This window comes from Gobio gobio, assembly GCF_949357685.1.
Source record: "Gobio gobio genome assembly, chromosome: 12".
NCBI lineage: Eukaryota > Metazoa > Chordata > Actinopteri > Cypriniformes > Gobionidae > Gobio > Gobio gobio.
In genome coordinates, this window is record NC_137105.1 from 13,201,754 (window position 1) to 13,457,384 (window position 255,631).

A 255,631-nucleotide genomic window follows, 5' to 3' on the forward strand; every position below is an offset into this window, starting at 1 on the left:
TGTTAATAAAACATCACATGGTATCACAAACAGTGACTGACTGCCGCATAATTCTGAATGAAATTCAATGAAGTCAAGGCTGTACTGTGATTGGTTATCAAAGCACACGTGATCCAAGTTAGCCGTTACCCTTTTTCCAATGGTAGAGCCACGAACCCTCGTATCTCCCAAGAATAAGACCATCTCTGGCGGAGATCTGAAACCATTCAGCCGCTACAATTTCAAGATCATTTGCGATTTTATAAATTTCACATCTGGAAGTCTTTTTTTGTGCGAACATTCGTTCACTGAATCACACAAACATGTACGCATATTTGGGAAATGATTGTAAGAGCAAATCTAGGACGCTTTCTACTCAACATTTTATAAATGAGGGCCCAATACTAGTAAAACATTTGTAGATTAATATTCAAACAAATTCTTTTAAGTGGTTTTCTGAATTAACCAATGGTGTGACTTTGGGGCGGGATTTGGCTATGTTTGGAATAGCATACTATTACTACTTTGCTACAACTACTGTATTATGTACTCCACTGTTCATAGTTTTTAAAGAATTTAAAAGTTTTATTCAGCAAGGATGCATTATATTAAATTAAATAATAAAATGAAATCTTGAATAAAAAAAGAACCCTGAAAAATTTAGTTTCCACAAAACAAAAATAGCAATGTGAATTTTCTTTCTTCACATTGATAATAAGAAATGTTTCTTGAGCACCAAATCAGCATATTAGAATGATTTCTGAAGGATCATGTGACACTGAAGATTGGAGTAATGATGCTAAAAATGCAGCTTTGCCATCACAGGAATAAATTACATTTTATTCAAACAGAAAAGTTATTTTAAATTGTAATATTGCACAATATTACTGTTTTTACTGTATTTTTCATCAAATAAATACAGACCCCAAACTTTGAACAGTAGTGTATGCTATGCACAGTATGCAAAAATCTGTGTGTACAATAGTTGACAAAATGTGCATTAGATCACAGAAATAGTGTGTATTGTATATCATTTCCATGACTTATCATTTGGTCAGTCTGTCAAAAGTGATTTAAAATGCAATTTAATATTGTATTTAGATGATAACTGGATGGCACTTGCTGATTTGATTTATACATACAATTTAGTACTAACATACTAACTATACTAATACATTTCTTTATTTGGTCACACTTCAGATTAGGGTCCAATTCTAACTTTTAACTATGACTTTTGCCTCCATAAACTCAATTACGTCTTATTAAGTTATCAAGGTAGTTCGTAAGTTTAGGTATTGGATAGGATTAAGGGATGCAGAATAAGGCATTAATATGTGCTTAATAAGTACTAATAAACAGCCAATATCCTAGTAATATGCATGCCAATATAGTTAATAGTGAGAATTAAACTAAAGTGTTACCCTTTATTTATAGAATATACATACAATTATATTCCATTCTTGAAAACAAAAGTGAAGGCATTTTTACACACAAATTGATTGAAAAGCAAAACCAGTAGTATATTCAGTACACATTGCGCACAGTATTCAATAAGCTGCTATTCCATACATAGCAAGTGACTAATAAGTTTGAACAATGGTAGATGAGGAAGGGGAAACCTGTTTGATTGGGTGGCTAATAGTGTCACGAAAATTACACACTTCACCTTGTTAGGATGCTGTTGTAGGTCACTCTGGTTTGTCAGTCATCCTCCATATGCTCATGTCTTCAGGCTCTGTCCAGCTGTGGTCTGTGCTGAGGTATAGGGAAACAGAATAGCCTCTAGACACACACACACTTTTTGCACAGGATTTCCATCTCTGATCTCGGTGCCGCCACACTGCCGCAATGACTCTAAGACATTCCAGCAAGTGGTGCAACACGTTTCAGTAACATACAATAACAAAGCACATGGTTTCCATTTTCACTGCAGTTTTCATTTTTAAGGATTTTTGAAAATTATTATTTTCGTAACAATTTTCAGAGCCCCTAAATGTGCACTAATGTTCATTTACATTATATGTGAAGATTTTCTATAAATAAATCACTGAATATAATTTGAGACTAATAAAAGACACTTGACAGATAATTGTTGTGTTTTAAAGCTTGCGTGTATTGATAAAATGTAGCCATTGTGATCTGTTGTGGCATTGTGAAAGAGTTTTAAGGGTTTGCTTGCATGGTTGCTTTGTTTCTTATGTGTCTGCAATTTAGATGGCCAGTAATCATAACTGATCAACCCAAGGACCTCGCAATCTCACTGAAAGACCTTCATTAAATTCTATATTTTGTCTATTTGTTTTGATAAAATGAATATATATTTTAAATTTGAATATCACAGTCATTTATAAGAGAGTGCGAACAAATTATAATATGAAAGGACCAATGCATAAGCAGTATATTTTTGATAATGTTGGTGGGTTGGTGTGCCAAAGTTCTACATGACAAATTGAACATTTAGAATAATCACAGTGACCTACAGTGAAGTAAAAGACAATTTACTGTGATTAGAAAGTGGATCGTTCCTGTTATGCTGAACTATTTCTATCTCTTTTGAAATGTTATTATCAGATCTATTTGGAAATGTTATCAAACAGTATGTAACATTTTAGAGTGAAACATTGAGGATACTTAAAGGGTTAGTTCACCCAAAAATGGAAATTCTGCCATCAGTTACTCACCCTTGTGTCGTTCCAAACCTGTAAAGACCTTCGTTCATCTTCGGAACACAAATTAAGATATTTTTGATGAAATCTGAGAGCTTTCTGTCCCTCTGGTGACAGCTATGCAAATACCACTTTGACGTTTCAAAAAGTTCATAAAAAGATTGTAAAATTAATCCATATGAATTGAGCGGTTAGTCCAAATTTTCTGAAGAGGCTCGATCGCTTTATATGATGAACAGATTTCTTTTATTTCACAAATAAACATTGATCAGGGAACATAAACAGAAGCTCAACCGAACATGCTTGACGCACGAGAATGACACTCATTGGTTCTTGCGGAAGCTCAAACGTGCTGTTTAACACGAGAATGAACCTCATTGGTTCATGCGTAAACTCAAACGTGCTGTATAACACGAGAATTAACCTCATTGGTTCTTGCGGAAGCTGAAAAACGTGCTGCTTAACACAAGAATGAACCTCATTGGTTCATACAGAAGCTCAAACGTGCTGAGTAACACAAGAATGAACCTCATTAGTTCTTGAGGAAGCTCAAACGTGCTGTGTAACACAATAATGAACCTCATTGGTTCTTGCAGAAGCTCAAACATGCTGTGTAACATGAATGAACCTCATTGGTTCTTGCAGAAGCTCAAACATGCTGTGTAACATGAATGAACCTCATTGGTTCTTGCAGAAGCTCAAACGTGCTGCGTAACATGTGAATGAACCTCTGGTTCTTGTGGAAGCTCAAACGTGCTGCGTAACACACAATAATTAACCTCATTGGTTCTTGCAGAAGCTCAAACGTGCTGCGTAACACGAGAATGAACCTCATTGGTTCTTGCAGAAGCTCAAACGTGCTGCGTAACATGTGAATGAACCTCTGGTTCTTGTGGAAGCTCAAACGTGCTGCGTAACACACAATAATTAACCTCATTGGTTCTTGCAGAAGCTCAAACGTGCTGCGTAACACACAATAATTAACCTCATTGGTTCTTGCAGAAGCTCAAACGTGCTGCGTAACACGAGAATGAACCTCATTGGTTCTTGCAGAAGCTCAAACGTGCTGCGTAACACACAATAATTAACCTCATTGGTTCTTGCAGAAGCTCAAACGTGCTGCGTAACACACAATAATTAACCTCATTGGTTCTTGCAGAAGCTCAAACGTGCTGCGTAACACGAGAATGAACCTCATTGGTTCTTGCAGAAGCTCAAACGTGCTGCGTAACATGTGAATGAACCTCTGGTTCTTGTGGAAGCTCAAACGTGCTGCGTAACACACAATAATTAACCTCATTGGTTCTTGCAGAAGCTCAAACGTGCTGCGTAACACACAATAATTAACCTCATTGGTTCTTGCAGAAGCTCAAACGTGCTGCGTAACTAGGGTTGGGAATCGTGAGAAATTTTCCGGTTCCGGTTCCGGTTCCGGTTCCGCCTAACGATTCCGGTTCCGATTCCGGTTCCATTAAAATTATTAAACAAATAGTGGTAAAAGAAAAAGGCACAATACGCAACTCAAACAATCCATTTTGTGTTTATTACTTGCTCTAAAATGTATTTAGGCCTACAGGTTGGCAATGTCAAAAAAGTCCTGTACTGTACATATATTACAGTATTAATTAAGCCATTCTTGCAACAAATTTTTTTTCAAATGAACACCTCTGAAATTGTCTTATTACATTTTTTCTCTCTGTCTCTGAATAAAACCAAGTTATAAATTATATTTATTAGTTATATTTATTAATTAGTTATATATTAATTTAATAGTAATTCAGTTATTCAGTGAACTTGTAAATAATAAATTGCAATTCAGCATTACAAAGGTAATTGTGCCTAAACGCTTACCTAAACCATGGTGACTCAACGGTTGACACATTATATATATATATATATATATATATATATATATATATATATATATATATATATATATATATATATATATATATATATATATATATATATATATATATATATATATATATATATATATATATATATATATATATATATATAGGCCTTTCACTATAAATCTGGTATAAGCCCTGAGGCACTCTGTGCTGTAGCAAATGTTTTGTCAAATTGCTAGTGCAGCCTCCTTTGCATGTTATTAACTTTTCACGTGTTACATTTTGCTTCATTATCATTCATTCTTTGGAAATGAATCCATACTTGTGACTTTCTCTTCGCTTTGCTGGTGGTCAACGAGAAAATATCTGACGCAAAACCGTAAATGTGTAGCGCGAGGGCTTTCAGGCTGAACTGCGTTGCCCTCCTGGAAGCGGCAGGCAACGTAATTAATATTCATGATGAGGTGAGCCAGGGTTGCCAGGTTTTCACAACAAAACCCGCACAATTGCACAATCGTTTCAACCCGCGGACATGAAACACAGCCCGCGGCAACAGTGGAAAACGGGAAAGCGGGAAAATCACGGAGTTGGCAACACTGGCTGTCACTCGCTATGAAAGGATACGCTTCCAGCGCTTCGCACACACATTGCACTAGAACCGTTTTCGGAACCGAAACTTAGGAATTTCGCGCGGTTCTGGTATTTTTCAAAAATCAGTTTCGGTTCTGCATAAGAACCGGTTCTCGGTTCCCAACCCTATGCGTAACACACAATAATTAACCTCATTGGTTCTTGCAGAAGCTCAAACGTGCTGCGTAACACACAATAATTAACCTCATTGGTTCTTGCAGAAGCTCAAACGTGCTGCGTAACACGAGAATGAACCTCATTGGTTCTTGCAGAAGCTCAAACGTGCTGCGTAACACACAATAATTAACCTCATTGGTTCTTGCAGAAGCTCAAACGTGCTGCGTAACACACAATAATTAACCTCATTGGTTCTTGCAGAAGCTCAAACGTGCTGCGTAACACGAGAATGAACCTCATTGGTTCTTGCAGAAGCTCAAACGTGCTGCGTAACATGTGAATGAACCTCTGGTTCTTGTGGAAGCTCAAACGTGCTGCGTAACACACAATAATTAACCTCATTGGTTCTTGCAGAAGCTCAAACGTGCTGCGTAACACACAATAATTAACCTCATTGGTTCTTGCAGAAGCTCAAACGTGCTGCGTAACACACAATAATTAACCTCATTGGTTCTTGCAGAAGCTCAAACGTGCTGCTTAACATGTGAATGAACCTCTGGTTCTTGTGGAAGCTCAAACGTGCTGCGTAACACACAATAATTAACCTCATTGGTTCTTGCAGAAGCTCAAACGTGCTGCGTAACATGTGAATGAACCTCATTGGTTCTTGTGGAAGCTCAAACGTGCTGCGTAACACACAAGAATGAACCTCATTGGTTCTCTCGTCAAGAGAACATGCTTGAGCTTCCGTTTCCCACAACTGATGTGTAAGTTGATGAATGTTTAAATGTGAATAAAAGCCTACATTCAATCTGTTCATCATATAAAGCGATCGAGTCTCTTCAGAACATTTGGACTAAACCTCTCAATTCATATGAGGGTGAAGAACGAACTGGTCAACATCAGGCCAAAATGAAGTTTGTTTGGTGTTCGTTTCGGGAACTGGAAGTTCGAAACAGCTGGCGAAAGTACACTGTCGAGAAAAGTTCGCTCTGGTTGGTAAACACCTTGAATATTTCTTAATTGCCATTTTTTTATATTAATTATCAAATTTTCCAAAAACCTTCCATTATATATTTTATTCAATATAATTAAAACACAGGTAACATGAAAATGTACTGCATAACAGGAATGACCAGGGCGTGTTCACATTTCCTCTGATTTTAAGGTGTTTTAAAAGGAAGGCTTTTTCAAGTTTTGTCTTCCTATTTGCATTTTTGGCATCTAAGGTTGATGCAAGCTCACATCTGAGAAACATTCTTAAAATAAAACACATCTTATATTTCATATATTTTTCATAGTCACACAACAAATGAGTGGCAAACACCCTCCTAATATTATTTGCTAGAATTGGGGAAAGTCCGAGAGCCCAATTTTAATATTGCACATGTAGCATCACAACTCAAAAGATGAGATGAACATTATAAATCCAAAATCAATTTCAGATGCAGGTGCGCTCAACCTAACGAAAGCTTTGAAATTGATAGCAGAGCGTGACATCATTGGTCATGTTTTTGACATGTTCTGCATTTTGTGTCATGAACTGAAAGACATTAATGTTGTTCTGTGGAAACTGTAAATAATCGACATGATTATTTTCGTCGTGCCTCAGATTTGTGGATGTGTATATAAACGTGCTTCTTGTATAAACTTGTCTGTCTATAGAAGTACTGTGTGTAAATGTTTTACAGTTATCCTGTATGTGACCACATAAAACCACTATATAATAGAAATGAATGATGGATATTTAATTTTTACATGCTTTTAATTTTATATGTGTCACATAACGTGTATGATTTTTGTAAGCTGTAATAAAATCATGTAAATCAAACAAACTTGCACTGTCTCCCACATTAATAATTACATCACGAGTTGATAATTAGTGGTACTGCAAACGAGCAAATTTATCTGAAATGATGAAAGATAAAATTACACTTTTGGTAGCTGTAAACAATCCAGTAATCTAAAAAGAAATATAGTTTACAAAGTATGCCTGTTCACTGACAAAACATCTCAAATCTACCATATCCAGAGCCTTACAGTGAGACATTTAAATCAACACACTAAATTGAAATCAACTTCAGACATAAACGGCATATAATAAGCTTCTTTATTTAATCTTATCTGAGTGGCACCTCTCTAGATTCCCTCACATGTAATTGAAGTCATGAATTATGAGGCAGATATTAAGGTGCATCTGAACGAAATGAGTGCTATTTGTTCTGGGACAACATTAACTCACACGCAGACTATCAACAGAATGACGCCCTTTACAACTCTGGCTAAACCTGAGTAAGAAGAAAGCACAAGCCGGAAAAGTCTTTAAATGGGGGTGGGGAAATAACAACATAAAGGACAAGAAAGCTCAAGATTCAGTATTAAAGGAATAGTTTTGCCAAAAATGTACATTTTGGCAATCCCTCGTGCCGTTTCAAAACTGGATGACTTTATTCCTTTTGTGAAACACAAAAGAAGAAATATTCACAAATGTAATGCGCACTCTTTTTCATATAATGCAGGTAAATGGGGATCTGGGCTGTCCATATAACTAAATGTCCATATAACTGAAATACTTCAATAGTAGTTCAATATGAACAGAAACAGACCCAAATTTAAGTTATTCCCATATAATCTCCTACATTGTAGCTCTCATCTCATTTACAATGCGGCACTGTGATTGGACAAGTAATCGTCAATGATCGGTCACCTTGCATTGATGTCAGAGCTAACGTTGTGTTTAAATACTCCATATTTGAATATATGTAGATGTGGACAGTGAATGGCAAGATTGCATTAAATTAAAGTGTGGCTTCTAAAGATTTTATTAATATTAACATTTTGGTGATTTTTGGTGTCATTTTGGAGCTTGGGTGACCTTACATTTTCCTTAAATGCAAATACATTCTTCATAATTTCTGTTTTCCTGTTTCACGGAAGAAATAAAGTCATACATGTTTGAAAGGACACGATGACGGCGTTACATTTTTGGATGAACTACTCCTTTAAAATTGAGATTCATGGTCAGAAATGCTAACAGTAAAAACAACAGATTGTGATATGATAGATAAAAGAACAGGCTAGCAAATAGCAAAGATCCAGTCCAATGTTTTCGCACGACATGTAGAGACTGTTATGTTTGATCACAATATAACACTGAACTGGAACAGGAGGTAACGGAGAATATAGCTTCTCATAAATGAAACGGGTATTTAGAAGTACAGATGATTTCATTGCCCACACAAGCCTAAAAACATCACAACCTTCCTGTCTGAGCTTCACACCAGTGCAAAGAAGTTGAAAAGATTTCCCTCTCTGTACAGCGCTAAAAACGAAACGCACAAAAATATAAAAACGTGAATGTACAGTAGCTTGTATCAAAATAGTTTTTGCTTCTTTCATTATAAGTTAGCGATAAAAAGTGGGTGTATCGGTCGTCTAAAAATAAAAGTCCAAAAGTCTCAGCCTATTACGACATCAAAATCCATTTTAAGATAGAGCTGAGACTAGCGCACTTGAACGGTATCCGCTGTGCTGTGACGCACGGTTGTCACAGAGTCATCCGGCTCCTGAGACTGGAACATGGCGCTGAACTGGGCTTGAGCCTCATGCAACTGCTTGAGCATGACAGAGCAGCTCAGTCCACGCGCACAGTTCACACGCACCAAACCCGACTGACCGCCCGACAACACCCAGTTGTATGCATCCATGTTAGGGTTAAAACGGACCTGAGAAAGAGAGAGAGAGAGAGAGTGTAAAACATTTCTTAAGTAGATAGTTTGCATGTCACTGATTTGCATCATTCACATCACTTAAGTGGTGAGTAGCTTGCATTTGGCTCTTGGTTAATGTTCATTTTGGCCCCTGTGTATATACATTTATGGTCTGAATCTCTACTCAGATTAATTAATCGGTTTAACCTTCTGTTCCTGCATGTCCTCTGTGGGTCACTGCACTATACCGCCAGCAATAAAGCATTTCAGCACAGCTCTAATCGCTCTGTGCATGTGGCTCTGCTGAACAATAAACACTTCTCCTGCTGGAAGACATCCAGTTCTGCCTTTAACTTCCTCCTTGGCCACAGTTATTTCCAAAATTGGATTGAAGGGAGTATATTTAAACTTTTAGATTTTGTTTACACTACAGTAAGTATGAACTACCAATGAACAGTTATATTTTATTATTTGACATTAACAAATATTAATACTGTAACAAATGTATTGCTCATTGTTAATGAATGTTAGTTAATGTGTTAACTTATTGGACCTTATTGTAAAGTGTTACAAAAAAATTTAAATAAAAAAATATATATAATTACCAATAAGGCATAACATTATGACCTAATATTGTGTTGGTGCCCTATTTGCTGTCAAAACAGCTCTGACCCGTTGAGGCATGGACTCCACTAGACCCCTGAAGGTGTGCTGTGGTATCTGGCACAAAGATGTTAGAAGCAGATCCTTTAAGTCCTGTAAGTTGCGAGGTGGGGCCTCCATGGATCGGACTTGTTTGTTCAACACATCCCACAGATGCTCGATTGGATTGAGATCTGGGGAATTTCGAGGCCAAGTCAACACCTCAAACTCGTTGTTGTGCTCCTCAAACCATTCCTGAACCATTTTTGCTTTGTGGCAGGGCACATTATCCTGCTATAAGAGTCCACAGCCAGCAGGGAATACCGTTTCCATGAAAGGGTGTACATGGTCTGCAACAATGCTTAGGTAGGTGGTACGTCAAAGTATCATCCACATGGATGGCAGGACCCAAGGTTTCCCATCAGAACATTGCCCAAAGGATCACACTGCCTCCACCGGCTTGCCTTCTTCCCATAGTGCATCCTGGTGCCATGTGTTCCCTAGGTAAGTGACGCACACACACCCGGCCATCCATGTGATGTAAAAGAAAATGTGATTCATTAGACCCGGCCACCTTCTTCCATTTCGTCCAGTTCTGATACTCACTGTTGGCGCTTTCGGTGGTGGACAGGGGTCAGCATGGGCACCTTGACTGGTCTGCGGCTATGCAGCCCCATACGCAAAACAAACTGCGATGCACTGTGTATTCTGGCACCTTTCTATCAGAACCAGCATTAACTTCTTGAGCAATTTGAGCTACAGTAGTTTGTCTGTTTGATCGGACCACCCAGGCCAGCTTTCGCACCCCACGTGCATCAATGAGCCTTGGCCACCCATGACCCTGTCGCCGGTTCACCACTGTTCCTTCCTTGGACCACTTTTGATAGAGACTGACCACTGCAGACCGGGAACACCCCGCAAAAGCTGTAGTTTTGGAGATGCTATGACCCAGTCGTCCAGCCATCACAATTTGGCCCTTGTCAAACGCTCAAATCCTTACGCTTGCCCATTTTTCCCGCTTCTAACGCATCAACTTTGAAGACATTTTTTTCACTTGCTGCCTAATATATCCCACCCACTAACAGGTGCCGTGATGAAGAGATAATCAGTGTTATTCACTGCACCTGTCAGTGGTCATAATGTTATGCCTGATCTGTATATTATTATTTTTTTTCATATTTTACAAATTATAATATCAGAAATGTACTCTATACATAGCAATAAAAATAAGCCAGTACATCAATAAAATGCAACTGGTCTTTTCTTACAATCCTTATAACCATGATCAAATGTTTCATTGCGCAGTGTGTTCTTCAAATAAACCCACCATCTCAATCTACACAGGCTGCGCTTTCCTGTTCTCCTCCCATCATCCACTCTAGATCCGGAGTGACATTTTCCTAATTTTACAGGCCATTAGCTTCTGTCCATCTTCTTGCTTAACTCTCAGTAAACCACCACCACCTCTCTGTCTCTCTCTCTCTCGCAGTGCTTCCACTACTACATACAACTATAGCTACAACTATAGCAAGTAACAATATATCAAGGTGATTGCTGATGGATCACCTTATGTGGAACACATTTGGGGTCAAAATCTTATATCACATGGTAAGTATTCTGATATGAGAATCTGTACGCCACAATTTACACAGCTCTCTGTGTAAATTGGTTTATGGTAGTCCCACCTGTGGTCTAGTAGGTGGTGAACTACTACTAAAAATTCTGCTGGGATTTCACATGGTTATCCTGGCATAAAACAAGCATCAGAAGCAGCTGGCATCCAGTTTTTCAGGGTATTTCACAGCTCTACACTAATAGATGTCAGCAAGGGCCGCAGCTGGGCTTGTTTGCCGTTTTATAGATAAATGTGATCTCACCTTGTAGAGTGCACTCAATGGCATCTGGTCCACTTTAGCGACACCTTTGACCTCATTTTGATGCAGGTGCTTCATCATGGGCCGATTTTCACACTTAGCAAAGTTCCCCTGAGAGAGAGGAAAAAACAAGGTGTGAACACCAACTCCAGAGTTAAAGGTGCACTGTGTAAATTTTAGCGGAATCTAGCGGTGAGGTTGCGAATGGCAACCGCCCACCGCTCACCCCTCCCTTTCGAAGTACGTAGAGAAACTACGGTGGACAAAGATGTCGTCGTCTGAGACAACAGAGAGTAGCTGGCGCTCTGTAGAGCAGTTTGTCCATTTAGGACTACTGTAGAAACATGGCGGTGCAAAATGGTGACTTCACTGTAAGAAGACCCGCGGTGTATGTAGATAGAAATGGCTCATTCTAAGGTAATAAAAATATTACGGTTCATTATGTGAATGTCTTTATACACCACTGAAAACAGTTATGTATATTATATTGCATTTCTGTCAAAAGATCCTCATAAATACCACACACTGCACCTTTAAGAGAGCGCTAGATAGAATGTAAGGTTACCACCATTTATTATAGCGGGTATAGTCAACTACTTCACATTACAATCCATGTCACGTTTAAAACTTTACAATCTCATAATTCGATCGCGACTGAATCCCAGTATGTCTAGTCTCAATCTGTCTCACAGTTTGAATTACTTTTGTACTGTACAGTGCATCATTGGCAATGTTCACACAGCAGCAGAAAAAAGGTGGTCACTCAGGTTTGGAAAGCTAAACATGACTGTGTTTATACACTATTTGGGTATTAAAGGAAAATGACAAAAAGCGTAAGGATTTCAGTTCAATCAATTACCAATCCTCACACAAGGTTATTGCCATGCTTCAGAAGACTAGGAATTAAAGATGGGCAGCTACCGTTAATAATTATTTTCATGATATGGCCGATAAACAATACATGTATGGTATTAATAATATAAATAATAATAATTATTATTATTATAATTTTTATTAATGTGACTAAATAAAAAAAAACAAGACACAAACTATTATTATATATGTGTACGATCTAATATCACCCAATACATTGAAATTTCTATTTTCTGCCTAATACATTTATGCATTTGCATTTAAGGTATGCATTTGATCAATTCATGCATTCCCTGGGAATCAAACCCATGACCTTAGTGTTGCTAGCATTCTGCTTTACTATTAATGCATTAAAAAAGAAAACTCTTCCCAACTACTGCAGTTTATCCAACAGTGGTCATAGAGCAGTGTTATCATTCAGACCATTGTTCTTTTCCTGCCTGAATCTGTGTGTTTGTGCAAGGATGACTGAGGAGAGTTCAATTAACCCAATTCAAACAGCTCTTGCCTGCTCCAGACACTGGCCTCAAAGCGGACATGTGCAGCGTGCCATGGATGGACGGACGGATGGGGGTGGAGCGCTGGAGCGTGAGACGGCAGAACAGATGGAGCATCTCTGTGAGGGGGGGTAGGCCTCCAGGCGGGTATGACTTTAAATTAATGAAGGGTGCAGAACTTAATCAACATATAACCCATGAGATGCGGGATGAGTCTCAAAGGGATACGAGAGAGAGGGGTGCCACGACGCTAACACGCAGACAGCACTCCTGGGCTCTCGACTTTTGTCTCCTGCACTCGCTCAGGTGTGCTGGGAAAATAACTAAGCAAATAAATCCAGTCCGGCCACGGCCCCTGCACAATCCGCGTGTAATGATCTGTGGAATAGGCTGCAGTACACAGTAGCTATCACACACAGATCATACACACACTGCCACGATCATATACACACACACACACACACACACATTAGTGAGGCCCCTAATGGATTTTTACATGGTCTTGCAAACACATACATACTAGGCAACTTCATAGACACAGTGAAATAACATAGCTTATGTGACAACAAAAGATCAATACTCTCAAAATCTCCTTTCCTACATCATCTCCCAAGCACAGAGATGTGTCATGAAGAAAACTGCTCAACGGTGATGAAATTAAACAATGATTGCACAAAAAAAATCATGTTTTTGAGTTTCTCACCAGGTCCAAGTCGTGAAAGTGGAGATAGTACTTTCTGACTGCTCCTTTGTAGGTCAATGGCTCCTTCCCAGGATTATTTGTAGGGTTTTCCATTTCCTCCTCCTGTTCCTCATCTCCAGGCCTCTGACCGGATTCAAACTGGACCATGTCAGTCCTGTACACTGACTGTGGGGATTAAGCAAAATGTTCAATGTTAATTCAAGGCTCTAATATGCGGGAATTCAATTAATGATAAAGAAACGTACATATCTCCGTCGTCTGATAGTGCTGGGGTCAATATCCATTTCAGGAAGCAAACTAAATAAGCAATCTCCTCCATTGTCCGCAACAGCAAAAGCATTCATCCAATCAGACATAGACAGGCTCTGAAAGAGAGAGTCGTTTTATCATTATTAGACAATTTTGACTCTGTTTAACCATGTAAAGACAATCTTGTGAAACATCAACATACCCAAATAGTGGCTTTTCTAGGACACACAAAGTGAGGCTTAATTCCAAGGTAACCTGAATCGAAATAATGGATTCCATGTTGCCCAAACCTACACAAAAGCAAAGGAAAAAGATGATTTAATAAAAATCTAAATACTATGCCTGACTTAATATCATATATTCAGAAGAGCAAAAATTTGTGGACTCACGTGGCAAAGCAACACTCTTGAGCCATCAGGAAGCCGCTCCAAAAGAGGGGCCAATACACTTCAGGGGACAGGCAGCGCTTTACTGCCAAAAGAGGCACGTAGGTTTTCCTCACGTCCCACATTTTAGCCATGCGATCATCTCCGACTGTCACCAACAAGTTACTGCCCAACAACAGTAGATAAAAACATGCGTTTTCATACCTCATCACACTTACAGATTGATAATTTTAAAGATATTCACTCTCCCAGTACACTAGCGTTCAAAAGTTAAAGCGAATATTGTGAAATATTTTGACATTAAAATAACCATTTTCTATTTTAATATATGTTCAAATATAATTTATTCCTGTGGTGGCAATGCTGAATTTTCATGTCACATGATCCTTTAGAAATCATTCTAATATGCCGATTTGGTGCTAATTTTGAAAACAGTTGTTCAGCATAATATTTTTTGTGGAAACTGATACATTTGTGTCAGGATTCTTTGTTGAATAGAAAGTACAAAAGAACAGTATTTATTTGAAATATAAATATTTTTTAACATTATAAAAGTCTTTACAGTCACTTTTGATCAATTTAATGCAATTTTGACTCCAGATGCTCTCCTCTGAGCATCTGGACAGTAAAAGGGCAGAAGAGACAGCTGATCCCCCTCAAGCCCTCTTGCTTGAAATTGGGTGCATCGGCTGCTCGATTACAGCAAAAATCATGATTATTTTTGGTCAATATTGAAATCAAGATTATTTAACACGATTATTGGAGGGCGATATGATTAAAGTCTCATTTCACGATATGAGTCATTATATATGTCAATGAAATTTCACAATTATATATACTTAAGCAAAAACTAATACTGTTAATTAATTTAAGAAAAATATCTTAAAAATTGTTACATAAGAGTGTAATTACATACACTAAGTAAACAGTCAGTAATACAATAAGAACAAAGAAACCAATTACAAACAAAACGGACAAATAAATACAACCAGGGCTTGAAATTAACTTTTTTGCTCAACAGCCACTGTGGCTAGTGGTTTTCCAATATTTCCATTTTCACTGGCCACAATTTTATTGTTAGGAAATTTGTTGTTGGCTATATGTCTTTTTCTTCTCCCATAAGGACATGGAAAGCTGCCGGCCCTGACAGGCACCATACTAAAGAGCTGCAAAGAATAACTGAGCCCGGTGTTCAGAGGACCGTTTCAGAAATCACTTGACACACACAGAGTCCCGAAGATATGGAAAACAGCGGAAATTTGACCACTTCCTAAGAAACCCAAACAAGTTAGACTGAATGATTTTATACCAGTGGCACTCACTTCTGTTGCTATGAAGTGTTTTGAGCGGATTTTTTTAAATCGTCTAAAACCACAAGCCCAAGCCTACATGGACACATTATAGTTTGCTTATAGAGAGAAAAGGGGTGTGGAAGATGCTTTTTCAACCCTCCTAAATGGAATTTACAAACACCTTGAAACACCTGCCTCTCATGTACACATCCTGTTTGCAGACTTCTTTTCAGCTTTCAATACCATCCAGTGACACATGTTGATAGAAAAGCTGACAAACATGGGTGTAAACCTCACTCTTGTAAAGTGGATTCAGGACTTTTTAACAGGCAGACAACAGTGAGGGCGGGTCACAGTCAGTCAAGAACCATCATGACAAACACGGGAGTGTCTTATCACCATTGTTATTTATTTACTCCTACATGCATTGCACGTACATCTCTGCTTTGTTGTTTATTATGAGTGTGCAGATTTTAGTGAGTGAGAGTGCGCTCTGAACAAAACTCTGGCTAATCTGAACACCTCTGATTATTAGCCATTGCATTCATTAACTCAACAGAATCGCGTGTGATTGGTTATAATGCACAACACGATTATAACAGCGAGCGACTGTGTGATATGCCACTGCTGAAATCCACCTGCAAATGGCGGGTTGGCGGGTGTTAATGTCAAGCCCTGAATACAACAATTTAAATCAGTTCATGTGAGTACAGTGGTTCAATATTAATATTATAAAGCGACAAGAATATTTTTGGTGCACCAAAAAAACTAAATAACTGATTCATAACGCTCCGAAGCTTCATGAAGCAGTGTTTTGAAATCGGCCATCACTATACAAGTCGTTATTTAGTTTTTTGGTGCACCAAAAATATTCTCGTCGCTTTATAATATTAATATTGAACCACTGTACTCACATGAACTGATTTAAATATGTTTTTAGTACATTAATGGATCTTGATAGAGGAAAAGTCATTAATGGCTATGCAGCAAAAATATCTTAATTTGTGTTCCGGCATGAGGGTGAGTAATAAATGACATTATTTTCATTTTTGGGTGAATTAACCCTTTGATTACAGTGTAACAGTGGCTGTTTCAGAGGAATGGGAGTAGATGCAGCAAACATTTATTCAAACAAACATAAAAGTAAATCAGGCAAAACTGATAAATCCAGACACGGCTCGGGAAAGCAAACAAAACTGTCAACAAGTGAGCACAAGTAACATCCATAGAAGGACAGGATCTGACAAAGAACACAGGAAACACAGGGGTTTAAATACGCAGGGGCAAACAAGCTTAACAAGTTAACAAGACACACAGAGGGAAGACTAATCAAAGAACTAACCAACAAGAAAAACAAAAAAATAACTACAAAATAAAGCACAGGAAACACCGCAACGTAAAAGTCCAAGGACAGACACAGAGGACGTGACAGACAGACAGCAGCAGGAATATTAGGCTGCTGTCACTTTAAGAGCTAATGCACGGATCCAATATGCTGTTGCACATGCATTTTCTTTTTCAACTGTGTAGGTTTACTTAATACATAATCCACTGTGTTTACGCGAATACTCTCCAAAAAGGCATTTTGACATTTTTGTGTGTACACCGCCTAGGGAACAGCATCTCTTTTGCGGCTTAATGTGCTTTTAATATCAAAAAACACATCCAGCAGTTTAGCAACAGCAGACTGAATTTTACAACACTCACTTATTTGGCTGATTTGGATGTTAAGTTTGGGCTTTTAGGGAGTGAAGTAAAGGAAGGTGCTCTGGACGGAATGTGACAGCGGCACAATAATCGTTATACCTCAATTATCTTGTTTTCATAATCGTTGAAAACCAAAATTGAAATAAATTACATTTCAATCGCACAGCCCTAGTGAACGCATAAAAATCGCAACCCTTCAGAGCAACGACGCACTGAGACTTAAGCTTTTTCTGAGGTTTATGTGTGTCTGAATTCTACAGAAGTCACATTTTAAGAGCCTAAAGCACAAGAAGGAAAAAAACTCATCAAAACAGAAGAAATCTCCACTTGGTTTCACTAGCCCCCTGTGGGGCAGTGGGATAGGGTGTCATTTTCCAAATGAACTTCTCTAATGCCACTTACAGCAGTCTCTTATAAGGTCACAGCGCTCTAAAATTAAATGCTAAGAACAGGCTATTGAAACTACTGATGCTGAAACAATGTGTGATGCTGAAATATATTTGATATAGACTGCTTCTCTGTTGCTAAATGAGAAAACTCCATGGGCGGCTGTTTGATATTCATGTATGCCATTAGCTGTATGGTATTCATGCTATTTAAATACACCTCGAATAACAATGAAAAATACTAGGTTAGCATAACAAAAAGTTTATAATCTGGTAAGGTCAAGAATGTCCTTTATTAAACACACACTACCATTCAAAAGTTTGGGGTCTTTAAGTCATGCAGCAATACTGTGAAATATTATTTCAACATTTAAAATAAAGAGTTTTTTTATTTTAATATATTTTAACATGTAATTTATATCTGTGGTAGTAAAACTTTTCAGCATCATTACTCCAGTCTTCAGTGTCACATGATCCTTCAAAAATAATTATAATATGCACATGCTGATTTGGTGCTCAAGAGACATTTCTTATCAATGATGAAATAAGTTGTGCTGCATAATATTTTTGTGGATACAATTTCTTCAGGATTCTTTGATGAATAGAAAGTTCAAAAGAACAGCATTTATTTGAAACCGTTTTTTTTTTTGTGACATTATAAATGTCACTGTCACACTTGATCAAAATAATGTGTTCTTGCTAAATTATTTCTTTCAAAAAATTGTAGCCAGCCATGTTCGGAAGAAATCTTTACCAATCAAATAAAGCCAACCTCAAGTCCACACCAAAATATCAGACTACTACACTACAGATGATTCTCACCTCGAGGCTTTGCACCAGCTCAGGGTTCGGATGTTCTCGTCATGGGCATGAAAACAATGGTAAGGGAAGAGAGACACAACTCCATCTGGAGACCTGACTCTCAGTAGTGTAGACTTACTAGCAATATCCCACAAACCAACCAGACCTGGAAAAGAGAAGGTGAAGTGAAACCTCACAAACGTAAAATATTGCAAGATATTTACATTCTACAATTCTCTTTAGAAGAAAAAAACCTATAGACAAAACATGACATCACCATCATAGAAGCCGGCTGCCAAGAGGTTATGTGGCTTGACATGGAGCCAATCCATAGCAAAGCACAGGCCACTTTGACCTTTATGATCTGCCTGGTTGGAGCCCATCTTCAAAGAAAGAACCTTCTTCACCTGCAAAAACACACCGCCATAAAACTGGTCATATAACACTGATCTAGAACACTTCATCCATCTGTAATAATTACAAAATCAATAGTATACATAATTCATGGTTCCCATAGATTACCACATATTAATTTCCTAATTTTTTTTTAATAAAAATTGTAAATATAATTTTTTTTCTTAAATATTTATATGCATGTGTGTGTAAATATATATATATATATATATATATACACTGTATACATAATTATACACAAACACAAACTTTTATTTTGTATGCGATCGATTTGACAGCACTAATATGTGTATGTACATGTATATGCACTATAGAAATTCCTCTGCTATTTCAAGGTAAATAACGGTTTAAAATTTGCTCAATAGTCATTAATTATATAAAGCCATTTCCTTCTGCCATTATCCAAAAAAGTTTGGATTAATCCTAAACTCTACACTCTAACATTTCGTTTGAGGAGGTCCTTCTACCATGACAGCTAATTTCCAGAAGATCATCTCTGGGATGCTTGAAAATGTTACGTAGACACTAGACAGCCCATAAAATGGCCCAGAGGAGCCATACCAGAACAGTTTTAGTGAAAAGTCACTTCAACTGTGAAATTGAGCTACAGTGAAAATGACACGTCGGATTCAAGCAAACATTACAATGATCTCTACCTTTACGTCAGTTGCTTTAGATCTGATGCAATGAATGTGTAATATGTCACTTAATGTGTGGAATGAAACAAAGACTGAGGTCTTATCTGTGAAAATAAGAAGCATGCTGGCAAAGTGGATATTGACCTACCCGGCATATCAGCGGTGCTTGGCTGGTTTCTCCTATTGGAAAACACATAAATGTGTTCAATGCAGTGCACTTATAGATAGGAGCATTACTATTCAACACGACGACTGCATTTATCAAGAAAAACAATCAAAGGAACAAAGATCAAATGGCATGTGCTTAACTGAAATAATGTAAAGTATAAACAAGCAGCAGTTTAATGTCATCATTTAAAGGGGTCAAATACAGTGCATTTTAACTTATACCTGATGGGATTTGTTTTGTGTAAAAAACAGTCATAATTTAGTTTATCACCATTTTCCACTTGCTCCCTTGGACTATTAGAATCAAATGAGCTGTTATGCTTTTAAGGGGATGAATTTACATAAATAAATTAAAAAACCCTTAGAAGAGGATTTTATAGCGCTGATTGCTACAAACAGCAACACCACTAAAAATAAATAAAAATACTTAAAAAAAAAAAAAAACATTAAATACATACAGACCCATCTCTACTCTGCAACTAGCCAGTGGTAAAAATCTACTAAATCTACAAAACTACTAAAAACTTATGCAATCAGTCTCATTTTTTGTTCAAGAAAGATTTTCCAAGTTCTTTAAACAGTGATTCATATATTCATATGAGAATATAAAACAAAAGAGAAGTGCAAGAGGTGGTGAATGGAGTCACATGTATGAAACTGTGTGCGTCTATGCACAGACACTGTGTGCATGGAGACAGAGTGTGTGTGTGTGTATGTGTGTATGTGGGTAGAGGGCAGAAGTGAAATATTGCCGCATGGCTTTAGGTCGGAGCCATACAGAGCAGTGACGGGTCGATCAGGTCGATAAAGCATCGCACCTCTGATCCACTCATCCTGGCAGCGTGGCAAACAGCCCTGACCAGGGGCCCTTTCTCCAGGCTGACTAAGGTCTTTTTGATTGACAGGCCAGGAGGAAACGGGTGTCAGGTATTCGGCTGAAATTCATGGCCTCAAAAACTAACAAGTGTGTAGCGATGCATCTTTTTTGTCATTTCAATTATAGATCCTTGTCTGATGAAAACAAGCCAGTAAATTATCTCCATTGAGAAGGGAGGAGTCAGCGTCTCTCTCGTCACATTTTGCGGGACACCCTTTCACTCCAAAGAAAACCTATTTATAATTATCTACCATAAACCTTCCGAACCCAAGACCATAATGGAAAGTGGGAATCTGGTTAACAGTTTTAACACTAGCTTTTTGAAACTTGTCCTAGAATTGCTACTGCGAGTACTTTTTAAATCAATAGACAAACCAATAATAAATCTACAGCACTAAATTGTTCAAACGAATGTTCATGTGATCTATATAATAAAATTTAAAAAATTATATAAAATTAGAACAAAATGTTTAATAAACAAAAACCAATAAAAAGGAATAAAAAGAAAAATTAGAACAAAAACTATAAAAATACTAAAAAATAAAATAAAAAAGACAATAAAAAAATTAATAAGATGACAATAAAAATAAATAAATAAACAAAAACCAATTAAAAAACAACTTAAACTAAATAAAAAAGTAAAAAACAACCAATAAAAAGATAAAACCAATATAGAAATAAAATAAATATTAAAAAAAGCTTATATGCACAATAAATATTGACAAAATATTAATAAATTACCCCCAACAAATAAAGACATTAAAAACAACAAAAGAAGCAAAAAAAAACAAACAAAAAAACAAAGAGAACAAAAACCTAAATAAAAACCTATAAAACATAAAAGCAAAAACAAATTAATAACAAATTAAAAACCAAAACATTTTGATAAAAATAATAATTTAGTATGTTTATCTCATGGGGACCGCTGGCTAGTTCTCACAATGTAGGTGATCTCAGGTTTATAATGTAATATAAACCAACACACACACACAAACACACACACGCCAAAGAGCAGGTCTGAGGTCTGTCAGAAGGATTGTACGTCCAGTAATGAAGTTTAATTCCCTGAGTGAGCAAAGGAGTTCTTGGCCAGAGCTCATTGCCGTGTCACTGACCAAAGACTCCAGGAAAGCGATTCCAGTAAGAGTCACAAACAGGGCCACGAACAGCCTGTCAACAGGAAACTGTTTACAAGGCCATCCCACAAGCAGTGTGAAGCTGTATAACTGGTGGAGTATGAGAAGCAATTTCTGTAGTAATAATTAGAAAATACAAGAGGAATACAAAAAGCAGCGAGAGAAGGAATAGCTTTGCAAAGGTCATTGAGCACTTTTTTACTCGAACAACATCCAGCCATTCCTTCAGAATCCACAACACAGAGAAATGCTGGTACAGTACAGTACCCATTTCAGTCAAGAAAGATCACAGTGATCATCTTTCAACATCATTCAAAAACACACATTCAACCAGGATTTCTTATTCTCAAATTCCCTTTTAAATTCAAGACTCAACATCAGGAACAATTGACGCTCACCAACAGCTTCAGTCCTTTAAGAGAAAGGTCTTTAAAGAAAGCATTTGTTACATCCAAACAGTTCTTCTAGCCTCAGGAAAGTGTAATTAAGAAAGCATTAAAGCTTAGAGTAGGATCAATGAATTAGAAGCTTGCAAACAGGGAGAATAAGACACTGGCAGCACTGAAGAAACAGAGACGGTTCATTAATGAACGTGGGCAGTTGGCTTCTTATCTCTACTGGAGCAGGGCCCGAGTCTACCACACAGAGGGCCCCTGAGGGACCAGAAGGATGGATCATATCACTACTCGATAACTAGAGAAACCTAGTACAAAAGCTGAATGTCTGAATGATGAATAGTGAGGACGGTCATGAAATTGCCCCTGTTTACTAAGTGGACGGTTTATTACTCATTCTGTGGTATGGGAATGAGGATGTGCATAAAATGGATTTAAAAGTGTTAATTGTCCAGACCTGGAAAAGAAACACACACACACACACACACACACACACACACACACAAACACACACACACACAATTTAAAATTCCATTATAATTCCAGGATTTCAATGGCCATGAGAACCCTAAATTAATATTGTTTTTCTTGATTAAACTAATTAAATAATAATTTTTATTATTAAATTTTATTGAAAATATTCTTTTTTTTTTAAAATTATATTCACTACTGTTCAAAATTTGGGGGTCTGTACATTTACACACAAGTCTCTTATCCCTCCAAGGCTGCGTTTATTTGATCAAAAATACTGTAAAAACAGTAATATTATGAAATATTACAATTTAAAGTTACAAATTAAATCGCAGTGGTATGGAAACAGTTAATGCTTTGCTTCTTACCAGGCTGCAACCTTTCAATTAGCAGCCTTGATCTTTAACAAGTACACTACATAACTCATAAATATATGATCTGCTCTTGAGAAAGGATGGATTGTACAGATCAGTGCTAAAGTGAGATCTCTCTCTCTCACACACACGGTTTTCATGTTTTATAGGGACTTTTTATAGATAAGATTTTTATACTGTACAAACTGTATATTCTATTACCAACCCCTAAATCTGCCCATCACAGGAAATTTTCACATTCTCAAAAAACAATTCTGTATGATTTATAAGCTGCTTTCCTCATGGGGACAAAAAATAAAAAATAAAAATAAAATAGGAAATACCAGGACCACACACACACACACACACACACACACACACACACACACACACACACACACACAATCACTCATACTTGTTTACTCACTATATTAGTGATGACATTATATAGACTTCCAATGATTTTATATCAAGTTAATGAAATTTTCTATCCCTAACCCAATCCCTATCCCTAAACCTACCCATAACAGAAACAAGAGCAAACCACAAGATTTAAATAAAAACATGTTTTGGCCGATTTATAAGCTTTTTTAACTAGTGAGGACCAGTCAAAATGTCCTCACTAGTCGGTAATCATAGTATTTCACTATATAAGTGAGGACATTTGGCCCTCATAAGTGTAGCCAAAACTGTTGACATTCCATAGATGTAATCATTTTTATACTGTACAAACTGTATATTTTATCCCCTAACCCCAAACTAACCCTTCACTGAAAACTTTCTGCATCTTTACATTTTCAAAAAACATCACTTAGTATGATTTATAAGATGTTTTCCTTATGAGGACCAAAAAAAATTCCTCATAACATAGATAGGGTATACATGAACGCACACGCACACGTACACGCACACACACACACACACACACACAGTTTCTTGTTATTTGTCGACACCATTAATGACAGTCAAAAGGATCTTTATGATGATATATAATACAGGTAGAAAGCTATCCGTTAGCAATCCCATTCGTTGTACGCAAACTGAATTCTGTGTGTGACATCACAAACAGCATAATATAATAAAATGCTTGCTATACATGTTTCTTGCAACGAATTTCATTTAGTCAGAAAGACTGATATGTTTGAATGGCCATTGGAAAAATATGGTTTTTGCTTGCAGAACGGTCAATAGCTCATAAAACAGACTCGGCTATGAGGAGCGATCAGTATAACTGTAGATAAGCAACATTTCACTGCTGTGAAAAGGGGGGGCTCTAATCAAACGGCTGAAGGCAGTTAAACTCATATAGGCACTAGACCCTCCCTCCTTTTTTCTAAATCTCTCACAGTGACTGTGATAAATGAGAAGCCCTGGGAGGGTAATCTTTTGCAAACACACACAAACAGTACAGATAATGTGTGTTTAAGAGAATAAAAGAAAAGAGGAAAACAGGGAATGATGCAGTGGATGGCAGGTCATCAGTCTGTTCCCAGCACTCCCTGAGGAGAGGGCATTATGAGCTCCCATGGGACAATCAGCCTACGCAGGCCATTTTATCAGTGCATGTGGCCTTAAGATGTACAATGAAATAAAATAAAATCCCCTGATCCACATTTAAGATCTGAATAGGTTCATAAAATATTTGTTTGATAGCATGCTGTAAAATACTACACCTTAACTAAAATTGTAATTAGACTTACAGGGTAAAATAATAATTATTATTATTATCATCATCATTATTAAATAAGTTAATGAATTCATCTTCCAAACAATTTCAGGAAATTCAGTTTCTGTTCTTAAACTGTTTTCCAATGTTTGTAAAAAGACCATGCAAGATAGAATAGTGTTTGTTTAGTGCTAATAAGAAAAATTCATTATAGCACTTGGCTTGGGACTCTTCTGTCTTGTGCTGCCCTCTTCTGGAAGGATCAACACATTGCATGTGAATTCACTGGGTGTTTCTAAATCCTGAGTGTCCAATCAGGAGTGGCCACCTTCCATTAGAGTTTAGCCTCAAACTGAATTAAACATCTCTACAAGCTAATCAAGGTCTTTAGAATCACTAGAAACTTCCAGGCAGGTGTGTTGGAGCTAAACGCTGCAGGAAGTTGGCCCTCCCAGAGAAGGATTGGACACAAGTGTCACACAGAGTGTTAAAATAGTCAAGTATTTTAAGTGGACCTAATATGGCACCATTAAAGAAATGAGAAGCACAGGCAAATTAATGCGTCACCATTCTCTTACCTTTACTTTGATGGTGTGCTGCAAGGGCTTCTGGGTGTGGAAGACTGTAGACACCAATGGTTCCGTTAGAGAAAGCTGCTGCTAGAAGACCTAATCTAGGCATTTGTGGAGCCTGACAAAAACGAAACCACATTTACATCAATGTACACTACAATCACAATAAAAAAAAAAGATCACAGAAAAAGTATTAAGAGAAGAATGTTCTCACAAACACTAATTCGAAAGCATAATTTTAACAAATTTGTTCAATACAAATGTAAACATTTTTTTAAAAAGGTACACTATGTAACTTTCGCGGTTTAAAAAAACAAAACTGCACAAATGCAAGAATATTGTTGTGGAAGAACATTGTTTTGGTTGTGTGACTGTGAGGATAATTATGACTCAATAGATAATGAACTACAATGAACTCTGTGAGAGAGCTACATATGGCAATTTATCTGTTCAATACCTTACACACCTGTTGAGTAATAAAAACCGGCATTTTCGCATCGCTTTACAACATGGGTCTCAAACTCGCTGTGGCCCCCTACTACTTGACATCAAAGTTTAGTGTTAGTGCAGCCAGCGCGTTGTTCTGAAAAGCACCTTTTTGCTAAGTCGTTGCGTGCATAGATATCCATAATAAAGGCTAGATGTCTCGTCTGCGCTGCTGGCCAATGGAGGTAAACGTCCGCACCTGGCAGCCATCTTGTCACAGGCAACTCGCTCACTCGTAACACTGTTTTCATGGGTGCTTGCACTTTTTAAATAACCATAACTTGCTCAATTTTCTACCGATTTTCAAACTGTTTGGTTTGTTATAAACGTCAGAGATGTAGTTATGACACTGCATACTTGTGTTCATGCAGATCACTCACATTACATCAGGTACCACAGAGCCCTGCCTGTGACAAGATGGCCGCCGGTGATGACGTTAGAGACTCCTCCATAAGACATCTAGCCTTTATTATGGATATCTATATCTCGTGTGTGCCGCGCTTGCTGCCTCCTTTGTGTGTGTGTGTGTGAGAGAGAGTTGGCTCGCCCCTCCCTCATGCAGTATGATTGGTTGACACCGCGTGATTGACAGGAACAGAATGTGACGCCCGTTTCACACATACTCCGTCTGCAGTGTGTATGCGGTGCGTATGCGGTGCAAGAGCAGTACGCGTTGTTGTGCTTTCATATATGCTGCTTTTGCAGCGCGCAACTGATCCGCGGTTGTATACCACAAACACAGCATTTATTCATTTTTTTTTTATATCAAATCCAAAAGTTGTTACTGAACATGGCTTGTCAGAATTGCAATTCTCTTTGTTTACGCTTTCATAGATGCCACGTTTTAACTAGGGCTGTAATCAACCAAAGAAAATCTTGGTCGACTGAAGTCCTGAAATTTTCGACTAAAAATCGACTAAAAATGACGTTAGGAAAAAAAAGTTAAATTAATTAGCTGCGCACTGTGCGCAGTACTTGGTAGCCTTGTTGTCTGCATAAATGAATATAAATAAACATAAAAAACTAGTAGGCTATTTGCAGTATATTAAATAGTTTTTGAGCTGATTATTTTGCACTGAAATGAGTCTGACACACGAGTCTGTCAGCTCTGACAGCGGTGCATCACGTGCACCTGCGCAATATCATAGCCTATGATTTCCCAAAATATAGTACTATTGTCAACTAGATATCATCACAAGAACTTTTGAGGAATATGCAACATAATTTAGACAATTGTTTTTGTCATATGTATTATAATAACTGACAGACAGTATAATTTCAGCCGCTCTGTGCAGCTCGAACATAGGATCAGCTGAGCTCAGCTTCGCGGCTGAGACACGAATAGACTATTAACTTAAAGCTTTTACTCTTAAACACAAAAGGCACGTCCACTTTAATAAAAAATGAATATTTATTAAACAAGCCAGATCAAGAGCAGAAAAAACGCTCTCACAATTAAATAAATAATATAAGTTACAGAAAACTAGCCTTCTTCAATCTGTCTCTCTTCTCCAGTGGGTTGGGCTAATCCAAAAGTGAAAACAATGGGGGTGTTTTGAAGACAGACTGTTAGATGTGAAACAGGGGTGCTCTGAAAACACCCCCATTAGCAATTAATGCTTTCCACCTGTTGAAATGAACGCGGCGCGGCAAAACTGATGAAATGAACGCGGCAAAACGGACAGTACAGATCCACTTTTGCGGCACGACTGAAGCGTGGTGTTGTGACGCTTCCCCTCATGTGTGTGTTGATGGGCGTTCCTCAAGTTTACCGCTATGGGCGTGCGTTTGAGCCAGCGGGGAATGAAAAACAAAGGACCGGCGAGAGACTTCTCTTCTTCGCCAGTTGGTTGGGCTAATCCAAAAGAAGTGAAAACAATGGGGGTGTTCTGAAGGCAGACTGATACCTGTGAAACAGGGGTGCTCTGAAAACACCCCCATTAGCAATTAGTGCTTTCCACCTGATTAAATGAACGCGGCGCAGCAAAACTGATGAAATGAACGCGGCAAAAACTAATTAAATGAACGCTGCAAAAAATCGACCAATCAAAATTTTGGTCGAGCCATAACGTATCGACCAATAATCGACTAATCGACTGGGAGATTACAGCCCTAGTTTTAACGAAGTACATTTTACATTTTTACATTTACAGTTTTATTCAATTCATTACTTTATATTTATATAGCCTAGTAACATTACTTTAGATTTAGCTCACACAAGTGGCAAAACATTTAAACAGTTTATAGCCTATAAACATTTTAAATTAGAGACTTACAATAGGCTATACAAAAACAGCCGACTCTCGTCTTTTCTTTCGTTTTTAAACCCTTTTAAAAGCAGGTCATAAAGACCTTTGTTTTTCCACCTCCAAGAACGTACGAGTACTATCCATTATTTCAAATTTTTTACCTAAATGCTAGATAAGGTGTCGTGTCCTTACTTTACCTGAGAAAAAAACCCATGTGTTGACTTTGAAACAGAGTATATTTTAAATTATATCCATATGTGGTAAAATTACTAGATTTCCCCGTCAGTACATGTTTATTTTAATGCGAACAATGTGCTGTCACTTTAATTCAGCAGTGCAGCACAGAAAAAAATAGACTCGCTACGGAAACGGGCGTGAAGCTGATCAGACAGTTGAAACGAATGTGGTCTAACAGCGCTCGTCAATGTCAAAATGATTGAGATGGCCAATCAAATCAAAGTAGGCGGGGTTTACATTCTCTTTTGGCTCGTGCCGACACAGTTTTCACACACAGACGAATGTCAATCTATCGCTTAAGGCGAGACACTACAGGTGAATAGGGAATTTTTTTTAATTACAAGATATTACTGTGAAACTTCTCCAGTTTATTACTGGCATAAACATAAGAAAAAAATGTATTACACGTTTTGTGTAAATTAATGTTTTAATATGCAAATGAGGCCTTATATACTTAAATATACGCTCATTTACATACTTTTCCAAAAACAAAATCTGGAAATTGGAAAGGACCATGTTTAAAATTCTTGGTTCTATTTGTTGACATGTTAGATGAGAGGGCTTTTACAGAGGGGATTCTGGATATCTTATTTTGTGCTTTAGTAAATTAGAGAATACTGACAATAGCCTTAAAAAATCCATTTTCGCCATGTTTTTTGGAGTTAAAGGACCTATAACTCAGGATAGGAATGATATATCAACAAATCCCTCTGTAAAAGCCTTCAGAATATAGTTCAGTATAAGACTGCTAAAGTTGGTGCTTGTAGGTGCTACTGAAGTGGACATATCTGACTCTGAGTGTGAGAAAAAACTCATTTTGAGAAAACGGCCTTTAAAGTTTTATACGGTACAACTGCACACATTTCTATAAAACCCCCAACCTACAAACAAAATATATATTCAGTTAATTAATATCAGTAGTGTATAATATTTAAAACACGTGGAAATTGATAAATGAATAAATTATTAATAGCAATAGCTATTAGAGAACTACCTTAAGAGAACTACCTTAACAAACGCCAGTCACAAAAACTGCAGATGAACTGTCCCTGTTTGTTGTATTGGTCCATCTATAACTATTGAATCTAATTCTGACGGGGTTTCGTAGTCTAATCTGTTGTTGTTTACTTTCTTTTTACTAGCTGTTGCTACTTGGTCTTTTCTGTGAGCGTTTATGAGCCGATTTCAGCGTTGTCTGCACTTTCTCTCAGGTGGAGAATACACAAGCAATCTGCAGCGCGTGAGAAATTTACATCGACCAATCAGATGTGGTTTTTGGCTGCAAACTTTCGCGGTTGGTTAGTTTTACAAAGGAAATGTCCATGTTTGTATTAGCCAGCGCTGTGTGTTAGACTGAGAGCTTTATAATGATACCAAGCATGACATGTTTCTGTGAATGGAGACGGCACGAGAGATCGTGCTAGAATAACGTTTGATGATTTCAGGTAGAAATCTAAAGGCGCACGGTGACAAAATATAATGAAATAACTACCTTAATGTGTAATGTTGACATTTTTTTTATTTTGACATGAAAGCTTACATGTTAAGGGATCAAACTGGCCCAAAATCTCAAAATTGACCACTGCATGAAAAAACGATGTTTTCACCTGCCGTGTCTCGCCTTAACGCCGTTGCGGAGAGAGACTTTATTCTTTCCGGTGAAATCACAAAACAAAATGCTCTTAATATACAATCATTGATGAATATCTTTGATTTTAATGAAGAGAAAAAGAAAAAAGAAAAAAAAAAAACGATATGAGAACGGATTAGAACCCGGAACCTTTGACACGGTTAACAAGAATTCTACCACCAGACCACTAGGGAATTCAAATGTTAACAGCGGATCTATGCATTATTCACTGATGCAAAGAATCTTGGGACTAATAATATATTTGACGCAAATGAATGGAAATATTGTTTGCAAATAGTCCCAAAAAGATTATTTCCCAAATAGAATTAGACCTAGAATTTCGTTCACTTTCAATTTCGTTTGACCTGGTTACGGCCTTGCTTTGAATTAGTCTATTATTTTAAATAAAATTAAAATCATTCATTATTTCATTATTACATAATGATTTAATTTCTATTAGGGATGCACCGAATCCAGATTTTTGGGGTTCGGCCGAATACCGAATCCACTGGTTAAGATTCGGCCGAATCCGAAACCGAATACCGAATCCTACTCCCGTCCGCAGTCCATTATCACAGTAAACACATTAATGAAGTTAACAACGTCCACAGCAGTGTAGGGATGCTATTGACCAGTTTTGGTCAAGTTTACTAAAGGAAACATTGTCGTGTATGTTCTTCTCGCCGCTATTTCATGATGGTTTATAGAAAAATTACCCCGAGTCGTCCTCTGTCGTTTCAAAGAACAACCCAACGGAGAGCAGGAGGCGCGCGCTAGGGTTGTGACGACATCAAGATGGAGCGCCACCATCGTGATGCCACGCCCCCGTTGCGAGTCTGCAACACACACTAATCCACTTCTATAGTATTAGTTAAACTAAAAACTTAGCAGGAATTGCTCTGTAAATTAAATTGAGAATGTAACTAATGCATATGCGATTTTAAATACTGTAGTCTATGCCAGATAGCCTATATAGCCTACATTTTGAAATCATTTGAGGCTGAAACATCCATAAGCATGCGTGTTTATTTTAGCACTTCCGTCAGTGAAACAACACAGCCTATAAAACAAAAACGATTTTCAGTAAATAATGGTAACCTCAAGAATATATGAAAATTAAATATTAGTTAGAAAAATATTTGATTCATACTATTTCCCCGCAAAGATGCGTCATATAGCCTACCGCTCTGCGCTTTGAGAGGAATAGGACACTGAATATAGGCTACACCTTCTCGAATATCTTCGTCTTCATATATTCTACTGATATTGCAAAGCAACACTTGCTGTAAAAGGTCTGAAGAGCGGATTTTATCTTCCACAGGGTCAAGACATTTAGGCAATGTGATTATTCACTGCCAGAGAAAACGAAACTAAAATCACCGGCGTGTGTGTGAAATGCGCTATTCAAATAAACCAAATGACGCGCCTTAACAAGTTTAATAACAAGAACAAACTGTGTTAAATAAAATTTGAAGTAAAAAGGTATTCGTCCTACAGTGTTTTTTATACTTTACCACAGTAAAGGATGTGAATAGTTATAATAGACTTAATTATAAGCAAACGAAAGGAAGAAACGTGTATAATCCCCTGCGAATGGGTGCGACGCGAGTGAAGAGTTGGGAAAAGAAACGAGATGTCCATGTCCATTGGGATAAAATGGACTAGGCCTATTGTTAAAATTCACGGAAAATCGAGTGACCATATCCAGATAGCAAAACAGAATGAAAAAGTGCTCTCTGATCATTATTTCCTTTCTAGGCTAAACAAAGCTTTGTGCTTCACTCCTGTGGTTATATTCACGTGAAACAGCATTCACATACAAAACACTGGGTTAGTAAAATAACGAAGTTATTTTTTTTTTAAAGTAGAAAATAGTATTTATGTAAAGAGATATAGCCTATTAAAATAAAAAGAGCTCAACTCTTAAGTGGAAGGAACCTATTTTTTCCCCCTCACGTGCAACCTAGCGGATGAATCATTATTTGGGTTAATAAAAATAACGAAATTATGGTTTTAAGAGAATAGTATGCTATATATGTAAAGATATATAGTAGGCCTATATTATCTACCTATTTACCTAATTCCGGTTCTTCAAAGCTAACGGATTCAGTGTATTTTCGTTTTGTCATCTTAATTTGGTAATTATTTAAGTATATATATTTTATTAATTTTATTTATATTTTATCTGATCTATAGATCTATAGGCTGTTTGCACGGTAAAATAAAATACTTTTTGGCTGCTGTCTGTAGATTCCTTCATGCACAACTCGTATTCTCTCGGATGTTTCATATGCAAATGTTTTAACAGCGGCTGTTGTTTAGGGTCCTTGTCATCACGAGACAAATCGGCATTGCAAATTGAACGCGTAGCTCAACTTGAATCGCCTTCTTTTGACTTAAAGTATACTGCCACGTTTTCGGTTCATGAGTTCCATTTTCACTTTCAACAGCGGCGTCATTAAGTTCGACCAGCCGGGCGCGCATAGTGCAAGCCTAGGGTTCGGGTTCGGTGGAAATAAATTCTGAGGTTCGGCAGAAACCGAACCCAGTCAAAAAGCCCAATATTCGGCCGAATCCGAACCCGAACCCTGGATTCGGTGCATCCCTAATTTCTATAAGCTATATTAAAAAGAAGCCTATGTTCTGAAGAACCGTTCATGTTCAAAAGGAAAGTTCAAATTCAGAGGAACAGTCCATGTTCAGAAGAAACATTCATGTTGAAGAACTGTTATTAATAAAAATTGAGAAGATTGGATCAGTTGTGCTCCTTTTTTGGAATACTTGAAACACTTTTTTTTGTGGAATACTTGATGAGGCCCACTCACAACTTCTCGCTCGTTGTGACAACTAATCTATGCCACTCCCACACCATACACATGTCAAAGTAGCCGGAGCAACTTCTCTATTTACGGATATGACTAGACACACATGGGCGAGTGATGCATGTACGCAATTTCCTGCTAAAACAATCCTAAACAGGTCTAAAATATAAACACTTATAATAGTGAATTAGGGTAACCACAGTGAATTAGGGTAAGACATTTACCCATGTAGACATTTTGGAAGAAGGATTGATGTATTGACTTAAATTTTGTGAATTTAACCCCCCCCCCCCCCCCCCTCCAAAAAAGTTACATACTGTACCTTTAAATTTACTTTTTTTGGTCTAATGTAATTTCTTACCTTTCTGCTGGTGGAGGGCAGCTCCCACACTCCTGCAGGACACCACCTTATATTCCAGATGCATCCGTCATCTATCGCCAGAGCGTATGCTAGATGAGGAGCAGTAGAGGGCCTGAATTGGAAGAAAGGGGAAAAAAAATCTCATTACTATTTTATTTTAAGCCCATCACAAGGTAAATATTACCTCTTAAAGGGTTAGTTCACCCAAAAATGAAAATTCTGTCATTAATTACTCACCCTCATGTCGTTGGACACCCGTAAGACCTCCGTTCATATTCGGAACACAAATGAAGATATTTTAGTTGAAAGCTGATGGCTGAGAAAGGCTTCACACAGGCCTCCATTGGCATTCAGTACATTGACACTTCCAAGATCCATGAAAGGCACTTAAAACGTCGTTACAAAGTCTATCTCACCACAGTGGCTCTACAATAATCATACAATGCGACGACAATAGTTTTTGTGCGCAAAAAAAAATAAAAATAACACCTTTATCCAACTTGTTCTTGTCTTCCTGTGCGCCTCCACGACGCATGCGCGAGAATATGACGTAGCGCCGGTGTTCGGGAATCGATGAAATACACACTTAAGCTCCATTTTGAGCACTACGCCGAGACCTAAAGCACGATCAATGTAGAATCAGAAACAACAGCTTAGACACGCGCGTCTTCCTCTGCTCGTAAACAAATCGCTTCTGGGTCATATGTCCGAACGCCGGATCTGCGTCATATTCTCGCGCATGCGTCGTGGAGGCGCACACGGAAGTCGAGAACAAGTTGGATAAAGGTGTTATTTTGATTTTTTTTTGCGCACAAAAACTATTGTCGTCGCATTGTATGATTATTGTAGAGCCACTGTGGTGAGATAGACTTTGTAACGACGTTTTAAGTGCCTTTCATGGATCTTGGAAGTGTCAATGTACTGAATGCCAATGGAGGCCTGTGTGAAGCCTTTCTCAGCCATCAGCTTTACACTAAAATATCTTCATTTGTGTTCCGAATATGAACGGAGGTCTGACGGGTGTCCAACGACATGAGGGTGAGTAATTAATGACAGAATTTTCATTTTTGGGTGAACTAACCCTTTAAAGCCAGTCTGTAAGTGTCTTATCTTGGTCACCTGCTTTTACACTGAAGGTCTCCGATGTCCCACAGCTGCAGTAAGACAGGATCTGAGTGCAGCTTGTGGATTTTGTGTTTGTCGTCCATGCCTTTGTGGCAGTAGATGGCGGCATACTGTCTTTTTGCTGCCCCGTCAGGACATGGGCACCACTCCATGGACCGCACAGGACCCCCCACAAAGAACAGAGCGTCCCAGCGCTCAGAATGATGTGCCGATGATTCAAACCTGCAGATCAGCAGACATTTTACATGGGAGCAGATATATACTAACGTTTGAACATCCGAGGTCAGCAAGATTTCTTTTATTCGGCATTATTCAGAATTTCTGATCTTGATGCTACCACTTATAACACCACAGCTGATTTTCAATCAATATGATATATTGGTCAAACGTTTCCTATGGAATGGGAAAAGGCTAGGGCTGTACGATTAATCGAAAAATAACCGAAACCGACATTCAGAACCTCTAACCGACGCATTTTTCCCATGTCGGTTATTTCGTTTTTCACGTGACTCCGCCCCGTCAGTCACATCAAGTGCAGTTTGCAGGCACACAGAGAGATGCAAGAGCAGTATCTGTGTTTATAGATGTTCAGAATCACTATAGTAACTGCATGTTTAACACAGTTTATATACAGGTCAGTTAATCGCCGTTCTTATAGCCTATACGCGCTGCCACCGACACACACACACACACACACACACAGACAACGCGCGCAAGCCAGATCGCTTTCACTTTCGTGCTCATAAAGTTTGTCAAGTACATGCGTTTAAAGGTCCCGTTTTTCGTGTTTTTTTGAAGCTTTGATTGTGTTTACAGTGTGCAATATAACATGTGTTCATGTTTCGCGTGTAAAAAAACACAGTATTTTTCACACAATTTACTTATCTGTATACTGCTGTTTTCACTGTCCTCAAAACGGCTTGAAAGATTTCCCTGTTCTATGAAGTCCCTCCTTCAGAAACACGTAACGAGTTCTGATTGTGCCAGCGGTTCCCATGTTGTGATTCGACAGCAGCTTAGCGCACGCAGAGCGCACGTTACCGGAAAGGTCACGCCTCTTACCATAACGGGGATGCATGTGCTCAATGATCTCTAAGTACAGCGTCCCTGGGAAAGCCAAACAAAGGTGACTTGACTCCGGGATGAAAATAACAGCGTCTCGACGACATGTCGACAAACAAACTATACAAACGCAACCGAACGCAACACTTCCTATTCTCCGGGAGCAACACCGCCTTTTTCACGTACTCTTGTGGGCGGAGGTTGGTCGACAAACTGCTCTACTGACGTAATTAAAGCAGGAAATACCAGGATGTAGTCCTAACCAGCCGTTCGCTGTAGGCTTTGAAAGGGAACTTCTGTTAAATAAAATATCTCGCTTGGCATTGAACTTTGAGCTTTATAATTTTAGAGGTATTATATATGCTCTAACAGCAACATTACACACTAACTAAAGTTTGAAAAATGGGATCACGAAGAACAGGACCTTTAAAGGCTTGCCAGTTTCAACATTTAAAGCGATTGTGCACCATTCAAAAACAATCTTTCTGTGACAGAGAGCCGAGCTGTGTCGCGTCTCTGACAACACGCGCGCCCTGAAGGCAGACCTCTTTCACCTGCGTCCTCACAAAGCTTTGTCATTTGTATGTGTTTTAAGCCCTGCCGGTTTGAACATTAAAGCGAGTTTCGACCATCAGATGTGTATTATGTTGAACTAATGCCTGATATATTGTGACAAACGAACACTCATACAGTAGCTCGCACATCACGTGAAGAGCTTCATAATGAATAGAGACGGTATGAGTAATTCACACACACAATCACTCTCTCATTAATGCATTCAAATAAATGTAATGTAGGCCTACTGTGTCAATTTATCTGTATCTGATGTACAACAAACAGAAATCTGCCCCATAGACAATAACTGCTGAAAGAGAACTGTTTCCTTCAAGTGTTTTAAAATCACAAAGAAATGCACTTTTTCATTAGAAAAAAAAAATTCCACCTTTAATAGTAGAAAATATTTACAGTACAAACCTTATCAGGAACTTACTCAAAAACCTTACGAGAGCAAAAAAAAAAAAAAAAAAAAAAGCAAAATAATCGTAATCGAGGTAAAGTGTTCAATTAATCAAGGTTTTTATTTTTGGACAAATCGTTACAGCCCTAGAAAAGGCCCAGGATAAAGTTTAACAACTGATGTGCCTCTCGGGAAAAGGGAGGGTTGGGACTACCAGACTCTCTAATCTATCAGGTATCTTTTGAAGTATGGGCTGATATTCACAAGATGCATAAAATATCACAATGTAAACAACCATACTCTTCCCTATGGCATAATTCTGCTATTTGTATCGGGAAATCACCTAATGTACTGGAAGAAATGGCATATGAATGGCTGGTGCACTGTGGCAGACTTATTTGAACAAGGAGTATTTTATGTCTTATAATAACCTTATACAGAAGTATAATCTAAAGCGAAAAGAACATTTCTGGAAATACCTACAAATTAGAAATTGTGTTTCTACAAAAATCCAGTACACGGACGGAAACCATATCTTGGACTTAATACTGCCTCATTCCCAACAAAAAGCCTCTGTAGTCTACAGGACAACCAACCATGTGCTCAGCAATGACTGTACACATTTAAAGACAATATGGGACTGTATATGGACATTGGGGCTATAATTGGGGACGAAGAGGGGAAAATAATTTTGTCAAATACAGGTAAATACGTAAGAGAAGCTAGAGGGCAATTTACACAGTACATAATCATACACAGGTTCTCTCTGACACCTCTTAGACTTTATAGAATGGGTCTGACAAATAATAATGTTTGTTGGAAAGATGCAGGACTCGGGAGCAGTTATCTTTGTTTATAGATGCTCATAATTACTATGGTAATTGCATGTTTTACACAGTTTATACACGCAAGTTAATCACCGTTCTTATATGCGCTGATACACATACAGAGACGACGCACACAAGCCCCGAGATCACTTTCACTTGCGTCCTCGTGAAGTTTGTCAATTAAATGAGTTTAAAGGCTTGCCAGTTTGAACATTAAAGCGATTGTGCACTATTCAAAAATAACGTTATGGAAAACTTCTCAGTTTAGTGCTCATGAGCTGTTTTCTGTGAGACAGAGAGCTGAGCCGTGTCGTGTCTCTGACAACGCGCGCCAGATCACTTTCACTTGCGTCCTCACAATGCTTTGTCATTTGTATGTGTTTTAAGGCCTGCCAGTTTGAACATTGAAGCGATTTTAGACCATCTGATGTGTATTATGTTGAACTAATGCCTGATATATTATGACACACGAACACTCACAGACAGTAGCTCGCACATCACGTGAAGATTGCGCGCAGAGAGGAGCGCAAACACTCATTGTCAACGCTGTCCTGTGATTTATCACTAAAGTAGCATAGAAACTCAACCGTTATAGCATAGATTTTAATACCTTTGAAATAAGTACAAACCACAGCTTCGTAATTAATAGAGACGGTTTGAGTAGTGCACACACACACACACACACACACACACTTTGAACGATTCTGATTCTGATTCCGATTCTTAGTTTCGATTACGGTTCTTTGAGGGGTGGAGTCACAACATGTCACAGGCTCATTTCACAGAGGAAAATTGTATTTTGATTCAATAATGTGTTTTAGTTTTGGGACTTTCTCCGCTGGCATTTTCACTTGCTTTGCTGCAAAGGTGAATGGAGTTTCACACCGAGTCCCGGTTTAACAATAGCATTAACAGCAGTCATATTAGGACTGCTACTAGCGTGGGCAATTTGCGTATAGCTACATTTATCTACAAGGGGGAAAAATAATTTCAGTAACGTTGTTGTTCAACACAATTCGCAATTTGGTCAAGGGCTTTGTTATTACACTACAATCACTTACCTGATTATGACGAGGTGGGATAATGTTAGTTCACCCTGAAATGAAAATAAAGCCATATTTTACTCCCCCAGCTGTTGTTCAAATGCGCGTGTTCCTGTGTGCGCGCACTCCAAGCCGCAGTAGCCTCGTGCAATATTGTTATGACAACCGGTACACAATATTCACTTAAGGAGGTTATATTATTAGTATTATTTATTATCATATACGTAATAGAAAAGACGAGAATCGCGTTTTTTTCTATTGAGCTTGATTTCTCAAAATGGTGATGTGTTTGTGGGTGCTTATCCTGGGTGCAATGACAACAGTGCGAGTTATTATAGTAGGCATGAGCGCCGGCGGCTCATAGTGTACAGAGGACCGTGCTCAGAATAACGGCCGAGCTCAGTGTTTTGACTGAATAATACGGTTTCTTTCTCGCAAAACCTTATAGTGTGCCCCCTGAACACTTTCCATATGGCGCGCGTCTCCCTGTATCGTTGCGTGATACATTTGTTTATTTTTTGTAATGTTTTAGCTGTTCGCCATTCACTGCCATAATAGGAAGGAGCGCGTGCAGGAACAGTATTTTAAATGTCATAGGACATAGGGCACTGGGACAACATCAGGGTAAGTAAAAGAAGGCTTTATTTTCATTTCAGGGTGAACTATCCCTTTAATAACGTTGGTTAGCGCAGGGTTGCCCGAGGAGGACAGACCTGCGCAGCATTTCAAACACGCTACACTTGTTAATTTATACACCACATATATGTAGTGCATCCTCCCGTGCAAGAAATAAGTTTGTCATATGTGTTGCACTGTGCCGACTCAGGCTTTTTTTTAAAAAGTGAAATAAAGCCACACTTTTGAGCGCCGCTTACCGTGCTCCATGGCTGCAACAGAACAAACGGGCGCGGCAAGCACTTCCGGAAACTTGCGCGTTTGGAACCGATGATCGGAATTGAAAACAAAATTTCTAAACGATTCCAATGGCATCGTTATTTTTTAAACGGTTCCAAGTTGGAACCGGTTCTCGATGACCAACCCTACTCATTAATGCATTCAAATAAATGTAATGTAGGCATATGGGCTAATTTATCTGTATCTGATGCACAACAAACAAAATTCTGCCCCATAGACAATAAATTCTGAAAGTGAACCGCTTCCTTCAATTATTTTAAATTCAAAAAGAAATGCACTTTTTCATTAGAAAACAATATCCCACCTTTAATAGTAGAAAATATTTACAGTACAAACCTTTTCAGTGAACTATGAGGGCAAAAAAGAAAAGCAAAAAAAAACAACAACAAAAAACGAGCAAAATAAACGTTCATTAATCGTAATTGAGGTACAATGTTGAATTAATCGAGCTTTTTATTTTTGGTCAAATCGTTACAGCCCTAAGACCCGCCTTAATTCAGCAAATATGTTTTTTATGCACATTTGGCATTTCCATACAGTGTCCCAAAATGTGCATAAAAATAGGTGGATGGAAACATAGCTACTGTGAACGCCATTTTAAAGAACTAAAGCTAATTAGTGGAAAATTACAAAAGATATCTTACCTTCTCATCGTTTGCAGTTTGGCCTGTCCCTTGATTTTTTCCCGTGTAAAAGTAAAAGAGGCAGATTCTTTCTCCTGGGGTAAATATTTTTCAGCCTCACTGTTAATCAAAATAAGCACCAGTTAAAATGACAATTTCTTTGTTTCCATGGATGTTATGTGGTATTTAGCTATACTAATACCTGTTAGACAGGAAATGCCAATCTTTGGCAGAAGGAATCCACTCAGGAAATACCCAGGGGGAGAAGTTTTCATCCCGGCTAGCATTTAGGGAAAGAAGGATGCAAGGGTATTTAAAGATACAAGCAATACAGATAAAGCAAATTGCTAAAATGGTAATTCTTACATAATCTTGTAGAAAGTGAATAGCTTACAATGTTTTGGTCCTACTAAAACAGTTCCAGACAGGCTCCATGACATTGTTAGCCAAGCCGTTTGGAAGCAGACAGTGCTGTTGAGCAGAACATCATTCAAAAAAAATTACACCACACAATATGGAAATCAAATGTAAATCACAGTGCAAAAAGGTTAAGGAGTATCGGATGATAAACTCACATAATTTGCTCTGGGTGTTCTGCTTCGGCGCTCCGTGTTCAAGCTGAAGTCTGGCTCTGAATCTTCTTCCTCTTCACTCTCTGCCTCTTCATCCTTTCCTGGGGAAAAATCCTCATCATCATCTAAGTCGCTGTCATAATTTGGAGCTTTCCTTTTCGTCCCCCTTCCCCTTGCTGCGTTCTTTTTCTTGGAGGTGCCGTCCGCTTCACCAGATTTGGCCCTTTCTTTTGTTGATGGGGTACCAAGATCCTTGGCCAGGTTGTGAAGATAATCTAAAGCACTAATCAACATGAACAAAATGAGATGAATTAACAAGACCATCATTACAAAATGATCAGCTGATCACCAAAGTTTGTGCCTTGGAGGAAAATGACAACATCATTTAAATACTCAAGGGCAAGGCACAATATTTTCACACACTGAGTGCCAGGTTAAACTGGACTGTGGATGGTTAGCAAGCAGGTTTTTCTGTGTACTTTGACAAATTTACTTTCCATATATGTGTTTTTTTCTACTGCAATTTGAGGACACTGAATAGCTCAATGGTAAGCATATTGGTTAGGCAATGTGGAATAACCAAGTTCAAGTCCTGATCAGAACACTTCATCTGACCATTGATTTTTCTACAGCAAGATATATTTAATCCTACAATATATAGTATACTACACAATCATATAATCTATAGATGTGGTATATATTTAGGGAAACTGCATAAAACTGGAGAGCATACACTTTAGCTCTCCTCTTGGACTGACTTCTACAGAAGTGAGTTCAAAACTTTTCTAGAGCAAAACATATTTAATCCTGCAATATATAGTATACTATACACTCAGATAATCTATGTATGCTGTATAGATTTTTGGGAAATTGCATAAAACTGGAGAGCATACATTTTAGCAGCTCTCCTCTTGGGCCGACCACTAGACGTGAGTTCAGAAGTATCAGAGATTGCTGAATTGTCATGTTGTGGTGGAGTCTGTTGAATGATCTCCTTTTTCCTCCTTTTGACAGGGGTCTTCGCCTTAGAACCTTGCTTCTTTTGGGTTCCCTCGGCAGTAACTGGGCTTTCCTGGTCCACACCTGGGGGAACCTGGGAGGTCAGTCCTAGAAAAGACCGTCACAATAAAAGATCCATGAACGCAGTGGGAAATAGATCCATTTCTGATCATTGCATCATTTGTTCACTTATAAAGCATAAGGAACAAAATCAATTTAAATCACATCATAAAGGTACTTGGCTCTTCTCTAATGACAAACTAGTCATATAAGAGCAGGGGTTTTATAGTTAACAAAAAAATTGTAACTTTGTTATTTTGAAATAAAATAAACATTGAACACTGAATTAATACACTTACCAGACATTTTCATCTCTGACTCCTTGGTCTCTCCTTTACTCTCATGGTTAATCTGTCCTGGTTGGTTATCTGTATTTTTTTCACATGGCAAACCCATTATTTCGTCTTTCTGCTCGCCCAACTTCAGGGCAGCTGCTGCCATTAATAACTGTTCTTTCAAAGAACTGCTTCCAGTACAGTCTAGAAGTAAAGAAATGTGTTGATTTTATATACAAGGGTTTCAAATCAAATGTGTACAAAAATGGAATATCAAATAAAAAATATATAAAGGCAATATAAGCATGTTCAAGCAACATTTCATCAATCCACATGATATTACAAAAACAAAAAAAACATTGTATTGTCATGACACTTTTCTGGTAAGTTCCTTTTTTTGGTGTGATGAAATTGTTCAGTAGTAATAATCCACGCATGCGCAAAGTCGCGATGACAGGCGACTTGTCTACACCACATTGAGCTTACTCAGTTATGCCAAACAACAATTATTGCAGTTATTTGAATCTCATACAAAACAATAAATAAATAAATACATTTGACATTACGTTGTAAAAAGTTCAACACGTCTTTTAAAATAAGTACACTGCCTCGAGTTGATAGATGTTCCTTCTCCTTCAGAAGTCCAATAACGTTCTAAACAACTTCTAAAAAATACCTTTATAATAAGAAACGCTCAAAAGACTTGCTTCTATAAAGCACAGGAAAGACATGGGCATTTTCTCAACACTGACGGCTTTTAACAGTGGCTCAGGCTGATAGTCCACTCTTTCCTTCAACCACACGGTCTTCGATTCGCGCGGGTTCGAATCCAACTCACTGGACACAATGAAAGACTTACCGCCGTCAGACGCCCGCTGGGTACAATGTTCCAGTTCCCTATTTAAATTAAAACACTAGTATTCAATTGTACTGTACAGAAATATGCTGCTTTTCTATGAAACTCCTTCGGCTAAAGCATTTTTGACACACCAGCTTGCCGTCGCCGCCATGTTTAAGCGTCGCCCATGACCTCGTTTGCTCATTACCGCCCCCTATCCAACAGTGACACCAGAGAGGTTTTAAATATGTGCGTGATCCCGCCTGACCACGAGGTGGTATCAATGCGGTCAAGCACAGTACAGTACTTTATTGCCATATGTACAAGTGCACGCACTTACGAAAGCAATATAGGCTACACCCCTTTCCTAGAATCCTAGCTCACATGGTAGATAACAAATAGCTGTGTATTGAGGTGTATGGCTATTTAGATGATTAACCCTTCTGTGCAAAATTCCTCTTTTTTAGTTGTTGGCCTATTTATTTTACGTTTTATTGTAGTTATGGTTTTGCTGGATATGTTGGACGTGTTTTTTGTTTACTGGGGCATTTTGAAATTCATTCAAGCAACAGCCTATTGTTTTCTGTTTTTCTTTGTTGTTCTTTCTTTGTACAGGCTACACACACACACACACACACACAAATGTCCCCACAAGGACGAGGATTTTGGATATTGCCATCTTTGTGGGGACATTTTGTCCCCATAACGCAGGGATTACCAGTCCCCCCACCCACACACACACACACGTTGGGTTTTGTTAAAACTGTATATTCTATATGCTTACACTAACCCCTAAACCTACCTATCACAGGAAACTTTCTGCACTTTAACATTTTCAAAAACATCACTTTTTATAAGCTGTTTTCCTCATGGGGACCAAAAATGTCCCTACAAGGACAAGAATTTTGTCATCTTTGTGGATAATGTATAGGGTTTACCTGGACCCAACATACAAAAACATGTGGTTTACGGAGACTCTCCATAGGCATAATGGTTTTTATACAGTACAAACCATATATTCTATCCTCTTACACTAACCCTTCCTAACTCTAAAATATCCATCACAGAAAACCATTGGCATTTTTTGAATGAAAAAAAAAACACTGTTTATATGTTTTTTATAAAATGTTTGTTTACCGTGTCCTCGTAAACCATGTTTACATTGTAATATCCATGTCGTCATGGGTCCGAAATATCTTGGTATGCTCCTTTCACTGGAACTAAGGGGCCAAGTCTAACCCCTTAAAAACAAACCCCACACCATAATCCTCCCTCCACCAAACTTTACATTTGGCACAATGCAGTAAGGCAAGTACCATTCTCCTGGCAACCGTCAAACCCAGACTCGTCCATCGGATTACCAGACAGAGAAGCATGATTCGTCACTCCAGAGAACACGTCTCCACTGTCCAGTGGCTGCATGCTTTACACATGCATGCATGCTTCACTGCATCTGACACTTTGCATTGCACTTGGTGATGTAAGGCTTGGATGCAGCTGCTCGGCCATGGAAACCCATTCCATGAAGCTCTCTATGCACTGTTCTTGAGCTAATCTGAAGGCTATGCGAAGTTTGGAGGTATGTAGCTATTGACTCTGCACTGTGCACCTCAGCATGCGCTGACCCCGCTCTGTGATATTACGTGGCCAACCACTTCATGGCCGAGTTGCTGATGTTCTCAATTGCTTCCTGTGGCCATGGAAGTGATTGGAACACCGGAATTCATTGGATTTGGAGGGGTGTCACAATACTTTTGGCACATTTATAAAACTGTTAATTTGCTGAACAGAAAAAAATTTGTCACAAGCTAACATATAAACATTTATTGACTTGATAAGTGAAACGTTAATCACATTTACATAGTTAAGGAGGATTGATCCTCCCTATTTTGCACTTGTAAGCCTTTTTTACTTTGCATGTGTGCATGTATGTTTAAAAGTATCTGTTTTTTTTATAATGACAGATGTGTTTTTTTTGTGTGTCTTACATAAAATAAGGATGTATCTCAGTAGACAAACTAATTTTGTGTCATTTGAATCAACACAACAGCTTCTGAATGTTTCCCCTGGCATCCAGAAACACCCTTCTAAAGCACAATGTATCTTCATACTAAAAGGCTAATGCAGCATAGATCACCATCACAAATCCGACTATTACAGAGTCTCATGTCTGTGGTGTCAGAATCACACTTAATTATATCACAAAAAACAGCAGCATTCATGAACATTGTAACATGCAACTGTTTCATCAAGTCGGTCACTGGTCTACTGTAAAACTTAAAGGTGTGGAGATGGAGCTTACATAAAAATAAACATAATGTCTACTACATTCAATATACATAGATATAATACTTTATTCCAAAAATGAAATGCATAATAAAGCCAAATTGTGATTTTACTTTCAGAGAAGTTTTAAAATGTTTGCTGTGGCCTTTCAATATAGGCAGCTCTTCCTGTCAATAAAAGGGAAACACAATTCTACATCAAACACTACCGTTTGCATTTGTTGGAGTTAGTACGATTTAAAAAAAGAAAAAAATACTTTTACTCACCAAGGATGCATTACAATGATAACAATATTTATAATGTACTGAACTTTCTATTCATCAAAGTCCTGAAAAAAAGCATAATGCTTTCCACAAAATGATTGAGCGGATTCTAATAATAAGATTTGTTTCTTGAGCAACAAATCAGCGTATTAGAATGATTTCTGAAGGATCATATGACACTGAAGACTGGAGTAATGATGCTGAAAATTCAGCTTGGCCATCACTGAAATAAATTACATTTTAAATTATATTAAATAGATAACAGTTAGATCACAATATTATTTTTTTACTGTATTTTTGATCAAATAAATACAGGCTTAGTGAGCATAAGAGCGATTCATTTCTAAAACATAAAACAAATCTTACTGACCCCAAACTTTTGAACGGTAGTGTATCTCTTTATTCTTTGGAGGTAAACATAGGACAAATGTCCATTTTGGAAACAGAGCAGGAACGATTTAAGAATGACTTCCAGGTTGCTGGCTGGACACAGGCTTTGTGAGGGGCCTGCTGAGGGCCCATTCGTCGTCTGCCTCCGACTCGCTGCTGGAGCTCTCGCTACTGCTGCTACTGCTCGGACTGTCACTGCCGCTGAACTCATAGCAGTCTTTCTCCTGTCGGCCATCTTTCTCTTTGCGTCTGTTTCGCCCCTTCTTCCTCTTTATTTCCACTCTTGCAGGGGTTGCTGTTCCACTTGACATGGGCATCGCTGACGACTGTCTATCCTGCCAGGTGCTGGATACCTGGGGAAAACTGAGGGCTGGATTTGGTGAGGGAAGGTCTGCAGGCTTCATGGAATCTTCCTTTGGCTGAGTCTTTTGCAGTTTATCCAACTTAGAACTCTTTGACTTGGACCGAACAACAAACCAGTCCTGTGTAAAATAATAACAGTGAAAATATTTGTTATAAAAATGTATATTTTTATGATATAGAGGACCATAAAATAAAAGGTATTTTGCTACCCAGTGTTATTTTAATATTTTGAATTGGCTTTTATTTTTTATTTTCAGTTTTATGTTTCAATTTTGGCAATTTTGTTACCTGAGAATGAATGGAATTGATGTGGTACTTGACTCCGCTTTCAGAGTTGAATTCTTTCTTACATATCAAGCATTTATACTTCCCAGTCTCAAATTCACCCTGCAGAGAGAAAAAAAAACTTCACCATCTCTTCATAAATGAATCCCGTTCCAGAGCAAATCCAGTTATGAACAAGAAAAAAAAATCAAACAAGAAAAGTAATTATAAGAAAACCATAGAAACTTATTGATTCAAGTAATGAATAAAAAAGCAATATTTAATTTCAGTTAAACTGTGCAGATGGATTTATTTTTTGGTTAAAAAATACATTCAAAAGTTTGGGGTTTTATATATTATATATATATGTATGTATATATATATATATATATATATATATATATATATATATATATATATACATACATATAAATAAATCCATCTGCACAGTTTAACTGAAATTAAATATTGCTTTTTTATTAATATATATATATATATATATATATATATATATATATATATATATATATATATATATATATATATATATATATATAAATAAATAAAATAAATTAATACTTTCATTCAGCAGGGATTCATTAAATTGGTCAAAATTGACAGTAAATACATTAATAATGTTATGAAAGATTCAAATAAATATGGTTCTTCTGAAATTTATATTCATAAAAGATTCCAGAAAAAAAAAGTTTTATAAGTATCTATTTAATGATAATGATAAATTATACTAATAATTATTTGTTCTTGTTTGACACTTAATAAGAAGAAATGTTTCTTTAAGAGCAAATCAGCATATTAGATTGATTTCTGAAGGATCATGTGACACTGAAGACATCACAGAAAAAATTGCATTTTAAAATATATTCAAATAAAAAGGTGTTGTTTTAAGTTGTAATAATATTTCAACAATATAATATTTAACTGTATTTTTATCAAATAATAACAGGCTTGGTGAGCTTTAAAAAAAACTAAATTTTAAACGGCAGTGTATAGTATTGCGGCAGTATATAAGAATTTATCCCATCTAATATATCCTGTAATGTAAGCATTATGTATAGTATATGTCTTAAAAAGAAAAGCAAGTAATTCCTTACCAAGGTACATAACCCAAGATGAGCCTTTAGACCAGATACGCTGGTATAGAAGCAGTCACATCCCTAATATGATGACAGCACAGATGATCATTTCATATTTGGTTCAGCAAACCATTCATTCACTGAAAATCAATTCTTTTGCATAATCATCCCGCCAATGCAAAACATATGCAAAACTTTAAAGAATACAAGTTTAAGTTCAAACATAATGGTGAAAACTCATGGAACAATAACAGTTTATGCATGATGTTCACACCTTGTTGGGACACTGCACTTTTTTATGCAGTTTGACTTCATTCTTCCACTTCCGAAGAGTGTCCTGGCTGAAGGCGGGCAACCCTGGACGAGAATACTTCAGCTACATGAACACAAAAATACCATAAATAAAAATGAATGAAATGTCAATTCTTCATTCACATTCTGTGACAGAGAAACGGAAATCTTTTAGTACGCGAAAGGGGATGCAGCCTTACCAAAAAAGAGCTTCACACAGGCTATGACTTCTTTACAGTCCTGCAATTACAACATGTTTGACATATATATGTTTAGCAGCACCTTCCTGTCGTCTGGTACCAGGTCACGCTGGACTTTCCTTTTGGGCCATTCCTTCAGCAGCTCCTCACTGGCGATCTCCCTCAGGTGGAACACGGCCACCTGCGCCGACAAGCGTTTGGCCCGTCCGCTCGGTGTACGCTCTGGGATGGGCTCTTTCTGTGTCTTTACCTCTTCTACTTCAGTTTCTTGCACTGTCTGATAACAGATAATTGTGTTTGTTTATTTGCAGAAACTTCAACAGCCTGAATGAGAATCAATCATATTCAGAACAGATAAATGTTTATTTATACAGCTGGAACTGAATAATGGGTAGGAGGACTCACCGGACTGTGTTCATTCTTGAGGTGGTACTCCAGACCCGCTCTGGAACGATACGCTTTTCCACAGTGTTTACAGTTCATTAAGAGTTTCTCCAGTTCTGACGCCTCTTTGCCACATTTCTTCATATGGTACACGTAACCCATTATACTAGTAAAACTTCCTGTGCAACCCTTAAAAAAAACATTCAGTTAAGATCAATACAACAGCAGTAATTCTAAACATCGAAAGGAATGGAATATAGTCATTACTTAAAACTGTACAATTGTTATTTATTTATCATATTATCTTCCTTTTTCACTTTAAATCTACTGTTCAAAAGTTTGGAGTCTGCAAGATTTATAATGTTTTTGTAAGAATTCTCTTGTGCTCGGCAAGGCTGCCTTTATTTAATCACAAATACAGTAAAAAGAGTAATCTTTGTGAATATTATTTTTAATTAAAATAACTTTATTTTGATATATTTAATTATTCAGCAAAGCTGAATTTTCAGCATCATTACTTTGTCACATGATCCTACAAAAATCATTCTAATTTGGTGCTCAAGAATCATTTCTTATTATTATTAATGCTGGAAATAGTTTTGCTGCTTAATATTTTTGTGGAAACCATGATTAATTTTTTCTCCAGGATTATTTGATGAATAGAAAGTTCAAAAGAACAGCATTTATTTGAAAAATAAATCGTTTGTAACATTATAAATGTCTTTACTTCACTTTTGAATGCATCCTTATTGAATAAAAGTATTAATCTGACTCCACTTTTGAATAGTAGTGTATTTTATTTTCACTTTCTTGTTTATTATTAATACCTTTCCATTTTTTATATGCTGACCTGTGACGTACTTTAAATGGTAATAATAATATTTTTTTATTTATAAAGTGCCATTCCCAAGCTCAAGGTCGCTGTACAGGTATAGTATTTTATGCTGTTTATATACTATACAAATAAAAAATATTTTACTAATGCTATAATACTCCATATTCACATAATTAAATCTCAAAAAGTTTTATGCAGCACTGTATCACTATCAAATTATTTTATAACTGGAACTAAATAATTAATTATTTTATTTAAAGTAATTTTAATTGTAAAATATGACCACACCTCTTTTGAACATTTTAATTTGCCCATCCTCTTTAGTACTTTCCGTAGTTTCTCCTTCACTGCTTGGTCAACTAGGTCATTCCCAGTATCTGGAATGGGCTGAAAAACCAACAAGAAAATTATTTTTGAATCAACACTATCACCGTTTTCATTGTCAATTTTGCTATATATTACAAAAAACTAACCAAGTTGTTGTGGTCAGCCATGAGGTGGTACTTCATTCCAGTTGAAGTTTTCAGTTGTTTCTCACAGTGTGGACATGTAAAAGGATTCTACAAAATCAGGTTCAGAGCTCAAACAATTGCTAAAAAATTATTTCAATGATATTTTTACATTGTTACAATATATGCACATACCAGTTTGCAGGTTTCCATGTGCTTCTTTAACCCATCCACTGTCTTTCTTCCAACACTTTTGCATTTTGGACAGGTTACTCTACCCTTTGCCAAAATCTGCAGTTGCCATTTCTCCTCCTGACTTCCTGTGAAGAAAGGCACCACAAAACAAATAATATTAATATAAAAAAACGGGGTTGTGTTATTTTCATTTATCCTGAACAACTGCCTCTTTTACCTGGCGGATAAACAGGTGACTCTTTCTTGGTGTGCTGAGATGATTTCTGCTCCTGCGTGCTGTCAGTTATCTGATTCTTGAGAGTGAACTGAGCAACAGGAACTATAACAGGTACTGTTAAAGAAAAAAGATACAGTCTGCACTTTTCACTTTTTATCATGTGGATTATTGAGGGGAAAAACAGAAGAATTTCATACCCGTTTGCTTTACTTCCTCAATGTACTTTTTTAAGGAGGGCTGGTGAGCTTCTTCCATCTTCTGCTTCTTCGATTTAAAATCTGTGGTATAAATGCTACTTGTACAACTTTTGAACATTATCTAGACTGTCATATATCCATTTGTACTTAAAGGGTTAGTTCACCCAGAAAGGAAAATTCAAAACCCGTAAGACTTTCGTTCATCTTCGGAACACAAATGAAGACATTTTACTAAAATCTGTACTCCATTGACAGCTACACAACTCCCACTTTGATGCTTCAAAAAGTTCAGGAAGAGATCTTAAAACTAATCCATATGAGTTGAGTGGTTTAGTCCAAATTTTCTGAAGAGACACAATCGCTTTATATGCTGAACAGATTGAATGTAGGCTTTTATTCACATTTAAACATTCATCAACTCACACATCAGTTGTGGTAAACGGAAGCTCAAGCATGTTTCCTTGACGTGTGAGAACCAATGAGGTTAATTTTTGTGTTACGTAGCACGTTTGAGCTTCTGCAAGAACCAATGAGGTTTGTTCTTGCGCAGCAAGCAGGTTCTGTTGAGTTTCTGTTTATGTACGCTGAGAAATGTGAATAAAAGGCTAAATTCAATCTGTTCATCATATAAAGCAATCGTGTCTCTTCAGAAAATTTGGACTAAACCACTCAACTCATATGGATTCGTTTTACGATCTCTTCATGAACTTTTTGAAGCGTCAAAGTGGTAGTTACGCAGACTGTCAGTGTACATAGCTACAGAACTGGCTCAGATTTATTAAAAATATCTTCATTTCTTTTCCGAAGATGAAGGAAAGTCTTATGGGTTTGAAACAACATGAGGGCGAGTAAATGATGACAGAATGTTCATTTTTGGGTGAACTATCCCTTTAAATTTCTAAAAAACCTGTACTAACCTGCTTCTATTAAAGTATCTGAACTGGATCCATCAATTTCCCCCATCATTCTGCTGGTGTGGTCAGTGTGCATATGTTGGCTTTCCAAACCATTGATCAGACTGGATGTGATAACTGAACTGCAAGATGACCCATGGTCTGAATCCTCTGTAGGTCTCATAATCACAGGCTGGAGATCATGATACCTTAGGACATGAAGACACCATTATTAATCCATTATGTGGATTTGGAATATGCAGGAAATGTACTACTAACTTTCATGCATGAAAACTCACTTTTTTCTGGAGTAAGTTCTCTTTATTTTCTGAGAGCTTGTCCCCTCGTTCTGAAATGCAATAACACAAATGCAATAATTAAAATTAGTTCTGATGGGCTCATGTTTCATTTGATTAATTACATAATGTTATGTCTCAGTTGTGTTTGTGATTTCTGTTTTTCTTGTTTTCTTGCCCCCCCCCCCCCCCCCCCTTCTTTTTGTAGATCTGATTGGTGCGGGACTTGAGCGCACATGAACATTATCACAGTGCCTTATTTAAACAATGTGCGGGTACTATTCATGGCTGCTGCTAAGCTAGTTTTCCAGATCTACAGTCCAGTTTTGGGGCTGTTGTTTCTGTTTCACATCCATGCCTTTGTCCTGGCAACTTACTACAGTTATCCACTCATTTATTTGCAGTCACAACTCACTAACATTACAGATTTCTGATATTTTGATTATGTTGTCTTATTCATTTTCTGATGTAATAAATTAATAAACATGTATCACACCTGGCTCAAAGATGCAACATTATGGGGAAACGACACAGCGGAATAAGCTCAAAAATTTATTTATTTAATCAGAAAATGTAGTTTACTGCCCCAATCAAACCTACAAAAAGAGAAAAAACCACCTGGGGCCTGTTTCAGAAAGGAGGTTCAACCAACTCTGAGTTTAAACCTGAACTCTGAGTTGACTTACTCTGAGATGGGAAACTCTGAGTTTTGGGTTTCAGAACAGCTGAATTGAGGTAGTTCAATCAACTCTGAGTAGACTGACTCTGAGTTAAGCTCATGCACTCCAACTATGAAAAGCCACGATCAATGGAGCTCCGAAATTACGATTCACCATGGCAACAGCACCCAACAAAAAGACGTTTGCATACTTCCGGGTCAATACACAAGTTTAATTCTTCATTATTTTAATTAAGTTTAATTTTCATGGTATCCAAAAGGCAAACAAAGAATGTGGCAGCAGCTAAAAAACAAAAAAACAAAACAAAAACATAATTCAATCAGGAAAAGCTTTAAGCATAAAATGTTCATGAGTGTAGGTTTAATGACTTTACAAACATTTGACATATTAAATAAATATCATTCAGTGTCCAATGTGCAGCAGCTTTTCCCACATAGACCCTTTTCACAGACTGTGATGACGTGTTTTAAATGTCATCAATATCGTAAATCCTGCAACGTTTTTTGTATTTTTTTTTATGTATGTACATTTATAACACTAATACTTTGTATTATATTACTTTTGCATCAAATTACAAAAATCAAGTTACCGCTGCTGTGAGAGTGTTTCTAATACAGCGTCTATGGGAGTGATAGTTAAAATTAACATCTTTCTCTCTTTTCACTGCAGTTATCAATCTTACTTTAATTTTTCCATCTTTTTAAAAGTTGTGAAATCACTATTGTGGAGTTTTTCTTTTGCTATTTGAGCAAATGGAGACACAAAAATATGTATATTTAATGTATTCTCTCATTCACCGCTATAAGAGTTAACCCAACTATGACGACTTCAGCTTCGGAAACCCAGAAATGTGAAAAGGGTCTATGCTCTTTTCACATAATGAAATGTTCTCTGATCCCACCTGTTACATTTATTAATCAGGGTAATGACATTAACATTTGACTTCTACTCAGGCCAGCCAAACTCCAGCACCACTGACAGATGAAGAGGAGATGGAGGAAGAATATTAACACCCAACAGGAAAAAAGAATAAAGTATTTGTAGGAAATAAAGATGACTATAAAAATGTAAATAAATGTATTTAACAGCTGTGGTGGTAGTTATGCCATATATCTTGTACTACCATCTGGCAGCATCCTTCCATTCCATACAATAATCCGTTTTCAGAAAGTGTGATGATGGGTATATATGAGTGTCATAAATGCGTCCAACCACTGGAAATCCTAAAGGAAATTCTAATTATTAGGTTACTTCTAGAGGATTATCAAGTGAACGTCAGGATCCTGTATAAAAGGACATGCCATGTTTGTCACTTTGACAGTGTCCTCATGATGAAAATATGAGCAATGAATGTTCCTGCAAAGAATGCTTTTCTTACTTTGTATTTTTGTCAAGTGGCCGATAATTTAATTTGTTTTAAGTAAACTTTGCTTACTTTAGATTTAGATTAAATTTATAATTTTTTTTATATTTATACTTGAAATACGACCAAAATACTCAGTAAGAAAAGCATTTGTGGCGTTTGAATGAATGAATAAAGTATTTAAACACTGCTGGTGCTTTAAAAAGGGGGAGGAGAAAAAAAGAAACTCTGGGTTTACCAAAGAAAACCTGCTTCTGACCAGGTTAGGTTCACAGAGTAAGTTACCCTGGTAACTGACTCTGAGTATAAGTTACCTCTCTTTCAGAAACGGGCTTGGCTTACCCTGCTTTCTCGGGTTTGACATACCTCCCATTCTGAAACAGAAAACCCAGAGTTTCCCTTATTTCAGGGTTAACCTACTCAGAGTTTTCACTTAACCTCCTTTCTGAAACAGGCCCCAGAACCACAAACACAATAATAAACGTAGCCATTCCAATAGGGTAACCTAGTGGCGATAACACTAAATATATACAATATATATACACTGGCATTTTGATGCATAACTCAAGGTGCTTGATCTTACTTTGGATGGTTTCATTCCTCTACCTTCATCCTCTTCTCCCAAATCCTTTGTGACATCTGTTGAAGGCACAACCAACTGTATTGAATCGATTCAGTGTCGGGTAAGTTACTCTAAAAAAGTAACTAATTACATCTTCAAAAGTGTAATTAGATTACTGTACTATTTACTCCCTCTAAAAAGTATTGCATTACTTATTACTAATTACCTTCTAAACCCCATTTCAACCTTGACCAGTTGGATAGACATGAAACGGCCCTTTTAATACTTTTTAAATAAATAATATAAAATTGCATAAATTATTTTTAAACTGACGAAAATATTTAAAGAGAGAAGTTTACAGTAAAAACCGTACATTTTATCCTTAGACGTGATGTTTGTTGTTAAATCCACTATTGTTTGATATATAATTGTTCTATAATCTATATAGTATTTAATACAATTACATCACAAGTAACTGTAATTAAATTACAGAAATATTAAGAGTAATCCTTTAGTTGACTTTTTCAAGGGAAACTTACAGTAATTAAAACTTACTAAGTAACGAATCACAACCAACACTGTATCGATTTATAATAGATTTAAACCAAATAAACGTTCTAAATAATGTAATGTTTTTACATCTCAAAATGTATATATATTACCAGCCCTACATTTATTTAGTTCCTAAAGCAACGACAAGGTCATGGGTTCGATTCCCAGGGAAAGAACTGATTAAATTGTATACTTTGAATGCAATGCAAGTCACTTTGGATAAACGTGTCTGCCAAATTACTATATGTACATTTATCTAATCAGAACAGATTTCACAATCACATAATTATGATCTGGGAATGCAATCACTTCAGAATAAGCCATATAAGATATACAAAGTTTAGCATTTAATAAATCTAAGACTACTCAAGATTTACCTGGTGTTTGGGGGATTAGTTTTGATCTTGGCATTTTCCTTTTGCTGGGTACACATATGGCAGACATATTACCCTGGGTCTGATCCATCCTATTACACACAAATCAGTGACAGATACAGAGAGGCATGGATATGGATCTACTAGTCTCTATATTATTTTATCATTATCAAAATCAAGTAACAGTCACATATAGGTAAGGTCATGTGGAATTTCATTATTTTATTAATCCAATGTCCCTCAAACTGGCAAGCAGATACTGGTTGTACTGAGTATCTGAAAAATATTTGCATGCATGAACTAACCCTGCATTTGCACACAGAAGCTGCATGCACCTTTACTGCAGAGCATGTAGTCTTCAAGACCACTGCCACCATCACATTCACTGCCCACCAATATTTCCAGCCAAAAAAAGGACACATGACGGCACTACGTCAAATAAACCCTCCATAGATACATCTGACCGTCAAACAATTCATATGACATCCCGACATACAATAAACTTTACATTTAAAAGGACATATAATCCTACACTCAATGTTGACAAAACAAATAGCTATAGCCAGTGCTTAATTTGTAAAGTGGGAGGTCCCGGAGCGCAGAGGGGGGGTGGATCCGGCGACTCAAAACGCAGGTTGGAGGTAACGGAACAACATTTTTTACACTGCCTATAGCAGTGCTTCTCAATCTTTTTTCAATAACGTACCCCCTATCATTTTTTTTCTCAGCCAAGTTATTAAAAATCATTTGAGATAGAAATAAAAGTTATGACTATAGTGATATGCCCAGTCAGAATTATTAGCAATAATAAACAACATTTGCAATAATAAACAATATCACTACCGATAACGAGCATCATATATAAATAAAATATAGGCCTATATTTTAAATATATATATATATATATATATATATATATATATATATATATATATATATATATATATATATATATATATATATATATATATATATATATATATATATATGTATTCGGGTGACATTATTTTTTTTACCACTTTCATTAAATTTTGCTTTGTAGAAAAAGCCTTTCTTTGAAACGAATTTCGTTTTGTATAAATTGTATATTAATTTTAGTAAATGTTGCATTAACTAATTGCTTGTATTTAATAAATAAAAAGCAAATATAACAGACAATATAATAACCGTGAAATGGAGGCACCGGTGCGCCGCGTTCAGTTGCATTGCGCGTGAACTGCAGCGCATCTAATCATAAATAAATTAAACTCAGCATAGGCCTATGCATACATTAGCCATTAAATATATTTGTTGCATTGGATGGTATCCTTTCTACAACAGACCAGGGATTTCTCGCGGCTCGCATCAGAAGAGCATTGCGTCAATAGACCGCAAAACAAACAAGGCCGCCTATGTAGCCTATTCAAGGCAATTTTTATTTTTATTTCAGAACATGCACTGCACGGGTGCGAAATTTAAAAAAATACACTGCATGAATTGTTTTCACAAGCAGTTATTTTTCGGAATATTAAATTAACCAAGAAAAAAAAAGAAGAAAAACACTCCATCCAGATAAACAGCAACAGGCTATTGTGGGACTTAAATAAACACAATTAAATTTCATATAGTAGAATATTATATATATATATATATATATATATATATATATATATATATATATATATATATATATATATATATATATATATATATATATATATATATATATATATAAAACTACATTTCATATAAAACTATATAGTAGGCTATTTTAATGATGCACCAATAATCAACACAAACACATCAGGTCGTTATCCTATTTATCCAGAACGGCCCATACAGCATCGATAGTGCCCCCGGCCTCGATTCTGCTTCTTTCTCTACACCTCGTGTCCAGTGCATTTTTCTAACAGCGATCTCAAGACTCGACAACAAGCGCGAATAGCATGTGTCACTTTAAGCGCTTCCCTCTCCCCTCCCCTTCCATAAAAAAACAAAAAAATGTATGGAACTTTCATAGGGAATAAATACGAACACAACCAATAACATTGAACAATACACAAATAGTATTTTTTTTTTTTTTTAGACGATTAATTTGAATAGTGACATTTGAGGTGCCGGATTCAATAAAAAAGGTTCCGGATCCAACATCGGAGGTGCCGGAACATGTTCCGGCGTGTTCCGGCTCAAATTAAGCCCTGGCTATAGCATTACCGTCCGCTCGGCGAGATGAGTTCATGCACGACACGCCTCCTTTTCTCACCAGCCAATGAGAACGCGCTCTTCCCACACACAGACCAAAAGGGGCGGGTCTCACATCAAAACAACCTATCGCTAGAGACTACAGGCCCCAGATCAGATTTTGACACGCCTGTGTTGTTACACTTTGCAGCGGGTGACACGCCTTTACTGAACCGGAGTCAGTCTGCGTACTGAATTTATGCAATTTAGTTTGATCAACATCAACTTTCAGTTTCAATTCAGTAGAAATGAGCAGCGGAGGGTCTTCTTGGTTTCCCCCTGGATTAACGTGGATTAATCCGAACACATGGAGGTTCTCCAAAGAAAAGGTAAAAATATTCAAAATCTTTCATGTACTAACTAATATTAATGATCTAAAATACGCTTTTGTTGCTCCAAAGCTGCCAGCAAGGAAGTGTATATCAAAGAGTGCTTGTGTCAGGGTTAATAGTTATATTATATAATCTTTATTTCCTTGTGTTTAAGAAGGGCAGAGCTCTCCGAGAACAAATCAATGCAATATCAGAGTCTTCTGCCCTAGATGGTATGTGTGTCACTGTCACCTCACCTGATGATAATTTTCTAATTACATTTATTTTATCACACCCCCATGACAAATGTAAAAATAAGTGTATTAAACCGACGTTACTGCTGTGTGACATGATACATTATTTCCACCTGTTTACAGATGCAGGCATTGATGATGTTCAAGTCCTTACTTTGACAAGAGAGGATCTGAATGAGCTTTATCCAGGTGTCAGGAACTTTCAGCTCCGAAGGACGATAATGTCACTTATCACAGACACAGTGAAGGTAATGTCTTGAGTCAAGAAGCTGGTGGAATTGAACTTTAGTGGCCCCCAAAATATTCACACACTCCTAAAAGTGTAGGCAAACAAATGATGCTAGAGCTTTTTCACAATAACTTTTAACCAACCAGTAACAAAGTCTGTTTTGGATGGATGTTTGAGGCCATTTTATCTAAACTGAAGTTCACATAGGTGTCTTTGCAGAGAAACCTAAGTTGCAGTTGACTTGCTAGGTAGCGTGGAACCTACTGTATTGTTCATGCCTATCATAATAAAGAAACAAATATTAATACATTTCATTACATTAAATTGGAAAATGTTCCACCAATTTTTGACAACCAGAAGGCGTCCAAATTAATATACTTAAAGGGATAGTTAACCAAAAAAGGATCATTTACATTTGATCCTTTTTTGAAAGGATCATTTACATTTACTCACCCTCATGTTGTTCCAAACCTGTATGAGTTTCTTTCTTCTATTGAACACACAAAAATATATTTTGAAGAAAAAATTCACCCACATATTGCCAATCTAGACTTACAGTAATATATCAGGCGGTTATTTAAAATGATTAAAAAATTAATGTAATATTCAAGGATTGACTTGCTAGGTAGCGTGGAACCTACTGTATTGTTCATGCCTATCATAATAAACAAACAAATATTAATACATTTCATTACATTAAATTGGAACATGTTCCACCAAATTTTGACAACCAGAAGGCATCCAAATTAATATACTTAAAGGGATAGTTAACCAAAAAAGGAAAATTCTGTCATCATTTACATTTACTCACCCTCATGTTGTTCCAAACCTGTATGAGTTTCTTTTTTCTATTGAACACACACAAATATATTTTGAAGAATGTAACCAGACAGTTGACGGACGGTAGCCATTGACATCACTCACTAGGTCCATTTTAGGAGGGCTTTTCTACCCAGCCCCCCTAAACATTTGGAATTAACTCCGTAATATTGTACACTAATTGGTGATTGCCTCAGTGCCCTTTAAAACTCATATGAAACCGGCAGCAGGTTTCAGCTCATCCAGTATTTTAGTCTGCTTTATTTAGGGTGTTGGTCAAAAGCAGAGGACGTGTGTGCATTTATTGATAGAATATGATATCTGCATCTGTATAGTTATCATATGTCATAAATTGTATTATATTATATAAATTTAGTTTATATAATATGATGTGGGAGCAATACAAAACAGTTTCCCATTCACTGTCAAATCTGGCCTTATTTATTTAATTAAATTCCTTTTATCCAAATGGTGTGTGAGACTTTGTGACTTTTCCTACTCTTGCTATATTTAATACATCAGTGCAATAAAATGAGTGCTCATCTGCTGCCATCTACTGGTTATAGAGGTAATTTCATGTCATTTTGACAGAAATCCTCCCCCTAAAGCATGATACAAGAAGAAATGTAGATCTTCTTTAAAGCTAAAATGAGGTTAAAAATTATTTAAACTTTACATGTGTTGAAAAAAAATTCACCCACAAATTGCCAATCTAGACTTACAGTAATATATTAGGCAGTTATTTAAAATTATTAAAAAAATAAATGTAATATTCAGGGATTGACTTTATAGGTAGCGTGGAACCTACTGTTTTGTTCATGCCTATCATAGTAAATCATACGGTCATTGGGGGCTGAGCCTTCCTAATATCGAAATCCTAGAATCGCTCCTGCTCCCATGGAATTTTTTTTTCCTTCTATGGAAGTCACTGGCTACCGTCAACTGTCTGGTTACTAGCAAGTATTTGTTCATATATTAGTATTAATCTGTGATTTACTGATTTTTTGATTCCTAAAAGGATTCACTTCGATCTGGCCCAGAAACATTTTCCGGAGCACTGAAGCATTTAATGCAGAAAAACAACAGCAGTGAGTAATTTATATCCCCTACGCTTTTTTAAGTTGTACCAGAGAACCAAGGGACTTCTCTTTGTAAAAGAGACATTTCAAAGCGGTCTTACAATTTTGTCCCAGATGATGCTGCTGCTGTTCAGGATGTTTTGAAGGAGTCTCTTCGAGCTTTTAGAGAAATGGAGGAGCAGCTCAAAGCAACACAGGCATCTTTGAAACCATACATTGAGGTCTTGAACAGCCTCATCGAGGCATCAGCTAAAAAAGAGCACTGGGATACAGAAGAAACTACAAGCAGGAGAAGAGTTCCAAGTTCATCACAAATGGATTTGAAATCTCCAACCATGACTCCTCTTGGTGAGTAACAATGTCTCTTGCGAGTACATGCCTTTTCATTCAAGTGCTCAAACCACATTATTTAACTTTGTAAGGTTTTAAAAATATGTATTTTGCCTTATTAAAAAATACAGTGGGCTCCTGAAATCTGAGAGCACTAGTGAAAATTGAAAAAATTATTAGCACAACAATTTATTTTAGTGAAAAGTTAATATTTAAAGTTGGCATTGTTTTTTCCCCCCCTATCTTGACGTATATCCAAGTGAAACAGCTTTTCGTACAAGAAAAAATTTAGGGCAGGACTTGATTTTGTCCATCAGGAATTGATTGGAGGGTTTGCTATTGGTCAAACTCATGTGAGTAGTAAACATGTATGCCAGTAAACACATCCTCAGAGAAGAGATGTTGTTGCAAGAGGGAGGTCAAGTTTTTTTGATTGAAGATTACAAAGGCATGTGAATTTTACAATAATGAGCATGAATACATTGTTTATAATAAATACTGTAATATCACATAAAAATGAATATAGTTTGTATAAAACCAGCATGATCTAAAAATGACCCAAAGAGCATTTTTTAGCTACAATAGAAGCAAGAACATCTGACCGTCTGTACAAAAGACCAACTTTCTATCGATACCGTTATAGCTGCAATCCGTATCTTTTTTAGCGTAGCCGGAGCTACTTCTCTTTGTTTATGTCTATGGCGAGTCACGCAGGGACTGTGCTCCTCCACAGCGGTTCCTACCAGACCGGTCTGAAATAGTCCCAATATAATCACTTATTATTAGTGTACCATAATGATTCAGGGTAAGACAAAAACACGGTTTGAAAAATGGATTCATGTTGTACATTCTCATTGTATCATTTTTGTAAATCTTGAACACAAAGTTGTATCAGTAGAAACCCGGTAGTATATTCAAATTACGGTACTTTCCCCCCTCATATCCCCTGAGATGAGAGAATGATGCTTTTTATTTCTGGAAAAGAATCCTCCGATGACGCAAATATCGTCATTTTGCGTCATCGGAGGATTTTTTTGGCCAGAGGCTAAAGACTACAGCCACTAGATGGAGCTGTTCCCAACCCGCCCATAGGGGACAGATCTCACGCACAGAATGTAAGACACAGACGGCTGCACGGACAATCAAAACGGAGCGCGGTGCAGAGTAAAGTGAGTGTTTCAACTTGATTTCTTGTGATAGTTTAGCTTCCATATGCGATCTGAAAACGTGCCAGACTGGCGCTTAACATTACCTCAGCTCTGCTCAGCTCTTCGTGATGAATGAAATCTGACACTGCTGCGTCTGTGCCGTGACTTTCGTTCGGCTCACTCACACTTTATTGAAAAGCCACGTTCAGTTTTTAATTGTAGTGTTTATTCTCTAACTGAACAAAATTATTGTATTACTATGAAGATCAAAACGACGGTGTACGGAGTGGCCTAGTAGGGCAGCGAAGCAAGTGCATTCTGGGAGTTGTTGTCTTTCATCCACATGAGACAAATACATTTTCTGTCTTTTCTCAGTCTAGAAGGCATCAAATTCAAAAATTATTTCACATTTCTACTGCATAAATGACCCAGTTTAAATACAAAGTATTTTAGTATATATAAAGTAACCCTTTAAAAAGAAAAAGAAACTTCCCACTTTTCATACCACCCTCTTAATATTTCTTTCTCTTTTGCAATCCTTCAGTCAGAGTGCATCCATTTATTTGTGGCAAAACCTTGGGAGTTGACAAGCAAATTCTTGCACAGCTCAAGGGAGCGACAGAGAGTGAACTGTTGGACTGTGAGTTGATACTGATCTTCTGTCCCATAGTATCACGACATGCAACTGACACTGACGACGCTTTGAGGAAAATTTCAGGTAATTATTTATTACAGCGTTTAACTAGTTTTCACATCATATTTGTATGGAAACTTGTTTCCGCCACAGAATACAAAATAAAGTAATTGCAACTTTTTTCCCCCACATTTACAATTTATAAATTCATAATGGACTTTGTCTCTGAATTGCAAGAAAAAGAAAATTCAAATTGTGCTTGCGTGTGTGTGTGTTGGGGGGAGTTGTTGGGTATTCTGTTTATTTGAGAGGAATGTAGCCAATTTATGACAAGTTTAATGTCAATATATCCAGCAACATGTATAGTGTACAATACGGTTTACTTTGAAAGTTTTAATTCATGATTCGGGAACAAGTCTGTAAACGCTATCATAGGTTTAGTCCTTCATAGACATTCTGTTTTACAAAGTCTTGTTGCTCAATTAAAATTATGTTAAATCATTCTCATTTTATCTTCACAGCTAATAAACCATCAGTCCTGGTGAGGATGCACCATACCTTCAACCATAACTATGCATGTCCCAGCTTTGATATAAAATCATCTTCTCAAGTGAACATTGTGGAATATGTTAACGTGCTCTTCCATGACTCACAACATGGACTTCTGAGGTGTGCAGCAAATGAACATGCAATTGACAAACTTCAGTCTGTCTTATACCAGTACATGTAAACGATCACGCCTCGAAACGCTTTAGCTGCCAATCATTAAAAATGACGATCCAATGCATGTGTTATATGGTCAAATTAATGGACAAAAAGAAGCCTGCTAATAAACATTTAGGACTGGTTTTGTTGATTCCAAAAATTTAATATATTCCGACAATTTCAATACAGTTTTTTTTAGTAAGAACGCCAACAGCAGGAAGATTAGAAAAAAGCCTTTTCCACCAATGCTCTGATATCATTACATAATGCTTTCTTCTTGTTCTCACCTTCCTGTAGGCACATTTAAATTCATGTACATCTCACACATCGGAGAAGTGATACCTCATGCCATCATGATTCATATCCTGGCTTTTTTAAAAATGCATTATGAGAAGTTGCGTGTTTTTACAGGCTAAAACAAGCAAGCTTGTAGCAAACCTACATAGATAACACGTATGTGACTGTAGCAGGTTTATCAAAACCTGCACGGATTTCTGATCTTCTCCTTTAGGAACTTCTCTTTATCATACTTTGGCCTATGTTGTGCGCATCATTCACAAAATCACAAACCGAAAAAAGAAAAATTTCTCAAACAATATATGCATCAGAGTTAATATACTGATTTAGGGAGACGGTCCTCACAAACGTAGTCCAGCAACCCGGAAAAAACCATTGGCATGATTATGAAATGTTCTACAGCCAATCGCCATACTTGATGATGAGTAACCAGCTTTCCAGGTTAAAGGAATTTCCGTAGGCACATAGATACATCCGTCTGAATAGCAATCTTTGCACCACACGACCATGGATAATCATGGATATTATTTCCCATTAACACACTCAAAAGGAAAAACTAAAGCCAAAAACAAACATGTATGATGGTACGGTTGGGTCAGTCGAGACAAAAGTGCCATTTCGTTTACATTCGAGTGATTGGCCGGAGCATTTTGTGCTAATCCAAGTTTCATTTGTTTGAAAAGCCCCGTCACTGGCTTGGTCCTTTCTTCTGATTGCTCCAGTAATTGTTGTAGGCCTTGTTGAACATGTTCTTGCAGCTGAGCTTAGCATTCAGGCGGGAGCAGATGAGGAAGGAGCCGCCCATTTTGCGATGCAGGGAGTAGGTTTCTTCTGGTGGAGGGATGAGCCGCTGTTTCAGCATGACGGGGATGAGGTTGTGGATGCGCTCCGTGGTGCTCTGCGCCCCGAAGTCAAAGGGCTCTACAGAGGCAAAAGCCTCGCCCAGGATCATAACCGCGTCCACATGGGCATTCACCATGGCCTGGATGAGGAGAAGAGTTTGTGTTAACATGACTGTAATATGTACAGCCCCAAACACGAAATATTAGGGTGGTATTTTCACACCTTAGTCTCATAACCAGTCAAGAACTTCATTTCTATGGATTGCTTCAGCACTCCTTCTCGATCACCCGCTGCTGCAGCCTTGATGATCTGTTTTAGAGAGCAAAATACAGCTAGAAAGTGTCACCGGCCCACAGACATTACATTTTAAAAACAGTAATATCCTGTACTAAACCTAAACTAATCTTGACAAACTATATATCATTTGAAAGCTTACAATCACTAGTTTTCATATTTAAGATTACATCCATTAAAGCGTTTGAGAAAAAAAGGTCTGCAAATGTTTTAAATATAAAGAACAAAACAACTGATTCTCCATTTGTGATGTGGCGGCAAGCTGTTTATTAGAGGTTGAATTCATATCAAATTCTGCCAAACTTCTGAATAGGATGTCTACTTCATAAATTGTATAAAAATTATGGAAATATATGGTTCAGATCATTCATATATGGAAATGGAGGTGCCATATACTGTCTGTAAGCTTATTTTTTTTGAGATATCAACCTAAAATTTGGAACACAACAGTTAGAGTAAAACAGAAGTTTTGTAAAATATACATTTTCTATTTTACTTACATAATTTATTTAACTTCTACAATAATCTGCCAACTGTCGTCTTTAAAACAAGACCAGCCTTATGTCTTTATTCCAAAGCATTCTTGAATTACAAACATTTCAGTCTGGATAGTGCATTGTCATGCCGATATACAGAAAAGTGAATTATTATACAATTCCCTTTTAAACGGTATTTTTACCTCAATATAAAGATCAGTGAAACTCTCATCAAATCCTCTCGTTGCACCAAAATCCAGCAAAGCAACCTGTGGATTGAAGAATGGATTGATTAGTCAAAACAACTTCCATATTTTTGATTTACTGTACAAACTGCTCAATTGAAATAAATATATAAATAAATACATCTAAATATAATAAATCATACACTAATAATTAGGGCTGTCAAACAGTGAAAAAAGATTAATTGCATCCAAAATAAAAGTTTGTGTTGGTGTGTGTGTATTGTGTATAATTATATTGTCTATATTATATATGTATAAATATTTTTTTCTTTTTATATAAATATAAATTTTTCTTAAATATATATACACACACACACACACACACACACACACACACACACACACACACACACATGCATGTGAGTGTATTTATATATACACATAATAATTATACACAGTACACACAAACACAAACTTTAATTTTGGACGCAATTAATCGTTTGACAGCACTACTAATAAATCAATAAAAAGTGACAGTAAAGCCTAAAAAATAAAAAAATAAATGCTGTTTTTTTTTACTTTTTATTCCACAAAGAATCATGAAAACACATTTTCAACACTGATGATAATACATTTTGCTTAAGAAACAGAATATTAGAAGGATCATGTGGCACTAAAGTCTGGAGTAATGCATGAATAATTTAAGAAAATATATATAAAATAGTACAGTCATAAAACCTATGAAATAAGTGAAAATATAGGAATAATGTAGTGAACTAAACAAATGTTTAATAAATCTAAACTATCTTATAAGTCAGTTGCCATTATCCAAAGTGTGTCTACACTCTTGACTGGTTGTGTGAGTAACTAGGAAAGATCAATGAACGGTCATGCCACACTTACCCTGTGGGTTTGTGGATCATAAAAGAAATTGGACCAGTTGGGATCCGTTTGCATGTATCTGAACTCGAAGAGCTCCCTCAGACACAGGGTCAGGATATTCTCGCAGATCTGAGCATCAATAAAAAGTGTGGTTACGACACCTGCACTGGACTGCTTTAAATTCACTGTATTTATGCATTAAAGCATATGAAGTACTTCGCATAAAGTAATAGATCAGTTTTAACTCAAAACAAAACACCCACTGTTTACAAACTACATAACTGATGCAGGCTTAAATCATACTCATACGGTCTGTTTAAAACATTCAATCACACTTATTGCCTTCATTTATGTCAGTGTACTTCATTTTCTCTATTCAGGGTTTGGTCAACACAGTTTTATTTATTTTAAACTTCATTCCTTAAATTTGTTTTGTATGGAAATGACCGTGTTTCAACTTTGCTCTACTAATGCAACAAAACACTTCCACCACCAGGTGGTGATAATGCTCCAGGAAGCCCACTGGCTTCCATTCTGAGCACATTTGAGACCATGGGACTCACACATCATACTATAAAGTGGCCTGATACCACACCACATTTTAACCGGCCTTTACTTATATAACTTGCTAAACAGTATGATATATCCAAGTTACTTAATGTAGATCACAGGAGAACTGAAAGTACTAGAAAGTAAACTAAAAATTTCCCAAATAGGGTAGCAGCCCATTCAAAATCCAATATTGTTAATAATATTTATACTATATATTTTAAAATACGCCACATACTGAAGCAACTTAGGTTTACTTGATTATACATGCATACTTTTTTTAAGAAAAATAATTTTAAAATGCATCAAATATATGATACATCAGGCTTTTGAGGAAGGTTCATTTGTACATCCCTCAATCATCATTGTTGAATTTAATTATATGTTTTGCCCCCACGATAAAAGCTACAGAGCTTTGATCATAAAACTAACCATTTAAATATCATCTTACTAAGACACATTATTGGGAGATATAAAATGACAACTTATATTTATATATGCATTTTATGCAAGTAGTCTGCTATACTATTATACAGAACTCATTGATTTACATTACAAGCTATGAACATTTAATCTTACATTCTATCCATATAAAATATCAGCAAGTGCACCAAATTGCGGGCCGTTTTTGTTTTTTTCCTCAAGGATAAGCTCAGTATTCTTCGGTCATACTAAATGAGCCATAAAAGCCTGATGCATCAAATATAAAATCAACAAAAAACACATGCAAACCTTCTTTTTAATATATTTTGTCTATATAGGTTCAATATTTAATCTGGCTATAATTCATATGGCAGTCTTTACAGGGTTACTGGTTTCACAGCACCACTGAATACCTCGTTTTTCAGCTCTTGTGACAGTCCTTCAGCCTGATCCAAGGGAAACCCAGGCACCAGTTCGGTGGTGAGGACGTGCTGGCTGCTGAATTCGTCGATTACCTCTGGCACGTAGAAGAAGGGGTGATCTTTCAGAAGTTCCCTGCCAAAAACCACAAAGCTTCTGAGTCACTAAACACAAGCAAGCCACCCTGTAAAAGCATGCCACCTCGCACGTGCACCACAGACAGGACGTGCTGATGAACACATGCACACGTCTGGTTCTGAGGGATGTGGGAAAAGCTGTGATGCTATTCTCTGGATGTGAGGAATTCCCAAAATGGAGACTAAAATTTGGTACGTCAGCTTGAAATTACAGCTTCCTAAGCAATAATGGGTATGTCATCTTTGAATTAGAGTGTATAGCAGCACTAGATTATAGTCAATCTAGCAATTTCTTTACATATCTAGCTACACTAAAAGGTAATGTTAGAAGTAGGTAGTCAAACCAAAATGTATTCAGACACCTTCAACAGTTTCTCACATTATCACAGCTTATTCGCTAAAGTTTAGAAAATGGTAATAAAATATGACGAACTCAGAGTTAAACTGTGTCAGAGCAAATTCATCTTGATAATGTCAGATAACTTTGATAGAAAGGTATGCAATGGATTACAATCAACCAATCAGCTGTTAAATTTAAAGTACACAATTAGATGATACCAACTTGGGTCCACCAATTACCAAGCAATGCTTCATTTTGTACAGTCTGTGGTGTGAAAGGTCGCATTAGCAATTAAAGAAAAAACACGCAAGCAAAACATGGTCAGGTCAAAGTATCTGAATAATTTTGGTCCCAAATGTATATACATTTTACTGGTAGTCGATTGTATGAAGAATTTTGGGGGACATATTTTTATAATGCGTCACAGTTTACTTTATTTTGCCATCCTCACTTGCATAAATTAACTATAATGTCCTGCACCCACTAGTAAAAAAATTATATCTGGTGTCTCAATAATTTTTGGTTTGACTGTATACTAACTATACTGAGGCTATTTAACAAGGCAATATACAAGTACAGTATACAATATACAGATTAGGCCGTAACCATGTCTTGAACATTGGGGGGGACCAATTTTGTTATTTTTATAAAGCATACAGAAACAGAACAGTGAACGAAATTCTAGGTCTAATTCTGGTTGTGAAATAATCATTTTGGGACTATTTGCAAATAATATTTCCACTGATTCGCGTCAAATATATCGTTAGTCTCGAGATTCTTCCCGTTAGTGAATAAATACATAGATCCGCAGTTAATGTTCGAATTCCTTAGTGGTCTGGTGGTAGAATTTTTGTAAACCGTTTCGAAGGTTACAGGTTCTAGTCCACCCTCATAGTTTTCTTCAAAGATGTTCAATTATTGTATATTAAGAGCATGGACACGTTTGTGTGCATTTTGTTTTGTGATTTCACCGGAAATAATAGAGATCCCCGTAATGACATAAAGCGATTGATTGATGCGCTCGTCTGTGTGAAGACCATAGGGGGAAAACTGAGCATGAGCCAAAAGAGAACGCAAACCCCGCCTACTTTGATTTGATTGGTCATCTCAATCATTTTGACAGTGACGAGCGCCGTTAGACCTGAGGCAGACCAGACTAAAAACGCAACTTTTAAAACTTTTTGTCATCCTAACATACGGAGCGCTGTAAAATTGTGAATGGAGTGCAGGAGAGCAGTGCAATAATGGCGATTTGGCCATTTCTGCCATTATTGGGGGGGGACTTGACCCCCTCAATGTCTATGGTGGTTACGGTCCTGCCAGATTATACTTTTTTTAGTTAAATTAGAGCCATATTTAGCTTGCAAATAAACTGTAGTGTAAATTTTGACAACAGATTCTTTGAAAACATGCAACTGAATCAAAAGGCAGTAATTAATACATTTACAAAAAAATGCCGCCTCATTGATACTTGTGCACGTCAAAAAGTAATTTTCTTCCTCTGTATTTTTGCATTGTTTTCCAGAACATATTTAAATCAATATATATTTATTTGAGATTTAAAAAAAATACATAAAATGTATCTTCTCTAAAAAAACAAAATCAATCAAGAAAATATTTCTGCCAATGGGCAAAGAAAATTAAACAATTCAAAAGGGAGAAAAAGTTTTTCTTTCTTTCTTGCTCTATTTGCAGACACTTATTGTTTTTAGCATAAACCATGAACAGATTTCTTACGTAACATGCCATTCTAGTAAATGTATCTTGATATGTATTTGCACTAGAATACAAGTCAAGACAAAAATATTAAACTCAATTGAACCAGTTCTAGTCACAGATTAATTTAAGTCCAGTTATGTTTACTGTTTATATTATTCTAAAACATTCATGGTTTCTGTTAAGCTACATTGTAAACACCGTTTTAATAAAGCTTTACTTACCTAAAAACATCCTGACCAATAAGCAATGAGCTTTTGCTCTTTTCTAATGCAAGTCTATGGAGGACGGTTGAGTTGGGTAGATTTAAACAACTCAAATATATGAAAAAAATATATTCTGTACAATTATCAACAGTGACAACACAGGTGAAAAGGTAAATTGTCCAAATGAACCAATTCAATAAAATCAATTAGGCTACCTGACAGAGAGAAGATATTCTAGAAGAGCGCGTTAGATTATTTCCTCAGCTCTTCTGGATGTAAGGCTGTGTGTGCAATGTTTGTTTACACTACGTCAATACTTGCAGGAAGCAAACGTGCTACATTATTTTAAAACGAGCTAATCTACTCAACACTGATACTCTCATTGATTTGCTCAAAAGGTAAAAGACACATCCCATCCTGAAGGCATACATAACTATATCTCCCTCTTGGAACATTCGTTTCTTCACCCTCTCTGCAAAGTAGAGGACAGGACGCAGAGTACAGGCTGGTTGTCAATAGTTATTATTTACATTTGGGCTATATTTAAAATAGGTCAGCAGTTCCTTAAAATCAGATCAAAATCAAGCTAGGCCACAATGCTCCAGAGAAGCTGTTATATGTGGATACAGAAGTGCATAATCATTCTGAGCTGTTGTAGTGTTATTTATGTGTGCGTAAACCTTCCCTTCAAAGGGCGTTATGGCACAGGATAGATTTAGCGCAAATATCATTTACATGGCAGCCTGAAAAGTCTTGTAAGAGCCGGCAGGCTGTCTGTGATCCCTCGGACCGTCCGTGATTTTATAGAGGGGTAGATTAACCAATACAATGACGGGATGCTCCGAATTAGCAGTAAGAATAAATGTCTCCTGCTTGTTTTTGTTCACTCACTTGAATTTCCGAGCACACTGGGCTTCCCTTATGTAATCACACTCCAGCGCCAGCTCACGTCGCATCACTTCTATCAAATGCTCCGGAAACAGACCTGCATGTTCAGAGACACAGTCAGAGATGGGTCAGTAGGTTAGTTTGTATTTTGAAGAAGAAAAAAAAAATGAATCACCAAGAGGTTGAAATCAATTCTTTGAGGTTTTTTTGGGTGTATACTTCCCTTGTGGAAATGAATCAATTACAAAACGCACTTTAGCTGGACAATAACTTCTTCTAGAGTTGATGTACAACCAAAACAATCTCTCTTCCATTAATTTCCAGCTATCACTGTAAAGCTGCTTTGAAACTATCAATATTGTAAAAAGCGCTATATAAATGAAGGAAAAAAAGGTGCACTTAATTCTCTTAACACTCTCTTTGTAATAATGTCAAATTTAAAAGTTTTACTTTAAAAGGTACATTGTTTTAATAATAATTAGTTATGCTTTAAAGAAGTTCATTACATGACATGCGTTATATAAAAGTATATTTTAGTTTACCATTGTCAGTATATTTGGCAGTACACTTAAAGACAATACAAGTAATTATGAAATTATAAATAAAGATATACTTAAGTGGGTCAAAAAAGCACTTTTTCTACATCCAACTAATTGCATTTAATATAAATTTAAACTGTAATACATCTTCATTTAATTGCAAGTAACATGCAATTTAGTGTCTGAAAACATTACGTTCAGTTCACACTTAAAAGGTACGTAATATTGACATATAGCAGTGGAACTTGGTCCTGCAGTCCAAATTCTAAATATTGAAGTGAGTTGTTTCGCCGTCCCCTCCTCCTCAGACCTGACGCTCACGCGGGTTGCCAGGTTGAGGACACGCAACAGGAACTTTGACAATGGAAGGTGAGAAGCCTTACACTGTAATTGGTGATGAGTCGATTTATCCGCATTTTAATATGCCTCTGGTCACAGAGCTTTTAGGTGGACGTTGAGGCTTTTTAGGTCGGGTAGAATGTCTTCTTAAAAGTATGCTAAAGTGTACTTCTTTCTCACAAGGGTTGGCATGACATGAAAAATATTTTGGGTATCTGCTTTGTGTCATGTCTCTCTTCTGGCACAAGAAGGATTGGCAATGCTGTGGTGATATTTACGAGCTCAAATTAAAGTTCAGACTATATTTGGAGGATTAGGCTTCTCTGACAGCTGAATATTTAACCGGCACTGATCATGCAGCAGTGGACGCTGTTGTAACAATGACACAGCACATGCGCGCCGCTCCTGGGCTCTGATTCGTCAGTCATGCAGTCTGAGCTCTATCAGCCCACTAAGACCAAACAGGCCTTGAGCTCTCAGTTCTCGGTTTGAAACATACTAAACATAGATCTGAGTGCACTGACACCAAGTTCTTGGACAGAATTGGGTCAATAAAAGGGTTTCAGAATCAATACAATTTCATCAATTTATTATTTCAGCTTAAAATAGCCAACATATTTTAGGACTACAGATCAATATATTTATATTCATTCATTGAATATACTCACTCAATATATTCATTAATTCTTTTGAAATTCATTCTATTAATGAGCAAAGGTTGATTCAATTGATCATAAGTGGCAGAAAAGAAATGTATAATGTTACAAAAGGTTTCAATTTCAATTTATTTTCTATTTCTTATTAAAAAAAATAAAAAAAGCATTACGGTTTCTGCCAAAATATTAAGCAGCACAACCATTTTCAACATTGAGAATGAGAAATGTTTCTTGAGCTCCAAATCAGAATGCTTTCTGAAAGATCAAGTGACAATTTATTTCATAACATATATTGAATTTTTTTTAAATTATAATATTATTTCACAATATTGCTGTTTTTTTTATTTTTTTTTTTACTGTATTTCTGATCAAATAAATGCAGCCTTGGTGAGTGCAAAAAATAAAAAAATAAATACTAATTAATTCTTCTTAGCGACCCTAAACTGTAATGTTTTGTTTTTAGGTACAGGACATAGCAGACAGGAAGTTTTGGGATTGGGAAACGACCCGAGCAGGCCACGTCAACGGATGTGCACTACCTAAAATGCTAAAAATCTAAATGTATGTGTATTCAAGTTATAAAACATGAGTGATGAGGTCATCACCGTCAGGAAGGGCGTTGCTCATGCTCAGGACCGTCATCAGGTTATTCACATCGCTGTTGATGCTCTGTGCGACTCCAGGGTACTGCAGGAATCAAAAGAAAACCGTTCATTAAACAAAAACATGTTCAAACCGCCGTAAGAGCATCCAGGGTAAACAACACCTGGGCTGCTGAAAACAAATGCAACACAACTGGCCTCCAGCAAGACAGCCCTGACCTTTTTTGGGGGCTAGTTTATTTTGTAACATTTCAAAACTGTTTGTTTTACTAAAAAAAAAAAGTTGAGGGATGACATTCGATAGATTTATGTTATCTAATCATAAACATTCAGGTCTCAACTGTTTGCAAAAGCAGGTAGTGGTAATTGCTCTTTGGACTTCAAGCAGCTGGTGCTCCAAAATAACCTGTTAGGAGACTTTTAGGGCATTTTATATGGTGTCCCCTCCCATGACGCCCCTCCCATGACGCGAATTCGTGTCTGTTGTTAAGTGAATTTCACGTGTGAATGAAGCGAGTAAACTCAAAATGTTCAAGCATCCAACTATGTGCGAATAGAGCGTTCTGGAGCAAGTGATTTCCATGTTAAGTCAATGGAAAGGCGCATTGACGCACATCTGGAGGTCCTGCGGCGTGATAGACACGTTTAGCGCTGCAAACGCGATTTCGCCTCATTTGCGTGTCCAGTTCACGCAAATGACACGAATTGAGTGTCTTGCGCGAGTGGTGCTTTTTGTGCATTCATGCGTTTGAAGCGAATTCGCGTCTGGCGCCCGAGTTGAAAAATCTGAACTTTGGTGTCAATTTGCGCCGCGTTAACGAATGTGGTGATAAACTAATGGCAAGTCAATAGCGGATGAGAAACCCAGCGTAATTTCAAAATACTACTGTTATTGTGCAACACAATGTAGTTAAGACTTTTTCAGGCGAGAATGTACAATATATCAAATCTGTGGTTTATTTATAAAAAGATCGCCTATAGGAAAATTGTATCTGGCGTTTTCGGAGTTATGAGATCCAGTCGATCAGCGGGTGCTCAGCGATGTTAACCCCGGCGAGAGCAACCTTACCCCGGCTAGTCCTTCTGGCGTTTGCCGCTGGCTCTGTTGTGGTTAAACATGAGATATAATTCATCTTGTGTAGATCTAACGGGCAACTTTGTCTCATGAATCTATAATTTGTTGCTTGCCAAATCGTTTTGACTGAGGGCAAAGTGAAGTTTCATAACTTGATTTTTTTAGGCTATTTAACGTTAACTTTACCGTTGTAGCCTACTAGTGCTGACTTTGTTTGACTGAATTGTTTGCTCTATTTATTGTATAGCTTCTTATACCTTTTACTTATACTTTTATAATGGCTATTGATCCCACATTAACTGACATTTAACAAAAAGAGACTGGGTTGTGTTCTGTCATATTTAGTGTTCTGTTTATTTCGGTGATAATCATATACATGCACACTTATTTTCTGATGTTAATGTGTTTTTTTTATGTAAACGAAAAGCATGGTTGTGTTTTATATTTCGTTTGTTATAAATATACATGCAGTGAAGATAATCCAGGTATGCGTTGCCTGAACAGCATTTGTGTGGCTATAAATGCTTGATATTTTTTTTTTAAGAAAATGAAAAGAGTGGTGTTTTATGACATTTCGTTTTATTGTAGCCTTAAATATACCTACAGGAGTGAGAGCGAGCTGTCACGCATTTGAACACACGTCTATTTCGCTTCAAACGCTCTATTTATATGCGCGTCCAATTCACTGTGGACGCACGAATGGATTCAAAATGTTCAAGCGTCCAACTAGACACGAATTTGACGCTCTATTTGCATTTGGTGTGAACGCAGCATAAGACAAGACGAAGACGAGATTACACAAATGTCATTAAACGGTAACTGACTATATCAACATGCAATATCGTTGATGAAAAAAGACGAGACTAAAATGTAGTTTAAAAAATAAAAACTTGACCCAAATCATTTTTTGTTTTTGTCGGGGGAAAGGAGCGTTCATGCTTGCGTTTGCCAGATTTCAATAATTTAAATCCCCCATTCAGAGCTTTTCTGTTAATAGAACACGTATTCTATCCGGTGTTTTACTTAAAATGTGCAATCTGGCCACCATGTGCATGCGACCCCTATCTCTCTCTCGCTCTCACCAATAAACAAGTAAACTGCTGCTTAAATTAAAGTGTCATTCAGTCAGTCTGTGTTCTGTCTCTTGTGCCGTTTGTGTGACTAAATCTGCCATCAAACCTTCTCAGTGATGAACTGTAATAAATCCAAGCATGGATCTCTCAACTATTTGTAGTCACACAGAGGTTGCGCAAGTGCAGTTATTCAGCAAACACAAATCGCAAAGTCTTTTTTGCTGTTGTTTTAATAGAAACCCCTTAAAAGTAATGTGGAATTTCACTGTTTTAAATTTTTAGAGAAGTTTCTTATTTTTCCATTAGGCCTATATGATAAATAACCTATGATAAATCATTAAACTAGATGAGGTAAAATAAACCATGCGTATGGGTTGACAATTCTCTTGATTTGTGCTTATAGGTGAAAGTGCAACAATTCAGAAAATTTTTAACAAAAAAATGAAATGTAAAAAATACATTTTTGAAATGACAATTGTTTTGATTATAACGGAGCAAAATAATCGGGATTATCAATGCAGCATGACAAAAATGTTTTAATTGATGAAAATTAGACTAAATAAAAACAAGACAGGGTTGACTAAATATGATAAAAACTAAAACGCACATTTGACAGGACTTTTACTTAGCTGATGAAATTAACACTAGAATAAAATCACTTCTGATTGGTCACTGACTATCAGATCAAGTATTTTTATCTTGTGTGGTGTCCCATTGAAAATGAACTGTAAACTCAACCTTTAATGACCTTTAAGCATAATTGACTGGGAGCAAGTGTAAAATAGCGCTTTCTGCCTACAACCAACCTGGATTTTCATGGCAACTTCTCGGCCGTCTTTCATCTTGGCCAGATGGACCTGACCAATGGAAGCAGCAGCAAAGGGTCTGTCCTCAAACAACTCCAGTTTATCCCTCCAGTTAGGGCCTAGGTCATTGCTCAGGGCTTTCTGCACATATCAACCAGCAACAGACATGCAGTTTATTTATTTATTTATTTAAATACTGATTTTTTTCTGAATTTCTGATGTGAAACATTAAAATATTGTGTAGTAAGTAGACAGTACCGTCATCTGTTTGATGGGCATGAAGTCAGCACTCTGACGCACACGTTCGAAGATCTTGGCCAACTGTGGGTTGATGAATGCATCATCTGAAACATTATTAAACACACATACAATGTTGGTATAGTACAAATGCTATTCCCAAATGAAAACAATGGTCCAGTTTATAAATGGTATTAACATCCTTCCTGGGTGATCCGATCACAAGTGCTCAGCAGAGACAGTGCCACTTACATGTATTACTAACAATCACATGCGTTTCCTGTGACAGATGCTAATTATTATTAATGCAGAAAGATGTTACATTGCTTATCAACTGTAAGCAGCGTATAGATACAATTTTGTTTAAAAGTTTAGGGTCGGTAAGATGTCGGTTTATGCTCTCCAAGGCTGCATTTATGTAATCAAAAAACAGTAATATTGTGAAATATTTCTTTTTAAAATAAGTTTTCATTAGGTCTTAAAGAGACAGCAGCCTATACAAATCTACTGATGTCGATGTCATTAATGTTAAACAAACAACAAAACACATCTTTAACAAAGATTCATCTATATTTAATTTATACAGTGAACACTATTGTGTTATTTTACATTTCTGTACCTGAATACTACTGCTAGACCTTATTTTGTTTGTAACTTTGTTACATTGTATTCATCTCTGCTTGTAATGTGTTTATTTGTTCTTATTTTATTGCTGACTATTGACTTTCTTAATTTTTCACTTTTCAATTTAATGTGTCCTTCCCAAATAAACGTATAAAAAAGAAGAGGGAATTTTTTTATCTTCATACAGCAAATGTGATGTGGTCACCTTTGAATATGGTTTGAATGATTGCATCACTCTGTATTCTATGCTGCCCACTTATGATTGGATCACTTGAGGCAGATGTCAATACCAAGTATAAACGGCACCTGCGCATGACTTCATAATGTCAAGATCATATAAAAATGGAGTTGCAAATACTATACAGTTGTATAATACTAAACAGTATTGCATTTCATGTTTCTTAATCCTTATTAAATCTGTTGTCATGTTATAGGTTTACTCAGTTACATTGCAGTCAATCCACACATAAACAGAATTTTACAGATGGGTTCACTAGAAGGAACTGTGTGACAGATGTACGCCACTGTAAACAAGTCTCAAGGAGCCTGAGAGACAGAGAGAGCGAAATAACCAGCTTGATCCGAACCCAGTGACATGTTCAGAATGCAGGCCCGCGAGAAAGTCAAAAGAGTTTCCATAACTGCATCTGTGTACATCATAACTAACTTTAAAAAGGAAAGCTTTACAGTTGCCATGGTTTTTATCCAGGTTCACTTGTTTGACCCAGATTAGTCTGATGACCTCACATTTTCTGAGCTGATATTGTGGCTGAGGAATGTGGGCTACATCGTGTCAGTAATTAATGAAATCAGTTCAACAACAAACATTAGAACAGCTCTAGAAAACTTTGCATGGCCGCTATACATACACAATTGACCTTTGTCTCAACCAAGCAAACTCCTGCGTAGTTGTGTGCATGACTCTCGGAATACTGCATTGACTACATAATAAAATAATTTCACCTCAAATCAATATATCATGCACGTGTGTTAATTTATTTGGTAAGCAACCACATAATGAGCAGTATAAATGTATATTATTGCACAAATAAACACCTTCAGTTTGATGGTCACCCTGTCAGGGTTTATTTTGCAGTCACATCCATTACTTTTTTGAGTAATAAAAACAATAGGGGTCTCTCTCCACTCCAGCTGTAGAAACAGATCCTGTACACAATATTGGGATATACACCGATCATCAGGCACAACATTATGACCACTGACAGGTGAAGAGCACAACACTGATCTCTTCATTACGGCACCTGTTAGTGGGTGGGATATATAAGGCAGCAAGTGAACATTTTGTCCTCAAAGTTGATGTAAAAATGGGTTTAAGGATTTGAGCGAGTTTGATAAGGGCCAGACGACTGGGTCAGAGCATCTCCAAAACTGCCGCTCTTGTGGGGTGTTCCCGGGATACAGTGGTCAGTATCTATCAGTAGTGGTCCAAGGAAGGAACAGTGGTCAACCGGTGACAGGGTCATGGGCGGCCAAGGCTCATTGATGCATGTGGCTGGCCAGTGTGGTCCGACCAAACAGAAAAGCTACTGTAGCTTAAATTTCTCAAGAAGTTAATGCTGGTTGGTTCTGATAGAAAGGTGTAAGGATACCTTAGCATTGTTGCAGACCATGTACACCCTTTCACGGTATTCCCTGGTGGCTGTGGACTCTTTCAGCAGGACAATGCACCCTCCCACAAAGTAAAAATGGTTCAGGAATGTTTGAGGAGCACAACAACGAGTTTGAGGTGTTGACATGCCCAATTGAGCATCTGTGGGATGTGCTGAACAAAACAAGTCTGATCTATGGAGGCCCCACCTCGCAACTTACAAGACTTGCTAAAATCTTGGAATCAGATACAGCACACCTTCAGGGGTCTAGTGGAGTCCATGCCTCAATAGGTCAGGGCTGTTTAGCAGCAAAAGGGGGACCAACACAATATTAGGAAGGTGGTCATACTTTTTTGCCTGATCAATGTATCAGTAGTTTAAAATAACCGTTTTCTATTTTTAATTATATTTCAAAATGTAATTTATGTGATGGCAAAGCTGAATTTTCAGCATCATTACTCCAGTCTTCAGTGTCACAGGATCCTTCAGAAATTATTTAAATATTCTGATCAAGAAACATTTCTTACTATTACCAATGTTGAAAATAGTTGTATCGCTTAATATTTCTGTGTAAACCATGATTCTTTTTTTTTTTTTCAGGATTTATTTGATGTAGAGAGAAAGTTCAATAGAAATAGAAATCTTCAGTAACATTATACATTTCTTTACTTTCAACTTTAAATCAATTCAATGTGTTCTCGCTGAATAAAAGTATTAATTTCGTTACAAAAAAAAAGAAGCTGTCTTGTCACCAAACTTTTGAACGGTAGTGCATTTCTTTTTTCCACATTTTAGGACAATAGTGAAGTAAATAAAACGATTTAATATGGAATTTTTTAATAAGTAATAAATACATTTAGAGGTCTCTCTCCATTCCAGCTGTAAAAACAGATCCCGTACACTGCCGTTTTAGCCATGTCTTGACGGGCGATTGTGTGTGCCAGTCCTTTCTTTCAGAACTTCCTGGGGTGTAGCGTAAAGGTCACGTTTCTGGCATAGCTGCGGGCTTATTTTGAGCTCTGCCGATGCCAGTGCTGTCGCTGTCCTTCACTGCCAGTCGTGCGATCTGCAGCTTACAAAACCTGCCTATCTTGATGAGGCCAGAGCATGAGCAGCGGCCGAGGTTTGGAAATGTCATGCAGGGAGGCCGTGCTGCTATGATCTATGCGCTGCATTCTTGAGTGGGTGACACAGATGCTTTCGTTCTGGCTTTCCAATGCACGTTAATGCACACAGAGCGGGGGAGAATGACCTCACATGCCTACCAGAAACAATCAACATATTTGCACAGAGAAGAGGGGCATTTGTGTCACAGGAGAAAAGTTAGACAATATTTGAGCTGCTGGTCAATACAGACAGAAGAGGATTCAAGGGCGCGAGCAAACAACACACAACTTTTCAAGAGTTATGAACTGGAAAGCAAATGGCCTGTTATCTGTTATAGACAGCACCAGTTCCTACAGACACAACTGTTCAAAAGTTTGGGATCAGTCACCTACGCACAGGCTGCATTTAAAATTTGAAGCCCATAAAAGTGCATCCATCCATTATAAAAGTAATCCATACGGCTCCAGGGAGTTAATAAAGGCCTTCTGAAGCGAATCAATGGGTTTTTGACTTTTTGTAAGAAAAATATCCCTATTTAACACGTTATAAAGTAAAATATCTAGCTTCCAGTGGACCGCCTTCCGTATTCAACTTACAGAAAAAGTGTAACTGGCGTGACGATGACGTCGGACGTAGTGTAAGCACTTTGAACTGTGAGAGGCGTTACACTTTCTTCATAAGTTGAATGTCATATACACCTAGGATGGCTTGAGGGTAAGTAACTTATGGGATAATTATATAGTGATGACGATTTCAAAACACGGCATCATGAAGCTTCGAAGCGTTATGAATCAGTGAGTCGATTCAGCAGTTTGGATCGCCAAATTTCAGATTCATGATTCGACTCACTGATTCATAACGCTTCAAAGCTTCATGATGCCGTGTTTTGAAATCGTCATCACTATACAAGTCGTTATATAGGGTTTTTTTGCGCACAAAATCTATTCTTGTCACTCCATAAAGTTATTGTAGAACCACTGTAGTGAGATGGACTTTGTAACAACGTCTTTAGTACCTTTTAAGGGTCTTGAGAGTGTACCGTGCATTGTGCCAATGGAGGCCTTTCAGAGCCATCGGATTTCAACTAAAATATCTCCATTTGTGTTCTGAAAATGAACGGAGGTCTTACGGGTGTCGAACGACATGAGGGTAAGTAATTAATGACAGAATTTTCATTTTTGGGTGAACTAACTTTAATATCTACGTGGAAACCTTGATTATTTGAAAAAAGAACAACACTTATTTTTTGTAACATTATAAAATGTCTTTACTGACACTTTTAGTCAATTTAAAGGTTCCTTTCTCTATAAACGTTTTTATTTCTTTTTGTTTAATGGTAGTGTATTCTTGTTTTTGTTCTCAACAATAGTTACGACTAAAATGTTTCTATATATTTATTTTTATTTTAGTATTTATTTTTAAATAATTTGAGTTTAAATTGTGCGTTGACACAATTTATATTTGCCTAAAAATTCAAGAATTTACGCATGACTCAAATATTGGCAGTTGAGAAACAAACAGTTAAGAAACATTCACTAAAATTAAACAAAACCTTCACAAAAAATAAATAATTTTCACGCTCATGTGTGGATCGACAAATTGCTTGTCGCGGTTATCTTGTTATGTCTCTACTGGTTGGAGGACAGTGTAACCTTTAGATAAAAAGATCTTAAAGATCATGACAACTATAAACTATTCAAGTAGGTCTAAACTTGTAGTGTAGGAGCGGAGGACCCCAAACTGTCAGCATGCAGAAAAGTTAGCATCCATTTTCCACTGCTGTGTGGAAAATAACGCTGGAAGTTTATTGGAGGTTATTTTATCTTTAGACATTTGCATATCAGAGAAGAAATAAGCCGCATCTCCAATTTCTCTGCACCTTTCTGTAAGCAGTTCACAGTCACTCACATCACCAGATTGTAAAACCGAGACAGGTCTCGATCACATACCAGCCTAACTTGAGAGCGGCCATGACTTATAAAACCGGAAGCAGCCGCGTGTTATAAGCTCGTCAGTCATGGAGGACACCTTGCTGGTCCTAACAAATCTTTGAGGAGTGACCTATTCTAACGTGGCAGCTTGTTATACAAACAACATTCTCTTACCCTGGATACTGAGCATCTGACCGAGCTTGAGGGCTGCCCCACGAACTTTACACAGTGTCCTGACGATACGCTCCGCATTGGCCTCCGAAAGGAAGGGGCTCTGGTCCAGAACTGCCTTCTTATCACCTATATGAAATTACAAGTCTGTTAACATTTTGGACTGAAAACACAACTTAAAAACAGGAACACGGAGCACAGTAATGCCTAATGGGACAAATGGACGTGTTTTTTATACAGAGAGGTCCAAAAGTCTCAGACAAACACTGCATGTGCCATTTGAAACAAAAGGTAATCTTTGCTGCTGAGAGCCATTAGTCCATGTAAACAAAAACCTACAAACTGTTAGATCAGGGTGTCCATTATCTCTGTGAGGACATTAGGGCTATTCCTGGATGTGATGATGAGGTCAAAGGTAATAATTATACAGCATCTACATAGAGAAGATCTATTTACAGGCTGCAGTCCTTAGAACACATTTGCACATTCTCTCACTTCCCATTTGGTGTTGATGTCACACAGGCATTAGGCAATACGAACTCATGTAATACACATTTATATTTATACAGTTGTATACACAGTATACACATCTGTACATAGGCCTTATCCATCCCATCTAAATGTATATTACTTTTTTCCTACTTATTACATTTTTCTAGATTTATATTAAGTTGTTAGTTCTTTAATTCCATGTTTTTAATTTGTTCTCTCTATTCTATTGTGTTATATATGCATGCAAGTACCTGAAGCTCCTGGAAAGCATACCAACTTCCTTGTGTGTTTGTGCACACTTGGAAAATAAAGTGCATTCTGATTCTGATACGCAGCCAGACTGACATAACGCAACTCTGCAGACAGCAAAACCATGAAATATCTGCAAATAACTGGTGTAACAAGAATATCTTGATGTAATGAACAAAGCTTTGAGCCTTTAACTCTTTCCCCGCCAGCAGTTTTAAAAAAAGTAGCCAGCCACTGCCAGGGTTTTTCGATCATTTTCACAAAAATGTAATTGCCCATAGAATACTTTCTTGTATGAACAATATATCAAAAGAAAGCTTTTAAACAAATAAAAACGTTTTATTCTAGCTTCATGCATTCCTTTTTTATCAACACTTAAATATGGGTAAGTTTAATAAAAAAAAGCAACATTCTGAACAAAAAGCTGAGAAAAATCACGTTTTTGTCAAAGACATCATTCAGATGGGATTCAGAGCGATGATCAAACACAGATGGAGTAGATTGAATCCATCAACACCCCTACTGCTCGTTCTGGGTCGACATTTAATTCAGTAACATTAGATTTATATGATGTTTAATGTTGATGATCATGTTTTTTATATGTGCATCTGCTTACATTCGAGCGCTTGTTTTTTTGCGCCTTCTTCGCCTGTGTTTTGATCAGGAGATTCTGTACTCATAGCCTAGAAATCTAGACGCACCCTAGCGGCAGAACATTTATTTTGCCGCGAGTGTAGTCTAGCAACTCTTGGTAGACCACAGAGCTGGAAAAACCAAACTCTGGTCAGGCCAATCACATCGTGTATAGAGTCGGTTTGGCGGGCTTAACATAATGACGGAGCGGAGTTATGGAGGTTCTTGGTGCTACAGATAAACAAAGAAGCTGACGATTTTAATTCGGTTTTGGCCGCTACTCTGGAAGACTTGGAGTTAAGCTTTTCTTTGAGGATAGAACAAAGAACGGCACTGAAGTCTTTCGTAAGAAAGGAAGAAGTATTCAGAGTTGAATCTATCAACTTACATTAGCTCCGCTTCGGTTGGTTGTGGCGCTATCTAATTGCGTGCAGAGGGAATTTGACAGACAATGTTTATCCCGCTCCTCGGATTGAGCCCTGTCAATGGTGAGTTTCCAGACCAAACATCTTGATGTGGGTCTGGCTTGTCAGGCTACTGTACTCATTCAGTAGATGTGTAATAGTGCCTCCTAGCGTATAACAGTGAAAACCCGGAAAATTCCGTGACGGGGAAGCGTTTTCTCACAAATAACGGAAAATTCTGTTCGCCAGGGAAAGAGTTAATAGTTGCAAAGTAAGGATTTTTTTTTTCTATGACGCTTTGAGCTGTTAATGCCTATGGAGTCAAAAGATGAACGTGTAGATCCAAACACCAAAATGTTTTAATGTTTGTAACCCAATTTTTAAAGAATAGGGTACAACTAAAGGAATCGAACTTGCACTGATCTACTAATCTGAAAACAGATGGTAGTATTGAAGATTTTAACTTTTAAAAAACATGTGATGTGACCACAAAGTAAACAGTGGTTCATTCAGAGCATAAGAAATGTACTGCATTTAAAGACAATATTCCTGTGATAAAATGTATACCATGAATTCAATGCAAGTCAGTCTGGATAAAAGTGCCTGCCAGATGCATAAATGTACTGTATAATAAATCTTTCATTACACATAATAACGCTCTACACATTCACAATGATGTCGCGCTGCGAATTCTGTTTCACGTTGCCTTTAAACATGGCAGAACAACAGTGGCAATGTGTATGTCTGACTAAATTTTTTTCTGTGGCGTAAGATTTGAAGTTGAGCTGAGAGATCTTGGATGATGGGAGGGATGCACATATTTACATGCATAAGCGGTGAAGGAAGTTAAACATTTCAATAATGAAGGACAAACTTTTAAGAACAGTATACATTTCAATAATATACTGGCATTTTTTCATACCAATTACGCAGATACATATAAATATTTTATGGTCTGTGATGCAAAAAATGGCTTGTCTCTAGATTTAAACTGCCTCTCAGACTAATTTAGGAGCACTTTAGAACAGACAACTCTATAAATTTTATTATGCGCGTATATTATACATGCAGTCTAGTTAAAGCAAACACAGACAGTCAAAAGAGCAATAGCGCACACCTGTCTAAATAATTCCATACGCATGCTAGATTTTCAAGGCTGATTGTACTAAAATGATGGACGAAAGAAGAAAATATCTATTCAATGCTATAAATGATGCACATTCATTATAATCTAGGCTGTTGTGGGTCCTGGGGAGTTGTGCACGTGTGTTTATGTGTGGGTGACTTGAGTTTAAATACCCACAATCTCCTTCCTATTCAGAGTCTCCTCACTCACTATCTCTCCGTTTTTGGACTTTAAACCATTTCATTAACAAACAAAAACAAAACAAAAAACTCTGATTGCATGCGATTTATCACTTGTAATCATGCTATGCCTGATTAGTTAGTCACTTTCAATAAAATGGACTGACTAACAATTAGGAATACATTGTAATGATTTAAATCTAGTAGATAATACAATAGTCTTACCATTCTTCTCCTCTGATCTTAGGCTTTTCTTTGCCACTTCTGCCAAAGCTCCAATTCCTAAACCCACAGCAAGACCTGCAAGAGATTATTAACATCACCATGAAATCAAAATTGACAATTATGGAATATTTCAGTGTTCTAAACTATTTATCCGTTCACATAATAATTTTTTTAAAATTAATTATTGTTCTTGATCAAAAAGCCGTTTCACAATTAAGAAGCTGTTTCACTTGGATATACGTCAACGTCACAATAGGGAAGAGACACACAAGTTCCATTTCATGCAAAGACTACATCCACGATTAAAAAGCAAAAATAAGGAAATGGTTCATAAATGAACAGAAGTTAAATATACCGAAACATTATTCATCATCTCACACCTCAAAACAGCACTTCCACCCTGAAAACAAAAAGAGCTGTATTTACATCCGTCTTTTGATTTGCTGAAAATTACCCAGAACAACACTGCTGCATAAATGTAAACCTGACAAAAAGGAAACGTCAAAAATAGCGTTTCCAAACCACTGTGGTCAGCACATTTTCTGTGGTAGAGCTGAGAATCAATAACGAGTTTTGGTGCAATCTTCTTCAATAGTTATGTAACTTTCTGATTATGCAACCCTCCCGCTTTTGAGAAATTTAGGAGGGGTCTCGAGACGGTTGTAAATCAAGCAGTGAAACAAAACACATCAGTGTGAGCTGGCAAGAAATATTTTCATTCTAATATACATCTTAACACATTTTGATGCTGACATATTTCATCAAGCCTGCTGGGGAAGTTCTAGGTTGATGATTAAGCAGGTTCCTGTTTTTATGTCTCTTTATGCCTGCAGGACTTTAAGAACTCGAGGAAAACACAAGGGGCCACGCCAGGGTATTCAAACACCACAACATCTGATGCATTGTACTGCATTTGCTCTTTTTAAACACTTAACATGCGTTCCATAAACATTTAACATGGACAAGCAGATTAATCCATGTGACTACACAATTCAGAAAAATTTGGGGCAGAAAGATTTTTAATGAATACTTTTATTCAGAAAGGATGCATATAATTGATGAAAAGTGACAGAAAGGACATGTATCAACTTTCTATTATTTTTAAATCCATTATGGTTTCCACAAAAACAGAGCATGTTACTAGAGCATTAAATCAGCATATGAGAATGATTTCTGAAGGATCATGTGACACTGAAGACTCGAGTAATGCTGCTGAAAATTCAGCTTTAAAATTTGCTGTATTTGTGATCAAAATAAATGCAGCCTCGGTGAGCATATGAGACTTCTTTCAAAAACAATACAAATCTTACCCACCCCAAACTTTTGAACGGTAGTGTATTTATAGCTACTTATTTGAAATTCATAAACATCATAGAGTAATATTTGCACATATCGTCCAAAGCACATTCATTTACACGATGGCACCAAGCGGTTTAGATCGCTCTCAGATTGCCCGATAGCATGACCAAGGACACTAGGGGCCCAAGTCTCATGTTACAAAAACAGAGAGGTATGTTTCTGAACATAAACACACAAGGTAAACAAACTTAACATGCTGTTTAAAAACAGTTAGGGCACTGATTTAAGGGCCACCTACAGTCACTAAAATTGAGATGAAGAACCCAACCACACGAAAGCTTGCCAAAGTGACGGATACTATTCTTGGACGCAATGAATCACTATCTTTAACTATCCAACGAGAGCTAGAGGAAGGGAGCCAGAAACGGTTGAACTGGATAGCTCATGTCCAGGAGTGAGGTCAAGGTGAGGACAGAGGTCAGACGCACACTACATAAAACTACTTCAACTGTGACAATTACATGACAAATCACATTCAAACACACAAACAATGTTTCCTCCAAGTGATCTACTTTCAGTATGAGTAACAAAATAAAATAAATTCTGTAATAATGGCACTTTTAGGCGAAAAAATATATATATTAAGAACCAGAAAAACAACAACATGAACATAATTTAGATCTTATCTGTTTTGTTCATTTTTTAGATGTATTATTATTTAGAACAATGTACACCAATATTTCATTTGCAATAAGACATACACAAAAAAAGAATATTCTGTAAGTTTCCGAGCTGAAAACTTCCTAGTTAGTCAAAGAAAAGCTTTTATAGACACCAGGCCCAACAAACGCTCGTTCTCAGAATGTGCCATCCTGTGACGTCTGAGAGTGGTGAAGCATCGCCTCTGCAGAAGAACATCAACGCCTACTTCAGAAACGGAGTTGCAATGACGAGATCACTGCTTTCATGCGCTCAACATGTGTGTGATCGGCTACATTGATCATCAAAGCAACCTTTCATGCCACGATCTTAATACAACACTTCAGCTTATGATTCTTATTTAGTGGGGGTCATTTTTTAGGATTCTTTACCTAACTGAAGTCTCTGAGATCCTGACACCTTGCACTTCTGGAGACTCCAGGTAGGTTGCAGCTCTGGAAAATGGTGGCGCTGGAGACTAAAGGGTTCCTGATGGTTTCACCCTTAATTCTTCACCTTAATTCTTAATTCTTTTGCGGTTAACAGGTGTCTTTTCTCCGCCACATGTTTTTGTCTGACCCTGCTGACCCAACGAGCATTTCACTGTCCAATGGTCACGCCTTAACTGCAATGTCTAGTATTGCATTAGTAATGCATCCTTCTCATGGGCATTTAATACTTTTTGACTTTTCAGTCTGAGTTAAATCTCTTTTTTTGCTCAATTTATCTGTAAAAGAAAACATGCCTAATAATTCTGCACACCTGAATATAAGGGGATTTTCATTTCCAGCCTTCATGAACAATTATATATCACTTATACATTATTAAATACTAAATCAATAGTAGTTATTAGGATTACTGTGGTTTGGAATTGGTCAAATGTGCCTGGAAAAAAAATATGATCAGAAAATCAACGTGCCTAATAATTCTGCACTCCCTGTAAATGTAATGCAACACTTTTCACGATTAGTTAACCATGAGAACTGTAATAGTAAAAACGCGCTAAAAGAGAGAGTAATACCATTTAAAATGGAAAGACGTTAGCCAATCACAGCAGTGGGTGTTTACACAGAAGTCTCCCAGCAGACACGCCCCTTAAAACAGAGCGTTCAGAGCAGAGGGCTAAAATCAGGGTAGGAAAAATGCCTTTTATTTATAAATTATGACAATTTTTGATGTAAAAAGCATTCTAACATTATAAGTGCACCCCAGGAAACATCATAAAACAACGCAGTTCATGACCCCTTTAATAATAATAATACAATTATAAAAAAGAACTAATAATGAAAAACATTTGCATTAATATTTAACAAGAATTCAAAATGTAGTAATGTTTGTAGCTGCAAATTTGCTTATACACTACATAATATTAACACACCCATGCATGCAGTCTTGCAAACTGGATGCCACATAAAACTTCAAGTCATCTTGAACAGACGCGGTAGCTTTGATCCTTACAGAGGACATAAAGACTTGTCAACACATTCCCCATATAAAGTCACACCATCCCATGATGCTTTGGTGGTTCAGAGAATGTTGAATCCAAGTACCCTAGGTCACTGCAAGTATACATATGGGCTTGTAGTAAACAGGTGTCCAAAGGTGTTTTCTTGTAACGGTGGTGGATAAGATTTGAATCTGATAACAGACCCTCCAACATATCACCCAGCATGCACACACACCAACAGCAGATGATAGTAGATATACTTTTTCAACAGTGTACGTCAGTGGAAAACTAGCATACTGTGAACCTGTGACAGAGAGCTACTGTGACCGCTGGCGTTTAATTTTCCCATGCGACAGCACTTTTCGCTCAAACCCTTGTCTACATCCAGTCATTCACTCCCGGTAACTTTATTCAGCACTAGTCCTCTGAGAAATAACCAATACAGTGTCACTTAAAGAACAAAAGCGGGTAAAGTTACACACCACCAGGGCAGAATGGGAAGCTCTATCTCAGGGGAAACAGGTGATGCACATTCCCAGACTGGTTAAGCTCTGTCCCATAATCCAAATCAGCGGCAGCCGCAGTCTACGATATTACTGGTCAAAATGCAGATTAACCTTGAGCCCTCAATCTGGCTCTGACATGTTGTACGAGGAAGGATAGAGAAGCAGCTAACTTAAACAGGCCTTAGATCGGAGCACGAATAATGCCAGAAAGGACAGCAACCTGGAAAGCCAAATATACCAGTCCAAAAAATGCCCTTCAGAATCCATAACTAAAGTAATGATGCATTAGACAATACATACTAAATATATTCAATAGGCTCTGTGCAAACAGTACATTTGAAGTGGTATTCACGCTCTGGTTTGGATGTACCATGCAAAAGCAAAGGTTTTCAGTTACCATGGGCATTGTAGAAATGCCCTAATTGCTGTCATCCATGCTTCATTTATTCCTCCAAGGAAAGAGTCCAGTAACAGGAGAATTACAGAGTGTAAAATATTCAGCTGGCTATAATAGGTCTGCCCACGAGGCAATCACGTATAATAAAAAGCAATATTAAAGGCTACATCATTAGTACATCATTTTAAACAGACTTGTCAAGAGTATTGAAAAGTTTTGAAAGGTAGTGTATATACATACAAAATAATTTCAATAACCTTACCTCCAAAATTCGCTAGTCTCCCCAGCCGTGTGACCGGTACCTTCCGCTCTCTCGCTCTTTCACTAAGCTACAGCAGGAAAGAGCAAGCATTTAGAGTGTGTCAATGTGCTTCCAATTAAAAATGTCCTTTTTAAAACTACTAAACACATAACATTTTTAAGGCTCAATGCAAAGGATTTTTACTATTGGCCTGGTCGCGCTAGTGGTTCAAATTTGTACATGCCCTGCCAAAATTTTCACTAACCCCACCACAAAAAAAATCAAATAAAAAATAGGCCTAGTTATTGTATTTTTAAACCCTTTATGCCTTAATAAATAAGGTTATGACACACAAACTACTAGCCTAACTCATATACATTTCACATTTTTTAAAGACAAGTAAACAGTCAATGAAAAATAAGGACAAATAATCAAATTACGAGCACCAGCTCAAATAAATACAATAGATCCAACATAAGTGCTTTTTTCAGTGTAACAGCAGTTTTCTGGTAGAGAAATTGAATAAAGTAATCAAATGTAAAACAACACTGCACAGTCTTCACTGTATAAATTAAATATAGATTATTCTTTTTATTTTTGTCCTTTGTTGTTTGATTAACATTAAAAACACAGACAGCAGCTGGAATATTAGACTGCTGAGCGAATGCCCAGATCCAATATAGAGTTACACATGCATTTTATTTGTTTTATTTAACTGTTTAGGTTCACTTAAGACATAACCGACTACGTTTATGAGGAGGATACTCGCCAATATGGGCATTTTGATGTAATTCTGTGAGAATATGTCCATTCAAGCACAAGAAGACACTTTCGTGTCTTGTGCTTGAATATTTAAATTGGCATGGCTTAAAAACATGTGCAAATGACAAACCTTTGTGACAATGCAGCACTTGTCTGATCAGGCAAGTGACAGTTCCATCGACGGGCCATCGGATTTGTCCAGCTAAATTGTTTTGTTCTTTTTGCGGTTCTTAAAGCCACAATATGTAATTTTCTAGAGGTTGCTTATTCAAAACAAATGCGTAGCTTGATGACACAGAGCTTTTATTATGCCTCAGATGCTTTTTCCGCACATGCATATGTATATACAGTGAGGAAAATAAGTATTTGAACACCCTGCTATTTTGCAAGTTCTCCCACTTAGAAATCATGGAGGGGTCTGAAATTGTCATCGTAGGTGCATGTCCAGTGTGAGAGACATAATCTAAAAAAAAAAAAAATGCAGAAATCACAATGTATGATTTTTTAAACTATTTATTTTGTATTTGAACACCTGAGAAAATCAATGTTAATATTTGGTACAGTAGCCTTTGCAATTACAGAGGTCAAACGTTTCCTGTAGTTTTTCACCAGGTTTGCACACACTGCAGGAGGGATTTTGGCCCACTCCTCCACACAGATCTTCTCTAGATCAGTCAGGTTTCTGGCCTGTCGCTGAGAAACACGGAGTTTGAGCTCCCTCCAAAGATTCTCTATTGGTTTTAGGTCTGGAGACTGGCTAGGCCACGCCAGAACCTTGATATGCTTCTTACAGAGCCACTCCTTGGTTATACTGGCTGTGTGCTTCGGGTCATTGTCATGCTGGAAGACCCAACCTCAACCCATCTTCAATGCTCTAACTGAGGGAAGGAGGTTGTTCCCCAAAATCTCAAAACATGGCCCCGGTCATCCTCTCCTTAAGACAGTGCAGTCGCCCTGTCCCATGTGCAGAAAAACACCCCCAAAGCATGATGCTACCACCCCCATGCTTCACAGTAGGGATGTTGTTCTTGGGATCGTACCTATCATTCTTCCTTCTCCAAACATGTTTAGTGGAATTATGACCAAAACGTTCTATTTTGGTCTCACCTGACCACATGACTTTCTCCCATGACTCCTCTGGATCATCCAAATGGTCATTGGCAAACTTAAGACAGGCCTGGACACGTGCTGGTTTAAGCAGGGGAACCTTTCGTGCCATGCATGATTTCAAACCATGACTTCTTAGTGTATTACCAACAGTAACCTTGGAAAAGGTGGTCCCAGCTCTTTTCAGGTCATTGACCAGCTCCTCCCGTGTAGTTCTGGGCTGATTTCTCACCTTTCTTAGGATCATTGAGACCCCACAAGGTGAGATCTTGCATGGAGCCCCAGTCCGAGGGAGATTGACAGTCATGTTTAGCTTCTTCCATTTTCTAATGATTGCTCCAACAGTGGACCTTTTTTCACCAAGCTGCTTGGCAATTTCCCCGTAGCCCTTTCCAGCCTTGTGGAGGTGTACAATTTTGTCTCTAGTGTTTTTGGACAGCTCTTTGGTCTTGGCCATGTTAGTAGTTGGATTCTTACTGATTGTATGGGGTGGACAGGTGTCTTTATGCAGCTAACAACGTCAAACAGGTGCATCTAATTTAGGATAATAAATGGAGTGGAGGTGGACATTTTAAAGGCAGACTAACAGGTCTTTGAGGGTCAGAATTCTATCTGATAGACAGGTGTTCAAATACTTATTTGCAGCTGTATCATACAAATAAATAGTTAAAAAAATCATACATTGTGATTTCTGGATTTTTTTGTTTTGTTTATGTCTCTCACAGTGGACATGCACCTACGATGACAATTTCAGACCCCTCCATGATTTCTATGTGGGAGAACTTGCAAAATAGCAGGGTGTTCAAATAATTATTTTCCTCACTGTATATATATAACTCAGATTTTATTTGTCTGAAAGAAGAATGTCATACACACCTAGGATGACTTGAGGGTGAGTAAATCACGGGATAATTTTCATATTTGGGTGAACTATCCCTTTAATATATTAAAGCGTCTTTGGTGTTTCCATGGTTTCTACAAAATAAAACCGGAAATTGAGGGTAAAGCGGGTATGATGCCATTGATAGGTGACACACGAACATGGTCCATGGCCTGGTTAAAATAGCTTATTTCTAAGGATTTAAACATTGTTGGAAACATTTGGGATAATGCAAGTACACAAGTCAACAAAATATAACACCATTCTAGTGTTTTTTGGGGATATTTTAAGCTTTCTTTCCCAATCAAGCAATTGATCGTAAGATTTAATGTAAGAATGAAAAAAAGGATGAGCCCACTGATTTTTTGTTCTTTTTGCAGCAAACTGCACTAATCAAAACATTTCATGGGGTCTTCAACAGAATCCAATGAAGTTATTTATTTTAAGGCTTAGGTGTCTATATCTGCAACCAACTACTAACTTTAGAGGAACAAATAAGTTGCATAGCAACTATTATTATCCTTTGTAATGCATGACATATACAGGGGGGGCAAATGGCTAGTTACTCATGGGTGATGAGGGATTGGAAAAGGTCGCCTGTACCATTTGTTTATGTGGTTTGGAGCCATCTCTTTTTGCCTGCCTGGCTTTCTCAATGTCCTCAGCTGTGATGCCTCCCACAGAAGAGTGATCCTGGTGATATGACCGTGTCTGTCCGGTGAACTGGCTGGTAGGGTCCTTGTAGCCTTCGAACAGCTTTGACTTCCCTGAGGCCTGGCTGTATGTGTGCGCAGCGCCTGTGTTAGCGTCCCTGAAAACTGAATCACTGTCCAAACCTCCATGTGCTGCACTCTCAAAGTTCTCCTCTGAAGCGGTAAAGTCATACTTGGAGTCCACGTCTGCACTGAAATCAGAAACGCTCTGCTGGCCTCCTGTGAATTCCTAAAAATAAAGTAGATGAACATCATCAGGTTAATTCATGTGCTTTCCCACAGTGGAAATAAATTAATGCTATATTGTGAATATAGTCATGATAAAAGGCTGTTGTTAGACACAATGTAATGCATTTTATAATAAGTGATGAGGTATGCATTTCTGATAAGGAACTTTCAAAACACTATGAAATGCACAATCAGTACCAGAGGCTTTGATAGCACAAATAGCTTGGCAGCACACACAGCGCTCCTATGCTCTAGAAACCCAGGCAGTAATCCAATCTCCAGGTAGGCCTAAATTTCATTTGCATAATCGTATTGTTGGGTTATTATACCCTAGATGTGTTGTGGAGAATATAAAGCCGAGAACAAAAGAGGTGCAACCAAACACCATTATCGAGTGCTTTGAATTACACAAAGCCATACTACGATTAAGAAATTACAGATACACGTATCTCTATTACACTGAGTCATGATAAGCCTTGGTAAAAAACAAAATAAAACAGCTTTGGGTGGCTTACTGCTGCTTCTGCTATTTTTTCATTTACAGCAAAATACAGTAAAAACAACACTATTATGAATGGTTATTAAATTAAACATTTTCAGAATTATTACTCCAGTCTTTAGTGGCATGATCCTTTAGAAATCATTCTAATATGCTGACTTGGTGCTCAAGAAACATTTCTTATTATCAATATTGAAAAATGTTGTGCTACTTAGTATTTTGTAAAAACTTTGATAGTCTTTCAGGACTCTGTTAAATAGAAAAGCTCAAAATCATTTACATTTAATCATTTAGCAGACACTTTTATCCAAAGCGACCTTCAAATGAGGAGAACCATAGAAGCAATGAAGCCAACAATAGGGCAACAAATATTAATGTGCTGTGACTAGTCCCAGTTAGTCAGGCACAGTACACAACACATAGCAAGGTTGTTTTGTAAATAGATGAATAGAATAGTAATTGTTAGTATTAATGGGTCAAGTGTTGACGAAAACGTTTCTTGAAAATGTCTAAAGACTCGGTTGGGTTGAGACAGGCAGGTCATTCCACCAACTTGGAACAGTCAAGGTAAAGGTCAGTGAAAGCGATTTTGTGCCTCTTCTGGAGGGAACAAAAGGTCTGAAGTAGTGAGTGGAGGTATGGCGGTGCAGAGCCAGTGGTTGTTCTTTATTTGAAATAAAGGGTGAATCTCAATAATCTCCCTAGCTCGTGAATCGATATATTGTGTACATGAATTCGGGCACCGGTAAGGACCCTGGCTCACTACACATTGGGAAAGTGATGACTATTTCCAGCGACATGACAACATTCTCATTGTACAACATCACAATGAACGACAACAGAACTGATATCTCTGACATTATGTGTTGATGTTATTTAAAGAACGTTGTGATACATACTTTGCTTATTACATATACGTGCAATATTTCAGCTGTAAATAAATTATAAATGCTAGCTAGATTATGTGCATAGCCTGTTTAGCGATGTACGTTTATGCTAAAATATAAATAAATAAATAAATAAATAATGTTTTGTATTTAAAAAAAAACATATATTGCATGTTCATTATGTATAGTGAGTTGGCTCACGTGATTTATGTTCTGCACAATCTTTTGCGTTAAAGGTTCAGTGTGTAAATTTGAGCGGAATCTAGCAGTTGAGGTTGCGAATTGCAACCATCCACCGCACACCCCCTCCCTTTCGAAGCACATAGAGAAGCTACGGAGGCCGACACAGGACAAAGATGTCATCGTCTGAGACAACAGAGAGTAGCTAGTGCTCTGTAGAGCAGTTTGTCCGTTTAGAGCTGTAGAAACATGGCGGCACAAAAATGGTGACTTCACTGTAAGGAGACCCGCAGTGTATGTAGACAGAAATGGCTCATTCTAAGGTCGTTCATTATGTAAGGTCTTTATACACCACTGAAAACATAGTTATGTATATTATATTTTGCATTTTTGTCAATAGATCCTCCTAAATATTACACAGTGCACCTTTAAGGGAATATAGTGAGCAGACGTGCCCTGGTTTTCACAATGCATTGTGGGACTTTTTAGGGAGCGAATGCTTCAGAGCACTTGAAGGATTTTGCAATTGAGACAGCCCTTAAGATGGCAACATCAACGTGCAGGCTTTAGCATATCATTACTATGCTGTGAAGCAGGGGAGTCTCAAGAGAAGCCAGATTATGCGATTATATTTTTTGTTGATATGAAAAAAGTGTGTACATTTAGCAATATAGCATGTGGACTATGTATATTATGTAGATTACAATGTTATGATGAACTATATGCCTTTCTCCACTGACGTTCCAAGTTGTTCAAAGCGTTTCTAAGGATGCTGATTTTTAGAAGGCAGCTGTCTGACTCAGAGATGGCAACGGGAACATGGTTTGTGTAATATTAGCAACACATTATTGGCTGTTTGATAATGTAATCAAGCAAAAGGCTAATCGTATCAATTACCGTTGGGTGTCAGACGTTGTAGAGGGCGATACACAAATGCATTCAAATTCTGATAATTATAAGCCTGTATAATACACTCTTTCTACTTCTACTGAATCAGTTTCTAGTTCAAAAAACATATATGACTGAATTATAAAGTAAGTATTTCCACTTGCCATTGTGCAGCGTTTACTACAGTAAAGTTGACCAAGTTGATCTCTGAGCTAGTGAAAGTGGCTTCGGGGCTTGCGCGCGCCGTCTGTGTGTGTGTGTCAGCGCGCAGGCTATAAGAACAGCAATTAACTGACCTGTATAAACTGTGTAAAACATGCAGCTACTATAATGATTCTGGGCATCTATAAACATAGATAACTGCCCCTGCATCTCTCTGTGTGCCTGCAAACTGCACTTGATGTGACTGACGAGGCGGAGTCACGTGAAAACCGAAATAACCGACATGGGAAAAATATGTCGGTTAGAGTTTCTGAATGTCGGTTTCGGTTATTTTTCGATTAATCGTACAGCCCTACTCTGAGCTGGTGTGAGTGAGTAGAGGTGGGGCTAATTTGCATTTTCATTCTTGACCCCTAACTTTTGAACTGCAGTGTAAATAATTTATAATACTTTATTATTATTATTCAAAAACTTAATAAAGCAGTAGACTGTTAACATTTGCAATGGTCTTTTGCAACTTGCCTCAATTTCATAATTAAATAGAGTCGTAACTGATGCATAGTCACAGGTGCAGGTACATAGTCACAGGTGCAGGTACATTGCCCATTTTATAACGGCATCAAACATGGCTCATCCAATCTAAATTCATAGCTTAACTAATAGCTTTTATAGTGGACACCCACCTGGATCTTCTGCATGGCGACGCTCATGCCCTCTTCAGCCGTCATTTGCATGCTGTGGCTCACAGCTTGGACCCCTCCTATGCGCAGAGAACCGGCCTGGGTCTCGATCACGGCCTGGCTTAGCTTGGCTAAGCCCCTCATCAGCAACAACATGTCGCCTGCCATGATGGTTCCTCTTTACACCTACTGCACCAGAGAGAAGGAAGTGATTCAATAGCCTCAACCTCAACCGTTTTGAGCCAACAATGACTGTGGAAATCAGTCACACTAATTTGGTTAATATAGTTGAAATAAATAAATTAAAGAATGAAAACTAAAACTCACAAATGTAACACTTGCCATGTTACGGAATGATTAATATAAACATTGCTAAAAAATATTTATTGAGCATATCTGTCTAAAATAATTCAGTATTTTCCGTTGTCCTGTGCATTGGGTTACCAGCACAAAGTCCAAGCCTATTCATTTCCACCCCCAATGTAATACCATATTTAGCATTTTAATCAACAGTACATTTTTTGTTAACCTTTTACCATTTAATTCTTGGTGTATCGCAATATCGTATCATGAGTTCAGTATCGTGAAATGTATCGAATAGTGAAAGGGTATCGTTACACCCCTAATATTTATTGTTAGTACAGAGACACCAAAGTAACATAGGTGGTTGACATGAGATATTTTGTGTGTGTGGGTGTGTGTGTGTTGGGGGTGTGTAATATGTAAACAAAGTCTTTAAATCAACAAAAAAAGTCATAGGGCATCAAGAAAACAGCTGTTATCACCATTCTTGGCAGCTCTATCAAAGGTTAAACATTTCAAGATGACAAATCTCAAAAGCCTTTAGCCAATGACTAACTGTCTTACATAGTGGCTGCAGACACTGAGTCAATCACAAGAAGCATATGAGGAGCTATGAACGTGTGATTCAGCCCAAGGCAAGCACTACTGTAAAACTTCATGATGAACAGGATTTTATATTCTGCCAGCTCGCCACTATAAAAGGCTCTTTACTTACACAGCAAGGTGGAAAACAAGCGGTTTTGCACCAGTAAACTCTTCAGAACACAGACACAAATAAGCTTAACTGAGGGGAGGAGTTGGATGAGAGCCTGACTATGCTGTAAATAAATGGGCTTTAAACTTGGCCTCTTTCCTGACGTAAAAGGTTTGTCTACAAGGAAAAAGCTCTCAAAAAGACCTTGAGCAACCTGTCGGGATATAAACACACCTCAAAAGTTCAGTTATGGTCACATACTTAATTCAACAAAGTGATCATCCCTCAATAACCAACATGAAGATATGACACTAGGAAGGAATTATTTTGCTTTTCTTTGGAAAGACAGTCTGGATATCCTCAATGAACATGATTTCAGGCTTTTAACCCTACTAACATGTGGATAACTCAATAGAGAGACGGCTTGCAGCACCACATCAACTAACCAGATGTTTTCTTTGGTCTTTCTACGCTGTTTATGATTAACAAAAGCAATATGCAGCAAGAGTCATAATAAACAATACATTTTAAGTGACTTTTCATTTAGTTACAATCAAGCTCACTGATTTTGGCCCATGGCATAAATTAACATACTACAAACATGTGGTAATCCAAATTTTGTATCTAATCTAGTGAACTAGGTGCGGTCTGGCAATACAGAAGCATTCTGACTGGAGTCTGTACTGCTACACCTGAGTGAGGTCGCACATGCCCGGACAGATCTGCATATTTGCCACTGAGACATTTAGCATGTCAAACTGACAACGCTTATTGCAAACAATAAGCGCTCAGTTGGTTAAGGGAAGAACGTGTTGCTTATGCTAAGAGCAAGTCTTATGCAAAATATTGCAAAATAATATTACACGATTTAAAATTATTTTCTATTTTGATATATTTTAAAGTGTACTTTATTCCTGTGAATTACTCCAGTCTTTAGTGTCACATGATCCTTCAGAAATCATTCGAATATACTAATTTGGTGCTCAAGAAACATGTCATTGTTACCAGTTGAAAACAGTTGTGCAGCCTAATATTGTTTGATGAATAGAACAGCATTATTTGAAACAGTAACATCATAATTCTCACTTTTGATCAATTTTATGCATTCTTGCTGAGTAAAAGTATTAATTCCTTTCAAAAGTGTACATATAATAGCAGATACAATTCTAAAAATAATTATATTACCATGTTAAGAAGACAACAAAAATGGTTGAAATGTATCATACATACTGATATAGTTTTGTAGGCATAAAAAAATAAGACTTGTACAAACATTGATGACTATGCATAAAGTTCTTCAAAGAAAGCGTCAGTCAAACTGTCTCTTTTTTGAATGCCCTCTCATTTCGTTTACAGCTAAAACAATGGCTACTCCTCCCCGTAAACAGGACAGACCTCTTAATATGTAACACACCCTGAGGTGTCAGACAGAAAACCATAAAACAGGCAACAAACGCCTGCCATTTTAGGACAACCCTTCTTAAGGCACCGTGCATTGCTATGCAATCGCAGCTGATATGTCATATAGAAAGCAAACTTGAGTGATGACAGTCTGTGAAAAATGCTTTGTGACGCAGGCCTTGTGGTAGGAAATCACCAAGAGGCCACGCTAGCAAGTGAAACCCAAACACAAAATAAAAAGAAATCACATCCAATCAGAGAGTTAGTTAGGGGAAACACCCATTTCTTTCTGTTTGCAGGAGGTCAGGTTGTGAGTTACTGAATCAAAAACTGTGGCGCATGGTTCTTGTTTAATAATATGCTAACAGGATTGTTGACTCAATCGTGGCTGGTAACTATACATAAATGTATGACTATGAATACATTGCATCTATAAATATATCAATAATCATATTAAAAATATGAATGCATTATTATATACTAAGATGCACCAATAAGCACATATAAAACACTGCATTCAAATATATAAATGAACATAGATAAGGCACTTGAATTTTCCAAAAATTGCATTGTGATTTACCCAATAATGCAAAATCAAAACAAGCCATATTAATTGTGCCCTTAAGTCAGGTCATCCAAGTTAAATGATGCGCCCAAAAGGACACACTATACACTATTTACTTATGCACTATCTACTCAACCGTGTAGTGTATGAATTGAATAGAGATAGAGCGTATTTAGGCCACGCCCACACTCTGGGGGGGAAACAATCCAACTCTCTCCATTGACTTTGCATTGTGTGAGGCTGCCTCCTTGTCATTTCGGACTTGTAACACAAAACAGAACAATGTCTAAAAGCTGCTATGTAACAAAGTGTACAGCAAACAAGCTAAAAGTCACAGAAATAAGTTTTTATAAGCTGTCGACCCCAAAAAACGAACATTTAAGGAGACATAAAGGATAAAGGCAATAAAACGTGAAGCTTCAGCAGAAGAATGGGTCAATTTTGGGATCCTGACACTCAGTATGCCTCAGTGTGCCTGTGTGTGCAGTAAACATTTTGTCACTGTTAAGTCAAATATCCAAATGTCAGGTTTATATATTATATTTCCTGTCGCTGATTACGTTCCCCTCCAGTGGGTGTAGTTCTCAGTGTAATATAACGTGTCGCGCTCTGTCTCCATGGCCTGTATCCACTTTTGTGTCCTTATAAGCTCGTTTTTTGGGTCAACAGCTAATAAAAACTTCTGGGTTTTGTTTAGCTTGTTTGCTGTACACTTTGTCACATATCCGCTTTTAGACATTGCTCTGTTTTTTGTGAGAAGTCCGAAATGACAAGGAGGCAGCCTCACGCAATGCAGAGTCAATGGAGAGCGTTTGATTGTCCCCCCCCCCCCGGTGGGCGTGGTCTTCAGATTATGACGCGTGACGCTCTGTCTCTATACGGTTATTTTGTCGTTCAACAGTCTGATAGACCCTCCCCCTCCTCTACGCAATTAAAGCTGCCACATTGTCCAACATTCCACACCTCTTTTCAGTTACAGTGATAGTTCACACAAAAATTTAAATTCTGTAATTTACTCACCCTCATGTCGTTCCAAAACCGTAAGACTTTCAATCATCTTCAGAATACAAATTTAGATCTTTTTGATGAAATCTGAAAGCTTTCTGTCCCTCCATTGACAGCAATGCAACTACCACTTTGACGCTTCAAAAAGTTCATAGAGAACGTAAAACTAATCCATATGAATTGAACAGTTTGTTCCAAATTTTCTGAAGAGACATGATCGCTTTATATAATAAACAGATTGAATTTAGGCTTTTATTCACATATAAACATTCATCAACTCGCACATCAGTTGTGGTAAACGGAAGCTCAAGCATGTTCGCATGACGCGCGAGAACCAATGAGGTTCATTCTTGTGTGCTATGCAGCACGTTTGAGTTTCCGCAAGAACCATTGAGGTTTGTTCTCGTACGTCAAGCATACTCGTTTGAGAATCTGTTTATGTTCGCTGATCAATGTGAGGGGGTTTGGAACGACATGAGGGTGAGTTATTAATGACAGAGTTTATTTTTGGGTGAACTTTCCCTTTAATTAAGTGCATCATCCAGGTATTTAAAGTGCAGTTTTTTTCTTTGTGGAATTTTCAGTGCGAACAACACACTACTCACAATAAAACGGCATAGAATAGTGCGTAAATGCGCAAATTGGGACGCACCCAGAGTCTAGGCCGATGCTGGCATTTAACATCCAAGCAGCTCTGCAAAAAAAAGATTATAAAGAAAGATTTGGCTTAAGTAAGGCTTACAGGTTTTGCAAAGAGGTGATCTTCACAACAGCTGCCTTTATATCACTCACTTAACGCATTAACACATCTCTGAGTTTGCCATGTGTAACTGTACAAATTGGCCAGCTAAAAAAGTCATTTATTTTAGTCAGTATTATGGTCTTGTTTTCCTTCATAAACATCCTTAAAAAATTAGATAAATGCACTTGAGAAGAAATTTGAGTAAGATGAGAGCAAGACTTTTCATAAATCTATATATGTAAATAAACATAAATAACGCACCTCGATTTTCCCAAAATTGTATTTTAGGATTTAACTGGCATCTGACGGGTGCATCAGTTGCATTTGCAGTGAAGCAATAATGCAAAATCAAAACAAGCCATTTTAGTTGTGCCCTTCAGTCGGGTCATTCAAGTTCAAGTATCTATTACTTTAATGCATATAGTTTATTTTGTACCCCACTGGCAAAGTGTTTTATGCAAATTTATTTTTACTGTACAATGCATTTTACTTTACAAAATGCTAAAACAAACTTAATTCAAGATATATGCTATTGTTTTTAATTAAATGCATCTTGTTTTAGAGATGACCTTACTGGAAAACAAGACAATAACCAATTAAAACTGATTTTTTGTTGTTGTATTTTATCATGCATACCCTATCTCTACCTGTGTGTGCCAACCCTTACGGTTTTGCAAGATTTCTGGCACATAACACCAGCAATCCTAGAGGAGTTAAAGTGTAGTGTAAACAGGCCTTGTGCTTTGACAGAGTTTTGCAATCCGATGAACAGCATATGGATTATAGAATATCATATATAGTTCTTTGGTTAAGGGGATATTAAAATAGCACTATATAATGTTCCCAGGAACACGTGTAGAGAATCAAAACACATGCGCAATGCATACGTGTAACCTTACCAATCCAAACGCACAGAAATATTAAATTATACAAGTATGAAACACTATGCGAATTAAGATCAAAGTATTGTACCATGCAACACACGACACGTGTGTTCTGCACGTCTGCTAGCCAGCAATCTGAAGTACACGTTGCGTAAAAAAACAATCTGCGCTCTTCACATTCCATTTTCATTCAATGACTTCAAATGCATTTGTATAAGTTTATTCAGCATAAGAAATAGGATGTTTTGGTACTTACCCCAGAATTGGCAAATAACGTAGCTGTTTTCACTGCCCAGCTCTCTGTGTACGCTGGATCTGCTTCCATGAGGTGAGAGCTGTTTACCCTTCTCAAGTGTGTTTGTCAGAGCTGTTTGGCTCCGCCTCCAGACGGCTGCTATTGGTTACTTCTGCAGACGCGACGCAGTGAGAGAACAGTGGTTGGAAACTGCGATTTTATTGGCTCTTTTCTTCTTCAGTCAACGAAGGTTGACCCTTTGTATGCTGACAAAGGACAAACATTTTATATAAACCGCTTATTACACAGGACATCTTAAAATTGTAATATTATGCAGTACTAAATTAGTGCGTGATACGCTTCAAGAGCAAAGGTTTTTGATTGGTAAGTTTTTTAATGTTTTTAGAAGAAGTCTCTTCTGCTCACCAAGGCTGCATTTATTTTATAAAAAATATCCCAAAATAGTAATATTGTGAAATATTATTAATGGAAGATAACAGTTTTCTATTTGAATATATTTTAAAATGTAAATTATTTATATGATGCAATGTGGATTTTCAGCATTACTACTCCAGGCTCCAGTGTCACATGATCCTTCAGAAATCATTCTAATCTGCTGACTTGCTGCTCAAGAAACATTAATTATTATTATCAATGTTTTTTTTTTTTTTTTTGGTATTCTTTCATGAATAGAAAGTTAAAAAAAAACAGTATTTCTCTGAATTAGAAAGCTTTTGCAACATTGTACTACCGTTCAAAAGTTTTGGGTCAGTAAGAATTTTTATTTTATTTTATTCTTTTTTTTGGGGGGGGGGGGTGTACATGAATACATTTATTCAGCAAGGTTGCATTAAATATATCAAAAGTGACAGTAAATACATTTATAATGTTACAAAATATTCTATAAATCATAAATGTCATAATAAATCATAAAAAAATTATATTCATAAATTTTTCTTGGGCAGCTAATCAAATTAATGATAACTGACGGATCATGTGACACTGAAGAATAGAGTAATGATGCTGAAAATTCAGCTTTGCATCACAGACACAAATTAGCCTACATTTTAAAATTCAAATAGATAACAGTTGTTTTACATTTTAATAATATTTCACAATATTACTTTTAATGATAATAGTATTTTTAATAAGGTGAGCACAAGAGACCTCTCTTAAAGATATAAAAAATCTTACCGATCAAACATTTTTGAACGGAGGTGTAATTAATTAATTAGTCTGTCTTATTATTTATTCATGAGCAGTTGCATCACAAGTATTAAATTGATTCCTACTGCAGTTTTTAACAAATCATAATATTGAAATTACGCATAATTCAATTTCAAAACAACATCATGCCCATGCTTGATCCTTTACTGCCCTCTAGTGGTTCAAAATCCCCAGCCGGAGCTGGAGGAATCTTCTATTATTCAGAGCAGCGAGATGACAGGGATGAAACATTTTTTTTACGGTCTATGGTATGAAAGCGAGGCTGTGAGCCGAGGGATAGACTTGTCGTGTTTTCAATGTCATCCGCTGTAAAGCTCCCTGATTACTGTAAATTTCCACAGCTCATGTTGTCTGGACTTTTTTTTTTACTGACATGTAAAATGTCTACTGACATTTTTTAGAAAGGTATTTTTGCAGTGTTTCAAACCAAAAAAACATGAAATAACAGTGGCCCACTAATGTGGCGTGACATTCACAGATCACTGTAGCCTTCAGTTCAAACAAACGGCAGTTAGCGCGCACATGACCCGATCACCTCTTTGCAGCACTAAAGAAATCATGAAAGAACACATGGGCTCGACCATTGACTGTAAGGGCTCGACATTGATCTTTGTCCAGGACAAGTGACCGGACAAGTATCTTAAAAGTGAATAAAATAACCAGAAACGCGAGAATGATTCTGATTTTACTACAGTTCAATGTAAACAGCGATTGATAGGGGTAGTGTAACGGCTATTTCTGGTAACAAAGTCTGCCTGCAGAGACATTCGTTGAGAAATCAAACATAACAGCACTATAAACTCACAGAAGAAACTGGGGTAAAACTTGAGTTTTATTTATAACTTATGATATTGCTAATAACGAGTTGACTGGGAGCTGTTCTGCTGAATATTATCACGATTGCAAATGTTACATTGCATTTTGTGGTTCAATAAACAAGTAGCCTAGTTTATATTAAGTTACTTACGTTTTAGACACAAACAACATTGCCTTTTTTTGTTATATTTGAAATAATTTCACCACCGAAAATAGTGTGCGCAGTGTTTTGTTACTGAACGATTCAACGTTTTGAATGAATCGTTTGAATGAACGACTCAATGACTCACTCATTAAGACGGTCACTTGCTGCCACCTATTGGCGGTTTAGTTTCATGTTTAAAATATCATTGCATGTTTTCTTATTTGTATATTCAAACGTCAATCTCATAACATTATTTGTTGTAGTTGTAAGTTTGCAGTGTATTTAATGTGATTGGTAACAACCCTATATTGGTTTATTGTTACAACTGAATTTATTGATCAAATGATCAAGTATTTGACATGAAAGGTGATGCATACATTTAATAAGGTTAAAAATTGACTTTATAAAGTAAATAACGCCCTGGTGTAAATATCACAAATATGCAGATTTAAGATTTAAAATCTGATATAACGCTGATGAAAATTTTGCTTCAGAATAAATATATTTACACCCCCAAACCCCCCCTCTCCCCCCCCACACACATTGTACAGTACATACATTTTGCTATGTACTGTACCTGATAGGCCCCATGTTAAATCAATATCAAATCAAATTGTGAAATTTGTGTCAATGACCAGCGCCATAGTGTAGACTACTTTTTTTATTTTTTAAAGCAAATGTTGTCTTTTCCCTTTACTTTCTTGTCAGAGTGCATCAGAGTGCTTCGTTTACATGTTAAAACCACAAAAACTACTGGGGGCAATGCCCCAGACCCCCCTACAAGTATTTAATTCGGAAAAATGTCACCTTTTTCACCACTTGTGAGTTTGCAGGTCTGTGTGAGGACATTTTAAAAACATGTCTCTCTTAAGTAGCTATACACTGTAAATCCTAACACTCAAAATAATTAATTGGAGTAGACCCAACTCAAATTAAACAAATGAACTTTTATGAGTATTTAGAACTTTATTATTAGAGTTCTCAAAGCTGACAGATTTTAAGTTATCTTAATTGTTTCGTTGTTTTGAGTGTTATGAACTTGTTTCTTTTAATTTAGACTAACTTAAATTTAACCGAAAACATGGGCTGAGATTTCTATTTCCCAGCATGCTTTGCCATGACACTCAAAAGGGAGAGTAAATGCCAAAATTAAGTTGTATCCCCCAAGTTGTAAGTCGCTTTGGATAAAAGCGTCTGCTAAATGCATAAATGTAAATGTTATGTTATATTATGTTTTGTGTGTGTGCGTGCAAGATTAACTTTAAGTGGGAGATTTAGTAGTGTTTAATGTTTTGTTATGCTAGTTTAGAAGAGTTTATGTTATGTTGTATGATAAAAAATAAGTTCTGCTTAAACTTTCAATTTCTTCACTTAAATTTGAGGCAACTGATTGTTTTGCCGAATAACTGATCTTTTTTTAAGGAATAATATTGGTGCATTTCCTGTGTTGTACCACTAGGTGGAATACGTGTCTTATACATTTTGATTCTGTGATTTGAGAGTAGTGACCTCATTATTAGATGATAATCATGAACTTTCATTTGTTTCCTTATTTAATTGAATGAAGACAATTTGATCTATAAACAATAACATGTTAAAACTGATCTGAGTTTTTTTTCCTAGTTTAGTCTAGTGTTGCTTATATTGTGGCTGTCTGGCCTGCCTGTTAAAGAAGCCTTGCTTTATTGCATAAAGCTGGACACTAAAATTAATCAAACAAAAGTAATCAAACATGATCTGCATGATGATATACAGTAAGCTATAACTTGACACATTCGGTAAGCATACAAATGATGAAAAACACATAAACAGAGAAATGGAATAAGCGTTTGCATTGGTGCAACAACATTCATAATGTCAAGCTTTATAGAGAATGTCTCAACTTCTGCTTCTGCAAGGTTGAATCATCAACCAATGCAATACTCAAAGATTCTCAATGTTTACCAACATGTTTTAATGCAAGAACATCAATGAGTAACTTCTTAATGGTTGTTTAGTTTAATGTGGGTATCTGATTTCTTCCTAACTCATTTGAAATTAATAAATATGAGCTCTACGATTGCACGGACATGAATTTATAGTCCCTGCAGTTGATAGGGAAATGTTGGTGGAAATTAATTAGGTTGGCTTGAGGGCTCACATATCCTGAAACTTCGAAAGATCGCAGAGACAGCTCTATACTTTGAAGAAATTAATATTATTGCTGAACATGGTCATGCACCACGTCTCCATCATAGAGGATGGAAAATGAATTTTCATACCACCTATCAGCAAGCCCGTCTCATTCAAATCAGAGTGACCACTGAAGCATTATATTTTCCATCCATTTTACTTGTGCATATGACACACTTTCCTTTGTTTGATGGGGCTGGTCATCAGTGCATAAGAGAGAAAGAAAGAAAATCAGAACCAAGTTATCATCATACTGTACATTGGGAGCAGTAACAGGAATTGTTGTGGTATGTGAACTTTATGTTAGCAGGGCTGCCCGGTTGATGAACTTATATTTCACATCTTCCTTTTTGACCTTTGACAGAGTCTAGGCCTGTTTTTATGGTTTTCACAACCATACACCAGAGAAGAAATTCCCACTGAGCTACTAAGACCCCTTTTCTACTTGATGGTGAGTCATTCAAACTACGTCAAAATAATTAATGAGTAACATTTAATAGCAATATTCTGTAACACTAAATTTGACAGTGTCCTTGTTACATATGTTACATATATACCATAGTACCATAACAGTAAATTATGCATAATTACATGCAACTAACCCTCATCCAAACCCAAATCCTACCATAGCCCTATAGTAAGTACATGTAGTTAATTAATATTACCAAGTATTTAAATGTATATTACACTGTAGCAATGACACCGTAAAATTAAGTGTAACCCAATATTCTTTAATAGTATCAGTACATACAGTATAACAATAACACTTTATTTTAAGTAATCGGTGTTATAGTATAATACAGTGTATTTAAATACTGAGTGATATTAAGTAACTACATGTACTTACAATAGGGTTAGGATTAGGAATAGGGGTTGGTTTAGGGTTAGTTGCATGTAATTATGCATAATTTATAGTTATAACTACAGTAACTACATAATACATGAAACAAGAACACTGTACAATAAAGTGTTACCCGACAATATGCTTAACAGCAAGGATGCAAATATTTCATGGACGGATGACTAAATGTAATAAATTAAGAATATAATATAATAAAAACTTAAACGGTCAATTCTGAATATTTTGTTATGCTGTGGGATTATTAGTTAATGTTTTTTTCCCCCCTGAAAGTCATAAATGCAATTTGTTTCTTTGAGAAATGTCATTTACAAAGTGTGTGTGTGTGTGTAGCTACTATATATGCGTGTGTACATGTTTTTCTTGAGGAAACAAGTTTATAAATCATACACAATGAGCTTTTTTGAAAATGTAAATATGCAGAAAGTTTTGTGTGATGGGGAGGTTTAGTGTAAGGGGATAGAACAATTGGAAGGGTTCCAAACTACTGACTGGCATATTTGTAAAATACGTGTATACAAAGCAAGAAACCAAATAAACACTCAGACGTTCATATGTTCAGCAGCCCAATAAATAAAGCAATAAATCAAATAGAGCTCTTCTCCTCTTAGACATCAAGCCTTGTTCTTCCCCTTGTGCTCAATGCGTGAAAGAGCTCAGGGAGGCTCTGCCTGTTCCGTTGAATTCAGACTCACTGTCATTTTAACTTCCTTCCTGCCTTTTGTACATTAAACAAACATACGGCTCTGACGCGAGGTGTCGAACAGCTCGTGCGACACATAGTAACACAGTTACATAGATTTAAATGAGCGAAATAACTCCTGGAATGTAGCAGCAGCGGAGCAGCTCAAGTTATTATTCTGCTACGTGTCCCGAATTCGCGAATACGCGCTTCTCCGACAATTGAAACAACAGCGTCTGCAGCCAGGAGACTTGTAGGTAAGCATCCGACTTTGGTGTGGCATGCTGTAAAAGTTTACTTTTTATTTAGAAATATCTACATAAAGGAGACTTAAACAGCCAGACTCAGCTATCTGACTTCTTGGTGTGTATAGAGAGATCAGCAGAGGTCTGTTTAGTTCAGTTTATAGCACTGAAGTAATGTAAGCGAACCATTCAAAGTTCATTAACAAGGGGTTGCTGAGCTCCAGTAGTGATGACAATAGAAAGTTTATGTTATCGGCACCGCTGTTCTGGCATTTAAATACTATGGAAATATAGGAAAATTGTCCAGAATACACTCAATGCAAGGCGTGAATGTATAGGCAACGAATGTGTTCCACCTCAGAACTGTGATTACGTTTTATTCGTGTCCTATAGAAGCAACCCACCCATTAATGTTCCTGTTATTCATGTGCTTCTTATACATTAGTGTAGCCTATAATCCCAGTGGAATATATATTTTTTTCTTGGAATAAGAATGTGGCAAATGCTTATGAGTTAATAAGAGTCACCACGTGTTTTCCAACTCATTCAAATTCAGCGAATGCCAAAGAGTGGGCAGTTCAGTGAAGGGCTTTTATTGAGACGCTTTAAAGCCTCTCGAGAGTCATTTTCTTTGAGTCTTTTTTAGGTTATATTATCCCTCTGCTGCTTTATGGTCCTCTGTGATGATTTTAGACATCACACTTGGTTTGAAACACACTGTGGTAGTGTTTCACCAGTGACGTGGGATGCCTCAAGACGCATTTGAAATGTCAGAGCAATAATGGACCGTTAAAATCACTTGTAAGGGTGGTGGTTGGGTTCAGAGAGAGAGAGAGAGAGGAGGTGGCTTGACCTCTCCCCTTGAGTTAAAACGCAGAGCAAAATCTTGTCCATCCTACCTAACTTCTTAGTCAAATCATGTGATGTTAATCTTGACTCTGCGAAAGACTATTTAATCGAACAACCGAATTTATACTGAAGAGGTGGATGTTTTAATTCGCATATAGTTGTTGGACGGTAAGCATCTTGACAGAATGTTTAGGAAAATGATATATTTGCAACCAAACAGTTTCTATACAAATATATTTAGCTTCTTTCTTGGGTGCGTTGATCCTTGAATCATTTGGCTCAACTGCAAAAATAATTAGTCCCACTTGGAAAACTTTCAGGAAATTGTTCTGGTTTATTATGAAATAATTTGCTTCAGCCTTTGAGTTAATTACATTTCATTGCAACCAGTTAAACAAAACTTGTATCCCACGTTGTAGCTTTTGCTATAAATGGAAGCAGCTAATTCATACCTCACAGACTGTCTTTCCTTAAGATTCTCATGTTTAACATCAGCAGGGTTGAGGCCTCACAACCATCGCTGGTACTTTTTTGGTATTTCAGAACGCAAGAAAAACGAAATGTGATATGTGGAATATTATTTTTTACATGAAGTTATATTATATTACTTTTTTTCCAGCCGAAGACATAAAAGGTTATGTTGACCGTCTCTTTTAGTAGCAAGCGTTTCCAGTATTTGATCAGCTCTGTTTATATTTCTACAAATGGAAAGAAGTTTTTTGTCTGACACACTGTGGTTCCTATTCATCATATGTAGACTCATTTAACTGAATAAGCAGTGCGATTTGGTAAAGATTACTCAGACAAAAGTATTAGATAGAAAGACAAGCAAAACTTGCAAAAAATATGACAACGGCCTCTCACCACAGAGGCCAACGGAAACATCTTGATAGCAATCAAAGCCAACACAATTATAAAAATCTTTTTTACTTAAAGTATTTTCACAAGACATATTTTAAATCTGTATTTAAGCAGAAGTGCGTACTGAAAATGAATATGAAGAGAGTGACCACAATAATCAGCCGTTGGCACTTTTGCATTTCTGAAATGCTCACATATTTATCGAATTCATTCAGGCAGTCTTGCTTGTTAAATCAGCCATCACATTCAGCATTTTTGTGCAACGGTACACTAACCATTACCACTTGATATTTGCTATTTAAAAATCTCTTGTGCTTCTTTTCAGCGCTCTGCTAAGGATGAACCGCTAGTGGACATAATATATGAATGAGGAAAGGAGTCAGGGATTGTATTTTATTCTACGTGTCAGCTTTTCATTCGGTCCCTCTTAGAGATGGTTGGCTCCAAAGGCCAGTGGACCTTGGATGAATAGACCTAAATGGGAGCAAAAACGGACAGAGTCAGCCTGCCACTATGGCAGCTTATGCTCTGAACAGCCTGATAATGATGAACCCCAACAACCTGACCAATAAGAGCAGCCCTCGAACAGGAAGGCCTGTGCTCCCAGTGCCCGGTCGCTCTACATTTAGCCCGGTGCCGGGGGGCAGTGGAGGTTCCTATAGCCCAGGCAGCCTGAGCCCTGGGTCTGCAGGCAAAACCTTTGTCTTCCCAACAGGTTCCGGTTCCAGTAGTCCAAGGGCACTTTCACCATGTCGGCGGCCAGAATCACTGGGCGTGCATGTGGGAAGTCGTGTGCGCAGACTCAGTGGGTCAGGCCTAGAGGAAGAACAGGAGAGCGAAGAGCGTCGTGCCGCTCAGCAACTTGAGCGCCACAAGGAACTGCAGAACGTGGAGGTTAACAAGAAGGTGGATCTGTTCGAGGCCCAAATATCTGCTCAGGCTCACAGCCGAGAGGTTCAACGAAGCCCACGGATTTCCAGGAAAACTTCCCCGAACGTTGTCCCTGTCCAACTTTCCAACCTCTGTTTGAATCCAGAGGAAACACTTGCGACACAGTGCAAGGATCACTCAACAGGGATCCCCAAAGAACTGCAAAATGGAAAGCGCTTCTCCTGCATGGAGGAGGGGCTGCAGGTCAGCAGTGATGAGAAGGACAGGGCTGACCCAAATACAGAAGAGGGCGGCCCACTTGAGAGCACATCAGCAGGAATTAAGAGCGAAGCTGACAGCCCTACCGACAATCACTCCAGGACTTCACCAGAGGCCAACGAGTGCTCAGCATCTTGGACCGAGACATGTTTGACAAAGCCGGGAGCTAAGCCAACAGAAACCCAGGCGGAGTCTGACGGGGTCAGTCCAGAGTTGGGTTCCATCCCTGCGGTCATTATTACGGACCACGGCATGGAGGTCAGTGGGGAGGGCACGGAGCCACAGGTTAGTCCTCAACCTGGCAGAGCCTTGAGGAAGCTTTCTTCTTCTTCTGCCTCCTCAACGGGATTCTCCTCGTCCTGGGAGGAATCAGAGGACGACATCTCCAGTGACACAGAGCGTTCCCCAGCTTTCCTGCAGACGCAACAGAAAGCGGTAAGTCAACCTGTTATGTCCTTTTTTATTTCATTTGTTGGCTTTGGTAGACAGGATAGTGGATGATTGACAGGAAAGTACACTGTCAAAAAATGTGAATAAATTGAACCTTTAAGGGTTCAACAAACCCAGGACGTTGTGTCTTATTTACCCCCAAAAGGTGCATATTAGTACCTTAGAGCAGTAACATGTACCCTTAAAGTACTACTATGGTCATTTTAGGGGTAAATAAGGTACAAAGTTCTCCTTTCAAAGGGTACCTCCCCAGTGACAGGCTGTTGTACCCCTAAAGGTACATTTTTTGCATTTTTTCTGGGAGTCCAGGAAGTCAGAAAAGAAGTCAGAGAGGACTGGGACTTGAACCCAGTTTCACATCATCACAACAGCAATTTATATATCTCGAGCAACACACTAATAACACTTTTAATACAAGCAACACACTTTTAACACAAACACTCTGATCCTGTAAGATAGTGGTTTGATGGGGTTCCAATTTGGGGCAGCAAATATAGCTTACATTTATGTATTTAAAAGACGCTGTAATTCAAAGCGACTTACAATGCAGTCAAGGTATACATTTTATCCGTTCAAGCTTTCCCTGGGAATCAGACCTATGACCTTGGTGTTGTAGTGCATTTCGACATTATTGCTATGGTCAGATTCATTCAATTGCTTTGGCTGAATTGCTTTCAGGGGCATAGATTTTACCTTGAGGAGATACACATACTGGTCAGCCCCACAATTCATCTTGTGTATTCTCGACTTCCTCCAGTGCATTTACACTGTCCTTGTGCTTTCCTGCTCAGTGCTCGTCTGTATTCACCCAGAGTAACTGTTGACATTCTCACATACAAAGGTACTTCTGTGTCCTGCTGTCAGATGGACTTTTTTCTCTGACTTTAGTTGGCCGCCCTTTAAATAAAGCACAAAAACAGAGCAAGGAACAAATAGTGGTGTATAAAGTTAACTATTCCACGGTTTCATACTCATTTTTATTTATGATTTGCCATTAAATGAAGTGGATAAATACTTTACCAGTATGTTAAGAATTTTTATTAGCTTTTTAAGCAAAAGCATTCATTATAAGTAAATGAAACATGGAGACCGGATAATCAACTGCATTAGCAGCTATAGAAAACTCATTAGCTTATCATGTGCTGTAGACGTGACGTGTGACGCATTCTCTAGGGGTTCCGCTTGTCTCTGCGACATGTTTGCCCTCATGAGAATGTGCTGGCCCGCCTATTTAGGCATGTCGCGTTCGCAGGCGCATCAAGAGACCCTTCAGCTAGCATGCTGTTACAGAGAAGCTCATTGTTTAGACATGGATGTCATACAGTCCTCCAGCCTCACACTAAGTTGTAGAATAATGTGGTTCTGCACGCCACACAGGATCTATGCCGTAGGTCCGTTTTTGTGACGTCTATTTCTTGTAAACACACAGTGGAGAAGAGCAAACATCCTTTTGTACCATCTGGAGGAATGATAGCACTCATAAAAGATTGCTTAACTATTCACAGTGATCACAAGGGCGAGATTACTTGATAACCTTGAACTTGTGTGATGAAATCTTTGCTGATCCCAGACATGTGCATTTACAATGGAATGGCTTTGGGCAGACGTACCATAAGAGCCGCATGTGGTTGGGATTCCGAGAATAGTCAATTAAAATGAGCTTTTTGACTTTTAATTAAAGTCCCCCTGTAGCCAATAACTTTATCTCTTAAAGTTCATCTTTGATCACCAAAATAACATATTTAAATGTTTTTTTTCCTGTGAAACAATTTTCTTCATGCCTTAAAATTGCTTGAATGTAACTCTCCATCCTTGCTTCATTTAGTATAAGCGGATTCATGAATATGCAAATGAGTCCCGCCTCCACTCACTCACACCAGCTCAGAGACCCACTGTCAACTTTTACTCAAGTTACTGTAGTAAACGCTGCACAAAGGTTGTAGCGGACCCCGTCCGAATGATGGCTAGACTTTACAGATGTTTCAGGAGTTTATTGAAACCGTTTATCTCCAAAAATCACCGTAAGAGCTGAACAAAAATCAAAGAAGTGTGCATAAACACTCTCTCTCCATAGCATTATCAATAACGTAATACAGCGAAATACACAAAAATACTCATTACAAATGACAATAAACCAGTAAATACACACCTTATGTCTTTTCGGGGGGTGCTAAACAAACTGTAATCTTTAAATCTGCTTAAACCCACTGAATGATGAACCGATGAACCGTGAGCTCTCACGAGCACGCACTTCCATATCGCTCCGTAGACTGCAACACCCGTCAAAATAAAAGTCCCTACTTATTAACACAGACCTAACCTATTTAAACACACAGAAATGTCAAAAATGTACACAAAAACAAATTATAAGATACATTACAATACTCTTTATAACGTCAGACACATAACGACAATTAATACAGTGTTTCCCCTACAATGTATTCACAGCGGCGCAGATCTTCACATGATCAGTAATATCACGACATTCACTTAACGTTACACATTGTACAAGAGAGAGAGAAATTGAAGATGGCCAGAGAACTAAACAAAAATGTAGTCTGCTTACACTTACACAATATCACAGGGCTGTGATATTAATCTTATTTTATTTTCTCTTCCAAGGATTATAAAAAGATGATATGAGGTAAAACTATTATGCTCGCGCATCGTCTAGCACAACTTCCGTCCCTTCATAGCGCACGCTGTCATTTCTCCCCAAACATGCATTTAACGTCAGATTCAGCACAATCTGTGATTGTTGTCAAATGCACTCTCCACTTTGGCTAAATTGCAGAACGTTTGATTAAATGAAAAGTACAATAATCCGCGCAATAGACGCTGTTTCCAAGTTCAAGACGGGGCGTGTGTGTGTGTGTGTACGCACGCTGCGAAACGGGCCGACTTGCACATATGCTTCGTGTGCGTGACTAAACCATCAAATACACAACAAAATAGCCTATATCTCAAAATGACAGGCTTGGAAAGTATTCACTTAAACACAGTTTAGCTTAAATGGGCGTAAATAGTTTGGAGAAATTAATGGGAGAATGATATTAGATCTGCGTCTTAAAGGGGCAGCATCTAATAAACCTGGTGACGATTGAGCCATTAATGTGAATCAAACAACAAAAGGCAAAGATAAAATTACTTGCAGCTCTTGTATGATATGTGATGACTTTTTTTCCCCCGGTATTTTTTATTAAATAAATGCAGGCTTGATAAGCATGAGACTTTTAGCAAAAACATAAAATAGTATCCAAACATTTAAAAAATTTTTTTACATATTGCTCCTTTCTTACATTTGAGCCCTTGCCCCTTAGGAACTTTTTGCATGTCCCTGCAGGTTATTGAAGTAAAATAGGCTATAAGCTAGTCACCTTTTAAACTAATGAAAAGCTTTGTATTTGAATGTTCAAAATGTCTATTTCTATCCAAAAACTTGCCAGAAGTCATGGTTTAAGGTTTTTATTTATTTTTTTTTTATTCCGAAGGTGCATGCCCCCGGACCCCCCGACGCGCGGCTTGGTAACAACCTCTGGCACGTAACAGCACCGCTGCTGGAAAAAATTCTAGGGGAAACACTGTAATATGATTAGCCTTTTGCTTGACTACGTTATCAAACAGATAATAATATGTTGCTACACATGTTCCTGTTCACCATCTCAGTCTGCCCTCTAAAAATCATTAAAAAAGAAACGCTTTGAACATTACAGAGCGTCAGTTGAGAAAGGCATAAAGTTCATCATAACATCGATTCGTAATATACATCATATGCATAATTCACAATCAATATTGCTAAAAGTACCCGATTTTTCATATCAACAGAAAAATATACCGGGATAACCTGGCTTCTCTTGAGGCTCCCCTGCTCCCCTGAGTTGATATGCTAAAAAGCCTGCACGCATTTTGATTGGATACAAGGTAGTTTGTGACGTAAGAAACACCAAAGATTTCAAACCGCATTTTTTCAGTTTTAAGAGAAAATACTCAGCAATGGTGTTGACTTATGCATTTGCACATGGTTTGTCTGAAGGCACATTAAAACACCACATAGACATACATACAACATTAAAAACGTGATTTTCTCCACAGGGGGTCTTCTAAACTGGAGCATAAGGATTTGCACTTTACATTTAGCTTACATTAGGGATGGGTCACAGTTGTTGGCTAATTGACTAGTCGATTAGCATTCTGTCAGAATGCTGATTAAAGCATTGCTGCTAAAAAGTGTTCTAGTCTAGTCGATTAGTGTTGACTATTATTTTTAGATATTTAAAAAAATATATATTTTATGGGACACTATATAAACAGGAAACAATTGGAGAGGAGAGAAAGGAAAGGACCATAAGCCAGGACTCACAACTCGGGTTGCCTGAGGTACAGCGCTATGTGCCAGAGTGCTGCCTAAAAGCTTATGGCACAGACAACATTGCCTTTTTAAAAAGGTCTGTCAGGTTTAAAAAAAAGTTTTATTTTGATCCTTGCACTCTATTCCATAATGTTTGGCTCCGTCTAGCCGTTTTTTGAAGCCAGTATAATAATACAGGGGGTTTTCTTACAACAGATTAGTCGATGGTGTCATGACACAAAGGGATCCGGGTTCACCTCGGTCCAACGTCATGTCCCTGTCCTGTTCTCCTGTACTTGTTGCTTCTTCATTATTCTGTAAAAAAAAAGGGAAAATAGTCTGTGAACAAAATAAACATGTAGCTTAGCACATCCCTAGCTTATCTATGTATCACTTTAGGGGCTCATTTATTTTCTGTCGACAGCCTTGTAGGAAAGCCCTTTGGCTCACTTTGTGTTGTTGAAATATTCCATGATGGTTTTAAGTTTTTATTCACTCGGTTGTTTCCAGGCTCTGAGGGATCACAAGTGTATCACAAGGACATTTTCCAAAGGGTAATCACTCTAAAAATGGCAAGACAGATGCTTTCAATGATCTCATTCTTTCTTCCAAAACAGGTTTATCTCACATTTCATGGTTCTGCTTAGCCTGTCTCACCACTCACAGTGAGTAACACGGTCTGGGGTGAAATTCATGAGCAATAAACATATCTGTAATCATTTTACTCTACAAACATTTGCAGCGTGGTTCCTGTTTTGTGGGCTGCACTGGGCCTTCGGAAAAACTGAAGAGTGATAAAAACCACAAAGTTGTTATCACTGCTTTTAGTCAAACAAGCGACCCAGAAAAGTTTCCAGTGGGCTTGCCTTTTAAGCGCTAATAGCGGTGAGTTGTGGTTTAGTGCTGCTAATTACGTCCCATGTGCTCAGCAGAGGGGATCCCTCAAGCACAGTTCCTTTGACAGCTGTTGCACATTTCACTTTAGCAAGTCTGCAAACTCATACATTTTTTGGATCACCAAATGTTTTCAAAAAGCACAGAAAGTGAAACTATACCACAGATGAGTTTCTCAAGATGAAATTGTATGTTCACTTCCTCCTTGCAACCAGGTTAAAGGTGTATCTCCAGGATGAGCTTTGGGGAATGCACCTGGACTGGTTGTTTAAGTGTGTAAAATGTTCCATTTGCTATGCTTTGTCTCACTGTTAAGAATAATTATCATTTGAAAAATCTTTGAAAAATGTTTTTCCTTCTGCTTTAACTTGTGGTTGCAATGCACTGTTGTTGATTTTGCGGCAAGTTCTATTGATAAGGATGATCAGATATGCAAGATAACACTGTCCCGGTGCAAGTCAGAGGTGTGGTTCATTTTTCTGCATGCTCAGTAACTCCCCTGATATGGTGTCTCCTTTTCCTGTGTCAATCAGATGAGGGAAGAACCCTTGTGCATGTGTGTGTTTGTCTGTCTGTCTCTGCACAGAGGCTTGTGGTTACTTGCTCTAGCAAACCCAACAGCAAGTGTAGCCTAACCAAGCCTGGCTGTTAGCGAAGCTGTGAGGATTTACATTGCACTTTGCCACTGTTTGTTTATTTACCAAAGCGTGCAGCTGCATTATATTGCATGATTCAGGTTCGTTTACAGTGCAGCGGTACTCTCAGGTCTGTTCTTATAGAGTCAGGAGGTGAAAAAAAACTATGTTAAATGCAAATAAAATTTAACTAACCATATGATCATGTATAGTTAGGATAGCAAAATTCACACACACAATATATAAAATGATAGTTATAAAATAATACATGGAAATACAAATATTTCAAATGTCTGAACAACTGTTGTACCACTTGATGTCCAGTGTAAAATCTGGGTCTTAAAGTAAAACCTTTTGAAAACCTCTGCTATATTTAGAGTATTATTTGTTTTATCTATTTGCTCTACACATTTCTGGAATGTAAAGCTAAAAAATAGTGCTCTATTTGTTCTGCTTATGTAGGCCTTGATGTTGACTGTATTAGGTCAATACTGGAATGATGTTACGCTACATTTAAATGATTGGCAGTTTAATAAGCTCTGGCATATTAATGGATGTTTTAACTGTAAATGTAAGCCAAACAGGTTTTAAAGTTTATGTGAAAATTTGAATAAGATATGATGAAACATGTCTAGGCCCGTGGATTGCTGTAGGTGGCAGGCAACAGAAAGTGGGCGGACAGCTTTCTAGAGATAGTGTGTGTGTGTGTGTGTGTGTGTGTGTGTGTGTGGCACACATGTTCATGTCATACATGCTGTGCTAACTGAATGAACACACTCGCATGAGTGCCGCTTTGTTGGGAAATGTTGTTGTTCTTAAAGCAGTATCATTGACGGCATTGAATAATTAAATTATTTTTAATAAGTTACCATTTGAGAGATTGTGAATTGATTGGATAGTGAAAAGTGAGCATTTAAAACTGTAAGGGTCTAAACGATGTTTGCTAAAACTATTACTCAATAGATATTTAGCTGTAACAAATTATTCTTTTTATTCAACAAATTAATCTGGCTATTATTTATTTGATGTCAGTAATGACAAGTAAAAAAAAATGTAATTTCACCCTCTTGTGCAATTCTGAAAAATGTTATTTTTAAAGTTTTTTTTTTTAATTGGGGGGGGGGGTTGCTTCATCTGAATGTTATGAAACTTAGTTAAGGTCTTGCTGTGTGAACACACACACACACACACACACACACACACACACACACACACACACACACACACACACACACACACACACACACACACACACACACACACACACACACACACACACACACACACACACACACACTGACATGATTAAAAAAGTTACATGGTCCTGAAAAAAATAGTCACAGTTGTATTGTTCAAGGTCAAAAATAACCACATTGGAAATTAATGGGAAGCATTGGGAATGGGAAGTTGAGATATCAACCTTAAAATTTTTTAATTTTTTTTTAACCTTCACTTTTCTTTTTTTTTTTACTTTTTCTTTTTCTGCCTAGATCTGCCAAGTGTTTTTAAAAAGAGACCAAACTTAAGTCTGTGCTCCAAAGCATTCAAGATTTACAACAGTTTAAGTTGGAAATTAAATTAATTTTCCAGTCTATGCTCAAAAAGTGCTAACAGGCAATCAATGGATCATAGCTATTCCATAAATATAATCTAGGACCATAAAATCATATTAAATATAAATATCATTTAGTACCATAAATGTTAACTTAACTACGTATGAGGTGGGAAAAACACACATTCAATCATCTGAACATAACATTTATACTCCATTACAATAGTCCTTTCATCAGAATTATTGCTCTCCTATTCTATTGCATAGAATCCTATTCTACGTCTATTTGACTAAACAGACTAAAACAAACTAAAATACTGACTAAACTAAACTTTTTTCAAAAGTGCTTAAAATATAACACATTTAATATTCATTTACGATTATTTTCATTATCATTATAGAGTTTTATCAAGTACTTGTTGCAGATCTAATTGTTTAACCGCTGTATTTCTACTTTTCCATATGCGGCACCTATTATCAGAGAGTGAATTTGCATTTTCATTCACCCCAGTTTTTGCTCAGACCAATGTGAAAATCAGCTTACACAGCATACCTGTTGTAAATTTTAAAACCTGGTTAATGAAAAAGAAACTAATGTGCATTCCAAAAATTTAAACAATTCGCATAATAAGGCACCTACAATTATTCACAATATTTTTGAAGTACCCACACTAACAATACTGATCATTAACACAATATACCACATTACTGAATACCGGCACATGCACAAATATATCAATCACAATAGGAGTGAAAATGTGCCCTAAAAAGTACATAGTTTGACTTCTTTATGATGCTGTTGTGTGTAATTTCTTGTACATAATGGTACCAACTAGTGGGACCAAACGGAACTGCAAAAGTAAAAATAGTTTCTCACAGGTTTCCCAAATACTTTTTTACCATGCCCCGATCTTTCATTAGTCAAACTAACATGTAGTCCCGCCCCCTAACTCATGCCACTGGTTGAGCCAGAAGTTGAAATGTTTGAACAATAAAACAAGACATGAGAAAGTGTTCTAAGTGCAAAACAAACTTTTTTAAAGTCAAAAACTAAATGTATTAAACGTGTGGATCTAATAAAGTATAAATGTTCAGCAACCAGATATAGCCTGACAAAACAAGCGCCGAGTATTTGTTCAGTCTTAGCGTGGCTTTGCTCTGAACTCTTACACTCTTGCAGCGCTGTGTGAGCCAACCCAGCACAAACAGTTTTTGTGTGAGGTTGATTCTATCGCCCCAACTGTGAGCATACAAGTGCTGTAGCATGATACACTGGAGGATCTGAAGGCTACGAGCAATGGAAAATGTAACACCCCTGTGGTTGACGGTTGCCTGGCGACCAGCTGACGTCAAGGCATGCCTGGTTCAAACAGCTGGGGTTCTTTGCTGCAGCATTGCTGCTGGAGGGAGCCGTTTCATATGCAACAGACAGGAAGTGCGCCGGCCTTTTTTTGCGCTGGCCACTTTTTTTAACATAGTAGGCTTCGCTTGTATGCACCGTAGAACACTATATGGGGAAACCACCCTACTACTACTAATGTGTGGTTGTTTACACTTAATATGGGTGGAAATAGCTTGTTTTTTTTGTTTTGCATGCTTTACCCTTTACCTCTACTAATTTAGCAAAAACAAGAAGAGAGACAGAATGACATAAGCCATTCTTTGCACAGCTGGCTAAGATAAAGAATGTTATTGTGACTGCCTTTCTGAAAAACAGATGTGTGTAATGGTTTACTCCTGGAAGTGAGCAGTAAGCTACTTCTTTGATGCCCCCTGCACTTCGCTAGACTCTCTTGGAAGTGGTGACTTTGATGCACAGGCGTAACCCATGGCCTTGCAACTCCCTCCTCTCGTTAAAACTTGCGTGCCGATCCTTATTGCATGGCTCGGTGGAATACTTGTTGAAATACAACTGATCAGTCGTGGCATTTTGCGCCACTAAACTGAATAACTGACCGCCGACTCATGCTGTGCAAGTCTTGATGCACAGATCTGATCTTTTGACAATATCCGTTTTCTTGTCCGGCCTACTTTCACTTGTTTACATCAACCCCCGCCCAGAATGATTCTGTTGATCTCTTTACTATGCAACATGGTTGACCTTCGGGTTTTGAATGGCCGTGCTATTAAAATTATTTATATAATTCATGATAATTCATGATTAGCCTATTTGCCAGCATGAATAAATTAAAAGCAGTCATGGATGTTTGCGGCGCAAACGGATATTAGGGATTCACTGATATGAAAATTCTGACCGATACCGATAATTATTTTAATTTGAAAGCCGATAACCAACATATTGGCCGATAAATCGAAATCCAAATTTGTGTAACATGATTACAAAACCAAGTCTCACCATTAAAAGCCATGTCCCAAGCACACAATTATAAGGTTCTCATTATAATTTTATGTAGCCTATATGACAGACTTCCGCTGCACATGATGCTTTTTTCTATCCGAAGTGATTACAATCATATTTCAAGCAATCAAAACCATAAAGGCGAACAGTGCGCATCTGAAGCTTCTCAGCTGAAGTAAATAATCCATTATTTATCGGCTTTAATATATCTGTCAAATTTTCTTATCGAGCCGATAACTTGTACATATATCAGCTGATACCGATATGGTGGCCGATATATCATGCATCTCTAACGGATATATACCGGAAAATAATTGTAATTTTTATTTGTTATTTTATCTATGGTTTGGATCTAGAATTCTGAAGTGAAATTTATAGTGCGGCAAGATTACATTTATTTGAATGAATCTGAATAAATTAACAAGAGAGAGAGAGATAGAGAGAGAAAATTACCTGTATCCGATTAAAAACCACATTTGGAAGTGGCTCAGAAAAGATGAATGTTTGTGCCAGTGTATACGCAGCCTCAGGGAACTGATTTCTGTCATTTTTCTTCTCTCTTATGCTGTGTTTACACTGGCACAAAAACATTTAATTTAATTTAATTTAATTATTTAATCAAAAAGATTAAAAAAATTATAAAGTATGAAAATTATAATAAATAGTTGTATTATATATATTGTATTATATGTAAGTTTACCCCGGTTTCACAGACAAGGCTTAAACTAATCCCAGACTAAAATGCATGTTTGATTAACTGAAAGCAACTTGCACTGACATATCTTAAAACATGTCAGTGCCATTGTTTTGTTTCAAGATGCACACAGTAATGTTTTTTTTAAACGTAAGACACGTTTATAAAAGCTACATGAATGTCCTAATATTGAACTAAGGCCTAATCCTATGGCTTAGTCTAAGCCCTGCCTTTTTAATCAAATCAAATGATGTGTTTTTAAGATTATTGAAGAATCACAATATTAGCTTAGCGGCATTCAAGTCTCTTTGTGTGATAGCTGCATATGTAGAATGTTTCATGACAATTATGACGCTGCCTATTTAGGGAGCTCCCCATGTAGGCAGTAGACAGCTCTCACTATGTTTTGGAGCAGAGCTATTATGTAGTATGTTTGTACATTTTCCCTTACATATCAGACCCACCCCTACTCCATTATACGTCATCTTCAAACAAGGAAATATGTAAAGAGAGGGTGTATTTTATTTCAGTGAATCCCAGAAGGATACAACTTTCTGCTTAGCGTCTTAAAGCAGCTTTACACCTTTGTGTACATTAGGGTGCAGTAAAACGGCAGTTTAATGGGAGGTCTCGCTTCTGTGAAAGAGCTCTCCTGTCATTGATGGGAAAAGACCGGTTTCAGGACAAGCAGGAACAGCTATGACATACTTTGAAAGGGCGGGAGTGTCAAGGAAAGGGACGGTCTTGTTCTCAACTGTCAAGGAGGAATTTATGCTAAATCTGACAACTGTTGAACTGTATATCCTCCTAATATCCTCTGAAAGTAGTCTAGCTGTACCCAGTTTCTTGACCTATTTTTCATGCATGTTTTTCTGAACAGACATGGCTTGCTGGAATTTAGACATGTAACTGACTTGCCAATGGAAACTTGTAGCTCAGGATTTTCAAGATATGAATGCTGCTGATCTTTAATGTCTTACCTTTTCCCATAAGAAAGCTCTACGCTTTATCCTGTCACATCAACTCAAGTGCCATTTCCTCTAGCTGACATTTGACACTTAAAAATGAATGAACAATACATACAAATACATACTTGAAGATAATTTGTCTAGCCTAAAGCAAAACAACCAACCTCACGTATTTGTCAGGCTCAAGGTCACAATACAAATTTCCAATGGAATTTCACAGTGGAAAAATTATTTAATAGTTCAAATTAGCCAATATAACTTTTAACTCTTTAACATCTTGTCACAACTGCATTTCATTCCATTTAAACTTGTAAAATGGAAGTATACATAACTCATTTACATTATATATTAATAATTTTTGGTGGCCATATAACCAGATGCTTATATTTAGATAACAGGACAGGAGTCTGGATTTAAGTTCACAAAAGCACAAAAATTTATTTAATAGGTTCATTGAACATTTTTATAAAAAAAATTGATACATACACACACATATACAAAGTTGGGGAAAGTTAATTTGAAAAATAATGTATTACAATATTGCTTTACTTAATTTTTAAGAAAAAGTTACTTTTCTCACCTGGGCTGGGCTTGTTTATTTATTTTTTTTATAACAAAAAGTTCTATTTTCAGGCAAATGTAAGGCCCTTTCACACCAAAACTGAAATAATACGACTGAGGGAAATGCAAATGTACGTTTACTTTGTACAGTATAGGGTGCAGCTCAAACAAACCTTTCAGCTGTGCTGCCATTCTGGATTGCAGAAGAATATGATGCAGGAGAAGAAAGTTTAACACTTACTTCACCAATAAAAACAAAAAATCTAAAGTAATTTTTTCTTATGGTTTAACTGAATAATCGAAGGTCACCAGCAAGTGTATTGGACAATAAAATTAGATTAAATGCAAACAAATATTTGTTTTAATTAACATTTAATTATTGGAGGTTTGCATAGTATTCTGACATTTCACTGATTTTATTCATTTTGAGGAATACTGAATCTTTTTGTGTGCAAGTGAAGTAAATGCATACTCACATTTAGTCTAGAACTACAAAAACCATCATGTTCACATCACAACATTGCACAGCATTTTCTCTCAATTTTCTCAACATGGAGACAGGAGAACTGTCAGTCAATACATGGGAAAACAAAGTAACTTGCGTTACTTATTTGAAAAAGTAACATATATTTTGTTGTAAATTAAAAAGTAATGCGTTACTTTACTAGTTACTTGAAAACGTAATCTGATTATGTAACTGGAGTTACTTGTAATGCATTACCCCCAACACTGCACATACACATACATACATACATACACTAGGTATATCGCCAAAAGTATTGGGACACCCCTCCAAATCACTGAATTCAGGTGTTTCAATCACTTCCATGGCCACAGGTGTATAAAATCAAGCACATAGGCATGCAGACGCTTTTGTGAAATCACATTTGTGAAAGAATGGCCACGGAAAATCATGCATGGGTGTAAAGCACACCACCATTAGACTCTAGAGCAGTGGAGACGTGTTCTCTGGAGTGACCAATCACGCTTCTCTGTCTGGCAATCCAATGGATGAGTCTGGGTTTGGCGGTTGCCAGGAGAACAGTACTTGCCTGACTGCATTGTGCCAAGTGTTAAGTTTGGTGGAGGGGGGATTATGGTGTGATGTTGTTTTTCAGGAGTTGGGTTAGGCCCCTTAGTTCCAGTGAAAGGAACTCTTAATGCTTCAGCATGCCAAGACATTTTTGACAATTTCATGCTCCCAACATTGTGGGAACAGTTTGGGGATGGCCCCTTCCTGTTCCAACATGACTGCGCACCAGTGCACAAAGCAAGGTCCATAAAGACATGGATGAGCGAGTTTGGTGTGGAGGAACTTGACTGGCCTGCAGTCCTAACCTCCACCCGATAGAACACCTTTGGGATGAATTAGAGCAGAGACTGTGAGCCAGGCCTTCTCGTCCAACATCAGTGCCTGACCTCACAAATGCGCTTTTAGAAGAATGGTCCAAAAATTCCCATAAACACACTCCTAAACCTTGTGGAAAGCCTTCCCAGAAGAGCTGAATCTGTTATAACTGTAAAGGGTGGGCCACCTCCATATTAAACCCTATGGATTAAGAATGGGATGTCATTAAACTTCATGTGCATGTAAAGGCAGGCGTCCCAAAACTTTTGGCAATATAGTGTATACACTGAAAAAAATGGTGTGTTGGATTTACATGATTTGATCATGTACATCGGTTCCACATGATTCAATTAAGTTAAACAAACATAATTTGTTCACATAATTTCAATATAATGGGATTAAGTAATTTTAAAGTAAGCAAATTGAGTAGTCTCACAATGATTTTAATATGGCTCCCTTACAACAGTGGTGCACACGGGGGCTTGAGACCCTGCCTCTTTGATCAAAACACATGTTTACTTTTGTATATTGTTGTTGTAACTTGACTGATCTATAACGCAGTACTCAGCAGCTTTCATTATATTTGCCAGCAATAGCACATCATATATGTGTTAAGTGTGAAATGCTCTCTAATGACGTGCTGAGTCAGTCCACAGCCTAAGCAATCGCTCCGCTCTTCTCCACTATGGTAACCCAGTGTAATTTAAATGGTTTGAATAATTCCAACATAATTAAACATTAAACACTAATAAACAATATAAAGTCTCCCCCTTTTTCTCATTTTGCCCAAAAACACATAAAATAACACTTAATTTCAACAATTTTACTCTAGTCGTCAAGTCCCAAGCAAAGCATGCTGGAAACTACAGTTTCAGCAAAAATCATTTTCGAGTTCTTAATTGGTTCACATTCACCCCAAATAATTTAATCTAGTAGATTGCACATTTTAGAGAATTACATTAATCGAAAGCAATGAAATCATGTTTAGAAGAGAAACACAAATGTGTTGCGTAGATCACAAATAATACGATTAAGTAAATTGGACAACATGTGTTTTCCTGTTTTTTTCAGTGTGTGTTTTCCTGTTTTTTCAGTGTATGTATGCATATATGAAAGAACAAAACATTTATAAAAGCATTTATGCATGCATTGTACCTATGCATGTATATTGTAATGTTTCTCAAAAAGACATTATAAATGCTTTCATATATTTCTTTCTTTCCATATATATTTCTTTATTTCTATATATACATAATTCAATAATAAATTGCCTTGTTTGGGTCTTTCCACACAGAAAATGTGTTAAAGCTTGTGGTAAGACTAGCTAAATTGACCACGGTATGCATTTAGGTGCTTGAGGGGCTAATGGTGGCCGCCTAGCCTCCAGAAAATAACACCCAGTCTTTGGCCATGTTGCTGAGTATTGCTTGCAGATGTGGAAAATACTGTCTCAGAGCCCTTTGCGCTTTCCTGTCTTGTAGAGAGGTTCCTCTCAAGGGGTTAAAAGCCACTTCCTCCCTCAGTGCTCAGTGGAAACTTTAACAACACCCGTGAGGTCAAGGAGACGCTGTAAAGAGCGGCATCCCTTTCCTTGTGCTCGATATAGCTCACCCTGTCCTTATCAGAACAATGGCACGACCCAGCGCCACGGAGTGCTCCCCTCGCGATACGGCGCTGACGCTTCCGCTGCCCAAATTAACAAAACCCTGAGCTATTGATAGTGCTTTATACAATAGCAAAGGGAGAAGAGTTTGAGATGGGAGGGGGGCCTGAATGAGTAATGGAGAGCTACAGTCGCATTTACGTCCTCAACGGGACAGTTTATTTTTCTGGTATTCCAAAGGCAAGACTGCAAAACTCTCACGTCTTGTTATTAGGCTAACTGTGAGATTACACAGTATGATGTCTTCTTTGTTTTCCGAGGCTTTGCTTTGATTGCCATTGCGGGTTGATGTTTACAGAGTAACAATTTGTGGTCTTCAGCAAAATAAGCACGACTTGATAGTCTTCTGGTGCTGCAGTGCATGCAAACATCTACTTGAACTCATAGGTGTTTGGTGTTTCCTATGGTGCATTGCCGTCGGAAACTTTTGTGGTTTTGAGATGATGTTGCACTTATCATCAGAGGGGAGGTCGCTCACCTTTAGTTCTCCTTTTGACCCTGTTGTGCATGCCATCAAGAACTATTAAAGAAGTCAGTTCTCATCGCACAAACTTAAAAGAGTTAAACTCAGGGTTTTATTTTACACTTATGAATGTAATATAAAATTGAGTTGAATTGAAATGCACTTGAAAAACTGTTCAATTCACTGCAAATTTATATAAATCACATACAAGTGTTTGTTTAATTGCAGAAAATACTTTCCATTGGATTATTATTTTTTATTATAATGAGTAACTCTCTAAAGAATGTGCGAGTATAAGTACACCTGAATTTTAACCTCATTCTTTTTCTCATAGTGCTATAAATTTCACATCTCTTCATTACATCTGGAGTTGATTTTAACATTCTTACTGAAACAAAAACAGAGCCGTTCAACCAAAAAGGATAACTCTGCCATCATTTACTCACCCTCATGACCTTTGTTCTTCTCTGGAATAAAAAAGGAGATTTGATTTGACCATAAAAAGCACCATAAAACTATCATAAAAGTGAAGTATATTCCAACTCTTCTGAAGCCATATGATAGTACGATAGCTTTGTGTGAAATTTAAGTAGCTATTCACTGCAAATCTTGACATCTAGCCTTCCGCAGTCATGAGAATTCATGTGAGAAGCAGCAAAGTCCAATTTATGAATTAATCATTCTTTTGAATCTGATTATTTCAGTATATCTGGTCATATAGTTCACAAAACTGGTCTGAAATATTCGTTCAGCTATCAGACTGATTCAGTTCTTGAGTTTAATTCAACTAATTGATTCAAGGGAAAGATTAATAACTTATTCACTACTATCACATGACTCAAAAAAGCATTTTAATATAACACACATCATATGGACCACATTTATGATACTTTCTTGATGCTTGCTATGTTTTTGCATCCTTTTTGATGTTCAAAGGTTTCAGTCGTCATTCATTGTAATTGCATGGAAAAGGGTTATCAAAGGGATCAGTAAATGACAGAATTTAAAATAAATTTGGGTGAACTAACCCTTTAAGTATTTCTCCAACCACAAACCAAGCCATGCAAATGTGTTTCTGCATGCAAATATCAGACCCTGTCTAATCTGAATGCAAGCTACCCTGTCTAGAGAGGCTTGTTTACCGGATTCGTAGATTCATATTTTGCATCAAACTTGAGCACAATTCATGATTTGGAAACAAATTTACCTCCTAGCAGTAACATTTAACTCCTAAAATACATTGTGATTGATCTAATCCCGTATGTACGATGAATTGTTAACCTGTTAAGTGTCACCGGCCCACAGGATGGCCCAAATCCATTACATTTTTAAAACAGTAATATCCTATACTAAACCTAACCTAATCTTGACAAACTATATATCATTTGAAAGCTTACAATCTCTCTTCATATCTGTTTTTCAAAATTCATTACAGAGGAGTTGTAATTTATCAATTTGCAACAAGAATATTTTCATACTCATAAGGTGTGTACAGACCTTTATTTTGAAATAGCGAACAGGACAAATTATGTTAAAAAAGACTGAATTAAAGATTGGTAGAAACCTCAGTTTGTTTTCATGCCAAGAGTTCAAAAGATAACATCGATTCAATATTTTGAGAAAAAAAAGGTATTTTTCTCAAGATTTTGAGAAATATAAAGAAAGAAAAAATAGATTCTCCATTTGTGATGTGGCGGCGAGCTATATCTATATATGCTGCACATATGAGCTATACAGTATATGCTGCACATACGTGATTTTTATGCGTTTATTAGAGGTTGAATTCAAATCAAATACTACCAAACTGCCCATACTACTTCCTAAATCGTATGAAAATTATGGAATTATGGAAATATATGGTTCAGATCACTCAAACCATATATGGAAATGGAGGCGCCCTTATATGGTCTGTAATGGTGCATGGTTGTCATCTAGTGAAAAAGTTTGGGACTGTGCCCTAGAGCTTAGATCGGGCTCAAAAAATCAAGCCCGACCCTACCCGAGCCCGTGGACGTAGTGTCCGAGCCCGGTCCGACACATTAACTGTAGTTTTGAGCCCGAGCCTGATTAAACCCATCCATTTTTTAATACGTGGGCGTTCTGACGAGAACGAGCCTGTAATGAGTGAAGCGGACCAGTGTGGCGCTCAGCTCAATAATCCGCTCTTATGCCAACGCTCCACTCATGAACCCTCACCGGTAAAAATTCTGCTCAGACATGACATTTATCTGTACTGTAGCCTACTATACTTGTTTTAGCCATTAAACAATGTATTTTGTTTCATATGTTTAAATATTATAATGTTATTTTTACATTTCATCTGATTATGAAAAGTGCAAAGATGCGAGTGGGTCAGAATTTCTTTTGGTGGTTATTATATTTTGTTTAATATTAAGTTTTGTAGAAAGCCTTTCTTTAAAGTGAATTTCGTTTTGAAAAAATTGTATCTTACACTAAAATGCTGGGTTAAAAACAACCCAAGTTGGGTTGAAAATGGACTAACCCAGCAATTGGGTGGTTTTAACCCAGTGAATGGGTCATTTTAACCCAGCGGTTGGGTTAAATGTTTGCTTAAAACAACCCAATTGCTGGGTTAGTCCATTTTCAACCCAACTTGGGTTGTTTTTAACCCAGCATTTTTTAGAGTGTAATTGTAATCAAGGTTTCGTCAGCCAATCGCCTGGATTTAATAAATAAGAAGCAAATAGGCTATAGCAGACTATAATCGCAACATGAAGGCGCGGGAGCGATCACTTTCATTGCACATGAACTGGAGCGCATCTCATAAATAAACCCAAACTCAGCAGCTACTTGCCTCACAGACATGAGAAATATATGTATAGAAAGCTTGAAATGTCCACTTTTAAACAAAACAATTCAAAACGAAAAGAAATAGGCTAGTTAAGCAATGCGAGCAGTTCATGACTGGCATCTCAAAGCGGTCCTGCGCGCTTCATCACGGCATGTGCTGTGAGTTGAACATGCATTTTCAGACTAATCCTGACTTGTGCAACTTTGTACACATTTGTTTCTTAGTTGTAGTGTCAGTTCTTACTTTGCAAAAAATATATATTATTTCTGATTATGGCATAGCTTTCTGCCCACCCAATTAGGCTAATAAAGTAATGATTAAAAAAACACAAATGCTTGATCATGGGCCCGGCCCGAGGATAGTGCCGGGAAATATCGGGTCGGGTCAAGTTCGTGCTCGGGACTCGGGCAGAGAATCTAAACTCTACTGTGCCCAAACAAAATCTTACTGAAAGCTAATTTTTTGAGATATCAACCTAAAATTTGGCACACTACTTTTGGCTTTGATTTTCTTGCAGTTTTTTAGTAAACCATGTTTTGTAAAATATACATTTTATATTTGTTCACTCTTCTTCCCTCTGGTAGGCATAACAGGAACCTACGGTCCCAAACCAGGCAGCAGGCTCAGGAAGAGTTTCTTTTCTGAGGCTGTGACTTTGTTAAACTCTCTGCCTTAAGACATTATTATGACTTACCACACTATTTTTTTTTTTTAGTAGCGCTCCCATTCCTCTTTCAGCTTTAGTTGAAGACCTCCCAGTGTTCAATTTGTTTATTCATATTGTGCATTCATTAAACTGCACATCTTTTTTTTAACAGGTGTGAGTATGTACACCTAATATGTGTATGTACGGTTATAGGTATGCATATTCATGGTCAAATTCCGCATTTTTAGCACTACTTAAGATGATTACTTTTATTTTTATCCTGGTTGGATGTTAACTGCATTTCATTGGCTTGTACTCGTACTTGCTTAATGAAAATAAATTGAGTTGAATATTATATTTTTACATTAAAAAATTTCATAAACTAAAATTTCTATAACTTTTTTTCTATTTCACTTACATAATTTGACTTCTACAATAATCTGTCAAATGTCGTCTTGTTTTAAAGAAGAATATATATATATATTTTTATTTTTGTTTGTTCCACTGTAGATTGAAAGTTATACAAGTTTAAAATGTCAGAGGTGAGTAAATGACTGCCAAATGTTTAGGGGAACTATTCCTTTAAAATTATGAATCGATTTCTGTTGTTTCCTGTAAAAACTCTTATACCGTAATGAAAGAGACGCTTTGAAAATCTCTCATCTTCAGTCTGTAACAGTCACAAAATTATTTCATTCATCATCATGTTTCGGGAAAAGGAAGTCAGTTTCTCACAAATCACCTTGGTGATGTCAAAACAAGGTGCTGACCTCATCTCAGTCTGAAAACACTGGTGACACTGTCCTTTAGTTATTTAAAAATGATTTAAACATTCAGATGGCTGACCCTCTTGACTAGCACCACAGCACAGACCCATCATAGACACCTACACATGAAACTAGATTTACTAGTCACATACAGTAGAAAGTTCATTTTCCTCAAAACATTAACAACCTTTCTCACATACAGTCTTTACTGGAAAATGACTGGTAATTTACCAGTAACCGATCATGATTGAACAGGACCTTTAAAAAAAATTAAAAAACTGTAAATTGTTTTCCGGCAATTTACCAGTAAGGGAAGTTGTAACATTACCAGTAATTTACCGGTAATGTGCGCTGTGTGGATGCGGAATGAAGATTACCGGTATATTCACGTATGAAATCAGAACACACTGACGTAGTCTGCTTTGGGCCAATCATAAAGACTTATGAAGATATCATGATTACTCCGCGCTATTTACAGTAAGGTTTTTAATAGTTTTTCAATTTAAATCTTTGACCGTTGCGCCACGTCTTGCAGCTTTTTCAACGTGCCACGTTTGAGAGCCAGCCTTCATTTCCATACATCAGTGCTTCGGCTCTGCAGTTGGATACGCGAGTGTCGTGTTTTTAAGAGCAAACACACGTTCTGTTTGATTATCTGTTATGCCTGTTACTCAGACGTCAAAAAGATGTTGTCAAATTGAACAGATAGTGCAACTAAAGCGCTTCTCCTCATGCCGGCAGATGAAAAGAACGGCGCAGTGTTTAAAGATAATTTCTGATGACTGACATCACAGTATTTACTGGTATTTTGCTGTTGGTGTGTGAATGGTCTCTTACCGGTAAAAAGCCAGAACGCCGTTGATTGTGTGAACAGCATATTTGTGTTTGTACCGATAAAGTCATTCTGGTAATTTTACGGTAATTTACCGGTATTGCTGTGAGAAAGGGACTATTGATTTAAAATAATTAAACTTAACCCTTTAAAGGAGCACTCCACTTTAAAAAAAAAAAAAAACCGCTGCAGCCATGGTACGGCCGCGAAGATCCGTGACTATTACGCAGGAATGAGAAACTAGTTACTAGCCATATAGGTGTAGAAAATCGCAACTTTTCATTTTCAGTTTGTCTTAGCACACGATGTAACTGTAGAAGAGTCAAGTTTCAAATAGGAAAAATATTGAAAGTGTCTTTGGTCATTTTTTGAATGAGATGCTAATGGACTGATCAGAATCAATGATGTATGCTAAGCTATGCTAAAAGTGCTACCGCCAGATACAAAGGTCGGCTGAATGGATTCAAAAACGGTAAAACTCAACTATTTAACACTAGGGGACTTGTAAAATGAGCCTATTTTCAAAAAAAGTGGAGTGTTCCTTTAAGAACTCAAACTTTTAAACAATTTTCACTGACAAAGGGTTTCAGATAATATTTGGACCAAAATCATGGGCAGGTGTTATATAAGCTATTCCTCTGCTGTACCAAACTCTTAGAATTACAGGTGAGTTTGAAGAACACTGAACATTTGCATTGCTCATGGCCCTCGCAGGCATGCCATAGAGTTTTAATGTGGTCTCTGCACATTGAGCTTGGCCTACCAGCATATTTGCATGGGCCAATTGTGCTTTTGAATGCTTTGTATGGAAACAAATGAGAAATCCACATTGCCTGGCACTTTCTTTCACTCAAATTCCAGCTTACGCTGTGATTGCACGCAGCACACTAGTGCATGATTTTACCGATTTTGACCATGTCATCTTTTATTACTCACATCTGGAATTTTATCGTCCCCGTGTTGGGTTTTTTTGCCACGTCAATCATCCTGGTGGTCAAAGCTTTACAGGTAATAGATTCTGGTTTGCTTCAATTTCTCCGTAGTTGGGCTGTAAAATCACATTCTGGCCCTTTGAGTGTTCAGTTATTAAATATTTGTTGACTAATTTGACCATGCGTTCATCTATAAATAAGAGTGCAGTACTCTTAGCTCAGTTTAAGACTTATTAGCATATTTTCCCCAAAAATCACTGCAGATAATGCTTAAAAAACCTTTAAGCTTATTGGCTTAAAGCCACATGAGATCTAGGGTTGTTTTCACAACCAGAAATCTCACAATTGTTCATGGAAGCAAATAAGCTGTGAAAGTAAACAACTATGTCAGTCTGTATGATCTAGAGCTGTTGTTTTACACAGTGGGCATTTTGACCTGACCGTGGCTTCTCTGATTAAGTCTACAACTCCCATCTCTTCCTGCGAGTTTTCCACTTGTTTTGTTTTCCCACATCCTGAATATTTCCCTCACTATAGAAATTTCTCTCAGATCCACTTTGCCTTTCCACTGAACTTACATTTGTGTAGTCATCGGGAGGTAGGACCCTGTGGTCTTCAGATCTGGAAAACATGACCTGTCCATCAATCCTTGTGTTTTTAAGTGCTTTCTGCAGTGGCCCAAACCACAGCACACGACAGCATCTGTTTCACGTCAAATGCTTCAATATTAGCCAGAACCTCTGCATACTGTAGCTATTTTGTTTTATTTAACAGATCAGAAATCTCTCCTCAGTCACATTCAGTAATCTTAGCTAATCTGCTGAAATAACTGTTAAGCAATTTTCGTAAATCACTTGTTTCATTTGTATTTGTTTTTTTTCCCAATACTATGATTTAATAATAAAATAATAATAACTATCATTATTATTATTATTATTAAATGAATCTCATACACAAAAGAACATTTTGAAAAATAATATTTATGGTGTCCTTTTTAGGTATGTTTTCTGAATGCAAAACTATGCGCCGGAATTAAATGAACCAAAGATTTTGCTGATGTCAGAATATTGAAAACAAACTGCTAAATGACACAATTGACTTTAAACTTTTTATTAAATGTTTACTTAAACCTAAAAGTTCCAAAAACATTTAATAATGAATAAAATTAAAAATATATATTTTTTAAATGAGTATATATTTTTTTATATTCTTTATAGCGGCTGCATTTATTGCATGTACATTCTCTACATCCATATCCATGTGGATAAAAATGTAAAAAAATTGTACAAAAAAAAGAAAATGTAACATGACACCTGCAATATTCTTTATAGGGGCTGCATTTATGGCATGCATATCCTCTACATCCATATCCATTCCACTGTCGCACAATGTTTCTCCTAGGCAGACACAAGCTATTCCTGATAAAAAAAAAACCCAAAACACTCTCATACAGTCATATTAAGAATAATTATAGTAATAATAGAAAGTGTAAAATGTTTATATCGACGCACGGTATTCAAATACGGCAAGCGAATTCTTGTTTTCGCTCTTTGGCCATTTATGAAATAGCCCGTAGGGAACCTTCACACACTTATAGCTACAATCGTATTAACATCAGCCCTCTACTTTCTCAAGCAATGGAGGCGACCTCTGGATCACTGAGTTTCCACAATTGTCTCTAGGGGTGACGGTGACCCTAGTAGAGGGAGGATAGGGGACATACGAAACAGACACAACTCCGACCCCTCTCTAACAGCATCTTAAGGGTGGGAGGAACGGTTTTCCTCCATTGGAGCAGAACAGGACAACCTTCATGTGACAGATAAAACTCTTGCTGCTCTCAGATGATGGTTTATACCTTTTATGGGCCTCTTTCTAGACGAAATTAAATCAGACCTTTTCGGCATAGACGCTACAGGGAGAAATGTCAAGCTTACAGAAATAGTTCATGCAAAAATGAAGATTCTGTCTTACTCACCCTCGCGTTGTTTCAAACTGGCCATATATGCATATGCTATGTACATGCAAGTGAATGTGGACTAAGGTGTCATGTTCCAAAATGAGAAAAAGCACCATAAAAGTATCATAAAAGTGGTCTCCTGAAGCCATGTGAAGCCAACTGATTAAATGTAGCCAACTAAAAATCTTGACATTCACTTTGTAAACAAATCATTCAACATTCATTTAGTCAAATCTTTTCAATGAATCATTTGATTCACTTCAAAAAATCAGACTAGTAAACTTACAGTATAACTGCTGTGGGTTAGAGTAAGATTTTCAGTAGAAAAAAATATTACTATTACCTAAAACTGTGTCTATTAATGCAGATTGTCTGTTCTTACTACTTTGAGTAAAGATAAAGGATGGAGCAAGATTTGTTTTACAAACTTTAATGTTACATCAGTCATTCATGTTAAAGCTGGGCTAACGTATGCACTGTCATTGATACAGTTAATACAGTTCCCGCATGTGCACTGTAATAAATGAGAAATATACACATTGGTTTGTTGATGGATGTACACTTGTTAATGTTGATAGTGAGGAATTACAGTTGCAACATCTCATAATGTACCTCAAACTGATTAGTATTTTACTGAGAAACGTCCTGCTCAAGTCGTCCTTGCGATGGAGATTTCGGTTGAATAACTATTTCTTCCAATGTTTCATCATTGGACTCAAACTCAGATTAATATGGTAAAAGCAGCACTGGCTCCAGAGCTGAAGTTCAGTTATGGTAATAGGTGTTTCGTTTCTGACATGTGCTGTATGCGGTAGACCAATCACAACAGAGTGGGCCATCTGGCCAATCAGAGCAGAGTATAGGCTCGTGGAAAGGAGAGATTTAGAGTGACTGGTTCATCTGTCGAGTCGTTTGAGAATAATTTGGTGTTGGTGTGCAATGTATATTATGAGAAAATTCAAGTGTTTTTGACATTTGATGCATGTAAGCCTGTTGTAGGAGACCTCCAAAACAAAAATTTTAGTCATAAAGTAATCATATGGCTTCAGAAGACCTAAGATATAACGCAGAAGTCATATGGACTATTTTTAGGATTACTTGGTTTTCAAAGATAAGTGTGTTTTTGTCATGTAACCTCTACATTCACTTTTATTATATTGAGAAAAAGGTCAGGATGTAAGAATTTCATGCTCTGTGTTATAAAGGTTTAAAACCACACGTAGCTGAATAAATAAAAACAGAGTTGTATTGCTTTAATGATGTCATAGCAACTCGTGAAGAAGAAAAAAAGCACAGCTGTCAACTGCCAAATCACTGTAATTCTGAATAAGGGGTTTTCGTGGTTGAATCTATTGACAGTTTACCTTTTTTTTTAATGCATGACAAAACGCCTCTCAGCAGATTTTGAATGCACTCTGTGGCTTGTGTTTGTTAACCGGACAGGTTCTCTAGATTTGGAAGGGGGCTGATTTGTGGTCATAGCATGTCCAGCAATGAACTGCTTGTCCTGGGAGAGCTGGCTCAAAATGTGCTGTGGGGGGGTGGGGGGGGGGCTTCCCTGGTCACCCGAGGAAACCCCTCATCTATCACTGAGAGCGGAATAAAGAATGTGTTTACCATGCCAACATGGAGCGTTAAAGAGTTCCCACTCAAGGACATGTAGTGAAGTGGAATAACAGTGTAATGGCTCAACAGCAGCTCTTCTCAAAAACAGAGAGAGTTTTCCGCAGGGAGTGAGTATGTCCAAATAGAGCAAGAACATTTTGAAATGGTTCCAGGTGAAATTGTTCACCTTGAAAAAAAAACGTCACATATTTCTCATCCATTTATCCATATATATCGATATCCGAATGCATGTTTACATTTACATTCATTCATTTAGCAGACACTTTTATCCAAAGCGACTAACAACTGAGGAATACAGGAAGCGATCCGTCATGACGAGGTGAAAAATCACAAAAAGTAATTGAAATACTAAGCTTTCGAAACATTGCTTAGAGTAGCATAAGCTAGAATAGGGAGTGAATAGAGGAAAATGTAGTTTTTTTTTTAATTTTTTTATAAAGATGAGGTTAAGTGCTCATGGAAGAGATGAGTTTTCAGCTGTCTTGAATGTTGTCAGCGATTCTGCATTCCGGATGGAGGTGGGGAGATCTTTCCACCAGCAAGGAACAGTGAACGAAAATGTTCTGGAAAGGGATTTCATGCCTCTCCGTGATGGTGCCACGAAGAGGCATGAAATCCCTTTCCAGAACATTTTTGTATATACAGTAAATCCTTCACAAAAAGCAATTTACTTTGCTGTGTAAACAATGATATCAGCACTGACCACTGTAGGAGTGCCAGCAAACGTATGTAAATACATGCAAAATACATGTTTGTTTATTCTCCTGCATGTTTTGCTAGTCAGGGTTTTGTTGTAGGGAAATGAACCCCACCTGCCAAATCTCATTATATAAGTAATTACTCATATTCCTCCAGGCATGTTTTATTTCAGAATAACATGGACAAGATTACACACACACATATATATATATATATGTGACCAAAAGCAGTAATATTGTATATATTATTACCATGTAACAAATTATTACTATTTTAATATATTTCAAAAATGTAATTTATTCCTGTGATGGCAATGCTAAATTTTCAGCAGGCAATGCCAGGCATTACTCCAGTCTTCAGTGTCACATTATTCTAATATGCTATGATTGTTGATGCTATCAATGAAACAGTTGTGCTTCTTATATTTTTGTATAAAAAACATGATACAATTATATATTCCCCCTGTAGTGACAAATACATTTTTAAAAGTATAAATATTCCATGTTCACTCTCAAATAACAGTTTCATAAAAACTGCAAATATATAATAATTATAAAAGCCTAAAGAGCCTGAAAATGTTGTTTAAAATATCCCGTTTTTAGTTTTATAGCAAAGTCGACATGCAACGGAAGGTGTGATAGTCTTTTCTTCCTTATTGTGAGGTATATCCGAGTGAAACAGCTTGTCGAACAAGAAAAAAAATATGTAGGATGGGACTTGGAGAATGATTGGATCATTGTGGTTTGCTATTGCTATGATGTCATGTGAGTGACAGGTTGTCCCGCCCTCACGCCAGTAAACACATCATCAGAGAAGAGGTCATTGCAAGAGGGAGAAGATATTTTGATTCAAGATTAAGAGAGCACATTAATTTAAAAAATAAATAATGTGCACAGATAAATAATTTTGAATAAACACTGCAATATTCCATAAAAAAAAAACAAGAATTGCCAATTTAGATTTTTATGTGGACTTATCTTGCTCTCTTTTTATCATTGAACAGCATAAATCATGGAAGAAGATCAAGAACATGGTGCACTGGTCACCATTTGTGATGTCTTTCAAGAAGAAGTACCCTTGGATCCAGCTGGCTGGCCATGCAGGTAGGCCTCAAAAATCAAAGCCAGTTGAAGGGATAGTTCACCCAAAAATGAAAATTCTGTCATCATTTTCTTAACCTCAAGTTGTTCCAAATCTGTACGAGTTTCTTTCATGAACACTCTGTTCTGTTGAACGCAAAGTAAATATTTTGAAGAACGTTGGTAACCAGACAGTCGACGGTAGCCATTGACTTCTAAGGTTGGAAAAAAATATACTATGGAAGTCAATGACTACCGTAAACTGTGTGGTTACCAACATTCTTCAAAATATTTCCTGTGCGTTCAGCTGAAAAAAGAAACAGGTTTGAAACAACTTGAGGGTTCAAGTTGAGTGAAATAGTACTTTATTTGAAATAGTGAATTGCTTTGATTTTCAAAAAAAAAATCCTTCGAAAGAAAAACAGTTTATCCCTTGTGGTAATTCTGAGAATGCAATGCTATGCCATTTGTCTCTCTCTGCTCTCCTCAGGCAATTTCAAGGCTGGAGCTAACGGTCGCATCCTGAAGAAACACTGCGAGTGTGAGCAGCAATGTCTCGATAGGCTAATGAGAGATGTGCTTAAGCCCTACGTTCCCGCCTACCATGGAGATGTAGAGAAGGAAGGAGAGAGGTACAATCAGATGGAGGACTTGCTGGCAGACTTTGACCTACCCTGTGTCATGGACTGCAAGATGGGCATCAGGTAAGTTTCTGAGATTTGACCACACTGCCTCACCTGACCTTTTTACTTTACAAAAATCTATCTACAACCCTAGAAAGGACCCAGAACACCCTAATAACCACCTAAATCTGACCCAGAAAAACCTAGAAACAATATAGCACTCTACAAACCCCCCCAGCAAGCAATAGCCGTCAATTCACCGTCTCGGTTAACTATAGACCCGATATAGTCCGTTTATGAGTAACCTACTTCTAGCCAAAATAACCTTGAATTTGGTTACATGTAATTCTTGCCAAAGTAACTTGCAAGATGTATGATATTCCATCATGTAAGAAAGTCAACAGTGAATACAAGGTGTTTGGTTTCATTTCTTTGACATGTTCATGTTCTAGACGACGAGTCTATTCTTGGGCTATTCTAGCCCAAATTTTGCCTTGTTTTAGCCTAGACGTCAGGGCTGTGTTTGGACAGCTATTAGACATCTTTTAAATGCAAAATTGCTTGCTGGGCCAGAACACCACTGCAAACATTTAACATCCAAGAAACAACTCACAACACCTTTAGCACCAGCCAGAATGCCTCATCAACTTCTAGCAATGCCGTAGAACATCTTGGCAACTGCCCAGCAACGCCTTAGCAACCACTCTAACTTAAAAACTTTAGTGTTTTTAATTTTTTAAAATTTTAACTTAACTAGAAAAAGTATGTTTAGATACAGTATATTGTATTAGAACTAAAACTATTATAAATCATTTTTGTTAATTGAAATAAAGCTGAAAAAGGTAATGAATTAGATTAAAAAAAACACATAACCTAAATTCAACTTAAAAAACTTAAATGAAAATTAGAAATGTTGCCTTCGTAACTATCTGAAATAAATTAAGTAATAATTTTTTTTAAAGCTAAATAGATAAATAAAAAAAGAATAAACATGACAAAAGCACAAAATTATTAAAACAAACAAAAGATATATAAAACAAATAATTACTGAAAAATACGATTAGAAATGTTGCGTTGGCAACTAACTCAAATAAATTAAGTAATAAAAATGTATTAAAGCTAAATAGAAATATTTATAAAAAAACTAATAAACATGACAAAAGCACTAAATTATTAAAACAATCTAAAATGTATTAAACTAATAATTACTGAAAAAAAGCTCATTCAAAATATGAATAAATACTATAATAGTATATAAATAATACTTTACTGTGCTTGGAATCTATGTTTTATAAGTTCCTCTATTCTGTTTGAAAGAGTTCAAATCAAAAACAGTTTCTTGTCTCTTGTGTATAAAATAAATAGAAAGAGAGAGAGAGAGAGAAAGAGAAATTCATCTATAATTCACTAATAAAAGTAAAGTACGCCCTCGCTGCAAAAACTTTTCTTATCTTCCACTTATGCAACAGCATGTCCGCTGAAAATCTTGCATGTTATTTTTAAATGAATAGCTCCATTGACCCATTATTTGTACAGATGTTATACATTCCTAGCATCAGAGAACTTAAACATGGACCTCACTCCCTAGAGATTAAGCAGCGGAGAAGCTCTGTGTCATCTAATCCAGTGAAAGATAGCTGTGCTTGTTTGCGGCTGGTGCAGGGAGACCTTGATACACATCGGCCATCGCTCATCACTTTTTCCCCCTACTCTCACATCTCGACTTTCTCATCTCTGTTGTCCCCGGGACTGCTCTGTTTGCTGTTGTAAGCCTGACCGAATCACGGCAGCGGCCATGGACAAATATAGAGATAACCAGATGGTCAGGATATTAACAGAAACCTTGCTGGCCTGTCCAAACAAAACAATGCGATGCTTTCAGATTCACGCACATTCAGTGCACTTCTCAGATTCTACGGAAGTGTTTTCCAAGAAAAGTCAAGCTGGAGAATAAAGTGAGAGTAAATATTTAGTCGTCATGCCTTTAGCTAATTAGATGAAGTACACTTTAGTATGCACTACACATTTCAACAGAATAGAATTGATGATGCAACACAAGCAGCAAGTTAAATGACAGAAACTGAGCCAGTGGGTCATTTTTTTCTCCCTCTTGCAGGACGTATCTGGAAGAGGAGTTGACGAAAGCCAGGAAGAAGCCTAGCTTGAGAGCTGACATGTACCAGAAGATGATCGAGGTGGATCCCAATGCCCCCACGGAACAGGAAAATGAACAGAAAGCGGTCACTAAGCCGCGCTACATGCAGTGGAGGGAAACTATCAGTTCCACCGCAACGTTAGGCTTCCGTATCGAGGGCATCAAGGTGAGACGTTTGGTCACGAAAGCTTTGAAGGAACTATGACATGGTATTATCGTCACACACTCAACTGAAAGGTTGAAAAAGGTTGTTTTCTCAGTGGGTACTAGGCAAACTAGATCATCTACGGGTCATGTCGGAGATATTGATTTCCAGATAACCAAGGACCCTAATAATCTGATTGTAATCGAATTTGTACCAGTCGGAAGTCACATCAATTGAAATGAATCGGGCAAATCCGATTAAAATTTAATTCGGATTGTAAGTGGTGGTTTAAACCGTTTATACTGATCGAGAGAACATGTGATGATCGGAATGAAACCCGAAACTAGAAAGTACTTCACATTTATAGTGCGTAGAAATGGCGTAAAGATGCGTGGAACGAGCTGTTGTTGTTTTTGTTGTTGAATGAAATGTCATAAATGACTGTGGTGTCATTCTAAAATTCTCCTTCTACTCATCGTCTGTGAAGTGGAGCAGGACAACGTCCCACCAGTCCTTGTTTCGGACTCTCATTCATGGCTGCCTTGTTTTGGGCATGAGAAGTGGCGTTTTTACTGCTTGATAAATATAAGCAGCACGGCACAATGCTTCATGCGCTCGTCTGCTCTTTAAAACAAAGAAAAGCTATGTAGGAGAATGGTTGGTATGGGCAAAAGGTGGGAAACTCTGTATATTCGTGCAGTGTGTGCATGTCAAAAAATACATTCTGATTTGAAGCTTGTGACATATAAACTCGCACATCAACCCGATCACTTTATTTAGCCTTCATGTAAACATTACGTTCGGATTCATCAATTGGAATTCATTCATTAATTCCGATTTAAACAAAAGGTGTCTATGTAAACGTAACTAGTGTTTACCACTTGTTTATGTCAAATATTGCCTTATTGGTATTTAGGTTAAAAGAATATTGTGTAATTGATAGCACTTGTGGTAAAACACCGATTAAAAATAATTAACCTCTCTTTCTTAAAGTGCCTCTGTTATGCTATTTTAAAGATTCCTAATTTTGTTTTGGAGGTCTCCTAAGGTAAAATTAGATTGCATCACCACATTTTTCAATGATTCTCAAATGACTCGTCTGATGATTCAGTCTCTCTAAATCCGCTCTGATTGGTCAGACAGCGCCAAACAAAACATCCCATTACCATGACTGAACTTCCTAAAGCTCAGCAATTGTACTGTAAAGAGAGTAAAGATGGTGTTGATTTTACCATATCAATCAGAGTTTGAGTCCGATGAAGAAACATTGGAATAACTAGTTATTCAACCCAAATCTCCATCGCAAGTACGACTTGAGCAAGACTGGGTGGGTACTGTCCCATCTTTAATGGATAAGCTTTTTGTAAATCTCATTCAGTCCCATTATGCAAATGTGTTACCCAGTGACTTGTGGGATTTGAATATCTGACAAATGATTTAGGCGGTTCAGAGGCGATTCTTTCTTTTGAGAGACAATAACTTAATTTATCGTGCACTTCGGCTTCACAACTTTGCAGATTGTTCAAATTCACAGACAGCTACACTACACATTGCATGAAAGGTAATATTCAAAAAACCATAATAGGGGCACTTTAAAAAAAAGAAGAAGCAAAAATCTGGGTTACAGTGAGGCAGTTACAATGGATGTAAATTAGTCTAATTTATAAACGTTAAAATACTCACTGTTTTATATAACATACATAGGCATGAGACACAATAGGCATGTTAACATGATATTTTCTTATTTGCCATGACAACAATACATCATAAAATGACTGTAAAATGTATGATTTAAACAACTTTAGAGCTTAAATAATACACAAGCTTCCACACACAAATTAATATCACTTACTTAATGTAATATTATATTAAATTTTACTTCATTGTCATGACAATGAAACATTATAATTCATAAAATTACTGTAAAAATGATTATTTAAACAATGTTACAGCTCAAATAATTCAAAAGCTTTCACACAAGAATTACTGTAATAAAAGTATTTTTTATAAAATTATAAGCTTTCCATTTCTGCTTTAAAATCCTTCAAATCTTGGCCCCATTCATTTGCATAGTAAGTGCATCACTGTAACCTTGATATTTGCATTTTTTTTATAAAAATAGGGACAAGATGACTTTTTTTTTGCGAGAATGAACATTATGCCACAACAAAGTTGTCGATTGAGCTCAACTTTAATCATGAGTTAATAAAATGGATTCTTGGAAGTGCATTGCTGTTTTATCTGGGAAATCATGTGGCCTTGAACCCACGTGTTTTAATTATATCCCGAAATTCATACTCAGTGAGGGGGCAGGATTGGCCGTTTTCAAGAGGTTGATTGTGACTGAATGTTTCTGTCACACATACAGCCTGTTTGTGGCATGTTCTTTGAGCTCAACATCAGTCAGTGACAGGCTGCAGCTCTCACAACATGATTTCAGTTCTGTAATTCCGGCCTACAGCACACGGTCCTAATAATGTAAATACACCCTCACGGAAAATGTCAAAAAGACTTAATACAAGTTTGAAAACCGTCAGCTAATTAAGCCGAACCAGGCGGCCGTGATTCCGTTAAGACAAGCAAGAAGAGATTAGAAAGCTTATGTTTGGTCTCTGTCATGATTTTCCAAAACAAATCTTCGTTAATGAGCGCTCTGCAGATGTCCTGCATGAATGGGGAAGGGTGGGTTCTCCTTTGGCACTTTCCATTAGCACAAAGGGCAGGTTCTCCCCCTACAAACCACCCAGAACACCTTAGCAACTGCACTGTAATACCCCAGCAACTGCCCAAAACACCCTAGCAACACACTTAAAATCACTCAGAGGACCTTAGGAACTGGATAGCAATGCAGTAGCAAAAAGAGTTTTGCATTTTTTTTGAAAATGTAAAAATCTTAGCCTGACGTCGTCATACTCAGATTCTAGTCAGAATACGAGTCTGATGCTGCTCCATTGGGCTGTGATTATGGGGCGAAATTGCCTCTGCACTCAATTGGATAGACCTACAACCAATCAGAGCGACGCATAGTTGTCAACAGAACTCAACTGCACGCACACTGGAAGAAGATGAGTGTAAACAATCTTTGTGGGTGTTATAAAATTAAATTTCAAGGATAGTACTTACCAACACGATCATCATTTTTGAAAGAAATAGTAAAGGTGAATGCATTACGAACAAGTTCTCCGTTTAGGATTAGAACAAATTCAACCCAAGCGCTCTTTGGTGACGTGGATGATTACGCCACTGTTGAGCATCTGTCCATCATCGTATAAAGCCCGCCCTGACAATTTGATTGGTCCAAACAGCTCTGGTTCGAGCATAGTTTCTCCACAATGGAGCAAGTCCAGACCGAACTTCCCAACCTCAAATGTTGTGGGCGGGGCTAAGTTCGACTGGCATCCAGGCTATACTCTATTATTAAGAAGAACAGACTCTGTTGTGTTTCCATATATGGTCATAATATGTTTTCTTCATGTATAGACCACAATTGTACATGACGAAAACATGACTTATGAAAACGTGAAAAAGCCAAATATCGTTTTGCAACAAAAAAAGGTTTGTCAAATTTGGCACAAATGTATCAACATGCTGAAACATGCTGTTTTTATTTATTTTTTTGTTTGTTTTTAACCGGCACAATGAATTTATCTCCCCTTTCCCTTCGACAGAATGAGGACGGAACAGTAAACAGGGACTTTAAAAAGACTAAGACGCGAGAACAAGTGACTGAGGCCTTCCAGGACTTCGTCAAAGGAAACAAGAACATCCTGGTAAGTCTGTGCTCATGTGTTTATGTGCTTTAGGGCCTTTTGCCAATTTTAAAGTCTCCTGTGGCACACGGAGGGGATGCGAGTGACAGTTGGAGCTAAACTCTCTCATTTACCCCCCAGGGTGGTTTGTGAACCCAAGGGTTTCCTTTGTGTGGTGCAGCTCCTTCAGAGTTATAGAGGTTTGAAACCAGCGAAAGCTCACCTGCTGTCAGGGAAAACCACTCTTTAAGACGCACACAAACTTGATTATATTACAGAGAAATACACGTGCAAATTGCAAATTGCTTTGCACAATGCGGTTGTTGACACACAACTGTGTATTCTGTACGGTAAATTCAATCTTACTGGTTTAAATATTAATAGGATGTTTGCACCCTAGCACAAAGAAATTATATTGCATGGCAAGATTACCATGTTGTAACGGGTGTTTCCTTAAAGTTAAGCCTTATTAACAAACAGTTCCAAAGAACTTGGCTTCTTGTGGAGCCTTTACTGAACCCCGTGTTTGTCCACAGCGTGTCCTGAAAGTTGATGTGCATATTGATTCACTTACGTGCTCTGTGATTCATCTGATAAATGTGCTTTAGATTTGTCAGATAAATTTGCTTTTATTTCCACACCGAATGTATAATTAACAACCCTCGATTTAAATGCTGACTTAATGTGATTATTTTGATATGAAATAGAACAGGGCGTGGTACTGTATGATCTGATTATAGGACACTAATAATTCAAAAAAATGTTGAATCAGGTGACAATTAAAATGCTTGTTTAATTCTGTTTAGTATCCAAATGTATACTTGAAGAAATCAGGGATAAAAACAAAATTCACCCTTTAAAATGTATTTGTTTTTCTAAATTTATTGCATATTGCATTTATTTAAAATAGAAATCTTTAGTAACAATATACAATACCGTGCAAAAGTTTGGGGTCAGTAACTTTTTTTCTTTCTTTCTTTGACACTGAAGAAGGAATAACGGCTGACCCAAAAATTAAGCTTTGCATCACAGAAATACATCCTATTTTAAAGAATATTATTCATTTTTAAGTATGTTATAAAATCATTACTTTAAATTGTAATAATATTTGTTCTGTATTTTTATCAAATAAATGCAGACTTGATGAGCATAAGAGACTTCTTTCAAAAACATAAAAAATAGTAATGTTACCAAACTAGGTTCATTTACTTATTAGTTATTAATAAGGTATAAACTAAATGAACAACAACATTTTATTGCAATTTATTAATATATGTTCCTGTTCATGTACATTAAATAATGTTAATGTAAACCATTTTAAATATTACAAATGTATTAGAGAATGTATAGAAATTAACATTAACCAATATTAATAAATGCTGGAAAAGTATTTTTCAATATTACTTCATTAAAGCAATTAATTCATGTTAACATTTAGAACATTATTGTAAAGAGTTGCCATATTTAAATAACTCTTAAAAAAAAGGATTTTTTTTTACAAAATAAACTGTACATAACTTTAAAGTGTTGAAATGTATATGCAGATTTAAAGATAAGAGGCAGATTTTCTATCTTTTTTATTTAATTTTTTTTACATGCATACAATATGATACTGGAAAAGTATTTGTGACACTACATTTGTGGGTATTTTAATAGATTTATAGTTGCTTACATTTTGTCTCTTTTCCCAAAGAATTCCTATCTGAACCGACTGAACGAGATCAGGGACACTTTGGAAACTTCACCGTTTTTCAAAACGCACGAGGTAAACAGTCACTCTTTTGTTTATCATTTTAAGCCACATTAGCTACACTTACGACCATGGAGGAATTAATAAATGCAACCTTTTACGCACCCATGTGATGGGGCATGTGAAAACGGGGAAAACGTATAATACACAAGAGCATCTATGCAAAGACCAGCTCTGAAGTAATTATCAGATTACACCGGATGCTTGAAGCCAGAAGAGCAGCTTGGTTGTATGCAAAGCATTACACAACCTCTTTTAATCGACTTTAAAGACAAATAGACACTTCATGCAGCGCCAGTGTCAGAACTTTGTTTTAATAAAAGGAGGTAGAACAGGCTATGCAAACGCAGAGCTTTGTTTATTCACATTAATAGATGACAAAACACATTTTGTATCTGTTTAATAAGCGAGCGTATGTTTGCTGCACAAATATAATGGAAACAGGATATTTGTGTCTGTCATGTTTGCCAGTGTATTTGTGATGATGAAACATTTAAAGACGCGGCACGCAAGGAACCGACTCTTGATATTTATCGCATTTCCGTGTCGAGCATGTGTAACTCTTCCCCTCTCTCGTACTCAGGTGATTGGCAGTTCTCTATTATTCGTCCATGACAAACGGGAGCAGGCAAAAGTGTGGATGATAGACTTTGGGAAGACTACACCTTTGCCAGAGGGGCAGGAGCTGTGCCACAGGGCCACCTGGATGGAGGGTAACAGGGAAGACGGCTACCTCTACGGCCTAGACCACCTCATAGACATTATTACCAATATGATAGCTTCTAAACCCCTCTAGAGTAAGAAGATTCGATCTTCTCTCCCTGCCCTCGGGCGGGCCGCCCGCACTACAGCTCAAGACCTCACCGGGTTCACCCTTTAAAACTATCCTAACCGATCGCCCTGTCTCACCAAAAAAGAAAACTGTAAACCAGAATACCAGCCGCAATGGCCTTTAAACGAGTGTGTATGTTTGTAAACTTGTAGATGCTGTACATATAGTGTAAATGCCAGTGTTTTAGTTCCGAATATGTGTGAATAGGATCTTTGCAGTTAGCGCTTTAACAAACAGGTGAATCTTAAAGCCACACTCCCTCTTTATGTGCATTCCTTTCAAAAATGCTTGTGTTACGGAAAAGTGTAAAGCACTTGCAGCTGTGTTTTACTCGTGATCGTCTTAATATTGTGTTTTTAGATGCTGCAGAAAATTTTTAAGAAATGTTTTTTTTAATTATCCTACCTAGGCACCATTTCTTATTTGAAACAAATTATATATATATATATATATATATATATATATATATATATATATATATATATATATATATATATATATATATATATATATATATATATATATATATATATATATATATATATAATGTTAAAGCCTATCAATCAGATCAATTTTTGTTTTATATATATATATATATATATATATATATATATATATTTATATTTGTAGGATTCAAACAATATTCATATGTTTTATAGTTTTTTACCCTAATATAAGTAGTGTTAAAAATGTCATTTATACCGAGTGCCTATAGTAGAACAAATTTATTTATCCCATTTGGTGGAAGGTCTTACGATGTGCTTTTATACTTAAATTCTTCATATTGACATTACTTAAATTCAGTCGCCATTTTTGTGCCCGAGTAGGGCTGGGTATCGCTACAGATTTTCCAATTCAGTTACGATTCTTGATTACAATTCACAAGCTCTCAATTCCGTCCAGACCTCAATCCGATTCTGATGTATTTGGGTAGGCCTATGCATTTCAGTCTCTTTCTGCTAATGTTGTAAATGATACAAGGACGTTTTAGACTAATTGGAACTAGAACTCATCTTTTAATCTATTCTTAAAAAGAACCAGCTCATAAGAATAATTTGTTGCATGAATCAGGCTATACTGGTGTTCACGATATGTAACCCTGGACCACAATACCAGTCATAAGGTTACATTTTTTGAAATTGAGATTTATACATAATATGAAATGAATAAATAAGCTTTCCACTGATGTATGGTTTGTAAGGATAGGACAATAGTTGGCCAAGATACACTTATTTGCAAATCTGGAATATGAGGGTGCAAAAAATTCTAAAGATTGAGAAAATCGCCTTTAAAGTTGTCCAAATTATGTCCTAAGCAAGGCACATTACTAATAATAATACATTTTTGATATATTTACAGTAGGAAATGTACTAAATATATTCATGGAACATGATCTTTACTTAATATCCTAATGATTTTTGGCATAAAAGTAAATGTTGACCCATACAATGTATTGTTGGCTATTGCCACAAATATACCTGCGCGACTTATGACTGGTTTTGTGGTCCAGGGTCACATATGTGTGTTTGATTCAGTCTACTATAATGAATCAATTTGAGTCATTTGTTTTATGAATGAGGCTAGAGGTCTGCGGTATCAATTTTCTTCCAGAAGATCTCACAAATTTTACGTTTTGTCCCCCAGGGTTAGGCTATTCCCCCCGCCCCCCATTCTCACACACACACACACAGCGCTTCAGACCTCACCTTGTTGCATTTGTCGCAGAAGGCAAAAGGAAGGTGCCTAGCGGTCATAAACTACCAAAAAAGGGGGGTTTTTTTGCACATAGACAAAAAGCATTCTGTACTTTTAAACATAAACTAAATTTGAGCAACTTTTATTGTATTTTTAGTAGGGTTGCAAAGCTTCCAGAAAGTTTTTTTGGAGTCCCACATGTCAGGTACCCTGGGAATGCAGACCTCTAAATCGCACTATACTGGTCACACTATATTTTTGGTTCGCTGAAAGAACCAACTCATAAGAATATTTTCTTTTGGATTCGCCCACTGGTCACATTTTGCCGTGCAAACTCACAACTTAATAGAAACTTTTTTTTTCATTTGAATTGCATCACATTCAAAACAGACAGTGAACTATGATATCATATATATGATTTTTGTTTATTTTGCTGTGTCAGAAGATTGAGCAGCAGGGAGTAATTTTAGCTGAACACAGTGCCATCTGTAGGATGGGAAGTGTGGTACAGATACTGAACAAATGCATTTAAGTAATAAATATTAATTGATATCTCGGGACATTAATAATCCACATCAGAACTGTTCAAATGAAGATCGTGATTAATTGGAAAATCTATATTTTTACCCAGTCCTATGCCCAAGTGCCCAAAATAATTAATTGAGTGTCAATGTTTATCTCAGGAAGTGGCTCGAGTTCAAGGAGACTATTATGGCCGGGTTCACAGTCAAGGTTTAAACTAGTTCCAGACTAAAATAGATGCCTGAGCTGTTTTAACTGAAAGCAACTTGCACAGGCACAGCATCTTGGTTTTGTCTCAAGATGCACACCATGTGTTTTTCTAAGGCACGTTTATAAAAGCTACTTAAATGTCTTAAATGAACTAAGGCCTAATCCTCGCTTAATCTAAACCCTGTTTGTGAAACCAGGCCTTAATCTGTCAATACCGGCTTGTGGTATGTTTTCAAGTTCCCTGTTAACACGCAGTCTGCACTGCTTTTTGTATTTGAAAAAAGATCTGTAAGGGCTGTAAACAGCAACTGTCCTTGGAGTCACTATAATAAGGGTAAAATAAGAGGAGCTTTCGTACGAGCTACAATGTGTTTTTTTACTATTACAGACTGTGATCTTAATCTACACATCTGTTGACCAAAAATGTCAAGCATTCCATGCAAGTTCAAACATTGCAGATTGTCACGAGAGCCTTAAGAAATGTTGTTCTTCCTTTGAAAAGTGCCTGAGGGCGCTGCTTGATGGGGTGCCTCTGAATGCTGACTCGCCTCTTTTCGGAGCGCAATGTGTTTGAGAGAGGTGATTGTTGTTTGCATGACTATTTGCCATGCAAATGAACCATCCCTGCATACCCCAAACAATGAGATAATGCTCAAAGCAAAATATCGCTGGAGATAAAAGCTAATTTGTTGGTCAGTATGGAAACCATGTGCTGACCCCAGCATAAACGCAATCACTGATTAGTCATTGTTGATTTAGCCCTGGGCGAGGAACACCTAGGGCAGACCTACCGGTCGGGACGTCAACGCCACGCACTCCTGTCACACAGTAAAGGCAGATGGGTTATTGAGAGGCCTCGAACCAAATGTCACCCGTCATATATATGTGACGAGATTTTTCTGTTGTTAAATAAATGACCTTTTACGAATGCGAAAGGAACAGAGAGGACAAAAGGTGGTGTGGAAACTTCTCAAATCCCTGCCCTAGCCACAGTTCCCTAAACACGCTTAAAATTGGTGTAAGAAAAATGAAATAGGTCAATTTTTTTAATAGGCCTACCACGCATAAACGGTCTTCACTACCTGACAGTCAGATATCACTGAAATAGGTGTCCGGAAAAAAAATTACACTTCTCTTCTGGTTCTGTAAACAGCATAATTTGCTGTTAGTTAGCCAAGAGAGAGAAATTATACATGTCAAAAGTTTGGAAACATTACTATTTTTAATGTTTTTGAAAGAAGTCTCTTATGCTATTCAAAAACAGTAATATTGTGTAATATTATTACAATTTAAAATAATTGTTTATCCTTTAAAATGTAATTCATTCATATAAATATAAATCTTTACTGTCACATTTTATCAATTTAACACATCTTTGCTGAATACAAGTATACATTTATTTTTAAAAACTTTTGAACTGTAGTGATTATTGTTACTAATGATTTCTATTTTAAAATAAATGCTGTTCTTTTTAAAGTTTTTATTCATCAAAGAATCGTGAAAAAAGTATCACAGGTTAAGCAGCACAACCGTTTCCAACATTAATAATAAATCAGCATATTAGAATGATTTCTGAAGGATCATGTGACGCTGAAGACTGGAGTAATGGCTTATGAAAATTCCGCTTTGCATCACAGAAATGAATTATATTTTAAAGCATCTTAAAATAGAAAGACATTCTTTTAAATTGTAATATTTCACAATATTACTTTCTTTGATCAAATAAATGCAGGCTTGATGATCATTGTAATGTTTCCAAACTTTTGACTGCGATATATATAAAAAATGCAAATTTAGTATAATAAAACACTTGCTAAGAAATTTTTTATTAAACACGGCTACGTTTAAAATGCTGTCCAGTAACATTCTTCTTAACATCATAATGGTGTAGTGAAACTGAAAACTAACCTGAATTGTTTAGAAACTAAAATATATTTTTACAAAAGCAGCTTTAATCAGTCTATTCACCCCTTAAAGCCAAATGTACTTTCTCCCTACACAAGCTAAAACATGATAGTAGGGCTTCCCCTGCTGTTTATGGTGCTGTATTACAGAGAACAAACAAAACTGACCAAGTCTGTCTTCGTTCCTGCCCTTGACATTTTACATTTCATGCCATATTTGTGAGGTCACAAATTGTGTGAATTTCTAGTGGTGTCATACGCATAATCATATTTATATTTAATGTTTTGTTACATTTTGCACAAGAACACTAAATGTGGCTGCATTGTTTTGTTTTTTCTTCTCGTTTGTTCGGCTTTACCTCCCATATCTTGGTGACGTAGTGGTTCACTGTAATATAAGCTAAGCTCATTCCTGTGTAAAAAAAATGTGCAAACATCTTCAGAGTGTGCTCTGTCTCTTTAAGAAAATAAATCTCTTAAACCAGTGACATTTGACCCTGTTGCATTTATGTTGGTCAAGGCCATGCTGCAACCTGTTTAACACAAGGAACATTTACACAACATCAAATGTGATCTATATATCTGTGCTGTGGTCCAGGACCTTTATCTATGTTTTAGGAAACGAAGATCTCGCCTCTCTACCTTGCTGCATGTTTGCCATGTCAATGCAGCCATTAAATCATTATGCTTGGTTGTACAATTTTACTGGAGAAAATGAACAATTTGTCAAAAATAAACATGATTTGGCTTTTCTTTATCTGGTGATAGAGATTTTAAAGAAATAATTAAATTTTAAAGGGATATTTCACCCAAAAATAAAATTGTCATCATTTACTCACCTTTAAGTTGTTCCAAACCTGTATGAATTTCTTTCTTCTGCTGAACAGAAAAGAAAATATTTTGAAGAATGTCAGTAACCAAACAGTTGATGTGCCCCATTGACTTGCATAGTCCCCCCCCCATTCTACAAAAGGGGACCTATTATGCCACTTTTCATTGGGATGGGTAAAAACCTATTCTAGAATGTTCAAAAAACACATTTTCCCCCACATATTTTACATTGTTGCAGCACCTCCCTACCCAGTTTCAACGCACTACTAACGCAACTCAACCAGGCCCTTTCTTTGTGTATTCCTTGGGCAGGAACTACCGGTATTTAAATAAGGAATATTGTGACATGAATGTTCCTGGAAGAAAACTCAAGACTACATTCAAGGAATTTCAGTGAGTTAAGAAACAGTGCTTCCTGATATGGAGAATAACTCCCTTTGGAGCGGACTGGACTTTGTGTAGACCTTTTACACACTCAATCTGCAACATCGCGCACTAAGGAAAGTTGAAAATGTAAAGGAAAAAAAAGCATAAGGACCCCTTTAAACAAACTGATATGCTGAAAATAACTCTAATGTGATTAAAGCAAGTTCTGTTCTCTCAAAGTGAATAGTTGCCACCTAGTGGCTCTATTGTTTAATGCACCGACGTTGTCTAAATCCCATTCAAAATGATGCTATTTCGTCTTGACACAGATGACACACACTGAACGTATGCACTCAGTCAAAGTTGTTGTTCAGTCAGTGGTTGCAGTGCAGTGCATACATAATTTTGGCATCTATCTATTCTAACCTGATCAGATAAGCTATTAGTCTATGGCGCAGCAGAGGTTTTTATCTGATGGCTTAAATAGTGGAGGTTAAGCAGTGTATTTAGAATTTTCTTCTCTTGAATAAACTGGACTACCTTATTTAGTCATACTTGGACTGAGTCACACCGTTGGCAGTGAGCCTCAGAAATATTAGCCTGGGGAGCAGGGAGCTTGGAGTGAGGCCATATTCAAGAGTCAGGAAGCCAACCGCCCACCATCCTCACACACACAACTTTACTAATAAAAGGAGCATACAGTAAAAACATTCAAATTTGTATGAAGCGCTTGACCCTCGGCGGCACTCTTCCCACAAAGCACTGACATCAGAAAGTACGGCGCTAAAAAATAAATTCAGTCATACACGTCAAACTTCAAAGCAGCAGCTCAGAGGAACAGGCAGAACTCAGGAGAGAAAAAGATTAGAAGACACTAGAAGTTTGGCAAATCTTAAGTCAAAATTCAGAGAGAGTATCTATTCTCTGCATGGAAGAAGTGTCTTACCGATAAGGCATTTAGGTTTAACTTAAAGGGATAGTTCACCCAAGAATGAACATCACTTACTTACTCTCACTTACTTATTTTTTCCCTGCTACGAAAGTCAATGACTATACTGTCAAATGTTTCATTACCAGCATTCTTTAAAATATCATCTTTTGTGTTCAACAGAAGAACGAAACTCACACAGGTCTGGAATAACTTGACGGTGTGTAAAGGATGACAACATTTACATTTTTCGGTGAATTATCCCTTTAAGAGGCAAATGATATATTGAAACATTCATCTATAGATCAAATATGCATTCACCTGTTGCATTGAATCGTGATTGATGCACAGAACATTTGGCAAATCAATGAATAGCTTTCATTAATTCTACACATTGGACTAAACAATAGAATGGCACACGTATGTTCCATCTGATTGGAATGGCAGGTAAAATGACACTAACTCCTCCCTCAGAAATCTACCTGGCGATAAGACCAAATGCTGCAACAATATCACAATAGCATTATTAATGTAACTGTACTAATGACCAATATCTTCTCTCTCACCTTACCTTTGTTCTTTCGATGTTTTCGTTGTCTTGGCGACTGTTGCGTTTAGCAATCAATCAAAAAGATTACGTTGTCCATAACAATCTGAAGACATTTTTAATCCGATCAGTTTCCGTTTAAACCCATAGATGGCGCCATTTAGTTATTCCGTTAAAGGGTTAGTTCACCCAAAAATGAAAAATTTGTCATCAATTAAGTCAACAATCTAATAAAGACATCATTAAAATAGTCCATGTGACTACAGCGGTTCAACCTTAATTTTATGAAGCGAAAAGAATACGTTTTGTGTGCAAAAAACAAACGACAATAACGACTTTATTCAACTATTTCTTCTATCCGCCGCTTACCATTGGGCGACGCTGTTCACGTGTTCACCACAACTAGGGAGCGCTGTTGTTTATGGAGGGGTCAGAGCTCTCTGATTTCATCCAAAATATCTTCATTTGTGTTCTGAAGATAAACAAAGGTCTTACGGTTTGGAACGACATGAGGGTGAGTAATTAATGACAGAATTTAAATTTTTGGGTGAACTAACCCTTTAAAGGGATAGTTCACCCAGAAATGAAAATTAGCCCAGCATTTACTCACCCTCAAGTCATCCGAGGTGTATATGACATTCTTCTTTCAGACGAATAAAATCTTATTAAAAATGTTATTAAAAATGTTCTGGCTAATCCAAGCATTATAATTGCAGTAATAGTTGCTCTGTTTTTGAAGTCCATAAAAAATCCATCTGTCCGTTGTGGGATTACAAATTTAAGAAAGTACATTGCATTTAGCATTTAAAGTAAAAATGATGATATCAGATGAATGAGTCTGCTATGCAAATCTTCCAGACCTGTTTTACTGATTTCAGGGGCTCTAGCAAGAGTCTCCTTTCCTGCCAGACCTGTTTTCTCTATTGTAATTTAAATGAGTCAGATCACTGAGATTCCACCTTTCGGAGCCCAGACGTTGCCCCTTTTGTCTTTAATGGCTCTGGGATGGCTCTTGGAATTGGAGTTCCTGGCCAGTATCAGCATGCGAATAGTTATGCTGATTCAATGGGACTGGTAGGGATTTCATAGTAGGGTGTGTCCTTTACCTACACAACATCTGCATTCCTTTGTTTGAATGTCTCCTCCCCTGCTGTATAATCCCTCCCCCTGAAATGTAGATAAATTGCATTATTTTGTACTGTTAAATTAGACTGTTTTCGGACGACCTGCAGCACAGAGAGTTCTCATTAAAAGAATAACTTCTGTTTGATCCCGAAGTCTCCTGGTCTTCATCTTCTGAGTTTCCTACACTTTAGAAGAGAAAAGTTCACAACACCGTCAAATAACGTGCTCCACGCAGCTCCGGGGTATTAATAAAGGCCTTCTGAAGCGAATGATGCGTTTGAGTAAGAAAAATATCCATATTTAAAAATGTCGCCATCACTTCCGGCGAATAAGGTCAAAATACATGCAAAAAACTGAGGCGATCATAGATATATACATAGATTCCTCATTAGTGCCTGCGCGAATCGGTCGAATGAGGCATCTATGTTTATATATCTTTGATCACGCCAGTATTTTGACCTTATATATAATACTAGATGACATTCGTCTGATAAGAGGTAAAAAAATAACAAATACTGTTCGGTTTCTCGCAGAAACCAATCGTTTCGTGTCTTAAGACATCAATGTGTCGCCACGAGCCGCATGGTTTAATAAGGATTCGTATGTCTATGTGTTTTTACTCTCATTGCTCTCATACTCTAAAATAGACCCATTGACATGCATTATTCGACTATCACACTGTAACGGTTGGAGTTAAAAATCTTCTTTTGTGTTCTACTGAAGAAACAAAGACACCTACATCTTGGATGCCCTGGGGGTAAGCAGATAAGCAGATAAACAGATAAACATAAAAATCTAGTTTTTGGGTGAACTATCCCTTTAATATGAAAAGACAGAGCGGAGTGACATGCGAAAGATGAACGTAGTACCGGTTAGATCGGCGGTCAGTTATACAGCGTTTGCCCGGATGAGCGGTCATTATTCAGAACATGCTACAACTGAAAATGACGGTTAAGCCACCAGAGGTGAGTATTCCAGCAGGCCGTAATACAAGAATATAAATATATATGATTATCCTAATTTATAATAGCTATTGTAGTGTGTTTCTTCAAAATCATACTGTTTTGCAGGTTTAATCTGTTACATTTGGATGTTTTACTATACCTACAATGTATTTTAAGTATAGGCTAACTGAGTGTAGCTACTTGTGTTCATTGTTGAAAACTATCCAATGCAATATAGGCCTGGTTTTATAGACAGAATTTTAGATTAAACCAGGATTAGATATAGTTCCATATAAATATGAAATATGAAAAAATTAAATACATTAACAACAAGTTTATACATTTTTGTTTGGCTGACTTTCGTGGTACAGTAGACATGAGTGATAGAAAGTATTAGCCAATATTTGTGTGGGTGTATCCACAGAAAACTGAAAGGACTGATCACTATTATACTTATATTATATTATTATACTTACAATATTTTACAGCTGTTTGTGAGCAGCTAAAGAATGAGTGCCAATCTAAGAGTGCCATCTGCTGGGTCTTCAAGTAACAAAAGTATTTTCTTTCAACAACAGGAAGATACTATATACAGCAATTAAAAGACAAAACATAGGTTTATTAAACTTTTTTTGTAATTTTTTTTTTTTTTACAAATAATATAAATTCGTACATTTCAAACGGCTTTCAAACAAATAGTGGCGCAGAAATTGCACACCATGTCGCCATGAAATTAAAATTGACACCTGTGTTTCCCCCTAAAATTTAATTATAGATAATTTATCATATACAACATCGTTTTTTTAATACATTTTCATAATCTTTATTCAAATTAAAGGGTTAGTTCACCCAAAAATTGAAATTCTGTCATTCATTTCTCACACTCATGTCATTCAAAACCTGTAACACCTTTGTTAATCTTCGGAACACAAATAAAGATCTTTTTGATGACTTATAATATATTATTATACATCAAATATTATTACAGCTGTTTTCAGTTTTTCCTTTCATTTTTGTTCATGTAGTGAGCAGCTGGAGAATGACCGTTACTAACTTCATAACTTTTACTTGCATTGACGTATATTTCTTTAAGTTGTCCTCTTTCATAGACAGCTCTTTTATTCCTGTCTTTGTTTAAATTCTTAATATTTTTCAATCATGCAATATTCTGCAGAAGAGAGAAATGAATCTCAGTTTCACTGATCCACAGCATGTGATTGGCTGTTCACTACTGATTTCACAGCTAAACTCCTAAACTCAGGATCAAAGCCTGAGTTGACAGAGAAAGCTGATGATCAGCATCATTGGACCAACAAAGCCTGAATAGATTGGTTTGGTTTTGTCAACTCGAATCTAATCCTGTAACCCTGAGTTTGTTAAACTACCATCATGGTACAGGCTGCTGTTCTCGCGCATCAAGCATGTTCGGTTGAGCTTCTGTTTATGTTCGCTGATCAATGTTTATATGTGAATAAAACCTAAATTCAATCTGTTTATCATATAAACTGATCGTGTCTCTTCAGAGAATTTGGTCTAAATCGCTCGATCCATATGAATTCATTTTACAATCTCTTTATGAACTTTTTGAAAATCAAAGTGGTAGTTGCATGGGTCTGTCAATAAAGGCAGAAATCTCTCAGATTTCATTAAAAATATCTTCATTCATGTTCTGAAGATGAATGAAAGTCTTACAGGTTTGGAACGACATGAGGGTGAGGAAATAATGACAGAATTGTCATGTTGAGTGAACTAACCCCTTTAACTTCCCATCCCTCTTGCAACAACATCTCATCTCTTCTCTGATGGTGTGTTCATGGCATGATGCCGGACAACCTGTCATTTACATGAAATCACAGCAATAGCAAACCACAATGGTCCAATGGACAAAATCAAGTCCCACCCCACATTTTTTTTGTTTGAGAAGCTGTTTCACGCGGATATACGTCACAATAGGGAAGAAAAGACCATCACAACTTGCATTTCGACTTGTGGTTGGTGTTGTAATGTAATGTTGTAATGGAACTTCTTCTGTCAGGCTCTAGGAGTAGGAAGTAGTTTACACTATTGACTTTCATTTATATTATATATATTATATTAAATATACTATGCACTCACCTAAAGGATGATTAGGAACACCTGTTCAATTTCTCATTAATGCAATTATCTAATCAACCAATCACATGGCAGTTGCTTCAATGTATTTAGGGGTGTGGTCCTGGTCAAGACAATCTCCTGAACTCCAAACTGAATGTCAGAATGGGAAAGAAAGGTGATTTAAGCAATTTTGAGCGTGGCATGGTTGTTGGTGCCAGACGGGGCGGTCTGAGTATTTCACAATCTGCTCAGTTACTGGGATTTTCACGCACAACCATTTCTAGGGTTTACAAAGAATGGTGTGAAAGGGAAAAACATCCAGTATGCAGCAGTCCTGTGGGCGAAAATGCCTTGTTGATGCCAGAGGTCAGAGGAGAATGGGCCGACTGATTCAAGCTGATAGAAGAGCAACTTTGACTGAAATAACCACTCGTTACAACCGAGGTATGCAGCAAAGCATTTGTGAAGCCACAACACGCACAACCTTGAGGCGGATGGGCTACAACAGCAGAAGACCCCACCGGGTACCACTCATCTCCACTACAAATAGGAAAAAGAGGCTACAATTTGCACAAGCTCACCAAAATTGGACAGTTGAAGACTGGAAAAATGTTGCCTGGTCTGATGAGTCTCGATTTCTGTTGAGACATTCAGATGTTAGAGTCAGAATTTGGCGTAAACAGAATGAGAACATGGATCCATCATGCCTTGTTACCACTGTGCAGGCTGGTAGTGGTGGTGTAATGGTGTGGGGGATGTTTTCTTGGCACACTTTAGGTCCCTTAGTGCCAATTGGGCATCGTTTAAATGCCTCGGCCTACCTGAGCATTGTTTCTGACCATGTCCATCCCTTTATGACCACCATGTACCCATCCTCTGAAGGCTACTTCCAGCAGGATAATGCACCATGTCACAAAGCTCGAATCATTTCAAATTGGTTTCTTGAACATGACAATGAGTTCACTGTACTAAAATGGCCCCCACAGTCACCAGATCTCAACCCAATAGAGCATCTTTGGGATGTGGTGGAACGGGAGCTTCGTGCCCTGGATGTGCATCCCACAAATCTCCATCAACTGCAAGATGCTATCCTATCAATATGGGCCAACATTTCTAAAGAATGCTTTCAGCACCTTGTTGAATCAATGCCTCGTAGAATTAAGGCCGTTCTGAAGGAGAAAGGGGGTCAAACACAGTATTAGTATGGTGTTCCTAATAATCCTTTAGGTGAGTGTATATTTATATTGTCTTGAATTTTTTCTGGCAATGAGAAGTGTTAACAAATTGAACATTATTCAAACCCATTTGTTTGGGTAGTATTCCTCCCCCTGGCTGTAACTACCCTCTTGTCTACTACGCGAGGCGGTGGACATCTAAAATCAGCCTTGTCTTAGTGCAACTGTTTGCTTATTTCGGCTTGACACCTTTTTTGGAGGGCACAGAAGTTTTTTCGGAACGGAGGATGTGGACAGGGAGTGATTAAAGGTGTCTGTGTAAAAGGGGCCAGTTGTGCAGCACATGCTATTGGTGCATTAGTTTAAACCTCAGAATCTCTTTATTTACCTCATCTGTAAACCAGCCCAGTATGGTTCATAAGAGTCTTCATAGTCTTCAAGAGTTTGTTTGGCATATAGATCATAAAAGTGTTTGGTTTTACATGCACGGCTGTACACATAACGTTCAATTGTTTACTAAAACTATTCACGGTGCCTTTGGTTGGTTTTATCATGAGACGAGAGAAAACAGAGAGACCAGAGGAATGCAGAGAAAAGTCCTGCGATGATAGAATACATGCCCAACTGCACGAGGAACAGCCTTATTTGGAAAAGGAGGCAAATGATGATGCTTTGGAAGGAGTCTGAGATAACCCTAGACCCAAAAACACTATAAGAGGGAGAAAACGGCAGCAAAAATGATGGTAGAATTTTTGGTATATTATGTAAAGTACTCCACCACACAAAGGAAACATTTGGTAAGTATAATAATGTCTCTTACACTGCATAAAATAAACTTTTTTGTGTGTTTTTAACATTTCCAGTTATATAGTACCTGTCAAAAGTTTGGAAACATTACATTTTTTTATGCTTTTGAAAGAATTCTTATGCTCACCAAGGCAAAAAAAAAAAAGTAACATATTGTGAAATACTTTTACAAATTAAAATAACTTTTCTATTAGAATATATTTTAAAATGTAATTTATTCCTGTAAGGGTAAAGCTGGATTTTTAGCAATATTACAAGATTTTCTTTTTCACTTTCATACTTAAATATACTTAAATAAATTAAAACAAATCTGCCAGTGCAGTAAAACACTTATATATGCATTCTTTCTTTCCCTTAATATCTCAAACAGTGCTCAAGTAAATATACCTTTTTATTTTTAATTGGAAAATATGACAAAAATATTCGTTAAGAAGGAAAATTAATGTCAAGTCAATCCCAGTTCATTCAAAAAAGTTTTATGAAGCCATTTTCACTGTACTGTTTTGCCTATAGTAAAACAAACGTTTTTAAGACGATTATGCTTAATAAACCGACAACGAATATGGTCATGTAAACGTGGTAACCCGTTTTCTTTTATCGGAGTAAGTTCATAAACGGCTTAGACTACCTTGGAACAGGTAGTTTTTTGCCTCTTATCCCGATTTCGCGCTGCATGTAAACATTAAAGGGATAGTTCACCCAAAAATGAAAATTAGCCCATCATTTACTCACCCTCAAGTCATCCGAGGTGTATATGACATTCTTCTTTCAGACGAATAAAATCTGAGTTATATTAAAAATGGTCTGGCTAATCCAAGCTGTATAATAGCAGTAATAGTTGCTCTTTTTTTGAAGTCCATAAAAAATGCATCTGTCCGTCAAATAACATGCTCCACGCGGCTCCGGGGTGTTAATAAAGGCCTTCTGAAGCGAATTGATGCGTTTGTGTAAGAAAAATATCCATATTTAAAAATTGATTTCATTTTTTTCTATGGCTCTGCATCAGCCGTCCCCGCGCCATCACTTCCGGCGAATAAGGTCAAAATACATGCAAAATACCAGCGCGATTATAGATATATACATAGATTCCACATTAGTGCCTGCGCAGATCGGTCGAATGAGGCATCTACGAATTTATATCTTTGATCGCGCCAGTATTTTGACCTTATTTGCCGGAAGTTATGGCGCTGGGAATACTAGATGACATTCGTCTGATAAGACGTAAAAAAATTACATAAATACTGTTGTGTCTTAGGACATCAATGTGTCGCCACGAGCCGCATGGTTTAATAAGGATTCGTATGTCTATGTGTTTTTACTCTCATTGCTCTCATACTCTAAAATATCCCCATTGACATGCATTATACGACTATCACACTGTAACGGTTGGAGTTAAAAATCTTCATTTGTGTTCTACTGAAGAAACAAAGACACCTACATCTTGGATGCCCTGGGGGTAAGCAGATAGACATAAACATTTCGTTTTTGGGTGAACTATCCCTTTAACCTGCTGTCTGCCAGCTTATTGAAGTGCGCATGTGTAACAGATGACCAGAAACGCATACTTAGAGACGAAAATAATTACATATTTAAACACATCTAGACAGAGCGAATGTTTTGCATGACAGTAAAGAAGGAAATATAATCACAAACGCAGACTCCTTTAAGACCCAGAAAATTGTAAAAATGTGTTCTCATCTCTCGTGCAGTAGAAGTGGTTCAGTCAAAACGCTGCATCTGAGCCGTAAGTTTCCCGCTAACACATTGTAAGCTTTATTTAACGGCTAACATATGGAATACTCTGAGTCAGACTACAAGGAAATAATCTGATTTACTAATAAAGTAATGTAAACGCGGTTTACTTGCGTTGTCAGTTTACTGGTTTGCATGTAAACTGGGAAAACTGGTTATTTCAATAAGCTGATATTTGTTAGTTTTCAGCTTACTGGTGTGCATGTAAACGTATTGACATTTGCTGAAATCATAAAAGTGATAAGAAGAGCAACTTTTAAGGTAAGACCATTTGTCATTTGGAAAGTGGGACAGGATTCTTTTCCTTTCCTCCTTACAGAATTGGTGAGGTTTGTGGTTTTTTGGCCAGCTTGAAGAAAACTAAAATGGCAGCTCACCTGATTATTTCTGACTGACGTACTAAATCCCAGTCTTTCACAGCTTTCATTAAAACCAACCCTTAAGCTAGGAAGTAATTGTGCACTCAGTCATATGCACTCCCGATGCAAAGCAGGAATCAAACTAGGCAGACAAATATTAGGGGAGTATTGCAGTCTGTTCTGATGGTTATCATGCCTCATGCTTTTCAGTAGCAAAAACATTATGCATAATTAAATTCAAGTCCCACCAGTTTACGTTAATGTGAGACATAACCAACATCTGCTTACATCACTTTGCCAAGATGAGCATTTTCACCAAGTGTGAATACACTCCTGACAAACCAAGCACAGTCTGTCAGTTTAAGTCGCAAGTACAGTAGAAAGACTGATATAAATATATATTTTTGTTCTGTTTAGGTATCAATTTGGTACCAAAGTACATCCGTATTTGTTTGTGAAACATCCTCATCTTTCCCCAAGAGAGGAAGCCTTTCATCTCTTCATTGTGTTAATTTCAGTAAATTGGGTAAATGCCTTTAAGTCATGTCTCTAAACTCATTTGTCAGCCGTTGTGAACAAGAAGGGACAGCTTCAGTTCCTATTATCATTAGATGATAGTCTGGTTAATTTCATTAATGTTTCTTTTATGGGCTTTCTGTTTCTCTTGCTGGCAGGCCAATAGTAGTTAAAGGGGTCATGACACACTCAGTTTCTGCCAGTCTTGTGTTAATCTTGAGTACCTATACACTCACCTAAAGGATTATTAGGAACACCTGTTCAATTTCTCATTAATGCAATTATCTAATCAACCAATCACATGGCAGTTGCTTCAATGCATTTAGGGGTGTGGTCCTGGTCAAGACAATCTCCTGAACTCCAAACTGAATGTCAGAATGGGAAAGAAAGGTGATTTAAGCAATTTTGAGCGTGGCATGGTTGTTGGCGAGTTTTTCACAATCTACTCAGTTACTGGGATTTTCACGCACAACCATTTCTAGGGTTTACAAAGAATGGTGTGAAAAAGGAAAAACATCCAGTATGCGGCAGTCCTGTGGGCGAAAATGCCTTGTTGATGCCAGAGGTCAGAGGAGAATGGGCCGACTGATTCAAGCTGATAGAAGAGCAACTTTGACTGAAATAACCACTCGTTACGACCGAGGTATGCAGCAAAGCATTTGTGAAGCCACAACACGCACAACCTTGAGGCGGATGGGCTACAACAGCAGAAGACCCCACCGGGTACCACTCATCTCCACTACAAATAGGAAAAAGAGGCTACAATTTGCACAAGCTCACCAAAATTGGACAGTTGAAGACTGGAAAAATGTTGTCTGGTCTAATGAGTCTCGATTTCTGTTGAGAAATTCAGATGGTAGAGTCAGAATTTGGCGTAAACAGAATGTGAACATGGATCCATCATGCCTTGTTACCACTGTGCAGGCTGGTGGTGGTGGTGTAATGGTGTGGGGGATGTTTTGGCCCACTTTAGGCCCCTTAGTGCCAATTGGGCATCGTTTAAATGCCACAGCCTACCTGAGCATTGTTTCTGACCATGTCCATCCCTTTATGACCACCATGTACCCATCCTCTGATGGCTACTTCCAGCAGGATAATGCACCATGTCACAAAGCTCGAATCATTTCAAATTGGTTTCTTGAACATGACAATGAGTTCACTGTACTAAAATGGCCCCAACAGTCACCAGATCTCAACCCAATAGAGCATCTTTGGAATGTGGTGAAACGGGAGCTTCGTGCCCTGGATGTGCATCCCACAAATCTCCATCAACTGCAAGATGCTATCCTATCAATATGGGCCAACATTTCTAAAGAATGCTTTCAGCACCTTGTTGAATCAATGCCACGTAGAATTAAGGCAGTTCTGAAGGCGAAAGGGGGTCAAACACAGTATTAGTATGGTGTTCCTAATAATCCTTTAGGTGAGTGTAGAGTATTGCATCTTTCATATCTCTGAAGAGTCATATTCATAAGAATCACTGTACCAATTAATTCTGAAAACAGCTGAGCTTGTGCAGGCGTGCAGTGGGCAGAGCTAAAGAGTCACGAGCACATATACACAAACAAAAAACACATAATTCAATTCACATTTGTGTTCTTGACATATGCACTTACAAATGCCAACAAAACAGACATTTGATGCAGTTTCACTCACCACTTGTGGTTTTCGACTCATGACCAGGAACAAACAAACACACATGCAAGTCTCCGTTGCTGCTCCGGAAAAACAATCTGCATCCACTGTTTCCTTAACGCTGGGTTATTTGGGAAGCTGAACAAGGTTAACAATCAGAAACACACTTCTTTAGGGACATTGTTGATTTTGTGGTCTAAAACCAAAATGACAGCGCTGCCAATGGCTTCCGTTACCTGAACGAAGCTCGTTGATGGGCATGCTCTTGCTCTCGCTCTGGTTGACGGGTGCACACGTTCTTCCGGGAGAAGTGCCCATACAAGCAATTCCGCCCTTTATGACATTATACAGGGCCATACTCTGAAAAAAAACTTTACGAAACGTATTCGAATCCTGAAGGAGTGTATTTGGCGCAGAAATACTCCATCATACATCAAACTTGTATTTTGAAGTTTAGCTTGAGTATCTAAATCTTTAACAGTGTAAATAAGTCAGAATGCATGAAAAAGAATTAAAAAAGATTTCAAAACCCTCACAATTAAACAGATTAAATATATCAGTGCACATGATTGTCTTTGCTTAATGCTTTGAACAGCAGCTACGCTAATTATTTTCCTGTTCTGTTTTATCTCGGGACGCCCATCCCGAGGTAACTAAAGAGTCCGTCAGCTCCAGTCTGGCCTCTCATAAAGACTGCAGATGACAAACACCTGTGAAGAGACGATTCCAACTCCTGCGAGGACTTCAGATGACGCATGCTCTGCATCAACACGCACCCATGCTCATTTCTATACCCCCTAATCATTAACAACATGCATTCTTATTTCACTTATTTCTGTGCCTTAAAGGATTAGTTCACTTCAAAATGAAAACGTTCCTTATATTTCACTCACCCTTATATCTTATCTCATCCAAGATGTTGATGTCTTTCTTTCTTCAGTCGAAAATAAATTACGTTTTTTGAGGAAGGCATTCCAGGATTTTTCTTCACATAATGGTTTTGAATTGCAACCAAAATGTTGAAGGTCCAAATCAATGCGGAAGTACCGCCCCTGTATTTACAAAGCGCACATGCGAAAAAAGGGCGTAAGGGTGTATTAGTCCTCACACGTTTGTTGGGGCGGTACATTCGCCTACGTGTGACGTCTCACTGGCGGCCGCAGAGCAGCGCAAGATGAGCAATTGAGGTTAAAAAGTATATTCATTTAAAAAAAAATTTTTTTAAATGACCGATTGTTTCGCTAGATAAGACCCTATTCCTCGTCTGGGATCGCGCACAGCCTCTGAAGCCCTTCAAAGCGCTTTGAAACTGCATTCATTTGGACCTTCAACCAGTGACGTAGGCAGAATTTTATTTTTGGTCGGGCCTGCATGGGCAAAAGTGAGCGGGCACTTTCACACTTGTCACTGTCAACATAAACCAAAACTGTAGCTACAACCTGTCCACATACAAAACATGAGCAGCGCTTACAACAAACGTTAGACACTTTATTTCCACTTTTCGAATATTTTCTTCATTTTTAAAAAAAAATAAACGCCTTTCCGATCTGATATGTGATGGGAAAAGGAAGTACAGCGAGTTCGGCAAAAGCCGTATTCGAACCTAAGGTCGAATTGCGTCAAAACTTCATGCCTCACACCTTACCTCTACACTATCACGACTGACAGACACTGATGGCGTGTTCCCGGCTTTACAGAATTAACCTGCGCTTGGACTTGAAAAGTCTTACTGTTACTTACGGCCTGATGGATGGGTTCTCTCCCGCATTAATGTGAGTTTTTAAAAGTCCTTTTAATAGAATTTTGCGTCGCTTCTGTTTATCTATCACACAATTGCAAATTATAGGCTAAGTGAATAGGTAAACACACTTCATGAACTCACAGGCTCAAGCTGCGCGACATACATGAGACAGCCTGACACCTAATTGCCTAACAATGCTGTCAATCAAACTCATCAATCATTATGCAAAAACCATAGACTGTAAAAAAAAAAAACACATTTAATTTATTTTAATATTTGAGATATAATAATTGTGTAGTTATGTTAAATCATTTAAACAACTGTTATTTAATAAATATAATTTTATTTGTATAATAAACTGGGGGTGGCCTAGTCATCATAGTGACTACGCCCCTGCGTTCAACATTTTGGTTGCAATTGAAAACCATTATGTGAAGAAAAATCCTGGAATGTTTTCCTCAAAATTTTCATTTTGAAGTCAACTAATCCTTTAATTTAATTATTATATTGATTAATAATAAATTGTTAGCTAATATGTGTGCTTTTCTGAAATAGATAACGTGGACAAATCACTTTAAATTGTAATGCAGACGCATGCATTTTCTGTGATGATGCTTTGAAATGATGTGTATTGTGAAAAGGGCTGTACAAATAAATTTTGAATTGAATTGAATTGAAATATCCACACACCTAGTTGAGCTCAAATGAGCAAGATTTTGAGTAGCACCATTGCGGAATAAGAAACATTGCCTTGAGTTTTGATCTTGTCAAACAGAAAAAATTATCAGCCGAAGCCGATATTTAAAAAATGACACATATATCGATATATCGGTTGCCCACTATTTCTCAGTTTGCAATTAGAAAATGAAACAAGACACCAAAATGTCACTTTTTAAAGGCAGAATTTATTAGATATGGTACCTTTGACATTTCTAGAGATGTGACAGTGTCATTGTGTAAGTCTGCTGAGTAACATATGTTTGGCTGTAATATTAAAGGCCTATGGACTTAGCACAGGAATACAATGTTTGTATTTAAAAAGGCACCACTAAACACAACAGCACACAACTTTACAGAAATAATACACTTTCTGTCCATATTTACAACAAATCCTCAAATACATTTACAGCACACATTCACACCAGAGACCAGCATGTATATATTTATAATATCCAAAAAAAGAGACTCAACAAAATTTGAGACTCTTCAGTGTGAGTAACACAATGAACCAGTTCAGAATACATATCTAGGGCTTGAATTTTCCAAATGCATCGCACACTCAGCGACGGCAAACATTCTGATTGCTCAGCTTTCTGCAGCCATTTGAAATTAGTGGTTAATTTTTCAATGTCAGTCTTAAATCATAATGTTTTGCCTATTTCAATTTGCGACATGCCTTTCTCCTATGTCGGTCACATAAAAATAACTCGCACTTAATTACGTTATTTCATACCCTACGCATGGGTTGATTAAAGTGGCCAGTCACTATGGAAACTGGCATACAGTGATTCACCAATACTTGGCTGTTTTACTTAACAACAGATAATTACTGGAGAAAAAGGTTATGTTTCTGGCTGGTGGTCTCCGGGTATTAGGACTAATAGAGATTAACAATAACGGGTGATGTTCTTGCAGGATACAAGTTATATTTTATAAAAACAAATTGATAAATACACACTTTCTGCTTTATAAGGCTTCATTAAAGTATTCAAAACACAGCACACTCTAAAGAAATACTGCAGACACTGTAATGCACATGACATAAAAATATTCAGTGTAATATGTATTCATAGTGCTCTGTGAGAAGCATAATAGGGCGTAATTCCCCCAAAATGTATTTTATTTTGTATGAACAAACATGAGGTTAAAGGGTTAGTTCACCCAAAAGTGAAAATTCTGTCATTAATTATTTACCCTCATGTCGTTCGACACCCGTAAGATCTCCGTTCATCTTCGGAACAGAAATTAAGATATTTTAGTTGAAATCTGATGGCTCTGAAAGGCCTCCATTGGCACAATGGCACTTTACACTCTCAAGACCCTTAAAAGGTACTAAAGACGTCGTTACAAAGTCCATCTCACTACAGTGGTTCTAAAATAACTTTATGAATCGGCGAGAATAGTTTTTGTGCGCAAAAAAACCCTAAATAACGACTTACATAGTGATGACGATTTCAAAACAAGGCATCATGAAGCTTCGAAGCGTTATGAATCAGCGAGCCGAATCAGCGGTTTGAATCGCCAAATTTCAGCAGTTTGGCGGTTTGACACGCGATCCGAATCATGATTCGGCTCACTGATTCATAACGCTTCGAAGCTTCATGATGCCTTGTTTTGAAATCGTCAACACTATGTAAGTCGTTATTTAGGGTTTTTTTGCGTACAAAAACTATTCTCGCCGATTCATAAAGTTATTTTAGAACCACTGTAGTGAGATGGACTTTGTAACGACGTCTTTAGTAACTTTAAGGGTCTTGAGAGTGTAAAGTGCCATTGTGCCAATGGAGGCCTTTCAGAGCCATCAGATTTCAACTAAAATATCTTCATTTGTGTTCCGAAGATGAACGGAGGTCTTACGGGTGTCGAACGACATGAGGGTAAGTAATTAATGACAGAATTTTCATTTTTGGGTGAACTAACCCTTTAAGTAATTTTGGGTGAACTGTTCCTTTAAGATTTTTTCAGCTAGGCTACTTCATTGGACACCTCAAAGCTCTCAAATATTTTTTTGTTTTTACAAACTGAAAACATTTATAGTGTATATTGGTCAATTGAATACATACATTAAGACTACAGAGTAAAACATGATTAAGATCAGTTTGCTCTGACAGGAATATGATGTGTTCGGCACATAGACGTTTTGCACGTTTGCACAATTTTTAGAGATATTCACAGAATGTTCATTCTTTTCTACTGTCCCTCAACAGTCAGGTCCCCTTAATGCAGTACCTGACAGGACAGGAAGTGGTAGGAGTTGGGCTGAAAATCTGCATGTGATCAACCCTGGGTCTCCCAGATCATGTGGGGGCCGCCTCAAAACTCCCATACATGTTGGCCAGACAGCACAGGAGAAAGGTGCACATTCAAGATTAGGTTTGGAGGAGAGCGATCAGAGCTGCTGAGGGGTGGCCTGCTCTCTGTATCCTGTAAGTACAAGAACACCAGAGATCACAAGACTGTACTGTATGTATACACAACAATTCAAAAGTTTGGGGTCGGTAAGGTTTTTAAAATGTCTTCTTATGGCAGTGACATAAGAACCAGCGACGATGAAAGTTGACGTTGGCTGTGTCTCGGCCAATAAGCTGCGCTTGAACACCATAAAAGGACTACAGGCGACTGACAACATTCTGTGTGTAAGGAAATAACGGTCTATAATAGCTGGTATCAATAGACTATATATTTGTCATTCAAAAAGGGAAACCGAAAGGACTGCAGATAAACAAACGGTAAACTAAGCCGTGCTTGCTTACCATTTTAAATATCAATCATGGTGATCACTTTCGTCATTCCAGGCAGTTAATGTTGTTATGACAATGTAATTTATCTGTAATGTAGTCTTCAGTGTCACGTGATCCTTCATAAATCATTCTAATATGCTGATTTGCTGCTCTTCTTATTATTATCAATGTTGAAAATATTTGTGCTGCTTAATATTTTTGTGGAAAAGCATTTATTTCATATATAAATCTTTTGACACAGTATATAAATGTCTACTGTCACTTTTCATCAATTTAATGTGTCCTTGCTTAATAAATGTATTGATTTCTTAAAAAATAAAATAAAAAATTACTGACCCCAAACATTTGAAAAGAATTAATGGATTGTGTAGCCTAATGGTCCTGTAACTGAAAGGTTGTAGGTTCTGATTTGCTCAAAGCCTGATCCATAAAGTCAAATATATCCATAAAGCCATTTTTTTAAAGCAATTTTTTTTCTCTGCCTCGTGTCACAATACACAGACATTTGGTTTTGACATTTGTAGTTACTTATAACTAGTTAAATGTCAATCAAATAAAGCTTAAATAAAGTAATATATATATATATTTTTTTTATTATATACATATATATATATATATAATGTATATATGTATGTATATATATACACACATATATGTTAAATGATTAATATTAGATGCAAAACTGAAAAGTTTAAGCTAAAAGCAAAATATTTATTGAATAATTATTATAATTACATTGAATCCTTTTTGTGATGTCAAATCAGGTAGATATTTAAACTGAATGACCAAACAACAATTTCTTACAGAAGGCCTAGAAGGTTTAAAACCATCCTCTGCATACCTAAAAATGTAAAAACTGCTCCTTGCCAAAAATGCTCAATGCTACAACCTGATGCGAGTGGCACTTGACATATCAATCGAAGAGGTCTGGAGGGGTGACAGTTCAGTTTTCTTACATATCTCATCTAAAGTGCTTCACTGGGGTTTGCATTTCACAGCCCTTTTTAAGCTGGAGCAGCAGTCTTGTCTGTGCATTTACATATCAGAGGTTTTGGCTTTATCTTTAAGTGTTTATAATGAGATTTAGAAAGGGAATAGATGAATGACTCATGATAACCTTCTTAAAGCATTGCATTATAACAGGTTTAAACACAGATGACTCAGTGCATTAAAGCTTTCAAAAGATCAAGGCCCAAGCTTCAAATAACAAGGCATTTTTTGCATGCAAGCCATTTAGTAATCTGTGCTGCACACCTTAAGGCAAACGTATTAGTTAAAGGGACAGTACACACAAAAGAGAACAACTGTAATTATTTATTAATATTGGCATTCTAAACCTGTATGCCTTTCTTTCTTTCAGAATATATTGGCCACTTTTTTCAGTGTAATGAAAATGAATGAGGATTGGGGCTGTCAAGCTGATAAATGACCAAAAAGCACCATAAAAATATCATGAACGTGGTCCTTTTTTCATTCAGATCTCTTCAATTATTCAGTCGATCCAGTCCACAAAACTAGTCTGAATGATTCGTTCACAAAACAGACTGATCTGGTTCTCACTGACTCAATGAAACAAAACTACTTTATGACTAGTCATATATATACTAGTCATATGGACTACATTTATTAAATTTAAATTTAATGGAGCTTTTGCATCCTTTTTTAAAGGGGACATATTATGCCCTCTTTTACAAGATGTAAAATAAGTCTCTGATGTCCCCAGTGTGTGTATGTGAAGTTTTAGCTCAAAATACCCCATAGATCTAGCCTAGAAATCTAGACGCACCCTAGCGGCAGCAAATGTAATTTGCAGCCAGGGTAGTCTAGCAACTCCGTTGGCTTGCGAGCTGGAAAAACCAAACTCTGGTCAGGCCAATCACATCGTGTATAGAGTCGGTGGGCGGGCTTAACATAATGACGGCAGAGTTGCAGCGGTTCCATGTGCTACTTGTAAACAAAGAAGCTGGCGAACAGCGGTCTTTCGAATCGGCTTTGGCTGCGACTCTGGAAGACTTGTTGTTAAGCTTTTCTTTGAGAAAAGAACAAAGAACGGCACTGAAGTCCTTCTTAAGAAAGGAAAATGTGTTCGGAGTTTTACCGACCGGATACGGCGAAAGTTTAATCTATCAACTAGCTCCGCTTCGCCTTCTTCGTTGCTCTGGTTGGTTGTAGCGCTATCCTATTGCGCACAGAGGGAATTTGAAAGACAACCGTTTATCCCGCCCCTCGGATTGAGCCCTGCCAATGGTGTGTTCCCAGACACAACATCTTAATGTGGGTCTGGCTTGTCAGGCTACTATTGATCATGTTTTACAGTATTTTGTGTAGGTCCCTTTAAATGCAAATGAGCTGCTGCTCCCTGCCTGTTCTTTCAAGAGGAGGGCGGAGCTTTAACAACAACAACAACTCGTGCAACAACAACAGAACATGTCAGAAACTAACGGTTTTCAGTTAGAACCGGACTCGGACAATAATGCCTGCAGAGCCAGAGAATATATGCTGCATGGAGATAGAATAGGTTTAGTTTTGTTTAATGGTTTTAACTTGTGTTGTCATCTTGCTTTTATCCACTATTAGCACAAGGATTTTGTAGCGGACCCCATCTGAATGATGGCCAAAACTTTACTGATGAGTTTTATTATGTTTATTGTTCATCACACAAAAGATGAAGCGTCTGTTTTCAATCCAGAAAATCACTGTAAGAGCGGAATAAAACACAGTACAAGAAGTGAGCATTAAAGTCTTATCCATTAACACTCTCTCTCCCTTGCATTATCCTCAGCATACACAGCAAATTACACAAAACACTCCTTACAAATAACAGCAGGGCTCTCAAGTTTTGAACTGAGTTCAGAGTGAGATTTTGGCGACGGCAGCAGGGGTTTGGGTGGGGGTTCTGATCTGAAAAATGACACTAATTTGTATAAATAAATAATAATATTTGTATTTTATTTAATTTAACATTTCTGTGCGTGCGTGCGTGCGTGTGTGTGTGTGTGTGCATAGTATTAATTCTTGCATTTCTCTATTTCAAAGAAAGATGTCAGGGAAGAGGTAAATTAATAATCCATAATAATTTGGAATATTTTTTTGCAGAATTTACTGTGTTGTAAATATAATTTATTCTGAAGCAATAGTCTCACCAGTGTTCAATCAGATTTGAGATATTTAAATCTGCATATCTTTTTGATATTTTTACCTTTTATGAAGGGCATTTTCCCATAATCTTATTAAATATAGGCTATGCTTCAGTTTTCATTTTATATTCTTAAATTTGATATATTAATAAGACACTGTAGGGCTGTTGTCAATCAAATTAAATCATTTACACTGAAAAATTCTATGAGATTGTTTTAAATATTTTTGAACATAAAATTAAGAATATTTTTGAATATACAATTAAGAAATGTTGGAAAGAAAACACTAAACTAAACCACCAGTAGGTGGCAGAATGTAAACTTTGTTGTTGCGGGAATATCTAAATCTTACCCGGATACAGCAATGCTATTTTCTGATTGGCTGTTCGGAAGCTGTATTTTTTATTTGATTGGCTGGTGCGTGGCAGGGCCTTCTGAACTCTATATGTGGAAGTCACTTGATTCCTCTAATAGCAGCGCAATTTGGTGGGCATTATCCTGGAAATTTCTCTGCGTGAGAAATACAAGGTGTGGCGTGTGAGCGTGTGAACGGGTTGAAATGCGTGTGTCTCACGCCCAATGCGTGAGACTTGAGAGCCCTGTAACAGTTAACAAATATATACAGACCTTATGCCTTTTCAGGGGTGCTTAGTAAACTTATAAACTTTATATCCGTAAAACAACTCAGATAAACTATTATAAAGTGCGCTCTCTTCCTTTCATGACTGCGTGACCAGTATCGCTACGAAGCCTATACACTCAAAAAAATGCTGGGTTAAAAACAACCGAAGCAACTGGGTTGTTTTAACCCAGCAATTGGGTTGTGTTAACCCAGTGAATGGGTCGTTTTAACCCAGCGGTTGGGTTGAATGTTTGCTTAAAACAACCCAATCGCTGGGTTAAAACAACCCAATTGCTGCATACAGCATTTTTTAGAGTGTAAGCTGGATCATGATGAATAGTTGGTACTGATATATAATTGAGCTTTAACTTTTAAAAATCTGCCTTGAATTGTCCCTCGTTCAGGCAATGCATCTGCATTGCTTACAAGACGTTGTCGCTTTAGCTGCTCGAGTGCGGAGAAAATGGCGGAACAGTCCGTCAGCCCGTGGGTGGAAACGTGCAGATTAATGGGCGGTAATATTGTAATAGATCCCCTTCCTACGTCAGAAGGGGAGAGAAATCTGAGCGGCTCGTTTTTTCACATGCTTGTAGAAAAAGGCTTACCAAAACGAAGTCACTGGGTTGTCCTTTTTCACGTTTTACGGATCGGTAGATGGACAGGGGACCCGTTATAGCACTTAAACATGGAAAAAGTCCCTTTAAGCTTGACCGCCCTATTTCTCATTCAGTTTTATTATATAAGCCCTATTCCTCATTATATCCTTTCCCTACAATATTGTTCAAAAATTCACCTTTTGTGTTTCATAAAAGAAAGAAAATCATGCAGGTTTGGACATAAATGACAGGATTTTGAGGTGAATTATTACTTTAAACTGTCTTCCAAGGCTGCTGTGCCACAAAGGCAAGGCTGCTGAAAGATTTTGTCAAAGGCCTCAGCGTGCTACTGAAGGCGTTATAGCGATGCATCGTAGCACTCTCTGTATGAAGTCTCACTTTTGCAAAGCTTCTTTTATAATGAGCGCTATGGTTCTACTGGCATTTAATGGACAAAAAGTGGATCAAACAGACTGAGAGGAGACTGGCAGATGGCAGGTGGTGGGAGGCACATTATCTGAGATGGATCAGAATAAACAGAATGGGAGAAGCCGAGCTTGCAGCATGTGTAGTGATAATGGGCTGAAATGAGTGAGCAAACTGTGAGGACAGCAGACCTGTATCAAATATAGTATTACGTTTTGCTGTTTAGAATGGTGGTATGTTTTGTTTTTTTCCATTGCATTTAGACTCAGTGCACTATTTCACAATGCTCACATACACACTGCAAGGTTTTGACATTCGCATTTAAATGCAAGAGTGAATCCTCTAAATTACCATTCTATAAATTTTTTTTTTGAATAGTTGACATAGTGATAACCATAGAGAGATTTGGCATCTCATGTCTCTAAATCTAATATACAAAATAACATGTATTTTACTAGAGGTTCGGACAATATTTTAATTGCTTTAGTCTCTTTAAAAAATATCTAATGATTTTTTTAAACTAGTTTGAATTAAGGATTCAATGACTCACTCATAAAGACGTCCGGTGCGTCCCAATTCGCATACTATCTGTCCTAAATAGTATTCGAAAAATAGAATTAGTACGTCCCAAATCGTAGTATGTTGAATTGAGTATTCTAAAGATACCCGGATGGTCTACTATTTCTGGTCAGAATTCGAAGTGCAGATCGATGCACACTTTACCACAACCCATTGCGCGTTGGATGAGGATTCGATTAGAACTACAAACGCGGATAAAAAGTGTTAAAAAAACTACAAGCATGACAGATGTGCGAGTCTGACGGTTATGCAGAGAGCTTAAGATAAACGGGTTTGAGTGAATAATTGTCAGTAACTTGACAAAAATACAGAGTCAATTCAGGGTGATTGGGACACTTTTTGTCATTGAGATGACTTGGAAAAAGTGTCCCAATCAACCTGAACTCACCCCTATTTATTTAATTATTTTAATCTGCAGCAGCATTGTGAACTTTTGTAATGGTATGGTTTGGCCATTCACTTTTAAATGCATCATTATATTTAAATTGCAAACACATGAGGAGAGTCTCCGCATGAAAGATGACTAACAGATCAACGTGCTACTACATTTCTCTCCAATATGGTAGAGACAAATTAAATTGAATGTGGAGGGTTTTAACGGTGACGAGATGATTGGCAGGACAGTTTAAACGGTTACACTCAAAAGTATGTACATTTTCTTCACAAAAAGAGTACATACTATTAGGTTGCAGTATAAGTAGGCGAATTGGGACACAGCATTCACTTGTTTCAGGATGAATCAACTTTTTCGAACGAATCTCTTGAATGAATGATTCAATGTGTGTTCGACTTCATGCAGCGCTGCACAGACTTATCGACGATCGATTTAGATTTTAAAACGGAGCCATCAAGTCGGACACTACGCTTCCTGTAGTGGTGCTCGCGTGGTATTTGCGTACTTGATCCCAAAGTGGATTAGATGCAATATTTTTCAAATGCAGAGACATTTCATACGTTTTCATGAGGCAACAGAAACACTTTTCATGTATTGCTTAATACAGCGCCATCAAGTGAAAAAGTGATCGATTCTATTTACACTATGTAAAAATAGCAGTATTTTCTTTGCAATAAGTGTAAATAGTTAGATTGTACTTATAAATAGTGGCAGATATTTGCACCTCAGTGTTGTTGTACATTAAACGGTATGCAATAATAACAGAGTGTAAATTATTATATTTATTACAATTATTAAATAGATACTGCCTTATTGGGACAATAAAGCCCTCCCTACACCTACCCCTAACCGATAAACACTTTATTATTAAACAGACGTTAGACATTTTATTTACATTTTTATTGAAAATAAATGCCACCTAATAATAAATTAACTTGTTTCATTACTTTTTGAACAAATCTCTTGATGACAAATTATTTTTTTAACAGTCACTTGTTGCCATCTACTGGTGCAATGATGTAATTGATACAATCTTCGCCGTCAGGCTATTTTCAAAAGGTTGATTTACTTTATATTGATCACTACAGTAGTCATCAGTGTTTATATCCAAACTATAAACTTTCATACCAGTGCTTCTGTGATAACACAGAAAATAATGATAGGCCTATGTGTGGGTGAAAAGACATGACAACTGTAACAGCGCCAACTCTGATTTGAATGTTCGCTGTGATCGTATTTGTCAAACATTTAATAGACATAGCCGAATCAATGTCAATTAGGAATAACATTGGGTAGGTGTCTGAATCGAGATTGCGATCTTTTAACGATTAATCGAGCAGCTCTAGTGTTACTAGAGTATTTTTGCACTGCATCTCACCTGCTTGAACATTTGTTGCCTACTCTGATATTTTATGTTAAAGCCCTTACTCTCCTGGACGATCTTGAGGTTGTAAAGAGTTGCAATAAAGAAACATTGGCTTCATAACAAAACGCTTTTTTTTTGCAGTGTAGCTGCAGTATGTATGTGGCCAATGCATGCAGGCTGTTTTATAATATTTAAGGTGTTCTATCTGAGACAGTATGAGTTGTGACAGGACAAAAGTCAAATATTAGATTCACCTACCTTCAGAGACTTTCAATCCAAAAGGTTGTGAAGTAGTAAAATAAATAAATAATAGATTAGATATTTCAAATAAACCCATAAAAGATACATACAGAACAAATGCAAGTCAAAAGAAATCCTGGATCATATTCAACATTGGCACAACAAAATCAAATCCGTTTAAATGTTCAATAACAGTGAGATTGTTCCACAGGAAAAACATGTGACATGTGAGAAACAAAGTTCTACGAGTTGCTTCGTCCGCCTACACAGACCAATTACTGCAGAGCTTTCAGACCGCTCTAAGAGTCACTGTTTAAACGATTCTGGCACCTTCTACTGCCCTGGAAGGCGGAGATGGTATTATAAGGAGCGAGGAACGTGAGGTTGAACATGAATGGAGTTGACTATGGCCCACAGCAGGGTGACTACCGAAATCCGGTCATCTTTTCTTACACTTACTACGCATGTTAAAGGGATATTCACCCAAAAATGAAAAATCTATCCTTTACTCACCCTCATGTCGTTCCAAACCTGTATTACTTACTTTCTTCTTTCCGTTTAATGAAAGTCCACACAACACTTGATGGCATTTACATTTTTTGTATTGACAAAAAAAGAGACATTTTTTGAAAAAATATCTTCTTTTGTGTTTGACGGAAGAAAGAAAGTCTTACGGGTTTTGGAACGACATGACGGTGAGTAAATGATGACAGAATTTTCATTTTTGTTCTATGTTCTAGTTTTGTTTGAAATCATTAAAAAAAGATCTGCGAGATCATGACCATCAACTTCCTTAAGTGCATTTATTGTGATTTAATTTAAATGAATATATAATTTTAGAAAGTATATTTTTTAGAAATGATTTACTCACTTTTTATTGGAACACAAAAGTAGAATTATTTAAAGAATATTTTTTTATTTTATTTATTTGATTCTATTTTAACAACAATAGTTAATTGAGACATTTGCTATCAAAATCCAGCAAAGACCAAAATATATAATACAATAAATAATAATAAAATAAACCAAATAACCACCATAAAAGTATCAAAGTGGTCAATACTCTTGTGTTCCACAGGAAAAATAATTTTTGGAACAAAAGTAAAGTGAGTAAATAATATTAAAATTAGAATTTTGGGAGGATCTATTATTTGAAAAACAACCCAAAGTATTACATAAATGAAGAATAAAATATTCCTGCTTTGGTATTACTGAAGCATACTCACTTGCGAGAATGACCATGTCCATTCCCCAAAATATGCTCATGATCCAGCCCACCATGACAATGGCAGTGACTATCTGAATGAATGCGGCTGCGATGTTCAGCCAGAACACGCAGCACATGTGCCTGTCGGGCAGGTCTGTCCTCGCTCCGCACAGAACTGTGAAGGCTGAGATGAATGTACCTGTCACAAAAATACAGTGAGATGCTGTCAACATGGGACGATATGATCCTCTTCTGTGGTTAAAATAGTTAACACGAGCAGCATGACCTCAGTCTTAGTCTCTGTCTAAAACCGCACACTGTAATGATATCATTCATCATGTTATGAATTATACCGTACATTATGTACTACGGAGACATAATTATGGCATAAAATATTAACAATGGAGCTTGAATAAAAATTTGCATGGTGATTTTAATAGCAGTCAGTGTCAGACATGCCTTTAGGTTTCATACATCTGTGGTCTGGGTTGAAATAAACGTTTGTTCTGGGGTGGTTAAAAGATTATCGTTGAATAACAACTTATATTTTGGTCTGTATTCACACTTCTGATAACTTCTGATTCTTTTTGGTCCTTTTTATGTTTTTAACTGTTGTATGAAAAAAGATCTGTGTCAAGGATCTTTAAAAAGTCTGGAACAACAAGATCAAATTTGAATTCTCAACCTTATTTACTTCCATAATCGGAAGTATATAGAAGTAAAACAGGACATTTAATAAGAAAGAAATGTAGAGAGGTACTTGATTTAATTTTTTTTAATTGATTGAACGGTTCAAATTGGGCTTCAATAACAATGAAACATTCATAATAAGTCTATGGAATAAGTAATATTTAAAAAGTCTATATAAATATAACTGAAATATAACTCTTGAGAGTCCCACTTGGGAACTTTGCATTAAAGGTGCAGTATGTAATATTGACAGCTAAAGGGTTGAAATTGGTAGTGCAGTCCAAATTCAAAATATTGGAGAGAATTGTTTCCGCGTTCCTTTCTCCTTAAACATGACGCTCACGCGGGTTGCCAGATTGAAGACATGCAACAGTAACGAGACAATAGAAGCCGACCAATACACTGCAAATTGATGAGTTGATTCACCCTGCATTTTAATATGCCTCTGGACATAGACATTTTTAGATGAACGTTGAAACTTTTTAGGTTGGGTAGAATCTGCAATCTCTGACCCAGTTTGTTTGTAGGCTCCAATGGCTGCAATACGCTGTGCTTTCCGCCAACTGGCAACCCGGGGTGTCTAAATACCATTGGGTAAATTGCCAGTGGGCGGGATTACACAGACCAAAACAAAAAAAGACATTCCAACACGGAACACACATTCAATTATAATAAGGCCCTGTTTACACTAGTGCATTTTAGTTTTAAAATGCATAACTTTTGCTACAGTTACGCCTCTCATCTACACTACTCTGGTGTTTTTGAAAACGCTGCAGACCCTGTTTTAGTTTGAAAACTCAGGGGTTGCATTTCAGTGTAAATGGACCAAAACGGAGACTTGGCTGCCCACATTACGCTACCTGAACACGACAATAACAGACCAGGGCTGCGTTTCCCAAAATCATTGTAGACCTAAGTTGATCTTAGAGAGCGTTGTTGGCTATTGTATTACAATGCTTTTGGGAAACGCAGCACAGAGCCGTCTCTCTCAGCGGCTCTGTAACACACCAGCCTTGACCGTGTAAACAATAACACGGAGACGGAACTGCATGCCTTGCTGACTTTGTGGTCCTTTTAGCAGCCGTTGTGCAGTTAAACACTCTATTGTATAATACTGCAGCTGTCTACATGCGCAAGAGGCAACTGTTTAGTGTTTACACATGTGCACGCATATTCGGTTTGCATGAACAGTCATGAGATGAGAATGAGAATACGTTTTTGGTCATGCAGTGTAGACAGAGATCGTTTTTGAAACACAATGGAAACAACAGTGTGGATGAGGATCATTAAACAGCGTTATAAAACGAAAACGCACTAGTGTAAATGGGGCCTACCTTGATGTAATGTAGAATGTTTCCTAAATATCTGCAATATTATGGTATTTTTATGCTAGAGGTTTAACGATTTTTTTAAGTTGACATTTATGAAATGAATATCATATTTATCGATATTTATTTCAGAACCGGATAAAGTAGCACAGTAAGGATTACATTTAAATGTATTCATTAGTGAGAGTGATTGCGTGTGAATCAATGTTTGTGTGCATGCAATCTGCACATTTGCACACTCTTTGACTGTTTGAAAACAGAGCGTAAAAGTGGACTTCAAAGATTTCTTATCCTGTTGCGCCCTCTGTAGGCCATAATCAGCGACTTGTCAACATCAAGTTTAAAGTGCCATGGCAGAGCATTAAAGTCAACTTGTCTGTGCAACCTCTATGATTTAGTACATGTACAGTCAAACAAATTACATACAGCACCTTTAACCAGCATGGCACTGTAACTCGCCAAGACATGTCTTGTCATATAGATTTATTCTATCCCCTTCAATCCAGGGCAATTAGGTTATGAGGAGCTTTTCATATTTGTAAGGCCGATAAGCATAATTTACACTGATAGAGTTTGAGCGAGCTGCACTGTGCTGCCATGCGCAGTTCAGCATCTCATTAGTGTTATCACAATAATAGATTATAATGCGGAAGACAGTGGTTGATCATTAGCATAGCCCACAAAATGAGTGTCCTGATTGTGAGAAATGTACTTTCTTCACCCCGGATACAGCCTGTCCTTTAGTCATAAGTATGGTCTGGCGTTATGAAATGTTTGGATATTATAGAGAGGAACTGGGACAAAACCTCTTAAGTTTCTCTTTTGGAAGTATTTTCCAAGTTGAGGGTGGAAAAAAACAAAACATTCACAATGTTATTATTCCCATGGTCATTATACAAACAATACACTTACTGTCCCAAAAAGCAGATGGCTTACAATAGACACCAAGGAAACAAAGAAGCAATGTAAGAAATGGAAACTAGCATTCTCTCTTTCTCTCTCCATCCCTTTGGAGATATGCACCAACATTCTCATTCATCTATTTGATCAAAAATACAGTTAAAACAGTAATATTGTAAGATATTATTACAAAAAATATATTTAACATGTAATTTATTTCTGTGATGGCAAAAGCTGAATTTTCAGCATCGTTACTCCAGTCTTCAGTGTCACATGATCCTTCAGAAATCATTCTAATATGCTGATTTGCTGCTCACAAACATTTCTTCTTCTTATTATTATGAATATTTTTGTGAAAAAAAAAAAAAATGTCCTAATTAAAGTGAATGACATCTGTGTGATCTCGCACCAGGCTGTCAACAATGCTTCTGCCTGTCAAACAGGCAAATCTCTGCTTGCATATGCCACGCATGTAATTTAGACATGCACACATTCACATTCGTTTTCTCTATGAAGAAGGATTCAAGAAGATAAGATACAGTAGGGGTCCTAGTCCACGCACATTAGGCTCACAATCACTATAATTTTCCCTAGCCTTCCTCACATGTGCCCCATTGCCAGTGTGGGAGGTTAATTATCCCGTTGAGTTCCTTTTCTTCTGAGAGAGACAATGTTGCTAGGGGAGCGTGTGCGGACTCCTTCTGAAGGTTTTTTTTTTTAGCACTCTAGGATGTTTTAAACATCTCTGTTATGTAAGCACATTTGGTATAAATAGTCGTGTGACCTTTGGTTTAGCTGCAAGGAATGAAAATCACTTATCTTCTCTCCCCATCTTTGACCCTATGTCTCTTCAGAATGGAAGCTTGTGGATGCATCATGCAGTAAGGATTTTTCAGGAAGTCATTCAGAGGACTTATCACTGCGCACGTTATCTTTAAGTCATAGAGCGTGATTTGTCAAACCGTTGGAGATAAAGAGGAATGGCCTTCAGTTTAACAAGATACACATTTTAACATGTAAATAGAGCACAATAGTAGGATATGGAGGTAAACCTGCTTTTGAAAATTCATAGAGAAATTCTCCAACGAGAAATGGATTTTTAGCAATAAGGAATAAACATTTCATAAAAGACCTACTATAAGCTCCAGGCATGATAATGGTACTGTATATGCTTCTTATAAGCAGGGTGATTTCAAATACATTTTATAACAAAGAAAAAACTTGTTTAACTGTAGAATAGAGCGGTTCATTTGTGACATCACATTATATGGTCAAAGGCTAATTTGGTGATTTTAATTTCGTTTTACAGTAGTTTATTTTTTTATGAGTAATATAAGTTATGTGGTTAACACTACTGTCACTCAGCAAGTTCCTTTAAGACTAAATTACTAAATTAACTAAATTATTAAGCAGCACAACTGTTTTCAACATTCAACATTGATAATAAGAAGCAAATCAGCATATTAGAATGATTTCTGAAGTGACACTGAAGACTGTAATGATGCTGCAAATTCAGTTTTGCATCACAGGAATAAATTACATTTTAGAATATATTTAAATAGAAAACATTAAATGTATTCTAATAAATGTAGGCTAATGAATTAATTTAATACAGTTTAATATTTAGTAAAAATTTTAAATGGAAGTTTTAAGTTTATTTTAAAACATTTTACAATATTACTGTATTTTTTTTATAAAATATTGCCAAACGTATTGACATCCCTCCAAATAATTGAATTCAGGTGTTTCAATCACTTCCATGGCCACAGGTGTATAAAATCACGTAAAAATCACACAGTGTGCAGAAGTCGCCAGCTTTCTGCAGAATCAATAGCTACGGATCTCCAAGCTTCGTGTGACCTTCAGATTAGCTCAAGAACAGTGTGTTGAGAGCTTCATTGAATGGGTTTCCATGGCCGAGCAGCTGCATCCAAGCCTTACATCACCAAGTGCAATGCAAAGTGTCAAATGCAGTGGTGTAAAGCACGCCGTCACTGGACTCTAGAGCAGTTGGAGACGTGTTCCCTGGAGTGATGAATCACGCTTCTCTGTCTGGCAATCCGATAGACGAGTCTGGGTTTGGTGGTTGCCAGTAGAACGGTGCAATGCCTGACTGCATTGTGCCAATTGTAAAGTTTGATGGAGGGGGGATTATGGTGTGGGGTTGTTTTTCAGGGGTTCGGCATGGCTCCTTAGTTCCAGTGAAAGGAACTCTTAATGCTTCAGCATACCAAGACATTTTGGACAATTTCATGCTCCCAACATTTTGCGAACAGTTTGGGGAACATGACTGCGCACCAGTGCACAAAGCAAGGTCCATAAAGACATGGATGAGCGAGTTTGGTGTGGCAGAACTTTACTGGCCTGCACAGAGTCCTGACCTCAACCCGATAGAACACCTTCGGGATGAATTAGAGCGGAGACTGCGAGCCAGGCCTTCTCGTCCAACATCAGTGCCTGACCTCACAAATGCGCTTCTAGAAGAATGGTCAAACATTTCTATAAACACACTCCTAAACCTTGTGGAAAGCATTCCCAGAAGAGTTGAAGCTGTTATAACTGTAAAGGGTGGTCCAACTACATATCAAACCCTATGGATTAAGAATGGGATGTCATTAAAGTTCATGTGCATGTAAAGGCAGGCGTCCCAAAAAAGGTTGATTTAGGCTACTGGAGGCTAGCTAAGTAACATTAGCTAATGTCATCGATTTTTTTAATAATTGTTAAAAAAATTAAACACATCATGCATTAGCCCTCAGTGTACAAACTGACCCTCTAAAATCATTGTGTTTGGTCCACAGGTGGCAACTAAAATAAACCCGGGAGCTTGATGTATAACAGAGGCATTTTGAAAGCGAGGTGAAGGATTAGCCTCAAGGTGGGCCTAGAAAACAAGCACAGCGACCGTACCGGAAATTGAAAATTCCACAACAGCTCTGTGGCCTCTATTTATAACAGCTCAAGGATGAGAGCCAAGACAGCTTGTGAGGAGACACGAAAAAGTCAGTCTGACTGCCTGCAGTCATCACAGTTTTCAGCCATTCTGTGTGGAGCTGATTACTCATCAGTCATTTACTGGCTGTTCAATCCTTTCCAAAGATAGAGTCATTTTGGTTAACACCGTCTTTTATGAGGCTCACAGCACCAATAATGCTCATTTAATACAGAATTTTAAGGGACAATTTCACTTGGAATGACTGGGCCTTGAGAAGATCAGAAATGATTAAAAAGTGTGCTAGGACATTTTGCTATATTAAAACACCCCCACAAGGGGAACAACTCTAGTCATTTTCATTACCCCAAAAGTTTAACTTCAGGATTAACATGCTTTATTGCCAAATATTACAATATGATTTTTCAGTCCACAGAGTTTGGAGCTCTGTTTACTCGTTCATTAATCACACTGCAAATCTTATGTAATCTGAAGCAAGAGCATCCGTGTAATTTGTTTTCGGGTGTCTCTGCTGATTGCCACAGTGCAGCTGTATTGAAAATGAGACCAGAGCAATAACAGCCTCTGGATGATGTTATCCCATTCATCTCATTTTGTGAGTGAAGAGACCGTCTGTATAAAATTAGGAAGTTACAGTGCTCAGTGGTCCTCTATCTGCTGCCAAAAACGTTGAGCTGAAAGCCATTTTTCTGCTCTCAATGCAACTATTGTCACAAAAACACCAAATGTGCCCTCATTCCAGTAATCTTGTATAATATTGTAACTGAACTGTGCAAAATCTATCAGCTCCAGTCGATATCCTCTGTGGTTTCTTTCAGTGCACTTTTGAGACACTGGTTTCCTGTTTGTTTTTCTTCCTTATTTTTGGGTTGAGTCTCAGCCTTATAAGGCACGTCCACCACCCACCTACTGTACAGGCCGTTCACTGACTCTCTGATGCATTTTACACAAAACTGGGAAGGTTTTTTTTTTTTTTTTTGGGTCTTGGCCTAATAAGATGAAATGTTGACCAGACCTTTGTTGGTTAGTCCAAGATCTAGGTTAGACATATCTAACATTTTCCAAAAATGCGCGCTGTATAAACAGCAATATATTATAAAAGTTTATCTGCATATATGCAGTATCATTGATAACCCAGGCTGCTCAAATGTTACACTACCGTTCAAAAGATTGGGTTTGGTGATATTTTTTTAGTTTTTGAAAGACTTCTCATGCTCACCTAGGCTGCATTTATATATATATATATATATATATATATATATATATATATATATATATATATATATATATATATATATATATATATATATATATATATATATATATATATATATATATATATATATATATATATATATATATATTTTTTTTTTTTTTTTTTTTAATGTAATTTATTCTTGTTAAAGCTGAATTTTCAGCATCATTACAGTCTTCCGTGTCACATGATCCTTCAGAAATCATTCTAATATGCTGATTTGCTGCTCAAAAAACATTTCTTGTTATTATCAATGTTAAAAATAGTTGTGCTGCTTAATATTTTTGTGCATTTTTCAGGATTTTTTTAAAGCATTTATTTGTTTGTAAAATTATAAATGTATTCACGGTCACTTTTAATCAAAAGTCTTGCTGATTATTATTATTATTATTTTTAATCTTACTGACCGCATATTTTTGAACGGTAATGTAAGCGTTGGTATAGCAAGAAACTTGTTTCTTGTGGTTAAATGAAACACTTGAGTAAATTATTTCCACAGTTACGTCCGTAAAAAAAAATACAGGTCAAAGTACAATGCTAAGCTAGTGGATGTAGCATGTCTGGGAATATTTTCATAATTCCCACCTGCATATTGCATTTAATGTACTTCAACAACAGTTAAGAAGATAGTTCTTCATTGAATATCGTACATAAGCGATTATGGACACAGCTTAAATTTGCATTGCAAAGTTTTGATAGTGTTAAAATAATGAAAAGAGTAACCACCACATTCCAGCACCACTATATTGTTGACCTCTGCAGCCAGTCTATTTTTAGCTTGAATCCACAAGAGAGTTGAGTTAAGGTCACATACAAGCGTCCTCTACCTGACAGTCACAGGGTCTTCAGCATGTCTATCATTTTTTTTACTTTGAAAAAGGCTGACAAGAAGCTTTTAACATTTTATTAAAGGTCTAAAAGAAGTAATGTAATCTAAAATGATAACAAGGCTTAATTTTCCCCCCTTTAAGTGCACTTTGAAGGACCCCCTTGGAATGAATTTATGCGCTGGCTTATCTACCTCTTTCAATCTTCGCAGAGACAGGCAGGGAAGCATCTGCTGTCATGGAAACTAGAAGAGCAGGGCTAGAGCAATAGGTTCAATTCAAAGAGTGTTGGGATAGCAGCAGCATGAGCAATGCAAATCTCTCAAATTGCCCTGCTGAAAAAATAGTTTAAAGGTGGTCTGCACCTAAACCAGCAGGCTGACCAGCTAAACCAGTATAAGAAACAAGAAAACAGTTTAAGATTTATGCTGTTTTGTGATCACTGTAAATGACTTCAGTCATTTTAAAATCTCTGGTTACTGTGATTCACTGTACATTCCTGGTTGGGTTCAAATATCTTGTGGAAATGGGAAAATTGAAGCAAAAAGCATTTCATTATGAAATAAATTATTCAGGACATTTAGTCCAGTTTTAGCATTTTCATAAAACTGTGCTTCTGAGCATTGATTTTTTAGGCTAAATGCATCTGAAGTGGTCGACCTCTGTCTTTTCTGTGTTCTTCAACCCTCACATTTTAAATTATACTCTAATTTTAGCTTAAAGTACACTGTCAGTTTTCAACAAAGGGTTTTGTATGCTATTCGCTATATTTCCCTCTATTACTGAACTTAAATTGGATAGCTTATTAGAATATTTTAGTATTTTGTTATCTTCCTTTGGATCTAAATGACCTAAATTCGGCATGTTTACCTCGAAACTTTAATTTTCCCATGTGAAATGACTTCCCATTTAGATTCAGATCTGTTTTCCCCTTTTAGGCCTTGAGAACTTTCTTTGGATGAAATTCCATCCTTATCTGACATCTAAACCAAATATATATTTTGGAAAGGCCACGTTCTTGGTCCACAAAAAGCCTGAAAAGCAAATTCAGGAAAAGTTCAGGAAAGATATTTATTTTTCCAGTATGCCTGAACAAATTATGCAAATGAGCATTCAAGCCTAAAATTAAACAGCTGTAAATCCAACTGTCAGAATAATTTTGATGCCACAGATTTTCAGAATGGCTGAACACATAAGTAAAAAAAATTTCAACGATGTCAGTCAGGAGGTGTGAGTCCAATATTACAATTTAATTTTAAATCTGCTGTGTTGGATAGGAAAAACTCATTGGAACCAGAAGTGGGATTTACTGAACACTGAAGTGTTCATTTACCAATCTATCAAAACGTTCAAACAGGCCAACATTCAAACATTGCAGTTTTAGTTTAAGGTACACTATGTAACTTTTTTGTGTGCAAAATTAACTAAATTTAAATCAAACATGAGTCAATACATCATCAATCTTTTTTGTCTTACCCTGATTCACTAAACCTATTATAAGCGTTTATATTTTAGACCTGGAGTTTTTAGACCTTTTTGCAGGAAATTGCGTGCATATCTGCCTGTGTGTGTCCCGTGATAGCCGTAAACAGAGAAAAGTTGCTCTGGCTACTTTGACACGTGTATGGTGTTGGAGTGGCATCGGTTAGTCGTCACAACGAGCGAGAAAGATTGACATGGGGAATGCTAAATCTCCAACCTCCGGGGAAATCACCTATTTTAAACAAATGCAGAAAAGAGGAGAGTCTGCTGCAAAAAGAGAACACGACAGAGCTCGTAATAAAAAGAGAATCAACATTGGTGTGGATTTTAAGAGATGGTGAAAACTAAGGTTTTGAAATGCTGTAAAAGTGACTTAATACTCAACAGGTGAGTATGGTATTTTATTGAACAGATAAATTGTCCTATGTAGCTCTCTAACAGTTCATTGTAATGCATCTATTGTGAAGGGTGATATGTTTTAGAAGCATAACCATATTCATCTGCACAGTCATGCAGAGCTGAAGCACAACCAAAGCAATGTTCTTCTGCAAAATGCATGCAGTTTTGTTTTTAACCGCTAGAGGACCACAAGTTACATGGTGTACCTTTTAATTTCTAGTTAAAAATCTTTGCATTTCATATTTATTTAAAATTTCACTTCATTCAAATAATTTAAATTCCAATTCTGCATCCATCTTGTTTTTAGCCTGGATGCCAGCAGAACTTAGCCCCGCCCACAACATTTGAGGTCGGGAAGTTCGTTCTGGACTTGATCTGTTGTGGAGCAACTATGCTTGAACCAGAGCTGTTCGGACCAATCAAATTGTCAGGGCAGGCTTTATACGATGATGGACAGTAACGTAATCATCCACATCACTAAAGAGCAATTGGGTTGAATTTGTTTACTAAACGGAGAACTTTTTCGTATATGCATTCCCCTTTACTATTTCTCTCAAAAATGATGATCGTGTTGGTAAGTACTCCGTGTATCCTTAAATTATTTTTATAACACCGGCAAAGATCGTTTACACTCATCTTCTTCTACTCAAGTCAGAGCAAAGGTTTTTTATCTTAGTAGTCACAGCTTCTGAAGAAACGTATTTAACTCTTTCCCTGCCATTTTTCGTCAACCAAATGCCATTGATGAGTTTTTTTGGCAATCCATGTCTTCACTGTTATACGATAGGGGAGCACTGTTACGGATCTTCTGAAATCGTACAGTATCTCCAGATCCAAAAACAAGCAAAGAAGATCTGCGAAAACCAAAAGGAGCGAATAGACGTTGCTTATGCACAAGTAAGCTAACATGGTCATCAAATATTCAACAGCATATCAATCGAAACTGCTTAACGTTACAGAGAAAAATATTGAACCCACAAATAGGTGTAGGTGCAAGCTTTGGAGGTGTTGATGGACTCAATCTATGTTTTTATCATCGTTCCAAATCCAGACTAAAATTGATTTTCACAGCTTTTTGTTCAAAATGTTGTTTTTGTTGTCTTTTTTATAGAATTTTCCCACATTCAAGTGCTGATAAAAAAGAATGAATGAAGCAAGAATAAAATGAAAGTTTTGTCAGTGATCAAAAATCACTGGCTAGCAACTTTTATAGTTAACACAGACAGGGAAATAGTTCAAAAATGTGCTTATTATTAGTGTCAGACAACCATTTCTTGCAACATTCCTGCATAAGCAAGCACTCAGGTACCCAGCTCTTTGTCATTTCATTTGAAATTAAATCTACTAATAAGACCCTCAATTGGTGCACATCCAAATGAGCATGATTTGATTAGATCTGGCACCCAACACATGCCCTGCAAAGTATCTGCAATTAAAGGTGAGGAGAGCAGGTTGTCAAGCATGACTCACTAACTAGAGTGGTAATGGTCTCTGACAACCTGAGCGCAGACTGTGAGCTCAAGAGAGCCCCATTTGGCTCATGGCATTTCCCCTTGTATCATCGTCATCCAAACATAGGCTCTCTTGTCATAATATTCTGCTGTAGTTTATGTATGAGCAACTGTGCAGCAGACAGGAGCTCGGCAAACCGTGCCCGCATGCAGAGATGATATGAGACAGGCACATTACTGCCTGTAGAATGCATTGTCGTTGTGTAAGTATTTATATAGTGTACTATGCACTGATTTATGCTGAATGCATTCGGACCCAAGGACTGCGTTTTCCAAAAGCACTCCGTGTCCTCCAGACTCCAGAGGGACTGGCCGAAACTTGAGGAGGAAACGCTATGCTGAAGTGGACTGCAAGATTAGATGACTTGAGGCACGGGTCCAGTGGGGGTATCCTGATGGATGAAACCAATATTGACATAAACACCAGAGGGCCACAAGTGGCTGAGTGATGCGGTCACAGGGTTGATTACTGTATGTTCAATCTAACGGCAACTGTCAGAGATGGATTCCAAGCTCTGCAAAGGTCTGGGCTAAGATGCCATAGAGGAACGGCGGATTCCTGATGCCATGGTATCAGCACACAAAAAGGGAGTAAATATCTCTATATGACTGTGGGGTTAAAAAGGAGAGATATCGGATGTACTGCATGATCCATAAAAGACGAGGGAGCCAAAACGTATCAGCTCACCTACAAAGACAATACACTTGGCACACATTAGAAGCATTCAGGGTAAAGTTTCAGCACAATTGTGGCGCCCTTTTTGTATTGAAAGACTTGATAACACTTCATTAGTTAACATTGGTTAATGCATTAGTTAAAAAATAAGTTCACTTCGAAATTAAAATTCCCTGAAAATTTTCTCATCCAAGATGTTCATGTCTTTCTTTCTTCAGTCGAAAAGAAATTACGTTTTTTTGAGGAAAACATTCCAGGATTTTTCTCCATATAATGTTTTTCAATGGCAACCAACGGATTGAAGGTCCCAGACGTGGAATAGGGTCTTATCCAGCAAAACCATTGGTAATTAAAAAAAAAAAAAAAATGTATATACTTTTTAACCTATACCGACTTCGGTTTTATTCTTCTTCACGACGTATGACGCCATCACGTTGTAAAGGTCATGTCCGTGACGTACAGTGCTGAAGAACTCCATCTTATGTTCTCCTCCAACTTTAAAATTGTCCGACATCGTTGTTTTACCTTTATTTTTGTAAAGAGCGTTTAAAAAGTATATAAATGTTTATTTTTTTTAGAAAATGGCTAATGGTTTCGCTAGATAAGACCCTGTTCTCAGGCTGGGATCGCGCAGAGCCCTCTGAAGCCCTTTGAAACTGCATTGATTTGGACCTTCAACCCATTGGTTGCCATTGAATACATTATATGGAGAAAAATCCTGGAATGTTTTCCTAAAAAAAAAACTTAATTTATTTTCGACTGAAGAAAGAAAGACATGAACATCTTGGATGAGATGGGAGTGAGTAAATTATCGGGAAATTTTAATTTTTTAAGTGAACTAATCCTTTAAAGTGACCATATAATCAAAATGAACAATTCTTTTTTATTTATAGAATATTACAGAATTTATTATAAAGAGAGGCTGATCCCTGCAGAGCCAATCCTTAAATTCATAAAGATCCACATTACCGCCTGAAAAATGACTTATTTTTAATCAATAAATATAATTAGAATAAGACACTATATAGAGCTGTTACCAATCAAATGAAATTACCCAATTACATTAATGATGTTAATAAATAAATCAGACAATGAACTGGCAATTTATTAATATCCCAGCACTTGAAACAAAATCCAGAGTCCTCTAAGTCTGAGACCGAGTACAAATGTGGTCAAGACCAAGACAAGACCAAGACCTTCAAAAAATGCTCTTAAGACCAGTCTCAAGACCAAGACCGGTCTTGAGTACTACAACACTACCCATAACCCTATCGCTAAACATAGCTCCACCCATTAGGTTCACAGAGGGGGATCTGGACTAGGGCAATAATCAATCAATCTCGGACATCATGCCCATGGACGATGGCTGAACATCTGATGCATAAGTCACACAAAATGGGAAACACTCTAGGAGTTTTGAAGTCGTCATCTGATTGCTTGAATTCTATAGGATTTCTGGGAGACGTGTGTAATGCGTTCTTCAACGGGTGTGTCTGTGTAGATCAGAAATGTGTTATTTTAATATTATTTATATTCATAATTGAAGCTATAATGTATTTGTGAAGTTTAAGTGCATAAGAAAGTTATATACTGCATGAGCTGAACAGGGAGAGGGATAATTTTGGTCATACAAGAATGTGTGTACATGAAGGACTGTATGAAGGACCTTAATGTATATGTAGCACCTGTTTCCAATGATGAGACAGTAGCTTATAATATCAACTGATGTAAGCATGAAGTATGCATACTATTTTAAACAAACCAACATGTTTCTTTACCTTGTAAGGAATTGCAAATCCTCTAGTCAGTGGTATATAATGCTCACTGTTAATGCACCACCCCAGAGAAACATACAGCTGGCACGAAGACAACAAGTTTCTCTCCTATGTCTGATACATATGACAATAAAGAGTTATTTGACAAGGCAACTGGTATCCAGTCCTGTGATTCAATCTTAACGGGGACAAAGCTGAATTTTCAGATCAACAGTCTGGAAACAAAGCCATTATGATGGCAACCCCCCTCATGGAAAAAGAAAGCGTGTTTTTAACATCTGTGACAAACACTTATAAGGATCAACTAAACGCTGGAATTTCCAAAGTATGTGAAGTTTGTGGCGCCATTGTTAGAGTAAACTTGCACAATGTTCTTGAATGAATAATGTATCGTATGTAGGCCAGTGTGTTATCGAAGGGACATCGACTTTACATTTTCACACCCTTAAACATGACGAGGAATAAAATTAACTGTGATTGGATGTCACTTTTAATCTCACAATTCTGAATTTTCCCCCAATTGCGACTTTTTTTTTAGATAAGATAGGAGTATATAGTCAGAATTGCATGATATAAACTTGCAATAGTGAGAAATAAAGTCAGAATAGCAAGCTATAGACTTGCAATTGACCTTTTTTTCTCACAATTCCTAGTTTATATCACAATTCTGACTTTATAACCGGCAATTTTTACTTTTTTTTCGCAATTGCAAGTATATATCTCGCAATTCTGAGTTTTATCATCGTAAGATATAAACTCAAAACAATTGCGAGTTATAAAGTCCAATTCTGAGGGAAAAAAGACAACTTATTTTCTCCGAATTCGAGTTCATATCTTGCTATTCGGACTTTATAACTTGCAATTGTGAGTTTATATCACACACTTCTGACTATAACTCGCAATTCTAAGTTTATATTGCAATTCTGTGGAAAAAAAGTCTGAATTGCAAGAAAAAAAGGCAGAATTGTGAGATATAAAGCCAGAATTGTAAGATAAAAAGGTCGCAATTACCTTTTTTATTCTGTGGTAGAAACAAGCTTCCATACTTTGCTTACCAAGAGTATGATTATTTTGTTACTATTTCTAGCATATTTCAAAGATATTGTGTGCCTTTTCCCTGAGGCCAGTCTTCCCAGCCTTATTAGACACAAAGGAGATCAATATTCTTCTGCCATGTGTGCTTTTATGCTTTGTAAAGTATCCTACAAAACAGCTTATGCTTTTAATGTGTCTAATGCAGTGCTACTAGAATTCTTAAAAAGAAATAAGACAATTGATTTGCTCTTTGAAGACGGCATCACAGCGCAATCTATAGGCAATTAAAACAGGACGAAAGGAGATGGTCGCACGCAGATTACACACATGACCAAATACCAAAGACTAACAATTACTTAGACCAATAGAACATGACTGAGAATCAAGGTGGAAATGACAATACAGAGATGGATGAATGGGCCAGCTAGGAAGGAGAAAAGGTCACGTTATCAATCAGGGTAATGGGGTGGATGCAATTATTTATGATCGTCTTGATGATGTGTTCTGGTATGATCGCAGATGCACATGATGGATCTGTTACCACAGTAAAAATTATACAAGCTGAAATAAAAACAGCTCCTGTTGAATTTTGAACTAAATGTCAGCGAGAAACTTGATCTGATCTGTGTCCAGATACTCTAAGTGCACCATGGTGCTTTATAGCTCATTGAGAAATTAAGGTTGTCCACTTATTTGTCAAATATCATGCATTTTTTACAAGCCTAAATATCATAGCATTTTCTTTGGGTTTTACCATTTGACAACTTTTGGACTAACCATTTCCTGTTTATGGTTCTTGTCACATGACAACAACATGGCTTTCTGCATGTTATACACTTTTATACAAACAAAAGTGATTCACTATTTATTGTCCTAAGAAATAATATCACAAGGTTAGCCAACCTACTCAAGGGTTTTTTTTTTTTTGAGAATTTCAGCCTTTTGATGAGACTTTTTCTTCTTCATTGTCCCACCCACGTTTGACCTCATGCCTCACAAAAACATAAAAATAGCTTTTAATTCAGAAATTGAAAACAAGTTCATTGTAGGTGTATCCATTGTCTGTATGGACTGCATTTTTATGTGTTGTAGTGTGAAGTAATAGATCTGTACAAAAATAAACACATAAAAAAATGAACGTGTCGTCATTGACCCATATACACAAATATTGTATACTTTCACCAAACCCCTTAAGGAATACATACAGATTAATTAGAATTAGAAACAATAAAATAAGCGTTGCTGAAAGTATTTAGACATTCCAATTGCAATTGTTTTGAAGTATAAACAATAGCCTATACCTTATGTATTATATATAGGTATACTTATGCTGTAGGCTATATGTAAGACGAAAAGCTAAATTTAAATTACTTCAAGTGCACATTGAAAGTAGGCTACTTGTTGATGGAATGCATAGTTTTTCGGGTGTAAATACAGAATTTCTCGCAGGTGGTTGTGGTGAAATTAGCGAATCGTCCACTCATACTCACCCAGTCCGGGCACAAATGTGTTGAGAAACAAGCAGATGACAGCTACTGGGAAAGGCATATATGGGATGGCAGCGCGTAAAGCTCCTTTCTTCTCCCTGACTTGAACCACAACTCCGCTGGTAGAAGAAGAAACTCCTTTTTCGTTCATTTCTGTGTCTTTCTGGTCCATTTCCCAAATTTTAAATTAATTATAAACCTAGAAATCCTTGTTTTGGTGTGTACTGGACACTAACAGACGCAGCTCCAGCGCGAGCGTAAGCTTTATGTTGAAGTGAGTGCGCGCAGTGAACGGTAGGCGTCACACTTACTACTGTGTCAGTGAGCCATAGTAGATGAGAAAATCATTATAGAATAGATTTAAAGTCACAGTGGTGACTTGAACGAAGCTAAACGACCGGTTATTAATGGATTATCACGATATCCCTAATTGATCTTCATTTATTGAACCTAGGCTGTAACTTTTTTTTCCTTGAACGTAAAAGGTGAACTTTTAACCATTTAAAGTCTGCGGTCCCGGTACAGAAATGACATCATCATGTAGGCCTATGGGTGGTTGTTCAACTACAGGCACTTTTGGCTTTGTGAACTTGAGGGGAAAAAAGTGTTCAAATCAAAATGGTCACAGTCTAACAGTTTATACAATATATAGTCACCTTTTTCGAATCCTTAGTCATCAAGTCTCACATTTATGGTTTTAGAGATCAATGAGAACAATGATCTCAAAGAGGGCAAAAAGCATGCATTATTAGGCTAGATAATATGGCTATTTCAAAATATGAATGTTTTTTTCCCGATTGGTTTAGCCTCTGGGAAAAAGCACCTGCTGTATTCATAGAAGGATACTCTGAGGTGAGCCTGTCACTGACAGTCTTTGAAAATGCTGATGTGTTGCAACTTGACTGAAAAGGCCATCCAAAGCCAGAGCCGTCACAATGAACCAAGCAGCAAATCAAAACCATCTGGGCCTGTTGTGTCAACAGCTGTGGATCTGAAGCAGTGGCGCACACTTAGAACACTTGCCATTTCCCAGCCTGCAGACTGGCAACAGTCTGCATAATATATAGCTACGGTACATTAGTTCAGTGGATTTTTCTTCTTGTGCCATTATTTGAATATGCTCGATGTTTTAGCTTGAAAAAAGTGAGACAATTATTAAACAATACAACGATATAATGAAGATATTTTGATTTATTTAAATATAATTTCATAATTTCAGTATTCAAATTACCATTGGAAAGTCTATTTCAGAACAGCTCTGTCTCAGACATTGATGGTTCCATGAAGAACCTTAAACGTTAATGGAACCTTACCATTAAAAGGTTCTTTATAGTGGGAAAAAAGGTTCTTTAGTTTATTAAAATACAATAAGAAAAAGAGGTTATTTTAGGAACTTTCTGAAAGGTTTTTGGAACCAAAAAGTGGCTCTTCTATGATATCACTGCAAAAAACTCCTTTGGAACCTTTATTTAAAGGAGCAATATGTAAGATTTTTGGATTAAAATACCCCAAAAACACTAGAACAATGTTATATATTTTGTTGACTTGTGTACTACATTATCATAGTGCCAAGAATGTTTAAATCAAGATGAATAAGCAATTTTAACCAGGACACGGACTGTGTCTGTGCGTCACCTATCAATGACATTATACCCCCGCATTACTCTCGATTTCGGTTTTATTTTGTAGAAACCATGGAAACACCAAAGACGCTTTAATATATTGTGTGTTTTATTAGACAGGTGTGCAACTGTTTGGATACATTCATCAACAGAAAACTAATCATTGTTATATAGCTCAACACAGTTGAGGCATTTACCATGCTTTATATTGATCTTATACTGCAGTGTGCAACAAGTGTCTCATTAGCCACTGAGCTAACGCACAGAGTAGCATTATAACATAACTTTCAACACACTCAAATGCATCTAATATGATAAAACAGCTGCGTTACCCCACATACGCATGAGCGGAAGAGGTCATCTGTGGCATAATAAAAGCTAAAATCAAGGCATCATCAAGCTAAGCCTTTGTTTTTAATTAGTGACCGCTAGCGACAAAAATTTACATATCGTGGCTTTAAGAGTAGGCCTACTACATCATCATATTTCATCTCTAAATCATTCCATAGACCCCAGGAATTAAGCTTGTGATTCCTTTGTCCTCATTTTTACCCTAAAGGAAGCTATTCAAATGTATGCTGCTAAGACTCTTATATTTGCAGTATAATTTTTTTCCAGGGTGGTCATGACAACCCAACCACTGAAGTGTAAAGAGGTCTGAGGGTTGTGAGGTACATGAGCTAATGTATAGCCGACACTGTGGAAATGTGTTCCTGCTTCATTTCTTGTCCCTGGGGGTGAAAAAACAGCCAAATGACAACAGCCAATCGATTTCAGGCTGTTTTGACATTTTAAGTACACATGCACTCTTTGTGTAATGATATCGTGTCAGTCTTTGGAGGCAGAAGCAATTCCACAAGTGAGATTTAGACGCTCCATTTTTGAGCTTAAACGGGAACTAGTCGTTGGACATTTCGCTATAAATATTCATAAGTTTGACCTCCCCACCCCCATCCCAAAGTCAGGTCACCTAGCAACAGGGTATTCTAGACGACCAGGGTTAATATAAAATCTTTCTCTTCAGACGTCAGCTGTAAAAGTGTAACATGAAATGGTAAAAAGTCATGCATGTCTGTTGAAGTGCATTTTGTATTCCACATGGTTTTAGAAATCAGGACACCAAAGAAATGTCAAATACATTGTAATAATGGGACAACGTGTTATAGTCTTCCATCTAAAGGGACAGGAGTGGCTGTGGGCTAAATATTAATGATTACTTCATATCTCATTTTTAATATTTCTCTGGCCCTTCTGGCAAAAGGGAAGGGGGAAGTGGAGATGCATGCACAAAATATTTTGCGGCTAGCTTTTGTCCACCAAAAGGAACAAACGACTGTTTATGTTTTTAGATGATAGTCTGTCCTTTTGTCACAATGTCTGTTGACTAAGCTGATATCCTTAATGCTCATTTTTCAATTGTATTGCGATAATGCACCACCTATTCTGAATTAAGAGATATGATGGATGAAGAATAAGCTGGATAACTAATCCAGGAATATATTTAGTGTCATTTTTTGACTGTCAAGTCTGAATACAACACATTTCAAATCCATTTGTCCACAGTCTGCAATAGAAAGAAGGACACTGGCTGGCAGCAGTGCTTGTGACCACCTGTCTGGTCTCATGTCTTATCTGCTACATCAAAGCTGTCTCGTTGAGTTGGACACTTGCTTGCAGTCTTCTGCTCAACTCAGCTCTTGGCTGCTGATTATTCTGGAATGAAATATTCAATTTACAGCTCTGCGACAGACAAATAAAAAAGCACATGTCTCCTATTCAGTTGCTCTGTGGGAAAAAAACATTGAAGCTTATCGGCTAAAACTGCTTTAACCAACTGCTAAAGCAAGCTTAAGGGGAAATATAATATAATTAATATAATATAATATAATGAGCCCTATAAAATATTAATTTTTTCCCCAAATTCCGTTTTTTTCATAAAATTTTTTCTGGATTAATTTTTTTGTTTTATTATTTTGGGACTTCATTGGTGGTTAAATTAAATTGAATTCTGATTAATTTCATGTCTAATTAATTAAAATCATGACAAAATTTAATGACAATTTGTTAAAAGTTTGACAAAAATTACACGTTTACAAAAACGTTTATATGTTGTTGTTTTTTTTATACCGTTTGATTTTTTACCAAGTGTTTTCTGTTTTAAGTTTTCTGGATTCCATTTTAATGGTTTAATAACATTTTTATTGAATTTATAAAAACAAAAATTTATTGATTACACATTTTTTTCTCAAAATCGTTTAATCATATGAAATTAAACTTTTTGTCAAACAAAGTGCTGCACAACAGAGCTTTTATTATTATTATATAAGGGGTATCAAGACAATATAATTGTTTTGCCTTTCACATCAATAAATTGCAATAGAATGGTCATGAAATGGCGACCACTAGTGGTCAGAGAGGACCGGCTCCAATGAGATTTTGGGACCTGAAGACAGGCTGAATGAGCATGGTATATTCATGAGAGAAGAACGATCTGTCTGGAAGCTCTGGAAGAAGTTCTTTGAGAGGTCTGGAGGCAATAGAGAAATCCAAGAGCTTCAACTACACAATGAAGAATCAAAAGGAGCAGATTTAGAGGATGACTCACTTTGAAGGATGACAAAGAATTACAGTATAGGCCTATCCTTTATTTAAAAGACTATATATTATTCACAATTTGCTTGCTTGTTTGCAAAAAAAGAAAAAGAATAGGCCTACATGTCTAATTTTGAATTGACAGGTTGTCAAAAGAGAAAAAGGTGTTTTTTGGTTCCAGATGGTGCAGTTACAGCATCTAACAGCAGGGCAAACAGGACCATGCTAACCCACCGAACCCTTGTTTGAAATATGAAATTCAAGATGGCTTCAAGAAAACTGAAAAAGAAATGTAAAAATAAAACAAAGAAAAATCTTGGGAGAAATTAGAAGAGAGAAACTAAGAGTGATATCAGAGAACAGCATTAAGAGAAAACAAAGGCAAAGAACAAAATAATGAGGTTCATTTCTTTTTAAAAAATTATTGTTAAAATTAAATGAACAATTATTCTAGTCCATGTTGCTATAGAAAGTGAAGAATAAAATTTGACTGAATAGAAGTCAAGTAGGAGAGAGAGAAAAAAAAAACTATTTCTTGAGCATGCCTGAAGAAAAGATGAAATAAAAGGGGAGGGTTAATATGTCAAGACACCCACAGTTTCACACAGAAGTAACAATCAACCTCACAAATGTTGCTGACAGCCTCAGTGTGCTACTGAATTAGCTATCATTAGTGAATCAAAAGAGCCGTTTAGTAACGTATCTTTGCTTTGTCTGATGCACAGTGCTGGATATAGTTTGTAGCTTTTATTAAATAATACACATACATAGAATATGTCACATTGAGATGGCCTGCAAAGGCTTAAAACCCTTTCTGGGAAAAAAAAAATAAAGCATTTCAGAAACTTATACGCAAGACAAATCGAGGAAGGAAAAAGAAAAGTGACATTATTATAAACTAACCAACATGCCTGAATTAGACATACATGCACTTTGATATGTTAGCCTCTTCATTTGTGTATTACACATATATGTATTGATTTTAAAGGGGTGGTAAAACACGTTTTCACTTTTCTAACTTTAGCTAGTGTGCAATATTGCTGTTTGAGCATAAACAACATCTGGAAAGTTACAACGTTCAAAGTTTAAAGCAAAGGGAGATATTTGCTTTTAAAGAAATCAATTTCTAAGGACTACAGCAAACGGCCGGTAGGGACTACAGACATTCCTCCAGGGTTGCTGACATCACCAGTCCCAATATTTACATAAACCCCTCCTCCAAGAATATTAAATAAGGGGGGCGAGGCCATTTTGTATTGCTGTGGAGAAGAGTTGTTGTGGTATATTGGTGCTTGTATTTTGTAATGTTATGTTTTGATTGGTGAATGTTAGGACCCCCTCGAAAAGGAGATGGCACATCTCAAGGGGTTAATCCTATTAATAAATTGAAATTGAAAGTATATTTAGTAGGCTGGAGTGTTGTTGCCGCAATGGCGACGAAACGCTGCTATTTTCATCCGGATTGCAGGTCCACTTTGTTCAGCCTTCCTAGGGATCAATGGTTAAAATTTATTTTTAACTCGGTCCCTCATAATTATTATCCAAATCCTGCTCTCTGTGCTGCACATTTTACGGAGGAAAGCTTCCACAATCTTCACGAGTTCAATGCAGGATTTGCACAACGGCTTGTCCTGAAAGATGGAGCAGTTCCAACTTTAAAAACAGAAGCTGTTTACGGGCCACAACCTGTAAGTATGATTTATTTTTCGTCAATGTGTTTTCCTGTAATAGTTCGCATTGTTAATTGTACGTTGTAGCAAGGAAGTAAACAAATGACAATGCTGTTTGGCTCTGCAAACCAGTTTGTTAAACGCTCATTCATACTTAACGTTATCCGACAAACACCCAACGTTACAAACTTAACTTGCATTCAACTGTCACAGTGTCGGGTTTGTGTTTCCCCGGGTGACCACTAGAGGTCCTCCTCCCTCACGGTGTCATTCACTCCTAAACTACATTTCCCATCATCCTGTTCTGTCACTCATGATCATTGCACACAGCTGTTTCCCGTCACTTTGTTGGTATCTGTGTGTATATATACCCTGTTTGTTTCAGTGTTGTCAGGGAGTCCTTGTTATATGTCACGTCACTGTTTTCTTGTGTTTGTATTGACTATTTGGAGTTTTACCCTTGCCTGGACTGGTTTTGTGAGTACGGATTACCCTAATAAAGATACTGCAAATGGATCTTACTGTTTCCTGTGGGTGTGTCGTGATAGAAGGACTGTATAGGTCCAGCAGTGGGGGTTTTCATGTCTCTTCCCCAGCCACCGAGAGGGAGAGGAGGAGGCATGCTCAGTCTGGAGAAGTTCCGGTTCGTATGAGCATTTTCGAGTGTTTTGCGTTGTGGGCTCGAATCACTGAGGAGACCACTAGGCTCCCTGTGAATTCTGAAGAGACCGCAGCATCGACTCGCTCTCGAAGACAGCGGGGGAGAAGGAAGACTTTCTGCCTTCCTAACGTCCCTGAACAGCCCGCTGTTGTTCCGGTGGTCCCTGTTCTGGTGATTCCAGTTTCGAAACGGAGGAGGAGAAGGAAGACTCCCTCCGTGACTGTTCCGGTGGTCCCGAGTGTTCCAGTGGTCCCGAGTGTTCCAGTGGTCCCGAGTGTTCTGGTGGTCCCGAGTGTTCCTGTGGATCGTGTTCCAGTGGTCCCAGTTCCGGTGGTACCGAGTCCGGTGGTCCAGAGTCCTGACACGGCCTGGAGGGCTGTGATGGGGTTCTTTGTGGCGGCAGTCCTGCGTGCCTGGGAGAAACACAGGGTTTCCTCTGGAGTGGTCCCAGTGCCGGTGGTCCCGAGTCCTGACACGGCCTGGAGGGCTGTGATGGGGTTCTTCGTGGCAGCAGTCCTGCGTGCCTGGGAGAAACACAGGGTTTCCTCTGGAGTGGTCCTGAGTCCTGACACGGCCTGGAGGGCTGTGATGTGGTTCTTCGTGGAGGCAGTCCTGCGTGCCTGGGAGGAGCACAGGATTTCCTCTGGAGTGGTCCCTGTTCCGGTGGTCCCAAGCACAGAGATTATCTCGGAGGTTCCTGCCGTGTCCGACGTGCCGCCCTGGCCTCCCGAACTCTGCGATCCGTCCTGGCCTCCCGAACTCTTCGATCCGTCCTGGCCTCCCGAACTCTGCGATCCGTCCTGGCCTCCCGAACTCTGCGATCCGTCCTGGCCTCCCGAACTCTGCGATCCGCCCTGGCCGCCTGAGGGGGGAGTCTTCATCCTGGCTGCCCGATGGACTGTCGGTTTTGCTCTGGCCGCCGGTTAAGCCATCACCCCGTTCCTGTTCCCCTTTATGGACCTGGCCCCCATCCCTCCCCCTGATCCTCCACCGTTCAACTTCCCTCCTGGACTTTTGTTTTGTAGTTGTGTCTTGGAGCGTCTGGTAGCCGCTCCGTAGAGGGGGGGGGGGGTTATGTCACTCCTTCCTCCTTCCTCACAGTGTCATTCACACCTAAACTACATTTCCCGTCATCCTGTTCTGTCACTCATTGATCATTGCACACAGCTGTTTCCCCACCTTGTTAGTATCTGTGTGTGTATATATACCCTGTTTGTTTCAGTGTTGTCAGGGAGTCCTTGTTATGTCACGTCACTGCCGAAGTCTGGGTCACTGTTTTCTTGTGTTTGGATTGACTATTTGGAGTTTTACCCTTGCCTGGACTGGTTTTGTGAGTACGGATTACCCTAATAAAGATACTGCAAATGGATCTTACTGTTTCCTGTGGGTGTGTCGTGACAACAACGTATCTAAAAAATATGAGACAACAACAAAAAACAAACCATTCTGAAATGTCGTTTAACAGCTGTTCTTGAACAGGTTCTGCTCGATCATCTTCACTAAAATGTTCTGGGTCCGATTCGGGCTCAAATTGGTATGGTTTTATTGACACCATTGTTTCTAACACTACCCAAAGCACAGTCTACCGGTAAAGGTAAGGGGCGTGACGTTTCTGAAAAACATGCACTAGGCGGTTAGCGAATCACAACACACTGGGCCAGCTAACCAATTTGAGCCCATTGCGTATTTTTGAGGGACCGGCTTCATAGAAGGGACAGAGCAGTGTAGAATAAAGGTAAAATATATGAAACAATGCAATTTTTTTAAAACTAAGCATGAACACATGTTACAGTGCACCCCACAAACACAATCAAGACTTTGAAAGAATGTGTTTTACCACCCCTTTAACTACATTTTCTTCCCCATACTCATCCTGTTTGTATTTTTATATGGTACTGTATTTCATTGTGCATTTTGCTATACATTAACATTGCATTTCAAATTGCGCTGCACTGCAGCACAACACACTTGTAGCCAATCAGCAGTAGGGGGCGTATACATTCATGATGGGGGGGAGGAGAGAGAGATTTGAAGAAAGACTGTAGAAAGAGATGGCTGAGGAATATCACTGGAAAAAGAAGGGTTATGATCAGGCATAAGCTTTAGGACCCACGTTAAAATTAGAAAACGTTTTCTTTCTCAGGCCATTTGGGACAGGGCCTGACTCTGTGGCTGCATCCGAAAACCTAGACAGCTGACTCGTTGCCTCGCTGCCTTATCAGACAATGACTTGTAAGGCAGCGTTTGTGCATGAAGGCACCTCGCGAAACAAATTTCGGACAGACTTCTTAGGCAGTGTAACCGTTTAATGATCTACAGCAAAATAGAGAGAGCTTTGGTGAGAACTAAAGAAATATTTAATTACTACATAAATTTATCGCTAGAAATAGCATCAGAAGTAGAAAATGTTGGTAAAAAAACGTACATTTACACACAAACTGACCAGCAAACGCAACTTTCGGACGCCATCTTTTTTCCCCAGCTCAACTGTCACAGAATGGAAAGCACAGGGTTGTGGGATATCAAAGGCAGCGAAGGATACAAATATGCTGGCTTCAAAAATAGATCAGATGAAGGTATCTCTGGAGACAGGAAGTGAAGCTAACATTAGATTCGGACTTGCCTTGGTGCATTCCTACCTTGAAACGTGTCCTCCGAAGGCAGCATTTTCCACTTTTTGGATGCAGCCACTTAATGATAGCTACATTATTGTCATTGTTCATTGCTTGTCTGGAGCTGGTGTTTACATATACTCTTGTATAATGTATGTTCATTTTTTGTTCTTCTTTGTCATTCATTTGTAATATTTTATTTATATTTCGCAAATAATTATTTTGTCTCGCTTCAGCTATGATAAAGAGACATCCACTCTTTCTTTGCGAGTTTCAACAGAGCAATTAATAAAAAGGTCCGTTTGTTTGGGTTGATTTAAAATATCTTACTGCAGCTTTAAATCATAAATTGCAATACTTCAGTGTCCTACAAGAGGGGCATGCTTCAGTTTCGGAAATTCCTAACAAGTCCTAACTAATTAGGAAATATCATAAAATATCATTCAGGTGCCATGCAAAAATTACATAATTTATTATACATTCTTACATGGACATTTTACCTGCTGAAACAGGTTAAAATAGTACTTGGTCTTTTATGTCTCATTATACTGAAATGTATGCAAGTTATTCTCCCTCTGGCTGCATGCAGAAGTAAGCAGACCTATGAGGAACAGAGGAAAGAAAGGTCATTGATAGTATATAACGGAGATATGGATTTATTTTGGAATTCAATAGGAAAGCCCTTGTTCTCTAAGTACCCCATCTTTCTATATACTTTTCAAATGTCACAAATGTCAGAGCTGTTATTACTCTTTGAGATGGACTACTACAGCAGATTCATCTGCTCTTTGGAGTCTTGTTCTTCCTCTTGTGCCAATTGCCATTCTGTAGGAAAGGAAGATAGATGTCATTTTACCTACGATCACGAAGGCTTTGGATAATTTTGAGGTGCCCAGCCAACATTTTCAACTAATATGCTGATATTCTCTCAATATGGCATGAGCATATAATTTACTTTCAAGCTAGTTATTTTAGTCTATAAAGTTTTCCATATGGATGTTTTTCTTACACAAAGAAAAATATCACTTAGCTTCAGAAGGCCTTTATAAACCCCCGGAGGCGTGTGGAGCAGTTATATTATGGATAGATGCACCTTTATGATGGATAGATGCACTTTTATGATGGATAGATGCTGCACTTTTATGATGGATAGATGCACTTTTATGATGGATAGATGCTACACTTTTATGATGGATAGATGCACTTTTATGATGGATAGATGCTACACTTTTATGGACTTCAAGAATGACCCAACAAGTCACTGCCATTATAAAGCTTTGTTTAGCCAGGACATTTTTAATATAACTCTGATTTTATTCGTCTGAAAGAAGAATGTCATATACACCTAGGATGACTTGAGGGGGAGTAAATTATGTGATAGTTTTCTTTTTTGCGTGAACTAACCCTTTAAGTTTAATGTTATATATTTATTTAAAGATAAAATAAAAACAACTCAGCGTACCTTCTGCATCCTTGTGCTCTGACATTCCCTCTGCCATTTCAGTGGGGTTGAATTGTGCAGCATCTGAAAAAAAAAACATTTGTGTAGCATGAGCATAACAAATAATTGGCCTTCCTGCATTACTGGAGAAAAATAATTAATCACATAGCAGTATCAATGAAGGAATGTAATTTACAGGAATTATATACATAGAATTAAATTAGTGAATAGTTTGATGAGCATGAAAAAGATGAAAACCATTACCAAGGGCCACAGTCACTAGTCACATTCAACTTAACAGCTATAGGATATTCTGGAGAGGTGCCTTTTTCGAAATTGTGTTCCATTATAATGCCGAAACTGAGAAATATTGTCACATTCCTTACAAACTGTCAAAGACACATACAGAATCTATAACCTGAATCTGTTCCAATTCAATTTTATTTATATAGTGCCAATTCATAAGTTCTCACAGCACTTTTCAAATATAGTAGGTCTAGACCATGCCCTTTATAATATTATTACTGTAACAAAGACCCAACAATTCCCATGAACAAGCACTAGGTGACAGAGGCAAGGAAAAACTTCCTTTTAAAGGGGTCATATGATGGTTCTAAAAAGAACATTATTTTGTGTATTTGGTTTAATGCAATGTGTTTATGCGGTGTTAATTGCTTCTCTATGCCCTGCCTTTCTGAAACACGTCAAAAGTATCGGATTGGTAAGTTTGCATTTGTTATCGTAGAAACGGTCTGTGCTCTCCCAGGTCTTCCGAAATGCGCAGCACAGTCGAATATTTGGGTTGTGCTGTTCTAGAACAGAGTTGTAACTAAAGCTTAGCCACTGTTTTCTAATTGTCTCCTCTTTTGGAAGGCCAAACAAAGTACTTTGGCTTTCGCAACGAAAAACTCAGCGTCTCAATGACATGGTGGCGCCGACGAGAATAAAAGTTATGCCTTATTTCTTTGCGTATACATTTGGGTGGTGTTATGAAACTCTGCCCCCATAGACTGACGTAGATTTGTCGGTGTGTTTGAATAAAGTGTTTTAGGAAGGTGTGGCTGAGCCTTAACTTTTACAAAGAATATCTCTTTGGGTTTGAGACTATGAGCTTTGTAACTTTGCAGATCTTATACATGCACAAACAGCTACATAGCACACTTAAGAGAAAGGAAAACAAGAAATCGCATCATGACCCCTTTAAGAGGCAGAAACCTCAAGCAGAACCAAGGCTCAGGGTGGGCAGCCAATCCGCCTTGACCAGTTGGGATGAAGAGACGGAGAGAGATGCAATGGCCCAGCACTATACAAAGACTCACATGTAGGCCTGTATTATTCTTTAGTTAACTTATTTTCCCCACTTTGCATAGAGCCAAATGGTTTGCCAAAACACAAGTGGAGAAAGACAATTCTGGTAATGTCACTTACTTATTTCAAATGAAATCTCCTCGGCAGCTTTTAAAATTGCTTCCAGTTGTTTCCTTCCATAAAAGGAAGGCTTCCTGAGGGATAGGCTGTTGGGCAGTCCAACAACGTTAATGGCCATGCCCTGATTCACCAGGGACTGGTAGGGGACCCTTCCAGTACCTCCAGCCTCCTCTGAAAGACACGGGCACACACGTTACACAGTTGGACAATTGTGACTCTCATCTAGTTGATAGCCAATGTACAGGCTGCAAACAGTCATTTTGGTAAGGTGTCATAATCTAATGGTTGATGGGTACATTAGCTAATTTATTCATTTGATAATAATGCAATGGATTCATGAAGGTATATTAGGTTATCAAGATAAGCAGTTTCTTTAAATCCGTTTTAAAGGTATTTGAACTTATACTTACTATATTTTTGGTTGAAAAGCTCTTGCACTTTTCCTACCAGAACACCGACTTGATCTTTAGGCATTGCGGCTGAGGAGCTGGCTACTGATGTAACAACAGACAACAATTCATTTCATAAAACTGTATTATGTACATTTGCACTATTATGGACCAGAGTCCATTTCAGTGGATTTTCATATAACCAATACCTTTGAAATGCAGTGCAAAGTTGTTCACTGTGTCCGACGATTCAAGGAAATCAGTGGCTCCTTTGCTGCTCAGTTCGAACACCTCTAGTGTGGACTTCTGGCGGTCAAATGATAAAACGGCAGTTTCCACACCCAGATCCTCAAGCTTGGACACCTTTACAATATTTAGATAAAGAATACAACCACAAAAATAGTAAACTGATACACAAAATAGACAAAACCTACTTTTAAAAATCTAACACACACTGAAGAAACAACTTATAACAGGGCTTGGCAAGGACCACCAGGGTTGCATTAACTATACATTAGCTGTGTTTACAAAGAGTCCAATATCCAACTACAAATTTGACTCATGGCCATTTGTGATTTCTAATGCTTCAATTGACCAACTTGATCTTAATAGACTAGACCAACCAGTAGGAATGTAGTTTGAGAGGGTGGTATGAACCTTTGACAATTTCTTCAATGTGATAATATTTGTTGTTGATAGCCTTGTAAACAAAAATCAGCTAGAATATTTATTTGGGATGAATTCATTTGAAATGAGGAAAAAAAATCTACAGATAAACAATCCAGTTGTCTGTCACAATGTTCTGAACACATCACAATTGTTGTCAATCATCCTTCCATCTAATAATATAATAATACCACTAATGCCTAGCAAATGAAGCATGTTTCCAAACCTCTAACTTCAGCTTTTTAAGGTGCATTTTGATTCGGGCATCCCTCATCTCAGGGCTAAGGTCCTGCCCATGTGCCCTCAGTGCTGCTGCCTCTTGAGAGTATTTAATTTTTTCTTCTTCCGCCAATGTGGCCCACCTGCCCTTAATATCATTCATTGAGCCTAAGGAAAAAGTAGATGCACAGAAAACTTAACACTTTAGAGTCAGCATCTCTTTTTTAAAGTAAATGTATACAACGACAATCTGTCCAACACACTGGTTTACTTGGGTTGTGAAACCCATTTCTCTGTAACAACTCAGCAGTCTTACACTGATGAATGCAATTTGTGTGAGTGAAGTACTTGCCAGATCCTATCTTGAAAATCTGTTTCAAAACCCCTGATGTAAACAGGGCCACTATGTACAACAACAAACCATTTAGTATAACAATTTAAAGCAGCCGTTACATTTTGTCTCTCACCTTTGTTTCGAAGTATGTCCCTACAAAAAAGATTGTAAGGCGACAGCTCTCTAATATGAGCTTTGGCCTTTGATGGCCGGGGCTCTGACGAAGCTTTTGTCATTAAACTTGATCTTTTGTAATTACCAATCCAGTTCTGAAAAAGAAAGATTAACAAAAAAGTATTACACCAATTAAACTGAATGTCAACAATGTTTATTTGACTTTGTTTGTTAGTGTAGCACTAAAGTAAACCTTACTTCTATGACACTAGTGTCCAAACCAGTGGCCGATGCAGCTCTCGGTATCAATTCGCCGCCTACTCTTGTCATTCCTTCCTTAAAGAAGGATTTCAGGGTTTCCCTTTGATAAGGACTGATTGGAGTTCTCTCTTGTTGAATAACAACAAAGAAAGAAAAAGCTAGTCAGTAATACATCAGTAATAAAAAAAGACAGTGTTGCAGATCATACCATCGTTCTCAGGCACACTTGCCTATGCTTCTAGATTAGCAACTGTAAGGCTTACCTCTCTGGGCCATCTTCAAACTGGAAATTGTTGCTGTAAAGGGAGACAAAAAAGTTAGGTAAAGAGATATTAATGTTACACAGACAGGCAGACAGCTAGATAAACAGACTGACAGGCAGACCTGTTCCTTTGGGTTTTATTTTTTCAAGTTCAATGTCGAGTACAGCAATAAATGTTACACACACCAATACCACATTTACATTTGCCATTTATCTTTTGCGTGAATGTAATTGTAAGCTTCCTCGTGTGGGATCAAATCCAGCCAAGCTTTGTTCAAATCCACAGAACTTTATTTTACATTCTAGTCAAGATCCCAAGGTTTCCAAACAGCCATAAAATACGTATTGGGTTTTAATATTTCGCTTAAATTAATCAATATGAGTCTTACAGTGTGGAAAAAGTCCTTTTTACAGGCTAACTTTGCGTTTAACTAGTAAACTAAATTTCCCCATTAGCTTCAGATGTAAAAACATGCTTATTAGCAACGTTAATGCTCACATAAAGCCTGGGGCCGATTTAGTGATTTGGGGGCCCCAGGCAAAATACAGGAATGGGGACCTTTACAATAGACCCTTTTCACAGACTGTGATGATGCGTTTTAACGGTCATCAATATCGTAAATCCTGCAGCGTTTTTTGTATTTTAATAAAATCTATCTATATATATATATATATATATATATATATATATATATATATATATATATATATATATATATGTACATTTATAACACTAATACTTTGTATTTTATTACTGTTGCATCTAATTACAATAAAAAAAGTTAACGCTGCTGTGAGGGTTTTAGTAATAGCGTCTATGGGAGTGATGGTAAAGATTTACATATTTCTCTCTTTTCACTGCCGTAATCAATCTCACTCTATTTTTCCCTCTTTTTGAAAGTTGTGAAATCACAACTGTGGCGTTTTTCTTTTGCTATGTGAGCAAATGGGCACACAGAAAAATATTTAATGTATTCTCTCATTCACAGCTATAATATTTAACTCAACTATGACGACTTCCGCTCCGCAGAGATGTAAAAAGTACTCAAAAATGTTACTCAAGTGAAAGTACAAGTACTGAATGAAATTTTTACTCAATTAAAAGTAAAAGTATCTGGCCAGAATCATACTTGAGTAAAAGTAAAAAAGTACCACATTAAAATTGTACTTGAGTATTAAAAAAGTAAAAGTAGCGTAAAAGTAGCAGCAAGAATGAAAACTAGAGATTCTTCGAGAGAGATTCTGCTTTTAATCTCTAAAAACATGAAGTGAATGAACCACATACAAGGTTTTATCCTGCTTTAGAACTGTTTGAATTTAATGGTATTTAATTATCAAACTATAAGACTACTACCTAATGCCAGTATGCAACATGCTACTCAAAGTTGTAAAACCCCGGATTTAACTTAAAGGGATAGTTCACCCAAAAATGGAAATGTAATGTTTATCTGCTTATCTCCAGGGCATCCAAGATGTAGGTGTCTATGTTTCTTCAATAGAACACAAATGAAGATGTTTAACTCCAACAGTTGAGGTCTGTCAGTCGTCTAATGCATGTGAATGGAAACAAAATCTATGAGAGTAAAAAAAAAAACATGCACAGACAAATCCATATTAAACTCTGCAGCTCGTGACGACACATTGATGTCCTAAGACAGGAAACGATCGGTTTGTGCGAGAAACCGAACAGTATTTGTAAACATTTTTTACCTTGAATACGTTCTATGTCCGACACCCGTTCTGTGTCCCATCACTTCCGATAAGTGAGGTCAATGTACATAATCTGGCGTAGAGATACGTGCGAGAGATCAATTCCGGCACTCTGTCTGATCATTTGCCAGCAGCCATATCACCCTTTTGCCCAAGACTTGTTTCCCTCTGAAGCTAAGCAGGGCTGAGCATGGTCAGTACCCGGATGGGAGACCTCCTGGGCAAACCAGGTGTCTGCTGGTAGATGTGTTAGTGAGGCCAGCAGGGGGTGCTCACCCTGTGGCCTGTATGGGTCCTAACGCCCCAGTAGGGGACACTATACTGTCAAAGAGCACCGTCCTTCAGATGAGACGTTAAACCGAGGTCCTGACTCTCTGTGGTCTAAAAAAAAATCCTAGGATGTCCTTCGGAAAAAGAGTAGGGGTGTAACCCCGGATTCCTGGCCAAATTGGCCTCTCTCCATTTTGGCCTCCTATTCATCCCCATATACCGACTGGCTTCATCACTCCGTCTCCTCTCCACCATAAGCTGGTGTGTGGTGGGTGTTCTGGCGCAATATGGCTGCTGTCATCCAGGTGGTGCTGCACATTGGTGTTGGTTCGGGAGATTTCCCCCTTCTATATGTAAAGCGATTTGAATAACCAAAAAAGCGCTATATAAATGTAACAAATTATTATTATTATTATGTACATTGACCACGCTTACTGGAAGTGATGGCGCGTTGAACGGGTGTCAGACATAGATCGTTTTTGAGGTAAAAATATTATATAAATACTGTTGGGTTTCTCGCACAAACCGATCGTTTCATGTCTTAGGACATCAATGTGTTGTCATGAGCTGCAGAGTTTAATATGGATTTGTCTGTGCAGGTTTTTTTTACTCTCATAGATGATGCTAGTAGTCATGTACCATTCACATGCATTATACGACTGATAGACTGCAACGGTTGGAGTTAAAAATCTTAATTTGTGTTCTACTGAAGAAACAAAGACACCTACATGTAAGCAGATAAACATCACATTTTCATTTTTGGGTGAACTATCCCTTTAAGCAGAAGCTGATTATCAAAATTGTGAGTGTCAAGCATCTTTTGGGGCTGAAAAGCTATCTTGCAGTGCTGAAAAGCCTCTCACTCTAATTTCCAGGGCTGCGTTTCCCAAAACCATCGTAAGCTTAAGTTGATCGTAGAACAATTGCCACCAATGGTCTCTACGATCAACTTAGGCTTACGATGGTTTTGGGAAACAGCCCAGGTCAAGGTGCTGCATTGTGGTAATTGATGCGACATGACGTCACTTCCAAAGGACCAATTAACATGTCTGACCAATTTCATGGAATGTGAAAATGAATCTCATTGGCAGAATAAATACATTTAAATTAAACATTTGAATTAAACCGGGCATCAGCGCAATTCATGTGGTTTGGTAATAGCAAGAGAAAATAGAATGAAGTGATCTCCAAAAAAGAAGTACTTTTTGACTGTAAATAAAATTGTAAGGAGTAAAAGGTCCTTTTTTTCTTAAAAAATGTAATTAAGTAAAAGTAAAAGTATTGATTTTTAATTGTACTCAAGTAAAGTAAAAATCCCCAAAATAATACTTAAGTACGGTAATCAAGTAAAATAACTCAAGTACTTTACACCTCTGCGAGAAACCCGGAAATGTGAAAAGGGTCTATTGCACATTTATAACCTTGAGGTTCCTTTTAGGGATCGACCGATATGGATTTTTTAGTGCCGATGCCGATATCGATTTTTTTGCATCAGCCTTAGCCGATGACGATACGGGCTGCCGATTTTCTTGAGCCGATATTTGGAGCCGATACTGCTTTTGCTCCCTCAATTTACATCATAAAAATGACACAATGATCATGATGATAACAATTTAAAATTTAAAAAAGGAACATTTATTGAACAAAAAAAAACTATATTTAACAAATAGTAAAAACAGGTGAGGTAGAACAAGAAAAAAAAAAGAGTTCAGTGGTGAAAATAAATTCTGAAAATAAATTAAGCATAAATAAAATAATTACACTATTGCACACAGTAGCAACAAGCAAGCAGCATAATAAAGTGCACACTGACTGTACTATACTTAATTTTAAAATTATTTACAACCTAGTAATTGAATGGATAGGTGCACTTCACTTAATCTCTTGTAGAGCAACACCAGCGGTAATTCAGGAAAAAATCTCCCAATGCTCCATGTGAAACTTCAGTCTTTCGACCTTTTACCATCGTGTCAATTCTCAATTGATTTTGATTAATATGCCCGAGGGAGAGCAAGACAGTTTGAAGACGGTGAGAGCTGCCCTCTGGACGCCTGTCTGTAAATAATGCAGGGGAAAAAATATCGGCCAACGTAGCAGCCTTATATCGGCCGATGCACATACACGTAAAAATCGCAAATACCGGCCAACGCAGCAGCCTTGTATCGGCCGATGCCGATACACGTAAAAATCGCAAATATCGGCCCGATATATCGGTCTAACTCTAGTTCCTTTCACTGTTGTGATGATTGCTGCTGCACGACCTTGTCCCATAGTTGTGTCCAATTATTAAATATTTCATGTACATGTTATAAATAATTGTTTTTGTCATGTTGTAGATCCCTTGTTCACGTGTAAACGGGTACAGTAATAGAGTAGGTTGGACACTAGGTGGTAATTTTCACTGCACAATTGTTTACACTACACAGTGCTGTCTAATTCTAAACTTTTAAATTCTAAACTAAATTGTATTAATCAAAAAGCATGTGTAATTAATTGAAATCATGCAACTTTAACTTTAATTTAAAAGCAATTTATTAAAAGTTTAACAAAATATATATTTATTTGTTTTAGGCCTATGTCTTTTTTCTGGTAATCAAATGAAGGTATACAACACTTATCTTTTATTTCAATAAAAATTAAACAAATCCTTTAATTTTTGTACTTTTAAAGTGAAAATTGAATTTCCTGTTTATTGTAACGTTATGCCTATGTCACGGAATTGGTCAAATTTTGGATGAATAAATCCAATGCAAGTCAGCACACTTCAATCAAATCGCGATATGGACTACTAGTGTATGTGAATATTAAACGGCAAAAATACTATTTAAATATGAATCCTGCATGTTTTATGTCTCTGTGTGAATGAATTGTGCAGGCGCGTCTGCCCCATTCATTCCGTGACATTACGCTTTTATGAATGGAGTTCGTGATATTACGCTTTTGAATGAATTGACTGTTTTCCCTTATTGAGTAATTATTTACAGTATAAATGCTCGGTTGTATGAATGGGCTTACCTGAAAATATCAAGCGGGAAATATCGCAACGTTGTCGCGTCATCCAGTAGATTTCCAACAACCGGCGAGCTGGAATCCTCGAGGATTGGATCTGGAGTCTTCGCTTGTATTCGTGTCGCTGATCTTGCAGAGACAGAGAGTGTGAGCAGGAGCAAACTCTTGGTAAGTATTCTGATTAATTATTTTGTCATTTTGCATAGTATTTATTTATTTTAATAAATTGCCTCATAGACAGTAAAATATTGCCTGCGAGCTTCTCCTTCTCTACTGTGCGCTGGTTGTCGCGTGATTATGACGCAATCGTTAGCCTATTTTTTTTTTTTTACAAAAACGGCTTCTACGGGGCGATAGTGTTAGCTACAAGGTAATGGAGCCTTTTATACATTGTCGTGTTTGTTTAGAAATAAACAATGGACGAATTGAGTCTTTAAACGCCTCAGATGTAAAGATATTCACTGTCAAAGTGAGGCCAAAATGAATGGGAGTCAATGGGATGCTAACAACAGGTGATGGCTTGGTTAGCAATGGCCGCGCCAATGGGTGGTACGCTTTCCGGGGGCTGGGCTACCCCCTTGGGAAGTAAGTGCTCCTAGTGTGACTTCAATTCATTCCGTCGAAGTCTATGGGGTCGCTGTGTCCATTTCTTTTACTGTCTATGTGATTAACCATGTGGATGGATGATAACAGCCTTCTGAGCCTACCAGTAGGCGCAGTAAGCACCTTCTAGCCCATACCTATGGGCTGATAACCACTGATAACGCCCATTCAATCGAGTGATAACATTCGAAGCGGGTGCACCAAATCTAACCAGTCATTTGACTCTTTGAGGTGGACTAGAGTTGTTGTTTCCTCTGGTTGCTGGAGTGGTGGGGTTTCTGAGGTTCTGATTGACTTTGCTTTCCTTTCAAAATAGAAAAGAGATGTCATTTTTACAATGCCTGCTAAGGCTTTGGGTAATTTCAAGACCTTCTTTCAATATTTGCGACTAACAATATTTTATATAATCACAAGTTCTGCTCAGTCAATTAAAAAAAAAAAGTTTTTGTATGAAAAAAATAAAAGCATTTGATAAGCAATTTACTTTGCTTCTCTGTCCACTTTAGAACTGGCGACTGCCATCTCAGGTATGGCCCATATTTCAATTGGGCGTGCATTCTTAATCTTTTTCAATCTTTGAACCCATCTCTCTGTCAGGTCAGCACAGATCTCCTCTTGAGCTTTTTGTGATGAAACTGAATTTTTAAAGAGAAGATTGTTCACAATATCACATAACTGACTCACAATAGCGATTCATTTTAATTAGGACATTACAAAAGTTACTTACATGATAGCACTCCTGTGACAATTATAATGTGTGATATGATAACTCTCAACCTTTGCTGGGATTCTTACTTTGGAAAAAGAAAAGCAGCACTTTTCGGGACCTTCGCTGAATGCAGAAATAATAACATTCAATATAAAACAGTATTTGAATGAGATACATTTAATAAGAAATAAAGAAAAAGGTGCACATTCACTGCGAGCCAATGAGCAGAAAGTGAAGAGCACAAGACAGATGAAGTTACAGCATGTCCTCATGTTTGGGTTGTGCCCGGTCGATGATAAAATTTGGATGGTCGGTCGATGATCAGATTTTGATGTGCAGCTGCTGTATCAGTGGCTGACCGTCTTGTGTAGGATCACCTCACTATACGAACATGTTGTGTCTAGACCAAGTGACATGCACAGGGGAAAACTATGATGTGGTCTGCAGAGGAGGTACTTCCTTGTAGCCCTTCCCAATGCTGTGAATGTTCAAAATGTTATTATTTATCTCACTGTGTGCATTTTCTGGTGAGATGCATGGTGGAAAATGAATCTGTGGCTCAATGCATGAAAATGGTGAACTCTATTGATTCAAATAGTGTTTGGTATGAAAGTGTTTATTTGCCCAGCTCCTCTGTACTTAAATCTTTTACCACACTATTATAAGTTGCCACTCCTTGTAGGTTTTGTATTTTGAATAAGGCCACATCTTTCTTTTTTAGTTTAGGAAGAATTAGGTTAAATGAGAGCTAGGTGCCATATTTTGTTAGAGTAGGCTTATATAAAGATGAAAGCCTCATGAAGCTCTTCCCCATTTGTGCTAGTTTAAAGATTAAACTGAACATATTGCCAAACAGGAGAACTTTTTCTTGCAATTGCCTTTTCTTATATTAGATTTTGTAACAATGACCACTTGATCACCAAACTCCAAATCACAAACAAGTAAAAGAAATATCCTTATTGTTTATTGCAAGAAACATTTGCAGTACACTCCTACAATCCATTCAACTAGAATGTGCCAACTAAGACCCATACAGCATTAAAAAGCCATACTGTAATTTAATTGTAATATAACATGCACTATATTCCAAAAAGTATTGGGACACCCCTCCAAATCATTGAATTCAGGTGTTGCAATCACTTCCATGGACACGGTGTATAAAATCAAGCAAGGCATTCAGACTGCCTCTACAATTTGTGAAAGAATGGGTCGCTCTTAGGAGCTCAGTGAATTCAAGTGTGGTACCGTGATAGGTTGCCACCTGTGCAATTCGTGAAAAGTCCATTCGTGAAATTTCCTCACTACTAAATATTCCACGGTCAACTGTTAGTGGTATTATAACAAAGTGGAAGCAAATGGGAACAATAGCAACTCAGCCACGAAGTGGTAGGCCGTGTAAAAATCACAGAGCGGGGTCAGCGCATGCTGAGGCGCACAGTGCGCATGCAGAAGTCGGCAAGTTTTTGCTGAATCAATAGCTACAGACCTCCAAACTTTGTGTGGCTTCCAGATTAGCTCAAGAACAGTGCATAGAGAGCTTCAGGGAATGGGTTTCCATGGCCGAGCAGCTGCATCCAAGCCTTACATCACCAAGCGCAATGCAAAGTGCCGGATGCAGTAGTGTAAAGCACGTCCTTGTAGGTTTTGTATTTTGAATAAGGCCACATCTTTCTTTTTTAGTTTAGGAAGAATTAGGTTAAATGAGAGCTAGGTGCCATATTTTGTTAGAGTAGGCTTATATAAAGATGAAAGCCTCATGAAGCTCTTCCCCATTTGTGCTAGTTTAAAGATTAAACTGAACATATTGCCAAACAGGAGAACTTTTTCTTGCAATTGCCTTTTCTTATATTAGATTTTGTAACAATGACCACTTGATCACCAAACTCCAAATCACAAACAAGTAAAAGAAATATCCTTATTGTTTATTGCAAGAAACATTTGCAGTACACTCCTACAATCCATTCAACTAGAATGTGCCAACTAAGACCCATACAGCATTAAAAAGCCATACTGTAATTTAATTGTAATATAACATGCACTATATTCCAAAAAGTATTGGGACACCCCTCCAAATCATTGAATTCAGGTGTTGCAATCACTTCCATGGACACGGTGTATAAAATCAAGCAAGGCATTCAGACTGCCTCTACAATTTGTGAAAGAATGGGTCGCTCTTAGGAGCTCAGTGAATTCAAGTGTGGTACCGTGATAGGTTGCCACCTGTGCAATTCGTGAAAAGTCCATTCGTGAAATTTCCTCACTACTAAATATTCCACGGTCAACTGTTAGTGGTATTATAACAAAGTGGAAGCAAATGGGAACAATAGCAACTCAGCCACGAAGTGGTAGGCCGTGTAAAAATCACAGAGCGGGGTCAGCGCATGCTGAGGCGCACAGTGCGCATGCAGAAGTCGGCAAGTTTTTGCTGAATCAATAGCTACAGACCTCCAAACTTTGTGTGGCTTCCAGATTAGCTCAAGAACAGTGCATAGAGAGCTTCAGGGAATGGGTTTCCATGGCCGAGCAGCTGCATCCAAGCCTTACATCACCAAGCGCAATGCAAAGTGCCGGATGCAGTAGTGTAAAGCACGCCACCACTGGACTCTAGAGCAGTGGAGAAATGTTCTCTGGAGTGACGAATCACACTTCTCTGTCTGGCAATCTGATGGACGAGTCTGGGTTTGGTGTGCCAGGAGAACGGTACTCACCTGACTGCATTGTGCCAAGTGTAAACTTTGGTGGAGGGGGGATTGTGGTGTGAGGTTGTTTTTCAGGAGTTGGGCTTGGCCCCTTAAAGGGTTAGTTCACCCAAAAATGAAAATTCTGTCATTAATTACTCACTCTCATGTCGTTCGACACCCGTAAGACCTCCGTTCATCTTCGGAACACAAATGAAGATATTTTTGTTGAAAGCTGATGGCTGAGAAAGGCTTCAGATAGGCCTCCATTGGCATTCAGTACATTTACACTCCCAAGACCCATAAAAGGCACTTAAAACGTCGTTACAAAGTACATATCACCACAGTGACTCTACAATAATTTTACGATGCGACGGCAATAGTTTTTGTGCGCAAAAAAAAATCAAAATAACGACTTTATTCAACCTCTTCTTGTCTTCCGTGTATGCCTCCACGACGCATGCGCGAGAATATGACGTAGCGCCGGGGTTCAGGAATCCATGAAATGCACACTTTAACCCCATTTTGAGAACTACGCCGAGACCTAAAGCACGATCAATGTAGAATTCAACAGCTTAGACACACGCGTCTTCCTCTGCTTGTAAACAAATCGCTTCTGGGTCATGTGTCCGAACGCCGGATCTGCGTAATATTTTCGCGCATGCATCGTGGAGGCACACACAGAAGACAAGAACGAGTTGAATAAAGGTGTTATTTAGATTTTTTTTTGCGCACAAAAACTATTGTCGTCGCATCGTAAAATTATTGTAGAGTCACTGTGGTGAGATGGACTTTGTAACGACGTTTTAAGTGCCTTTTATGGGTCTTGGGAGTGTAAATGTACTGAATGCCAATGGAGGCCTATCTGAAGCCTTTCTCAGCCATCAGCTTTCAACAAAAATATCTTCATTTGTGTTCCGAAGATGAACGGAGGTCTTACGGGTGTCGAACGACATGAGGGTGAGTAATTAATGACATAATTTTCATTTTTGGGTGAACTAACCCTTTAATTCCAATGAAAGGAACTCTTAATGCTTCAACAAAGACATTTTGGACAATTTCATGCTCCCAACATTGTGGAAACCGTTTGGGGATGGCCCCTTCCTGTTCCAACATGACTGCGCACCAGCGCACAAAGCAAGGTCCATAAAGACATGGATGAGCGAGTTTGGTGTGGAGGAACTTGATTGGCCTGCACAGAATCCTGACCTCAACCTGATAAAACACCTTTGGGATTAATTAGAGCAGAGACTGTGAGCCTGGCTTTCTTGTCCAACATCAGTGCCTGACCTCACAAATGCGCTTCTAGAAAAATGGTAAAACATTCCCAAAAACAAACTCCTAAACCTTGTGGAAAGCCTTCCCAGAAGAGTTGAAGCTGTTATAGCTGCAAAGAGTGGGCCAACTCCATATTAAACCCTACGTATTAAGAATGGGATATCAATAAAGTTCATGTGCATGTAAAGGCAGGCGTCCCAAAACTTTTGGCATATAAGAGTTAACATTTGCTCTATATGATTTGGCTTATTTTCCTTGGATCAAATTCTCATCATGTTAGTTAAACATTTGTATTTTGAAAATAAATAAATATTATTTGAATATACAATCAAAATAATCAATCAGGTCCATGCATGCGTTTTTATAAAATTAAATAAAAAAATTTATGCTAATACTTAAACATACTGAGCATTTTAAATGTGTATTACATTTTATTTCATCCTATAAACTTCAAATTAATATCCTGTATGTTCAAGAGCGAAGAGCAGAAGACAGCTGATGAAGATGCAGTAAAGCCTCATGTTCAAGTCTGTGGTCTTGCTGTGTTGTCGCTAGTTAGTTCTCATGCATATGATCTCACTGAGGTGGTCTAAGTGGGCCTGTTTTTCTATTACACATGCTATTGGGGGTTGGAGAAACCATAATGTGGTCTATAAACGTAACACTTTCTTTTTTGTACATAATGTTCTCTTCATATTTACAAAATGCTCTCGGCTCTAAAGCATATCCTTGCTAAACTGTATGAAAGATGAGGATTAGAGGGAGTAAAATCATGGTTGCACGTACCTAAGAAAGTACTGGGTAATATAAGGTAACTACATGAGTTAAAGGGTTAGTTCACCCCAAAATTAAAATTCTGTCATTAATTACTCAACCTCATGTCGTTCCAAACCCGTACCTTTGGTTCATCTTCGTAACACAAATTAAGATATTTTTGATGAAATCCGAGAGCTCTCTAACCCCTCCATAGACAGCTATTTAATTACCACTATCAAGGCCCAGAAAGGTAGTAAAAATATTGTTAAAATGGTCCATGTGACTTCAGTGGTTCAACCTTGATTTTATGAAGGGATGAGAATACTTTTTGTGCGCAAAAACAAACAAAAATATCGACTTTACACAGTTTACATTGTAAGTTCAGTGTAGCTCACTAGGTCATCACACGCATGCGTTGTGGTGCTCACATGAACAGCAATTTTCATTTTTGGGTGAACTAAACCTTAAAGGTTAGGTTTAGTGGTAGGAGGGTCAGTATCCAGTTACTACCCAATTATTGTAATTGTAATAAAAATGAGTATGTACATGGGGAACAGGACTGTAAAATATAGTGCTACCAAAATCATGCGAGTACATTGAAAATGGTAAGTAAAAGATATCCAGATGTAATATACTATTTTCTGCAACAACAAAAAAAGCCCACAACCCACTGCACTACAGAAGAGCCGTCTGTTTTCTTTTGTGACTTTTTTAATTTCCCAATGAACCTGGTTGAATTCATGCCATGAGAAATGTAGAGTGCTCTGGAGGCATAGTATAAGAAAGTTAAGTGCCCACTGTTTTTTTCTCAAGGTTCTCGTTGTCAAGATTTACATTACTGTAATTTATTTTTTAATAATGGTTATTATTATCAATGCTTTTTTTCTTACCACAAACTTTTGAATAGTGGTATATCACTGTTTCCACAAAAAGATGACAGCAAAAGCTGTACTCAACATTAATAATAATAATAAGAAAATGTTCTTTCTGAAGGAAGATAATCTGCTGAAAACTCAGCTGTCCTATCACAGGAATACATTACATTTTACAATTTATTTTAAATAGTATTAATATTTCACAATATAATACTGTTTTAGCAGTTTTTTTTTTTGTCAATCAAATAAGTTCAGAGCAATCTCTCTCTGCAGGTCCTGGACCGGATGGTGGCCAAGAAGCACTTCATCTTCTCCATCAAGGCGCAGGCGCAGATACACCTATCTGAGGGGTTTATAGTGCAGGGTACGGCCACCAGGAAACCCCAGCAGGACTTTAAGGACGATGAGGAGAACAAGCAGCAGCTCGTCAGTAAAGGTCTGGGGGAGTAAGGAGGAAGCATCCCACCTGGAGAAGTGCGAGGCGGCTGCTCTCATTGTGGAGGGAACAGCTCATCAGCTAATGTCATCAGATGGAGAATTTGATTTATCCATACCTAGGAAACTTCAGTGAGGTCTTGTGTTAGCAGATTGTTTGCTAAGAATATAAGCTACCATGCATTGGGGTGCCATTTCAGGTTGAGTTTCCTGAGATCCATGCCCTCCAGTCAGACCAGGAGGAGATAGACAGCCGGGTTGTGCTCTGCCTGCATCATGCCGTCAAGCTGGGATTCAAGTCGGCAGTAGTGAGGACCCTGGACACCGGCATCTTCTTCATTCTCCTGCAAAAGGCTTTCAGGTTGGTGGATGAATTTTAGACAATTGAATTGGAATGTATTGAATATAATATTTGGAGAGAGCAAACTTTGCAATTATCCCAACAATCTTTTTCCAGTCAGCTGGGCGATGAGTGGAAGGTGAAGTTGGAAGTGCAGGAGCAGCTGGAGGTCTTCACGTGTGTGAGGTACAGACAAGCATGTGAGACATCAGTCAAGCAGGACAGGAGCAAGATGCTCAAGAAGATTGTGGGAGAAGACAAAGTCGAGAGTCGATTTTGCCCGCCTGCCCCACTGCCAAGACTCACTCATCCCTCACATCCAGCGGGCAAGCGGATGAGCCGATCTTCCGGTGGCCTTAACCCTATGACAAGGGTCAGGGGTGGGAGAAGACGGACGGAGGGATTTTGGAGTCTGTCTGGTCCTATCCTGGCCCCATCTCTCATCGACCTGTTTGCTGCTGTGTCCCCAGGGATGATGGTAAGGTGGAAGAGGATGAGGCGGAGATTGATGATAAACAACGATGATGATCATTGATCCATTTAATAGTGATCAATTTAATAACCTTGCAATTGTTATAACAGAATAAATTAGATTTATATGGCTAAATTTGCAAAACAAAATGGCAAAAGTTACATCATATGAGCCTAAAAAGTGTTATTTGCCTGTTTTTCACCAATAAAGTGGTTGTACCATTTCAATGACCTTTCCATTTGATTCCTGGTGTCAGAATTATATTAACAAGTGGGATCATTTGTCTTTGTATGTTGTGTGGTTTAGGAGTTATGAAAATCTGTGTTTTTCTCCACTTGAATTGACATTAATTCAAGATGGCCGCCAAACAAACCCCATGGGACATTAGTTGACCTCGGCAACATCAAAAATTCTTAACAAGAAACCATTAGGGTCCCAAAAAACTGCCAAGCGGAGACATGGGAACTTATTTCTCCTGCTAGACTACTTGATTAATCAAAGTTTAACTAAGTTAAACATTTTACTAGAAATCACACGTTTTATGTGTAATTTGACATGTAACGTTACCAAAAATGTCAGGTTTAATCTAATTTTTTTTATTTCAATTAATACAGGTGGAGCTGGGAAAGGTGGAGGGTTTCTAAAATCGTGCTGCAACTACAGCAAATGCTAACAAAGCATTTGAAGGTTGAGCATGACAGCTCATTGGCTACTGCAGGAACCAATCAGATGTGCTCTAAAGAGAATGATGTGATTGCAAGCAGATTGAGTTAAAGGTGCAGTAAGCGATTTTTGAGAAACACTTTTGATATTTGAAAATCGCCAAAACCCACAAGGATCACACCCCAATCTTGATAGCGCCACCCCCAAATTCACAAACACGCTATGCCGCACAGGCACCTCCCCCCTCATGAGTGGACACGCCCCTCACTGCTGATTGGCTACACGTATGTTTTAGGGCTCTGTCCGATCCACTTTCAACAGCGTTTCTCAGAATATACGCTTACTGCACCTTCAAGGACCTATCAGCCTGCGCCATCTAGAGTTTCAGGACACGACAATATTCATTTAAAAAAACTTGTGACAAATACACCTACGTGTTACGGCGTCAAGCCTTTATCAGGGTGTGAGGATGAAGGCTTGACGCCGTAACGCGTAGGTGTATTTGTCACCAGTTTTTTAAATGAATATTGCCATGATATATTAAAGGCTTTTTAATTATTTCTACATTACCCGAGTGCCTTGGAGATTCTTCTATTTTTTGAGTTTGCACTATCCCTTATATCCAAAGAGCACCGAAATAAGGAATTCACACCCCGTGCAGCTTTCTTTTGCATTCTTTGTTTTGACGAGAACTTTTTATTTGTTTTTGGGAAACTATTCCTATAAGCTTCAAGATTGACCTAAATCATTCTAAAGGCCAAAGAATGCAGGAGGGTCAGTGTACAGTGTGCGTGACGCAAATTTTATTAGTAATTAGTAGTTTATCCACAATGTGGCAACTGTGCCCTGGGTGCGTCGATTCACAAGGTAGGCGAAGAAAAACTGCATAAACAGAACAGACCGGAACGCATGCAAACTACAGCGACAATGGAGGCCTATACAGACGAGAGATTGTGCGAAGAGGTTAGAAAGTACCCTCATTTTTACAACTCTAGCATTAAAGAAGAATACAAAGATATTTACATGGGTTGTAACCCGTGGCGAGAGATTGCTCAAAACTGCGCATGTGTCAAAAGAAGTATACTTTGCAAGGCTGTGCATTCAACAAACAAATTATACTTTTATTCAAAGGGGTCATATATTCAAATCATACAGTGGGGAAAAAAAGTATTTAGTCAGCCACCAATTGTGCAAGTTCTCCCACTTAAAAAGATGAGAGAGGCCTGTAATTTTCATCATAGGTACACTTCAACTATGAGAGACAGAATGAGAAAAAATCCAGAAAAGCACATTGTCTGATTTTTAAAGAATTTATTTGAACCTGTTTCAGTGACTCAGTGATTCCTCTTCATCATCATCTCTCAGAAATGCTAGATGTCACTGCATCAAAATGTGTTGGTAAATACTTGTATGTATTTATTTTTCAGGGCATTAATTATTCCAAACTTTTGACCTGCAGTGTGCATCAATGTGCTTCATAAGGATTGTGATCTAATAGCGGCCTCTAGTGGTCAGAAGGAGCGACTGGCTGGCAGGCCTAGAGTCTGGAATCCAAATGAAGAAGAGAAAGACAGCAGTGAAGGCAACACACTGAGGAGAGAAGACTGGTCTGTCTGATGAAAGGAAAATACGTGAACATTCTCTGTGAATGAATATATATATATATATAATGTTTTAATTGGATCAGCATTAAAAAAGAACATAGTTTACATATGAGGTTGCACATGAAAAAAAAATTAAGTAAATTAATGAAATAATGAAGTGCATTGAGGAGAGATTCAGAGTTCGCAAGAGATTAAGAGAACGGCATAAAGAAAAAATAAAGTGAAAAAAAGAGTTAAAGAATATAAGGAACGTTTGTATAAAGGCAGATAAACAAAAGCTGAGAGGAATAAAGAGAGAGAGAGATGAAAAACAAGCACGGCAAGCCAAGAGGAAGGATATTATGTCAAGAATAATTGTGATTATACAGAATAAGTAATAACCAAAAATGACAGTTATAATACAGTATATATATTCATTATGAATCAGTTAGGAAAGGAAACATGGTTTGTTTGTCTGCAGATAAGATATAGATATAACAGATATAGCCTGCAGATAAGATATTACACCCACAGTTTCACACAGTGGTAACAACCAACCACACAATCTGCCAACAGGTTGCTCATGAAATAGCAATGATCAGAGAATCAAAAGAGTCAATGGGAAACTTATCTTTAAATGGGAACTTATGTTAGTTTGGTTCAGATTTCTTGTTTTATATTATTTAGTTTACATGAAGAAGTAGACTATCCACATCACACACACACACCCTCACATATTCTCTCACACACATGCATGTCCAAACCCCCCCCCCCCACACACACACACACACACGTGTATTTGTGTCTATAATATAAATCCATATAATAATATTAATTGAAATCAATCCTTATTGCTACAGTATGTTTCCACAAAATAGTGGTTTAGGTTAACAAAAAGTTTGCATTAAGTCTTAGAATTAATAATAATTAATGTGCCCATGTACTGCAGTGGACAGATGTATTTTCAGTAAACTGATGTGAATAAATGTGCTTTAGCCATTACATGTTTAACCTATTTAAAGGTAATGCAACACTATTCATTTTGAATTATATTTTTGGGTTATATAATTGATGCGTGAGGCAGGTAACAACAAATGCTAAATAATAAACAAAACTATAATTCATAATATTCACTCTTTATGAAGAACTCGCTTCTCAAAGTCCAATACCTCTTTATTGGATCTGTACAATAAAACTGGTTACGTAAATAACCAGTAAATAAGCCAAAATAATTATACCAAAATACTTTTTCACACTATTCAATGACAGAATTTTAAAGAATTAGATCAGGTAGAAAAAAACCATAAATGCATTTTAACATATTTTACAGTACAGTAAATATTGCTATACAGACTATTACACATTATTACTACAATATCCACTGCTGGTATTGTTTAATTAAATAATTTTTAAACAAATATTTAATTATTCGCCCCCCCCCCTCCCCCCCCAAAAAAGACCAAAATCAATTTTTTTCTCAATATTCTTTATTCGTGTATAATGTTAAAATCCAAACAGATGCAGAATACAATTTTAGCTTAAATATGTTTTGAATATATATATATCACAATCTTCATAACTGATTAAAAGTATCAAGGTGCATGAAAAAAAAGTTTTGAAACGGTTCAATGCAATAGTTTGAAAAGAGAAGAGCGGTTACATCTCAGGCGCTCTCCCCAGAGCTGATCTCTGGCACGGTGTCTTTCAATGTGCGCCTGTCCACCAAATCCTTCAGTCTCTGAACCCATCTATCATTCAGGTCAGCACAGATCTCCTTTTGAGCTTTAGTGATGAAACTGAAATTTTGAAGGGAAGATGGTTAATGATTTCCATTTACAATTAATTTGAATTCAATGAAGACATTACTAAAAATACTTACATGATCCCACTCCTGTGGCACTCAAGATGTGTGATATGATAACTCTCAACCTGCTTTACTGGGATTCTTATATTGGAAAAAGAAAAGCAGCACTTATCGGGACCTTGGCTGACTGCAGGAAGAAATAGAGATTAAAATTGTGTTAAAAATATGAATGGGATACATTTATAAATCAAGATAATCCTTCACAAATAAGCATACAATTGTTAATCCATTTAGTGATTAAAAAAAGAGAGAATTCAAGAAAAATACGTACATTCACTGCGAGCCAGTGAGCAGAGAGCGAAGAGCACAATACAGGCGATGAAGATGCAGTGTGGCCTCATGTTTGGTCAGTGGTCGGTCGATGATCAGATGCTGTGCTGGTTGTGTTATCAGTGGCTGATCGTCTCGAAGATGATAATCTCACTGATGTTATCTGCTTTATATAGGGGTGAGATCGTACTTTCCACTATACAAACCTATAGGTTCTAGCTGACAGGGAACAAGTGACATCACATGCACGGGGGAAAACCGTGATGTGGTCTGCAGAGGTAGTACTTCCTGTTGTACCCCTTCCCCAATTCTGTGAATTCAGTCTAAATTGCTGACAAAGGTAACCAATGAAATTAAGCCGTTTTGAGTTTGTCATATTCAGTTTTTTTCTTTCTTTTCCATCGAAACCAATAGGACCCATTGTGAAGGACCCTCATAAGGACCCCCATTTACAGATAACCTGTCTTACATAAGAAATTTAAGGTTGCATCTTCTCAAGAATGTTCTAAAGTGCAGTGCAATGCAAGAAAAGTCCCTTTCTGCAAATGCATGGTGTAAAATGAGTCTGGGGCTCAATGCAGGAAATAGTGAGCTCTACTTGTCGGTGAAGGTGGAAAAGTGGTTGGACTGAAAGTGTTTTGTGTGGTTAACAGATCTGCACACAGTGTGAACTGAACACAGTTAATATCAGCAGTTACTCACTTGGTTCATACCACATAAGTAATGCTTTATCACGATTTGTTATCATGTTTGTGATCAATTTAACCACAGATATATGAAAAAGACCACAGAGTAACATTTTTTTTTTCCTGAATATTGTTTGTTTCTTATTATGTTTTTACAAATTGTTCGTTCCTCATGCCTTAAGTTTTTTCGCACGTCCTATTCTGGGCAGCATGTCTCTTTTTTTACCTCTCTTTTTATTGGCCGAACATTACATCACCTCCTCGAACACTATTGTAGACTTTTTTTCTTTATGTACTTTTTCTTTATGTTTAAAGCAAGCATAACCATGAAGTGAGATATTCCATAAAAGAACGACTGATGTCAGTATTTCCATTAAGTCCCACATACCTCCTTCACCATTAAATATTTCTCTGCATGAAATCTAAGATGGAAGTCTAAAGAAATACAAATTAATACTTAGTTATAGTGTGTTTCAAACAACAGCATCACTTCAACAATACTAAACACTATGTAGTCAGTTTTGAAGGATACTAGTGACTCATATTGCTAGAAACAAGTCATGTTGATCATATAACTAAATATGTCAGCAGTATATTCATAATCATTGTTCTTGGTGTTTAATGCATACACTTTGGAGCTCATTTGACAACCTGTTTCTGTAAAGGCCTACTCAAAGATGTATACTTCTTTTTAAAGTAACAGTTCACCCCAAAATGAAAATTCTGTCATCATTTACTCACCTTCATGCCGTTACAAACCTGTATGACTTTACTTACAGGACCCCGCTGAATTTCACTGTATGGAAAACAAAAAAAGTTTTATTACAGTTTTATTTATATTTAGAATTCATTTTTTTTTCTTTCATTTTTTAATGCCATGCCAGCTTATATGGCTTCTATAGAGCCAGGTTTAGTTATTAAAAAATAAAACTGAATTAGATGTTAAAGATTCTTTTTCTGAAAACCTTAAGACTAAATTTGGATTTTTGGTTATCAACCTTTTCAAAAGTATTAGCAGAATAAAACAAGTTCCTTAGAAGTATTACAGTCCAGTAAAATGTTTAATAGATAGTGGATTATGAAAAGATGAACTTTTTGTTTTTAAATATTTCTGTTAAGGTTTAATTTATTTTTATTTCCGTTTTAGTTTAAATTTTTTATTTGTTTCCATTTATTTCAGCTTTATTTCAATGGACAGACATGTTTTATAGTAATAGTAATAGTTTTAGTTAACAATAATAACCCTATTGCAAAAGAAAAAGGTAAGGTATCTTTTTTCATGTTCCACCAGGTTTGGAACAACATGAAGGTGAGTACTTTTTTTATGGTGAACTATGGAGAACTATGACATTGGAAATTAAACCTCAGACTAAAGAACATGACTCTAAATATAATATAAATCAAAATAAAGCAGAATAAACACAAAACAACATCATCCTAATATTTCACAAAAAAATCTAATTTCCTGTCCAATAGGTTGTTTTCCTTATAACCAGTTTCTAAATGGGCCACACAGCATCTGACAAAGATAATTTACAATATAACATACAGGTCGCATGATATGTGCAAAAATAATCTATATATCTAGACTAATATATCGATAGATAAATAGATAGATGTATATGATTAAAGTTGAATCTCCCCGACTTTTGCATATGCAGGTGTGGGTTTTTGCAAAAGCAAGCTATGAAACCGCAGGGCTCTAAATAGAACCACAGAGGGAGGTCAGGTCGATGAGAACTGACATTGTATTTTTCCCTTCAACCCCACGTTTACCTGGTATTCAAATGCCATTTAATTCCCATCTCTATACAATACAGATTTACAATATACGTATGCACATGCATTAGTGTGATATGAAATTAAATATATTTTATTGTCCCTTGAAGGGAAATTTGGGATGGACTCAGTAGCCAGCATTTGAACAAACCTTATATATTATAAAATTGTACACAATAATTTTCACACCATACATACCATAGAATATGTAGAACGCCACTAATCCATTTTCAACAATTTGATTGATACGGGCACAAAATAATAAAAAAAACCTTTTCCGTATATAACGGAGAACTCTATACCTTCTTTCGGAGGGTAAGAGTTCATAACAGGGATAAAGTTCATGAGGTGGGTCACTTAAAATCCTTTTTGCCTCATTCAGAGAGCATTGCTGAACACTTTTATTATATCCCATTCTTAATTCGTAGGGTTTAATATGGAGTTATCCCACCCTTTGCAGCTATAACAGCTTCAACTCTTCTGGGAAGGCTTTCCATAAGGTTTAGGTTTCCCATGTGTGTTTATGGGAATTTTTGACCATTCTTCTAGAAGCGCATTTGTGAGGTATGTACATCTGAACTATGTACATGTGTTCACATACCAATATTTATTATTCTACAACTAATAGCAGTAGCTATTACATAAACCCTGTAAAAGAGTGCTAACATACACTCTTTGATCTACTTCTACCTGATCTATTTTTGTACATTTGAATTAATTATACTATACACTATATTGCCAAAAGTTTTGGGACACCCCTCCAAATCATTGAATTCAGGTGTTCCAATCACTTCCATGGCCAAAGGTGTATAAATTCAAGCACCTAGGCATGCAGACTGCTTCTTAAGTCCATTCTTGAAATTTCCTCACTACTAAATATTCCACGGTCAACTGTTAGTGGTATTATAACAAAGTGGAAGCAATTGGGAACAACAGCGACTCAGCCACGAAGTGGTAGGCCACATAAAAATCACAGAGTGGGGTCAGTGCCTGCTGAGGCGCACAGTGTGCAGAAGTCGGAAACTTTCTGCAGAGCTAAAGACCTCCAAACTTTGTGTAGCCTTCAGATTAGCTCAAGAACAGAGTGTAGAGAGCTTCATGGAATGGGTTTCCATGGCCGAGCCGCTGCATCCAAGCCTTGCATCACCAAGTGCAAAGCGTCAAATGCAGTGGTGTAAAGCACGCCGCCACTGGACTCTAGAGCAGTGGAGACGTGATCTCTGGAGTGACGAATCACGCTTCTCTGTCTGGCAATCCGATGGACAAGTCTGGGTTGGGTGGTTGCCAGGAGAACGGTACTTGCCTGACTGCATTGTGCCAAGTGTAAAGTTTGGTGGAGGGGGGATTATGGTGTGGGGGTTGTTTTTCAGGGGTTGGGCTTGGCCCCTTAGTTCCAGTGAAAGGAACTCTTAATGCTTCAGCATACCAAGGCATCTTGGAAAATGTCATGCTCCCAACTTTGTGGGAACAGTTTGGGGATGGCCCCTTCCTGTGCCAACATGACTGTGCACCAGCGCACAAAGCAAGGTCCATAAAGACATGGATGAGCGAGTTTGATGTGGAGGAACTTGACTGGCCTGCACAGAATCCTGACCTCAACCCAATCAAATACCTTTGGGATGAATTAGAGCAGAGACTGTGAGCCAGGCCTTCTTGCGAACATCAGTGCCTGACCTCACAAATGCGCTTCTAGAAGAATGGTCAAAAATTCCCATAAACACACTCCTAAACCTTGTGGAAAGCCTTCCCAGAAGAGTTGAAGCTGTTATAGCTGCAAAGGGTGGGACAACTCCATATTAAACCCAACAAATTAAGAATGGGATATCATTAAAGTTCATGTGCATGTAAAGGCAGGCGTCCCGAAACTTTTGGCAATGTAGTGTATAAGGCTGGCCCGTGTGGTCCGATCAAACAGACAAGCTACTGTAGCTCAAATTACTCAAGAAGTTAATGCTGGTTCTGATGATAGAAAGGAGTCAGAATACACAGTGCGTCGCAGTTTGATGCGTATGGGGCTGCATACCCGCAGACCAGTCAGGGTGCCCATGCTAAACCCTGTCCACTGCCTAAAGCGACAACACTGGGCACGTGAGTATCAGAACTGGACCATGGAGCGATAGAAGAAGGTGGCCGGTCTGATGAATCATGTTTTCTTTTACATCACGTAGATGGCGGGGTGTGTGTGCGTCGCTTACCTGGGGAACACATGGCATCAGGATGCACTTTGGGAAGAAGGCAAGCCGGTGGAGGCAGTGTGATACTTTGGGCAATGTTCTGCTGGGAAACCTTGGTTCCTGCCATCCATGTGGATGTTACTTTGACACGTACCACCTACAGTACCTAAGCATTGTTGCAGACCATGTACACCCTTTCATGGAAACGGTATTCCCTGGTAGCTTTTAGCAGGATAATGCGCCCTGCCACAAAACAAAAATGGTTCAGGAATGGTTTGAGGAGCACAAAAATGAGTTTGAGGTGTTGACCGCGCCTCCAAATTCCCCAGATCTCAATCCAATTGAGCATCTGTGGGATGTAATGAACAAACAAGTCAGATCCATGGAGGCCCCACCTTGCAACGTACAGGACTTAAAGGATCTGCTGCTAACATCTCGGTGCCAGATACCACAGCACACCTTCAGGGGTCTAGTGGAGTCCATGCCTCGCTGGGTCAGGGCTGTTTTGGCAGAAAAAGTGGGACCAAGACAGTGGTCACAGCAAGGAAGGTGGTCATAATTTTATGCCTAAAATGTATTATTATTTTTCATATATATATATACACTCACCTAAAGGATTATTAGGAACACCATACTAATACTGTGTTTGACCCCCTTTCGCCTTCAGAACTGCCTTAATTCTACGTGGCATTGATTCAACAAGGTGCTGAAAGCATTCTTTAGAAATGTTGGCCCATATTGATAGGATAGCATCTTGCAGTTGATGGAGATTTGTGGGATGCACATCCAGGGCAAAAAGCTCCTGTTCCACCACATCCCAAAGATGCTCTATTGGGTTGAGATCTGGTTACTGTGGGGGCCATTTTAGTACAGTGAACTCATTGTCATGTTCAAGAAACCAATTTGAAATGATTCGAGCTTTGTGACATGGTGCATTATCCTGCTGGAAGTAGCCATCAGAGGATGGGTACATGGTGGTCATAAAGGGATGGACATGGTCAGAAACAATGCTCAGGTAGGCTGAGGCATTTAAACAATGCCCAATTGGCACTAAGGGGTCTAAAGTGTGCCAAGAAAACATCCCCCACACCATTACACCACCACCACCAGCCTGCACAGTGGTAACAAGGCATGATGGATCCATGTCATCTGTTTACACCAAATTCTGACTCTACCATCTGAATGTCTCAACAGAAATCGAGACCCATCAGACCAGGCAACATTTTTCCAGTCTTCAACTGTCCAATTTTGGTGAGCTCGTGCAAATTGTAAGATGAGTGGTACCCGGTGGGGTCCATCCGCCTCAAGGTTGTGCGTGTTGTGGCTTCACAAATGCTTTGCTGCATACCTTGGTTGTAACGAGTGGTTATTTCAGTCAAAGTTGCTCTTCTATCAGCTTGAATCAGTCAGCCCATTCTCCTCTGACCTCTAGCATCAACAAGGCATTTTTGCCCACAGGACTGCCGCATACTGGATGTTTTTCCCTTTTCACACCATTCTTTGTAAACCCCAGAAATGGTTGTGTGTGAAAATCCCAGTAACTGAGCAGATTGTGAAATACTCAGACCGGCCCATGCCACCATGCCAGGCTCAAAATTGTTTAAATCACCTTTCTTTCCCATTCTGACATTCAGTTTGGAGTTCAGGAGATTGTCTTGACCAGGACCACACCCCTAAATGCATTGAAGCAACTGCCATGTGATTGGTTGATTAGATAATTGCATTGATGAGAAATTGAACAGGTGTTCCTAATAATCCTTTAGGTGAGTGTATATATATATATATATATATATATATATATATATATATATATATATATATATATATATATATATATATATATATATATATATATATATATATATATATATATATATATATATATATATAATGTTTTGCAAGAAGTGCTACAGCTAAATACAATTATACAAATTGGCTATATGTACACACTTATACACAAATACGTGTGTGTGTGTGTGTGTGTGTGGGCATGTTTTCGTGAAATATCAGGACACAAATGTGTATAATGACATGGGTATGACATAGGTATTACAAAAAGAGGGTGAAATATGAGGACGTTCCCCATGTCCTCACTTTTCAAAATGCTTATAAATCACACAGAATGAGGTTTTTTTCACAGAAAGTGAACTGCACAGTCTCCTGTGAGGGCTAGGTTTAGGGACAGGGGCAGTGTAAGGGGATAGAAAATACGGTTTGTACGGTATAAAAACCATTACGCCTATGGAATGTCCTCACATTTCACAAAAACAAACATGTGTGTGTGTGTGTGTGTGTGTGTGTGTGTGTGTGTGTGGGCATGTTTTTGTGAAATATCAGGACACAAATGTGTATAATGACATGGGTATGACACAGGTATTACAAAAAGAGGGTGAAATATGAGGACGTTCCCCATGTCCTCACTTTTCAAAATGCTTATAAATCACACAGAACAAGTTTTTTTTTCACAGAAAGTGAACTGCACAGTCTCCTGTGAGGGCTAGGTTTAGGGGCAGGGTCAGTGTAAGGGGATAGAAAATACGGTTTGTACGGTATAAAAAACATTACGCCTATGGAATGTCCTCACATTTCACAAAAACAAACGTGTGTGTGTGTCTGTGTGACACTGAAAATTATATCAAGGCAAAAAAAGATTCAATCCTGGTCCTATACAGCTTTACGCTTACATTTTTCAGTGTCTCCTTGAATGCACTATTAGCTTTGATCTAGGGAGAGATGGTATACTGTGCACCACCACAAACAGATTAGCCTTTTGTGTCAAAACCTCTCTGATACTACTTTTTACAAGCCACAAACCTTTTGATCCTGCTCACAAATGAGCAGTCTGTAACATCAAAACCAGATGTCAGGATATCTTAAAGTTACAGCAATAAAATAAGAAGCTTCACTGGCTTGAATCATGGAACCACGTAAGAGGCAGTTCAGAAAACGAGCCACCAAGTAGCGCTATTGCATGTGAAATCATTTAGTGCCCTCAAACCTCTTGTTATGATAGCAGCAACAATGTTTCTTCACAAAAACAGGTAAAGTATACATACATTCCAAAAGGTCTTAACACACACGAGGCCAAAAATCACCAAAATGGTGTACTAATTTATCAGACTGTACTGTAAATAATTTATTTGCAAATTAAATAAAGACTGATTTTCATTTTTCTGACAAATCAATCCAACTATTATTATTCTGGAGTCCTCAGTGCAAACATAGTCATAGCCACTGAATCAATCACTTTTGATGAAACGGCTCTGTCTAAAAAAAGCCTCCCACATGTATCCTGTCATGCTTAAAGGCAATTTTTCTCAGCACAAAGGATACAGGCAGCTGATAAAAGGCCTAGGAAAACAGGAATATGTACCTTTCTAAAGAGTACTGTCTGTATTTTAGACTTTCCTCAACCCCTTCCTTATCTACTTGCATAATATCTGCTGTCAGAAACACTGTGCTGTCTTTAGGAAAGTCATTTTTCATTAATGTTGTGCATTATTAACAATATAGCATGAACCTCATTATGAGAAACAGACCAGTCTCTTTCTTATCAAACCCCCGTGAACCTCCTAAACTTATCATCCATTGTAAGATGGCAACTCAATCTAGATGGCATTCCAGCAGACAACGATATCTTCAATCTTTAAATAAACCACATTGTTGCGTGTAGTGTAGCTGATAGTGCTGATGGAAATGTGATTAAATGAAAGAAAACCTAAACCTCTTAAGTATTATTTTAGTATTATTTATTTAATAGTATAGTATTTATTATTTATTAATATACTGAATTAGCTTTTATTTTTGCTATTATTTTTCATTTAAATTTTCATTTTTTTTTTTTTTTTCTATTTTTAGTACTTCAACTTCAACTTATTTATTTCAGTAGGTTGCCAAGACAAAATGTAAAAAAGAAAAAGTTTTTCATCTGATAATTAATCAATTAAAATCAATTGAATCAATTTTGTAGTTTTACCTTTAGTTTGAATAAACAATAACAACACTAATGGCAATTGAGAACGTGTAAAATTATTGCACGTTTGCTGATCAACTGAGGCAAATGATGTGGTTGTGGTTTTGACTATCTGTAAGAAACATCTCATCTTCAAACGCAAATGAAATTTGCAAAATGTTACCTTGCAAAAAAAAGAACCACAACAAAAAAAAATCCCTTCGCCCCCATTTTGTTTAATCAGAGTGTGGGTTATCGCTAAACAAAGAGAACTGAGCTAGAAAAATGCCATGCGCTGGGATGAATTTAAGAGGAGACTGGTAAACAACTCCATAAGAGGTGTTTTGTCACTGGCCAACTGTGCACTGAATTTAGGGGTTTATCACACTTTTGGCCCTTGTTTGGCAACCATTTACTTAATGCACTGTACAACTTTGGTTCTTCATTTGCCTGAGAACATGGGACAGATAATAGTCATTAGTCACTCTATTCAGAGAATGATAATGCCTGTGCCCAGCTTTGTTAAAAAAAAACATACAAGTTCTGTTGTGAAACTCTAAATGGTGTGACGTACAAAACGCTGTTTCTGGTTTCAAGCCTCAACTCGTTTCACTTGAGAATGCCATCGACGGCCGTTTATGAGCGCTATTTATTCACATCAAACATTTTAAAAAGTTAAACATTTTAAATACTTACAGTCAACACAACAGTATCCGTGCTCACAGCGTCACAGACATTAATATCTTAACGATTTATAAAAGATGAATCACTGTCTGGCCATCTGGAATTTTGGTATAGAGATAACGGTTATGATTATAATTTTTTTTTTTGTAGTATTAGACCACATTGTGTGTGTATATTAGCACCGTTAGTTGTTTTTCTTGTGGTATGAGATAGAGTGTCAGACTTAACAATCAAATTGGTTAGCGATAGGGGTGGGCGATATAGCCTCAAAATTATATCACGATATTTCAAGAATATTTGCTATAATGATATTTATGACGATATCGAAAAAAAATATAAGGAACAACATTTTTTTGGTGATTGCAATCAAAGGTAGCCTAAGCAAAGTAAAAAAGTAGCATTGGTACAAGTTGGTAGTGTTTTCCCTGGAAATCTTAAGTAAAAGTATAACATAACTCCTTAACATTTTAATGTAACAATAACTTGAAAAGTAATTTATGCCATGGTCTGTCTGAATACTAGAGTCTGATTGGTTGGAAGGTGCGCAACAAAATCGTTTAATGGACAGATAGTTCCAAGTCAGTTAAATCACTGTTCTATATTAATGCGCTGTTTAATATTTAAGCGCACAGACACACACATAGGCCTACGTCACTCGCATACAGAGTGCGGAAATCGCGCTGCGCACACACACACACACACACACACACACACACACGTCACCCGCAGAGCATGGAGATCGTGTTGCGCATACACACAAACATTCATGAGCACAGACACTTGTTATCAACGCCGCCCGGCGACTTTTAGTCATAAAAAAGCTTCGCTACTGGATCACTACATTATTTCTCAGCAACAATGGGGTTACATCACTATTTTAAAATAATAAACACGCATCTTCGTTGTTAAGAGAGACGCTGGACAGAAGCAGATATACGAATCTCTCTCTCTAGCCATGATATGGCACACCCCTGGTTAGTGATCACATCATTGTCTACATAGCGCAGCTGATTGGTTGTTAGCGTGCCCGCCTCCCACGAGCAAAAAGCAACCTGGGTTAGAAGCCCACACAGAGCGGGGCGAATAGGACCTGAGGGGTTACAGTTGCATCAGCCAATGACCTTGCTGCTCAACATTCAAATACTTGCCATTGTTTGCTGTTAGCACTTTGCAGCGCACTTTCTGAAACCCTCCCCCTTCCCCAGCTCCACCTGTATAGGTCTGCTACGGGTAATTTCATGTACGTTATGTGCAGCAGCAGCATGTCTTACATGCTCGCAGCTTGTCTGTGAATATATTGGCAGTAGCAATTCTCTGTACTTGCTCTGCAGCAGCAGCATATAGCAGATCTATTCCGCCAAGACCAAATTCATTAACATTGCCGTATCCATTACCACGCCAATATCTAGCCTCAAGACAGAAATAACATAACAAATTCAAGGACAAGAACAACATTTTTCAACCTGATCTAACAGGAAAATGGTATGAATTTGTACAATGTGAATTGTACAAAAATGTATGATTATTAGAAAACAGTAAGCATGAAGGTCCACCCCAAACCAAAGGTGTGACCAAACCAAAAACCAAAAATTAAAAATTCTGTCATTATGTACTCAATTATTTTGTTATTCCACAGATCAAAACCACATATTTGTTTGGAATGACATAACTGGGAGTAAATAATGAGATCATTTTTTGGGTGAACTATTGCTTTAAAGTTCTCATTTAGCTTTGTCCAAACACACAAATCAGTGAGTCTTGAAACTCTCCTGATATAGGGGCAGGGGCTCTGACCCAGGAGAGCACAGCTGGGACTTCTTTCAACTGAGTTTGGGAAAATTCCTCAAGATTTGACTCTCGAAGAGATGTAAACAAACCCTGACAAGAGCACCACAAGATGTTTCAACCTCATTTCGGAACAAGATTATGACCAATGCAACCCAATTGTATTCTTTGCTTTAGATAAAGTATTGTAGATATACAGTAGAAAGACAAAACCCAGAGGAATTTCAACCTGTGTATTTCTGACTACACATCAACAATCATGTATCTAATTATTGGCTTTTAGAGGTTACATGCTGTTACAATGACCCTGGAGATCTGAGAAGTACTCAAAGAACAGAATTGGTTCACATTTATTTCCATCTCTCTCAGACAAATCAGATTGCTCCTCAAAAAAGCATATTTTCGATATTTTTTCTTGATTTATCCCTCCTGCGTTTATCACCTCATCGGTTTTCTCAAGCTGTAAATCTGCCAAACGGAAAATCACGTGTTGAACTTTGCCCATATACGCGGGACTTTTGATCATTCCTATACATCCTCCACACATGCCCTCACCTCAAAGGTCAAAAGTCAGTCTTTCAGTGCATTACATCTCTGTGTGAGCTCAGCTATAAAATTGCACATCTAGTAGAAATTCCTCTTTGACATTTCATGGAAGAAGGGCTTTGAACATCGTGAGTCACCAATGTTTTGGTAGCTATTGAAGGAAGAAGACATCTCTTAAAACAGATATTCACTCAAACTGATATGCACAGTAGTGATGGGTAAGACAGTGCCAGGTACAGTTTCATAGCTTTAAAAAGATCAAATACGGCATGTACACAGGGCATACTTTTCTAAGTGATCAGACCATTTAATAAACCATGATAATAAAAAAATCCCAAAGACTTACATTTATGAGGGAACTGCCATATCTATGGACGAACAATATCATAAACAACTGACTTGGGCTAGTACGTAACCGTTTTCAGCAATTCAGAATACCCTAGCAACCACTCAGAACACCTTAGCAACCACAACAATACCCTAGCAACCATTCAGAACAACCAAGCAGCCACAGAAATACCATAGCATCGGGAAAGTCAATTGAATGAATTTTCATTGCATGTTTAAGAAGATATTTTTCAATAAAAATAAATAAAAATGTTTATCATTTAAAATTGATAATACAATTAATATTCAAACAATATGTCAGAGAAATGTCTAGGCTAAAAGGCATTATGTAAAAGTTAAAACACCACTGAGTAGACTTTAAAACAACAAGGCCAAGCGATTCCCATAACGCCACAAACTATCATCTGAGATAAAACAGGAAATGTGTAGAAATGCAAAAAAAAAAAAAAAAAAAACCTCAACCGTAGTAATGTGAGGGTGGTGATAAATATGAATGGACCATTGTGACTATCTAGGCATGAGTGGGTTGAGTTGTTTAGCCAAGACGGACAGGACACTGCCCTTGTGTGTCCTTCACCCATGCCGAAGAGAGAAGTTCAAGACTCGGCCATGGCCAGAAAAGATTCACCCACTCTTCCCACAGGGATATTGCTTCCGGCTCACTCATAGAGATAGATTTTCATTGCATCCTGTTTTCCCTTCTAAACACTTGGAAAAGAGAACAACTGCATACAGTACAGAGTACAGTGCATCCGGAAAGTATTCACAAAACTTCTTTCACATTGTCATTATATGGTATTGTTTGTAGAAATCTGAGGAAAATAATGAAATAATGAATTTAATCCATTTTGGAATAAGCCTGTAACAACAAAATGTGGAAAAAGTGAAGCGCTGTGAATACTTTCCGGATGCGCTATATGTTACCACAGACACCACAATGTCACAATGCACGTACAAAAGTAATTGTATATGGAAAGGAGCTATTTTGGGAAGGTGCCCTAGAATGAGTTGAGGGTATGTGGCTTATTTAAGAGCAAAAATTGTCCAGATACGGTTTTACAGGTCCATTTATAACCCTATAAATTGTCCCAGAATGAAATGGTCTGTTTTTGCCATATTAAGAAGTCATGAATAGTAATGTGGAGTTCTGCTCTGATTGGTTGTTTCACTGCGTGTCAGCAGCCACTCACGCAATGTTGTCATGACAACCAGCACACAACATTCTCTTCAGGAGGTTACTATTATTAGTATTATTTCTTTTTATATACCTTATAGAAAAGACGAGAGTCACATTTGTTTCTATTGAGCCCGATTTCTCAAAATGGTGCATGTGTGTGCTTATCCTGGGTACCATGATAACAGTGCAAGTTATAGTAAGCATAAGCACCTGCTGACTCGCAGGCACTCACAGGAACACTTACGACAGAGCTCAGTATTTTGAATGAATAACACTGTTTCTTTCTCGCAAAACTTTATAGTATACCTCCTAAACACTTTCCATTTAAATGGTGCACGCGTCTCACTGTATCATTGCATGATATTTTTGTATCATTTTTGTAATGTTTTAGCCTGGTGCCTACTCACTGCCATTATAGGAAGGAGCGCGTACAGGACTATTAAAATTCCTGCTTTTGATGTCCGAAATAGATAGAAGGACACAGGGCTTTGGAACAAAAGCAGGGCGAGAAAAAGATGGCTTTCTTTTCATTTCAGGTGGAATCCTTTACACGTTAACTCATAGCGTCAGCAGTCACAACTTTGTTTTTAGCATTGTAAAAGCATTGTTGCTACTTTGATGTGTGGTGACCTTGAGTGTTCTGAAAGGCGCCTTAAATAAAATGAATTATTATTATTATTATTATTAAAAACATTTTAACATTAATTATTGTATTTTAACATTATATAATGATTTTACAATGATAGCTGCTTCACATTGAATCACGAACTCTAAACAGCTAACTGGCTAGCGCATAAATACAGGGAGTGCAGAATTATTAGGCACGTTGATTTTCTGATCATATTTTTTTTCCAGGCACATTTGACCAATTCCAAACCACAGTAATCCTAATAACTACTATTAATTTAGTATTTAATAATGTATAAGTGATATATAATTGTTCATGAAGGCTGGAAATGAAAAACACCTTATATTCAGGTGTGCAGAATTATTAGGCATGTTTTCTTTTACAGATAAATTGAGCCAAAAAAGAGATTTAACTCAGACTGAAAAGTCAAAAAGTATTAAATGCCCATGAGAAGGATGCAATACTAATGCAATACTAGACATTGCAGTTAAGGCGTGACCATTGGACAGTGAAATGCTCGTTGGGTCAGCAGGGTCAGACAAAAACATGTGGTGAAGAAAAGACACCTGTTAACTGCAAAAGAATTAAGAATTAAGGTGAAGAATTAAGGGTGAAACCATCAGGAACCCTTTAGTCTCCAGCGCCACCATTTTCCAAAGCTGCAACCTACCTGGAGTCTCCAGAAGTGCAAGGTGTCAGGATCTCAGAGACTTCAGTTAGGTAAAGAATCCTAAAAAATGACCCCCACTAGATAAGAATCACAAGCTGAAGTGTTGTAAAATACATTAAGAAGGTTTTTTTATAGGCTTTATGGACAGATAGGTTGAGAGTGACTCTTGAAGGACCAGCACCACATCCTCTAGTACCACTGTTTGAAGAATTCATCTTCCAGAATCTGGCAGTACGTTTTGGGAGTTCATTTTAGTCCACCCTGAAGTCCGTTTTGCAGAGATGGACTAAAAATGAACTCCCAAAACGTACTGCCAGATAACAACTTTTAATTAAATTTGTTGCGGTATCCGGTTATATATAAACATCAACCATGTCTATTTACAATTTTGTTCTTTGGGAAGGGTATGAAAAGTCCTCACATCCCCTGCACAGCCTGGAACATAACATTTATTTCCGTAATCTGCCATTTTCGCTATCCTCGCTTGACGCTTGTTTCTTCACAATCCCTGCAGTTCCGCCTGTCTTGAACATGCAAATGTTGTGGGCGTACATATTAATGATCCCGACTGTTGCGTAACAGTCTGTGTTATGTTGAGATTCACCTATTTTTCCGTGGTGTTTTTCACACACAAGATTTACATATCGTCGCTGCCCGATGAAACTCACGTATGTCCAAAACGCTTACTTTTCAGGAAGTGAAAAAAACACCGTATTTCAAAAGCAGTTGAATGTAGCGTTGTCATACTTGGTACGGCATCTTTACATGTAACCATATTCTTGCCAGTGTAATGATATAATCCACATTTGACCAAAATTGAGTTTAAATGGACATACGTGCATATTTTACAGTAACGGTGGTCGATACGCGTTCTTCCGATCATTAATTAGAATGGCCAAGTCGCGTTTCATATTGACAGAGGAATACGTGCTGGACATCCTCAGCCTCTGGCAAGCGGTGATAGCAGTATGAGTGAGGCATGTTCTAGTGACAATCATGACAGTAGCATTACAGGCTATAATTTGATCAGTTTGACTAAGAAAAAAAAGGCTGAATCTTATCAATGAGACCGAGTTTATTTACATACAAGCAAGCAAACTAATCTGTGAAGAACTAGATTAGAACTAAACTGTGGAGAGCTTCAATGTCGTACTTTCGGCTATCCAGTGCTGAGCTTCGATGAAACAACTTCACGAGACCGGCGAGACCGGCGAGATGCTTCCACAGGGCGGGAGATACGCGGCGTGATTGACAGCTTTGACACCAAATGGATATACGTGAAAATCAGATGACATGATTTCACAACTTTTCATTGGCCATTTAGATATGTGAAGCATACTGTATACGGAAATGAACCTGGACATTCAATCCGTCGAAAAATCTCAAAATCGGCAAAATGGACATACGTGGTTTTCATCGGACAGCGACGATATGAAGACGCAACGGTGTTTGAGACTCGCAGTATGTGATTTCCATGTACTGAACTCTTGTTATTCAACTATGCCAAGGTTCATTACATTTTTCATTCTAGGGCACCTTTAAAGGAACACGCCAACTTTTTGGGACTTTAGCTTATTCACCGTATCCCCCAGAGTTAGATAATTCCATACATACCATTCTCATCTTCGTGCGTGCCATAACTCTGTCTGACGCACCCATCGCTAGCTTAGCTTAGCACAAAGACTGGAGGTAAATGGCTCCAGCTAGCCTACTGCTCAATAAGTGACAAAATAATGCCAACATTTTCCTTACAGCTCAAAGTTCCTTGATTATTACGCAGGAATGCGAGAATAGTTCCTAGCCATATCGGCCTAGAAAATCACAACTTTTCCTTTTCCGTCTGTCTTAGTACACGATGTACAAATGTTTGCATTATTTTGTCACTTATTGAGCAGTAGGCTAGCTGGAGCCATTTACCTCCAGTCTTTGTGCTAAGCTAGGCTAGCGGTGGGTGTGTCAGACAGAGTTATGGCACGCATGGAGATGAGAATGTTATGTATGGACTTATCTGAATCTGGGGGATACGGTGAATAAGCTAAAGTCCCCAAAAGTCGGCGTGTTCCTTTAAAACAGTGTGCTCTGGTATAACAAGCTTCATGTGTCAAAGTCTGTTCCCCTTATGGGTCAATGACATGACATGCATATTTTTGTGTTTCAAGTATGTTCTTTTAAAATAATTTGATACATTCATGACATATTTCACTTTATTCTATAAAACATATTTAGTTTAAATACATTTTCAGTACATTCAAATAATATATTGTTTTTATAATAAATAATAAATGCATTCCCTCATCCAGAAACATTATTTCCCCATAAACATTTTTAGATCCATCGGTATGATGACAAGTTCCATGATTCCACGCTCATTCACTGCGTCATCATTCTATGCCTTTTTTATTGTTTTAAAGAGGTTAGCGACCCCTAGCGGCGAAAAAAAACTAACATATTGTAGCTTTAAGTCAAACACACCTACCTTCTCTTTAAAGCCCCATCCCCCAAAGATATGTCAGCAAATCCAAACACGTAAAAGACAGATGCTGAATTCAGAAACCCTACAACTCGTACTACTTTTACCATATCTTTCTTTGGCAGAAAAAATATTGTACTAGTATGCGGTTCCGAAATTAGCAAGAGAGAGTTTCTGAACTACTAGTTTCTGGAAAAAAAGCTTTCTGCTCTCCTGACTCAGTTCAGTTCTGTCGCAGAGACAGGTTTGATTTCCAAAGACACCTTTGTTAGTTATGTCAAGTATGGTCCCGTAGGAACATTGTATGTGAATCTTAAAGCATCATTAATCTTTTGTAATCAAAGTTTTACATGTGCTACTCATTGTCGTGCATTAGTGGGAGGCAAATTCTCACAAAAATCTCCAGTTACGAGTCACACCGTAACGTAGGTGTTAGTGGCTGACACCATTTTTGTGAAGTATGACGCAGACCTCTTTTCTTCAAAATCAAACAAACAGACTAACATCAACAGGCATGTGATATACAAACTCTACTACGGAAACATCAGTGACATTTCTTACGACCAGGATGAATTTCTACAGACACACCAAATACTATACAAAATTTCCAGATATTGAGAGGTTAACTCAGCATGGAGATGTTAATCAGGTTTGCTGCATACTAAGAGACATTCTCCTCACATACTTGAGAGTGTTTTCAGGTCCAAGCGCTGAGTAACATACTCGTGAGGCCTCATGCCCTGGGTTCAGCACTTCTCTGCATTGCTGTCAGCCAGCTCATCTTCAGCTGTCAACCAAGGGCTCTTCATGTCTGAAACAATTAGCAACTTGATGTGAGCTTTCATGAGTGCAACAGTCTAACCTTGACACTCGTGACACAGTCTTTCAGTTCGGCAAAGGGGAATGTGAACAGCAGTCTCCACAGAATGCTTTGATTTACAATAGAGAAACAATTATTTAAAGGGGTCATGAATTGAAAAATCTACTTTTCATTCAGCCTTTGATATATAAAAGTTCTTTGTGATATAAGAATATCCTGTAAGTTTCGGAGCTGAAAACTTCCTTGTTAGTCAAAGAAAAGCTTTTATTGACACCAGGCCCAGCAAACGCTCGATCTCAGAAAGTGCCAAGCTGTGACGTCAGAGTGTGGTGAAACGCCGCCTCAACAGAAGAAGAAGTACGCCTGATTCTGTAGCCCCGCCCACCGATTTGTGCATGGCATGTAGATAAATAACATAGGCCTACGTGGAGCCAAACCGGATCGAACTTCCAAGCAATAAACATGCTGCATAAACTTCATTTGGATTCCAATATTATGAATGCATGGATGAACTTTATTTGTAATGAATATCCAGCTCGCGTGGGTAAGACATTGCACGTTTGTTCCTTCATTTCACCACGGATTCGTTTATAAACAGGAGACTGGATTTGCAGACAGGATGTGATTACATGAATGAATGAAGCAACACACTTATGCGAGTAAAACATTTTTTTTATATGTTTAAAGGGATAGTTCACCCAAAAACGAAAATTTGATGTTTTTCTGATTACCCCTAAGGCATCCAAGATGTAGGTGTCTTCGTTTCTTCAGTAGAACACAAATGAAGATTTTTAACTCCAACCGTTGCTGTGTGTCACTCATATAATGCTTGTCAATGGGGTCGAATTCTATTAGAGTAAAAAAAACATGGACAGACAACTTCAAATTAAACCCCGCGGCTCGTGACGACACATTGATGTCTTAAGTCTTAAGACACGAAACGGTATTTATGCAAATATATCACCAGACGAACGCTTCAGCTCTGCAGACTGCCATCACTTCCCGTGTGTGAGGTCAAAATTCTAGCCAGGTCATAGATATATACATAGATACCTCATTCGAGTTATCCACGCCATGATCCACGCAGGCACTAATGAGGTATCTATGTATATATCTATGACCCGGCCAGAATTTTGACCTCACACACGGGAAGTGATGGCAGTCTGCAGAGCTGAAGCGTTCGTCTGAAATGAGGTGATATATTTGCATAAATACCGCTCGCAATTGCATTGTACAGATAGTTTGATATTGATTATGTGCACGTGTCTAACAGAACATAACTTACCACGCTGTCACAGGGCTCGCAAAGCCCAACGTCCCAGGGCTATGTGTTTTCCAGACGGGTTATCAAAACGTATCCCCAGCCTGCCGACAGGCTATCTTAAATAGTGAAATAACATTCCTTTCTTGATGAGCATTGTTCACTCTCTTGACTTGATATTTGAAGGAAAAATACAATCGTGGAAGTTTTGACCATGCTGATTTGTCTGACTCTGCAGTGAGGCTTGTGCATGCGTGTGTGTGTGTGTGTGTTAGTGATGCAAGGTTCGTGGTTATATCCGATCGGGCTGGCCAAGTAATAAAAAATAACATCCCAATTAATCAAGAGTGGATGAGAGATAAATCATTGTGTTTGTTTGATAAAGACATTTTGCAAGCCCTGTGGGCGAATCATTCCGGTTGCCGTTTTCCCACACGCTTTCAAAACAATTCCTCTCGTGTACTCACGGGGGAGCCGATCGCTCATTATAATATGCAAAGCTTATCCAATCATAGCAGTGGGCATTTACTTCCAAGTCTTCAGTGCAGCATGCCCATAAAAACTGAGCGTTCCATGAGAGAGGCTCAAAACCAGGGCAGAAAATACTATTACTTATTCATTATGATGTTTTTTTTATGTAAAAACCGCGCGGACGTCATAAGTTGACCTCAGACAACAGTATAAAAAAATAAAAAAGCCAGTCCATGACCACTTTAACACAATTAACAGCATGAGAAGTTAAAATAGATAAAACATTTTTTCACAAAATCTTAGTGTAAAATGCATTTATGCATGCAGCTCAACCATCAACCCTGATATTGTAAATTGTAAAGCAAAAATTTCTCTATATGTATTGTTGATTCAATAAAATTCCGTGAATTTTTTCTCCACAGACTTTGAGAGGGGCTTATTTATTTACCAGTTGAAAATAAGGCCTGACCTGCAAAATTGCCTTCAATAACTGAACGCATTCATACTTTTACAGACTCAAAAGAGGATTCTAGTTTTAAACCTGATGACCCTGAAAAAACACATTCATTTTCTCTCGCTCTACTAATTTTTCTCTGTTTCCTTTTCTCTAGTGTAAAACACACTTTAGAATGTGATAATTTGATCTGACAGATCAAAATTTGTTGTTGGGTTGCCAAAAAAGATTACATGGAACCAGTTGCATAATGTGGGATAATTGTGAACAGAACTGAGAGCTGTAGTTTCAAAGTTTTTTGTAGCTCATCTTTACTATATCTTCCACTATCTGTGTTCAGACAATCTTTACAGCCACATTCCTTTCAGCCATGGAAGATCTTATCAGCATCATTAATAAAGCATGTATTTGATAACAAGCGCTCACATTTCTGTACGATATATCCTCCTCTCTGATATCCTTCTCTTGAAAACCATATACAGTTCTTTCTAAATGAAAATGATTGAATTCCTGCAGCTATTTTCACTGTCCTGTATCTCCCTGAGAACACTGAATATTGTATCATATTGCCTTCCCTTTCAATCTGGAAATTCCAGTCTACATGAACTCTAATGTACCCAGTGTTTTAAAGTGTTTTTCTTTTCTTTTTTTAAATTAATGTTATGTACTTGTAGAATCTTATGCATCTAAATGTCACAACCTCACACATCCCACTCACGGTTTCACATGCACAAATAACATACATATAGGCCTACATACATACATACATACATACATACACGTGGTGTCCCTAACCAGCTGTGATGGAGTGCTCCTCTTCCTGAGGGATTTATCTGGAGCGCCGGAAGTTTAAGCTTTTGAATCATGAATATCTTCCTCTTCCTCTCCTGGTTCAACATGTGAATGACTCAAGGTCAGGAGATATGTATTTATTATTATGAAATAAGGCATAAGATATTTTGAGTGACTAGGCACTGTATAACTTTTGGCCCTCTAGTGGTTAAAAAGCACAACACTGCATGCATTTTGCGCAAGAACATTGTTTTGGTTGTGCTTCGGCTCTGCGTGGTTGAATATGGTTATCCTATTGCTTATAAAACATATAGTTAACCAGTTTAGGCTGAAAGGTTTTCAAGCTGACTAGTTGAAGACGTCACTGTAGCTATATCCATCAAAGGTAGGCCTACTTCCTTGGAAATAAATTCAAGCACAGCAACAATTAAATGAACCTTCACAATAGATAATGCACGTTGTATTCTGTTGGAGAGCTACATGGTAATTTATCTGTTCAATAAAATACCTACTCACCTGCTGAATAATAAAAAAACCACCATATCCGCGTAGCCTTTACATTTTAAATCCCTCAGGTTTCACCATCTCTGAAAAGCCAAGCCAAAGTTGATCTTGTTTCATTACTCTGTCGCGTTCTCTTTATGACTCTCATCTGTTCGGAGTTAGATTCGGCGGAGCATCTTTTTCCTTCACATGTACGCAGTTTCCCGCGAAAACCATCCACTCAGGGGGGTATTCCAGAAAGTAGGTTATGTGACATACCTGGGTATGTTTAGGAGTAAGTAAGCGGATAACCTCAACTTTCGGTTCCAAAAACGGAGTTAACTTTCAAGGTATGCAAATAACCATAGAAACTCACTCTCTGAACATAACCTGCTCTGGAGCAGGTTATGTTCCAGGGTTAGTTTGCTTAAGAGATATTCAGATGTTTTTTATTTAATTAATTTAGTTATTAATATAACCAAATTTGTTTCAGTTATATAATATACAATATTATATATTAATTCTAAAGAATTAGAATAAAATATATAACAAGGTAAGGTTTAAATGTTAATTCAATTCAAATATATTTATTATTTATTTTATTGTCATCTCACATGGATCTGCATTCAACTGATTAGCATCAAATAAACAATATAATCCTTATGCTCAGTGAATAAAGATTACTTATTAAACGAAGACTTTGAAAAAATGATTGATTACCCACCAAATAGGTGGTGATGTACACTAAGTAGGTTATGTAAATCACCATTAAAAAAAACAAGAAGAGGAAGTAGAATGGCGCGCTTATTCTTTAGCGTCCGTTTCCATTGTGAATCATTGATTCGTTGCTCTGTTGAGAATGTCTTGTGTGTTAACCGGGAACATACTCTGAGTTGTCTGAACTTACTCCCGGACTCGTTTTTGGAACCAGCATACCTCGAGTAAGCAAGGTTTGGGTTTGGGTTCAAGGTATATGTGACGGTAAGTTAACCTTGCTTTCTGGAATACCCCCCTGGTCTAAAATATAACTTATGCTTACTATATAGTGAATCAGGGTAAGACAGTGCATTTTTTGGAAGAAGGATTGATTATGTATCTAGGCTCATTATTTAAATTTAGTCAATTTTGAACAAAAAAAAGTTAGGCTGTGTATAGCCCCACTTTTAAACAAAGTAGCATTTTCAGTCAGAGGTAAGCTTTTCCTTTTTTATCACATGGCATGCAGATCAATGGCACAATCAAATTTATTTATTTATTTTTTGTTTGTGAAATGGTGACTTTATTCATTTTTTTCTATTGTTTATTTTAACTCCTTTTGACTTCTTTTTTCTTTGTTTGTTTATGAAATAAGGCTTTTTATTTTATTTGTATTATCAGTATTTGGAGTGACTCTTAAAGCATTCAGTCAGATGTATTCTTTTATTTTTTTTATCACATGACAAGTTTATTAATGGTGCAATCGAATCTGTTTGTTGAAATAAGGGCTTTTTCATTTTATTTTCATTATTGGTTATTTTGATTGATTCTTAAACAAAGAATTCAGTCAGAGGTATTCTTTTTGTCACAGAAAATACATCAGTGGTGCAACAGAGTTCCTACTGATTTGATTTCACATTCCCATTTTAAGTTGTTCACCATGAGTAGGGCAAAAACATTCTTTCAAGTAATTATTTAACAAAAGTCTTACTGTAAAAACTTCTGCTGTGGAAAGACGTAGGTAAGCCTTGACTTGATCATTTCATAACCCTTAATTTCTTCTTTTTGAGCTATCATTAGTGGCTTTTCTTGAGTGTTTTTGGTAATTGTCTTGTTATTGCAATGTCCACTTGTGGTTCAGCCCCAGCTTTTAGACACATGGTCTCACTTTCCCCTCAAGTACTCTATGGTTTAGTGTGGAATTCATGGTGATGGCGAGCTGGCCAGACCCTGGGGCACAATTGCAGCCCAAAACCATAATGCTTCCATCACCAAGTATTACAGATGGCCTGAGGTGCTTTTAGCCAAAGGCAATCGTTTTTCTGTGCCAAACATGTCAGGTTTTGCTGCCAGTTAGCTCTAACTCCGTCTCATCTGTCCACAACGCACTGTTCCAACACTCCTTAGATGTTGCTTGGCAAACATGCCAGACGAATCTGCAGTATATTTATGAGAAGATAAATCTTATAATCTCATAGGTTTGCTGGTCACTTCCAGCAGCTGTTATTGATCGACTCTTGTGGTGGGATCGCCTGGCCTGAAAAGATAACCTCGGGGTCAGTACGATTTATATTTGACAGAAATTAATACTTTTATTCAGCAAGGACACATCAAATTGATCAAAAATTACAGTAATGTTACAAAACGTTTCGAAGCTGTTCTTCTGAACTTTATATTAATCAAAGAATTCTGAAAAAATGTATAGGTGTATCACAAAAATATTTGAAAGCACAACTGTTTTCAAGATTGATTATAAAAATAAAATGTTCATTTAGCACATAATCAGCATATTAGAATGATTTCTGAAGGATCATGTGACACTGAAGACTTTAATGCTGGCTGCTGAAAATTCAGCTTTGCCATAACAGGAATAAATGACATTTTAAAGTATATTAAAATAGAAAACAGTTTAAATTGTACTAATATTTAATAATTTTACAGCTTTTACAGTATTTTTGATTAATGCAGTAGTGGATGTAATTTTCAGTATTGTTTTTTGAACAGGGCCGTAACCAAGTCCCCCAAATAATTAGAAACGGCCAAATTGTCCCCCCCCCCAATATTTGTTATTCTTGATGCTGCTCTGCTGTACTCCATTACACACCGCTCTGTTTGTTGCTATATGACAAAAGTAAGAAAAAGACGAAAATAAGAATGAATGTGTTATAGAAACTACAATAGAACTGTATCTTTTACCGTTCTTATTTCTTTTTCTTTATTGCCTTAAATCCCTTTTAATTCTTTAATAATTTAAATCCTTTAAATAAACCAATAAGACTAACCCCCCCCCCCCCCCCCCCCAAAAAAAAACCCTTTAGTCCCCCCAATGTCTAAGACATGGTTACGGCCTTGAACAATAACATTAAAAAAACAACTTTTTATTATCTTAAACCCTCTGTAGCTTGTCCTTAAGTGGCCATTTTCCATCACTTGGAGAGAATATTCCGTGACCGGTAGTGAGGGAGGGTCAGGTGTTCCCTGCTTATCATATCCTGCTGTCAAGAACATGTCCAGTTGAGAATCCACCCTGTGCTTGCGTTTCCTAGGACATACAATACATGATGCAACAAACAGGAAGCCATCACTCACGCAGATGGCCCTGTTAATGCAGGACGAGGATCTGCAGAAAACATTATGTACAGACTCCATCGGGAGTTCCTGTGTTTAGCATGATTACTTATGTTTTTTCCCCATGCTGTACATCCATCTAACCTGTCTTTCCCATTTCTAGATAGAGACAGACTTGAAATGTTTTGGGAAAACTGAAAGAATGTTATTACTGCAGGTGTTGTAGTGTAATTTTGTTTTGTGAATTAACACTGTTAATTCTAGAGACTATTTTTGTCATTGATTTAGTTTAAAGTGCCACTATTATGCATTTTCAAATACTATCTTTCACGCAGTGTGTAATACTCAACCTGAAATTGCCTCATCGACACGACATCCTCAATAAACCCGTCTCTGGCGTGATGACTCCGATCTTTAGAATATTCCTACCTAATAATTGCCTCATCAACACGACATCGTCAATAAACCCGTCTCTGGCGTGATGACTCCGATCTTTAGAATATTCCTACCTAATAATTGCCTCATCGACACGACATCCTCAATAAACTCGTCTCTGGCGTGATGACTCCGATCTTTTGAACATTCCTACCTAATAATTGCCTCATCGACACGACATCCTCAATAAACCCGTCTCTGGCGTGATGACTCCGATCTTTTGAATATTCCTACCTAATAATTGCCTCATCGACACGACATCAGCAATAAACCCGTCTCTGGCGTGATGACTCCGATCTTTCGAATATTCCTACCTAATAATTGCCTCATCGACATGACATCAGCAATAAACCCGTCTCTGGCGTGATGACTCCGATCTTTCGAATATTCCTACCTAATAATTGCCTCATCGACATGACATCATCAATAAACCCATCTCTGGCGTGATGACTCCGATCTTTTGAATATTCCTACCTAATAATTGCCTCATCGACATGACATCATCAATAAACCCGTCTCTGGCGTGATGACTCCGATCTTTTGAATATTCCTACCTAATAATTGCCTCATCGACACGACATCATCAATAAACCCGTCTCTGGCGTGATGACTCCGATCTTTTGAATATTCCTACCTAATAATTGCCTCATCGACACGACATCATCAATAAACCCGTCTCTGGCGTGATGACTCCGATCTTTTGAATATTCCTACCTAATAATTGCCTCATCGACACGACATCATCAATAAACCCGTCTCTGGCGTGATGACTCCGATCTTTTGAATATTCCTACCTAATAATTGCCTCATCGACACGACATCAGCAATAAACCTGTCTCTGGCGTGATGACTCCGATCTTTAGAATATTCCTACCTAATAATTGCCTCATCGACATGACATCATCAATAAACCCATCTCTGGCGTGATGACTCCGATCTTTTGAATATTCCTACCTAATAATTGCCTCATCGACATGACATCATCAATAAACCCGTCTCTGGCGTGATGACTCCGATCTTTTGAATATTCCTACCTAATAATTGCCTCATCGACACGACATCAGCAATAAACCTGTCTCTGGCGTGATGACTCCGATCTTTCGAATATTCCTACCTAATAATTGCCTCATCGACACGACATCATCAATAAACCCATCTCTGGCGTGATGACTCCGATCTTTCGAATATTCCTACCTAATAATTGCCTCATCGACATGACATCATCAATAAACCCATCTCTGGCGTGATGACTCCGATCTTTCGAATATTCCTACCTAATAATTGCCTCATCGACACGACATCAGCAATAAACCCGTCTCTGGCGTGATGACTCCGATCTTTCGAATATTCCTACCTAATAATTGCCTCATCGACACGACATCAGCAATAAACCCGTCTCTGGCGTGATGACTCCGATCTTTTGAATATTCCTACCTAATAATTGCCTCATCGACATGACATCAGCAATAAACCCGTCTCTGGCGTGATGACTCCGATCTTTCGAATATTCCTACCTAATAATTGCCTCATCGACATGACATCATCAATAAACCCATCTCTGGCGTGATGACTCCGATCTTTTGAATATTCCTACCTAATAATTGCCTCATCGACATGACATCATCAATAAACCCGTCTCTGGCGTGATGACTCCGATCTTTTGAATATTCCTACCTAATAATTGCCTCATCGACACGACATCATCAATAAACCCGTCTCTGGCGTGATGACTCCGATCTTTTGAATATTCCTACCTAATAATTGCCTCATCGACACGACATCATCAATAAACCCGTCTCTGGCGTGATGACTCCGATCTTTTGAATATTCCTACCTAATAATTGCCTCATCGACACGACATCATCAATAAACCCGTCTCTGGCGTGATGACTCCGATCTTTTGAATATTCCTACCTAATAATTGCCTCATCGACACGACATCATCAATAAACCCGTCTCTGGCGTGATGACTCCGATCTTTTGAATATTCCTACCTAATAATTGCCTCATCGACACGACATCAGCAATAAACCTGTCTCTGGCGTGATGACTCCGATCTTTAGAATATTCCTACCTAATAATTGCCTCATCGACATGACATCATCAATAAACCCATCTCTGGCGTGATGACTCCGATCTTTTGAATATTCCTACCTAATAATTGCCTCATCGACACGACATCATCAATAAACCCGTCTCTGGCGTGATGACTCCGATCTTTTGAATATTCCTACCTAATAATTGCCTCATCGACATGACATCATCAATAAACCCGTCTCTGGCGTGATGACTCCGATCTTTTGAATATTCCTACCTAATAATTGCCTCATCGACACGACATCATCAATAAACCCGTCTCTGGCGTGATGACTCCGATCTTTTGAATATTCCTACCTAATAATTGCCTCATCGACACGACATCATCAATAAACCCGTCTCTGGCGTGATGACTCCGATCTTTTGAATATTCCTACCTAATAATTGCCTCATCGACACGACATCATCAATAAACCCGTCTCTGGCGTGATGACTCCGATCTTTTGAATATTCCTACCTAATAATTGCCTCATCGACACGACATCAGCAATAAACCTGTCTCTGGCGTGATGACTCCGATCTTTAGAATATTCCTACCTAATAATTGCCTCATCGACATGACATCATCAATAAACCCATCTCTGGCGTGATGACTCCGATCTTTTGAATATTCCTACCTAATAATTGCCTCATCGACATGACATCATCAATAAACCCGTCTCTGGCGTGATGACTCCGATCTTTTGAATATTCCTACCTAATAATTGCCTCATCGACACGACATCAGCAATAAACCTGTCTCTGGCGTGATGACTCCGATCTTTCGAATATTCCTACCTAATAATTGCCTCATCGACACGACATCATCAATAAACCCATCTCTGGCGTGATGACTCCGATCTTTCGAATATTCCTACCTAATAATTGCCTCATCGACATGACATCATCAATAAACCCATCTCTGGCGTGATGACTCCGATCTTTCGAATATTCCTACCTAATAATTGCCTCATCGACACGACATCAGCAATAAACCCGTCTCTGGCGTGATGACTCCGATCTTTCGAATATTCCTACCTAATAATTGCCTCATCGACACGACATCAGCAATAAACCCGTCTCTGGCGTGATGACTCCGATCTTTTGAATATTCCTACCTAATAATTGCCTCATCGACATGACATCAGCAATAAACCCGTCTCTGGCGTGATGACTCCGATCTTTCGAATATTCCTACCTAATAATTGCCTCATCGACATGACATCATCAATAAACCCATCTCTGGCGTGATGACTCCGATCTTTTGAATATTCCTACCTAATAATTGCCTCATCGACATGACATCATCAATAAACCCGTCTCTGGCGTGATGACTCCGATCTTTTGAATATTCCTACCTAATAATTGCCTCATCGACACGACATCATCAATAAACCCGTCTCTGGCGTGATGACTCCGATCTTTTGAATATTCCTACCTAATAATTGCCTCATCGACACGACATCATCAATAAACCCGTCTCTGGCGTGATGACTCCGATCTTTTGAATATTCCTACCTAATAATTGCCTCATCGACACGACATCATCAATAAACCCGTCTCTGGCGTGATGACTCCGATCTTTTGAATATTCCTACCTAATAATTGCCTCATCGACACGACATCATCAATAAACCCGTCTCTGGCGTGATGACTCCGATCTTTTGAATATTCCTACCTAATAATTGCCTCATCGACACGACATCAGCAATAAACCTGTCTCTGGCGTGATGACTCCGATCTTTAGAATATTCCTACCTAATAATTGCCTCATCGACATGACATCATCAATAAACCCATCTCTGGCGTGATGACTCCGATCTTTTGAATATTCCTACCTAATAATTGCCTCATCGACACGACATCATCAATAAACCCGTCTCTGGCGTGATGACTCCGATCTTTCGAATATTCCTACCTAATAATTGCCTCATCGACACGACATCATCAATAAACCCATCTCTGGCGTGATGACTCCGATCTTTCGAATATTCCTACCTAATAATTGCCTCATCGACATGACATCATCAATAAACCCATCTCTGGCGTGATGACTCCGATCTTTCGAATATTCCTACCTAATAATTGCCTCATCGACATGACATCATCAATAAACCCATCTCTGGCGTGATGACTCCGATCTTTCGAATATTCCTACCTAATAATTGCCTCATCGACACGACATCCTCAATAAACCCATCTCTGGCGTGATGACTCCGATCTTTCGAATATTCCTACCTAATAATTGCCTCATCGACACGACATCATCAATAAACCCATCTCTGGCGTGATGACTCCGATCTTTCGAATATTCCTACCTAATAATTGCCTCATCGACACGACATCCTTAATAAACCCGTCTCCGGTGTGATGACTCCGGTCTTTCAAATTTTTCTATCTAATTATTGCCTCACATGTTTATTTTTCTCCATTTTGCCACCTGATGGAGTTTTGGTTCCTTGCCACTGTCGCCTTTGGCTTGGCTTGCTCAGTTGGGGACACTACATTTTCAACTAAATATTCAAAATGTTCAACTAAACTACCGATCTGCCCGCATTGTCACTATATGATAATTGAAATGAGCTGGATAACATCACCATTTTCTCCAGAGCGGCTGTACAGCCGAATCAAATTCTGTTGCATTATTTTCCTGTTTACGCTGCTTTGAAACGATCGCTATTGTAAAAAGCG

The 255,631-nt window shown here is 37.5% G+C and overlaps 8 protein-coding genes across 11 annotated transcripts; 2 read left to right on the top strand and 6 right to left on the bottom strand.

Moving 5' to 3' along the window:
* Window positions 1-7,010: 7,010 nt before the first annotated feature.
* gtf3c2 (general transcription factor IIIC, polypeptide 2, beta) lies at window positions 7,011-42,403 on the bottom strand. The gene is made up of 19 exons (XM_079830848.1): window positions 42,162-42,403; window positions 41,327-41,506; window positions 40,862-41,075; window positions 39,972-40,251; window positions 39,791-39,867; window positions 39,599-39,676; window positions 39,418-39,516; window positions 33,963-34,190; window positions 32,844-32,955; window positions 25,065-25,176; window positions 19,569-19,600; window positions 18,646-18,775; window positions 18,390-18,534; window positions 14,186-14,347; window positions 13,999-14,086; window positions 13,793-13,912; window positions 13,548-13,712; window positions 11,478-11,585; window positions 7,011-8,973 (listed from the first exon to the last, which is right to left on the bottom strand). The coding sequence occupies exons 2-19, from the start codon at window positions 41,466-41,468 to the stop codon at window positions 8,752-8,754; spliced, it is 2,514 nt and encodes an 837-aa protein (XP_079686974.1). The 5' UTR covers window positions 41,469-41,506; window positions 42,162-42,403; the 3' UTR covers window positions 7,011-8,751.
* Window positions 42,404-43,948: 1,545 nt separating this feature from the next.
* Window positions 43,949-56,525, bottom strand: znf512 (zinc finger protein 512). Its single transcript, XM_079830710.1, has 16 exons — window positions 56,482-56,525; window positions 54,292-54,380; window positions 53,384-53,439; window positions 50,761-50,810; window positions 50,486-50,670; window positions 49,569-49,649; window positions 49,372-49,485; window positions 49,155-49,279; window positions 48,984-49,070; window positions 48,799-48,897; window positions 47,697-47,864; window positions 47,374-47,568; window positions 47,075-47,176; window positions 46,819-46,881; window positions 45,731-45,829; window positions 43,949-45,561 (listed from the first exon to the last, which is right to left on the bottom strand). Exons 2-16 carry the CDS (start codon window positions 54,377-54,379, stop codon window positions 45,148-45,150), a joined length of 1,926 nt encoding a protein of 641 aa, XP_079686836.1. The 5' UTR covers window position 54,380; window positions 56,482-56,525; the 3' UTR covers window positions 43,949-45,147.
* Window positions 56,526-56,727: 202 nt separating this feature from the next.
* On the top strand, window positions 56,728-62,586 carry LOC307135066 (uncharacterized protein; the record flags this gene model as incomplete). Of its 3 annotated transcripts, none has more annotated exons than XM_079831229.1 (7): window positions 56,728-56,837; window positions 56,998-57,052; window positions 57,197-57,321; window positions 59,140-59,209; window positions 59,315-59,548; window positions 61,223-61,396; window positions 61,834-62,042. In XM_079831229.1, the coding sequence occupies exons 1-7, from the start codon at window positions 56,757-56,759 to the stop codon at window positions 62,040-62,042; spliced, it is 948 nt and encodes a 315-aa protein (XP_079687355.1). In that variant the 5' UTR covers window positions 56,728-56,756. The 3 variants fall into 3 exon arrangements, with proteins under 3 accessions (XP_079687355.1, XP_079687354.1, XP_079687356.1); XM_079831228.1 differs by having other exon boundaries at window positions 56,744-56,837; window positions 56,995-57,052; window positions 61,834-62,586; XM_079831230.1 differs by having other exon boundaries at window positions 56,744-56,837; window positions 56,995-57,052; window positions 61,349-61,396.
* On the bottom strand, window positions 62,147-101,299 carry coq8aa (coenzyme Q8A-a). 2 transcript variants are annotated; one of them, XM_079831226.1, is made up of 15 exons: window positions 101,177-101,299; window positions 95,330-95,515; window positions 91,693-92,031; window positions 88,362-88,428; window positions 83,752-83,826; window positions 80,447-80,572; window positions 75,022-75,107; window positions 74,764-74,904; window positions 71,813-71,894; window positions 69,677-69,770; window positions 66,380-66,521; window positions 65,016-65,123; window positions 64,131-64,196; window positions 63,380-63,466; window positions 62,147-63,296 (listed from the first exon to the last, which is right to left on the bottom strand). In XM_079831226.1, exons 2-15 carry the CDS (start codon window positions 95,492-95,494, stop codon window positions 63,003-63,005), a joined length of 1,872 nt encoding a protein of 623 aa, XP_079687352.1. In that variant the 5' UTR covers window positions 95,495-95,515; window positions 101,177-101,299; the 3' UTR covers window positions 62,147-63,002. The 2 variants fall into 2 exon arrangements, with proteins under 2 accessions (XP_079687352.1, XP_079687353.1); XM_079831227.1 differs by having other exon boundaries at window positions 95,330-95,512; window positions 101,177-101,264.
* Window positions 101,300-107,093: 5,794 nt separating this feature from the next.
* Window positions 107,094-146,965, top strand: itpkb (inositol-trisphosphate 3-kinase B). Its single transcript, XM_079830749.1, has 8 exons — window positions 107,094-107,313; window positions 109,337-110,595; window positions 137,373-137,472; window positions 137,939-138,152; window positions 140,188-140,392; window positions 144,040-144,141; window positions 145,814-145,885; window positions 146,454-146,965. The coding sequence occupies exons 2-8, from the start codon at window positions 109,525-109,527 to the stop codon at window positions 146,664-146,666; spliced, it is 1,977 nt and encodes a 658-aa protein (XP_079686875.1). The 5' UTR covers window positions 107,094-107,313; window positions 109,337-109,524; the 3' UTR covers window positions 146,667-146,965.
* A 19,774-nt stretch (window positions 146,966-166,739) lies between these two features.
* stum (stum, mechanosensory transduction mediator homolog) lies at window positions 166,740-194,488 on the bottom strand. The gene is made up of 4 exons (XM_079830901.1): window positions 194,203-194,488; window positions 177,897-178,080; window positions 168,244-168,997; window positions 166,740-168,007 (listed from the first exon to the last, which is right to left on the bottom strand). Exons 1-3 carry the CDS (start codon window positions 194,369-194,371, stop codon window positions 168,943-168,945), a joined length of 408 nt encoding a protein of 135 aa, XP_079687027.1. The 5' UTR covers window positions 194,372-194,488; the 3' UTR covers window positions 166,740-168,007; window positions 168,244-168,942.
* Window positions 194,489-198,230: 3,742 nt separating this feature from the next.
* Window positions 198,231-208,484, bottom strand: LOC307135655 (uncharacterized protein; the record flags this gene model as incomplete). Its single annotated transcript, XM_079832228.1, has 11 exons — window positions 198,231-198,380; window positions 200,966-201,157; window positions 201,269-201,399; window positions 204,819-204,881; window positions 206,226-206,396; window positions 206,636-206,716; window positions 206,824-206,977; window positions 207,507-207,667; window positions 207,967-208,102; window positions 208,206-208,336; window positions 208,472-208,484. 11 exons carry the CDS (start codon window positions 208,482-208,484, stop codon window positions 198,231-198,233), a joined length of 1,383 nt encoding a protein of 460 aa, XP_079688354.1.
* A 16,843-nt stretch (window positions 208,485-225,327) lies between these two features.
* Window positions 225,328-226,128, bottom strand: LOC307134840 (C-C motif chemokine 13-like). Its single transcript, XM_079830871.1, has 3 exons — window positions 225,987-226,128; window positions 225,731-225,842; window positions 225,328-225,647 (listed from the first exon to the last, which is right to left on the bottom strand). Exons 1-3 carry the CDS (start codon window positions 226,054-226,056, stop codon window positions 225,515-225,517), a joined length of 315 nt encoding a protein of 104 aa, XP_079686997.1. The 5' UTR covers window positions 226,057-226,128; the 3' UTR covers window positions 225,328-225,514.
* Between the last annotated feature and the right edge of the window lie 29,503 nt (window positions 226,129-255,631).

Bases quoted from the DNA above. Each gene is read 5' to 3' on its own strand.
- gtf3c2 (XM_079830848.1), bottom strand. From the start codon at position 41,468: ATGGCAGCAGCTGCCCTGAAGTTGGGCGAGCAGAAAGACGAAATAATG. The intron at 18,776-19,568 runs GTAGGTCAATAT...GTGTTTTTGCAG, and splicing joins AAGCACCGCTGATATGCCGG to GTGAAGAAGGTTCTTTCTTT. The intron at 13,913-13,998 runs GTATGTTGATGT...TCTCTCTTTCAG, and splicing joins CTAGAAAAGCCACTATTTGG to AGCCTGTCTATGTCTGATTG.
- znf512 (XM_079830710.1), bottom strand. From the start codon at position 54,379: ATGGATCAGACCCAGGGTAATATGTCTGCCATATGTGTACCCAGCAAA. The intron at 50,811-53,383 runs GTAAGATCAAGC...ATTGCATTTCAG, and splicing joins GAGGAATGAAACCATCCAAA to AACGAGGGGACAAGCTCTCA. The intron at 49,650-50,485 runs GTTAGTACAGGT...TTTATACCACAG, and splicing joins AGATACTTTAATAGAAGCAG to ATTTTAAATCGAAGAAGCAG.
- coq8aa (XM_079831226.1), bottom strand. From the start codon at position 95,494: ATGGCAGGCGACATGTTGTTGCTGATGAGGGGCTTAGCCAAGCTAAGC. The intron at 80,573-83,751 runs GTAAGACTATTG...AATTTCATATAG, and splicing joins AAGATCAGAGGAGAAGAATG to GTGATAAGAAGGCAGTTCTG. The intron at 65,124-66,379 runs GTATTCAGTGGT...ATTGATGCTCAG, and splicing joins CACAAGAGCTGAAAAACGAG to ATCTGCGAGAATATCCTGAC.
- itpkb (XM_079830749.1), top strand. From the start codon at position 109,525: ATGGCAGCTTATGCTCTGAACAGCCTGATAATGATGAACCCCAACAAC. The intron at 110,596-137,372 runs GTAAGTCAACCT...ATCATTGAACAG, and splicing joins TGCAGACGCAACAGAAAGCG to CATAAATCATGGAAGAAGAT. The intron at 138,153-140,187 runs GTAAGTTTCTGA...TCCCTCTTGCAG, and splicing joins GACTGCAAGATGGGCATCAG to GACGTATCTGGAAGAGGAGT.
- stum (XM_079830901.1), bottom strand. From the start codon at position 194,371: ATGGACCAGAAAGACACAGAAATGAACGAAAAAGGAGTTTCTTCTTCT. The intron at 178,081-194,202 runs GTGAGTATGAGT...TTTTTGTGACAG, and splicing joins CACATTTGTGCCCGGACTGG to GTACATTCATCTCAGCCTTC. The intron at 168,998-177,896 runs GTATGCTTCAGT...TTGTACTTACAG, and splicing joins ATGGTCATTCTCGCAAGTGA to GATACAGAGAGCAGGCCACC.
- LOC307134840 (XM_079830871.1), bottom strand. From the start codon at position 226,056: ATGAGGCCACACTGCATCTTCATCGCCTGTATTGTGCTCTTCGCTCTC. The intron at 225,843-225,986 runs GTACGTATTTTT...TTCTTCCTGCAG, and splicing joins CTCACTGGCTCGCAGTGAAT to TCAGCCAAGGTCCCGATAAG. The intron at 225,648-225,730 runs GTAAGTATTTTT...TCAAAATTTCAG, and splicing joins TGCCACAGGAGTGGGATCAT to TTTCATCACTAAAGCTCAAA.